The sequence below is a fragment of the Rattus norvegicus genome, chromosome 19 (assembly GCF_036323735.1).
Source record: "Rattus norvegicus strain BN/NHsdMcwi chromosome 19, GRCr8, whole genome shotgun sequence".
Lineage (NCBI taxonomy): Eukaryota > Metazoa > Chordata > Mammalia > Rodentia > Muridae > Rattus > Rattus norvegicus.
The window spans coordinates 70,573,216-70,855,971 of NC_086037.1; the positions used below are offsets into that span (position 1 = coordinate 70,573,216).

A 282,756-nucleotide genomic window follows, 5' to 3' on the forward strand; every position below is an offset into this window, starting at 1 on the left:
ACCCACATGGTGGCTCACGACTGTCTGTAACTTCAGAAACTTCGTCACCCTCTTCTGGCCTCCTTGGGCACCTGAGTCACATGGTCCACATACATACGAGGAGGCAGAACCCTTAGAGGCATAAAATAAAAGTAACCCTGCCTTAAAAAGAAAGAGTTGGGAAACACTGTGCACAGGGATATAGAGTAGCAGTTGGTGTCCTGTGGGATCATCAGTGACCACTGCTGCCAGAGATCAGAGAGAGAGAGAGAGAGAGAGAGAGAGAGAGAGAGAGAGAGAGAGAGAGAGAGGCCCAGCAGGCTGCAGACTGAAGCCCAGGATCGCTCAGAACACCTCAAGTCACAGTGAACCGTAGCTCACTCAGGATTCGTGGTCTTCTAGTTCTGAAGAATTGCAGTCATCTTCAAAGACCCATGCTTCTTCGTAGAGGTGGCTACAGGCAGGCCAGCCTATTCTTCGCGGGAGGGGTGGGGGGGTAGTTAGAAGGTGTGTGTGGGTGGAGGTAGTTAGAAGGTGTGTGTGGGCGGGGGTAGTTAGAAGGTGTGTGTGGGCGGGAGTAGTTAGAAGATGTGGAGCCGCCACCCAGTGAGATGCTTCAAACAACAAATGTGATTGGCTGGCTTCCAAAATGGACGCTGAGCGCATCGCAGGGTCTCTAAGCACACACAGAGAAGGCAAGAGAGCTGCTGACAGAAGTAGGGGGGACCTTTGATGGGAGAAGGTTGTTTCTGGATTCCTACAGTGTTTCGGTAGCCCGCCACGAACTCAGCCATACATTCTCCCCTACGCATTCAAATTTATGAGCCTATAAGGGTCATTCTCATTCAAACCACAGCATTTACAAACTGAGCTATCTCTCCAGCCCCTCCTGGACTTTATAACTGAAGTACCAAAAAGTGTAAATTCTGGCAGCTCAGAAACCTCCCGGTCTACGCTGGGTTCATGGCTTATCATAGGCCTATCGCTGTTTATGCTGGGTTCATGGCTTAGTGTGTGTGGCAGTTTGAATGTGGTTGGCCCAGGAAGTCACACTATGAGGAGGTGTGGCCTTGTTGGAGTGGGTGTGTCATTGTGGGTGTGGGCTGTAAGACCCTCCTCCTAGCTGCCTGGAAGCCAGTATTCTCCTAGCAGCCTTCAGATGAAGATGTAGAACTCTCAGCTCCTCTTGGTGCCATGCCTGCCTAGACACTGCCATGCTCCCTCCATAATAATGGACTGAACTTCTGAACCTGTAAGCCAGCCCCAATTAAATGCTGTCCTCATAAGAGTTGCCTTGGTCATGGTGTCTGTTCACAGCAGTAAAACCCTAACTAAGACAACTAAGACAGTGTGTGTCCATTACTGTATACACTGCGTTCACAGCTTGGTGTGTGTCCATGACTGGGTTTACAGCTTGGTGTGTGTCCATGACTGGGTTCACAGCTTAGCATGTGTCCGTGACTGGGTTCACAGCTTACCATGTGTCCATGACTGGGTTCACAGCTTGGTGTGTCTCCATGACTGTCTACACTGGGTTCAAGGGCCATTCTACTGCCGAACTGTCTGCTGTCCAGGTTCATTCACTTTTCTCTCTGCTGAGAGGTTAGTCAAGAGATGTCCGATGCCCTGGCCATCCACAATGCCTTAAAACTGTGGGATGGAGTTCAGAAGACCAAGCTGTTTTACAAGTTAAATGGACAAATATTGACCCCACAGGAATACATTCTGTGTCACATAAGTGGACACTTAACTATCTGGTCTCTGAGGTCCACGGCTGCAGTTAGAGGAAGGCCATGAATCCAGCTGTCTCAGTTACCAGCAGATGACATTGGGCCTGGTGTACAGGTTGTCTGCATGTTGTCAGGACATTTCACTTGCCTGACCATCTTGTAAACAGCTGTTCCCAGTGTCAGGCATCTGGGTACTTTTGGAAGACATGGCTTCTGGAGTGACACTGTGCTGGCTAGTTTTGTGTGTCAGTGTGACACAAGTTAGAGTCATTGGTCGAGGAAATTCTACCATGAGATCCAGCTGTGAGGAATTCTCTTAATTAGTGGTCGATGGGGGAGGGCCCAGCTCATGGTGGGCAGTGCTATCCCGGGTCCTGAATTCTATAAGAAAGCAGGCTGAGCAAGCCAGTTAGTAGCACCACTCCATGGCTTCTGCATCAAGCTCTGCCTCCAGGTTCCAGTTCTACTCGAGTTCCTGTCCTGACTTCCTTCAACAATGAAGGGCAATGTGAAAGTGTAAGGCTAATGAACCCTTGGCTCCCAGCTTGCTTCTTGGTCAGAACCCCTGACTAAGACAGCCACACAGCGCCCCCTATCATTCTCCTTCAGGCTCACACTCTGAGGCAGTGCCCTGGAGCAGAGCAGAGTGGTTGCACACACCTGTGATCCTGGCACTCAGGATGCAGAAGCAGAAGGATCTGGAGCTTGCTTACCAGCCTGGATTCTGCAATGAGACCTTCGCTAAGCAACAACGACAGCTGTATTAGTTACTGTTCCTGCTGCTGTAGCAAAACACCTGACAAACGTCACTGCAGAACAGGCTCACACTTCAGTCTACCGTCCATCATAACAGGAAGCAGCTAGTCACATGACATCCACAGTTGGGAAGTGACTGGTCACATGACATCCACAGTCAGGAAGTGGCTGGTCACATGACATCTGTCAGACCCTCCTGGGTCCTCTGCAGTGTTTGACCCCTGCTGAGCCCTGCTGATGCATATAGAAGCCTTTTGTTCCTAACAAAGGAATGCCCTGGGTGATACACCTGGGTGCTGGTTCTTTCCTGTCTTTTGTTCTTTGTTCTTTGTTCCTGGGGACTTAGGCCCATCTTCCTGGATTTTTCCCCAGTAAATTTGGGTCACATATTTGGTCTTTTGTCCCTGAGGCCTTAAGCCAGTTTTTCCCATTGTGCTTCCTGGAATTTTCCACCCAGTGAACTTGAGGTATATATTCGGTGAATAAAGCTACAGATTTGGCATTCTCTCTTAACACGAATGACCCGAGCATGTTTGTTTTTAACCCCCGCAGGCTTACACGGCACCCACAGTCAGGAAGCTGAGAGAGATCGACGCTGGTGTTCAGTTCACCGTCTCCTATTTATTACATCCAGGCCCAAGCCTGTGGGATGGTGCCGTCCACATTTAGAGTCTTCCCATTTTAGTTAACCTAATCTAGAAACTCCCTCACAGACATCCACAGATGTTCGTTTCCCGGTGTGACTCTAGATCCTGTCAAGATGACAACTAATATTAACCGTCATAGAACACAGCGCTCTAGAACACTGCACTCTGTAGTTTCCTCATAGGTAGCCTGGGAGGATCTGCTGCTGTCTTGTGTGTGTTCATGCACAAGAGCAAAGGTGAGTGCACATGCATACACACACACACACATGCACACACAAATGCTCACACACAAACTTGCACACGCACACACATGCTCACACACATGTTCACACATGCACACACAATATACACAGAAGCATCCATACAAACATGCACATGCACATACATGCTCACATACATGCTAACACAAGCACACACAATTCACACAGAAGCACCCACACAAACATGCACATGCACACAGAAGCACCCACACAAACATGTACATGCACACACATGCTCACACATGCACACACAAGGAGCTCTGTAGCCAAAAGCTGTGCTATTATCGCAGGCTGGCCTGAGGTAGGAAGCCACCTAATATGTTGGGGGCAGGGTTAAAGTCTTCTCACTAATCTTCCCTCATGTTTTCTTCTTCAGGGTCACCCAGAAGGTTCTGTGGAGAGAGAAGATGAACAGAGATAGCATGTGGTCCTGGAGGAACAAAGGGATTTTTTTTTTTAAGGTAAAAGAATAAATCCATTTTCCCTCTTTCCTTCCCCTGCTCTCACAATGATGACTCCAAGACTAATTATTTATTAATAAATGCCTAGGCCATGAGCTTTGGCTCATTCCCTTACTCTATCCAAACCTGTTTAACACATTTGAACTATTCTGTCTTCCACGTGGTTAGATACCTGTCCTCAGGTTCATGTGTCCAAGTCCAGGGCTAATCATCTTTATTCTACCTGAGTTTGGCTCCCTGCTGCCTCAGCTCATTGGCCATAGGCATTTTATTGATAGATTCTCTCTATATTTTTTAGTGCTTTTTTTTTTTTTTTTTTTTTTTTTTTGGTTCTTGGAAGGGTCTCTTGTAGCCCAGGCTGCTCTTGAATCTGATATGTAGCCAAGGATGACCTTGAATATCTGATCCTCCTGCTCCCACCTGCCCAATTGCTGGGATTGTATGTAGGTACCACCGTTTAACACCGCTCAGAGTCAAACCCAGGCTTCAGGTATGCTAGGCTCTACCAATCACCCCGAGCCTCCCACAGACGTCAAAGTCTCCTATAGAAACCACACCTATCCAGGAACAGTGTGAACAGTAGATACCTGCTTGTATTTTTATTTTTAAGATTAGTTTGGCTTTTAATTATGTTGGCGCATGTGTAGGTGTCTCTGCATGTGTTTGTACACGTGAGCATTCCTGCTCACAGAGGTCAGAAGAGGGTGTTAGAGTCCCTAGAGCTGGAGTTTCATTTGCTTATGAACACCCAGTGTGGGTGCTAGGAACTGAACCTGGGTCCTCTGATGAAACAATGGTGCTCCTAACTGAAGAGCCATCCCCATCCCACTTGCCCCTCTACCCATGTTTTTTAATGAAATGTACTTACTATTGTAACTATTTAGATATTATGTATATATATCTATATACATATGTATATATCAAATGTTATTATGTTACTGTTTTTATATTCATATCTGTTTTTCCTAGTACCAGTGTCATTACGGATTATTTGTATTCTTTGTAGATACCTCCACATATTTTTCACAGAACATCTGCCTAAATATTAAGACATGTTCTTTTAGTGGCTGTAATTATATGCAGATTTTATTGGCCTAACTTCTTTTGGGTAGTTTAAAACTTTTCCATCAAAAACAGGCTTTACTCGGGTCCGGCAAGATGGCTAAGTGGATAAAGCGCCGGCCATATACAGGTGTGAGGACTGGAGGTCAGACCCCAGCAAGCCTGTCAGTGCTGGGCAGGTGTGGTTCTCCACCTTAATCCCATCAATGGGAAGGCAGAGGAAGGTGCCCTTGAAACATGTCGGCTAGTTAGACTAGCTGAACTACTAAGTCCTGGGCTCGAGTAAGAGACTCTCACTCGATATACAATGTAGAGAGAAATGAAGGAAGTCACTTGATACTGACTTCTGGCCTCCACATGTATGAGCACAGGTGTACCCCCATGCATATGAATCCATACACATACATACCACACATACGTACACATGCAAAAGCGGGGGAGGGATTGTATCTAGAACAATGAAAAACCCCAAAGGAGCCTTTCTGTAAAAGTCGTAGTGATGTAAAGAAAGGCTGGGGTTGTTCTGTCTCCCACAGACAAACAGCACTGAGATCTTGTGCACAGCATCTCTGTCCCCCAGAAGAAGCCCAAGTCACACAGAATGAAGAATATACTGGGGTCACATCAGCAGTTTCCACCTTCGCCATGATCCTGGAGCCACAGTGGTAGGCATGAATGCAATGTAAGAGACAGCTAGGGCTGGGCTAGCCCCGTTGACAAAGCACTGGCCTTGCAACCCCAGGAACCCACATAAGGCTGCTTTCTACTCTATTCCTGGGGGCACCCCAGGTCATCTCCCTGCAAACTGTTGCAGCCCTGCCCAGGTAGGGCTATCTGAGAGTACTTGAAGGAGTGGATTGAGGGGGGGGATGCCTCCCACATCCTCCCACGACAGCAAGGGCATCCCTGTGTCCCTTCCGTGGCTATAGCAGGGATTTAAGATCTGAAGGAGCCGCTATGCCCCAGGACTGCAGGTGTGTGCACACTTCTCCCTGGAGCGAGTCAGACCATAGTGAGAACCTGAGGCAATGTGAGGGTGGTTTCTTAGCCTGCTCAAGGCTGCCTCGAGGACTCTGTCTGAAAGCCAGCAGCTGTCTGCAGAGGACCTAACGTGTTAAGATGCCAACATCACAGTTTGGAGATGGGAAATTGCAACTGTTATGTGACTTATTCCCACGGTGCACATAGGTGCACAGAGGTAACCCACAGGCTAATCGTGACCCTGAGATAGTATTGGTTTTCTCCTGGGAAGCTAGACCTCAGTGTGTATGTGTGTGCTCAGGCTTGTGTGTGTGTGTGTGTGTGCGTGTGTGCATGTGTGTGTGTGTGTGTGTGTGTGTGTGTGTGTGTATTCAATTGTACATAGCACCTTAAAGCACATTTTATACATTTCTAAATCCCAGCTTATCTCAATGTCTCAGAAAACCTGGTCAGCTGAGGCCGCCTCCTGCATCCAGCAAAGGCAGGCACAAGCTATGAGCATCCTTCCCAACAGGCCTGGAGGTCTCCAGGGCTGAAAGCTGTTTGTTATCACCTCCCTACACTGAGCCCAGTGCCCATCTGTCACCGCACATGCATGTGTGCCACACTGATGATAAGGGACGAGTGCCCTTGCAGAAGGAATGACTCATCGAAAGGGGTTTAACATGTAAGCACAGGATGAAGAAAGGAGGCCTGGCTCAGTGACCTTGGCAGCCCTTCCCCGTGCCCACCTCTCCCCCATTCTTGATGGCATTTGAGTGTCCACATTTTTAACTCTGGGGACATCTTGAAAAAATAGCTTAGATTACACGAAAGCCCAGAGCAAAGGCTCTGTTGGGCAGGACCTGGAATCTTCTTGCTGAGCAAATTTCTGGCCTAAAAGAAAGGAAGTCTCTGAAAAGGGGAAGTAGGAAGGTTAGCTAGCTTTCTTCAGTTCCCTGGATCTGAGGGGCTTTGGGTATTGTGGTTTAAAATGGTGTATCTGTGGCTGGCAGGTGGCTCAGTGGGTAAAGGTGCTTGCTGCCAAGTCATGAGGACTTGACTTCCATCCCTAGAACCCACAAGATGGAGGGAGAGAAGTGACACTTGCAAGTTGTCCTCTGATTCCCCACCCCCCACCCCACCTACGCATGGCTTCACGCTCACACCTGCACATCACATAAATAAAATGTTTAAAAAACGATGTAGGGGTTGGGGATTTAGCTCAGTGGTAGAGCGCTTGCCTAGGAAGCGCAAGGCCCTGGGTTCGGTCCCCAGCTCCGAAAAAAAAGAACCAAAAAAAAAAAAAAAAAAAAAAAAAACGATGTGTTTGTCCCCAGCAGCTCCGAAAAAAAAGAACCAAAAAAAAAACAAACAAACAAAAAAAAAAAAACGATGTGTTTGGCTGTCAAGCTGACAAGCTGACAACGTTTGGATTTGGGGTTGATCGGATTAAGAAATTCCCTGAAGCAAGGGTACTAAGGAGGTTTGTTCAGCTTTGTATGTGTTGGGTGGTTGTTTCCAGGGACATTAAACTGAGCAGGGACGGCTGTCTTAAATGTGGGTGACACTCTTCCATGAACTGGAGTCCGGGACTATATAAAGAGAAGAGAGGAGAACTGCGTTCCTGCGATCATCTCTGTTCCTACAGCTGATACAATGTTACCAGCTAGCTCAAGCTCCGCCCACCATCCCTTCCCACCAACATGGACCCGATCCCCTCAGACAGTAAACCTGATGAAACCCCTTCCTTAGTTGCATGTAGATTTTTATCACAACAATGAGAAAAGTAACGAATACACACAGCCAAGATCAGATCCTTTTAGTGCTACCCAGAAGTCCCTGGTCACTGGGGTCCATCAGTTACAGTAGCAGAAGGCTACCACACAGGTGGTAAAGGGTTCACCACCACAAGTCTCTTTCCAGCTTTGTCCACAGAGAGCCTCAGGGACTGCATCAAAGGGCTCAAGGAAGGGTTCCGGCACTCGCCTTGTGGGGGGTGGGGGTGGGAAGCAGCCTGCTACTGTCTCTGTCTTCCCTGGAACACACTTGCCATGGCTTAGGCTTGGGGCTCCCTTGAGAATCCAGTAAACTGCTGGTTGATTACATTTTCTCCTGCCTGGTAAACTCACTCGGAATTTCCCAAGTTGAAGAAAGAAGGGCTGGGGGCCATGGGCAAGGCAGGTGCCTTGGGTTCCAGAAAGGACCACTGAAATAAAGTTGCTTAGCCAAAAATGTGGTTGTTTGAATTACCAGTCACTACTTGAACATCACCCAAGGTCCTATGGTGAGGAAGTGAAACTTGCCAGAGGGGGGTTTTTCCACACAGTTTTCAGGGTCACTTCCTCTACGTGGGACACAGGTCTCCAAGCCCCCTGCCCTCCTTGTCCTTCTCACTTGGGCACAGCTCAGAGGTCACCCTATGCTGATCCCTTTCCAACCTGACTGTGCATCTCTTGTCACTATCATCCATGGGTCCTCAGGGTCTCTGCATCCTGATTGGCTGAGCACCACAGCACATGTGACCTGGAGAGTCTGTCTGGGCTGAGCTGAGTGGTGATTGTAACTTGCACGAGGGAGATTGTCACAAAATTGCAGGGATGCTTGGTTCAGAGACAGGGCGTTCAATCTAAGACCTTACACATGCTTCATCCACTCTTTCCTCATCAAGAAGCCTTCTCTCTTTCCAGCCAGCCCCTGCATTAGCAGGGTTCTGCAGAGGGTCAGGGCCATTATGTATTATATATTAGGAATACCTCGGGAGGATCTGGGTCGTCCAGCAATGGCCATCTGCGTTCTGGGCAAGCAGAGAACTTGGAGATGTCCGGAACACAATCTTCCCAGCCCCTGATGCTTCCTAGCACCAGATTGGGTGGGAGGCAGAGAGTGGGCGTTTCTGTACCTGGTGAGAGGCCCGCACTTTGCCATATGTGGCTGGCACCCTACCTCTGCTGCTCTATGGTTGTAGAGATGTTCGGCCAGTGAGTTCCTAAGTTCACATCCAGCTGCTGCTCATCAGACACTGGTGTCCCTGTTGCCGAGTTGTACCTGGTGCCTTGTGCACTGTGGCAAAGGCAACATCACCAGGAATCGTGGCAACCAGAGGAATAGTTCTGTGTGGCCATCAGGGGGTTGACATCAGTATTCAAGGGGAGGAAAACCACAACTTGATTTTGGACAGACCTGGGTGGGAAAGGTGTGACCCAAGGAGGCCAAGGGGAAGAAAAACTCTTCAGAAACTCTTTGGATTTCCCTTTTGTCCTGGTGCTTAGCTTGCCCCTCCAGGCAATGGTGGCACCTGTGAGTTAGATCCCTCTTCCCCTTGCTGTGTCAGTCACGGTGACAGCCACCACACAGCTCTCTCGTTAGCAAATTTAATGGCTTTTAATAACTGAAGAGTGCTTTCCAGCACTGTTTACCGTCTCCGTGTTTTTTCCTTTGTGGCACTTCTAAACAGTTATATATTTTACTTGCTTCAAGAGGACAAATTAGCACCCCTCAAGCCCTTGTTTGCTTTTTCTATCACTCAAAAGAAGCTCTTTTCAATGTCTCCGCCTTTGGGTCTAAACAAGGAATATGGTTAGACAACTCTATTGTTAAAAATAGCCCCTTCTGCTGGGTGATGATGATGAAAACCTTTAATCTCAGCCCTTGAGAGGCAGAGGAAAGTGGGTCTCCGGGTTCAAGGCCAGCCTGGCCTACAGAGTAAGTTCCAGCAAAGCCAGGAACCCCTGTAAAGGTAAAAGAAAGGGGGTGGGGCTGGGAGTGGGAGAAGGGAAGAAAACGGTAGCCCTTTCTAATGTATTCTATTCCTATGAGAGTTTTGACTGCATACGTGTATGTGCACCACATGCATGCCTAGTGCTCACGGAGGCCAGAGGATAGCATGAGGTCCACTGAAATCTGAGCTACATGTGGTCACGGACAACCACGTGGGTGCAGGGAGTGGAACCCGGGACCTCTGGAAAAGCAGCCAGTGCTCTTAATTGCTGAGCCATCTCTTCAGCACTGACAGCCACTTTTAAAACTGTGATTTCTGAAATGGCTTCAGGTTCGCTAGAGCTAGCTAATAGTGTCAGTGCTAAGCTCCCTGCTTTAGAATGAAACATTTTGGGGGTACTAAGGACTGAACCTAGGAAGCTGATAATTTCCTAGCAATATTTTATCCTTAGCGATATTCCTCGGAAAGAAATCTCAGGAGCAATGGTCTGAGAAACCCCTGCAGAGGCATGTGTGCGTGCGTGCATGCGTGCGTGCGTGCATGGGTGCGTGCATGTGTTCATGTGCATATTTGTGTATATTTGGGTATATAAACCATACGTGTACATGTGTGTGGGTTCAAGGTCAATGTACCATGGGAACCTTCGTTTAGCCATCTGTTTTGAGGGGTCTTTCACTGGTGCCTGAAGCTCACTGGGTTGGAGAGAATGGCTGGCCACAGAACCCCCAGAAGTCCTCGAGTCTCTACCTCCTCAATACTGGGATGATAGACAGGCAGCATCACACGAGGCTTTGTTATGTAAGTCTGGGGACCAAGCACGTTACTGGCTTAGCCATCTCCTCAACCTCTTGGATGAGTTTTACAAATGCAACATCCGACCTTGGCAGAGCAGAACTGCCCCCGGAGCCACACACAGTTACAGCCACCAAGGACTAGGCTGAAAGCTCTGATGCCTGGCTCTGCTCCACATGGAGAAAGTAAATGCCGGCCAGAGGGCCCAGTGCACGCACTGTTGGCCAGTGCGACAGGGGCTCTGCTAACCCACTGACAGAGACCAAGACAAAGCCCACCTTCAGGAAGCCAAAGGGAGCCAGGAAACAATCTGGCCCTATGGGGAACTAGGGGCACTTGGGAGACGGGAATGGATATTTTGTTCCTTCGGTTTCTGAGCTCGTTTTTTAATAAGAGCTAAAGAAAAAGTCCAGACCCGAAGCATCTTACAAACAGAATTCCTCCTTTATAAACACATCTGCATGCTCATGGTGGGGCCGGGGATCATTAGCCAGTGTGTCTGTCCCAAGGCACCATGGGTATTTGCTGCCACTCAAAGACCACTGTGATGTGGTTCCTGTTCAGTTCTCCTGTAAAGAGGCTTTTGCTCTGGTGAAATAGGACGGCTTAACTTTGAACCGGGGCACATAGCCCACGGTGCATTTGTTATGGGGTACATCAAAGCATCAGGAAGCTGTCAGGAGGTCTCCAGAAGTCTGCACAGGCCCCGGAAGCATTGGGCCATGACAAGGGCGAAGGGCGTAAGCAAACTCATTTCCACACTCACTGATGTTGGGCCGCACTGTGGGGCCACCCTATCAGGCTTAAGGTAGCTGCTGTTCAAAAGGCCGGTCCTTGCCTTGAAACGAGAAGGGCTCCTGGTTAGAATCTGGGAAGGCATCAGAAAAAGCCAGACTCTTTATGCCTACCCGGTCTGCCTTCACTGTACACAAACAAATGGATTAGTCGTAAGATGTAATGGTGGGACCTAGTGAACGGCTCTTAGTGTGTTCCCTCCCACGCAGAAAATGTAAATAGAACCTTAAGAAATAGTGGTGAGTGGACTGACCCTGGACTCTGACCCCATAGGTAGCAATAAATATCCTAGTAAGAGCACCAGTGGAAGGGGAAGCCCTGGGTCCTGCTAAGACTGAACCCCCAGTGAACTAGTCTATGGGGGGAGGGCGGCAATGGGGGGAGGGTTGGGAGGGGAACACCCATAAGGAAGGGGAGGGGGGAGGGGGATGTTTGCCCGGAAACCGGGAAAGGGAATAACACTCGAAATGTATATAAGAAATACTCAAGTTAATAAAAAAAAAAAAAAAAAAGAGTTAGGTCAGTTAGACGACTATTGTTAATTTTAAAAGACCCTAGTAAAAAAAAACCTCTGTACATTCCAATTCAAACAATAAAGCTGGCTTTACAATCAAAAAAAAAAAAAAAAAAAGAAATAGTGGTGAGAAGCCATGTGTGAGCACACATGTAGAGGTCAGAGGACAATTCAGGCGCCATTCCTCAGAGGTTGTCCACCCTGTGTTTTGTGGCAGGCCTCTCGCTGGCCTGGAATTTGCTGACCAGGCTAGGACGGCTGTCCAGCGAGGCCCAAGATCTCCCTATTTCTGCCTCCCCAGCACCAGAACGACAAATGTGCATCACCATGATTAGCCTTTCTCATGGGTTCTGTGGATCAAACTCAGGTCTCTTGCTTCTAGGCATGGACAGTAGCCCCAGGCCCTTGTGACATGGGTTATTCTGTGGCTGTTTTGGCAATGGGGGTGGAACCCAGGGCTTTGTGTATGCTAGGTGGGTGATCTATGACTGAGTCATATCCCGGCCTGTAACAAGCTTCCTATGGGAGGAGAGGAGAGTCTTGGGAGACGGGATGGAAAGTCCAAGTCCAAGTCGGAGAAATGCATTGTTTTCTTTCTTCTCGTCTAGTGAGACCTCCCAGGAGGCTTTGCTCTCCCACGAGTTGGGCATCATTTCCTGCTGGGGAGAGAGCAAGGTTAGAGAAAGTGAAGGAGCTCCAGGGTTATCATCAAATGAACGCCTGCCTAGCATAAGGGGCTCCTGTCCCCAGTGAGGTCAAGGGAGGGATTCCTAGGAAGTGAGGTCCCAGGAGAACTGAACAAGCAGCAAATGGTTGGCAGGGCGCACAGGCTGTGTGCAAACCGCCATGTGGCCCCAAACTGTCCAGCGGCAGAAGTTCACATGCTGCTTCCCAGCCTGGAGGAAATCCGAGGACGGAAAAATGCATCTCCAGGGTTTGTGTCCATTAAAAGGGACAGGGAGCTGACAGGGGCCCCCACCTAGAGACAAGCTGAGCCCTGGTCATTCAACACTCTTGGGCACATACATCTTGCTCAGCAGTTTGAAGAGGTGACTACATCCCAGGAATCCCAGCGTGGCAAAGTGCACCCTCGCTTAGAGGTGGGGAAATGTGAGACCCTTGGAGGGCTCAGGCTTGCCAAGGTCACAGGGAGCCTCAGCAGAAGTTCAGTGATCAGCAAAGTCGCAACAAGACACGGAAACGTGAGAAGGACACGGGGAGGGGAAAGAGCACCCAGACAGAACCGAGCTAATCACCAGCATAAATTCTTTAAGTGATTTCTTAAGCTTGAAATTTGATCAGGAATTTATTGTGCAAGTTGGATGCTAAGGCTTGGTCAAGGCTTGGGCATTTCACCCTGAATAGCCTCTGTATCATCTCATTAAATGCGTGCAAACTGGAGTCACGTCAGCAAGCATTGTGTCACAAAAGAGAAAGCCCCTAAAACACATAGAGATAGACAAAGAGATTAGGGGTCAAGCCTTCTAGACCTAGACAGCCAGACAGTAGCTTGTCCCTTCTCCGGGGGGTATAATGAGGTCACATCATTCCCAGGACCAGGGTAGGTAGACAGTGTGGGTCAGTTTGTGTCACAGCAATGGGGTATCTTAGAGCCTTTCCTGGGGAGATATAACAAAACGTCAACTCACCCAGCAAGAGAGGATACTGGTACTAACGGATTCCATCTGTGCCTGACTTGGTGAACCAATGGGCTTATTGGGGTGACTCATAGACAGCCACACCCCGGGCAAGTCCCCTGGGCAACAAGACAGTCACACCAACAAAGAGTCCTACCTATAAGATGGATGATTGACAGTTTGTATGTGATGAGTCATCTGGGCACCTTTCAGGCAGCTACACTGTGACGAGTCTCCCTCATCCCCCTCAGTTGTCTGCCTCTTGTCTAGTGTCAGGTAGGGGCTGAATCTTGAGGATCCCATGAGGGCTCTGGGATCCTGATGGTCTAGCCTCCTGCACATCGTCACAGCAACTCTGACTCAGAAGTGCCCCCTGCCCTTGCAGTCTGGTCTTTGGGTCCTTACAAGGAAGTGTGTTGTTTGGGAAGCATGGAGGCATTCTAAAAGCTCGGCTTCCCTGTCATCCAGCAGCACTGACAAGTCCATTCCTTTCAAACTGGGGAACCAAGCTACAGTAGAGACCTAGGGTCCCTGGACACCTGCAGAATACAGACAGCGCCCCCTAGAGAACAGGGGGTGAAATGACATCTGAGAAACTTCCTGGTTAAGGCTTATGGGAGGCAGGGAAGTCGAGGTTGTCGTCCACGTGCACACACCTGCATGCACATACATTATACACATACACATACACACATGCATGAACACACACATGCATGCACAGGCACATGGACACATACACATGCACAGGCACATGGACACGTACACACACACACATACACACACGCACACACAGACACTTATACTTTTAATATTATTTACCAGCTTTTGGCATTATTTTACTCTATAAATGTTGGCTCATTAGATTCCCACTGGTCAAGTTATGTGCAGGTTACATGAATCATAACTCCTCTTTTCTCTTCTCTCTCTCTCTCCCTCTCCATCTCCCTCTGTCTTTCTCTCTCCCCTTCCCTCCCTCTCCCCCTCTCCCTCTCTCTACCTCTCTCTCTCCTCTCTCTCTTTCTCTCTCCCTCTCCTTCTCCCTCTCTCTCCCTCTGCCTCTGTCTCTCTGTCTGTCTGTCTCTGTCTCTGTCTCTGTCTCTCCCTCTGTCTCTCCCTCCCCCCTCCCTCCCTCTCTCCCTCCCCCTCTCCTCCACCCTCTCATCCACCCCTTCTTCCCTCCAATGGACACCAAGCTCCCTACATGTCCACTTGCTCGGCTCTTGCACCAGAGTTGACAGGATGCATTTGCATGGTCCACCCTGACAACCCAGATCATTCAGGTGGTGGAGGCAGGAGCCATAGATTTCTCTGCAGCCACCATGGTCTGTGAACATGACTTCCTGTCTAGTGAGGTATCAGCTACTTTTCTCACTGAAGTGACAAAATACCTGGCCTGTAGCCATTTAAGAGAGAAATGGTTTGTTATGGCCTATAGTTAAGTTCATACCATCTGTCACGGCAGGGAGGGAGGGCATGACGGCAGTAACAGGAGGCCGGCTGACCACACTGCAGCCACAGTTAGGATGCAGAGAGGTGAACAGCAAGGAGGGCCGGACTATAAAACCTCAAGGCCCACCCCCTAGTAACCAACGTCCTCTGGTGAGGAGCCACCTCCAAAAGGTTCTAAAACCTTCACCAAACCTACCAACAGCTGGTAGCTAAGTGTCCAAGGACTTAGGTCTGCGGGGGACGAGTCACATTCAAATGCGAACATCTCACGCTGTGTAGTCTCAGGTCTGTGAGTGTCCGATTTATAAAGGTTTCAACATCTGTCCACTCTGCTTTAGGTCTCACCTTGGCTAACTCACACCAGGGCCAACATTTGTTCCCAATCTGACTGAGGCTTTGGATCCAGAATGTGTGAGGAACTTTCATACCTCAGCAACCGAAAACAATCAATAAAGGAGGGAAGACGTGCTGAATAGATGCTTCCCAAAAGACAGTCTACAAATGGCCAGTTAGCACTCGGAGATGTTCAGCCTCATTAGTCACTAGGAAATGTGCATTCCAAACACAGTAAGATAATCACTTAACTAGGGTTAACATTAAAAACAGAAAGAAAAATCGCCCAACAATAATAGACTATTACTGAAGACACAGAAGAACTGAAACTTTCAGCCTCTACCAACCGGAGCGGAAAATTTTGTTAACACGGTGTTCTGAGTATCTTAGAGAGTCTATGAGTGGGGCAGCCATTCTGTAAGCGTTTACCCAAGAGCGACAAAAATAATTATGTGTATGTGTCCATGTGCCTGTGCATGCATGTGTATGTTCATGCGTGTGTGTATGTGTATGTGTATAATGTATGTGCATGTTTAAGGTTCTCTCTCTCTCTCTCTCTCTTTCTCAACTGAAGAAAATGCCAATCACTCATCAGTACATAAGACAACTCTGGTGCATCTTATGCACAGAATAGAATATTCGAACTCAGCACCTAAGAGAAATAGACTGAGTCAAAAGTCCTTGATGTAAACTTGGAGCCCCGCACTTCTGAGCCCTGTTCCAGGTCAGCCTCATTTCTTCTTCTTGCTTTCTGGGTTTTGTATCTGGGTTCATGTGGATCTCCTCTGAGGATGTACTCATGTAACTTCATAGATGGGCCAGAAGTTAAGCCAAATGTATACAGTAGTGCATACTTCATGCTGTCCTAGAGTAGCTGAAGCTAGCCTGTTTTAGTAGAAACCGGGCCATGGATTGTTTGGACGGTGAATAGAAGGGAATTCTGGGAAGGGCACAGGTGGGGTATCTGTCAGATTTGGTTGAATATAGTCGCCACTTATTTAAAAACTTGTGTATCTATGGGGCTGGGGAGGAGGCTAGTCAGTCTTGTGCTTGGTGGACAACCTGGAGTTCTGTCCCTAGAGCCCATTTGACAGAAAGACAGACATGGTGCTAAGAACTTGCAATCCCAGCTGGGAAAGTGGAGTCCTGAGACTCCCCGCTAGACATCTTAGCCTAATTGGTGACCTCCAGGCCACGGAGAGGGAGAGAGTATAACTCAAGTAGAAGTGGACAGTGCTCCTGAGAACGAAGCCCATGGCCATCCTGTGGCCTCCACACACACATAGGCTATCGTGTCTCACACACACACACATTTTAAAAACCCCATCTTTGTATTGTGGCTTTATGTGTGGAAGTAAGCATAGAATACAACCAGGAATGGTCACATTTTCCTTCATAGAATAGAAGCACCTGGTCCAAACTAGAAACCACAAAGAGCAACTGAGGTAGGTTTCATTGGAGTAACCTATAGGTCTAAAAGTTCTCCCTAGGGGTTGGGGATTTAGCTCAGTGGTAGAGCGCTTGCCTAGGAAGCGCAAGGCCCTGGGTTCGGTCCCCAGCTCCAAAAAAAAAGAACCAAAAAAAAAAAAAAAGTTCTCCCTAGCTCAGGGCACCGTAAAAGCCACTATGAGAGCTCCAAAAGAAATGGAAGTTGAGGAGGAGGGAAGAATGTAGCTTCTTGTAAAGGAGATAAGAGAGGAGGAGGCTTTTTCTCCCCAGCTTAAAACAGTCTCTTCGTATAATTAAACCTCTGCTGATTTACAAGACCTGGTAGGCAGGCAGAAGGCTGGAATTCAAAGCCCGCCTTTCAGCACGATGCGCTCTAAACAAAGCAGAAGAAGCAGTAATTATAAATTGTTGTTACTGTTAATTAACCGCTGGAGGCCACAGGGAAGATTAGTAGTCCGTCTGGGAGAGAGAACTCCAGGTCTTAAGTTCACAAGGGGCTTGAAGGTAACTGACAGCCCCATAAACCTCGACAGATGACCAGACACTGTATTCCAGGGGCCACTGGGATAACTCAAACCAAGTCAGCCTTACAGTGTCGAGAGGGAAATCTAGACATGGTTGTCTCAAATGAGCTTCAGGATGGAGAACAAGAGCAGATCCCCGAGCTCCTAGGTAAAAGTGTGGTTCTGAAATACAGCCTGAGGCAGAGTCACTGGCCAAAGACAACCAGTGTTCCTTCCCTCACTTCAGTTTTACTTTCAATGTTGTTTTATTTGGTACGGATTTCTTACAAACGCACACCCCCACCCCTCCACACCCCTCCGGAGCGCACCCAAGATGATCCAGGCTTCGAAACAGCCAGGCTACGGTATTACTTTGTTGTCTTGTTAACTGGCCCTGGTTTGGAAAGCACTGCTGGACTCCTGGACACTATCCCAGGCACATGGTGTTCCCTAGCCAGCCAGGCAGAAGGACATTAGCAGACCAGGAGATCCAGCCAGATGTAACGAGCCGACCTCGTAAATACTGTTGGGCTCTTGGCAGCGAGTTTCAGCATACTGTACTTCTGGACTCCAGGCATATGCTTTACAAGTGGGAACAGAGGTGGCTTTCTTTCGTTTGTATGAACGTGCGTGTGCGTGTGTGTCCCCGAGCGCACGCACAACTAGGTAATGCTCATCCTTTGATGCAGAGACCCTTGTTTTTATTTGGAACTTACTTTGTCTAGGTTAATCATTAACCTGGGTAAGCCTCTGGGATCTACACGACCGGCCTCCCTGCTCTGGGATTGTGTGTACCTACACGCTCAGCTTTTTCATAAGTTCCAGGAACCTAACTCAGTTCCTCTTGCTTGATGAGCATCTTGTGCAGCAAGCTATCTTCCCCACCTCTGAGCTGCCTTCATTAACATGGGTACAGTCTGCCCTTTTTGGCCTCTCAGGGTCGGGCTAGCTACCCGGTGCTTTTTAACGTGGTGGTTGGGCAGAGGCTGTAGTCAGTTTACCTGAAGGCTGGAAGGGATAGTGAGGGCTGTTGACACAGAACCATACTCCCGGATTCCCTGGGACTGTGGGATCCTGGGATGTCAGAATCAAGCAGAAACCCTGAATCTCAGTGGGGACATGTGACAAACGGGTGGAAAGGTGACTGGAAGACTTAAACCAACAGTACTGATCTTGAAGGCATGAGGGACAGGACTGAAGCTTCTTTTGGTCAATCAGGAGAAGGACCTGCCTGGGGATTTATCTGACCAATCACAGCCATCTTTGTTACATCTCCACCAATCTGACCAATCACAGCCCTCTTTGCTACATCTCCACCAATCCTGAGACTCAGGTCATCCCAGCCAGGGTAGGGGACTGCTGGGCTGAAGGGAGCATCCTCTCAGGCATGTCAGTTTGGGTTGGTGCATGCCCCGTGCGAACAGTAATCATCTCGTGTTTTGTCATGAATCACTCTTGTGCCTCAGCTTAGCTTGGTCCCAGCAGAGCTGCTCGAAAAGTGTGGAAGTGATAGATGCTTTGTGAGCCACAGAGAAGAGGAGCGACAGGGCAGGAACGTTCGACGCAATAGACTAAACACTACATACACCTCACTACTTCACGGGACATACTTATGCTAAAACCCTTCACTGTTTATCTGCATCGTTTTTGCAGCAACTCAGACACACTGAGCCCTGTCCCTCTGTATATAGAGTGTGGGACTCTCAAGCCTCTTTTCTCTTTGGACTTTTGCCACTGACAGGGAAAGTTCCTGGAATTCTCACGGGGGCTAGTGTTTCCGACTTCTTATGGTGTAGGAGGAGCGAGTAGTCTGGTTCCTCACCCCCCAGCAGTACTGCTCCTGGACAGCAATGGTTTCTATCCAATTCAGTGTTGTCTTCATGTCACCAAGACTTCGGGGGTGAGGTGAGGGTGGGGTTCTGACAGGAAAGGCAGCCAGGCCACACAGTCATTATGAAAAGCTGCGGGTCTTCTAAACAGGGGAGCCACTCCTGCACCCTATCCTAAGTCCCACAGTGAAGAAACATTCCCAAGGGTACCAGGTCTGCATATGCATGAGTGGTCATCACAGAGTACTCGGGTGGCAGTCCCTGGGCATCACAGCCGCCTGAGCAGCGTTCATTGGCTTCCCCAGCCCAGTGCTCTTTTACAGGATGCAAGCAGGTGGGCCACAGGACTCTACCATGGCCTCTTGGAGGGAGATTGCTAAGTCAGGCTGCCACGGACCCCACAGTACATTCAATCCCAGCAACTCACTCTCCTCACATGTCACAATGAAATCCAATCGAGTTAATGTGTCCAACAGGCCTACTGTGACACACTTTAAGAGTGTCTCTAGTTTTTGCTGTGACTGAATCCCATAGCTTAGCATGTTTGGTGTGTGGGGCAGTGGGCTGGTATGTTTTCAAAAGTACTATTTGTAATTTGGGAAACACTAGGTATAAAACTTATAGTTCTGAGAGAGATTTAAACGGCGTCCATCATCATCATCCCACCACCGTTAACATTTCAAATTACCTCTCCCCAGTTATTCTCATGCAGGTGTTTTCCATTTAAGTTTATTTTAATGCAATAGTAATTACTCGGTGTGTGTAGCGTCCTGGGCTATTCCTCTAAGTCTGTTTCTCCCCCCCACCTCTGATTGTAAATGGATCCCCAGTGATGCTGAGACATTACAATATCCTGTGCGGTGGCCAGGCTGACTGAGATTCAGTGGCTCAGCAATAAGGAGAGAGAGAGAGAGAGAGAGAGAGAGAGAGAGAGAGAGAGAGAGAGAGAGAGAGAGAGAGAGAGAGAGAGAGGAGGCTGATCATGAGCACATGGAAAGGGGAGAAGGGAATGGGGAGGGAGCGGGAGCAGGAAGGTAAAAGTAAGAGAGAGAGGAGGGGGAAATAGCCCCTGTTGTAGTGAGTCAGGCAGCACACCTGGCGGTTGCCAGGTAACTGTGGGGCGGAGCTTAGGCAAAATGGAAACAATAAGGAACTTGGTTCTTTCTGTCTCTGTTCTGGTCAGAATTAAAACATCTGGCATAGGAGGAAGGGAAGCCCTTCCTCAAGACTCGAGGTAGACACATTTCTAAACACAGGAAGAGGGCGAAGATGCTGGTTAGCGGGAATAAAAAGCCAACGTTAATGACGCTGTTTTACAGCGTTGTAAAAAGCTGAAGGATGTGCGCTAGTGCAGAGAGTGGGGGCTCAGGAAGGGGAAGTGAGTGGATGCTTTGTGCTCTGTGGGGAGAAGGAGGGGGAGGGGGAGGAAGAGGAGGAACGGCAGGAGGAGCAGGAGCAGGAGGAGGAACAGCAGGAGGGGGAGAGGGAGGGAGGGGAGGAGGAGGAGGAGGAGAGGAGGAGGGGGGAGGAGGAGAAGGAGGAGCAGGTGAAGAAGAGGGAGGGAAAGGAGGGACAGGGGAGGAGGGGGAGGAAGAGGAGGAAGGTGCCACGGCAGGTAGACTAAACTCTTCCTCTTTTTCCTCAGCACACCAAGGACGGGCTGGCCCTGGGCAGGTCATGGGAGAGTCCCTCAGTGTCAGCCAGTGGCTTAGAGGAGCTACAGGGCACAGGGCAGCAAGCTATACATTGCTCTGGAGGCTCCACAGTACCACCGCCAGGGACCTAGGAGGGGACAAACCATAGCGACTCAGTTGTGGTTTCCATTGTTGTGAAGAGAGAGCAGCTCCTATAAAGGGCAATGTTTAACAAGGGCTGGCTTACATTTCAGAGATGAGTCTATTATCATCATGGCAGGCAGAAACAGTGCTGGAGAGGTAGCTGAGAGATCTACATTTGATAGGCAGGCAGCAGAAAGAGATAGTGACACTGGGTCTGGCTTGGGCATTTGAAACCCCAAAGTGCTCCCCCTGCCCCAGCCACTCCCCCCCTCGACAAACTTCATCCAACAAGGCCACACCTCCTAATGCCATTCCCTAAGCATTCAGGGAGCCATTCTCATTTGAACCAGCGCACCACAGGTTTCTCTTCTTTGTTCCCCCACTCCCCTTCTGCCCTAGCTAGATTAGCCGTTGGCGCAGTCTACAGTCACCTGAGAGGAAAGTCTAGATTGAGGAATTTCTGAACTCAGTCCAGCCTGTGGGTATGAGTGCTGGAGATTAACCCCGCCTACCACGGGCGGCGCCATCCCTTTCTAGGCGCCACTTCAAGTCAGGTCCTGGGATGTATAAGAAACCTGGGTAAGCCAGACCATATGTGACCCAGCAAGACATGTTTTTGTATTACCTTGGTTCTGAGTACCCTGTCTGGAGGTAACGCTGTACCGAATGGCAGGCTGGTCTGGTCTGCCTTGGATTTCCTGCCCTGAGTCTTTGTCCTTATTTATAGTAGTGAAATGTGATCTAGAAGTAAAAGCGGAAATACCCTTTATCTCCCAGGATGCTTTTGGTCAGACTGTTTTTTATCACAGCAATGGAAAGGAAAGTAGAACTTCCTTTTCCTTTGTTCTGGCAGAGAGGGTCAGCAAATACATTTTTTTTTGATTTATCCAGCTGCAGCTATGACTTATGAAGTGAGCGATGGGGTAGGGGAGGGAAACTGCCAGCATATTTATTTAGCTATTTTATTCGGTTCTTATGTCTACCTCCCTTCCACCACTCCCACCACACACACACACACACACACACACACACACACACACACACACACACACACACACTAGGTAGGAGAGAAAAAGGTAGGAGGAAAAAGGGGACATAGACCTCTTTAGACTTCTTCCTGCTTATTAGGGTTGTTGCTTCCTAGGGGGCAAGTCCAGTTTTCATCGGCACACGATCCAGCAATCTAGCAAACACAGCAGCAGCGGGATCAGCAGCTACCACAGCCCACTCGGGCTCTCCCATTTATGAGTCCCCAGAATTAAACTATCTGCAGCTGGCAAAAATCACAGCCCTGCTAGTGCACAAGGCAAATCATAGTCACCTGCTGTGAAGTGGCCTCTTATCCCACACCTAGGAGTAAAACAAAAACATACTCATATCGCATAACCTTTTTTTTTTTTTTAAAGAAACCAAAATCCTCTCTACAGGGGAACAGTGAAGAAATGCTAGATTCAGGGCTTCTCCACCTGTGGGTCGTGACCTCCTTGGCAAACTATCTCCAAAAAGCCTTACAATTCATAAAAGAAGCAACATTGTAGCTATGAAGTAGCAACGAAAGTAATAATTTTGTGACTGAGAGCCACCATGGCACAAGGAACTGCATTAGGCTTGCACCACTAGGAAAGCTGAGAGTCACTGAAGCATTACAGTTGAGAACAAGATGATGATTCAATGGGTTGGGGATTTAGCTCAGTGGTAGAGTGCTTGCCTAGCAAGTGCGCAAGGCCCTGGGTTCGGTCCCCAGCTCCGAAAAAAAAAAAAAAAAAAAAGATGATGATTCAAGATTGGTCTTTTCAGAACAGAGAAGCCACTGTAGAGGCCAGGGAACAGAATGCTAGCCTAGCTCTCCTGCTCGAGGGTGCCCTGGGGGGTATGTTCAGCGCATTGCTGGGCTACACAGAGCAGGGCAGTCTGCTGCATGGCGTTGTGGGCAGTGGGTGTGAGCCTCTTCTCTTCCCAACAAGTCTTAACTCTGCTCTTCCTTGGGAAAACAAATCAAGGAGCTGGAGGTAGGGGCTTTAGGAAGGGATCCTTCTACCCATGTCAGATCAATATCACACTGGGGTGGCAGAAATCAGGAGTCCAGAATCTCAGGTTTCATCGGATTGTGTAAAACTGTAAAGCCAAGACACAGAGCAGGCTCTGAAGTGCCCCGAGTCGGCTGAAGAGAGGCTCAGCTGCTGAAGTGGTTATATCGTAAAGTTAGGAACCAGGATCCAAACTCCAGAACTCAGGGCTTTAGAAAGGGGGCGTGGCTATAATCCTAGCTTGAGGAGGTGGCATAGGCAGATGCCTAGAGCTCCCTGGACAGGCAGCCTAGCCTACCTGGCAAATTCTGAGCCAGTGAAACACTTTGTCCCAAAAAACCCAATATGGTTAGCACCTGAGAATGAGAGCCGAGGCTGTCTTCTGGCCTCCACATGCTTGTCCACATCCACACACACACAAGTCCACCCCCATCCCACTGGGTCTCAGACAGATGCGGCTTTAAAGTACAGTGACATTGGACCCAGGGAGGGAATCACATCGTGTTGGCTATCTGTGACTTTCAAAGGTCTCGTGTCACACGGTCTGCCTGCAGACTCTTTAACATGTTGTTAAGTAGAGGACTACCTCACCTGGGAGTGGTGGGAGAGGGAGACTCCAGTCCTCTCGTGGGGACAAGCTCAACTCCCCTTTCCTGTGTTATATACCATGCAGATGATTCTGGGAACAGCAGGGCCTGACCACATTCCCAGCATCCCTTTCTCTCTGCTTCTGACTGCAGATGCATTCTGACCAGCTGCCTCATGTTCCTGTCGCTGAGACATCCTGTCACCATGGACTGGACTGACTGTACCTGCACATGGTGAGTGCCCCCCCAAAAGCTTCCTCCTTTGTGCTTTTGTGCTGCTTCGGTCAGGTATTTGAGCCAGCAATGAGAATAGTAATTAGCACAGATGGGCTTAGAGACATTTTCATGAGAAAAGGCTGCATAGACACAAGGATAGTGTTCCTGGATGGATGATGTAGCCCTGGGCAAGCCTCCCCTGTGTGCAAGAGTTTCTCTGTGAGTTTGGTATAATTTACAAAGCTCTTTGAACTGAGCCTTGCCACAGCTCTGTATGAACACTGGCCAATACCACTGGTGAGATATGGGAGACGGTTCAGAGGCGGCACCGAGGACACCGAGGGAGGAGAAGCTTGAGCTAGCCTGGGCTACAGAAAGATCCTGTCTTTAAAGAGAGAATGAGAGGGGAGAGGGAGAGCGCCCAGGGCCCTGCACATCTATGTAGACATTTTCTTTGTTTCCTCTGATATTGATTCTCTACATCTGGCACCGAGGTACGGGAAACAACCCAACCCCCAGCAAGCCTTACAATTCCAGACCTCTTGCCAGTGGTGGAAAGTGCTAGAGGGTTAATATCTAAAATGGATGTTTTGGATTTGAGAAGCACTTAGGAGTCTATACATGTATTCTCTGTGTGATAGGCTCTCCTAGGGGTGACTGCATGCAGGTGCAAGAGGTGGGAGGCAGGTTACCCATCGGGATAGTAAGTGATACACCATTAGAGTAATACAGGGCTGTCCACAGTGCTGGGGTGACAGTGGCAGGTGTGGTTCTTGCCAATCTTCTTAGGCAATTTCTTTTTAAACAGCGGGAAACTGAGCTGTTAGATTGGCATTTGTTGCTGAAGGGAGTCCAAAAGAGTGTGTGTGCGTGCGCGCGCGCTTGCCTGTGCGTGTGTGTGTGTGTGTGTGTGTGTGTGTGTGTGTGCGCTCGCGCTTGCGTGTGTGTGCGTGTGTGCGTGTTACATACACAAACCAGTGAGGGTAAGGATTCCTGGAAATGGCTTTCTCATCCAGGATGGAGGGTGACGGAGCACAAGCCCAGCTGGACACATGCTCGACTGAAAGGGTTTTCAGGTACATTGGGCCCAAGGCCACTGCCACTTCATTTGCTGGTGGAATGAATCTCTCGACTAAGATGAGGATCGGCTTACTGTCTCTCGGGGAGAGCCATAGGAGGTTGTTGGTTAGCAGTCAGGAGTGGAGGTATGAAGCAGAGGTGGGGGCTTCGGGGCATGGTTGGGGATAGGAAGTCTGTGGGCAGCAACCTGGGCGGGCTTGAAAACCTCCTGCAAACAGGTTGCGGTTCTCAGGACCAACGCCAGTTATTCCAGTCTACAGGAGGCCATTGTTTTGGGCCAAGCTGCTAATCAAGACCCTAGCAGTCCAGACCAGGCCGGAATGGAATCAGTCACTAACACTAAGGGTGACCATCAAATCGAGCTTTGAAAAAACTGCTTTGGGCTAGTTTCCCCCAAGCAGGGGCATCCCAGTCAACTGAATGAACTCAGTGTGGAAGTTCTATTTCAACCATGTAAGGAGAGAACTTCGCAGAGGGACCTCCCCCCCTTTTGTTCTTGTTTCTACTTTCCCCAGCCCTTTCTGCCGCTCAGCTCAGCTAGCTGGAGGCTCCTTCTACATCCAGGTTGCAATAAAAAACTAAATCAGACCTTTAAACTAGACCCTTGCTACCTTATCTCAGATACTCATCTCAGGAGGTGGATGCCAGGATAAACTGAGGTTGACTGCTGACTGCTCCACAGCCAAGTGAACACTGTACATGGAGTTCAAATCCCACCAAGGGCTGTTCCTTTAAGGAGGGTTTCTATTGCTACACAGGAGCTAACTTGCAGCCTGGGGTGGAGGGTCTCAATTACAGAACTCAGATACTTAAGTAGCAATAGCAAAGAATCTGGCATTCCCACGCATGCGTCCGTGCAGATATCTCAGGTGAGTCTGGCACACAGGATCGTTCCCAGAGCCTGCAGGCAGCCGCTGCCATATAGCACCAGGAGCAGGGACGAACGCGCATGCGTCGTGTGTGTTAGGAGGGGGCGGGGAGGTGGAAACGCATGCGCGACCACGGGGCGGTGCTTTCGCGGCCGGCAGGGGCGTGACCTTCAGCGTAAGGGGTTGGGCCTGGCCTGCAGGTATAACCGGACCAGCCCGCACCAGGACCCCCATGCACATGGCGCAGCATGTGTTCCTCACCGGGTCCCCAGGTGACCTGGGGCCTGCGGGACTTGGCGGGGAGGTAGTGTGCCTGGATCTCTCTCTTAGGTCTCCGGCCTGGCTTGGTGTATTGCAGCCCGGCGGGAAAGAAGGCCAGGAGGACAGCGGAGCACTGGTTTCAGGTCCCCCAGTATCGGTTGTCACCGGTCTCTGAGGCCCAGCTGTACTCTTTGGAGTTAGTTGAGCAGGCAGAGGCTTCGGGAGGGAGCAGAGGACCGTTGTAGGAGGCGCGCCAGCCTTGCACAGCCTGCCCTACATTTGAAATCTGTGTACAGTTGTGTCCCCAGCTTCCTGCTGTGGAGTTCATCTGGAGCCATCGTCCATACCTATGTTCAGGAGAGGTTTAGTGAACACCGGACTCACATGCTTACCCCCACCCCCACCCAGAGCCAGGGAGAGCTGTCAGTCCTTGATTCGCACCACACCCCTGCCTCCTGTCTTCGAGTTAGTTTGCCCCTTGCGCCGCAGGCCTCACTTCACTCCGGTGTGTCTTTGGAGTCCCCAGGCTTTTGTGCACTCTGCCTGCTGGTTTGCTTATCACTAATTATCCCCAAACGGTTTGGCTTTCCAAGCCTCTCTAGCAAGTATCGAGACTTATGAAAGAAAGCATCCTTTGTCAGCATCCTTGCCTCTTCCCAAATATTGACCAGCAGCTGTAAGTCATCTTAGAGGGGACTCTCTGGTTACTCACTCAGCCCAAGCAGCCTTCTGCTAGAGCTGAAGAGGCACAAGGGAGGTTGGGGAGGGGCTCTGACCCACGTGCTTCTTTTTTATGCTTTGATCAGCTGTTCTTAACATACTGGTCCCTGTGAGGAGATAGCCTCTGGGATCAGGAGCTGCTGGGCTGCTGTGTGTTTTTTTGGAAATACGAGTATACGGAGTTTGAAAATTAGATTTATTTCTGTGTGTGAGTGTATGCGCAGGTGTGGAGGTCAGAGGACAACTTTGGGGAGTTGGTTCTCTCCTTCCACTAGGTGGGCCTCAGGCTTGGAGGCAAAAACACCTTTACCCCATTGAAGCATCTTGCTGGTCCATAAATATACTCTCCTCCTCTTACAATAAAAGTGCTGCCTGCTTAGTATAAGAGCAGAAATGAAGTGTTAAGAAAGTGACAGACCTTTGGTTGGTGTCTGGGGGAGGGGGACAGGGACAGCGACAGCGTTTGGGATTTAAATAAAAGAATGACAGACCAACAGGCAGGCAGACTGAAGGGGCTAGTCCCAGGGAACTCCACCCTCTGGAACTAAGCCTGGGACCTTTTGTTCTGTATTGTTCTAGACTTCATCTGCAGTGGACGCAAACTTACTTTTGCTTAAAATCTGTAAAAATTATACTGCAGCCCTCTGGCCCACCACCGCTGATCCACCCTTGCAGCCAGGCTTCCTGCTCTAAAGGCTTAACAACCTCCCCACTCAGGACCATCTGCCTGATCAGACACTTGTGTGGCTGGAGGGATGCTTCAGATTTAAACCAGAACAGAGCTTAAGTTTAGGAGGAAAGGAAGCCCCCGATACATCCCGGGACTGTGTTAGAAATAAACTTACCACTGTGCTTGCCTCTGCTTGGGGTTGGAAATTCCTCACCCCTGGTAATCAGGCAGGTAGTGCCATTCCCAGCTTGTTCTGTTCCCAGCCATTGCTTTTGCAGGCCGGATGGACTTGGCAAGGTAAAAAACCTCTCGACCTGTCTTCTTTCCTTGTTTCTTTCAGGGGTTGGCAAGACAACCTTGATCCAGAAAGCCATCACGGTCCTACAGTCTTCTGGGCTGCCTGTAGATGGATTTTACACACAAGAAGTCAGGCAGGGAGGGAAGAGGATAGGATTCGATGTCGTCACCCTGTCTGGTGCCCAGGGGCCTCTGTCCAGAGTTGGGTACTGGTATTTTGTTTCTGCGGGGTTTTGTCTCTAGCCTGGCCTCAGTACTTCTTGGGAGCATTTCTTCTCTGTGTGAGTGTACATGCATGTGGCCCATATGTCCATACAGAGGCCAAACAGGGGCACATGGTGTCCTGCTCTGTTGTTCTCTGCCCTAGTCCCCGAGACAGGGAGTCTCACAGAACGTGGAGTTGGCATGGGGGCCAGTCCCAGAAGTGTCGTGGGCAAGCCTCTATCGCTAAGTTATATCCCCCAGCCCTCTGTTTAATTTTAACCTTAGTTTTTTATACAAGGTCTTGCTATGTAGCCCCTGCTAACCTGGAACTCCTAGAGATCCTCCTGCCTTTGCCTCCTAGTGCTGGGATTAAAGGCGCGCACTATCATGCCCAACACCCCCTTGCTTACTTTTTAATTTTGAGGAAGTCTAAGTTGCCCAAGCTGGTTTGAACTCAGCTATGGCCCAAACAGCCCTTAAACTTTTTGTTCTCTTGTCTTCTCTCGCCTCGGCCTCCCGATTAGTTAGGGTGAGGATAGGAGACTCACCACATTGGGTTCAGCTCTTGTGCTGTGGTGCATGGGCTTACTGGAGGTGCAGGGACCTCACTGTTGGTTACTCCACAAGACTGAATTTGGCCGGAATGGAGCTGACATTCAGGAGAGAAACCCCAGAGGGTCCAACCTTATACACTCCCACCTTTGGTACGGAGATTGTTAAGGGTGTGTGCAGAGAGCCGTCGGTGGGGACCCCTCCAACAAAGTCTCTTCTTTCAGGTCACAGCCTCTACCTGGAAAGGCCGACTGCCGAGTGGGGCAGTATGAGGTGGACCTGGCTTCTTTTGAGCAGTTGGTACTACCTGTCCTAAGGAATGTGAGTACACGTTTTCTGTCCTGAGAGCCGGGGGAGCCTCTGTATTGTGGGACTCGCTGGCCACTTGAACACAATGGCTTTCCCCCTGTAGTCAGGTGCTGTTTTATGGTTTATAAAGCCTTCCAGCCGCGGAGCCTTGGGCAGTCCAATTTGCTGTCCCCCTGAGCTGTCATGTGCCCAGAGCATGTGTAAAATATTTCCCGTTCAGAAGGCTCTAAGGCAGGTCTGTGTCCCTGTGTTCTGGTGCACAGAGCTTGCTTGAGTGTGTGCTGATAGTGTGGATAGTCTACACTGCTCTGTGTACACAGAGCCTACTGTCATGTGGTAGGTACCGCTTAGGTGGAGCCTGGAGCCCTATCTGAGGAGCTGGTCACTGCCTGCTAAGGACAGCCTCCACTTTCAGAGGCCTGGGAATCCTGTGGTCTGTGTTGATGTAGAGCTGGGATCCCACCGAGCTCTCCTCTGCCTCTCCCCCTCCCCAGTTCCTCTGAACATTCCCCCCCATTTCTGGGCTGAGCCGTGGAAGCTGCTCTGTTGATACACGCTGGGAAAAGGCAGAGAATGCTTACTTCCCCTGGCACCCATGCCTCCCTCTCCTTAGCAGTAAGATGTGTCTGATGACATTCTGAGTGGAGAGTCCGGCTTTGAGCATCGGATCCATATAAAGAATTAATTTTTGCTCAGGCAAACAGGATCCTGGGAAGAGGCAAGTGCCCATGCCTGGTGTCTGGCTGCAGGCTTACGTAAGAGCTCTTATGTGCTTGCTGGCCAGGTCAACAACTCGGCTCTTGTTTTTCATGGAAAAAGGAAAGAGGCGGCTCACAGTTTTACAGCCACTCATGTTTCTGCAGTGATCGTAACCACACACTCGGGCCATCAAAATGGACTTGGGTGAGGCAGTTGCTTTGATCTGTGGTTGATATTCTGGGTTATATAGACGTTAGTTTATATCTTCCTGGGAAGAGTCCTGCTCTGTCCTGCTACCTCCAAGCAGTGATAGCTCCCTGAGAGGGGTCTAAAATGAGGCTGGGTGACAAGGGTTGGCGGCTGCCCAGGGCTCCTGGGGCCACGTATCATGGCATCCACTGCCCGTGTGGGAAATAGTTTGTCAGGCTGCATTTCTGCTGGCACTGAGCACCGCAATCATGTTCGGTAGAAATGTCTTCTGGTTTGCATTAAGGGATGGTAGGGATACATTCTTTAAATAATTTAGTACGTGGGTATCTTGGACTCTAACTCACGGGTTCAGTCCTCTCTCCGTGTCTTGCGTCTTGATGTAACTAGATCTCGCTTTGCTTCTTCTGTTTTATGTGCCTGGCTGTTTCGCCTGCCTGTGTGTCTGTTTACCAAGTGTGTGCACCACTCTCAGAGGCTAGAAGAGGGCGCCTGAACCCCTGCAGCTAGGGCTACCTATAGCTGGGAACCGCCTTGTCCTGGGAAACACAGACCCTCTGCAAGAGCAGCCAGTGTCCTTAGCTGTTGAGCTTCCTCTTGGGTCCTAGCCAGATATTTCTTTAAAGCAAATGACCTTTTAATCTGTTGATTCTACTTTTCTGTCCCTCATATTGGTACTTTGGGTTTTTTTTCTTTCTTTCTTTCTTTTTTTTTCTTTTTCTTTCTTTCCTTTTTTTTTCTTTTTCTTTTTCTTTCTTTCTTTTTTTTTTGTTAGCACAGAAAAGCTCTGTCCTGATCCAAATTAGTGCAGCATTTTACCTATATGTTTCTTCTGATGTGAGCTTGTTAAAAATGCATTTTTAATCCATCTGGATTTGTTTTGAATACATAGCATGCAGTGGCACTCTTAATTAGTTTCTTCGAGATACTTGGCCAGTTTACTAAAAGCCTTTGCTAAAAGCCCATGTTTAATTAGTTTATTCTTTGTAAATTGTGCTTCAAAGCTCGTGTGTGTGTGTGTGTGTGTGTGTGTGTGTGTGTGTGCGCGCGCACATTTGTGACGACTCGGAGTCCTCTTTCACTGACATTTCTGATTCTTACCTGAATGCCACTCTAGTCTGGGTTCCTAATCAATTGTGTTATTTAAAAATTTTTTTTATTTTTTAATGCTATGAGTGTGTGTGTGTGTGTGTGTGTGTGTGTGTGTGTGTGTATAAGCATTCATGTGCGCCCACATGTCCACACATACACATAATGTCCAAAGGCATTGGAAGAGTGTATCTCATGGAGTTGGAGTCTCAGGTAGTTGTGAGCTCCCTAAAGTAAATTCTGGGATCCAACCTGGGTTCTCTACAAGAGCCATCAGTTCTCTTCACCCTGAACCATCTCTCCAGCCACTGCATTTGCATTCTTTAAAACTTCTCAACCATCTGCCTTTGTTCCTTTCTTTACACCATGCTCTGACTGTGATGGCCTGGCTGGCTTCCTTGCTAAGTGGAGCCAGCAAGGAGCCCATTATTAGCCCAGTTACTCCACCTTGCTTCTCAGATGGGGAAACTGAGGCACTGAATAGGAAGGACCTTAGGGAGGGGGCACAGCTTTTAAGTAGTAGAGCTGAAGCCAACTGTGGAATCAAGACCTACTGTCTGCCCATTAACAAACATCGCAAGACACAGTTAGAATTTCACCAGACTTTTTCTGTTTTCTCACTCTTGCCCGATGAGGTAATTTGTAGGAGTGTTCTGTTTAATTAGGGTTCTTCATGGTCTTCTAGTGTTCAGGGCTGACAGGGTAGGACTGTCTTCTTTGCAATGGTCTTTTTGACAGCTGTGATACTAGTGTACCCTAGTACAATTATGGAATGTATTGATTATTGTTTAGTGTGAGTGGAGGTGAAGTCGAATCAGGACCTGAGGAGCAGCTCAGCTGTCATCCTGTGGCTCCTACTTTAGATCCTGCTTCCGATCTCCCAACTTCTACTCAGATGGGAAAAGACTTCTGTCAGAGGATAGTGTGTGTGTGTGTGTGTGTGTGTGTGTGTGTGTGTGTGTGTGTGTGTACATATGCCTGTGTGAGGATCTCTGTGTGTAACATACACAAGAAGTTCAGGTCACACAGCTATGGAAGCTTTGGAAGGATCCAAACTACCAGATTCCAGTTGGATGCCTTCCTAGATGTTGGTGAGCTCCCCAGCATTGCTTGGGGACCACGGTTGTTGCTTTCTTGCTTCCACATTTTGGCTCTCTATCTCACCACCCCTGAGCCACAGGGTTGGCCATGAAAACCAAAGGCTATCTGGTGTGAATACAAACATGTTTAAGAGTCTTTAAAAGGCTGTCAGTGAAGACATCCCTGCAGGAGACTCCATAGCAAAAGGAACTAGAAGCTTGGCCTCAGGTTGACTTTTCGGTCTCCCTGAAGCACCTGCTACTGATGTCTTCATGGTATCCCTTAGGCATGGCTACACTCTGAGCAGGGAGGCACTCCTGTGGCTGTGGCCTTCTTGCCAGACTTTCCCTAACATTCTGTTTTCTCTAACTTCACTTCATCTTCTGAGGATTAAAATAATCCCCTCTGAAGCCCTAGATTGTAAGCAGCCCTACCTGCCAATCCTTTCTCCACCACAGTGACAGCAATTAGCAGGAAGTAACCATGCAGTGCAGGGTTGAGCTCTTAAGGCCTCAATGCTTTCTTTCTCCCAGATCCGATCTTGATGGCCTTGTTTAGAAAACACCTTGTTCCAGTCACCTTGTTTAGAAAACTGGTCAACAGTACTTTACTGCAGTGAAAAATCAATTACCTGCCCCCCCCCCCCAGGCAATGAAGAAAATGGTGCCAGGCATCAACAATTTCAAACTTTTATCAAAAGCCGAAAGGTTGATTCAGTTTTCTTCCCCAGGGTTGTGCAGCTTTTAGAGAACATTTGGCAGTTGTGAGCAGTCAGCATGGCAGGAGTCTGAGCCTGCTGGTTTCGGGTCACAATTCTGTGTGCAGAGCAGCTCCTGAGCTGTGGTCAGCAGACTATACACTTGCACGCTCCCTTTAGTGATGGGAGATGGTGATGTCTTTCACATTCACAGTGTATGTTTCTCGTGACAGTGTGAGGCATCTTTATGTGTGGCTCTGTCCTCGGTGGCTTTCTGGGAACCATAGTGCTGTCCTGCACTATAGGCAGGAGAGTGACCTGTTCATGGTGAGAGGCATTTCTTAGACACAGCCCATGCCTCCTGCCAGAAGGAAGTGTGCAGATGTGGAAGAAGAGCTTCAGAGTTAAGTGAATTTGACCTCAGCACTTACAGTACTGTCAGTAAAGGGTATCTGTACAAATGCTCACACCTACTGTTACAACAGCTTGGGCAGCACACAGCAGCTCTGCTCAAGTCCCAGTGTTGCTTACCAGGGAGCTGAGTGGAAGTGGTTCTGAGGAGGAGGATGAGAGAGTGGTAGGTAACCATGCTGGGAAGAGATCACCCTTCACAGTTTGATATTTTTACCAGGAAGCTGGGGAGGCCAACATGGGGACATGAATCTGCCATGGAGTCACAGGGACACAGTCCAGGCTGGTTCCAAGGGCTGGGATTATGAATACAAAGTTCTTCACCCACTAAGCTGTCAGCTGGCGTGAGCTGCCTTGGTCCTAGGATAGCTCTCCCATTCTGGAAGACACCTTGGAAACCATCCACTTTCCCGCAGGACCAAGCAGAGCTGCAGCCCTTTCCTGCCTAGGCACTAGTGTTGGCTGCACTGTGTGTACTGGAACAGCTCCTGGGTGAGGAAGTGCCCTGTAGCAGCCTAGTCATACCTTTTCCTGGCCACCCCATGTTCTGTGGAACGCACAGGCTGATGCCTGTTGTGAGCTCTGTAGTTCAGAGAGCTGAGGCACTGGCTGGATCCCCGGCTGCTGTAACTGCTGTAGTCACTGTCTGTGTGCTTCCTGTCCTAGCACGCATGGCTCTCGGGGGCATAGGCTTCGGTTCTGCTACCTGATGTCTGGATTTGCCACCTCATTCCTTCTTGACATCCAGACCTGGGTGTTGGAGAGATATGCTCAGAAGCCAGACTTCGAGATGTCAAAAATCAATGAGCATTGCTACCAGGAGGGATATTTGTTGGTCAAACAATTCAGATAAGAGGAGGGCCACTTTAATTAGTCCATTCTTGGTTCAATATTTTTGTTTAAATAAAAAGCCAGGCACACCCTTAATCCCAGCACTCAGGAGGCAAAGGCAGGCAGATCTCTGAGTTGGAGCCCAGCCTGGGCTACATAGTGAGTTCCAGGACAAGCAGACAAACAAATGATTCTTTGTGTTTTAAAAGTACTTAAGAAAATAAGACAAAGGAACACGGTGACAGTCACCCCGTTTGGATTATGGACATGGGTTCTGTTGTCTTGAGTCCATTCCAGTTCCTGGGACCCTGGGCCAGCCAGCTCTGGGCTCAGGAAGCACATAGTTTTCTCAGGTTTTCCTCTTGTGGCTGAGAGTTTACAATCAGCCTCGGTGCTGGCTAAAGCCAGGTGCAGGTGATACACAGGCAAGGGTGTGGTGCAGAACTCAGAAGTGCCACCGCTGCCTATTTGCCCTCTGGGGTGACGGTGCCACCCAGATGCCAGGCACACAGTGACCGCCGTGTGGCCGAGAGGCATCCACAGCTCTCAGTTGCACAGGGAGGTTCTAGGAAGAACAGCCTGAAGGCTGCCATCTCCAAACTCAGCCTGCTACTGCAGGCTAACACGGGAGCTCAGAATCTGGGTTAGGTCCGTAGGGCGAGCCTCCATGGGCCTCTTTGTTGTCTCCTTCTGGATTAGCTTGAGTATGTGTGTGAGAAGAGCAGATGGGGCATAATGGTGTTTCTTTTTTAAGCTCTTTTGAACACCCTGTTGAGCTGTTTAGAGAAGCAAGCTGCGTGCTGCCCGTTCTCAGTGCCCTGACCTTCAGCCCCTCTCTCTCTGGCCTATGAATAACTTCCATTTTTATTAAAACCTTATTTTTTCTTCAATTTTGCAGTCCAGGACAGAATGAGGGCATTAGAAAGGCCCAGGGTTTACGGTGAACAGCAAACACTGTGCATGCAGGTCCAGACATCTCCTTACCTCTGTTTTGGGGAGCTGCAGGGGACTGTGCACCCACATGTGTGTACGTCCATGCAGGACACATGCATTTATGACCCACCACATGTATTTCTTCAATCAGGTAAATACACACATTGTGCAGTACGTCCCGTTGTCTGATTTGATGGCTTTCAAAGCTGTCAGTCAGTGTTCCAGACAATGCTGGCTTCTGGAAGGTATATGCCATAATCTCCTGCCTCTGGGGTGACTTCCCCTTGAGCTCCATGGCCCAGCACGCTCCAGGGATTGACCTATCTCTGTCCCCTCTTTGAAATGGGGCACAGGCATGTACCCAGCTTGTTACATGGGAACGAGGAATTGAATTTGGGCCCACATGCTTGCTGTAGCACTTCTTCCCCTGCCCCAGTGTATACACACTCACACACATACTCGCATATACATATACTCATACACACTCACATGTACACACGTATGCACACACATGCTCATACACTTGCATACACACATACTCTCACATATACTCACAAATCATACATACACACATGCACTCATACACATATACACATGCTCACACATACACTCATACATACACATACACACTTATACACATACACACTCTCACACATCACATACTCTTAAATGCATACATACACACACGTATACATATGTACACATACACATATACACATGCTCACTCATTCATACATAAATCACACATGCACATATACACATACACTTGCATACACACACTCACACTCAAACAAATCATACATACACTTATTACACATACATATTCACACATACACAACTCATACACACACACGCTCACACACACACTTTAATTTCGACATATCCATTATGTGTACATTTGTGTTTATGCCACCCATCAGATCTCCGTGCGAAGACACAGATATAAGTATATCCATCTAAAACACGAGGACTGCACCAGGGCAGCAGCACTTCTCTTAACGACTCATGACCCTTAGCTGGCACTTTGATCATGTTTACCCTCCGTTACATGCCTGCGCCCCTCCCCCCAGTTCTTCCTCTAAGGTCCATTTGAGACAGTCCATCTCCTGGCCAGCGAGTGAGTTATTATCCGGACTGCCCCGCTTTTATCCGTACTGCATTCCATCTGGTTTCATGAGTTTTCGTCAACCTTTAGACTGGATTGGAACACACGGGCACCTGCCTGCAGCCGTCACCTCCTTCTCAGGAGAGGTAGGGCTACAGCCCAGAGGAGACATGAGAGGGGTCCCCAACATGGCCGTCCTGTTTCCTTTGGACCTACAGCACTCCCTGTCTTACGCTTGTTCACGACCTTGACTTCCTCACTATGTAGGTGGGAAGCATGGTTACCACTGGACCATTCTAGAAGAGAACATTTTAAGAGGAACTCAGGGGCAGGACATGCAGTCCCAGGAGACTCTGCTATGAGCCTTGCAGACCTGTGTCTTAAGTGCGTGGTTTTCTCTGCTCTGTAAGGCACAGCCCAGCTGCCTGCCACAGATGCCAGCCAGGAATCAGCAGGGTGGGACCCCAGGGTTCAAGATCACATGGTTTTGCTGCCTCAGCGACTGTTCTCCCTGTCCACAGGCTGTCCCCAGCTGTGGCCTCAGACACAGAGTGTGCGTCATTGATGAGGTTGGGAAGATGGAGCTGTTCAGCCAACCTTTCATCCAAGCGGTCCGCCAGACGCTGTCCACGCCCGGCATCATCGTCCTTGGCACTATCCCAATCTCCAGAGGGAAACCGCTGGCCCTGGTGGAGGAGATCAGGAAGAGACGTGATGTGAAGGTGTTCAGTGTGAGTAAGCCCCCAGGGAACCGGCTTCCCTGGGGTCACATCCCAGCCCCTGCTACCTTCCTCTCCTGCCTTCTGTGGGCAGTAGTATAGTCAGAGGAGGCCTTGGGGTGTTGACTGGGAAGGCCTGTCCAGGGAGGAGCCGTCGGGGTTAGAATCTTAGGTCATGCACTCAGAGGCAGGGTTCCAGCCCCAACCTCTCTTGAAAGACATGAGCATATGGTAGAATTAGTTGCTTGAGTCTGGGCCTTGAGTTCAAAGCTGTGTCAAAAAAAAAGATGGCCAAAAGGTTTGAACAGACATTTCTCGAAGAGTACGTAGAAGCCACCAGTAAGCACAGAGAAGGCACGTAGCCCACTAGCATGGTCGCCTTGAGGCACCGCACCATGCTGACAAGGAGTCCTCCTGGGCTAGAGTCAGAGGACAGAGGTGGGAAGGGCTGGCATAGCCATGGGCTTGGGCAAACCTCAGCCTCCCCACCCGGTTGATAGGAGGAACCTGAACTGTTCCTGGAAACCACTCTGTGGTTTCTCCAGGGGCTGCCCGTTAGTCACTGACTCAGTGAGTCCACTGTCCTGGGCACTCACACAGAAGCGAAGACACTGACCAAGAGCTCAAAAGACTCACTGCAGCCTTGTTCACGATCCCTTCCAGATGGGATGAGCCCAGCAGATAGACAGGCATGTAATGTGCGGTCTAGCCATCTAGTGTGCTTTGTGCTTAGTGCTTAGTGACACAAAGGCATCACACACACACACATACATACATACACACACACACACACACAGACATAGATATACACATATACCACATACAGACACACAGAGAGACATAGATATACACACATACATGCACACAGACACACACGCACACACACACACACACAGAGGTACACACATATGCACACACATACACATAGACATAGATATACACACATACACTCATACAGACACACACACAGACATAGATATACACACATACACGCACACACACATACATACATGCACACATACACACACAGACATAGATATACACACATACATGCACACAGACACACATTCACAAACACACACACAGACATAGATATACACACACACACACACACACACACACACACACACACACACACACACAGAGGTTCTGAAGCCGAGATGAATGCTGTCTCTTGCTGAGTGAAAGTAGCTGGTCACGGATGGCCCAAGCTCCATGACTCATTCCTAGACTGTCCAGAAGGCACAAGTGCATGGAGGCAGGACAGAGTGGTAATCGCTAATGATGGGCAGGAAGGAGGAGGTGGCTGTGGATGGGGTCCTGTCTGTGATGAAACATTGGTTTCTAACCCTGATGTGGCATTTGAGCTGCACACCGGTGAGGCACTCCACATACATGCTCACACACAAATCAAAGCCGTGGCACCCTTCTCCTTTAGGACTCGCTGACGCTGACGTACCCTGTAAACGGTCATTTCCAGTTCCCTTCCCATCCGGGGGGGGGCCTCGCTGCACGATAGGTGGCAGAAGGCATCGAGTGCTAAGACACTCGAGTGTGCCCAGTCAGGCTGGCCATGCGAAGCTAGAGTTCTGGCCCAGCATGCATGACACCTCGGGTTCTACCCCTGGCACACTTACAAACAGATGCTGTGGCACACGCCTCTAACCCAGCATTCAAGAGGTGGAGGCAGGACAATCAGAAGTTCGAGTTCGTCTTGGACCCAGCCTGGGATGCTCAAGGCCCTGTTTCAAAAACAATAAAAAAGCCACCACTGCCATTATATGAGCCTTGCCCTCAGCACACTGTTTCAAAGTTTCTTCTTCAACATGCAGCCTTGCAGGAGATTAGGCTCCTGATCTGTGAACATTTGGTGGTGTGGTGATAACCCATGGTGGACAGAAACTCCCTCCTCACATCCGCACACTCATGGAAGCCTCCAGGTGCACTGACTCCTGCCCTCTTGCTCTGTGGCTCTGCTCCCTCTCTGAACACCGTCCACCGCTGACCAGATTCTCTGAACACAACCACCTGAGCAGATTCTGTCCAGGTTCTCGTCCCTCCAAACTCCTGTCTCCAGCCCCACCCGACCCCCACTCCCTTTTCAGGACCCTTCCCCAGCGTCCTTTACTCGCTGGCCTTTCTGTCCCTCTCCATCGTGGTCTGTGACCTCATAACATCAGAGCCCTTAACTGCAGCACCACAAGGTCAGGAGGCTAAGACTGTTGCACTCCCTGTCTTCTCTGGCTCCCTTCATCTCTCCGAGGGGCAGAGATCTGAGGTCAGTCTGCAGCACACAGACTCTCCAGGGTGACGGAAAGAAGGGGGTAGCTGTTGCTGTCCTGGGGGTAACATGGAGTTGTGGGCAGCTCTCCTCTGTGCTCACATCTCCTGGGCCCAGATCAAGGTCCTCTCTGCTCTTTTCCAGTCAGGCTACAGCTGAGTCCCACGCGCTCCCATCTGCATCCTGTGCCCCCAGTGCCTTGAGACGTGCATTCCCCATGGGACTTGGTGACCCTGAAGAGCTGGCTTCTGCCTCTGCCTCCCTTCCCTGCTCTCTAGGAAACGCTGGCTCGAAGGACTGGAGGAGAGGAAGTGCTCTCTAAGCTTGTCATCTTGCCTTTCCCCACAGGTCACCAGGGAGAACAGAAATAGCCTCTTGCCAGATATCGTGGCTGTCGTGCAGAGCAGCAGGTCCTAAAGCAGCAGCTGTCGGGGTCCAGCTCTGCCTCTTCTCATGCTGGGCCCTGAGTACCACCCCGTCCACCGTGTCCTATGTCCTCCCCGGACCCCTTACAGTTGTGCGTGCAGTTTGAGTAAATTCTAAAACGAGTCTGCCAAACATTAGGTGGGATTTGCTCCCATTGGGGTTTATAACATGTTCGGGGCTGCGAAAAGATGGAGTTCACTTCTTCCTTGACTTTGACTGCTGTAGATATTAAACACCTCTCCAGGTGCAGCTCCAGACTGGTGGCAGCTGAAAGCAGTAACAACTGGTTCTCTTCAGTTATTTCCAAAAGGGGGAAAAAATCAGTCCTCCTCTCCCTCTCTTGTTTATTCCTCTGTTCATTGACTAATAAAAACAGAAATAAATCTGGTGGTCCAGACACCAGGTCACAATGCCGGTGTTAGCCACAGGCCAGACATGAACACAAGCTCCTGTTTGTGCTGACCTAGCCCGGGCATGGTTTTCAACCACTCTGAACCCAAGTGCCCCTCCAAGAAAGAAAGAGGGCATGGCCATCATCAGAGAAGGCTTTGGAGGCTGGTCTGAATTGTGGTCCCCACCCGCTGCTGCAGGGGTTCCTCTGTGAGGAGTGAGCTCACAGGCAGGTGGCTGAGCCCACACTGGGCTCTGCAGTGCTAGGAAAGAGTCAACTACAGGAACCATAGAGTCCATGAAGCCCAGAAGCTACCCTCCCTGTGGTGAAACTCTTAGATTATTTGAACATTGTTTAGCAAAAGCGTTAATGACAAGGGACCTATGGACAAGCATGCTCTGAGCATGGACCTATGCTGTGAGCTGGGCACTAGAACCCAGCGGATAATGCAAGAAGCACTTCACATGAAGGCCAGAGCCTGTATCTGGGACAGGGTCTCACGCTGGCTTTCATTCCAGGGTAGTTTTCAAGGCTCATCCTGTTCTTGTCAAGCCCCCATGGGTTGCAGCTTCTGGAGGTCAAACGGCCCTTTCACCTAAAGCCATCAGAAAACGCTGATAAATACTTTACTATTCCCAACAGTAGCAAAATTAAAGCTGAAATAGCAATGAAAAATACATATTTTTGGTTTGGGTGTCAACACAGCATGAGGAGCTGTATTAAAGGGTCAAAGTGTTAGGAAGGTCAAGAACCACTGCCCTAGAGGGACCACTCTAGGAATGCCTTCTAGAGGAGGAACTGGGTCTCAGAAAGTCCTGTCTGTCTGCCAGGAACAGTAGCTGCCTCCCTCCACCCCTATGCCCCAGGTAGGCTGTCCAAGGAGGCCAAGAATGGAGCTCATACCTGTAGGCAGGTGGCTGCCATGCCGTCCATGGGTACCAAGGCAGGCGGGACACAGTGTAGATTGGAGCTGCTAGCCTCAAGGCAGCTGGTCACCCAGGACCTGAGTGTGCCCAGCCAATTGTCGCTACACAGCCTGGCCCTGTCAGGGAGCCCGACCCAGCCTGTTGAACCTAGAATGAAGGGGGCAGACAGGAGAAATGGTGCTGGCAGCAGAGTGCTCCCGCTGGGCTCAGGGGGGATCCCATGATGGCATCTTATTGGTCCCCCAGTTGTGTGCACCTGTAATCAAAGCACTTGGGTGTGTTCTAGGTCAACCCAGGTTTCACAGGGAAACACTCTCAACAACTAGCTTCTAGATATCACAGCTATGGCAGGTGGGAGACCCGCACCTAAGTCTGAATGGCTTAAGAATCTCTGCTTAGTGTACGCTCCGTGCGTCTTTATCTAGGCTCCCTGCCATCTTGCCAGTCGCATGCCTTATGTCTCATCCTCACGCTGACATGTAATTGTACCGCTGGCACGCCCTTCGGTGACTACCACTCTCGCTTAAGAGCGCTGGGTTAGGGAGCAGGTACGCAGACTACAGAGGCGAATCCTAGGACTTCAAGGAGCAGGGGTGAACAGCGCTGGGGTATCTCATGGAGTTGGGTGTGGGTCCTGACCTGAGAAGTTCACATCAAAATCTCTCACATGCATTTCCGCTGGAATAAGATGGCGGAGAACCACCGGGAGACAGACCGATGGAGCCCTTGCCGCTGCCTCTCTCTTAGCAGGTTAGACCACCATCTGCTTCGTACACAGTGGCTTGAAAATCCTTTCCTTCTTGTCTCTGAATGAAGGTAAGCTCATGTGTGCAGGCCACAGGGCTTGTAAGTGGATAATAAAGCGTCTTGGGCACTCCTGGCCCATGGGGAGGCTTCTAGGAAAACTACAGATTCATCTGCTCATTTGGTCCTCGTTCCTCGGAGCACGGAAGCCCTGGGAACAGTGAGGTGGACCTGTCCTCTTCCCATTGAGATTGGGGTTCATTGAGGATGGGGTTGACCCATGTGTGCCATCTGCCCACACTGTAACACAGGGGCTTGGGACAGAATGACACCGAGTGGGAACTGGCTGCATAAACAGAGTGTGTCCCACGTCAGGTATAGACAGGGGGACGGCCACCAATTTTAGACAAGTGTTTTGTCAGAGTCAGACACTGCACAGCCTGGTGCTGCCGCTGTATATCATTCTTTAAAAGAGAAATGCTTTTGTTTGGTGTCAGCTACATTCAGACAGCACTTGAGCCACCAGGGTGTGAAGTGTCATCCGGACCTGTACTTCCACCAGGGCGGGTAAGGCTCTTCGACGCGGGACTCCCTCCTGGGAGGACCTGAGCAACATGTCATACATTCACATCTTATAATTAAAACCAGAGATGTGCAAATTCCGTCCCTCAGGGTTCAAGGAACCCTGCAGAAGAGGAGGCAGAAAGGCTGTGAGAGTCGGGGGTCATGGAGGGCACCAAGAGAACGAGGGCCCCTAAACCAACACGATCAAAGCCCCTATGAAGTCACAGCCAGCACAGCCCGCATAGCACCAGGTCCTCTGTGTGTATATATTATGGCTTCCAGTGCTTTTGTGGGATTCCTGAGTGTGCAAACAAGTGTGTCTCTGATTCTTGTGTCTTCTCTTGGGCTCTTTTTCTTCTCTTTGTTTTGTCCAGTTCTGATGTGTTAGTCTTTATATTATATATTAATTAAAATCTCTTAGAAACCTGTTTGTTTTCTAACGAGAGACAGAATGGATCTGGATGGGATGGGAGGTAGGGAGAAACTGAGAGGACAAGAGAGGGAAATCGTAATCAATATATAATACGTGAGAAAAAAAATCTATTTTCAATAAAGGGGGGAGTTTGAACCTGAGGTTAACTCAGTGGGCAGAGGCTAGACTTCCGCGCAGGAAGCCTTGGGTTCCATCCCCAGCACCACGTAAGCTGGCGGTGGTGCGTACCTGCATGCACTCAGGGGGTGGAGGCTGATTAAGGTCATCCTTGGCTACCTGGCAAGTTTGAGATTCACCTGGGCTACACCGGACCCTTCCTTCACCCCCACCTCCCCCCAAAGTTATACAAGAAACAGAAAGCTAGGGTCATATCCTTAGTATTACTGAACAGCGTCAAGGGGCCCGAGAGTGACTCCAGTGTCTTTCCTTGGTGGAGTTAGTGTGCACGCCCACTTCACAGCAGCTGTATCCCTCCATGGGCAGGATGCAGCTGTGAGCCTGTCTAGGTGGGCGGGCCTGGTACCTATTGCAATTAACTCTTTCCCTACCAACTGGGCTCTTCTTTTGTGGGTGCCAGGCAGCAGCCAGCTGTGCTCCCAGACACGTGGTTTTTCTCTCTGATTTCAGGTAGGGGGTGCGCCCCCAGCTCAGAGCTAGCCATTTAGCCCCGAGTACTGGCAGGCTGCCCAAGGGAGTTTCAGGAAGAGGCCAGGCCGAATTTGATTTAGTGAACCTGAGAACTGCAGTGGGTCATGCCAGCGTCTCAGATGTGCAGCTGCACGGAACCCAGACATTTTATTTCTAGAGAATATAGAAAGGTGACCTGTCTCTGCTCCAGGATGGCAAGAGGCTCTACCCCAAAGACCAAGGCAGGTAGCACCTAAGGTGTACCTAAGGTATGGTGTCTGAGGTTGTCCTCGGGCTTCTATGTGCTCATGAAAACACACACACACACACACACACACACACACACACACACACACACACACGAGTCTTTCTCAGAGTACGGGAGATGCGTTTGGGGAGGACAGTAGACAGCCGTAACTGTAAACATTTTAATCCCTAAGACAAAGGTGTGTGCAAATGTGTTCATGTACAGTAGAGCTGGGTCAGCTTGGAAGACGGAGCATGCATTCCTGGGAAGCACGCAGGGGTCCTGGGCGCCCCAGAGCTGGAGAGAGGATCGTATTGCCTCTAAACTCTCATCTTGGACCAGTGCACCACCAGGCTGTTGTTGGTGACTTGCATTTACATCTGTGCAGAGGTGATAAAAGAATGAGGCAGGCTCGAGGGCCTCTGACCTCCCGCTGCTGTCCTAGGAGCTGTGACTCCTGTGCTCTCAAACGGTGACAGCAGTGTGTAGAATGCCAAAGAACGTAGCATGCAGCTGGTCTACTTTAACCAGCGCGGGAAGGAGCTAGTCACGGGCCCCACACACTCTAGAGGTTTCAAGATATAACATGGCTTTTGTGAGACGTGTCCGACTTCCAAGCGGTGCTTGAGGGAGGAGGTACAATGTCTTCTCTTCAACCCCCACGGTGTGCGAGTGTTTTCAGAACCTGAGATAACGTTATCGTTTTCTAGAACTGTTCTCCCTGGCCCTCAGGAAGAACCACGTGGCTTTGGCGCAGGGGGAAGAGTCGCCATTTCTCCACCAGACGCGTGTTCCACTACTGCTCGTCGGAGGTACTCTGCTGGGAAGCCGTGTCATCCAGGCCCATGTCTTCCTGGCTTGCTCTCCGGCACAGCACCCCCCGTGGGTTCTCCCCTGCAGCCTCTGCCAGGCGTCCATCTTGAAGCTGCCCCTGTTCTGGGCTGTCGATGGGTTCACACGGCTCTGAGAAGTGCTTCAGAGACAGAGAGAACAGACAGTTCAGCCTATGCTCACTTCCTGGGTCTCCTGAGTCACCCACCACCAGACATAGGAACTGAGGCCAGCGTGGCTGCATGCTTTGAGGGTGGGCTCTTAACACTGGTCGGAGGACAGTACTGAAATGACGGTGTGCCACCAAGCTGCGTGTCTACACGGGCTCTGAACGTGGGGCTTTGCTCAGGAGACTTGCCCCAAATCCAAAGGTGGCTCGAGGGCATGGCCTGTGTACGCCTGACTGAGACGCTTCGAGCCCCTCTGCACCCACCCCGTCCTGGTACCGATGCTGCCACTGCAGATTCAGCTCAGCAGTGACACAAGAGCCCTGGGACTCAGGATGCCCAGAGCCCTAAGGACCTGTCGTTCTTGCTAGAGATGGAAGAGGAGAAGTGCCAGAACTCTGGGAGTAGGCCCATAGTTTTAGCAGATGGGACAAGAAAGGAAAGAGAGAGATTCAGGGACGTTTTATTTAGGTAATTAAACTCACAGAAGCCCCTAGGGTCACGAGTGCCTTCTCTTTGGCCAGGAAACATAGACTTGCCTGGGCTTCGCCTTAAGTAATCTTTTGCCTTGCTCTGTTCTTTCTTTCCTCACATAGTGTGTGAGAGAACTTCCTAGTGTTTGTCACCTGTGAATCCCAGCCGGTCAGCTAATGCCGGTTAGCATGGCTTCTGGGCGAGTAGCGTCTTATCTTATTGAATCTTTTAAAACTCTGTTTCTGGGATGACACACTTGGAAGTGGTTGGCCATCTTTAAAGTTGGGAGCCCATGACAATTTAACTCCTCCAGTGCCTACTCCTGTCTTTTCTTCTCCCTCAGGCCATGCTGGCCTTGGGAAGGAGGGAATCGTGCTTCCATAGAATGGGTGAGGGGAGGCATGCCCCCGTTCTTGGGCTTCTGGCTTATGGAAAGAATTATGTTGGGGTACACTGAGCCACCCTGATGATGCCGATGGGGCTTGTGACCCGAAGGTTGGGTCTTTTATTTGCTATAGAGCAGCCTGCCCTGGAAGGAGGCAAGGGGATTTGGCTGGTGGGTGGGAGCCCTGGGCCCTGGGATGCCCTCCTTGCCTGCCTCCCATTCTGGCACAGTCCTTACCCGAGCAGCAGCCCTAGCGGAGGGACCCATCACAATGTTGACGCTACTGGATGACTGGGTGTCACTGGTGTTGCCTCCCTCTGCAGCGGAGAGTCCAGATATGACAAGTGCACTGGAGAAGCTCCTTTTGCCAAAGAGGAAGCTGAGAGTAGAACTGGTCGAAGAGCCCAGGCTAGACTGGATGAGTGCCTCGGCCTGATGTTGGATACCCAGGTAGGGGCCTGTGGTGAGGACGGGAGGTGGCTGGGAGTGCAGAGATCCAGCGGAGGTGTTCAGGGAGGGCCGGCTGCCTGAGGGTCTCTGGGCTAGCTCATGCACAGATGTGGATGTCTGAAGGAAGGCCTGGTGGCTCTCCAGGATGGGACCTGAGGAGCTCAGAGTAGGTCGCCTCTGGCTTATCGCTGAGTGTGCCTGGACGGACTGGCTTCTGCCCTTCCTTCTGCCTGTGAGAGAGAGCAGAGCATGTGGTCAAGCCTGTAAGTACTTAATAAATATGGGGGCAGGATTGGCTCCTTTCCATTATTAACAGGTTAATCTGACAAGGTAGCACCCTCTTGAACCAATCCCCACAAGAACCACATCTTGGCTCAGTGGGCTCACCCTGTGTGCCGTTTCCCATGACTGAGCTCAACTCACGCAACTGCCCCACCCTGGCTTTGCGGCCAGGGCCACGGCTTCAAGACATGAACTTTGTGAAAATGTTTCCTATGCGAATCATCAGAATGCTTTTAGATGTAGAATTTAATTTCAGGGGACAGCAGACGCTGGGTAGGTACGTTACCAGGCTTTATTCTGTTATTTAAAATGTATTGTTTGTCGACTGTGTTCATTGAAATATTTTTCCTAAGTGTGTGTGTGTGTGTGTGTGTGTGTGTGTGTGTGTGTGTGTGTGTATGTGTACTTGTGTGCAGTGCCCTCGGAGACCAGAGTTGGTGCCCTGGGGCAGCTGTGAGATGTCTGATATGGGAATTGAACTCTGGTCCTTTGTAGAAGCAGTAAGTCCTAACCACCGAGCCATCTTGATAGACTCCAGTGAAACCTTTCTTTCTTTTTTTTTTTTTTTGTTCTTGTTTTCGGAGCTGGGGACCGAACCCAGGGCCTTGCGCTTCCTAGGCAAGCGCTCTACCACTGAGCTAAATCCCCAACCCCCAGTGAAACCTTTCTGATGTTGTGTATGACCACTTCCTGTCCAGGAAACTGATACCAAACCAAGAGAGGGGTAAGAGCTCTGGGGTTCTGTAATACAGTGTGGTAACGTCTCACAGCAACTGGATAGAAGAGTCTAAAGGCGCCTCATGTTGAAATGACTGCGGTAGGAGGGGCCACACATGCTAATTACCCTGGTTCGACCATTTCTTCAGGGGGACACACATCAGAATGTCATCGTGCATCCCATAAACATGGCTGATCAAGAAATAAAACCTTTTTAAATCTTAACAACAATGCGTTATTGCCTCAGGTGGGCAGGTATACCAGTACCTGTGTGGTATTGTGGACATCTGCACAGCCTGTGCTCAAGAAAGCTGTGTCCACCCAGAGGGACCCAGCAAGTGTGGGGACTGACCATTCAGCCTTTGGTCACAGTGATGGTGTGCTCCTTCCCAAAGGGCTTTTATTCCTCTGGGCTGTGAGAATGGGAGTCTCAACTTGAGGTAATGTATGGGGTCCCCAGAACTGGTGCTGGCTTCTCTGGGCTGAATGGACTGGGGCCTGTCTGTCTTGAGCACAGGGGAATGTGGCCTTGGGCCTGAAGGTCCCTGCCAAGAAGCCAATTGGCTATGGCTTCTTCTAAAATGTGACTATTATGAGCAAGGAAAGGCCAAGCATCTGTGATTTCTAAAGCTGATCTCTGTCTAAAACCCTCCACAAGTCAGTGTTCTTCACCCGCGCTGGGCAGGGCCCTCTGCTGATCCAGAGAGCAAAGGGAGAGATACCTACAGAGTTTCCAAAGAGAGCTATACAGAGTCCATGCAAGACAAAGGACCCTCAGCAGTCCTGAAGTTCAGCTCCTCTGTGTGTGAGGTATACATGCATGCACTTTCACATGTGTACCCGTGTGTGGAGGCCAGAGCTGATGCCAGTGTCCTCCTCTATTGCTCTCCATTCCAGGGTGACTGGCCATCGAGCATCAGGGATCCTTCTCTCCACCCGCCTCACAGGGCTAGGACCAAGGACTGCTATTGCTCCCGGCTTTTACATGGATGCTGAGGCTGTGAACTTGGACCCAGGCTCAGGCAGCATCACACGGACTGAGCCATCTCCCCATTTACGCCTCGCGTGCTCCTTCAGCTTTCCGGTGATCTTTTTTTTTCCTTCCAATTTTAATTTTACAAACAAACAACACTGAGCACCAAGGAAGCTGTTAAAATCATCTGTGCTTCCCAGACTCATTATTTTACAATTAACTTATTTTTCCAACGGCCGCATCACCACATCATGAGCCTTTCTAGGGAAAACCTCCAGACCTGAATGGAAACACGGTGTACGTTATGATCCGTGGTTCATGACGATTGCTTTGTCTTCGGTCATTAGCTGGGAGGTTGTGGCGAGAGTCCTTAGTGGTATAAAGTGGCAACCCTTCTCTCTGGTGAGGGACTCCGACTACTGTTGGGTTTGTATCCGCTTGTGGTAAGTAGCTCACCAGGCTCACAGCAAGGCCATCTCTCCCGTGACATTTACTGTTTAGTGAGACAGGATGGTTCTGGCTTGTGAGAACCTGTGTGAGGTTGACACATGGAACTCCTTGCAGCGGGCACGAGTGCCAAGTGCCCAGTATGCCAGCAGTAGCTGCTTCAGTGTGGTGGCCTGGGCTGGCCTGGGCTGGCCTGGGCTGGCCTGCTTATTAGGATTCTGGCCAGGCATCAGTGCTCTGGGCTTCTGACAAAGGATCAGAACTGGAACAAAAGAACCAAGAACTGGAACCAAGGCAAGGAGCAAAGTCAGAGTGGAGCAGTCATGGGAGCTGAGCCCATCGTGGTGGGGAGGTCGCGTGTTAGAGGTGAGCCCATCGTGGGGAGTGGTACATAGGAGGGAAGTCTGTCAGTCAGTGGAGTGGTACAAGGTCCTGCTAGAACTGTCCACTCACTCCCGCTGAGCGACTGACTCCCTTCTACCTCGCCCTGCCCAGAGGCATGTTCCTCACCCTTGCCCGGCTGCATGTCTCTCTGTTACATGATAGCTGACAATTTTGATTTGAAGAACTGGCTCCCCAGGCTGGTGAGTGACATCTGGTTGGTGATGCTGTTTTGGGAGGCTGAAACCTTTGGGTGGTGGTACCTCCCTCCCTAGAAGAAGTGAGTCGTGGGGAGCTGGGCAGACCTTGAAGTTTACTGCCCAGCAGCCTCCCCCCGGAGCACAGTCTGCTACTCTGATGACCAAATGCAGAACCCAACCTGCAGACTGAGCCTGCGTGTTCCCCACCACGATGGACTCTCTCCCCCCAGTTAGTCGACTGTGTTTCTTTGGGAAGAGCAGGACCTTGTGTGCTTCTGGAGGCGATGGAAGAGAATCACAGCCAGTAGCTCTTTCTTTGAGTGGGGAAGGTGCACATCTCCTCTCCTCCGTTCTTGCTGGGCTCAGCTGCAGTGCCCAGTTCCCCCATCTTGCTAGGACAGGAAGGGATCTTGGCTATCTACCATGCTCCTGTCCCCATTCCTACCCACAGCGGGGGAGGGGCTCCTTCAAGAGGAGTGAATTGTCAGCTCTACCCACCAGAGGGAAGGTCACTGTCAAGTGGGTCCCTTGACAGCCAGGGGGCAGGACAGGGCTGTGGCAGGCAGGGATGTAGCCAGAGGTACAGTGTGTGGGCATCCTGGGGCTCAACACTGTCAGGGCTGGGACACCGTAGCAGGTGAAGGGAGGAGACGCTGGAGAGGAGCAGAGGCTCCCGGACTATCCTTTCTCCTCTGAATCCCAGCTCTGCTGTTTACTAGCTGGGTACCTTGGGAGCAATGACTTGCCTTCTCTGTGCCCCATATCACCCTCTGGGAAGGGAAGTCAGAGCACCCCTAAAGGCCTAGGGTCATGGAGAGTGTAAAGGACCCTGGGTAAATACGGCCCTCATATGATGTGCCAAGATGAGCACTGTGCCAAAAGCCTCTGCAGCAAGGTGCAGAGGCCACAGGGGATGCAGAACAAAGGAGCCACCACAAGTGAGGTCAGGGCTGGGAGAGCCTCAGCCCAGGACTGATGAGATTCAAGGGCTGGGAGCCCAGGCTCTGGGGTCCTTCACCAGTGTGCTTCTTTACCTACAAGTTCAGAGGTGGGCTGGGCTCAGCAGAATAGTCTTAAGAAGCAATAATCAAAAACCACTGCCTGCTCTAGCCTTCCTGATATCTTGCGCCAACACAGGCCCTCCACGTCCTGCACTGTCCACCTGCAGAGCTGGTGGTAAGAGGGAGAGACACGACTGCCATAGCCTGGGTCTTGAACCAAGTAGGACATCCGGACTCTGCAGCTTCAGCAGCTGAGGGCACTGCTCGGCCCTGAAAAGGCAAAGGCATTCATCCCTTCACCAAGAAGGGCCTGCCAGGGCCTCTGATACACTCTGACCCTCTCCAGCCTTGCTCTGGCCAGATGTGTCAGCAGCAGGGACAAGAAAGTGCAGGCGCTAACAGGTTTTCCTGGAAATCACCCGTGTGTCCTTGAAACATGTTTGCCCCATCAAATCAAAGACTACAGAAGCAGTGTGGACCCCTGGGCATCTGGGGACCATGGCACTGTGCTGGGCTCAGGGAGGCAGCACTAATGGGTGGTGGGGCTGTGTTGGCTTCGTAGCAGCTGGCTGTGGCAGCTTTGATTTTTCCTCTCCTCCCACTGTTCACTTGCTGTGCCATCAATCACCCACCTACCAACTTTCCTGTTATCTACTGTCCATCTCCTCTATATAGTCCCCAGTTCTCACCTTTCCTCAGGTGTGTACCTGTTAGCTACCACCTCTCTCATATATATCATCTCTCTATGTATCATTTTCTAATCTATAATTCCTTAATTATATAATCGATATTGATCATCTATTGATAAATGCCATTTAGAGTACCTATTATCTGTAATACTTTTCTTCCTACCTATCATGTCAACTATCTTCAGGTAACTATCAACTGTATATCTTCTATCTATCTATCTATCTATCTATCTATCTATCTATCTATCTATCTATCATCTATCAATCATCTATCATCTATCAATCATCTATCTATCTCTATCTATCTATCTATCTAGCAATCAATCATCTATCATCTATCATCTATCAATCATCTATCACTATCTATCTATCATCTATCTATCTGTATACCTTCTATCTTTATCTCTATCTGCAGTCTATCTCTCTATATCTATATCTATGTATCTATCCATCCGTCCTCTACCCATTACCTTTGACACCTCTGTATCTATGATCATCTTCCAACCATCTGCCTGTTACCTATTTTCTCTCAAACATGTATCTGGTCACCTTTTCAGGCCCCACCCCACCCCTAGCCAGCCAACCACCCACATTCACATAATCTCACATTTTTGTCTCCCCATCCCCACCTTGCTGTGGGCACTCTCAGGAGGTGGGCAGTGCCCTGCTGACCCCTCTGGTGCAGAGCTATAGTGGTATATAGGTGCTTCTTACACACCTTTAGAAGTTAGAGAGAGGGGGAGGGGAAGGAGAGGGCGAGGGAGAGGGAGGCTGAGGGCAAAGAGTGAAAATGCTGAGGGGCTGCCCAGCAGAGAACCATAGAGCACCAGGAAGTGCAGCGCAGAGACACAGATAGAGCACCAGGCAGCAGCAAGGTTGCCTCCCTAGGTTGTGTCCTGTGTAACTCCTTGTCCCCTCCTCACCCAGTCAGCACCAGAGCCTTGTCTATATGCTATAGTGTGTCCCACGGCTAATAGAAATAAGTGTAATAGGTTTAGACTTGGCTCCTAGGCCTTTCCTTTGCTCACTCAGATTGCACCCTTCTACCCTGGTTCTTTCTACTTCGGCATTTTCGTGGTCACAAAGCATCTGAGGAGCAGAAGACCGCCTACAGACAGAAAAGGACGCCACGCAGGTCTAGGACTCCAACCTGTCACACCCAGGATACATATGGTGGGACAGTACTGAGAGAGACAAAGAGTGAGCAGCAAGTCTGGTGGGCAGGGAGACAGACAGAAAAACGGCTGCCCGAGGTAACGGACACATGGGTAGATGAAAGTTGGATCCATCCAGCCAGAGGGCATCAGTTGTGTAAATCCAACAGACACAGCTACTGACCCTGCGTGCCCTGTGCAGCAAAGAGGCCCTGGAGATTACTCACCTGCCCTCGGAGCCTCTCCACGGGGTGAGGCCCACTGCTGGGTGCCTCCTTTCCTGGGTTGTTCTGTGCTGCTGTCCCGGCTCTCACCACTGGGGGCGTTACCGCCTGGTGGTACAGCTCCTTCTCCATCTTCAATGTTGCCACCGCTCCTCTGGCCCACACTGCAGTCCTTCCTCATCCTGTGGGAGGGATGGGAGCTTCAGGGTCTCACCAACACATCTCTCATACAGCCACACACCACACAGCGACATCCGCTGAGACGGTGGCTTCGGGAGATTGTGCCACCAAGTGATGAGAGGTCGACCTGTGCTGTGCAGCTCTGATGTTCTGCAGGCCGGATCCCCATTGGAAGTGACACCCAACTATATCACTGGTCCCCAACCCTAGCCATGAGTGAACCGAGTGGACGGGCACTGTTTCCAGGTAGACAGCACCTCTGGAGTGCAAGGGAGGAAGGGGTTCAGTGTGTAATAAACGAATAGGCAGGCCAGGGTGAAGAAGCGTCAGTCTGGACCCATCAGGAGTGCAGGCACACTGGAGCAAAGCTCAGGATGGCGCCAGCAGTCAGAGGCTCATCATTGCCTTGGGAAGAAGACAGCACTGAAGGACATGCCGGAAGGTTCAGGTTTGGCTCTCTCTGGCAGCCAGACACTTTAAAACACCCATGAGAGCTGGGAAATGGCTCAGTCAGACAAGTGTTTGATGTGCAGCATAAGCCTGAGGACCAGAGATGACCTGCGAAGCTCCCCTGTAAGAAAGTTGTGTGTGGTGGTGTGCGCTTGTAATCTCAGTGGTGGGTATGTGGTGGTGTGCGCTTGTAATCTCAATGCTGGGTAGGTGGGGACTGGCAGATCCCTGGATCTCACTGGCAAGCCAGTCGAGCCTAATTGGTGGGTTGTGGGCCAATGAGAGACATTGTCTTAAAAAAACCAGAAAGAAGGGACTCTACAGTTTTGTCTTTTCAGTGCTACATGTATGGGTGTACCTCAACATGCATACACACACATACACACACACACACACACACACACAGAGGAACACACATGCACTCATGCATGCATGTAAGCCTACACTCATGCATGCATGCACACACAAGCACACATCAAACATGCAAACATGGACACACATGCAAACACTCATGCATGCATGCACACACATACATGCATGTATACACATGCATGCATGCATACACATGCACACACATGTGCACTCACATGCACACACAATGATGAATGATACCCAAAGAATGATAACCGAGGTTGTCTATTGGCCTCCATATTCAATTGTACAAAGACATACACACACACACACACACACACACACACACACACACACACACAGAGGCATACACATGAACATACACACAAACAAGATAAAAATAAGACATAAAAGTACCCACACTCCCTCAGACCAGGCTGAGGGCAGACATGACTTGGGCCTGAGGGTAGGAAAGTGACTCTGTGTGTATGACATTCCCCGTTGATCCACCTGGAGTGGGTGACCTGTTAGGGGTCACTTGGGCACAGCAGGTTCACTCACATAAGACAACAGTGACTACCACCATCATGTCGCTGAGTCTGGAGCTCAGCTCCACACTCTCCTCCCCGGTGCCCGGGCAGAGGCCTCTGGGAAGTCCTACCTCAGCCACCTCGTCTGGAACCATGTCCTCACGCGGTTCAGTGTGATAGGTCCGCCCCAGACACTCTGCAGCTGCTTGTGGGTGCCCAGGTAGGACGTGGTCAATGGGGAGACATACATGGGGTAGCCCAGTGGCTGGTCACAGGACGAGTTGATGAGGTTTCGCAGGACCTGCTTGTTGTTCTGGATGCTCCCGCGCTCGGGGTTGCGGTTGCGCAGGAAGATGAGCTCCTGCTGCTGCCCTGCCCAGAGTCCCCGGACGCACTCCTTGTTCACCTGTAAGCAGGGGTGGGGGTTGGGAGAAGCACAGGGCCCCTGGCTCTCGGTCTGGGGTTTAATCCGTGGAGAGTGGGTGTGGTTTTAGGAAAGGGAGTCTGGGGCTGGGGATTTAGCTCAGTGGTAGAGCGCTTACCTAGGAAGCGCAAGGCCCTGGGTTCGGTCCCCAGCTCCGAAAAAAAAAAAAAAAAAAAAAAGAACCAAAAAAAAAAAAAGGAAAGGGAGTCTGGGGGTGTAGCACGTGGTCTAAGGCCTTTGTCTCAGTTCTGAAAATGACATCATGCTCATGGGGGACACTTAGGGAAAGTAACAAGGACATCAGATCTTTCTCTTAGTCCCATGCATAGAAGGGCCGTGAGGAAAAGGGACACCAAGGAACAGGAATCAGAAAGTTCTGGGACTTTCAAGTGGGCATGTCCAATGGGCACACATATCCTACATCATAACTTAAGACATAAGAGGTTTTAAAAGAAAAACACAAAAACAAAACAAAACTGTGAATATGGTTCTCTAAGGAGGGGACAACTCCAGCTGGGAACCGAGGCCTTCAGACTGCTTCCCTAGCCCGCCTCTCTCTGCTGGCCATGGCTCCTCTGACCTAGGGACCAGTAGCGTCAACTGCATCCTCTGTCTCCTTGCTCCCTGGCAGTGGACGGGGCCCGTGGCTCACCTTGATGACCTTGAAGCTCAGGAAGCCCCTATGGAGCATGATGACCTTGTACTCGTTGGCACCCTCATCCACCACGTGCCTCAGAGTCAGCAGCTCCTCCTTGTTGGACAGCACCGCTCCTCTCCAGGCTGGATCTCCCTCGTGGCAGATCACCACCTTCTTCTCGAAGGACTGGATGGCCTCATAGAGAATTTCTGGGTCTTCATATTCGTCGGGGCAGGTGAACTGGTCCTGGTAGGGAGAGCCCAGGTGGGCTCAGTGAGGCCAGAGCTGCTGGTTCTGGGTGAGGGCAGAGGGGGACTTGCAGTGGCCTCCAGGGCCACACATCCTCCTCATTCCCCCCACAACCCCACCGTGTTACTGAATCCTAAGCAGTGTGTGCAGGGCATCTCCACTCATTGTCCTCAGTCAGCGTGGGGTTAGAGCTGCACTGCTCAGGCCTCTGACAGTTAGGTCAAGCCCCTCTTCCTAGTGAATGGCCGCCTTCTCCTGTCATCTCCCATAAGAAAATGGCCGTAAGTTTAATGTCAAGTTTATTTAGACCATCTCAGTATTTCCAAAGCTAAGTCTTGAATAATTCCCAGGCTCTCTGGAAAGGAGGTACCATGCTTTACAAAGATTATATTTCTTATTAATTTGGTTTTTGTAGGTTTTTCTTTTTTGAGACAGTATCACATTCTGTAGCTGAGGCTGACCTAGAATAATTCATCATTTTAATTATTATTTGTATGTAATACACACCAGAAAGAGATGAAGGCTGGGTTGACTCTCTCTCTCTCTCTCTTACTCTCTCTCTCTCTCTCTCTCTCTCTCTCTCTCTCTCTCTCTGTGTGTGTGTGTGTGTGTGTGTGTGTGTGTGTGTGTGTGTGTGTGTGTGTGTGTTTGTGTGTGTGTGTGTGTAATTGCATGTAGAGGCCAGAGGGCAACCTTAGGTGTCTTCCTTTGCTGGCTGCCCACAATTTGTTGTTGTTCTGAAATAGGCTCTTTCTTATTGGCCACCAGTTTGGCTAAGCTGGCTTCTCAGTGACCCCTAAAGAACCTCTTGTCTTGGCGTCCACACCTAGGTTTACTACCTGGGTTCTATGCACAGCAAGCACATTACTGACTGAGGCATCATCTGACTGAGGCATCTCCCCAGCCTCAGTGTTCACTTTTCTCCTCACTGCTACCCAACAGTGGGCACAAACAACTTAAAGGTAGCAGTTCTCTGTTTCAGCTTATGGTTTAAGAGGATTCATGCCACACACTTCTTGGCTGAGTCGAGTCTAGGCCAGTGAGGAGGCACAGCATCCCTGGGTGGAGGATGGGGGAGGAAATTGCTCACCTCATGGAGGGCAGGGAGCAGTGTGATGGGGGTAGAATCTTTTTTCCAGTTTCAGATTAATCCTTTTTTTCAGAAGGGACTCTTTACCTGGTGCAGTTTCAGGGACATCCGGATAGCCGGAACGACGACTTTGTGTAGTAGGTCCATGTCAGCAAACACCCACTCATCTCGAGCTGTGACCCTGAAGTCGCCTTTGAAGAGGGCGTGTAGGCCATAGAGGAATGAGTCCAGGCTGTAAGACACAGTCACACTGTTGTGGGCTCACAGGCTGTAAGACACAGTCACAGTGCTGTGGGCTCACAGGCTGTAAGACACAGTCACAGTGCTGTAAGACAGTCACACTGTTGTGGGCTCACAGGCTGTAAGACATAGTCACACTGTTGTGGGCTCACAGGCTATAAGACAGTCACACTGTTGTGGGCTCACAGGCTGTAAGACACAGTCACACTGTTGTGGGCTCACAGGCTGTAAGACACAGTCACACTGCTGTTAAGAGAGTCACACTGTTGTGGGCTCACAGGCTGTAAGACACAGTCATACTGTTGTAGGCTTACAGGCTGTAAGACACAGTCACACTGCTGTAAGACAGTCACACTGTTGTGGGCTCACAGGCTGTAAGACACAGTCATACTGTTGTAGGCTTACAGGCTGTAAGACACAGTCACACTGCTGTAAGACAGTCACACTGTTGTGGGCTCACAGGCTGTAAGATACAGTCACACTGTTGTGGGCTCACAGGCTGTAAGACACAGTCACACTGCTGTAAGACAGTCACACTGTTGTGGGCTCACAGGCTGTAAGACACAGTCATACTATTGTAGGCTTACAGGCTGTAAGACACAGTCACACTGCTGTTAAGAGAGTCACACTGTTGTGGGCTCACAGGCTGTAAGACACAGTCACACTGCTGTAAGACAGTCACACTGTTGTGGGCTCACAGGCTGTAAGTCACAGTCACACTGTTGTGGGCTCACAGGCTGTAAGACACAGTCACACTGCTGTAAGACAGTCACACTGTTGTGGGCTCACAGGCTGTAAGTCACAGTCACACTGTTGTGGGCTCACAGGCTGTAAGACACAGTCACACTGCTGTAAGAGAGTCACACTGTTGTGGGCTCACAGGCTGTAAGACACAGTCACACTGTTGTGGGCTCACAGGCTGTAAGACACAGTCATACTGCTGTAAGAGAGTCACACTGTTGTGGGCTCACAGGCTGTAAGACACAGTCACACTGTTGTGGGCTCATAGGCTGTAAGACACAGTCACTCAGCACAGCTCATGACCTCTTCACTCCCACCAACATCTATGTCTCCAGGTTTAGGAATCACCTTCGGGGCTGAGGAGATGGTTCACTTGATAACCACAACCACAGGGTCCTTTCGCACAAACATGAGGTCCCGAGTTCCCAGAACCCACATTAAAAGGCCATGTGTGGTGTCGTGTGCTTGTGATCCCAGAGCTGAGGAGGCAGAGGTAGAATGGCCCTGGTTCTAGCCACACAGTGTAGCTAAATCAGTGAATTCCAGACCAAAGGAAGATTCAACCTCAAATAATATGGATGTAACAAGACTAGTAAGAGATGTATGGGCACACACGCACACACACACACACAGGCACATGCACACACACACACACACACACACACACACACACACACACACACACACACAGAGTCTTCCTATATTTTAGACTGACACAGTATGGAAAGAAGAAAGGGAATTCTGAACTTTCCCCTGAATCCCTGGTGCCCGGTCCCACAGCTAGGTCTGAAGTATGTTAGTGCCTTAATGTAAGGCTGTCTCCCATCACCATAGGAACCACTGACATGATCTCTGTGTGTGGAAGCGAGACCCAGCTTGGAACAGGTCAAACACCTACACCAGAAAGGCAGGGCAGCAGGCTCACCCTCCCAAGCCACACTGACTCTGCCACACACACCAGGGAGACTTCTCTTCTTTGAGATTTCAGGGCTGTGTTAATCGTAGTAGAAATCAGATTCTAACAGAATATAAAAAGAATGAAAAATAATCAAATGTCACCAAAGCATGGACTCAGGTTCTCAGAACATACATTGTCCTGTCCCCCTTTATTCACGACTAGGAGAGAGACAGGGTGATGAGGTTCTCACTTTCACATGTCTAGGTTTTCCAAATGACCTCCTCCCGTTCACAGAGCAGAATGAAGACCAGGAGATCACACAGGGGAAGTCACTCAGGGCCTGGGGCCTTTTCTGAGTGAACATGATGAGGGGGCTCAGGAAAGCCATATGTCCTGTATCTGGGGATCGGAAGGATGGTCTTCCTCTCCTCCACCTTAATGTCTGTACTACTCCTTCTCCTGAAATGCAAGGGTATGTGGCAAACAGGCTGCTGCAGCACAGCCAAGCTGCAGGAAGGCTGGTGCCATGGGCTGAGGCTGCCACAATGGAGTGACACCTGCCATCTGCTCCCTGGGTAACCTCTGGGGACAGCCCTGTTGTCGGAAAGGCAGTAATCATAAAGGTGGAGATGAGGTGCTAAGTCATGGGCAGGGTGAATGCAGGCAGGGAGTGGAGCTTCCACATTGTACACTCAATGTAGGAGGAAAAACTCCCTTTAGATGTCGGAACGAGGGGACAGTACCAAGGGAGACTTGACGAGGCACCCAGATCTAGATACAACTGCAGGCCATTGCTCCCTCCCATGCCTTACTAAGACACCCATGCTCCCACCTGACGGTCTCTATAGACTTCTGTTATTAATTCTCTTTGCCGAGATAAGGTCACACCGCGGTGCTTACGGCTGTTCCATTAAAGTGGCTCTCCACATGAACCAGAGCCCAAGCGCAAACCCCTCCAGCCTGGGAACTCACCCCCTGACCCCACACATTGCAGAGTTCTGATGGGAGGTGTTTCATAATTCTCTTTTCCCCTGGAGGGAACAGAGAAGACGAAGGTATCCGGCGAGTGGGCTGGAGCAAAGTAGGGGAGGGCGGGGAGCAAGGAGCGTGGAAAGCTCAAGAACCCCCAAAGTGAATTTGCATTTGGAGCTGTGTCCTTTTAAGCTTCTACTGAGATCGTGTGTAGGTAGGATCTCTGAGCTGGGTGGTAGAGACAGTTGTCCCTCGGCTCACTGGGCAGCCAGGCTAACCCACAGAGGGAGGCCCAGGCCACTGAAAGAAGTTTCTAAAGCAATGGCGGATGGTGCCTCGAGGATGGCAGCAAAGGTTGTGCCCTGGCTTCCGCATACGTCGGCACACACGTGTGCACCTGAATACATGCACACCTTGACTGGACTGAGAACACTCACCCAGCTGGATCCGGGCTGTCACTGCTGTGAGACGGAGGCACACAGCAGAGACAAGCTTTCTTTCCGGGAGACTGAGGTCTTCCCCCCCTCCCCCCCCCCCCCCCGCGTGGGAGGAAAGAACTAGATCTGGCTCTGACTCCTCCCCTTCCTGTTACTACTTTGCTCCTCCCCTTCCTGTCTGACCGGTCCTATCATGCTGTTCATGTCGTGATGGATTTGAAACCATGAGCCAAAATAAATCCTTCCTTCATTGAACATGATCTTATAGGTGTTCTGATCACAGAATTAACCCCGACCCACCTAGCCTGGTTATCACCTATGTTCTCTCCATGGCGGCTGTCAGTCACAGGGATTGAGCCCACAGGGGAGACTATATCTGGGGACAACTTTGACATTACAACTGATGCAGGGACCCTTGGTAGAGTCTGTGGTATAAAAGCAACTCAGAACAGCCACGCAAGGAACTGCTCTAGGTCCAGTGTTGAAAACCCCCAGGCCTACTGAGAAAAGAGAACAGTGCTTAAGTTGGGGTCATCTAGTGCCAAAGAATGGCCGCTTGGGGTCATCAGCTGGGTTTAGGCCTTAGGCTTTGGGGAAGCAACTTTACCACAGGGATAGTTTCTGCAGGTCTCATCAATGTATGCCTAGCCCAGACTGACTTGTTCTGCATTCCAAGTAAGCTGCCACCCTCCACACTGCTATAGCCAGGCTTCTGGAAGAGCGTCACAGCAAGCGAGGAGCAGGCACAAACAATGAGTTGATTCACCGCTGCCTACGGGTCAGCCATAGGGGATACCCAGCACTCAAGATCTCAGCCTGTGTCACCAAACCAGGATTGGACAGGAGACCTGCTGCAGGACTGCAGTGAGCTCTCTTCCTGTGTGTCTTCCTTCCTCTGTGACATCCACGGACAAGGCATTGACTTCACCCTCACACCAGTTCCCTGAGCACAATGGTACAGATGCCCAGTGCCCAGTGCCACCTCTGTGCAGGGGCTGCACTGGCTGGTCATGTCTTATCCTTACACCCTCAAGATAGCCACTGGAGATACAGTTAGCATGAAAGGGGATTGGAAGGTTAGGGCAGTGGGTGTGAAGGGGGAGAATCAGAACCCAGAGTATGACAATGCTCTAAGCAGCCCAGGGACAAGCTCCAGACATAGTTGGTTTTAAGGTACCCAGCTGGAACATCCTTCCCAGACCCCCAGCTCAGGCGTGTGGGAGAGCCCTGCTCCTTTAGGCTTCAGGGGAGCCATGACAGTAAAAGCGTGAGACGTGGCCTCCTGCGAGTCATCCTGCGGTTTCTTCCCTTTGGAGCAGCCTGCAGTATTCCCGCCCCACACCAACACTATAGGTGTTCCTGTTAAAGAGGCCAGTTCAGCTATTCCCTTCTCACCGTGGTGGATTTGAAACCATGGTCCAAAAGATCCTTGATTCTTTCAACTGGTGCCCAGGGATGTTTTGATCACAGTAACAACAAACAAAACAACCCACAAACCAAAAACCAAAACTTAACACAATTCCTGACTAGCCTGACCCTGTCGTCATCCGTGCCCATCCATGGTGGCGCTCAGCCGATGGGATCTGGTGTGTGATAGAGCCCATTGGGTTCTAAAATGAAAATATTTCCAGAGAGACTGGCTTGCTCCTGGACAGTGAGTAATACCCAGAATGCCCTGTTTGTCTTGGTCTTCAGGGCTGGTGCCTCCCCAGGAATGATCAAATGTGATCCAGAACCGCCCATACCCCCCTTCCCTCTCCCAAGTCCTCCTGTCTCTGCCTCTCAGCACTGGATCTCAAGCGATGCCATACCCAGGTTTGTGAGGGGGTAAAGGGCTCTGAACTTGGGTCCTCATGTTGGTCGGTGAGCACTTTACCCCAAGCTTTACTTTTACATTGTGAGGTAGAGAGCTCCAAGACAGGTTGGGGACAATTCCCAATGTGTTAGCATTCATATTTTCCTGTAGGGGTCTATGGCTGAAGTTGAGAGATGCATGTCTGTCCTAGTGACGGGGACACTGAGGGTGAATGGTGGAAACCACTCCAAATGACCCATTTGGGCAGGAGAGGACATGGTGTCACTCCAAAGGGCACAACATTCCTGAGTTTAGACCATATGGTACCAGAGCCATGATATAGCCAATGCCCCAGCAGCTTCTAGCACCACAGCCTGAGCCAGGACATGGTAACGCAGATGCTGGGCAGGGGGAGTACATGATAGATACTCAGGACTAGCTGAGGAGCTCCAGGACTCGCTCCTTTGCTCCTTCCTCACTCCTTAATTTCCCCCAGTGCTAGGACTCCAACCTAGGTTCTCCTACATGCTAGACAAGTACCTACCCATGAGCTCTACCTGCAGCCCTGACTTCCTTCTGTCTGTCAAACTTAAGTGCTCCCTCCTGTACCATGATTCTGATTTCAGCTGACGACCTGCTGTCATTCCCTAAGTCAGGAGCTTGCATGACCCCTCAGGTCCCTCCTGCCCCCAGCTCTGAGTACTAAAGATGAGGACACACAATAACCACTGACGCCCACTGTCTGAGGGGATGGATGTCACTAGTTTAGGCTGTCTTAGCTGGAAAAGTGGGGACAGCAGGGCCAAGCACAGCTTGTCCGTGACAGACCTGCTCAGGGGCCAGAGGGTGAAAGGGGCTGTCACTGTGATGGGATAATGAATGTTTCACAAGCATTAACTATGCCAGGCACTGGGCAAAAATCTATAGGCGGACTCACAACCAGTTTATTTGCTGACAGGGCCTCGTGTAGCTCAGGCTGGCCTTGAATTCACTGTTGTAGCAGTGGACAACCTTGAACTTCTGCTCTTCCTGCCTCTACTTCACAAAGTGCAGGAATTACAGGTGTGTGTCACCATGCATGGTCTAGGTGGTGCTGGGGATAGAACCCAGGGCTTCGGGCATACTAGGCGAGCTTTTACCTACCTTCTCAGCCCAATTCTTTCAACCTGGAAGGTCTGAGACCTGGAGCCCCTGAGTTCCAACTGCTCACAGTAATATTTCCAATGGAACGGTCTAAAGTTTACGATGACAAGAAACATTCTGCAGTTGCCCCAACCTGATTCACAGAGTAACAGCACATCTGGAAGGCTTACAAGGAGGCCGGGTTTGGGATACTGAAAACGATGGACAGGATCTGTCAAACATAAATGCCAGGCACCTGCATAAGCCCAAGACATCCCAACCTGTCCCAGGAATACCTCATGGCCATGTTGTGTGCTGCTGTTCCCAGAGCTCGCCTTCCCAGGATGCACAGGGCAAAGGAGAGTGTCACCAGAGCTGAGTCTTCATCACTGTCCACATGGTCCAGGGTCTTGGAGAGCTGGAAGAACAGGGATGAGAAGGCAGCTATCACCCTGGCTCTCACATATGAGACGGAAGCAGGCTTCCCTGGGGACACTGCAGCTAACCCATGCTTCTGAAGTGACTCCAGAGTTGGGGGAGCCTCCTGTGCTGCCCATGGCAGTTTCTCTCATGGTTGGACACATGCAGAAAACACTGCATTAGGAAGTTTTCTCATTGGTTTCATGATATTCCCAGCAAGAAGCAGTTAAGGATGAAGGGGTTTTCTGGCTGACAGAAGAGACACAGCTCTTCATGGTAAGGAAGACGCGGCAGCAGGAGAGGGTGGGTGACTGGTCACAGGAGAGGGCAGGTGACTGGTCACAGGAGAGGGCAGGTGACTGGTCACATGTGTGCACAGTCAGGGGACAGAACTTGAACAGGATGCAGGTCTGGGTTATGAGGCCTCAAAGCCTGTGCGGTGGCTTGAATAAGAGTGGCCCACACAGGCTCACATATTGGAATGGTTAGCCAAACAGGGGTGGCACTTTTGAGGAAGGACTGGGAGGTGTGGCCTTGCTGCAGTAGATAAGACTTCATTGGAGGAAGTGTCCCTGAGGGTGACTTTGAGGTTGGAAAAGCCCATGCCAGACCCAGTTTCTCTCTCTGTCTGCCCGTGGATCAGCGTGTAGAAATCTCAGGGGCCTCTCCAGCACCACGTCTGCCTGCGTACTGCCACACTCCCCACAAAACTGTGAGCGAGTCCCCAGTTAAATGGTATCTTTTGTAAGAGTTGCTTTGGTCATGGTGTCTCTTCATAGCAATAGAAGAGTGACAAGGACATCCTGCTTCCACTGATCCAATCGGTCTAATGAGGCTGCTCTATAGCCTTCCCAACTGTATCAAGTGTTCAAACATAGGAGCCTGTAGGGGAGACATCCCACACTCAGACCACAGCAGGTGCTTTCCGGGAACATGGCGGTAAAGGTTAGGTCTGATGAGATGACGCTCTGGATTTCATATTATGACATATATCATATTATGCATACATATTTTTTTTTCTGCTTACAAAGGGGATGGTATAGGGCGAAGGAGACACATCAAAGCTTCCTTTTCTTTTTCCTCAGCTACCATATCCCTAGGCTGATGCTGGCTCCCTGACTCTGAGAAGTCAGTGCTGTGGCTTGGTGTCTTCTCCATGGTCTGTGTACGTTATCAGCTACTGAGGTTGCTGCTTTAAGCCTCCCTCCTACACTATTACTCATGCACTTAGCCTTTAGCAGGTGATGGGGATGGACGTCCCATCCCGTGACTCTCGCTGTCACTTCTGGCTGTGAGCAATCGGTACTCTTGGCTTCCTCTGAGGAGGCAAGCTCGCCTTCGGGTGCTCACTCAGCCCGTGGGCACTGCACTGGGAAACGACCATGACGGGAGCAGCCTGGGCCATCTGATGGCTGAGCAGACGGCGTGGCCATGAATCAATGTGTCCAACCTTCCTGACACCAGTCAAGAACTATGTCACACAGCAAGATCAAATTAAGAGAAAAAAAGTCAGTTTTGAGATGACAGCTCACTATGTAGCCAAGGCTTGACTGGAACTCAGTATGTAGCCTAGGATGACCCACTAGAAGGTCTTTTGCCTCAGCCTCCCTACTACTAAGATTATAGACATGAGCCACCATGTCTGACTCAGAGTATAATTTTTTTAAAAAATATATATTTTCAGGTACTGGAGTGCTTGTTTCTCAACCATAAAGACCCGAGTTCAGATCCCAAGACTTTCTGGAATAACTTGGTGGTGTACTTCTGTAATCCCAGATCTCAGAATCTGGGAAAGTAGAGACGGCTTGCTGGCCAATCGGGCTTTACAAACTGGTGAGTTCCAGGCTCAGAGAAATCCTGCCTCAAAGATAAGGTGGAGAATGATTGAGAAAGACACCCCTCACCCCTCCCCAGCATGGACCTCTGACCTCCAAGTGCATGCACACACTCACAGACACAGAATAAAATTAAATTATAACGAATGATTAATAATTATGTTTTGTTGGTGGTACTGGGCATTAAGTCCAGGATCTTGTACATGTCAGGCAAGCCCTCTGTCACTGAGCCCTCCAAATGCAAATTTACTCAATTTAACTAATGTGTGTGCATGTGTGTGTGTGTGTGAGAAAGAGAGAGAGAGAGACAGACAGAGAGACAGAGACAGACAGAAAGAGACAGAGAGAAAGAGACAAAGAGACAGAGACAGAGAGACAGAGACAGAGAGAGAACACACCCATAGGCATGTTCTCCACATGATCCTCTTGAGATGAGCTATCTCCTCACTAAACCCAAAGCTCACTGGTTTGGTACTGGGTTCCTGCCCCACCTCACTAGCAGCACCAGGGTTACTGACATGGGTTACCGACCCCCAACCCCAAAATGCAATTTTAAATGAGGACGTTTCTATGCTACACTACAGACTTAAACTATAGTGACCCTGAGCATAGTTTAAACCAGTCAGATACCTTCAAAAGCTCTGTCACTGGAGACAAAGCATACTGTTGCCTAATCAAGTACTAAACCTTTATTTGCTTCAGTGCTAAACATTTATTCCAAACACGTTTTCTCCCTCACTTCTGTTTTCTTACTGTCTACCCTGGAGTGCGGGAGGAGAGAGGAGGTTTAAGCACCCTCGCTTCCTTGGCTCGCACTCAGCCCCTCAGCCCCAGTTCCCCTCCCTACCTCCTGTCTCTTCCCTGCGCAGTACTGAATCCACTCCAGGAACACACTGCAGTAACTCGCCCGGGTGATCCCCTGGAGACACGGGACGTAGTCGTCATCGATGTTGATGTTAAACATCGCAAGGTCGCGCTCGATGTGGTGCCACTTGGCAAAGGGCTCTAGTGACTTCAGCAGGGATTCATTCTTGACCCACGAGGCGAGTTTGGGGGAAGTGACCATGTAGTATATTATACTCTGCAGAGAGCAAGTCAGATTGTGAGGTTCTGTGTCCAGTCCACAATCAGGAAGACTTCAGTTTTTGATTTACTGCATCTCAGTATGGAGGAGCTGGAAAGGTGCCTCAGAGGCTAAGAAAAGACATTGTTGTTTCCACCAAAGACATCTTTGGCTATGAGGAACCTGGGGCCTCTAATGGGTCCCTTTTGGCTCTTGGGACAAAGTAGAGGGCATGAGGTCCTTGTGCTCACAGATCATCACTAGGGAAACCAGGAATGTTAAACACTAGGGCTGTCTCTTCAAAAGAAGAGATGTGCAACCTGTTTTCTGCCGGACGGTGGGGAACGGACGCAGTTGATAGCCTGGTGACCTCTGTAATATCTGCAGGGCTGGGCCACACAGGACTCCCCAGGCTCTTATCTCAGATTCTTTCTCTTGAGACCTTATCTTGAGTGTTGTTTTTCAGTCAACAGAACCCATCTTTACAGAAGAGGTCATATGTACTTAGAAAGGAGATTCAATATGAGGTCATACTAGACTTTGTTGTATACATGGGGTTGAGATCGACATCCTCCAAAATTTTGCTGTGCTTAAACAAAGACTCAATAAACTGCCCTGGGCCAGGCTCTGGAAGTTTGAACCAACACTGGCTACTGAGCCTTCTTGCCTCATGCAGAACAACACTGCTGGCCCTGGGGATGGCAGAGACCCCCACAGGACAGCATCCATCGAATGGTGGAGCTCTCAGTAGGCCTGTCACCATCTATAAACGCCCTATGCCCAGCACAGGTCCATCACAAGGACTTTCCCTGTCCTCTCCTGTCCTGCCAGTCCCTGCTTCCTAGAACGCACCTCAGACCAGGCCCGCACGTGGTACCCTGGGTCAGAATTACATTTTTCCCTACAGGGCTTCTGAGCTGCATATATATTCTTCTCTTCCTTCTTTCCCATCCCCCTTCCCTTTCTCCCCTCTCCTCCCCCCTTTCTCATTCTTTAAACCACTGTACTTCCTAACCTTTGGATTGAGTATTTGTTAACAGGTTCTCTTCTAGCCTAGTCCGGAACTCTCAGTGACGCCAAAGATGACTTTGATCTTCTGATCTGCCTTCCTTCACCACCCTCACCGCCCCCCCCCCGCCCCCGAGTGTTGTGCCTACAGATGTGCACCACAACATCTGGTTTTATGTGGTGCTGGGGATCGAACCCGGGTTTCTGTGCGTGCGAGGCAAGCACTCTGACGACTGAGCTAAATCTCCAACCCACAATCCCGGTTCTAAGTTGGACCATTTGCCCAGCATCTAATGAGGTCGTGTCACTCCAACATGGGGCCTGCTGGTGCTTCCTGGATATTTAATTCGCCCATCATGACAAGCGCCCCCTGCTGTGGTTGAAATGGATAGACAGTCGGGGTTGCAGCCGGCCTGTGGTACCCAGGCTCAGGTTAACACAAAGCCCTGCTGGGCTTTTCAATAAAGACAAGGTCCCCGAGCCCGGCTGCATCTCTCTTGGCAAGCTGGGGAGAAACCTCTGCCGGCCATTTTGGGTGGAGCCAGGTCTCTCATCCCCGCCTCCCAGGCTCCACCCACAGCCCTGGGAACCGCATCACGCACCTTGATGTAGTAACGGATGAGCACCCTGCGGAGGTCGAACACGTGCAGCATGGTGGCCGCGTTGTTGTCGATGATGCTATAGCCCTCCAGGATGTACTGTGTGCGCGTGATCTCCCAGGTGAGCCAGCGGAGGTGGAAGGCGGCATTGCAGGACAGCAGGTGTGGCAGGTGGCCGGGTTTGCAGCAGCAGCAGCCTCTGTCATCCTCGTCACCCTCCATGATGGCCTCCACCTCCCTCTGCTGGCAGTAGGTTCCTGGCCAAGGACACAATAGACGCTAGGTTACACGGAGGTCAGAAGGGGGCAGCAGATGCTTTGGAACTGGAGTTACAGACGGTTATGAGCTGCCATGTGTTGAGAGGTGAACCCAGGTCCTCTGGAAGAGCACCTAGTGCTCTTAGTCACTGAGCCAGCCATCCGTCTAGCCCCACGAGGTGTCTCTGTAAGGTGCTAGAATCAGGTATTTGTTCTTAGTCCAAAGCAGGCCTACCACACAGCCATGATTCTCAGAACCATCAACTTTTCAGGTGTGTGCCTATGTGCAGGTGTGTACACACATTCCTCTCTCTCTCTCTCTCTCTCTCTCTCTCTCTCTGTGTATGTGTGTGTGTGTAGGGAGGTGTGTGTGTGTATCTGTATGTACCTATGTGTGTGTATCTGTGTGTAGGTGGGGGTGTGAGTGTGTGTATCTGTGTGTAGGTAGGGGTGTGAGTGTGTGTGTATCTGTGTGTAGGTAGGGGTGTGAGTATGTGTGTATCTGTGTGTAGGTAGGGTATGAGTATGTGTGTGTGTGTGTACCTGTGTGTAGGTGGGGGTGTGAGTGTGTGTGTGTATCTGTGTGTAGATAGGGGTGTGAGTGTGTATCTGTGTGTAGGTAGGGGTGTGAGTGTGTGTGTATCTGTGTGTAGGTAGGGGTGTGAGTATGTGTGTATCTATGTGTAGGTAGGGGTATGAGTATGTGTGTGTGTGTATCTGTATGTAGGTAAGGGTGTGTGTGTGTGTATCTGTGTGTAGGTAGGGGTGTGAGTATGTGTGTGTGTGTATCTGTGTGTAGGTGGGGGTGTGAGTGTGTGTGTGTGTGTGTGTATCTGTGTGTAGGTAGGTAGGGAGGCAAGACATTAACCTTGAGGCCTCAGGAGCTCTCTACCTTGTTTTGTGACAAGGCCTGGAGCTCACCAAATGTGCTACATTGGCTCTGCCTCAGGTGTGTGCACTGCCCGTTCACAATCATTCTGACTTTCCTCTACTCTCCGTGTTTTTGTTTTGGGATATATAGACTCTCATGGTGGGCACGGACTTGCCGATGGAAATTTGGAGAACCCTCTCTGTCTTTGGCGAGACAACCTGAGGTTAGACACACCTGCCTGGAGCACCTTCCCAGGCGAATAACAGAATGGAGACCAGAGGAAAGGAGGAGGAAGCTTTTAAACACATCACAGCAAGACAATGATATAAACCATGGAAGAAAAACAAGGCAGGCCAGCTGGGTCAAGAACAAAGTATGTCAGGGTGTGAATGAAAACGGCATTCTGCTTAGGTCAACCTGAGCCACATGCACAAGGATGGCACCCCACCTTCTCAGCCAACCTGGGAAGAAGAAAAAGAAGGAATTCATAGCCTTCCATTCCTGTTGGCTTTAACTCTGCCTCAATTAAAGGCTGCGCTATGTGGTCTCAAGCCCAGGATGATGGTTAGAGAGAAGGGAGAGCCCACTGCACTTACCACAGTGGGCTAACCTGTAGCTGCCGCTAGGCTCCCCTCCCCCACTTCCCTCCCCCGCCATGGGTCCATCTTAATCTAATGATTACAATCCAAGGCTGTGCCCCTGACTCACTTCATTTATTGGGGCTTTTTACATTTCTCTTTTTGAGGGGTGCTCCAGTGTCATGGTGTACATATGGAATTCAGAAAACACCCACCCAGTGTCCAAGGTTTGAACACTGGATGGCCTTGAACTGTAGATGATAGCCAAGTAGGCAGAAGACTCAAGACAGGTGGCAAGGGGGCAGTCCCCAGAGCAGCCAGGTGCCCACTGGGCAGGGTTACCATGGTTACCAAGAGATGCTGCTACCAGGCTGTGAGAGCTTCACTTTTCTTAGTCTGAGGTGATTCACAGAGCGTGCCCCTAACCCTAGACCACCCCCACCCCACACTGAGATCAGGGCATGCTGTAGATTGTGGACCAGGTATGCTTCCAAAGGACTTCCTGTAAGAATTGGGAAGGAAATGGCTCCTGTAAATGGAGGTCATGTGTTTTCTAACATTTTTATAAATACTTGGAGGGAAATAGAGATTGTAGGCTGATGCCATGGCGTGCCTTAGTTATCCCCTTGCAGAAGGATTTATGGTTGAAAAATGATCTTAGTCTGGTGGGGGACAGTGTACAGAATCCAATACACTAGAAGTCAACAAGACCAGAGCACCCTGCACATAGGATCAAAAGACTGGGCAGACAGTCTAGAAACCTACAGGAACCCAGTTAGCAAAACCTTGGCTGGTGTCATGGAGTACAGGAACCCACAGTGGGGTGTCTGGAATCCAGGCAGCATTGGAGAGAGGGGCAGCTTCAGCCCAGACCCCAACATAAACAGCCACTAGCTAAAGGACACTAAGCTAAATGACCTGACTCCTGCTTCCTAAACCTTTCTTCGCTCAAAAGGCAATGACCGCCCACGTGGCTCAGTGGGCGTAGTGCTCGCCCGACACACACAGGGTCCTGGGCTTCAGCCCTGGTACCCACAGGGCATAAAACCAGATGTGCTGGAACATGCTTGTGACCGGGCAGTTGGGAGGTGAAGGCAGTTTCACCGAGGGTTCAAGGCCTTCCTCAGCTGGTGAATTTGGAGTCAGCCTGAGGTGCGTCAGACCCTGATTCAAAGAAAAGAAAAGAAAAGAAAAGAAAAGAAAAGAAAAGAAAACAACAACAGCAAAAATAACAATCCAATAACCAAACGGTAGATAAAAAGACATGGGCTAGTATTGTTTTGAATGGGTTTATAAAGAGTGTTAATTATACCTGATGAAATCTAGATGGCTTCTTGGTGCCAGTGAGATGACCCAGTGGGTAAAGGCTTTGGCTACTAAGCCCTAATAACCTTAGTTGATTCCGGGACCCACACGGCTGTGCTCTTGGTGATGTCAGCGTCTCCATGCGATCTCTGGTCTCTCTCCCAGCATAGCCAAAGCCTGCTGGCTCCCTAGCTCCCACCCCCAGGCTCCATACCGTCTTGCTTTCACGGTCAGTTTCTGCTGCACTTCCTAGCCCCACCCTGGAGCAACGTTGGATCAGTCGCCTCTAAGCAGTGACCTTGAGAGCCTAGAGGAACGCTGGCCCAATGTGTGTGTGGGGGGGGAGAAGACACGAAAGGACGTTAAATGTGTCAGGATGATTTATAACTCGTTTGCTTTCTGAGCATAACAGAAAGATTTTTTTAATAACTTTTTTTTTTTTTTTTTTTTTTTTTTACTCTGTAGAGTCTGCGGAAATTTGCTTAGCATTTAGACACGGCCCCTTAAGAACAAGCTTTTCCTGGTGTGGTGCTGGATAAACTAGATTTTTAAGCGTGCTGTGATGCTTTTAAAATAACACCACTGTTTTTCAAGGTGAAATTTTGTTTCTGGACAACATCCATTTAAGTGGCTATTATCAACTTAGAAAGGTGACATTTGCGTGTCTCATGGGATGCACGGGCCACGCTGGTCATGCAGGTGAGAGCTTCTTGTTCCAAATATACACCGTGGCAGCTCCCCAAAGCCACGTGTTCCTTAGGATAGAAAGCTCTGTGTCCCCACAGTGAACCATACCACCAAACGGAAAACTTGGTACAATTGAGCAGATTCAGAAACACCAGCAATTCTCATAATTGAGAATGGGTAGGCATTTAAATCTACGTGAGTTATTTCACCAAAGATCATCTGAGGTGCCTGTCTTACTGAATTCTAACTCTCTGGGGAAGAGTTTTCTCTCCCAAAGCTTTTGCTGCTGGACCTCGATGGGGTCCAACAAGCTGGGTGCACAAGCCTGACCACAGCCCCTTCCTGCTTGGTGTCCCTGACCTTAGCCCTTAGCTATCTGTTGCATCTTGTTATCTGTCACTGACTCTGGGGCAGTGGCGGGCACAGAAGAGGCCCGGCAGCCTGCCTTGCCCCAGCTTCCCCTCAGAGAGCTGTAACACTTTGGTTGATCTGAACATACCTGAGTTCTGAGAGACTTTTTCCTCCCAGCCACGCAAAGGATTCCCCACCAGCTGCACCCTGTATGTGGACCTATGCAGACAGGGAGGTCTGGTCTCTTAGAATGAAAAACTAGTGTCTTCGATGTTAGGGGAGATGGCTTAGTGGGAGCTGTAGGAGCATGAGAACCTGAGGCCTGACCCCCAACGCCCACATAAGAGGCAGGATGTTGAGGTGTGTGACTCATGCCTATAATCCCAATGTTTGGATGCAGAGACAGGACAATCCCTAAAGCTTGTTGGCTAGCCAATCACCACGCTCCAGGTTCAGTGAGAGACTGAACAACAATGAAAGTAGTAATAATGTGCTGAACCACTGAAGAAAACACCCAATGTCAACCTCTACCCTCTACACACATGTGCACACATACACACACAGGTCATACACACCTGTGTAATGCATGTACACAAATGTCACACAGTGCAAACATACACAGGAATGTCACACACACATGTGCAGACACGAGAATGCACACATGTACAAACATACACACAAATGTCATACACATATGCAAACATACATACAAATGTCACACACATGTTCAAACATACACATGCATGTCATATACACATGTGGAAAGCACACAATGAAGTCACACACACATGAAAACATACACACAAATGTCACACACACGTGTGCAAACATACACAGGGATGTCACACACACATGTGGAGATACACTTGTCATATGCACATGTGCAAAGCACACACATGAATGTCACACATGTGTAAACATGCATATGAATGTTACACACATGTGTGCATACACAGGGATGCCACACACATGTGAACACATACACACACAGGTCACACACACCTGTGCAATGCATGTACACGAATGTCACACATGGGTAAACATACATAGGGCTGTTACACACATGTGCAGACACACACACAAATGACACACACTTGCGCAAACACACATGGATATCATACACACAAATGTACACACACCTACACACAAATACATTTAAAAAGTGGAATTAATCAAAGCTTCCGTGCATGCCAGGCAGCCTGATGCATGATGAAATGCATAAATCTGTAATCATTGCTGGGAGTAAGGCCTCCCTACACACACTCCACTTACAGGCCGGAAGAGCAGCAGAACCAGCTGGACTGTGAGGAGGAGGCCTTCCTAGTTCACGGGTCATTCAAAGCTGTCTCCTCACAAGGCTTTCCTGAGTGCAGGATGCTAAGGTGGCAGAGACTCTGCTAGTGCCATGGGACACGCCCTGTCTACCTAGACGTGCCACACACACCAGCAAACCTTAGGCTCCTCTACTTAGGAAGGCAATTGTACGAGCATCCACTGGAGACAGCATTCTGTTTTATGGACGAAGTCTGGAACCCAGGGAGTTAGAAGCTCCCTGAAGCTACCCAGACATAAAGCATAAAGCCATGATGAAGAGTCAACCATTGCCAAGATGAGGCGAGTTCTAGAGAGTTTTAGTATCAGTGGGAGGGCTGTATGTGGATCTCCAGTGAAGATAAAGCTTTGGGTTGGATCTGCTTTGGATGAGCTTAGGCTACGTGGCTATTTTCACTCGTCCCCACGGGCCAGTGATTATGGGGTCAGCCAAATTGTGAGAAGGCTGATAATATCTCCCATAGACAGGGGTGTAAATCTTGCTTTTAGCTGTTTTCTGGCTGCACCCCTACTGTATCTTAGGTGTCCCTTCTGAGAGGCCCACCAAGATGCTGATCTGATAAAATGGCCTGCAGGGTGGACCACATTAAAATTTGAAAGGGTTCTGAGAAAATGAGATTTAAAACTTTAACAGCAAATAGACTTTGAAATGTTTAGATATTCCTTACTTCAGTCTTTCCTTATTTGACCTCCTTCCTGCCCTCCCTCCTCTTCACTCCATTCTTTTCCCTCCTCCACTTCCTCCTTTTCTTCTGACCTCCCCCTCTCTCCTCCTTTTCCTCTCTCTAGTCCTCTCCATCTTCCCCTCCCTCTTCCTCCCCTCTCCCCTCCCCTCCCTCCTCTCCTCCCTCCTTCCCTCCTCACTTCTCTCCTCCCTCCTCCTCTCCTCTCCTTCCTCCTCCTCTCCTCCCTCCTTTCTTCCTCCCCTCTCCCTTCTCCTTCCTTTTTTCTTCCCTTTCCTCCCCTTCCACCATCCCTTTCCTGCCTCTCTTTCCCCCTCCCCTTTTCATTTCTATTTCCTTCCCTCCCTCGCTTCCTTGCTTCTTCTGCTCCCCTCTTCCCTTTCTATTCACAGTAACAACCCTTGATGTGTTCATCAAAACTTGCCTCCCAGGGGTTGGGGATTTAGCTCAGCGGTAGAGCGCTTGCCTAGCAAGCGCAAGGCCCTGGGTTCGGTCCCCAGCTCCGAAAAAAAAAAAAATTAAAAAACTTGCCTCCCTCTCAATAGCAGCCCAGGGCACCCCATCTCCAGTGGCCACTTTGTCTCCTCTTCCATCAACCCCAGTGGCCATTGCCCACTTTCTGGGCTCTCAGCGCCTTGGTGTTGTCCTGGGATCCTGCTTCCTCTTTCCCCATTTTTTGCTTCACTCCTTTTGTAGCCTGGTCAAGCACTGTGACCTCTGTCACACTCTTGAACATGTAAGGACTTGGAGCTTCCTGTCCTTGTTTTCCTTTTCGACACTCCCTTGGTTAGTCCCAATCCTGCCTTCCATGCTCACACTCACAATGCTGGCTGCCTTAGGGAAAAACCACACTGCAGTGTTTACACATCCCTTTAAAGTTGTCACCAATGGACTCAGTGAGCTTTCGCGCATTCCAACATACACACCCGATTCCCCACTCAGCCCATTCATCTGATGTCAAGTCCCATGACAGTGGAGGACTAGTGCAAGCCTGACATCAGTGACAGGTTAGTGCCATCCCACACCAGCCATGACAGGCACCGTGGTGGGGATTTAACCACTGCTTTGCTGCTCCCTTGAGGCCAGCCGGAGTTGAGTCCTGAGTTAGACAGTTAAGGGAGCAGCAAAGGTCCCTGTTGTGCAAATCAGGTGTAGAACTCGGCCAAAACCACAAGACACCTGCCCCATGCTGCTAAGAAAACCTTCATTCCCGGATGCTTTTTTCCATAAACCCTTCTTCTCTTGTGTTAACCTGGGTCGATTTCTGTAGCTTGACACTAGGACCTCCTGTTAATGTGATGCTCCTCTTCAGGGTGCTGCGGTTTGAGAGGGGGAAGACAAGACTCTCTCTTCCCCACGATCCCAGGTTGCTGGCTTCCTTCTCTGGTAGATTTCTTTCTTCCTAACAAACTGTAGCCCTGTGGTAGAGCACTTGCCTGGCATGCATGCAGTTCTGAGTTTGATCTCTGGTATGAGAGAGGGAGGCAGGCAGGGAAGGTAGTGGAGAGAGAGAGAGAGAGAGAGAGAGAGAGAGAGAGAGACAGAGACAGAGACAGAGACAGAGACAGAGAGACAGAGAGAGACAGACACAGAGAGACAGACAGAGAGAGAAGACAGAGAGAGACAGAGAGAAAGAGAGACAGAGAGAGACAGAGAGACAGAGAGAGAGAGAAAGAGAGAGACAGACAGAGAGAGAGAGTATGTGTTGGGGGAGGAGGAAGGGAGGGCTAATCAGTTGTGAATGTGCAAACAGCTCCCATTCCTTCTACTGGCTTCCTCAGTAGATTTCCAGAGAGAGAGAGAAAGATAGACAGACAGATAGACAGACAGACAGACAGACAGACAGACAGGTGATAGATGACAGATAGAAATGTTTAGACATTCCTTACTTCAGTCTTTCCTTATTTGACCTCCTTCCTCTCCTATCTAATAGATAGAAAGATAATAGATAGACAGATAGACAGATGATAGGTAGACAGACAGATGATAGATAGATAGATGATAGATAGATGATAGAGAAACAGACGGATGCTAGATAGATAGATAGATAGATAGATAGATAGATAGATAGATAGATAGATAATCTACGAGTGCTCTCTTTGACTGCCCCAGGCAATGCCCAAGTAGATTAAATTTGACCAAAATAAAACCCAATCTTTCAGAAAACTGGGAATTCAGAAGAGAAGTAGAACGAGGAAGAAAAAATGCAGAACAACCCCAAGGAGAAAGCTGGCCCTCCGTGGGAATACTGGAATATGTGTGGCAAAGAGAAACAAATCCAACAACAGTCCTTTGGGGTCAACTGGGTTCTTCCTCAGAACTTCAATTTTGTTTAGCTATGGGGTTTTGAGGTCTCTGTGTTTAAAACTATGATCTAAGTCTGTGTTTAAAACTATGATCTAACTAGGTCAAAGAAAATCTACTGTAGGGAAAGGTGTGGGATCCGGGCAAGTTAGCCGCCATTTTCCCCTCAAGATGTTGCTACTGCACTGATCTTACAGGCTGTGGTTGACTGGAAAAAGAGAAAGCAATAAACCAAAGCAAACTCCCAGGAGCTTACTCATGAAGCCCCAACCTCGGTCACGTAGGAACCCTCTCCTCTCCCCCCTCCTGTTTTTGACAGGTTTTTTCTGTGTAGCTCTGTCCTGGAACTCACTCTGTAGACCAGACAGACCTTGAACCTAGAGACTTGACTGCCTCTGCTTCTTGATTAAATACTACTGGGCTTAAAGGCATATGCCACCACCGCCCAGCAGAAACCCCCTTCTAAATTTTACCCTGTGAGGTTCCAGAAATCCAGTATGTTGTGGTGACATTGGTCCCTAGCAAGCCATGCCTCTCTGTCACCATAACCCAGGGAAACGTGGTATATACCACTTCACGCTGAGCTGTCATTGCATTAATTACTTTCCATGATGCTGTGGTAAAATAACTCACTTAAGAGAGGAGAGGCTTACTTGGGCTCTTGGTTTGAGGGGATACAGTCCACCAGGGTGGAGAAGGAACATCAGTAGGGATGGCTTTTGACCACAGCGGTGAGGACGCTCCCCTCTGGGTGGATCAGAGAGTAGAGGGTAGATCAGAAGGGATCATTGTTTCTCTAGCTGACTGTGGTGGGCTTTTGTCAGAATGCCTGGCCAAGAGCAGAGATAGCCTTAATTCCCACACAGAGGAACAGTCCCCAAGTCTTTTGCTCTGGGCTTTTTTTCTTTAAAGAGTCACTTCATTTTGTTTTGTGTGTGTGTGTGTGTGTGTGTGTGTGTGCGTATGCACACGAGAGTTCAGGGGGCCACAAAGGCCGAGTAGCATCAGACCTTCTGGATCTCGAGTCAAGTGGTTGTGAGCCTCACAATCTGGGTACTGGAAATTGAATTTAGGTCCTCTACAAGAGTAGTACATGCTTTTAGCGACCGAGCCATCTCCCCAGCCCTGAAGGAGGCTTCTAAGCAGTGCTCTCCTCGTGATGACTGACCCAACCCCCCGAGTCTCAGCCGGGCTGCAAACAAAGGGAACCCCTACCTCGGAACTCCAGTCCTCGAAGCTGAAAGGTGACCAGACCGTTTCCGATTTCAATCAGGTGGACGAAGGCGTTGAGGTCGTCTGAGGCCAAAATGAAGCAGTCACCTGAACTGTAGTTGCCCCAGCGGCCAAGAGCCAGGTCTCCACAGAGCGAGTCCTGCAGGGTCCGCGTCAGGTGCTCGTAGAAGATGGAGTTAAGGCTGCCGTCATCACTCCCTGAGGCAGGATAAGAAGGTGTGCGTGCTCATCTTGTGCTCAGACCCTGAACCGGTGCGCTGCCCTCGGGGTGAGGTCGGAGTCTTTACGGACACTGAGACCTCCTATGCCTTCCCTCTAGACCAGGCTGTGACCTTTGGACAGATACATTACTGTCCAAATGCAAATTCCGTACACAATCCTGTGTGGGGCTCAACGCTCTGACCTTGGGGGCTGGCAGGGCCTGCAAGACTGAGGACCCAAGTTTGTCCTCCAGGACACATGTTTTAAAAGACAATGCTAGCACCAGGAAAACAGAGGGAGGTGATCTCAGGGGCTCTCTGGCCAGATACCCCAGCTCATTGAGCTAGTTCCAGTCCTGTGAAAGACCCTGACTCAAAGAACAAAGTCAGACTACTTCTGAGGAATAGTACTTGCCTACACACACACATACACACACATACACACATACACACACGCGCGTGCACGTGCATATACATACACACATGTGCACACATGTACACATATGTACACATATGTACTCATAAACACACACACACACACACACTTTTGAACTCTAGGCCTATATCTTACTCCTCTACTTATCATGTCCTGTCTCAAATGCTCCCTGGCTTCCTTGTACACAGAAGAATGTTGGGGCTATCTCACTGTGCAGTTATGAGTAAAACCATCGCAAGGCAAAGCCAACTTTACATTCCTCTTCAGTAAACCCTAGATCTGGGCCTGCCATTCCCACAGCAGCTGTCCATTTGTGTCTCCCCAGCAGGAACTGAGAGAGTTCCTTCTACAACCCAGCCAGGGTTAGACTGTGAATGGCTGTCCATTGGTTAACACTCAATGTGCAGTCAAGAGCCAGGGAAAAGGAAGGGTGCTGGAAGGAGAGAGAATCAGGATGCCCCACTTCCTGGTGGAAGGCCAGGGCTGTGTGTGGAGGGGTGGACTGAGGTGTGTGCTGCATTTCCATGGTTTCCTCCTCCCAGGCTCTGACTGCAGCTCTCCCCCTCTGGTTGCCTCACAATGAGGCCTACGAGCTTTTCAAGGGAAGACTGGAAAGGCCAAAGAGAAACCCCAGGACCTTGACTGCAGGGGCAGGAAACCCCTGGAAAGCCAGGCAGGTATGGAATCTCCCTGAAGGAAGACCTAGCAGTAAAATTCAAGGCATCTTGTGTTTACCAAAGAGGAGACATGTTCTATGAGGTCATCCACATTCTGCACCCATGGAAAACAGAGCATGAGGCTGGCCTCAGCATGGAGAAGCTGTCCCTGAGCATTCTATGGGGAGGAGGACTAGGGTGTTGCTAAGAGACGCGTGGGGGCGGGCGGCTATCAGACACGGAACCCCTGACCCGGTGCTGGCGCTGGCTGGTTGGAGGCTGAAGGGATAAGCTGAGACACGGATAAGCTGTTTATGATTGACGGAGGGAATTGCTGATAAGGCGTCTCCACGTACCAGCCTGCCGGCCTGCTCCGAGGTCTCTGCCTGTGATGCATGGGCAGGCATCGAAGCCCTGATTAGAGGCTAAAGTTCCTGCACTTTTAAAGAGAGCCCTGGAAGAGAATCAGCCCTTCTGACTGTGTACATTGTGTATACTCAAACACAATAAGCAAAGGCAGGAATTTGGCTCAGGACGCATTTCTTAGCACACGCTGCCCATGCATCTGTATAATCGGGGAAAACGAGACACTTATGGTTAGCTGGACGCAGGATGCGTTTCTGAGGCTATGTGCCTGATGATCTTGCTGTGTCACTGAATCCCATGGCTGCATGCCAGTGACCGTCCCGCTTCCTCCCCTTCCCCTTCCCCCTGACAGAAGGTCTCACAAATACTAAGGCCAGCTCTCTCCGCTGCTTCCACACTTTAAACTCTGATTCTACACTAAGTGTGTTCATGCTGTCCTGGTATAGATATCCCCATAAAGACAGTTTCACTTCCACATGTTGGATTTACACAGGGGAAAATGGGATGCACTTGGCGGTTGCTTTCTAGATTTTGTGCATCTGATCTTTACAGGGACTGGTGTCCTGCGGTCTGATGCTTGGGTGGTACTGGGTGGTAGTGGTTGCGAGCTGCAGCTTTGTGTCAACCCTGTGAGCACAGATCCCAGGAAGGAGCAAGTGACATTCTGGGGTGGACTGTGCTACAGAACAGGGCTGGGAGGCAAGTCAGAGTGGCTAAAAAGGAGATTGACTATAGAAAGAAAAACCTCAAAGGATTTTCTACCAAGTGACTCCAAGCTTCATGTTGTGCAGTTTCTGATGTGTTCTTGATGCTCCGTCCTACGATGGTTTGTTACTATAAAGACCTACACAGGGACATGCTTTTGTTTGTTTTCAAAGACAGGGCCCCACTATGTCACCAAGGCTAGTCTGGAGTCTCTGGCCCTCGTGCACCTGTTTCCTGAATGCTGGAGTGTACGTGCATGTGTAACCATTCCCAGCTCAAAGGACATTTTCTTCAGACACCAGCTCTAAGGTTCAAAGTCTGCTTGGTGTCTACCAGACACAAACAATTTAAAGTGTGCTCGTGGAGTAACTGGAAACAGTACTGACCAACTCAGCTTATTTCTAAAGCAACCCTTGGGGGAAGTGATGGGCCTACTTGCCCAGGTAGGTCCTGTAGTCTGTATTTACCGAACGTGCATTGACTCCGTCATGGCCGCACAGACCGTACCTAACACCTTCTTTGGTGTCTATCTGCCCAATCAAAGAAACACCAAGTTTGAAGAGAGTGTAAAAAGCTCTTACCTGGGTCTCTTTCCATTTGCACGGCCAGCCTTGTGTTGGAATTATCCACACGCTGTGTACTAGAAGGGGCCAGAGAGAGGTGAAAGGTAATGGTTAGATCCCTGCCCTTAGGGAGCTGGTGCACAGAACAAATGTGAGATGGGTGGGCAGGTTGTTTACAGGGCAGAAGCACCACCCCTGCCTGCCAACGCTGCAGAGGGAGAGAGGAGTTGGTCACATCCACCCAGCACTGGGAAGTGGGGTCACTCTGACCAATTGGAAAATCTCTCCAAGGCACAGGAGAGTGGTCCTCAGCCTTCCAAACGCTGCAGCCCTTTAATACAGTTCCTTATGTTGTAGCAACCCCCAAGCATAGAATTACTTTGTTGCTACTTCCTAACTATAATTTGGTTACTGTTATAAGTTCTAAGTATCTGCAACTCTGCAGATACTTAGAACCACTGGCTTAGATGCTCAACCCACGGGTATCCCTGAGACAACACCCATCTTTCCTGCCACGATGCTTCATGACCCTTGAATGTGAGAGTGAGCTCTGCTTGATCAGCGGTCTTTGTATTTCACACAGAGTACTAGTCTCGCCAGCCTTTAAGTGATAGAGGTTGTCAGTAAGATGCCACCGAAAACTCTAATGCTTAGCTGTGATAAACGTGGCTAGTTCACATTGTTAAGTCCACTCTAAGAAAGGGTTGTTTTGTTTGTTTGTTTGTTTGTTTGTTTGTTTGTTGTCAAGACATAGCAGCATGAATATAAGGTTTATGTACAGGGTCCTGCTTCTGAAGGATTTCCTACTAGGATATCTCCCAGGAAGAGAGATAGCTGCATGTGCATGTACATGTGTGCATGCATGTGTGTGTTTGCATGTGTGCAAACACATGTATGCATACATGCATGTGTGTGGCATGTGTGGTGCGTATGCATGTGCCTGTGCATATACGGGTGCAGAAGATAATTTAGTTTGTTGGTCCCTGGGCACCACTCACCTTTTGTTTGAGACAGGGCCTCTCCTTGGCCTGCAACTTTACCATACTGGCCAGGCTACCTTGCCCAGTAGAATCTTGCTAAGAAATCTTCCTATCTCTGCTTCCCATCTAGCTGTTGGGACCCAATGCTCACACTGTTGGCATCTTTATTTGGGTTCTGGAGATTGAACTCAGATCCTTATGCCCCCAGGGCAAGTGCTTTACTGGCTGATCCGTCTTCCATGCCTGTCCAGTTGCCCCTGACGCTGCACACTTGACTTGGATTTAAATGTAATCCTTGACACACTCGGTACAATTTAGCCAACAATGAGCATTTGTCAGGAATGTCACCAGAACGATGAGCTCTTGGCTGAACCTGCTTCCTGGGGATTGGAACTAATAACAAGAATACCAGGGTGGGGTTGTGTTTTTAATCAATGAAATGGCTTGTCTTCGGCAAGACAATCAACAGCATTGTTTGCTTCCTTGTCTGCCTCAGACATTTGCCAACCATCTAGGTAGGGTCCGGTGTGGAAGCGGTGGAAGATTCCACAGGACTAAGAGGGGAGCTCTCTGGCTGCTGCTCAGAAGGCCATGAATCCCAGCACTCTGCTCCACCTTGCTTCAGGTTCCCTCGCAAACAGCCTCACAGCATCTCTCAAGACGGCAGAGCCCAGGGCAACAGAAGAATCAAGCCAACAACAGGATCCTTCATAATGAGGGCTGAAATCCCACGTCTGCATACTCAGTCCCTGAACGGAATTTTAATTTCACCTTAAGACCTAGGACAAATGGAATTTCCAGCTGCAAAATAAACAACTTTTAAAGTGGGACCCAGCCAAGAGAAAGTCAATTATGCAGCTCCTTGGGGAGTTTAGACACTTCCTGAAGCTCTGTCCATTTGCAATGTAATCTTTCCGAAAGGTGGCAGCCACTCTGGAACACTAGGTCCTGTGAGCAATTGCTCAGTCAGGTCACCTGGTACCTACCCCCAGGCCGAGGGCGCTCTCCATCCCTCAGAAGGCAGGCGTCCGGTGCTCTGGGCAATCTGAGCTCTCCTCCAGTGAGACTGGCTTGGAAACTTAGTGCTTGCAACTCTGAGGTGCTAATTATCTCTGTGATTGGATTTCTGCCCTGTCTGCCCCGTTGCCTGACATCCCTAGGGACCTCCTGCTTCCGTCTTGTGCTTGCCCATCTCGGGGATGCGACTGATCAGGTACGTATGCACCCGAGGGTGAGATTGTTTTTCCCCAAAAGCTGCCTGACAAAGTCACTGTGTCCTGTGCATCTAGGTCAAGGGCTTTCGCAGGCCTCTAAGAGGTCTCTCCGGAGAGGCTGACCTCCGTATGTCATCATGGAGTGTGGAGTGCGGATAGCGGAGCTGGCTTCCTCCCCTGGACTGTCTTGTATCACCTCAAAGCACTCCCTAAGTGGATTGGTCACCTACCCTGTCACACGGGTTCAGAAGAGCAACTTAAGTAGGTTCACAGCAATGTTCTTCCCCGTGTTCACTGGCTTCTCTATACTCCAACTTCCAAATGCCCCTGGCTGGTGAAAGATGGCCAGCGTTATCCCCACAGGCGGGAATGGATGGTCCTTCTATTCCCCAAAGGACCACAGCGTTGTTAATCTCAAAGTCCACGTCTGGCTTTCAGTTATTCTCCTGTCTTTCTGCCCCCTTCCTTTGTCTCACAATTTTTTTTCTAACTTCCTCCTGCATGCTGGGTTTGGTATTTTTGTTTACTAAACTTCTATGGGGCGCAGACAGAAGAGCTGCCTCTTCTGTCTTATCCCCAGTTTTCCGGTTTTGTGAGAGAGCAAATAAACACACTGGGGAGCCTCTGATGCACAGAGAGGCACAGCTGTGGTCTGAGACAGCAAGCGGGGCAGGGATTCTAGCGGGGGACAGGCCAGTTTCCACCGAGCTGAGCTGACGTGAGCTGGGGATGGAAGGGGGCCCTGACGTTCCTGCACAGAGGCTTCTGGGAAAGTTTCGAAGTTTTCTGTTTTGTTTTGTTTTTTATACTTTTATTGGTATTTAATTTTCAGTAAGATTTCTGCGACCCGTAAATGTTCCGTGAGCCCACATGCAGGCAGAGAATAGTTGTGATACGCGCTATCTGAAGAGGCAATATTCTGTAACTCAGTTACACAGAAAAAAGAGTCAGACGTTTTTGTTTTTTTAAAGTTTCGACAACATTAGAAGGAAATCTGCTTCAAGCGTGATGTTTCAGATACTAAAACGGGGCTGTGCTGACTCCCAGCTCCAGGAACAGAAGGTCAAAGGCCAACACAAAGCTGTCACAATCCTTCCTCCCAGCTGTCCCTCATCCTCTTGGCTTTCCCTCTAGAAGGCTCCTTGACCATGGCGGGGTGGGTATTGGAAGCAGAATCTGTGGGTGATCTTGAAAACTGCAGCACAGAAGCCTGCCTTACAGTGTGCAGGGCTGCTCCTCAAAAAGGGGGTTTCTAGGGGTTGGGGATTTAGCTCAGTGGTAGAGAGCTTGCCTAGCAAGCACAAGGCCCTGGGTTCGGTCCCCAGCTCCGGAAAAAAGAAAAAAAAAAGGGGGGGTTTCCTCACAGCTTTAATTTTTCTACCCAAATAATTTTACTTAAAAATTTTTATTACACTTATTAGGTTCTGTTTAGGTGGAGAGGAGCTCACAGGACTCAGCTCTCTCACCCCGCCATGCTTGTCCTCAGGATCAAACTCAGGTGGTCAGGCTTGGTGGCAAGCATCTTCACCCATCGAACCATCTCCCCAGGCCCCCAAAGAATCCTCCTTAAAACCTGTAAACCATTTTCTTTTCCCCAAACCTCAGAGCCACGTTTTCTCACCAAGGCCTCCCTGGCTGCAGCAGACTGTGCCCTGATGTTACAGAAATCCAAAACAAGCAGCAGTGACTTTCAAACAGTCTGCGGCAACACTCACCACACAAGGGGACCTGCTGTGCTCAGCCGTCTCTGTGCCGTCAAACAATATCCCCCGAATCTCACACTCTGATGATTCTATTACTGGTCATTTCTCATTTCAAAATCACGAAGGGAGGGTAGAGAGACGCTGGGAGGGTAAGAGCTCCTGTAGAGGTGCCAGGTTCAACTCCTAGCACCCATGTCAGGTGGTTCACAACTGCCTGTCACTCCACATTCCAGGGGATCCTTCTCCTGGCCTCAGCGTGAGGTGAGGTCCCACGCTACTGCTCACATGCACGTACCCACACACAGATGCACACACACATACATGTCGTTAAGAATTTATGAACCAAATCACCAAAAACCACGAAGGAGGATCTGTGAGACGTCTCGAAAGAGGGGCCGAGGGTGTTAACAGAATGTTTCCAGAGTGACAAGACAGAACAGGGTGTGTTTTCTTCTACACAAATGAAACTAAATCCACAAGTAAGAGGAACCATTGTATACAAAGGAGCAGCCACGACACTCTGTGGAATGGCTTAGAATACAAAGCCTCTAGCCCAAGTTACCCTGGCACCCACTTGTCCTTCCCACAGTCCACTCTGCTTCTATCAGAGGGAATGACAGTGCAGTGGCCTACAGCGGCATTTGAGTCTTGGTGACGCTTGCCTCCCCTGGTGGGGACTCTTTGGTTAGTATTGCTAAGAGTTCTAGGCCTTCGGGAGTCCTAAATGACCAGGTACTTGGGACATGTCCAAAAAGCCTCTTATCCTGTGTGTATTTACAACACGCAATGAGAGGGTTTAAGACAGTGTAGCTTTAAAAGCTGTGTATCTCAGACTGGGGCATAGCTCAGCTGGTAAAATGACAGTCTTGAAGACCTAGGGGCCTGAGTTCACTCCCCAGAAGGTACATTTCAGAAACTCAGGCCTGGTGATGCACACCTGTAATCCCAGTACCAGAGAATCAAAGACAAGTGCATCTCTGGGGTTCACTGGCCAGCCAGGGTAGCCTTACTTAGCGAGTTCCAATCCAGTGAGAATCCCCATTTCAAATAATCAAGAGGGATGTCTCCTGAAGAACAAACCCTGAGGCTGTCCTTGAACCTACCACACACCTATAATCTCCCTCCCTTTCTTCCCACTTCTGCCTATTTTATTCTAGGGCTTTCTTTGCTTGGCACAGAGCACTGTGGTCTCACTGAGGCTACCTTGCCTCAGAACAAACCTCGTCTGCAGCTGTCCCAGCCTTGTACCTCTCTCAGCCATCTATCACCTGGCGTCCCTCCTGAGGCCCAGTAACCTGGTGCCCTTGAAGAGTCAGCAGCTTCAGACAGCTGGAGAGCAGGTGGGCACGGCTGGCTTTGTGTGCAATCCCACGCACGGCCTGCTTCATGACTCTGCACTTTTCGGGCACTTTTGCCACTCAGCAAAATGGAACCGATTCCAAGAAAACCACACACCATAGCATGAAGGATAGTAAGCGGCCACACAAGAAACCCTGAGGTGCTGCCTCTCCACAAAGGCCCTCTTCTCCTGAAATACGCCTACACAGTTGTTCATTGCCTAGCCTCGAGTGTCAGGTCTGCTCCTGAGAGCTATGTGAGAGCTTTCTCATGGGTCAGCAGAATGGTAGGGACAGGCCAAGCTCACCACTTTGCTCAATCAGACTTAGATCTGGGATTCCAGGCAAAAAGAATCCAGGGCCTGGAGAAAGACGTGGGAACATTTCACCACATCTCTCTATTCTAGTTTGGTGAGCCACTGGGTCAAATCAGATTATTTAAAAGACCATGAGTGGGTAATTACACAGGCATGGGTGACCCAAAGGCAGCTACATCATCAAAAATCCCACCCTGGTGAGTGATGACTCAGGATTGCTGGGCCCCTGGATGCAGTGGGCAGGCAAAGCAGTTCCACGGAAGAGCTTCTCCCAGGGTTTACCTGTCCTGTACAGCATCTTTGGAGAGGCCTCCTGAGTCTTGTATGTTTCATGACTGCTCATATACGTGAGCCTGTTGTGGACTTTTCAGTCAATCTGTAATAGCCGGTTCTTGTCTTGTGATAGCAGAGGGCTGTCTCCAGTGTTGAGCTTGCACCCCACACTACCAGGGGGGGGGGAAGCGGGGATTCCCTGTGCTCGTTAACTTTGTTCAGTGCTGGGGCCAGACACCTGACACAAGCAAGTTACAGAAGGAAGGGTCTATTTCCACTCACATTTAGAGGGGACAGTCTGTCAAGGCAGTGAGGCGTGGCGGCAGGATCGTGAGGCGGCTGGTCATGCGGACTCCACAGTGAGGAGGAAGAGAGAGATGAACATGGTACTCAGCTCACTTCCTCCTATCCGTGCAGTCTGCAGCCCATCAGATGCCACTGCCCACATTTACAGTGGATATCCCTATTCCTATTAACTCCACAAGCTCCATCACAGACACGCCCAGAGGGAGGTTTCCATGGTGACTCTGAATCTCATCATGTTGACTATAAAGTATAACCGTCATGACCCGTCCTACCAAGTGCTCCATAACCCCAGTCTCTGACTGGGACCTCTGACTCCAGGCTTCATACCCTTCTTCATACTGCACTGGATCTGCTGTCCACAGTCCCACTATCTGTCTCTTCCATACTGTGACCTGATGTCAGCCTGATTGGTGTGACCAGTGTGACTAGAGTGACCAGTGTGATCAATGTGACCAGTTTGACTAATGTGACCAGTGGTGATCAATGCGACCAGTGTGAGCAGCATGACCAGTATGATCAACGTGACCAGCATGATCAGTGTGACCAGTGTGACAAGAGTGATCAATTAGACCAGTTTGATCAGTGTGACCAGTGTGAACAATGTGACCAGTGTGATCAGTGTGAACAATGTGACCAGTGTGATCAGTGTGATCAATGTGACCAGTGTGATCAGTGTGACCGGTGTGATCAGTATGACCAGTGTGATCAGTATGACCAGTGTGACCAGTGTGATCAATGTTCCAGTGTGATCAGTGTGACCAGTGTGATCAGTATGACCAGTGTGACCAGTGTGACCAGTGTGATCAGTGTAACCGGTGTGATCAATGTGACCAGTGTGATCGGTATGACCAGAATATGCAGACCCTGTAGATTTCTCCCAAATGTCATCACATTAAACTGAGGTTTATTAAGTTTAAAGTTCTCTTTAGCCCTCATTCTTTGTTCAGACTTTGTCCTGTTCTATCTGGTATCTCTCATGGCTCACTTATGTCCCCCCTTATGCTCCTGTGGAAGGTAAGCCACCTTAGTGTTTAAATGCGTCTCTTTTGCTGGGCGGCACTTTTTATCCTGCCTCAGGCAGTTCATTCAGTGTTGTCACAAAGCCTCCTTGGCCCAGCTACTCACAAAGACTGGGGATTTATTGTTCACAGCACTGGAGCCTGCACGTCTGAGGCAAAGGTACCAGTAAAACCAGGTTCTGAAAGAGGCCTCTTCTGGATCACAGATGGCCAAGTTCCCACTGCGACCTTATGGTAGGAAGGCACCGGGAGAGCTCTCCCAGGTCTCTTGAAAGAGGGCCCAAATCTATTCACCAGGGTTCACCTAACAGTCTCCCAAATGTCCCGCCTCCTCCCATGGTAATCTGAGGTGAGAGGGTAGAATATGAACATAGAGATGGCAAGGGTGGAGACACAAACGGACCCCTCAAAGCCACTCGAGCCCCACAAATCTGAACATACCACAGACCTCTGGGTCCCTTCCCTTCACAGACGGGTGTGGTGATTTGGCATACTCTGGAGCAGGAAGGACAGGGTGGGAATAAGAATCACCCCAAACTCCCGTTTAAGGAAAACTGTGCCAGGATTCCCTTGCCTGACCCCTTTCGAAGCCCTCAGACAGCTAGTGTATCTGAGAGTCTTCAGAACCACATCCCTGCTGTCCTGCCGTCTTCCTACAAGTGGAGCTCCTCAGCACCTGAGTCGGGGAGGAGCTGGGCAATCCTCTTGGGATCAGGGACAAATGAACTTACAAGGTGACAACTCACCTTGCACTCTGGCCCTCACCGTGCTCCCCGGCTACCTGAAGGCAGGCACTATTCCTTCACGCTATTATGGTAATCACAGGCTTCACAGCTCAGCATCAGGACTGTTGAGATGAGCTGGGGTGAGGTCACCCAGCAACAGCCTATCTGAGCGTCTCAGTGAAGCGTACAGGCTACATCTGCCCAGAGCTCTCCTGCTGCTATAGAGTGTACAGATCTTCCCAGAAGTGAGGCAACCAGACAGAGCAGGCCATACCCTCTCCTTCCAGATATGCTCCTCTTGTGACTAAGGCTGTCTGGGACAAACACTTTAACTGAATACTGCTGAGTGGTATGTATGTGCATGTATGTGCGTGCGTGCATGAGTGTACATGTGCTCTCTGTGTTCTCTCTGTGTATTCTGTATGTATGTGCATGTCCTGTGTTACAAGTGTTCTCTCTGTGTTTATGTGTATGTTCAGAGTCTATGTTCTGTATGTGTGTTCTCTGTGTCTGTACTGTATTCACAAATGCATTGTTCATGTGTGTTTTCATATGTTTTAGGTAAGTTCATGTGTATGAGAGGGAGGAAGGAAGGAGGGAGGGAGGGAAGGAGGGAAGGAAGGAGGGAGAGAGAGAGAGAAAGAGAGAGAGAGAGAGAGAGAGAGAGAGAGAGAGAGAGAGATTGATTGGGGATATGTATGTGTGCTATGTGAGAGGCTTCAGAACATAACAGACAGTGCTCAGGGACCAGAAGGGCAGCTTGGGTTTATATTCTGGCTGGACTGTTCACTGGTTCCACGACCCTATATAAACCATGACATTTTCCAGGGTTTTCTTGGAAATGGGACTGCACAGAGTAGCTGTCGAGGCTGAAATAACTGTTAGACGTGAGAAGGGAATCAGTAAACTTGGGAAGCTGAGGAGTTTGGCCCCTGGCTTTGCTGCCATTCTGGTCTCGCTGCCACCGCAGTGGTTATTACCAGTGCCGGACCTAGGGCTGGCCCAGCAGAGGCCAGCAGAACTGTCACAGCAATGGGACACCTCATCATGCAGTTTCATGACCTGCCCCTCAGCAACAATGACAACCAGGCAGGAAAAGTACCATTATTTGCCCAAGAGCCTCGTGAGCAGGCTCACAGAAACTGTGGGGTAGTAGACTATAGGCTGGAGTGTGTGGGTCCCTCCCTGCATCCCTGTATAGGCACAGAAGCACTGTAGATATCAGCTCCAAACCTCCTCCCTCGTACGTAAGAAAAGGAGCCAGGCACGGTGGCATGAGCATGGGATTCTAATAGCTGGGAGTCTGAGGCAGGAGGATCATGTTAGAACTCAGGCTGGGCTAAGACACTGTGATGGTCTATGTATGATTAGCTCAGAGAGTGGCACTATTAGAAGGTGTGGCCCTTTTGAAGTAGGTATGTCACTGTGGGCGTGGGCTTTAAGATCTTAACCCTCAGCTTCTCCTGCACAATGCCTGCCTGGATGCTGCCATGTTCCTCCCTTAATGATAATGGACTGAACTTCTGAACCTGTAAACCAGCCCCAATTAGATGTTGTCCTCATAAGAGTTGCCTTGGTCATGGTGTATGTTCACAGCAGTAAAACCCTAAGACAGACACTATCTCAAAAACTGAACATCGAAGAAAGGAAAACAGGAAAGACGTGAAGGAGGGAGGGAGAGGCAAAAGATAAAGTTTTCCCCAGCTAGGGTCCCCTGAACCTAATATTGTGAGTTCAGTCAGGTAAACACCTCACATCCCAGCCTTGGTGGCAATGGGACCCCCTGTAGAGCAGACATGCTAGCCTGCCCGAGGATCATGCTAGTTTGTATGCACATGGGGCTTAATGTGTGCTGAGATGCTGACTCATTTCCTCCTTGCTCGTGTCGATGAAACAGGACCCACTGTCACTGACAAGGGAGGAGAGGCTGCCAAAGTTGAAGGGTTTTAATCCATGTACCCCACTGTCTGCCCCAGGACACATGCTTATACTCAAACAAATTGCCTCACAGCGGAAACCGGAAGCCATGGCCGCCTACCTTCAGGCCAACCTCTGAGCCACAGAAGGCACAAAACACAATACCAGAGTTCTGCCAAGTGTAGGCACGGCCAAGCAAGGCCTCTGCCCGAGATGGTGTCTCGATAAAAGCTCTCCTCTCCTGCAGGCAGAACTCAAGCCCCCCTTGACAATTCACTAGGAGGTCTTTGGAATTACACAGCAAGGGCTGGTGATGTAGACAGTAGAGGGCTTGCCTGGTATGCATGGGACCCTGGCTCTGATTTTAAGCACTGTGTAAAGAGGGTGCTTGCACAGCATGAGAGGGAGAACAGGAGGATGATCAGAAATCCAGTGTCTTCTGTAGCTATGTAAGGATCGTGGGGCCAGCCCAGGCACACATTAGACCCAGTTTCAGAAAGAAAAACAATTACTCCTCACTAAGCCACTGTGCCCGTCATTGTTTCTGCCCTTAATGAAGAGTGGTAGACTGATCTTAGCCATGTTCTGAGCTTTGGGTTCCATCCCTATTATCAAAAATTAATTAGGACAAAATCCCCCATTGATTACTACATCCACAGAGAATCTGGAGCCTGGTTCAAACGGTCAAGGGAGGGGGAACCTGGGAGCCACAGTCTCCTACCTGATGTGTTCTACAGGTGCCATGGTACTCCTGTCTGTACAGAGCCCTGATGAGTGGGCTTGGCAGAGGCATCGTGTAGCTGAGATTCTGATGCTCACAGAAGGGACAGAAAAAGAAGGAAGGGAGCCTCCCTACAGGCAATTCCAGCACATCAAAGCACCTGGGCCATGACCTGCCCATCACATCTCTTAGGCCAGCAGCTAAGAACCAGCTGCGTATCTCTTTCTCTTCATAGCTCTCCAGCTATGATGAGCAGCAGAACCCTAGTCCACACTGTACCCGGAGACACCGACTCACACTCCAGGAGGCCCGAGGCGCGCCGACTCACACACTGCACTGGCAGCAGATCACAGATTCACACTGCGAACTGGGGAAGCCACGGGAGCCTGGGTCAGACCCCATGTACGGAGCAGGATGTAAACAGTCCAAAACGATCCAGAGGGTCAGGGAGTTAAGTGCCAGGACACATGGGAATATAGCAGCTTAGCAGTGACATTAAGCTCTTACTTATAGCTTCTCTCCCAGAACTTCACTGGCCTGACGTAGGACGTGATGAATATGACGCTTCCGAGGAACGGACTCAGGGGTGTGGAGAAGATCGAGGTGGCGAATGTCTGGAAGAAAAGCATGGCGGAGTCTGAGAGGATAGGGTTAAGGCGGAATACATGCTGTCAACGCCAGAGGTTTAAAACACCAAGCCATGGGTACCGGGTCCCGAATCTGCAATCCCAGCACCAGGAGGGTGGATTGGAAGTTAACATTCATCCTTAGCTACAGTGAGAATTCAAGGCCAACCTGGGCTACAGGGAGGCTATCCATATGGACATCAACGCTGACCTCTGAGTGTCACATATATGTGCATGTGCCATGTACATGTGAGCGCGCACACGCATGTAGGCATTTGTGCATGCACATGTGTGCGCATGCACACACATGCATGTAAGCACACAGGCATGCACACACACAGGGATGCACACACTCATGTACTTACTAAACAAAAGTAAAAAGCTGGGAACTCTAGGGAGGCGTGGTGGAAGGTGGATAAGGGTGTGAATGAAGAGCTTCTGTGAGACAATGGATGAAGGTATTCAGTTAAACCATCACTAATAGTACCGACCAACACAGATCCTAGACAGGATCGTGGTGCAAAGGTCACCCACAGCCTTCTTCGGTTCCTCCCAACAGAAAGTGCAAGAGGTTAGTCTACAAGGCAGATGACCCGTGAAAAGCACAATTAGACGAAATCCTCAACACCGATAATTAAACACTTTACAAAAGCCACCAGGAGCTTAAAGCTGCCTCCTCACCATGCACGTTTAGGCTGTAATCTAATTATGAGGAGATGATAGCTGGGCACAGTGTCTACACACATCGAAAAGGGTGAGTTTCTCTTCCCTAGAGGCTGGAAGTTCACAAGTCAATGGAGGTGACAAGAGAGGAAACATGCTGGAACCAGAGAGAGCAATTTACCCAAGAGTACCCTGCTGGCTGGAGAGCTAATTTGATTCCAAAATAGAGCAGATTAGTCTGTTCTCGAGGTGGGATGGAGCCCACGTTTCTTAACAATGTGATGAGATAATTAACAGTTGACAATTGGGTGGAATCGAACCCGACATTTATGGACCGTTATGTAGACCCAGCTTCTCCACCCTTCATCTCACTCGGACTCCAGGTGCCTCGAGCCCTGACCTTCCTCACTAAACGAGGATGAAGAGGTCTGTGGAGGAGGAGAGGCTTTGCAGGCAATGGCCAGCACCAGGGTGGGGGTGGGGCAGTTGGAAGGCCTTGCCTCAGCAGAGTAAATGATGTCACTAAAGGGCCAGTTTGACGGAAAATATGGATTTCGGGATATTCCAAAACTGGTTGTCAAATGTCCTATACGATATGGGTCTTAAAGGTCTTCATTTCTTGTGTGTGTGTGTGTGTGTGTGTGTGTGTGTGTGTGTGTGTGTATCTGTGTGTGTACCTAGAGCCTATGTTTGTACTTGGGTGCACATGCATGTGAATGCCAGAGCTCAGTCTTGAGTGTCTTTCCTCAGATGCTGACAGTCTGGTTTTGGAGACATGATCTCCCATTGACCTGGAGCTACCATTGACTGGGAGCTCACTGAGACGGCCGCTAGGCCGACTGGCTAGTGAGTTCCAGGAATCTCCCTGTCTCTACCTCTCCATCACTGGGACCACAAATGCCTGCCAAATACAACCAGTCTGTTTACATGAGGCCAACTCAGGTCCTTGTGCTTCTAAGGACACCATGACTCCTTGAGGCCAACTCAGGTCCTTGTGCTTTTAAGGCCACCATGACTCCTCGAGGCCAACTCAGGTCCTTGTGCTTTTAAGGCCACCATGACTCCTCGAGGCCAACTCAGGTCCTTGTGCTTTTAAGGCCATCATGCTTCTGACTTTTCTTAAGCCCTAATGTCTCTATGCCCTAAGAGAAGGTATCTGCAAACTGAAGTGTTTGGCTCTAACCCCTGCTGCATGATTGCTTCTTCTAGTGACTGGGATTCACTGAGTAGACAACACGGGTCCTGGTATGGGCACTGCTGATGTGCAGGGCAGGCAACCGTGTCAGTTTAGCCAGGAGCTGTGAGGAATACCTGGGGTCCACATGCTCACCATGGAGCAGAGATACTGACAGGAAGTTTAGCCAGGAGCTATGAGGAATACCTGGGGTTCACATGCTTACCACGGAGCAGAGACACTGACAGGAAGTGTCATCAGCTGTGAAGTGCTGAGGATCAGTGGTCCCCACATTAAACTGTGACCATGGCTCCTTGACTATGCATTTGTGTTTCTTTGGTAATTTTCAGGTAAGAAACATGCTTGGAAGTCCAGACGAGGAACCTTAGACACACATCAGAATGAGAACTTGCCTCAGTTTTCTACCCACTCTAACTTTATATAAAGGACTTGTTAGGAAACAGGATGCCTTGCAGTTGAAGAATGGGGTAAGCATTGTCTCCTCTTCGTTTACTCCACCAAATAAACTTGAAACTGATTTGTAAATAGCAACACGGATCTAGGAACAGGAATAGAACATGCTGTCAGATTTCACCCATCCTGCTGCGAAGCCTGCAAGCTACAGTGATAACCTGTCTGCAAGATATGCCCATTGTCACACTAGTGGCACAGCATTAGGGGACTAACCAACGACTTAACAAAACAAAACTGGATTTAAGGCTCAATCCATGAGATCGAGTTCATACCTCAAAACTATTAATGAAGGCAAGAATCTGAGACTGAAGAGACCACTGGTCCTATGGGACACCTACTATTATTCTGCTAAATGAACGTAACCATAAAACTATTCCTAGTGACATATTGCTATACTCATAGATCAAGCAGTTCTCAAACCCCATTAGGGAAACAATGGACCATGTGGAGAGAGAGAGACTTTGGAGTGCACAGCCTCCTCTCAAGCCTCAGGGATGTATGGAGAAGGGGAGGAGGGGGAGATTGTTAAGAACCAGAAGTGATGGGTGGCTTAAAAAATGTTTTAATAACTTTAAAAAATTTACAGAATCTAGAATACATTATTACTTAGTGATTATCACAAGTATGTTTCTGTCCTGACCACCAAGATGAGTAAGAAATTTCCTGTGAGGAACGTCAGTTAACTCTCTGAAATCTTCAAGTGAGAAAAGCTTCCAGCCTAGTTCGTATGAGATCATCGACATAACCACAAGTCCCTGCACCTGTCTGTGCTGCTGGTTTTAACTCTCATCCTGACAGAACCTAGAACCACCCAGGAGGAGATCCTTGGGGGAATTGTTCAGATCGTGTTCTGCCGTGTGCCGGTCTGTGAGGGATCACCTTGATTGTTCGCTGAGGTGGGAAGACCACCCATGTTTGTGTGACGCTACTTCATGGGCCGGACTGTGTGAAGAAAGCTGATGGCACGAGGGAGCAGGCCAGGATGCAGACCCTTCTCACTGGCCTTACGAGAGCGTGACGGATTGACGGACAGAGGGCATGATGGATTGACGGCTTGAGTTTCTGCCTCCAGTGCCCCTCAGTGACCATTCCTCCATAACCCGGAACGTGAGCCGAGTAAACCCTTCCCTCTCCTAAGCTGCTTGCCTCAGAGTGGTTGTCATGGCAACACAAACAAAACTAGAACACTATCTGTCTCAGGACATGCTCCTGAGTTTGACCTCCAAGTTGTGCGGTGCCCAGGAATCTACTCAGCTTACAGGCTCCTCCCAGGAATCTACTCAGCTTACAGGTTCCTCCCAGGAATCTACTCAGCTTACAGGCTCCTCCCAGGAATCTACTCAGCTTACAGGTTCCTCCCAGGAATCTACTCAGCTTACAGGTTCCTCCCAGGAATCTACTCAGCTTACAGGCTCCTCCCAGGAATCTACTCAGCTTACAGGTTCCTCCCAGGAATCTACTCAGCTTACAGGTTCCTCCCAGGAATCTACTCAGCTTACAGGCTCCTCCCAGGAATCTATTCAGCTTACAGGTTCCTCCCAGGAATCTACTCAGCTTACAGGTTCCTCCCAGGAATCTACTCAGCTTACAGGTTCCTCCCAGGAATCTACTCAGCTTACAGGTTCCTCCCAGGAATCTACTCAGTTTACAGGTTCCTCCTGGGGCTCTGACACCAGATGCTCTGAGCCCCACAATCAGAAACACGGGTATTGAAAGTCTAAAATCCATGGGAAAAGAAACTCCGAGGGACAGATATTAAGTGTGCATCAAGAGAAGTGTATTAACCTATCTCTTCAAGTATATTCTGGTGCCTTTTTTATTCATCTTGTTATTGTGAGACAGTCTGGTTTTATGGCCTTATTGGCCTGGACCTATGTAGGTCCTACCTATCTGGAACCTGTAGGCAATTCTCCCGCTCATTGCTTCTGCAAGCAAGGATTGCACGTTTGCATCACCACGAATGGCTTCCTTTAATCAACGTCTCTCTGTCTCTCTACAGCTGGGCATAAAATTCAGTTATCTGTGTCGGCTCGATCATTAGAAACGGCATCTCCAATTTGCTTTGAGCTGAACTAAATCGAATTAAAGCTAATCATTCTGGGGAAACACATTAAAAATGTACAGAAACCAGGTCTGCCTAGCAACCACGAAATAAAACCATGATTTATTTTTTTTTAGGCTCCAAAATTTTTTCAGGGTAATTCTCCTTGTATCTAATTCTAGATTTCTCAATATTAATGAGGGTAGATGTAAAAACTATATTATATTACAAGGTAATAAATAATATATCGAATCCGTTAACCCTATCCATAACGTGTAAGGGTAAATAGATGTGAACAAGTTTGCCTAAGTCAACCCAATTATTTAACCAGTTATTCTCCATTTAAAAGTCCAACCTTCTAGGGGTTGGGGATTTAGCTCAGTGGTAGAGCGCTTGCCTAGCAAGCACAAGGCCCTGGGTTCGGTCCCCAGCTCTTAAAAAAAAAAAAAAAAAAGAAAAGAAAAAAGAAAAAAGAAAAAAAAGTCCAACCTTCTGACTGTATACCTGGAGTTAGGAGAAGGAAGGGTGTAGAACTGTGAAATTTGGGTCAGCCAGCTGCACAATCTGAATTCTGTATCTGGGACCCATACATTGGGAGGGAAGGAAACCTTTTTCCATAAATTGTCCTTTGACCTTCACATGTGCACCATAGCACATGCTTCTCAGTAAATCTCTCTCTCTCTCTCTCTCTCTCTCTCTCTCTCACACACACACACACACACACACACACACACACACACGTGTAAAAATAACCACTGTGCATGCACTGAGGAGGAGGCAGCTTCTGGAACGACACGATGTCTCTTAAGGTTAAGTGGCCTGAAGGGGACCCTGAGCGCCTCTCCTACATGCATTTAAATGCAATCGGACAGAGTACAGGGCTGTTACTGCCAGGTCGGTGGAGGGCTCCTGTCTGTAAGATGCCAACCTCAGCTTGGCAGGACAGAGCGAGCAGAAAGGATATGAGGGATGGCGAAGAGCTGGGCAAACACATGGAAGGAAGAGCCCCAGGCCATCTGCCAAGGGGCCACGTAGGCCAGGACGAACTGCAGCTTCTGAAGCAGGTCTCCAAGCTGAAAGCAGAGAGAGACAGGTTAGAGCAGACAGAGCTGGCCCTGGTCACCACATCGAGGTCACTCAAAGGATGACGTCTGTGGGGTAGAGGCCACAAGGTCACTGCTTGCTTCCGTGTCACAGTGTCATCTGTCCTGCAGGCCATGCAAGACGGTGTCTGATGATGCTTTCCGGAGGCCACAGGTCAACTAGAGCCGTGGCTGGTTCATTTCAGCAGGTCCACACATGGGCAGTGTGTCTGCCCTTCTTATAGCAATAATCACAGCTGTTCTTCACAGGGGACATTTTCAGCATATCTGTACAAATCCCAGTGTCCTCGATGTTTCTCAGGCTTGTGTGTGTGTGTATGGTGTGGAGTGGGCATTTATTTGTTTTGCATGTGTTTGTATTCACATGCGTGTGTATGGTGTGGGTTTGCATATGTGTGTGTTCGAGTGTGTGTGTGTGTGTGTGTGTGTGCAGGTGCACATGTGTGTGCATGAATGGAAAGAACAGAGGTCAACTTCTTGTTTCCACTGGCATGGTTAACTTTGTTTATTTTACTTGTGTGTATGAGTATGTGTGTGTGTTGTGGGTGTTTATATGTTTTGCATGTGTTTGTGTTCACATGTGTGTGCATGGTGTGGGTTTGCATATGTATGTGTTTGTGTGTGACCACATGCGTGTGTAGTGTGTGTTTGTATGTGTTCACGTGCCATGTGTGGTGTGAGTGCTTGTGTTTACATGTGGGAGTGTAGGTATGTGTTCCTATATGTGTGCATGGGGAACCAGAGGTCAGCCTCAGGTGTCATTCCTCCGGTGATTATTTGTTTATTTTGCACGTATACATGATGGTGTGCATGTGTGTATACCTGTTTGAGTGTAAAGCTGCACATGTGTCCAGGTGGGCATGCATATGGGGTTCAGGTGAGATTCAAAATCTGGGCCTCGTGCTGTGTGTCAAATGCCTTACTCACTGAGCCAGCTTGTTCTCTGAGACAAGGTTGCTCACTGGCTTGGAACCTGCTGATTCCTCTGGCCTGAAGCCCCAGGAATCCTCCAGTCTCTCTCCCCAGCACTGGGGTTCTGGGCATGCGCTATGAGTCAGCTCCCTGTGCAGGTTCTGTGCAGAAGCGCAGGCTGCCATGATTGAGAGAAGCGCTTTACCGGCTGAGCGTCTCATTTCCCTAGCTTGTTGCTCGTGGTGCTATTTCATCTGTGAGGCTCCAGTACGTGGAAAAATGGCTCCACCTATGGAGCTGCCCTTAGAAAGGCCAGGTGGGCAGGGAGAGCTACACCAGCTAGACAACCAGCACAAGCCAGCACAAGCCCTGATAGCCAAGAGGACCTTGCTCTTGCAAGCCCTGTCAGTTCAAGGTCTCATCTTATTGTACCTATTTAAAATTGTGTGTGCATGAGTGCATGAGTGTGTGTGTGTGTGTGTGAATGCGTGTGTGCACGTGTGTGTGTGCACATGCATGCATGCTCTATGGAGGGGTGCATGCACACCATGCTGCACGTGTGGAGGTCAGAAGCTAACAATTTTGTATAGCCAGTTCTGTCCTTTGCTCTCACATGGGTTCCAGAGGTTGAACTGGGGTGGTCAGGCCCATACAGCAACTGCCTTCACCAACCGAGACACCTCACCAGCCCGATACGCCATCTCCTAAGTTCACAGGAAGCCCAGTCTCCCTGCCCTACATTGTCCCAGACACTACGTTGATAACTCTTAGTGTAGTAGCTATTAAGAATTCCTCTCATGGCTCCTGTCTACGTAAAACTGTGAGCACGAGCGAGACTTGCTTAAGTGATACATACCCCCTCCCCCCCTCAAAGGCCTGAGTGACGGAAAGTTTCTCTGTTCCATTTTTCCCAGGGTGGTTGTGTCCTGGGAGGCTCTTCAGACACCTTCCCAAGAAGCTAGTAAGTAGGTCAGGCCCAGCCATGCAGTCAGACGGGCTGCTCCAGGGAGGGCACATCTGCGAGCACGGAGCTTGTGCAGGTCCAGCACAGTGGCATTGTGATTAAATGAATCTATTACAATTATTTTTTGCTTAGCATGGCAGTTTGTATTTACGCATAAGCAAAACTAGTAATCAGACATCGAAGGCTTCCAAACCCAGCATTTTCTTGCTCTAATTGTGCCCGGGGCCCCATCTCTCCCGGTGTCTCCTTTCCCTCATGAATATCATGAAGGGTGTGATGCCAGCTTAATACATAATGCTAAACAGAAGTCTTGGGGGAAGGGTGACCTGGGCCATTTTCTGTCCATGGAGAAGCCAGGGTTCCTTGATGCCAGCTCTTTCTATCCCCTTCCCCACCTTTCCATGGATTCTGAGAAAAACTACGTGTGGAGGACTTGATGCTTGGACTATATGGGTTTAAGACTATGGGCTGGAATGCCCTAGACAAATATTCCAAGTCCCCATGTTCTCAAACAGGAGTTGACAGGGACAGTGGATAGTGAGAGAAACAGAGATCGTTTATGAAGAAAAAAGGCAGAGGCCCAGCAGCATGAGTCAGCAGACTGGGACCCCTATGGGCAATCTGTAGGTGTGAACTTTTCTCCACACGGGCTGTTCTATGTGGAGGTTCCCAGTCTGGTTTATTTTATATGTTGTGGTGTGTGCATGAGCACGTGTGTGTGTGTGTGTGTGTGTGTGTGTGTGTGTGTGTGTGTGTGAGAGAGAGAGAGAGAGAGAGAGAGAGAGAGAGAGAGAGAGAGAGTATGTGTGACCTTTATGGGTAATCTGTAGGTGTGAACTTTTCTCCACATGTGCTATTTCATGTGGAGGTTCCCAACCTGGTTTATTTTATATGTTGTGATGCATGAGTGTGTGCATACACATGTATGTAGCCATGTGTATGCATGTGTGTCGCCACGCGTATGCATGTGTGTATACATTTATGTGTGTGCATCTTTAAGGGTCTCTCACTGGCCTGGAACTCACCTAGTAAGCTAGGCTGCCAGGTCATTGAGCCTCAGAGAGGTCTTGGCTTCCCTCTCTCTGGAATTCCAAGTATGCACACCATGCCCAACTTCTCTGTCTTGTTTTTGGGTTTCAGCTCAGGCCCTAATGCTTGCACAGCAAGCACTCTAGCTACTGAACCACCTCCCCCACACCCCTTAGACACTAACGTAACTACATTCTCCACCCCAGTCTCTTGGCACAGGAGTTCATCTACCACACTCCAGCTCTGACCCTTCTCTTCTGCTTCTGTAAGACACCGTCTCAGTGTCACTTGAAACAACAGGCCCTCCCTCCCCAGGTTACCCATGTGGCTTCCCCAGACAGGCCACCAGCAGTTTCCAAGTCTCTTTCTGTCCTTTTTCTGTCCTCCTCCTCCACTGCTCTTCCGCTGCGCTGGTTCAAGTCCCTGTCATTAGCCATATGACTTCCAAAGGAGACATTGAGGTATTTGTTCTGTAATCCTTGCACTCCAGAGGATGAAGTTCAAAGACACAGAGCTCACTGCATAGGAGGGCTTTGTTTCCAAACATCTCTCTTCCCTTCCCTTCCCTTCCCTTCCCTTCCCTTCCCTTCCCTTCCCTTCCCTTCCCTTCCCTTCCCTTCCCTTCCTTCCTCTCCTCTTCCTCCTCCTCTCTCTCTCTCTCTCTCTCTCTCTCTCTCTCTCACACACACACACACACACACACTCACACTCACACTCACTCTCAGACACTCACACCATCTAGAGTCACAGACATGTGACTCCTGCCCAGCTACACCTGTTTCCCAGTGTTTAGCCATCACGGGAATCAGGCCCTAACTTGGTAGCACTCCTGCTCTGACCTCAGGGTCCCCATTATGATGCTTCTCCTGTTTTCACCTCTAGATGCTTAGAACACACCTCCTCTCCCCAAGTCTTTGCACCACCCCCAGCCACCACGAAGCCTGAAACATGTGTCCCAACTTAAACTTCCGCACCTTTCAAAAGCTTCTGTGATTTTCACGTGCCTGACACCCCCCCCCCTTAAAGCTCCAGGTCAGCACCTTCGATTTCCAGTCATGAAGACTGACTGGGCACCTCTTCTAGAACCTTCAGTAGGATGGCCTCCTTACTGGAGAAGTTCCTGTCCTAGACTTGGCTGACAGCACCACAAAATACAGACTTAGCCTGAGAGCCTGCACTTGAACCTAGTTCTCTCACACGCCATTGTGAGACCATGCAACAATTCACTTTACTCTTGTGCCTCAGTTTCCCTCTTATAAACTGAAAAGCACGGTCAGGAAAGCTGCAAAGATGGATGGGGTGTTCAGAGCGGTTCCTGGCCCATGCACAGTGCCAGGGCTGTGCTAACCATCACACTGTTGGTCATTGAGAACTCTGGGACAGAGCTTGGCACCCGTAGAAACTTCATTGTGCACGATGTATGTGTGTACATGTTCACGTGTGTGCACGTCTGTACACACGTGGGTCAGTGTCATGTGACCTCCTCAAATGCTCGCTTTCTTATTTTTGGAACTAGGGGCTCTCGCTGAACCTCGTGCTTGCTGCTGGTCAGCAAGCCTTCCCACCACCCACACAGAGCTGTGATAACAGGTATGTGTCCTCGAGATGGGGTTTCATGTAAGGAATCTGAACTCAGGTCCTCATGCTTATGCGGGTTACATACATTTCCAGTTGAGCCCTCTTCCCAGCCCAGGAGCTGCTTTTTGAACACAGTGTTCTGAATTAAATTCTTTTGTAAAAGGCTGAATTCTATTTTTAAAAAGGCGTTTTATTTTAAATGTAAGACCCACAAAGTACAAGGAAATGCCATTTAGAGATTGCTACAGAGACCCTGAACGTGAAGTGGTCCCCTCTGTGGTCCCCTCTAGCAAGGCTGCACACTGTGCTTCGGTAGCAATTATCCAATCGACATCAACAGCCCCGCCATTAATTTTAATTTCCTGAGTGGCAAAAGCATGCTGGCTGAACTAATGGACTGTGGAATTTCATGTTTAATGTGTTAGGGGATGGCCGGGTTCTCTCAGGTCATGCATACACACCCTCTTGCAAACGGTACTAAGACAAAATGATTCTTACGAATGTCCCACGGCCAGCGGGATGTTGTGCAAGGACTGTGTCATCTTTGGTCTGCTTACGATCAAATATTCCTCCTAGCTACCAAGTGTCCTCACACAACTTACTGTGACCCAGACAGATCTGGATGGACCAGGCAGATCCCAGCACATCGAAAGGGTTTTCTTGGTCTTCCAACTCTCATGAAGAGTTCGATGTAGTCAGGAATGACCTTAAACTTTTCATCCTCCTGCCTCCAACTCCTTAGTGCTAGGATTACAGCCACATGCCACCATACTTGATTTAGCTGGTCCTGGGCTTTGTGCAAGTAAGGTAAGCATGTTACTGACCGAGACACATTCTCATTCCTGTATTACATAGGTGTAACAGGTGTGTGTGTGTATGTGTGTGTGTGTGTGTGTGTGTGTGTGTGTGTTGACAAGCATACATCCGTGTGGTCAAAGGCCAGAGATGGAAGTTAGGAGTCTTTCCTCAAGTACTCTCACCATTATATTTTGAAGCAAGGTCTTTCACAAAGCCAAGGGCTCACCAGTTTAGTTAAGCTGATCGGCCAGTGAGATTCATCCATCTCTGCTCTCCCATGACTAAGATCTTATAATTATAGCCAATACATTCATTCAATGAGTGATTCCTGAAAGCATTGCTGCCTGCAAACCCAGCACTGGAAGTTTCTAGAAAGCCTCTAGGACACAAATTAAGAGAATGCAGTATTACTACCGTTAGGAACCATCATGTAGATGAGCATTAGACACCCCCCCACACACATACACACACACATACACACACATACACACATACATACACATACATACACACACATACACACACATACACACACATAGACACATACATACACACATACATACACATACATGCATACACACATACACACACATGCACACACATACATACACACACACATACACACACATACACACATACATACACACACATACACACATACACACATACAAACACATGCACACACATACACACACATACATACACATACATACACACACATACATACACACACATACACACACATATACACATGCACACACATGGGTCTTGCAGGCAGAACCTTTCTGGGGGACGTGACTTCTCACTGTCAGGACAGCTGCCTGCTTCGTTAAAGCTATGTTTGGGGTGAGATTCTTGCTCCTCACTGCAGCAGCTTTCTGACATTTCTCTCTGCAGACAAGGGGTGAGCTTGGAGAGGAGTAGGATAGGACGGGACTCTCTCATCCTTCACAGGATGCCTGTTTCTCTGCCCTTTTTCTCTGCTACCCCCACCCCCCTCAGCTGTTCTCCTAGCCTAAAGTTGATTACTCAAATGATAGCCCTAAGCTCTCCTTCAGTTGGAGAAAACAGGAAAGTTCCTACTTTGGGTCTTTCTGAAATCATTGGTATTTTAACCCATAGTTCACAAGGATCATAGGAGGCAGTTCACATGACACAGCAGTTCTCTTGCAGTCATGAGGCTCTGGGTTCCAGCCCCAACATTATACAGAGTGAACGTGGCGGTGCACACCTATAATACCAACACTCAGGAGGGGGATGCAGAGAGATCATAAACTGAGGTTATGCTCCTCAGTTTTTTTTTTTTTTCTTTTTTCTTTTTTTCGGAGCTGGGGACTGAACCCAGGGCCTTGCGCTTGCTAGGCAAGCGCTCTACCACTGAGCTAAATCCCCAACCCTGCTCCTCAGTTTTTTGTCAACTTGACACAAACTTACACATACCTGGGGAAGGGGTGTCTCAATTGATGGACTGTCTTTATCAGACTGGCCTATGGCCAAGTCTGTAGGGATTTTTTTTAATTAACGACTGGTATAGGAGGGTCCAGCCCACTGTGGACTGCGTCATTCCTCAGCAGGGAGACCTAGATTGGAGAGACTCAGTAGGCAGCACTCATCTATAATGGTTGCCTCATTTCCTGCCTTTGGCTTCCTTTGATGATAGATTATAAGAGGTATATGAAATAAACCCTTTCTCCCCAGGTTGCTTTTGATCAGAATTTTTATCACAATAATAGAGAAGCTAGAATACAAATTGGTATCAGGAGTGGGAATTTGTTGTGATGGACCCCACCACATGGCTTTTATGTCTTGGACTATTATATAGGAGGAAGGTAGATGACTTTAGAGCTTTGGTCTGGAAAGACATTGAATGCCTAGATGCCCTGTTGTGGGAACTTGGGAGGCACTGCTTAGGGAAATGCAGACGACAGAGGTCTGGCTTGTGACACGTGAGAAGGATTTGAGAGTCTCTCAACAACTCTATCAGCACCATTAAGAGGATATTTTGAAGAAAAACCAGTGGCTTCTGGCCATCTGGGGCTAAAGAATCAGCTGCAGTTAAAAAGAGGCCAGCAGGAATGAGGAAACCTTTGCTTTCTTAGGACAATCGATGCTGTTTAGCTGGTATAAAACCTTTACTTTCTTAGGACAATCAATGCTATTTAGCTGGGTATAAAACCTTTGCTTTCTTAGGACAATAGATGCTGTTTAGCTGCGTGTGCAGAGCCAGCTTTGGTGAATAAGAGTCCAGTTATTATTGAGGTTAAAATCTGAGAAGTGTTTGCTCAGGGTCAGCCTACAGAAGCTGTGGTCTATAAAAGGCCAAGGAAGACCCTAAGGTTAGTAGCCAAACTTGGCAAGTAGAGTCATCTCCCATTTGATATTGGGTTTGAAGACATAGGGGAGACAAGGGCAGTAGCTAAGGCTTGGCACTATGAGATGCCATTACTGAAAGTACAGCCTCAGTTACAGTGGAGGCTCCAGATTAGGGGGGCTCATGAAAAGAGGCTTGGGAACTCTATGAGGATGAGGGTCACTAGATCCTCCCCTGAGGGTCTAACTACCACTTCTTGCTGTCTCAGTGCACATGGAGTTGCCAGGTGTTGGATTACAAAGTAGGGAAAGCTCTGGTGAGAGTTGTGGACCTTGCAGGTCTGTAGTTGTCTGAGTGAGACATGCTACATTTCCTGTGGGGCAACTGTCAGTGTGTCTCTCAAGATCCTGTCAATAACCCCAATAAGTTATTTGGTCCGTGAAGCTGGCCTTCAGTGGGATCCTGACTTTGGTTTATCTATATTGTCTTTCATTCCTGGTGAATTGTTTTTCTCTAAATTTCCCCAGAAAAAGTCAGGCAGCATAGCACACACCCTCTCCATCACTGAAAATGAAGGAAACAAGCCAGAGACTTGCCTTGGTGAACACAATGGACACCATGAAGAAATCCAGGAGGAAACTCTCAGAAACGTCCTTGTAGTCGAAGTGGAAGAAGACGACTGTGAAACCAAGGTTGGCGAACTGGTGAACTGGGTTACAGAATGACGTTCTCAGTAGCTTCATGCCTGCGGTGATCATCAGAAAAATGTCCCAGCTGTGAAAAACAAGAGGCCCGGTCAATGTCACGTGATGCCCTATAATCACTATGGTTCCCTGAGGTCAGACTATGCAAATGCTATGCGCAGGCCCAGAAGGCCAATATGGAGGTCCCGGCACTGTCCACATCTGCACACAGGGAACAGGGCCTCAGAGAATAGGGTGACCATCTGAGGTTTCAGGGAAAAAGCTTCAACGGAGGAGACTTGGTCTGAACTGACTCCCTGGCCCATCTCTTTTGCCACTGAAGATGTTTTATGTCTGTCCTGGTTAGGTTTAACTGTCAACCTGACCCAGCCTAGAGTCATCAATCGGAGAAGAGAGTCTCAATTGAGGTATTGTGTGGATCAGCCTGGCCTGCAGTATGTCTGTTGGGGATTGTCTTCATTGCTAACTGACATAGGAGTGCCAAGCCCACTACAGGCAGGACCAGGCAGGCATGGTTGTGTAAGGAAGCTAGCTAAACGTGGACCTGGGAGAGAGAGAGCCAGCAAGCACCATTCCTCCATTGGTTTCCGCTTCAAGCTCTGTGGGAAACAGTCTAAGAACAGTCATGTGAGGGGAATTCTGAATGCTTGTGAGAAAACTCCAAGAGTCTTGTGACCTCAGTTTCTTCAAGAGCATGGACTTTGTTCTTGGGGTGTATCTTTGTGTCGCTCTCGGGTGTATTGGATAGGAGTGAGTTTACTTCAGCTGTTGTTCCTCATACGGCTGCTGTATGGGATAGCATGTTTTTGCCATGCGCAGCTTGTCTTTGCGACTGCTATGCTTTTATTCAGGTGACTCTTCTTAACCTTAGGAGTATGATCCATTTGATGCGCCGGATAAAACTGACTCTTGCCTGAGACTTTAGCGGGCCTCAGCTTTAGGTTCTGCTCTGGGCTCACTCTGCCAACTAGAGTGGTTAAGTAAAGCTCTCTCCTACTTCAGTTCCTGCCCTGACTTCCCTCAGCAAGAGACCTGGAAGTGTAAGCCTACTAAGTCCTTTCCTCTTCTAAGCTGCTTTTGGTCTGAATGTTTTTATCACTGTGACAGAAAGGAGATTGGGGCACTATCCATCAAAGACGGTGGCCCAGAGTCCTGTTCTCCTCTGCAGTCACAGAATGCACTCAGGGCATATCTGAGGTCATTTGCCACGTAAGAGTGTTCCACAGAAAAACCTAGACAGTTACAAGACACACAGTGTGCTGCTGAGCTAGGGTCTGCTCCACGTGCACTGCCTCATGACAAGCGACCTTCTGAACAAGAACGTGGAAAGAGCCAACATTATGCTCCAAGCACTGAGACAAATGGAGTTTCTTTTATAAAGTCGTTTCAACTCTACACCTTACCTCCAAGGTTTCTTGTTTGCTGCTCTAGTAATCTTCTGACCTTTCAAGTCAGTCCCCTAACTTTTCTCTCTCACGATATCGGTTAAATAGCTGACCAAGGCAGACGTGTGAGAAACCTTCCTTTCTACAGTATTGTTGTTCTGCATCTCCTCCCACCGTAACAGTGTATTCGGCCAGTGACTTCTCACCTTCCATCAGAAGGCCAGATCTGCAAATTACCAAGCGGATTCCCACCTGTAAATTCAGAACTAATTCTCATCTATGAAACCAGTGATTTAGCCTCACACGGTTCATGCATTGCAAGAACCCCACCTGGTGCCCCACCTTTTGTATGATGAGGCACCTCTCGATAAATGCAGGAAGTGAGAGTAGGGTCGTTTCCCCTCTCCCCCGAAGCATGCATGATATTTGCTAAATGAAAGTGATCTGGAGCAATTTGTGAAGCGTGGAGCCAGCGGTGAAGACCCTGGGATTTCCACTTCACGCTGAGCTCCTGTCACCTGAGGAGCATCATCAACCGCTCTTCTGCAGGGAGATGTTCAGACCCCCGATGTTTATCCGTGGCACCACTGTGGGCAGATCAAACCTCGTTTGCATCCCTGTCACTGAACACTTAGTGTCTGTGCGGAATGGATTTGAACAGGAAACCACTCAGTATTCACAGGCTGTGACGTTGGCTTCTGCAGCCTGCTCGGAGGAATCCCAATCAGTTCCGAAAACATTGTGATCCACATTAGTGTGAGAACAAGCGGCAGTCCACTTACTGGGTGCCGAGCCTCCTGTAGTTGCTTATGGAGAAGGCGTCAAGCGTGACAGCGTTCAGGACTATGGCGGGATATAAGAGATACTTTTCGAAACACTGAAGCCACACGTAGAGTCTCTCGAACCACATTAGATGAGCGATATCTGAAAGAAATACAAACCCACTCTGAGTAGAGGCTCTTTCAGGCGAGTAGCACGTGCTCTTCCCTTGCGGCAGGCTGTGGTGCGCCAGGTCTCCATGATGACTGCCTCCCTCCCTCAGAGTCTGCCCAGTCCACAGAGGATAGCACACAGGTCAGCACCCGTGTTTTCGAGACAACTGACTTCCTCAGGTATGATTTATGGGTGGTGAAACACAGTCATAGCTCATCCCATCACCCCTCCAGCTTCACAATATTTTACTTTCTTGGTCACGAAATCCTTTCTATAGTAAATTCTCTTCAAATAAGACAAATAAATGCCAAGCCTCCATATATAAATATTTATATATGGAGACTTGGCATTAATTATATATATTTGGATAAAGACAATAATCTTTATCTGGGGTTGGTAACAAAGGAAAACAAAAGATATGCCAGTCTCTACTAAAACAGGGAAAACCAAGTTCATAAAGGGTTATGGATACAGAGGAAGGAACATGCCCTCCCCTCTGCTCCCCTCCTCTTCCCCCCTCCCGTCTGCCCTCCCCTCCTCTGCTTTCCGCTCCCTCTTCTCCCCTCCCTTCCCTTTCCCTTCCTCGTCTCTCCCCTCCTCCCCTTCCATTCCCTTTCATTTCCTTTCCCATTTTAATCTCCCGAAAGATCAGCTGTTTAAATTTCTCTCTTTATAATTTTTTCCCCTGATTTCTCCATTTATAAGAAATCAACAGTGTCAGATTGAGGCCATCATATCAGAAATGTTCAACCTGCTTCCAAAAACACATCGCAGAATTCTATCAACATTTGTCACCAGTTCGGAGAAACACGACAACCTTGAAGGGAGAGAGAGCCAAGCTGTGTCACCACAGTGCATCACAGGAAACTGAGAAATGCCATGGCTGGAGGGAGTAGGGAGCCATCTGGCCGGGGAAGGGTGTGCATGGCAGATCCTCAAAAACTTGTCGTATTTACTTTTAGGAAATGGTATTTTCCACTGTGTGGCAACAAGAGTGGCTTGAGATGGGGCGAGGGGGAGGTGGGAGTCTTCCCACCGAGGCGACAGGGCCTTGTTGCAGACCATGATAAGAGAAGCAGGTGGTCATGGCCCTCAGTTACTCACTGAAGAAACAGAAAGCAAGAAATGTCAATGGGAACCTGGCCAGAGATGGCTCTGAATGCGACACAGAGCTTGTCAAATATGTAAAAGTAGAATGACTTATTCAATGAGCCCCAACCATCCAAGCTATGCGTGTGTGTGTGTGTGTGTGTGTGTGTGTGTGTGCGTGCGTCCGCATGTGTGGCTGTGTTTCTGTGTTATCTGTGTCTGTCTATGTATCTATGCATGTGTCTGAGTGTAGGTGAGAAACCATGGTCCCCACTGCTGCTCTAAGCCATGTGTCTACGATGTTAGCATTTCAAGGAGATTCAGGGTAGTTTGGATGTGAATTGTCCCCACAGGTTCGTGCGTTTGCACACTTGGTCCCCATCTGGTGGTGCTTTTCTAGGATACTGTGGAACCTTTAGGAGTGTGGGAGTTAACCGGAAGTTGCCACTGTAGCTTGGGCCTTGAAGGAGATGACCACTTCTGGGCTCGGCCAGAGCTTGCTTCTCTTCTTTCCTTTCCTTTCCTTTCCTTTCCTTTCCTTTCCTTTCCTTTCCTTTCCTTTCCTTTCCTTTCCTTTCCTTTCCTTCCCTTCCCTTCCCTTCCCTTTCCTTTCCTTTTCCTTTTCCCTTCCCTCCCTCCCCCTCTCTCCCTTTCTTTCTTTCTTTCTTTCCTCCTCCCTCCCTCCCTCCTTCCCTCCCTCCCTATTTTTAAAGATGTATTTATCTTATGTAGGTGAGTACAGCATTGCTTCCTTTCAGACACACCAATGGAGGGCATCAGATCCCATGACAGATGGTTGTGAGCCACCATGTGGTTTCAGGGAACTGAACTTCTGGAAGAACAGTCAGTGCCCTTAACCTCCGAGACATCTCGCCAGCCCAGAGCTCCTTTCTTAAACTGGAGTGACAGAGAGACCCTGTTATTAACTCTGCATCCACAGTGTCTGAGCTGCTCCAGCCTCCCCATCACAGTGGACCATGATCCTCTGCTTCTCCTTTCCATTGTGTTTGGTCACAGAGAGGAGAAAAGCAACTGCCAGGAACCCACTGCCTGACTTTGCAAGAAGGGGCTTTATGAAGCCCATCCCCCAAAAGGCCAGGCCACACAGACAGAGGTAAGGATGGTTGATGCCTGCACCTTACAGAATGCTGTCACCAGGCAGATGATGCGTGGTGATGGCTGTGGAAGAGCTCCATGCCTCGCTTATGTGGGGAAAAAATTAACCTGAAGAACCAAATCCAAAATCAATAGACAGCAACTGAGACCTAGAGCTGAGGCTGTCCACCTGCCTCACTAGAACCCACCAGCCACCTGATACTTCTATCAGTAGAGTGCCTTGATTTACAACTGTGTTCTTACTGTAAAATCCCCAGGAATATTTACCACATTTGCATATGCACTTAGGGGTAACCCAAGACTTTTGGGCCATGGTCCCACGTTTGGCTCTAGATTAAGATCTCTTCTTTTTTAAGTTGAGAGTTGGGGGTTTACTTTGCTGCTGCTGCTGCTGTTGTTGTTGTTGTTGTTGAGTCAGGGTCTTCTCATGTAGCCCTAGCTGGCTCAGATCTCACTGAAGATCAGGATGACCTTGAGCTCAGAGAGATCGGCCTCCCCAAGTCTCCTGAGCACTGGGATTAAAGGCCTGAGCTGCCAAGGTTCTCTGACAACTGTGTTTGTGCAAAGTGTTTGCTTACTGTTTTATAGAGCCCTAGACATACACACAAACATACAGTAAGGTGGGATGGAGGGAGAGAAAGGAAGGAAGGAGGGGGAAGGGGATAGAGGGAAGGGAGCGAGAGAAGGGAGAAGAAGGAGGAAAGGGAGGGACAGATCATTACGGAACAGCAGAGTTGAAGTGGGTCTGAGATCTCCCAGCTACCAAGCTGTGAGGTCAGGGTCTGTTTACTTACCAACTGATGGAAAATTAATTTCATTTTAATTCCTGCCTGTCTCAGGATCCCGCCAACCTCAGTAATGTATTCTAATGAGATGCTTCGAGCTCTGGGCCTGCGGATCACACTGTGAATGTTTACGTTGGGGGCAGACAGGGGCGCATCGAAATTGACCAGCGATAGAGAAGGACGATTACACAAAAGCCCAAGTCCTGAGTTCTGAGATTTTAACTCGATCCTTTCTTGTGAGACAAGCGAGAGAAAGCTAATAATAAGATAAGCTAGCAAATGAGATAACATGACAAACATGTGTCCTCCGTCCCCATATCGTCTCTGCAGTCATACTCGGCACAGTTAAAAATAAAAGCTGCGTGATCGTATTTTATAACTGCCTCTTTGGAACATCCTGGATATGCAAAGAGGCCATAAAAACACATTACCGGAGAATTGTTCTTCCTCTTTTCCTTGGAATATGAGGCCCCATGAGCGACAGAATGCAAAATAATGACGCTATTTACAAGTTTATGGCTGCTCACTGCAGTTCGATGCTTTAAATTTTCTTAAAGGGTTTTCAGGTTGTATTTTGCTTAGGTGCCCGTGGGACTACAATGGTCTTCCCAATTATTAAAAATTAATCAGGAACCCTCAGGATGCTGTCGAGGTTTGTAAACCCATCTCCTATTCTGATCAGGATCCAGCACAAGCTGGAAGGTTTGAGGCTCTCTGCTCGGGGCATTGAGGGGGTCACCCCTGAGGTATCTGTGCTGGAGAAACCCTAGTGAGTGGAATGAACATCGGGGGTTAGCAAATGGCCATGGACCATCTGTGATCTACAGGTACCCTTGCTCTCTTTGTCGTTCTGGGCTGGAACTATGGCTGTAAAGTCCTTCCAAGTGACACATGTGCCACCCTTCCATTCTCCATAAATAGGCTGCACTTACATCCCAGGACTGCTCAGCCCTTGGACCCTGCCCAGCATAATCTCAAAGTTCATGACCTTTCTTTTCTCCCGTAACCTCATTCTGCTTCAGGGCTTCCTGTGACTCATCCCATGCCTGGAGGTCTCTTCCTCTCCTGTGAGGCTGACTGACCTCCTCTTCAGGTCTGTTTAGTGTCCCCTCACATCTGAATTAGGACTCTTTGCTCCTTTCATGATGAAGGAGAGCCACAGCGGTACCACACAGCACTCTGTCCTTTCTCTGTGATGGCCGCCCAGTGACAGGGAAGACGCACGGTCTAGTTAGGCACCTGACAAAGGAGGCAACCTGGCAGATCAAAGTGGGGGATGTGGGGGTGTCCTTCCAGGAGGACCGCCTGCCTGGTGGGTCAGGATAAAATCCTCAGCCCTGTGATGCTCTGTCTTCTGCTTTGGAAGTGCACTCCGGACTGTCTGTGGCATGCACTGGGTACTTTATATTTTTGATGGGGCAGGCTTGACACCATGGCAAACTTGCAAACACATAAAAGGCTGTAGAGCAATAGGAGGGACTGACATGTTTACATACATGGTATACACACACACACATATACAGACATACATACATACTGTGTATATATATGTATACACACATATATACATATACACATACATATATACATACATGTATATACATATATACATACACACACATATACAGACAGACATATATACCGTGTATATATACATATACACACATATATACATATACGCATACATGTATATACATATATACATACACATGCACAGACATACATGGATGCATATGAATGCAGAGGCCAGAAAAGATATCAGATCCCCTGGAGCAGAACTTGCAAGCTGTTATGAACCAGCAACAAAGGTTCTTTGCAGAGCACTGTGCATTCGTGAACTTGAAACAAGCTAGGGGACCTCAACTAACAGAACACACCCAGGAGACCTGGCTGTAGCCACACCTGTAGGGCATGTTTTCACATAGTGATGGATGGGGGAAGGGCCCAGCCCATTGTGGGTGGTATCACCCCTGGGCTCTGTGTGGTATAAGAAAGCAGGCTGAGCAAGCCATGAGGAGCAAGCCAGTAAGCAGCATCCCTCCATGGCCTCTGCGTCAGCTCCTGCCTCCAGGTTCCTTCTCTGCTTGAGTTCCTGCCCTCACGGCTTTGGTAATGAACTGTTAAGTGAAACTCAGAGTGGAATTAGCCCTTCCCTCCCCGAGCTGCTTTCAGGCATGGCGTTTCACCACAGCAACAGAGACCCTAAGACAACAGCCACATTTATCTTTTTCCTTCTTTCCTCCCTCCCTTCCTTCATTTTGACGACACTTAAAATCCTTACAGCACCTAGAATTCATTTGATACAAAGTCCTCCTTTTAAGATTTCTGCCCACACCCTAGTGCTAACGGAAACATACCCTTATAATTTGCATCTGCGTGGGGACAGTATGGCTCCTTCAGGAGGTGGGGGTTCTGCTTGAAGAAGAGGACCGCCAGTCTCGGAATGGGCTTTTGGGGGTGCCACCAGACCCCTGGTTCCAGCTTTGCCATTTTTTTGTCCTGGTCCTCCCTGATGTGAACAGCCTCTGCTTCATTCCCCTACCAGCATGAACTGAACTGTTCTGATAGGCCATCCCTGCTGTGGAAGACTGAAAGCCCTGGAACTGTGAGCCCCTAAAACCTTTCCTCCCTAAGTTTGCATTCTATAGACCCTTTCTCCTTAGGGTGCAGATGACAGCTTCATCCTTACTGCAGTGACAGCTTACAACTGTCACCTCTGCCGCTCAGCCCTTCTGGCACCTGACATGGGAAGATGAAGGTCTCAGACAACCAGAGAGGCCAAAGGAGGGACGTGAGAAGCCTCGTTCATAAGACGACAGATAAGCAAGTCAGGTACATCCAAGGCACAGAACAAACACAGTAGCATTATTTAGAAGAATTACGTAAATCAACAGGCTATCCAAGAGGAAGTGATTTTTCTTGGAAAGGAGGCATCAGAGAGGGGAAGGGTCGGGCTGACAGGAAGCTGCTGCTTTTCACGACGGTTTGCTCTATTTGATTTCCACACGCTCTGTCACTCTGACAGACATGAAAGATGCGTGAGAGAACGTGGCATCCCTCCGAGTCATGTCTGTGCTATGCAGAGACCAGTCAGCCTGCAACGGGGACCAGCTTCGCTACAGTGCAAGGTAGATCTCACGCAGAACTACAAGTCTGGGACTTATTATTGAATCACTAGTGGCACATTAATATATATATTTACACACATATATATATATACATATATGTGTGTATATATATTGATATTAAATGAGATTCTCAATTGATGTGTTTTATAATTTACATACTATAATTTACATAATATAATCCTCACTCATTTTATTCTAATGCATGGAAAAATGAACATCTAAAGGTTTCCCCACTGGCATGCTTCTCAGGGTGTTCTTTTACCTGCTCTCTACCTCCAAAGGTTTCCTTGTACACACCAGCCTGCAGGGACCCTCCCTTCCTTCTGTGACTTTACAAAGCAAAGGGCAATTTGTTCATTCAGCCAACATTTACTGAATCGCACCATGTACCAGATTCAGCACTCCCGTTACGGAGTCCCGTGTGTTTTCTAGTTCATCTGAATATCCATCCACAATGACTAACATTCATTGTCAACTTGAGTGGCAGGGGACATGAGCCTCTGGGCACAGCTGTGAGGGACGATCTAGATCGGGTTAATTGAGGTGAGAAACCCTCTTTAATTATGGATGACGCCCTTCCATGGCCTGGGATCCAGGCTGAAGAAACAGGAGAAAGCTGAATGCTGGCATTGGTTTGTCTCTGTTCTCTGACCATGGATGCCATGTGATCAGCTGTCTCTAGCCTCTGCAGGTCAGACCTTCCCTGATGAGATGAACTGCTCCTTCAAATGGAGAACCCAAACAAATCTTCTCTCCTTAAGTTTCTTTGGTTAGGTATTTTTGCTGCAGGAAGAAGGGAGAGAACATCCATCCTCTGCCTGCAGGTGTCACTGTTGCTTCAGTTGCCAACTGGACACCCCCAAGGGACCCTCTTGTCAACTGGACATTCCTGAGGGACCTTCTTGTCAACTGGACACCCCCGAGGGACCCTCTTGTCAACTGGACACCCCCGAGGGACCCTCTTGTCAACTGGACACCCCCAAGGGACCCTCTTGTCAACTGGACATTCCTGAGGGACCCTCTTGTCAACTGGACATTCCTGAGAGACCCTCAATGAGGAACTGTCTCCGGTATAGTGGCCTGTGTTAAGTCCGAGGGGACATTCTCTTGATGGATGACTGATGTGGGTGGCTGGGCAGCCCATCATGGGCTGGTGTCCTGGTACTCTAAGAAAGCAGGCTGAGCAAGGAAAGGCCTCCATGGCCTCTGCTTTCAGTTCTTGACCCAATTCCCCTCTGTGAAGGGGCAGGACCCGAAAGTCATAAGGTAAACCCTTTCCATCCCAACTCACTTTTTGTCCTGGTGTTTACCACGGCAGCAGAAGCAAAGCAGGACAGGACTTCTCCACAAGCCGTCTATGGCACGGGCCATGGACCCTTACCGAGGCGCCACTCCTGCCTACCCCTTTAGGTCTTGGTAAAATGGCAACAATTTGAGTTCAAGTAGCACATGGAATCGCTGAGGTTAAGTAGCACACCAGCCTGGGGCTGTGGCCGGACTCTTCTTCGGGGAGGAGCTGTGGGAACTGGAGGCTGGGTTGTGAGCGTTCGTTTCTCCTCCGAAGGGAAAGGTTTCAGACACAGTTCCTTGCTCATCACTCCTTCTCCGTCTTAAACGGTTCGCAGTCCAGGCAGCTTCTGGTCCCAGCCAGAGCCATCCCCTGCCTACCACAGGCTCTCCGTGCTGGACGGTGCTGCCACTAATCCTACCACATCTTCCTTCCCTCTTCTGACCTTTTCCTGACCTCCCCTTTGTCATCATAAGATGCCAAAGTCTCTAAATCCAGAGCCTCCTGGAGTCCTTTGGTGCCTCCGCCCACCCGGTGCACAACCGAACTCTAGTTGTAACCAAAGGTCACAGTGAGCTGACCGTGTGCACCCAGCAGCTCTAGGCAGTTTCAATGCCTTAGTATTTACTGGGAATTCATTTTAAATATCTGAAAGTAGGACCAGGTCATCTGTTCTTCTCTCTGTTCATGTGTGGGGGGCAGGAAACTGCAGGGCAGGAAACTGCAGAGCAGAGGGGCTTACGGAGTTGTACCCAATTTACATTTTAATTTTTTTTTTTTTTTTTATGTAGAGGCAAAGGCCATGCTGCCCGGGCCATCCTCAACCTTATTATGTAGATAAGGATGACCTGGAACTTCTGATCTTCCCATTTCCACTTCCCAAATGCTGGGATTTCAGGCATTCAGGCATGTGGGAACCACCCCCAATTTATGCAGTGCTAGGCATCAAACCTAGAGGGGGTTTTTGTTGTTGTTGTTGTTTTGTTTTGTTTTTTGTTTTTTTTTTTTCATGCTTGGTAAGGATTCCACCAACCAAGCCACATCCCCACCCTCCAGAAGAAATGTATCTTTTATCTGAAGGTCTGCACCAGGCTATTCTCCCATGGAAACTGCTATATCTACCCATGTAGATACAGCTACTGTCTACACAAAGCGAGTTCGTGGAAGCTCAAGAATCCAGGGCCTGGTAGCTAATGTTCGAGTATGGAGTGGTTCTCTCCTCAGTGACCAGTCACTGTGACCAGAATTGTAACCGTCAAGCGTGAGCAACAGATGCTAATCTCCCTATGAAACCAATGAGCAGTGACTACGCTAACAGGACTTTATAGTTAATTTGACAGACGTCCTCTCCAGTTCCACCTGAGCGGCCTGTTTTGTGCGACGCCTAGACTCCATTCTTGTAACTATGGGCAAACGCGCAGTCAACGGCGCTGCCTCTGAAGCGTGCAGCACCGATCGCACTCACGGGCAGAGCTGCGCACTTGGATCACGAGAAGGACACCCACCGCATTGCTGTCCCTCCCGAGACTGGGACACTGACCTCTTGCCTCCCGCTGCTGGTACTCCTTACTCTTGAGCACAGGGTGGGAAATCCACATCCAGGGATGGTGCTTCCGGAGCTGAGGGAGCAGGTGGTGTGTGATAAGCCCCACGGTGCCCGCCAGGGCAAAGAGCACGATGCTGAGAAAAGGCTGTGGGGAGGGGGAGGTCAACGGTCAACACAAACACACTCTTGAGTAATGCAGGCATCTGCCATCACGCCTTCCCTCCTGTGTTTGGTTTGTTTTTTTTTTTTGGCCTGTGCATGTCATGTGCGTGCAGGTACACATGCATACACATGCATGAAAAGGTCAGGGGATAATCTTGGATGTCATTCCTCAGGTCCCATTTGGCATCTCAGTTTTCTGAGACAGTCTCTCACTGGCCTGGAATTCACTCAGTAGTCCAGGCTAGCTGGAAGGCTTGTAAGTCTACCAGGGTACTGACTGAGCCTGCCCCCTACCCTCTTCCCTCTCATAGGAAGACCTGTGTGTTGAGAGCTGCTATGAACAAGGTGGGGGAGTGACCCCTGGAAGAGACTGGGAGAATTCTGCCCCCGGCATCACACCCTACATCGTCATCTCTTTTCAAAACTAGAGACCAGCACACTCAGCTGATAGAGCAGTCCTGGGAGGATGTGGCCGTGGTGGACGTCCCATGTTTGTTTACAAGGCAACAATATTCTGTAAGAACTGTAAGGCAAGGTACCATGTAGCCTCTGCTTAGCTTGTTCTCAGTATGTATGTATATATGTATATATATATGCATGCATGCATATATGTATATATATTTGTGTGTGTGTGTGTGTGTGTGTGTGTGTGTGTGTGTGTGTGTGTCTCCAAATGTCCATCACTGTGGCTTAGTCCAGATACAGTGACTTCTCCCTCTACTGATGGAGGTCTGGTGTCTGTTCCCAGCTTGTCACACTGACAACTGTCCGTGATTACAAACTGTTCATCACTCTTTTTTTTTTTGGTTCTTTTTTTCGGAGCTGGGGACCGAACCCAGGGCCTTGCGCTTCCTAGGCAAGTGCTCTACCACTGAGCTAAATCCCCAACCCCGTGTTCATCACTCTTAGAGACAAAACGACTCCCCCAGGGAGAGGAAGTGACACACAGAAAGGTGGCCCAGGATGTGGCTCTCAGTGTGTGTGTTCCTTGAGGCTCTCCCCTGACTCCTCTACCCTTCTGTGCTCTCATTCCATGCCTAGCTTCCATCAAGAGAACGGCAAGGGGTGCAGAGCCTTGGGGCCCAGAGCCTTGGGGTGTAGAGCCTTGGGGACACCTACCCGTAAGGACAGGAAGACAGTGCTGGCACTGACTGCAAAGGAGAGGACAGCAGCTGCGGAGCAGATGATGAGGTCCGATCTCAGGACGTCCTTCTAGGAAGAGAAGATTGGCTGTGAGGTCAGCTCTGTGTGGCTTCCTCCTGGCGCTTGCCAGGTGAGTCAGTGGTGAGTCAGTGGCAGGGTGCTGACCCTCTGCACTGCTCACTCACTAAGACACCCCAGGGCTAAGCTAAGTCCACTAGCTTAGTCGCCGGCTCCCACTGTGGACGTCTCCGGGAAAGGGAGGTAGGTATGGTGCTTGTGGATAAACACACATGCACTACGGTGGAGGGAACACACATGTCTACACATGAGAGGCCTAAGGTTCCGTCCCACAAACTTGGACGGGATACTGAGTCCCCACAGACCTCCCGAAGCCCCGCAACTCAGACTCTCATTACAGATGGTTCTGAGCCACCATGTGGTTGCTGGGATTTGAACTCAGGACCTCTGGAAGAGCAACCAGTGCTCTTAACCACTGAGCCATCTCTCCAGCCCGCAACTCAGACTCTCACAAAGCAGGGCTGATGCTAACAGTCTCAACAAGGTCCCGGGTGGCCTCGGGTGTCAACATGCATCCTGGAGACACCAGACAGAAGCCTTGCATACATTTACAGGTTGGACCATGCTATACACTTCCATTCAGCCATCAGATCCATAAACAGACAGACAGACAGACAAATAACTACCACTTTCCAGCTACTTCAGTACACATAGCATGGGAATGTAAGGTTAGTGTCACCTGCCTGGCTTCCTTTTGTTGATCTTAAAATGTAAACAATGTGTGCTAGCGTGATGCCTGTGTTAACATGTAAAGCTGGACAGGCAGTAGGAACGATAAAGAGAATACAGACACCGACCGATGGGTGTGAAGTGGTCAGATTGAACCCGTGTAGAGAAGGTGGTTTAGGAAGACCACAGTCCCCACACCGTCTCTTGTCATACACCCGATGTATCTGTTCTGAACTACCTCTTGGAAGTCAGTGAGTACTGAGAATGTGGGAGGAATTAAAGTGATAATGCACTACCCAATTCTCCAACTGCTGCTGCAGCCTGTGGTAGGGTGATTTGCCCTCACACTATTGAGGGAAGTTAAGATGGAACTGAAGCGACCATGTTAAGCAGAAATCATGGAGAAACATTGTTGCTGGCTCACTTACAAGCTTATGCTTAGTTAGCTTTCTTGTACAGTCCCAGCCCACCTGCCTAGGGAATGTTGCTGCCCATAGTGGGCTAAGCCCTCTTATGTTGATTAACAAGACAGGCTCATAGGCCAATCTGATCTAGGCAAGTCCTCAATCTACGCTCCCTTCTCAGGTGACCTTGAGCTGTGTCAGGTGGATGATTAAAGCTAGCTAGAACCATGATTTGAGATTTGACTTAGCTTTATTTCAGAAGCCCAGAGGAATCTGTCTAGACCCTGTTGTCATTGCTCACACTTGCAAAGCACCAGGCCTCCCAGAGAGCAAGTCTGCCATTTATAGCATTTTTTGGCTGTAAAGATTGCTAGCTTTTTCCTGTTTTTCTCTGGGATGAGTTTATGTCATTCAAAATCACTACATAGTTCTTCACAGGGAAGAATGCTTTATCAAGTAATATGATTCAAAACTGTGTCATATTTAATTGACTGATTTTTCTGTTTGAAGAGAAAACAGGCATCGGTTTGAGTGTGGGGCAGGTAAGTCTGGAGGGTAACCATTCTCTTACTCTTAGAGGGAGGGCAAACGTGAATGAAAATTATTTCAATTCTCTTCCCAAGCTGGATGGCATGTTAGAACAGTACTGCAACTAACCAATCATGTAATTAGAGGCAGGCTCTCATATTCCAGGCTGGATTTGAACTTGCTTTATAGCTGAGGATGATCTTGAACCCCTCTCTACCTTACACATTCACACAGCATTGTTGAGGTATCGTTGATGTATTTAAAATGTGAAGTCTGAAGGGGTTTTAAAATTTATTCATTTTTATTCCATGTGTACAAAGGTTTTTACCTGCATGTTGGCATACTAGTGCCCCTGCAGGCCACAAGACAACTTGGGTCCTCTGGAACAGTTATGAGCAGCCATGTGGGAGCTGGGACTTGAACCTGGATCCTCTGCTAGACCAGCCAGTGCTCTTAACCATTAAGCTATCTCTCCAGTCTCAGCGTGATGAATTTTGACACAGGCCTACCTCCGGAAGGGCATCACCATTGATTGATAATTTAATGATTTAAATGTAAATTAGCAGCATATTTTTTTGGCTCTGGGGTTTCCTTTCTGGTGTTTGCCCACTCTATCCCTCACTTGACACTGATCTCTGCTTCATGTTTATGATCTGATCTCATTTTCAGAACACTATACACACACTATACACAGAAAATCACATTGTAGGTCTGGCTTCTATTTTTCAGTCTGGCTTCTCTCTCTCTCTCTCTCTCTCTCTCTCTCTCTCTCTCTCTCTCTCTCTCTCTCTCTTTCCGGAGCTGGGGACCGAACCCAGGGCCTTGCTGTTTCTAGGCAAGCGCTCTACCACTGAGCTAAATCCCCAATCCCCAGTCTGGCTTCTTTTGGTTCAGTCTTAGTCACTGTTCTGTTGCTGTGAAGAGACACCATGACCCAGGCAATGCTCATGAAGAGCATGCTGGCTTACAGTTTTAAAGAGCCAGTCCATGATCATCATGTCGGGAAGCAGACAGGCATGGTGCTGGGGCAGCAGCCAAGGGGTTTTGTATCCTTATCCACAGTAGCAGGCAAAGAGAGGCATAGCCTTTTGAAACCTCAGTGCCTACCTCAGGTGACACACATCCTTTAGCAATCACACCTCCAAACAGTTCGTCACTGGGGAGCGAGCCTTCCAATACATAAGGCTAGGGGACCGGCTTTTATTAAACCATCGCACACAGTACAATTCTCCCGGTATCTGTTCCAGGTTACTGTCTACCAGTCGATTCCTCTTTGTTGCCGGGGAGGATTCTTCGGAACAGTATGCTTCAGTGTGTTTATTCGCATGTGGACATGCATTTGAATGTGCTTCTGGTTTTGACTGTCCTATATAAAACGGCAGTGAATATTCATGATGTGTGTCTCCAGACACGGGTGCTCTCTTTCCTTGTGTAAATATCTGGGTTATAAGGGACGCTGGGGTTTAGCTTTTTTTTTTTTTTAAAAAAAATTCTAAACTGTTTTTTGAAAATTATGATAATCCTGCTGCATTCTGGGTGTGCGTCCTGGACATTCCACAGTCTCTGAAGGACGGTTTAGTTTTAACCATAGGGTCAGCTGGGCAGTCAAGGGCTCTTCAGTGCAAATAATCACACCCCCCCCCAATATTCTGTGCCCTGTTTTTGTTATGCCCCTCCTTTATAATTTAAATCACAAGCCACGATTTGCTAATTTATGACGCAGTAATGAATTCCTGTGTGTGTGTGTGTGTGTGTATGTCTGTGTGTGTCTGTGTGTCTGTGTGTGTGTGAGTGTGTGTGTCATTGTGTGTGTCTGGGTTTATGTGTGTGTCTGTATGTGAGTATGTATGTCTGTGTGTGTGAGTATGTATGTCTGTGTGTATGTGTCTGTGTGAGTGTGTGTCTGTGTGTATGTGTCTGTGTGTGTCTGTGTGTGAGTGTGTGTCTGTGTGTGTGTATGTGTCTATGTGTGTTTGTATGTCTGTGTCTCTGTGTGTGTTGTTGTTGAAACTCTCCCTTTCCTAAGCAGTTGACATCATAATGGCTGGTAGGAAGGAAGGTAAGAGACAGGGGTCTACAGGCCTTCAGGTTCCTTTCTCCCAGCTCTGGGTTTACAATTCACTGGGGTGGGCTTTTAAGGACAGTGGGACACAGTGGTCCAATTTTAGTTATTGTAAATGCTTGAGTTTTAAGATTTATTTATTTTTATTTATTTTATGTATATGAGTACACTGTATTTTATGTATATGAGTTGTCTTCAGACACACCAGAAGAGGGTATCAGATCCCATTACAGATGGTTGTGAAGCCACCAGGTTGTTGCTGGGAATAGAACTCAGGACCTCTGGAAGAGCAGCTAGTGCTCTTAACCACTGAGCCATCCCTCCAGCGCCAAGGTTTATTTTTAAATGTTCATTTATGTGCATCGCTGTGAATGTGCTGCTTATGTGCAGGTTCCCACAGAGGCCAGAAGTCAGTGCTGGGTCCTCTGGAGCTGAGGTCACAAGCAGGCGTGAGCCACCAGATGTGGCCCAGGGAACCAGACTACTGCCCTTCACGGCTGAGGCACCTCTCCTCTGTGGAGGTCACCTCTAACAAGCCTCATCAAGCATTTACACGGTTTACTTGTTCACAAACGTTTTGCAGATCCCCGCAAATCAGGATTTCTATTGCAGCTAAGAGCAGCAGGGTGAGTGTTCCCACCATTCTGGGCAGCCAGGACAGCTACACTGACCTCCTCACCTTCATTCTCACCCTGAGAAGGTGGGCCTCAGTGTTCCAGACCCTCTGCCTCACAGCCCCAGAAATGTTTCTCTCTGCTGTGTCAGAGATGAAGACAGAGGCTAACTGAACTTGAACAGAGAGCTGCCTGCTCTGTTTACTCCACTCCTTTAGCTGCCCAAATTTATCCTCACTCTGTTGTTTTTAGCAAGAGCAGAAGCAATTTGATTCAGATTGTTTTGCTTTTAATCAGCAGGTCTGCTTGGATAGTTTATCTGCCCCAGTACGGGGTGGACTTCCTCCTCTCTGCCAACCCACTTTCCTGTCTTCCCGAAACTCTCTAATCCCTTTGTGACACAGCCTGGTGTCTAGTGAAGGATTAGTGCTAAAACTCTTTCTCCCTCCCACTGCTGGACGCCGCACACTGGATAATCGACTCTTGATTGTGACGCTCAGTTTTCACACAGTACATGCTCATGACTGATGAGTCCTTCCTGGCTTCCTCAGATCTGCTAATCCCACCCTGATCTTGGACGGGTCTTTCTCTCTCTCTTTTTTCTCATGATTCAGCCTTTTAAAAAATAGACTCTTAAGTCTCAAAGCAATAATCTCACTTTTTTTGTCTCTCTCTTTCGAGTTTTCCTTAAGCTACGAGCTGCTGTTTTTCTAAATAGACTTTATGATCATTTTGCCAAAGCTGTGAATTTGATTCCATTGGGAATGTTTTTGAACTGCATTAAGCATAAAAAATATTGTGAAAGGCTTGGCAGTTTATAAACCTCACTCTTCCCACCCACAGCTGGGGGAGGGCGTCTGTCCACCTCTGTAAAGAGGGCTTCGTTTACATCCATCTTGACAGGCTGCCTCCTTTTACCTCCCTGTCACATATGGGTGAGTTCAGCCCATGGTCCCATTCTTCTTTCCCATGTCGGGAGCTGGGCTGGGCTCTGGCTTTGCTGTCCTAGGTTATTTGGCGATGTTGATGTGCCCCTGCATTCTAAGTTGTCTTTTCTCTGCTGGCATCTGTGGATGCCCCTGGCAACCATAATTGACTCTAATAAGATTTGCTGTGTGTTCTCCTCACACAGGGCACCTGAGCTACATTTGCTCTTCTTTCGAGAGTTCTAGAGGGATAATCCACGGTGATAATTTCCCCTTCCTTAATGGTAAATGTATGCATGTTTAATAAAAAGATACATTTCTTCTCAGTATATTAAGCATTTAAAATTTATTGTGGGGGGAGTATGCATGTATGTGTTTGTATGTATGTGTTTGCATATGTGTTCCTATGTGTGTGTATGTGCGTGTGTGTGCGTGTGTGTGCGTGTGTGCGTGCGTGTGTGTGCGTGTGTGTGTGTGCGTGCGTGTGTGTGTGTGTGTGTAAGCTAAATGTCAACTGTCTACTTCAGGAGTCATTTCTCCTCAGCCATCTAATCTGTTTTGTTGTTGTTGTTTTGTTTTGTTTTTGTTTTTGTCTTTGTTTTTTTTTGACACAGAGTCAGTCACTGGTCTGGATTTTACCAAGTAAGTCAAGCTGGCTGTCTAGCAAGTCCCAGGGACCAGTCTGTCTCCATCTCCCCAGAGTGTGCATGGGGCCAGGATTACAAGTGCAGAGCTCACACCCAGGTTCTATATGTGGGTTCTGGGGATCAAACTCAGGTTCTCATGCTTGTGCCTCACAAACTGGGCCACCCACCTCCCTAGCCGTACCGAGGCACTGTTGGCAGGACTTCACGCCTCTCCCCTGAAAGAAGCGTAAGGAAGTATTGCAACACTGCAGAGCCTGAAGATTTAGCCAGAGAGGGAATCAGAAAACTCTAGATGCTGTAACAAATAGTCTAGAAGTTGTCTGAATTTTAGACACAGTAATAAGAGGCTTTTGAGAAATAATATGTTGGTCTGTACTAACTGAATGCAATGTAAACTTGACCATTGAGAGTGAACATGGAAAGAACTATGCACACAAGGTGCATGGGGAGGGCCATGTGCACAAGGCTTAGAGAAAGAGAACATTGAAAACCATGAGGACCAAATTCTAATCTTCTTTACTTACAGGGTAAATTTTGAGGGTGGGGTCTGTGTGCACAACCCGTCCCACTTTGCTCCTGCAGAAACCCACAAGCCTTCTGGCATCTCCTTTCTCCAGCAGCGCAGCTCAGAGGACAGTTTTGGAAAGGGTTGGTGTTCTGGTTAAAACTTGCAGCAAAAGATGGGTAAGTTAGCTGTTATCTGTCATAGTTTGAATATGCTTGGCCTAGGGAGTGGCACTACTTGGAGGTGTGGCCACTATTGGAGTGGGTGTGGCCTTGTTGGAGTAGGTGTGGCCCTGTTAGAGTAGGTGTGGCCCTGTTGGGGTAGGTGTGGCCCTGTTGGAGTAGGTGTGGCCCTGTTAGAGTAGGTGTGGCCTTGTTGGAGTAGGTGTGGCCCTGTTAGAGTAGGTGTGGCCCTGTTGGGGTAGGTGTGGTCCTGTTGGAGTGGGTGTGTCCCTTTGGGTGTGAGCTTTAAGACCCTCATCCTAGCTGCCTGAAAGTCAGTATTCTGATAGCAGCCTTCAGATGAAGATGTAGAATTCAGCTCCTCCTGCACCATGCCTGCCTGGATGCTGTCATGGTCCTGCCTTGATGATAATGGACTGAACCTCTGAACCTGTAAGCCAGCCCCAATTAAATGTCTTTTATAAGAGTTGCCATGGTCACGGTGTCTGTTCACAGCAGTAAAACCCTAACTAAGACGCTAGCCTATGAATGCAGATCTCAAAATCGCATGGAAATATTATGATTAGACAGGCACTCCTCACAGAGAGGAGCACGGACAACCCATTCTATCACTTAATGCTTCACCATTTCCAACAGACAAAGCTTATACGAGAGCATCAAATGGGGGTGAGGTTGGGGCAGTGAGAACTCAGTGGGAAAAAGGTATCTTCCAGGCAGACCTGATGATCCAGGCTCAATCCCTAGAATCCATGTAACCAACTCCACAAAGTTGACCTCTGACCTCCATGGGCACACCATGGCATATGCACCCAGTTTCCTCTGCCCAATAATAAATGTATAAACGATTTTCTTAAAAGACCATGGGGAGCATAGGAAACGACAGGTAACTCCTATCCTCTGACCACACTAAGGGCATGCTATCAGGGACTGTCGGGCAAGTTTATCATCTTGTATATATCACCCTGTGCTTACGAGGTCAATTTTATTGCAATAAAGAGATATTAGAGACACATCTCCATTAGTGATGGCATCAAGGAGGACTCAGGGGACATAGATTCTCTTTGGATAAGTCCTGTCCCAAGACTCCTTGTCCAACACTCGCAAGTAGGCTACACACGCTGCATGAGAGGCTGCTGTCCTCCTCCATTCTGAGTGCTTAGCTTCATGCTCCAGCAGCGTCTTCTCCTCTGTCTTTCACCGCCTGGGCTACCCTGCCTCACACTGGCATGTCCTTACCCTGCCCACCGCACACTCAAGCATCCTTGGACACTGCCTGGTTTCCTTTTAGTCACTATGCTCAACAATTGAACCAAAGTCACTTGGGGATGGGGTATCTTCTTACACTTCCAGGTCATTGTCTATCATTGAGGAAAATCACAGCAGAGATTCAAAGCAGAAGCCATTAAGGAACACTATGTATTGGCTCTCGCAGGGAGGGGAGGAAACCCCCCAGCAAATAACCTATTGAAAGAATGTGTATTTTGACATGGGCATGGCCATGTCAATGGCTCCAAGGCCAATGGCTCCATAGGACATTATAAAAGCCATTACCTGTATGGGCCAGCATCAAGAGGAACATCAACACTTCCCCCAGAAGCCTTGAGTATCAGTGTTTGAGATGACTGATCGGTGTGTATGGATACTAGCAACTGTGGCTTCCTATATCCTGAGGCTTACAGACTGACACTTCTCATCTGCAGAGCTCTCCTGCTAAGTCTAGTTCCCCAGCCTGCCATGCTGTACAAAACTAAACACACTGAGCTTCCAGGTTGCAGTGATGACGACAGAGCCACCTGATCCCAGCTTCACTGCATGTACTTCTGTGTGTCCTTTCTTCAGTCCCTTACTGTCTCTACCTATGGGACCTAAGCTGAGCAGGTCTCGGTAGGCTAATGCTTAGCTAGCAAGCTTTTACAGGCCAGGCCCACCTGCCCAGTGAAAGGTACTGCCCACAGTAGGCTGGACCCTTCTGCATCAGTTACTAAACCAATGAGCCCTTACAGATGTGCCAAAGGGCCAACCTGAGAGCTACAAGTAGTAGACTAGAATGTCTCTTTCAGGTAGTTCTAAGATATGTCAAGTCGACAGTCGGTGCTGAGGCAGATGCCATTACAGAGAACGAAAAACTCAGAAAGCTGAAAGTCAAACTGTGTTAGCTTTAGCACCCAGGCCTGAGCCTGCAATCGTGGGTGCTGCAACCCCCTCACGCTCTCCTGAAGTGGCACGCAACAATTACATCACTTGAATTCGATAGGGTGCACTGAACACTTGCTGTTCACTTGCTGAACACCGGCCTCTCTCTGCGGATGTAAGGATAAATAAGTCAGGGTCCTGGCTACAGGTAATCAGCATCAAGGGACCACTGACGACATCTGCTTTTTGCTTTTGTCTGTCCTTCATAAGACAGACAGAAAAGCAAGAACTGTGGCTTTGGCCAGCTCCACTTTCAGAACTGTAGAATCAACAGGTTGACACAGTTGGTGGCTGACATTTTACAAAATGTTAATGGCAGTCCATACCAAAGAGGCCACATCTGCTTTAAGGACACTTGAAAGTCCTCGAAGCCATTCCTGATGCACAGGAAGCAGAATGGCTACCCTCTTCCTTCCTTTGTATCCTCCGTCTGTTCCAGCCAATATAGTTGTTCCTCTCTTCAACTACAGATGCTAAAATGTTCAAAGCCTTACTGATAGAGATCAAGATGCTTGCAGTTAACCATCAGACTGAGCACGGGGACCCCAATGGAGGAGCTAGGAAAAGGACTGAAGGAGCTGAACGGGTTTGCAACCCCATAGGAAGAACAACAATATCAACCAACCAGATACCCCAGAGCTCCCAGGGACTAAACCACCAACCAAAGAGTACACAGAGGGGTTGGAGGGAATCCTTGGCTCCAGCCGCATATGTAGCAGAGGATGGCATTGTCTGGCATCAATAGGAGGAGAAGCCCTTGGTCCTGTGAAGGCACTTTTTCCCGTGCAGGGGAGTAGAGTAGTTGGGTAGGAGGAGGGACATCCTCATAGAAACAGGGGAAGGGGGGATGAGAGAGGGGGAACTGGGCAAGTGGATAACATTTAAAATGTAAATACATAAACTGTCAAATAAAAGAAGTTCAAAGCCCAGGGGCATTTAGCAAGGGCTGTGCTGATGCCAAATCTGAACCCAAGGACCCAGGAAATCGTGCTCTGATCTCAGTGTGACTGAGAGGGCAGAAGAACTGTGCAGCAGATGTCAGGAATGCAGGCCTACTGTGGGCTTCTGTGAGGAGATTTTATTTAGACAGACCTTAACTGCTGTTTGACAGTGTCTAGTTTGTCTTTCAGCTCCTGGGCTACCTTGCCTCACACTGACGTGTCCTTATCCCGCCCAGGGGGACACTGCCCTGGTGTCCTTGTAGTCACTATGCTCAACACTCAAACCAAAGCCACTTGGGGATGGGGATGGGGATGGGGTATCTGTCCAGTGATGGACGGAATTTATGAATATGACTCATGATGATATCCAGGCAGGTCAGTTGAGCTCCGTTGGGTACCCTGGTCTTTGGGACAGATCTATGTTGGAGATAATCCAAAGATGGGCAGCTCAGGTATCTTGGGAGGTAAGACTGGATTGAACCCAGGGCCTCCTCCTGCTTTTCCAGACCCAGCTAGCTAGCTGCATCATGGCAGCTTCCCCCCTGCGACAAGCAAGGTGCCCTATAACAGGCAGTCTTTCCATGCTGAGGTCTTACCACTGAATCCTTCATCCTCTGAGGGAGGGGGTCTGCAGCTGACTCGTCCAGGTTCTGATGTAAGCATTTAGGAAGCAATTTGCACTGAATGAAGGACCTAGAGTGGGAAAGCACACAGGTTGTTTATAAACTACGCGTCTCAGGCAACGTGATCCTTAGGCTGCACGCCCACAGGGAGCAAAGCCAAGCCCACTGCAAAATCAGGACGCACTCGGGAGATAGTGAGGTTGTCTTAATACTGAATTCATTGGGTAGCTATTACTATTATGCATGTGTGCGGGGGTGGGGGTGGGGTGGGGTGGGCACATATATGAGACTCTGAGGGAAACACCGTGGAGTCAGTCTCCCCTTCACCTTTATGTGAGTTATGGGAATCACACTCAGGCTGCCCAAGCTGATTCCCGGCTGAGGAATCTCCCTGGCTCTTGTTTCAGTCTCTAAATTTCATCCTGACAAAAGTGGTTAAGGACCCTAAGGGGCTCAGTTCTCTGTCAGCAGCAGGGGATCCAGTTTCCTCTAACCCACTAAGCTACAGCCTCACCAACATTGCCAGCAGAAGGTAGCAGCCAGGCACACAGGTGACACTAAAAATTTTGTGTTCAGCCTTTTTTCTGTTTCCCTATTTGTCTACGCTTTTCGCCCTAAGGTGTCTAATTGCCCAATTATTTCGGTATCTGTGGCCCCCAGCAGAGTTATCTTAAGTCAAAAGGTTATATAAGTTCGGTCAGATTATAGGACACACTGTTATCAATATCTGATACTCACCTTGACACTGTTCAGAGGATTTCCAGTCCCCGTATACAGATCTGTACTTCAGAGATTACAATGGCTATCGTTTAAGGTCTCGACACAGACCCCACTGTGTGATGTTTAGGACACACTCAGGAGACCATGAGGATGCTTTAATTTTAAATTTGTTTGGTGGCTATTACTATTATGTATGTGAGCATGCAAGTGGGCACACATATAAGACTCTGGCTGTACAAGAAGAAATAAAGTAAAGGTCCCCTTTCGAGTATGTGGGTCTGCTCTCCATAGGGTGACCTCCAGAGGAAGACAACAGTGGAACTCTGTGTATCCAGCAAGGCCATCTGTGACCATGGCTTTTCCTACAGCACAGCAAGAGAAGCTCACCCAGGGCTGGGGCACCCAGCTACCTGGGAGCTTGACTGCAAGTGAGGTGCTCAAAGGCAGATTCTGTCTGGAAGTTTGCCTTCGAGTTTCAACCATGTCAGTTCAGCCCTGCCTTTCTCTACCCCGGTGCACCCCATAGTGTGGGAGAGAAAGAACCACTGGAACTGGAGACCTTCAGAGCTCAGGTAAAAATCCTGAGTGTGGTGTCACACATTTATAATTCCAGTGCCAGAGAGGTGGCGCTCTGGGTCTCACTGGCTAGGCTAGCCTAACCGGCAAGCTCCAGGCCACTGTGAGACTTGTGTCTCAAAAGAAAAACGGTGAACCATGCCAGAGGGGCGACCTCTGACCATGATACTCACAGACGTGTGGACAGGCATTTATACACACAGGGAATACAGGACAGCTACTCACAGGAGCACGGAAGGATCACTGCTCTGCCGGCTCAGATGGTAGGACAGCGCGACCAGGAGGCCACAGAAGGCTGAGAACAGTGCGGGGATGTGCTGTGTGCTCCATGGCTCCTGCAGAAAGACGGCAGGTGGCTTGAGGAATGTGGCGACTCGCCCTCGTCACGGAGTGACCTTCACACCCAGTAAAGAGCATCTCTGTACTTAGAGCCTTTGGTTGCAAACCACAAAATGCAAGCATTGAGCAAGGGCTGCAGTTCTCCGCCGGGCTGATTGCACGGTGTGTGCTGCCACCTGTATGAGCGGCACTGGGGAATTACGACAGTCACGATGCCGTTAGTCATTGGAGAGTGCTAACCTCCAAGTATAACGGCCACTGCTGCCCTTTTGTTTTGGTTTTTGAAACAGGGTCTCCTGAAGCACAGGCTGGCCTGGAACTCACCGTGAGCTGGACTTCTGGTCCTCCCACCTCTATTCTCTGATTGCTGAATTTCCAAGCAAGCACCACCACACTTGGTAGTGTGAAGTATGAGGTTGGAACCTTGGGCTTTGTGCGCACAAGGCAAGCACTCTACCAACCCAGCTACATTCTCGCAAGTCCCTGACCCTCGGCTCAGAGAAGCTGTGATTGCCTGAAAGAATTCAGGAGACCCTCAACAAGGGGGAACCCAGTAGGGCCCCCCTTATAGGAGAGAGTGAGGAGGATCATTAGACCCTCACCTGAGATCAGCCACACCTTCCCATACCATCCTCCCAGCTATACAGGATCCCATCCCGGTTGCACGTGGTCTCAGAAGACGCTATGTGAGAATAAAGGACACGGGAGGGTGAATTCAGCCTCCATCGAGAAACCATCCTCTGTGCCAGAGTGGGAACGGTCTATGGCATGGCTGTACGGCGCTCCCCCGTGCTCCTGTAAGTAACCCAAGTAATCTCTTTGGTTCACACAAACTAGACTGGGGCAGACTCGCTCCTTCCACCTGTGGTTGATCCCATCGGCAGCGAGCAGACATTTGTCCGCGTCTCCCCGGGGAAAGTTAGTACAATACTAGGCAACAGGATTTCTTCGAGCCTCGTAATCTGCAACGCTGCCTGCCTCGTGTGTCTTGTTTACACTATGTTTCTAGATCTCACCAAGAGGCCATGTCTGACGGCGACCTCAGACACTGCGTACCTCAGAAGAGCGCATCATTAAATGATGCGTGGCCGTTTATCCCTGTATATAGCTATTTTGACTAGCGTCTGCTTTACCCTCGGCCAGGCTCAGCAACAACAGATATCCCGTCTCGCTCCAGCTACTCCCAACACCTTTTTCAAGGCCCTGCCACAAAACCATTTAATAACCATGTACAGGACCGGTGCAGTGAGTCTGAGCAGCTGACTCCCCCTCCCCCACACACCTTAGGACTCAGACAGGAGAAAAGGGTGGAAGGAGTGGTGCTGCTGGTTAGCGTCAGTCGTCAACCTGACAGAACCTAGAACCTTGGAAGAGTCTCGTACTAGTACTAATGAACTATCTACTCTAGACTTGCCTGGGAACACGTCTTTAGGAAATTATCTTAATTGGTGTAAGGAGACCCATCCCACCTTGGGTAGCACCATTCCCTAGGCTGGCGGCCCTGGATGACGTGAGAGTGAGGAAGGCAGCTGAGTGACGCCGCAGAGACCTGGATGTTTATTCTGTCTGCTCCCGACTGTGGCTGTGACACTTTAAGTTCCTGCCTTGACTTCTGCACAATAATGGACCTTGCTCTGGCTGGTCGACCAGATAAACCCTTTATTCTCTAAGCAGCTTTTGGTCAGTGTATTTTGTCACAGCAACAGAAGTGACAGTAGGACAGATAGTCTGACCTAGGTATATGTAAGTACAGAGACGGCTGTCCTTTAGTGGTGCAGAGGGTGGTTGGAGGCCTGGACTCAGATTTTGTCTGTTAAACAACAATGACAACCAACCAAACCAAATCCTCCTCTACTGGTTACTCCCAGGAAGGCCCAAGTGAGAAACCTGGGTGACCTTATCTAAGAAGTCTCACTGTGGGGTCTTAGATCATATCTGAAGAACTGTGGATAAAACACTAGTCAGGAGCTTATGTGGAACATACAGTAGACGCTGACCGTTACTAGATTCATCCAAACTATAGGAAAGGAATATCAAGCCCTTGAGAAAGTCAGCTTGGGCAGCGGGGATCATGCCAGCCTTCTCATGGGGAAAAAAAGGAAGAATTACAGTTTGTACAAATGTCTTGCTCCTCTATCTACAGCACTGGACAAACAGGGAAGAGGGCAGGATGGGAGGGAAAGCCATCAGATGTGACCTTGCTAGGAGGGGCTGCTGTTTTTCTAACACAGTCTGCACCAACAGGCCTGACAGGGGATTCTCTTGGCCCCTGCACTATGAGAAGTCTGCTCATGAAGCAGAGACCATAGCTGGCAGGGCGATGTGACACAGAATGAATGATGGGTGGCTACAGGAGCAAAGACCCTCCGTGTGAGGATCCCCACTGTTTTACTCCTGTGCATATAACCACGGAAACTGCATGCCGTCCCACGGAGATGCTGTCTTCCACATCCCTGGCTGCCTTGCTCACCAGGGCAAGGAATTGGAAGTGGAGTCAGTTTGGTTTTCTATTAATGGAGGAATGGATAAGGGAATTTGGAGAAATATGTAAAAATATGTGTGTATGTATATATGTATGTATGTATCTATGTATGTATCTATGTATGCATGTATAAAGAGACTGCTAGCAAAGTGATCTAGAATGGTGTACCAATACGACCGAGTTCTGCAGGAATGAGAGGAAGAGGACCACGGAGGTTGGGAAGTTGAAGCCACGAGGAAGTGTGGACAGGTGAGACGTCCTTTCTCCACTCAAGGCTGAGGCTACCATTCAGACTGTGTGGACATGGGAACACAGACATACAGACAGGCTGGTGAAGACACTCGCCTCTGACCTCAAGGTTATGTTTACGTAAGGCCACACGAATGTGGCATTTTGCCAGAAATGCTTATCTGTCGGATTATGTCGCAGCCTGCTCTGAGTTCCCGATATTCGGTGGCAGCCACCTTTAGTTGATTCACACTGGATATGTATGATCGACTCCACACGGCCTTTAAGCAGCCCTTTGGGCAGTATCTAGGCGACCTCACTCCAGATGTGGGCTTGAGTGTCTCAAGGCCTACTCTGAGACATTGCTCAATTCCCTAGGAAAAGCTCAGGTTCCCAGTTCCTGCACATAGGGCAGGGCAGGTCTCTTGGGGCTTGCTCCTAGAGCACTCTTCTCTCCACACATGTTTAACCTGCTGAGTGGCATGCACGCACACATAGACACACATGTGCACACTAATTCCCAAGAGAGCAAGGACAGGGGGCTGCTTGGCCACCAACACGAATCGTCCCTTCATGTGCAGAGAGCCAGCACTCCCCCAGCTCTGCCAGCTTCAAGCAAGATCATTCTAGAGTCATAAGGGGTCTCCGAGCTAAGCCAGCCTTAGCCCTTCCGGGTGCTTATCATATAAGGATGCGGGAAGAGCTTAAGGTACTCGAGCATGGTAAGAAGGCTATCATGAGTGTGCACAGCATCCAGCGTGCTGCTCTGGGTCCGCAGCACCTTCGAGGTATGCAAAGCGCATTGCATGGCAAACATGAACACAGCCCCACTCTTCACTGAAGGAGGATGGTGCCGAGGCTTGGGGTGGGGGAGGGGTCTGCAACCACAGAGCATCGAGGGAGTCATAGGCTCTAAGGAGCCACATGTGTCCTATCAGAGATGTGATTTTAGAAGAAGACCAGAGGGAGACAAAGAGGGTGATGTTGACATTTTTCCAAAGAGGAAATCAAGTGGCCCGAGAAGGATTTTGAAGTCACCCACCCCTGGGCTCCGTGCAAGGCATTTGCTGGTGAGCCCTGATGCCACATGCCCCGTTCCTACAAGGAGAAACGGAGACTGGCTGGGGGTGGGGTGGGGTGGAGTAGGGTGGGATGGGCTTGCTGACATCTCCAGGAGATAGGGAGGTGCTAAAATACACTTTTATACTCGACCATTGTGAAACAGTCTTGTACTTATTTATATAAGCTGGGGTGGTGTCTCACACTAAAATCCTAGCTCAGTGGAGGCAGGAGCATTGTCATGAATTGGGGGCCAGCCTAGAATATGGTATGAGATGCTGTCTTTAAAAAAAATTAAGAAAGGAATTGGGGATTTAGCTCAGTGGTAGAGCACTTGCCTAGCAAGCGCAAAGCCCTGGGTTCGGTCCCCAGCTCCAAAAAAGAAAAAAAAAAGAAAAAAAAATTAAGAAAGGAAGGAAGAAATACAGGCTCAAAAATCCATGCCAGTTTCAGAGAGAGGTCAGGATTCTTTAAAGCTCTGTTCTTGTGTGTGTGTGTGTGTGTGTGTGTGTGTGTGTGTGTGTACTAGGTGTGTCCAGTGCTGCAAAGGTCAGAAGAAGACGCGGAGACTACATGTAGGGAGACATCCTATGTGGGTACTGGAAGTGGAATTAGGGTCCCCTGGATGAGCAGCAGGTGTTCTTGACTGCTAAGCCTTCTCTCCACCCCCAAGACATTAGGTTTTAGCCCATCTATCACTCACGGATAATGAAGCATCCGCCACAGAATTGTTTGCTTCAAAACGAACACCCGTAATTGCCTTGTGATGTGTCTCGTGGGCCCCTAAATTGGAGAGGGTATGGATTGATGAGAGCTGGTTTCATAAAGCTCCCCCAGGTTTTGAAATATTTTTATGAGGCAGGAATAAAACCGTCTAATAGCCTGACAGTCCTGCCGCTTCACGTGTGCCGGTGAGGGGGGGTGGCTTAGATGAGAGCGTGTGGGCATTTCAGCTTGCACAAAAGCACTCTAAAGAGGGGTGGTTTCAGCATTGTCTCCTGAGAACCTCAGGGCAGCTCTTAAGACGGAATTTATAGGCAGGCTAGCTAAGAGCCTGCGAATGAACGGAATACAAACTGGTCCAAGTCTCACCGCTGGGCTTTTCAGAGCAGATTTAAATGTGCTCTGTTTGAAGAAATAAGTTTCTCATATCCCATCAAACGGGTGTTTCTGAGATCCACACTTCATGGTTCCTGACCTAAGTCCTTTTCTTGACTTTTTTTTTCTTTTCCTTTCTGAAGCTCCTCTAAAGTCAATGCAGTGAGACTTCGGAGACATGGTTGGGTCCCAGGTCTCACCACGTTTCCCAGGGCAGCTCCTGATTCCTGGTGGGGCTGCCAATGCCTCCCACTGTGTTCAAAGCATGTCAGACACTCAAGTAGACGGTAGACAAAGCAATGGGTGTGTTAACAAATGTGGCAAGACATCCATCCATCACTGAGCCCGAGGAGGAGGTACTTACTTCACAGTGCGTTCGTTTGGTGGAAAATACCATCTGTTTATGACTCCAAGTGATATTTCACTTTTAGGCGTAGATATTTAAGAAAAACAAGATGGTTGCATAGTAAGGTGGGTGATGTATCTCAAGTATTTAAGCCTTCCTAGATGTATAAATATATCATTGCCTATGCACAGACTCACACAACTCACTCACACACCCATACATTCATGCACACACTCTCACACACACTCACACACTCATACACTCATGCACACACTCACACACACACTCACACACCCATACACTCATGCACACACACTCTCTCTCACACACACACACTCACACACCCATACACTCATGCACACACTCTCTCACACACACACACTCACACACACACTCTCACATACACTCACACACATACACACCCACAGACACTCTAATACATACACACACTCACACATACTTATACACTCTCACACTCACACACTTGCCCCCTCCACATTCACACAAACTCTTTTACATACTAACACACATAATCACACACATTCATACACACACACTTTCACACTCATGCAAATGCCCACCCACACAATCTCATGCATACTTGTGTACTCACTCACAAACCCCCCACATACTCTCACACATAGTTCCACACTCATCCGCACACTCAACACACTTACATAGGCTCTCTTACACATACTCATACACACGATCACACACACTCTCACACATCCTCACATTCACCTTCACACATACTTACACACTCACCCACACACCCACACATTCACACTTTCACTTATGCATACACTCACTCTCACGTACACTTTCTTGCACACTCACACATTCAGGCAGAAGGTCCCTAAGGTTTGAAGGTTGTCTGGTCTGCAGAATCAGTGCAGCTTCCTCTCTCTGAGTGTGGGCAGCAGGGACAGAGAAGGAAGATTTCGAAGGAGGGTCTCCAACTGAGTAACTACACATTCGTTTAAATCAGTTTGTAAGGTTTGTCCTGGGTGGGTCTGGCCTCTTTAGAGGAGCCTTTTAAAAAAGCTGTGGGAGTCTAAAGAGGAAAGAGACACAGTGGAAGCCTGGGAGTGTGCTTTGAGGAACCCAGTGCCCACTCAATAGCTCAGGAAAGCCATGTGGCCAGTACCTAACGGTGTCCTCAAAGCTACAATGTGTCCCACAGCCCAGGCAGCCAAAAAAGAGGGACTATCATCCTGTAGCTACATGAAACTGATTTCTACTGGCACACAGGGAAGACCTCAAGCCTCTGCTGAGACCAGAGGTTCAGTCACAATGATTTCAGCTGAGACATCAAGAAGAGAACCCAAGCTGTGAGTCTGTGGAGCAGTGCACAACTGCACGGATTCTGGGGTGTAGCTTGTTACTCAGCAATAGCGAACGGACACGGGCGGGAGTTGCTGAGCGTAGCCGACGTGAGCATGCGTAGTTGATGTTGTGGTGACGTCAGCAAAGAGAGTAGGGTAATTACGACCAGCGCATGTTAGGAAATACTCTGGGAAGGGAGCTCAGCTCCGTCAGTAAGCGCCTGTCTGAGTTTAATTCCCTAGAGCGAGTGTAAAAGCCCAGTGTTTCCTTGAATGCCTATAATCCCAGCACTGAGGAGGCAGAGACAGGTAGATTCCTGGAGTTTACTGGCTGGATAGCCTAGCCAATCAGAAAGCGCCAAGCCCAATAATGGCTGCTTGGAAGCAGTGAATACAGCCTAGAGAAGCATACGTGGTCCCTCTTTGGCTGTCAGGCTATGGGAAGGGTGGACTGCAAGAGATTAGAATTTCCCCAGGGATCTCCTGCCTGGAGAAGATGTAATGATCAGAGGAAAAACTTGCCTCCTGAAAACAATTTATAACGTGTCAGACAGCCTTACCGGAGAGGCTTGGAGTGGAGACAGGGTGCGCAGGACCACACCCAGGCTGGACTGCTTAGTTATGCATAACTCATGCCAGGAGACCCCCAAAGGTAGACTTGGGGATCACTGGGCTCCTTTGTTCCTCTTTTAACAAATTCACATTGACGATTTAATTGGATTTTTTGAGGATGGGTAGCTGGCCCTGAACTGTTAAGGCTCAGGCTGTGAGTCCCTAGGTCCAATAGCACGGATATCCTCATGAGGTGGGTTTCACTAATTCATTGTAAACGGGAGAAAAAAAACTGTGAATTATGTATGAACCCCTGGGCAATTCGCCACAGCATCCTGGGCTTTGACTTCACTTTTGGTATAGAGCGATGGATGCTGGAATCATCCCCGCCTGTTAGGGATGAAGGGCAATGAGCAGACACCAGGGAAATCCTGCTAGAAACTCAAGTTCCATGGATGGGCAGGTGTCTTAATCTGACTGCGAATTGTCCTTCTGACAAGCGAGTGAGATAATTTTCACTTTGCAGGGGTAGGGAGGACAGCTGAAGTCAGCAGAGACCTTGGAATCTACTGAGGGGTTGCCGGGAGAACAGGTAAGGTTCACACCAGCGCTCCCCCCCTCCGGCCCCCAAAGCATATTCTAGAACTATGGGTCTATTATAGATCTACAATTAGACTTTAAATCCCGAAAATGGGAAATGCTGAAGTGCAGGCTACACCTGGGGGGTGCTAGGGAGTGGGAGCAGGAGGGAGAGAAAGCCTTCTGCAAGCCATTGTTAATGACTCTTGGGAAGCATTAAATTATAACAATGTGTTTCAGCCTCTGGGTCCTCTCACCAGCAATAAAGCGGAATTTCTTCAGTAACAAATAAAAAAAAAACCAGCAATCTAGGTTTACCTAGACAAATAGAAATCCTAGCTAATTAACTGCTGAGCCATTTCTCCAGGGAGCAAATATTCTGGTGGCTTCCGTGTGTCACTGTCAAATATGTAAGTCATAGAGGGGGTCTGTTTTATGTTATTTGTAACCGTCTCAGAACAGCCAAAGAGAATACGAGATTGAAAGAGGAGTCAGATTTTCTTTCCCTAATTAATATTCCAGAGGGCAAAATCAACTCACCCCGCCCCCATAACGAGACCCGATAAAAAGGCAAGGAAACTGAGGGGAAACCTAAGAGAGAGACACCCCACCCTGGGCTTTGCTTTTTAGTTCCTGATGGCCAGGAGTCACAAAGCTTCACACAACAGGTAAAACAGATATTGCCCACAGAGGCAATGCTCTTCTTACAAAAGACATCTAAAACACGAAGGCTAAAAATATCCCATGAGCCCAGCTGACACAGGCCCAGAGCGTTCAAGAGCCTGACTTTAACCCGGGTCAGCTCTCATAAACTCAAATAAGACCATTCACAATTCATAATACCATTCACAAAAGGAAGAGCTTTGAGAAACAAAGAAACCAGCCCATAACAACAAAAGACAAATTGAAACTTCATTTCCTTTGTAAACTTTGCTCACTCTTTGCACCTGGTTATAAATTGCGTCCTTTGGGAGAGGTAACTTCACAAGATTGCAATCACATTAGCCTTGGCTGAGGCCCCTGGGGTATCTCTCTTAAGAAGCCCACATTTATGTCTTAGGAGTACTATAGTTTTTCTATGTCATTCTCCTTTTAAACGCCCCACACCCACACCTACCCCACACCCACACCCCCATCCCCGTGCGTACTGTCTCGTCTCTCTGCTTAATAAACTGGATAACTTCACATCACTCTGACATGCCCTGAAATTCTTTTCTTTTCCCATTGTCGAGGACCAGGCATCAGATGCACGGTGGTCCCTAAGGTGGGAATTTCCCAGGCTTCTTGCAGCTGGGCTGGGCAGTCTCCAAGGGCAATGACAACAACAATAAATCAAGGTAACAAAGCTCACAGTGAGACCCTGTAGAGAGACACGACCAGTCAGGCAGCTGACAGGCAGCCCCAGCTCGTGAGGACCCATTCATCCTTCACTCTGAGGAAGGGAGGTGGACTATCTGTGGCTCTGTGTCAGCAGCACAGAGCAGGCACCCTGGTGTAGAGAAAGTGCCAGAAGGAAACCACACCACCTGAGCTCTAGGGTGGGAAGTGCGAGGCCTATTCTTGGTTATCAACTTTGACAGTAGCTGGGATGAACTAAAACCCAAGTGGCTGGGTACACACAAGGTTTGGTTTTGTTTTTTGTTTTTTGCTTTTTTGTTTTCTTAATTAAATCATTTGAAGCAGGAAGAGCAACTTTTAGTCTGGATCTTTTGAGATGGTAAGACGCACCTTTAACCTGGGCCCCACCTTCTGCAGGCAGCCGATATGAAGGACGCAGAGGGGGAAGCTTGCTCTCACTGCCTGCTTGCCCTCGCTCTCACTGGCCAGTCCATCCCTTCACTGGCATGAGAGCTTACTTCTCTAGGATACCAGAGTATACTGAAGACCAGCGGAGACATCATCCTCATGGACTAAAAATCAGCCAGATTTTGGACCTTCCATTAGTAGACAGCCATTGTTGGACTAGTGGGACCACAACCTCAGCCTGTAAAGCATTCTAATAAATCCCAAGTGTGTGTGTGTGTGTGCATGTATGTATATATGTATATGTAAATATGTGTGTGTGTGTGTGTGTGTGTATGCATGTGCACATGAATGAGACAACACAGAGAGAGATTCAGCCTAACAGTCAGTTCCTCTAGAAAACCCGGATCAATACAGTCAGTGTTTGTGGAAGGTGGGTGTGTTTTCCTCTCCTCCCAGGACCCCCCCATCACCCTGTGAATCCGATAACCACGTTCAGTCAGTTCACAGCATTTAATAGGCGCCACATCTTAAAGCAGAGAGTCGACATGGGACCATTTGAAGTCAGTGCTCACAGATGAGAAGAGAGCACTGTATGAGTTTTTTTTTTTAAGTATTTAAAATGGTAACCAGGACCATTGATATTCTATTACTATTTGTCACTCATTCTATACTATGCAACAGGAGCCAGTTCTTCCTCAGGTGAAACAGACCTCCCTGAGTACCTCTGTCTGTCCATCAGAAGCCTGCGTGAGCACTGGAAACCTCAGAGGTGGGAAGCATTTGGTTCTAACCCAGAGAAGGCAGTGAATTTACAGAGGGACTTCCTACATGGTCCCCAGCTCCTGTTTCTGCTCCTGCGGGCAACAACTCAAGGCAGTTTCTCCTTCCCCCATTTCCTCCTGTTCCCAAACAAGCCAGTGTTTCTGTTCTTGATTTTGTTCCATTTGGACGATGTTTACTGACCCCCCTCTCATTGAGAAGGCTCTAGACTGCTTCTTCCTGTGCCCTACTCTCCCACCAGAGATACAAAATTACTCAGAGCCTTATAGAAACACGAACTGACCTACAGCTACACTGTGTGTGCATGCATGACTTAGACCATATGTGTGCCATAGTTACATAGCCATACTATGTGCACGTGCATGATAAGGACTTAAGTGTGCAACAGTTACACAGCCACACAGTGTGTGCATGCATGACTAGGCCATATGTGTGCAACACTTACACAGCCACACTGTGTGCATGCGTTATTAGGACATAAGTGTGCAACACTTACACAGCTATACTATATGTGCATGCATGATTAGGGCATAAGTGTGCAACAGTTACACAGCCATACTAGGTGCATGTATTATTAGGACAATTGTGCAACACTTACACAGCACACTGTGTGTATTCATGATTAGGGCATAAGTGTGCAACAGTTATACAGCCACACTGTGTGCACGTGCACGACTGGGCCATGTGTGTACAACCATTACACTTCTGACATTGCCTTCTGGGCTTCCAGCATCTGAACTAGTTTCCTCATCTTCTCTGGTTCCTTGAGCACACCCCAGGCTTTGCTTTTTTTTTTCAGCCGGAGGCACTCTGAGGTCCACGTATAGCCTAGATTCTGGACTGGTGTGGCTGCACCATTCCATCCCACTCCCTGGTTCACACAGCTTCATGCAAGTGCACCCTATTTGGGGTGCTACTTAAGACAGAAGATGAACCCTAGAGTGGCATTGACTCACAGGGCCAGCAGAAGTCCTTCTGGTGTCCCTGGCCATTTCAGGGACATCATATAGGGCTAGGCAGGTGAGGCTTACACCACAGGACAAGCCAGGCACTGACTTCGAGGACGAATCTCCAGATTCTGCCAGGCCCCGTCACTCCACCCAAGCCGCTCATATCCCACTTCGTTTACAGTTGAGAAAGAAGTGATTAGAATGGCGTGTTGGTCGACACCAGCCATGGTCCCTTCCACGGTGTGTGCACACTTACTTTCACAGCACTGAAGCAGAAGACGTGGAGCAGGGCTGCTGCCAGGACACTCCGGCCCACGCTGTACACAGCCGATGTGATCCCGGAAACGGCTGGAAAGCAAACACCATACAGCTTACTGGACGAGCCCTTCTCTAAACTGGCAGATGTAAGCAGGGAGAGGGCCATAGCTTTCGGTATGAGTTGTCTGTCTATGGGACCCATCCAAAGACACAGGCCACTGCCAGTGTAGGAAAGATTATAACCGACTATTCTGTGGGCTGCACCCAGGGGACACTGGGGTCTTGTGTGTTTTAGGGGGAAGATTTTCAAAGCTCATAATTACTCCTACAACACATATCCATAACATCAAACACACACACACACACACACACACACACACACACACACACTTCTAAAGAATCATTTGAAGGGCCTCGCTCACTCCAAATCAAGGGAAACTCTCCCCTTCCTTGTGTCTTTGCTTACTCCTTTACTGAGAGGGCCACTTCCAACTCTGTAAAACAGACTCCACAGGAAATCCAAGTTAAAGCGGGTTTGGACCTCAAGGCAAAGCAAACCTTCCAGGTGGACCCTACCCTCCATCCCCAGGACCATCAGACTTTGTCCAAACTTGAAGCCCTTCCCAGGAGAAGCCGGTGCAGAGACTCACCAGAACCCCCGAAGAGCAACATGTCGATCTGTTCAAGGAGGTACGTGCAGAAGGTGTTGATCTGTGGGAAGAGCCCGAGGAGGGAGATCGCAGGGAAGCAACACAAAAATACTGGAAAGAAACAGAGGGAAGCAGCAATGAGCGAAGGGTGGGACAATCATGGCCACATTGTTTCTACAACACTGCCTTCTTCTATTTCATATTTTCTATTCCATCCGGGGAAACTGAGTCAACTGGGCTCCTCTCCTGGAGCTGAGAAAAAAAGAGCGAGTGCATTATTCAAGGTTGATTGCACAGAAGGCTCAGGACTTAAGGAAGAGCTGATGGGTGGGGAGGGAGGGAGGAGCGGAGGGAGGGAGGGAGGGAGGGAGGGAGGGAGGGAGGGAGGGAGGGAGGGAGGGAGAGAGGTGCACGGCCTGCAGCTCAGAACAGAATGAGACCTGGGGAGATGAGGAGAGGATTAGAAAACAGGGGAGATTCCAGAAAAGTGTGCAAAAAAAAAAAAAAAAAAAGGAAAGTCACACGTGTGTTAAAGATCCACAAAACCAAAACTAGGGTTCTCTGACCATGGAGAGATGGGATGTTATAGAGCCAGGACCACACTGCCCTGATCTAGCTTTAACTCCCCACCAAGACTGATTCATTGTGCACCCAATGTCTTTTTATCAAACCAAATCTTTAAAATACATTCTTAGCAGATTCCTAGCTTCCACCAACCCCAACTCCATGAATGCCGTTAGGCAACATCTGAAACCCGTAACAGTTTCCCTCGCTTTACTGCAGCTTGACTGCCTGGAGTCCTCACCAACGTACACGGTTAAAACAAAGTCAAACCAAAGGAACAATGCGGGTAGCTCCTGAGGACCTGATTCTTGCTCCATCTTTTGGGCTGAAAGGGGACTCAAAGCTGTTGATTTAAACCACAATTTCCCTCCGAAGGAATGAGCCAGATAGGGGTCACTATGGCCCGTGAACACAGATAGGTAGAGGTTGTCCCAGAGGTCTTGTTGTGAAAGCAGTTAGTTCTAGAACCTAGGCTGACCACACCGTGTGTGCATGTGTGCGTGTCTGTGTTGGGGTGGGGTGCGCATATGTATAGGGTGTATGTGTATACATGGGGAGGCCAGAGGTTGGCCTTAGGTAAAATCCTTGCCTTGTTCGTTGACACTGGGCCTCTCATTAACCTAGGACCAGCCTGATTGGTGGGATTCGAGCCAGCTGTGCTTTCTGGAGTCTCATGCGGCAGGCCCCAGCTCAGGTGTGCCCTGCCTCTTCTGAGACTGGATTTCCCCATCCGCAGAGTAATCACAGAGCCGGGCTCAGGCACAGGCTCTTGCTGAAGTTAACCAGAGAGGCAGTAATAGAAACCCAGCCCCAGGGCCAGCAGCCTCCCAAGCTGAGGAAGAGAGTGCCAACTGTAGCGGCCATTTTCCTGTCTCCTGAAAATGTGGGCCAAGAAGATTCTCACCAAGGAGAGAAGACAGGGAGATACACTGAATGCTCACAGCTCAGCCCAAGTAAAAACTCACGCAGAATGTTATTCCTGGCTGGGATTAGAGGTGTGGCCTGTAATCACACCTCTTTAGCCAGCTGAGACAGGAGGACTACAAGGCCCAAGGCCATTTGAACTGTGGGATGAGTTTGAGGCCAGGTAGTAAGAATCACTGAAAGCCTATGATCTCAAAATAAAAACTGAAAGCCTATAATCTCAAAATAAAAACTGAAAGCCTATGATCTCAAAATAAAAACTTGGCAGAGGGTTGGGGACTTGGGTGAGCTGTGGAGCCCTTGACTAGATATTGAGGGTCCATCCTCACTGGGCATTTGTCCTTCCATCCATCCATCCATCCATCCATCCATCCATTCATCCATTATCTGTCATCCATCTATCCATCTATTATACATCTATCATCCATCCATTCATTATCCATCCATCCATTCATCCATTATCTGTCATCCATCTATCCATCTATTATCCATCTATCATCCATCTATTCATTATTCATCCATCCATCCATTATCCATCCATCTATTATCCATCCATCCATTATCCATCCATCCATTATCTGTCCATCCATCCATCCATCCATTATCCATCCATCTATCCATCTATCTATCCATCCATCCATTATCCATCCATCTATTATTCATCTATCCATCCATTATCCATCCATCCATCCATCCATCATCCATCCATCCATCATCCATCCATCCATCCATCCATCCATCCATCCATCCCTATTAAATTGTGCATCAATGTATGTATTTGTAGGGCTTGAGGGACTATGCTACCAAATAGACATAGGAATTGGCAAGAATGAGTGGGCACAGACCCAGGCAACCTTAGAGACCTGAGAGGGTGGGGGTGGAGCCACTCCCTACCTCTCTGTGTGTGTACCTGCTGCTCTGGAACACTTAACACTTAACATGGCCACCGAGAGGACCATGGGCAGTCAGTCATGTAAAGTAACACCTGGAGTTCTTCTCATGCTAACGAGATATCTAGACAGCTTCTCGCCTTCAGCCAATGAGCTTCCCTTCCTGGGTATTCCGTCCCACAAAAGATATATAATCCCTGGTTCATCCTGAATAAAGTGTATGCATTTACATCCAACATCAAATAAACCAGTATAAACAAACTATGTATCTATATATCTATGCATCTATCATCTCTCAATCTATTCATCATCTATTTATATACCTAATTAAGTATGTCATCTATCTAATATCATCTATCAATCTATCAGCTATGTATCTATGAATCTACCATATACTTATATACCTATGTATATCATCGATCTATCATCGATCTATTGTCCTGCTGCTCCTATCTCTTGATGCATAAAACTGATCACCCGAGTTTGAATTCGTGGTAGGGGAAAACTAACTTCCAATCGTTAATCTCTGAAAAACATGTGCTATGGCATGGACAGGTGCACACACAAACACACACATACACACCAAACATACTATACATACACACACACCATACACATACACACAAACACCACACACCATATACAAACACATGCACATACACACACAACATACAGCACACACACACACATACACACACTATACACATACAAAAATAACACACACAAACACACACACACACATTAAATTTTCAAAGACCTAACAATAACAATGAAAATGAAAAGTCTGGACCAGACAGGGACGGCAGAGGGAGAGACTCTCTGCTGTCCCAGAGGGAAGAAACCCAGCTGGCACCATGATCTTGGACTCCAGCTCCCAGGCTGTGAAGCCATACACTGCTTCTGTTTTCCTTCTACACTGGGTTCTGACAGGATGTCACCGCAGTCCAGTAAGGTTTCTGACAGGAAACAGTGTATACTGCTTCTTTCCTGCTAACTTTACAGTCCTTGCTCCTTTTCTAGCTGATCCCTGGGCGTGAAGACAGTGACATCTCTAAGTCTCCTGGTGAAGAGGCTCCACAGGGCAGTGACCTTGAGTCGCCCTTGTCTCTCTTACAAAGTCAGAAACCCCTCTACCCATGGCCTCCTCTGCTCCCTCCTCTACTGGTTTATCCTTACAGCTTCAGCCCCATGATGCTCTGTGCAGATCGGCACGTTGAACACCCTCCCTCCTTACTTGCTATTTTTCTGGTTTTACTTTTATGTGAGCCACAGATCTGTCTGTCTGTCTGTCTGTCTATCTATCTATCTGCCCCCTTCCTTTATGAGCCCTAATAAAGTCTCTGGCTTTTCTGCTGTGAAAAGTGGGGTACACCAGGAACTTGGGGCACTGGCTTTCTCATAGTAGTAAAGTAAGAAGTGCAGAACCCAAGCATGAACACAATTTGTAATGAAATGTGTCAGCCTTTGCCTCTCTCAAGTCTTTCTTCCTTCCCCGGCCCCTCCCTTCTTCCCTTTCCCTCCTCCTCTGTCTCCCTTTTACTGTTTTTCTCTGGGGGCTGAAGGATTGTCTTGTTGTCTTTTAAAGATAGGATCTCAAGTAACTCGGACTGACCTCCAACTTTCTATTTTGCCAACAGCACCTTTGGACTCCTGGTCCTCTTGTGTCTACCTGCCAAGCACTGGGACCAAGTGCCTGTGCTGTCACACCCAGCACCTGCGAGTCTCATTCTACGATTATCCATAAAATGTCCTTCTTAATGAAGCCAGCTCAGAGGGTCAAGGGAGCTGTCTCTGATTTATGAGTGGAAAGCACTCCAAAGCCTCATTTACTCATTAACTTCTGGAGTGGCTCCTGACAGCCGGAGTACTCCTCGGTCCCTCCACCCTGCCAAGGCTAATCTGGTGCCTGGGGTCTCCAGGCACGAGCAGAGCATAGTGGTGAGGGGTCCGCACAGTGAGAAGACAGCCCGGCCAAGGAGACGTGAATCAAGCATGATGGTGGTACATTATTGTCACACAGGCCAGGTGCCGTGAGGTAAGGGTAGCCAGATGACCAGGAGATGGAGGAAATGAGCCACCAGGAAGAATGTGGCTGAGCACTCTAGACAAAGCATCAGAGTCCACGAGGGAGAAAGGAACAGAAGTCAAGCTAATGGAGGCTCTAGTTAGCCAACACATCCTTGTCCCTTTAGGAGATGGAACTAAAGACACTGGTCCACACGGTGATCTGGGGGGAAATGTAGCCAAGATGCACACATGGGGAATGTGGAGGTACAGCAAGGGAAAGGCAGCATTTGGGCAGAGACATCGCCTTACATCCTGTTGCATGAGCTGCCTCTGATAACCAGCTCCTCCTGTGACTTTGAGCTATGGCCTCCAACCTGCTACTTGACAAAGGAAACCAATTAACCTATTAAATTAAAATATCAGGGCAGCTGGCAGGACCTTGGGCAGGAGACATAAACTGAGGAGAAAGCCCTAATGCCTTTCTTCAGTCACGCAATGAACTTCAGTGATGAAGAAAGACACGTCAGCAGGAGTGGCCACTCGCTCTCACAGGAGGGTGCTCACCAATCTCTAATCAGAGGTCGCTTCCTGTTATGCTTCTGTTCCACCTTGAACTCGAAGGTTTGCCAATACTTGTTCTCCAGGCCTTTGGCTTCAAACTGCTTAGTTCTTTCATGGATGTGATAGAGATGAAATCCTGGATTTGCACACAGGGCAAGCTTCCAGGAGGAGGTATATGTATGTGTGCATCTGGTGTATACATGTACTGTGAGTGTGTGTGCATGGCTTATTTATATTTGTTTATAGGTCTATCTAAGTATATAAGATTTATGTGGTATATCTACATATATATATATATATATATATATATATATATATATATATATATATATATCTGTGTATATATGTATGTGTGTGCATATCCGGGAGTCTACGGATGTGTGTGACTATGTGTATACTTATAGTGTGTATCTATATAAGTAAAATCTGCTACAAATAAAGCAGGAAGAGAAAGGGAAGGGGCCGTGAGGAGGGAGAATGGAGTCTCATCTCTACCTAGGTTTTTACCTGCACTAGACACAGAGAAAGTTCCTCACACACCTGGGTACCTGCCCAGGACCGCTGCAGAGACTCAGGGACCTGTCAGAGAGAGCCAGGGAAAGGGTGACACTGTCTAAAGACTAGGAGCGCTCTTTAGGAGTGGATGTATTGATGGCAGCGAGTCTCAGGGCAGTGACTTTGCCACTGTCCTCACAAGTTCAAAGGTGGGTCGCCCCCACCATGTCCTCACAAAAATCCCCAGAGCATATGCCAATAAATCCTTGGAGCTACGGATCATAGATGTTTTGGCGAGTGACAGCACTAAGTCCTGTTTGTTCCGGGCCCTTTTCTATGTTCACATATTAACTACAAACTACTGAGGTATAAGGTGGGCTGCTTTTTGTCCCCTCACTTCCAGCACGATCTTGCTCACTTAGTAAGGTGTGATGGACATTGTGGTCACCTTGGTAGGCTCCAGACTTAGCTGGAGAAGCCTCCAGGTGTGGCTGAGGGAGTTTGTTAACCTCTGGGCATGTCTGTGAGGGGCTATGTTGATTAGGTGAATGGAGGTGGGAAGACCCACTCCATGGGGTGGGGTCCCAGACTGTGTAAAAGGAGGAGAGAGATGTGAGCCCTATTGTGAACAAGTGCTCCATGCCTTGACCTCTCACCTTGACTTGCGACCTCACACCATGATGCACTGTACCTTTGGATGTAAGCCAATCCTTTCTCCCTTAAAATTGCTTCTGTCAAGGTACTTTATCACAACAATAATAACAGAGAGAGAGAGGGGGAGAGAGAGAAAGAGGGGAGGGGAGCGGGAAGGATGGGGAGAGAGCAGGGACACAAGCATCTGACCAGCTGGCCCTAGGGTTAAATACCTTACCTATGCCACTAGCATGGGGCTCATCTGAATGGAACACTGAACGGCAGGTACTGCTCAGGTTTTAAGCCAAGCCAAGTGTAGCAGAACAAACTGGAAGTGACCAGAGCTGAGACTGGTGCCCATTCATGCATGATCACAGTGCCTGGAGATGTGGAGAGGCCTAAGGCCGTTGCCTTGTGGCCAGCTCACCCCGACAGGTACCCCTGCCAGCTTCAGGTGCTACAGGGGTGCACCTGTCTGGTCATAAATATCAAAGTCCCTTCACCAAACCCCGTTGTCAGGGGCTGGAGAGACGGCCTGGTAGGTGAGGTGCTAGCCTCGAAACCACGAGGATGTGAGCTCAATCCCCACGAGTACATAAAAGCCAAGAAGACATGGCGGTAAGCACTTGTGGTTCTAGGGTTCACTAACAGCTGTGTTAGTGAGAGACTCTGTCTCAAAACACTGAGGTGGACAAGAATGACAGCTGAGTTGTCAGCCTATGATCTTTCCTCCCTCTTCCCCCCTCCCTCCCTCCCTCCCTCCCTCCCCATTCCTCCCCCCTCACCACCACCTTGGTTATATTGGGCTCAGAGTCTTCTACAGACTCGAGACAAGAGGAACTTACTTGACCCTTCACAGCAGCAGTCACGTATGCTGGCTTCTCCCAGTAGGGATGCAAAAGACAAAGAGGAGACATATCTTCCCTTCCCAAGAATGCTCCCCGTAACCCCCAAGATCACTCACCTATTAAGTGGTCCCTGACTGATTGCAGGGTCTCTGGTGTAAAGAGCTTCAGGCCATACACGACATAGCTGGGGGGGTGTCTGGCTTTGGCCCCCGCGTCAAGAAGCAAAATAAGGCCGCATAGCATACAGAAATATATGGGTCTGCTGTAGGCGATGATTTGGTTGTGACCCTAGAAAACAAGTGCAATTTCCAAGTTGTACCTTTTGTTTTGACTCCATGACATCCCAGGAACTTACACCACATGATACGACTGATTAACGCCACCTCAACATCGATCCCCACCCTCAAAACACACAAAGAAGGGGGAGACAAAAAGTCAGATGCATAAACAAAGCTTGGTGTTTTTGAGAAGACAGAATGAGAATGTCGAAGAGAAGGTTGCACTTCCAGTCCAACAAAATTTACCTAAAAATGTCATTGCCACTCAAGAGGAAATCTGTCTAAGTCAATGCTTTCCTCAGGGGTGGGACAGACTTCCGTTCCCCTTGCTCCTTTCAGGTGCAAGACTTCTTGAAATCTTTGTTATGTGCATCTAAGTGGGGTTCCCCATCAACAGGAAATAGAATTATAAATGGGGCTTCATCGCTTCTCGGCCTTTTGGCTAAGATCAAGTGTAGTATAAATGGGGCTTCAATTCCCTCCCGAGGGGAAGCAGGGGACAGAGGAGAGAGCTGTCAGTTCTCCAGGTGTAGGTCTTAATGTGGCAGAGAGCACAGGTGGCCATTCTGACTAATCATGGGTGGCACCTTTTATCTGATACCTGTGCAGGCCTCATCCTTCCCACCATGGTAGAAGGAGAGACCTGATGCCATGAAGTCTATCCTCTGACCTCTAGGCATGTACCATGGTGTGAGCAAATTCACACAACACACACACACACACACACACACACACACACACAGGCACACACACATGCACACAGACACACACACACAACACACACACACACACACACACACACATGCACACACAGGCACACACACATGCACACAGACATACACACACAACACACGCACACACACACAAACACGTGATGCACATGTGTGCAATGATAATAAACCTTTAAATTATTTTTAAATAAGGAGGTGGGGTATTGTGCCACAGGCTTTCTAGAGCAAAAGACAGCAGAGGCTACCACATCTTTGAAATTAATCCACAATTCATAAGATTTGAGAGGCCAACGGCGATGGACCCGGCGGGTGCTCTGTAGTTCATGAGTCACCTTGCATGCACCAAGCAGAGGCAGAGTGGCTCGGTCTCGGGTGGGTGTTCTCAGTCACTGCCTTGAATGTGCTATATTTAGAAATGGAGTTTAAATTGCCACTGCTTCCAAAATAGAAACGGCCCTGAGACCAACTGACAACAGGACAATACCAGCGTCTGTCACAGACACTGGCTGCCTTTGGTCCTGAGGCCAGGCTCGGTCTTGGAAAAGAATGGTTGCACTAGTCGGGGATTCTCTTCGGCATCCAAGTAGGTCATGGATTAATAAGCATTTCTTTGCGTTAAAAAAAAGAATAAGACCAAACCAGAAGGAAGCCTAGGCATCCTTACTGAGTAAACGGCAAAATCAATTAACTGGTATAAATGACTGTGTGGCGTATCAATACACTTTACACATGCAGGGGAGATGTTTTCTCAAACTGACGAGGTTAAGGAAGCGTAATTAAGCAGGTACCACTCGTTCTGTCTCTCTGTCTTATCAAAAGGGCAGTGGGCTGGGGAGTTGGCTCAGTTAGTCAAATGTTAGCCTTGCGAGCATAACTCAGAGCAAGCCCGGAACTAACGTTAGGGCATGCCTATAGCCCTAAGTGCTGTACTCGTGGAGACAGGCAGGTCCCTGGGGCTTCAGGTCAGTGAGAAACTGCACTTCAACCCCCCACCTCCCACCACCAAAGTCCGGTCCTCAGGCCTGTGGGCACACTCACACACACAGACCTGCAGACACATTCATTAAAATCCATCCTCTAGCAATAGGCCATCTCTGGCCTTGACCATTGTGAAGAGCCCTCAGCCATCTTCCAGAAGCTTTAGCGGTGACATCAACGTGTCCTCCATGTTGCTAATTTATGAAACCAACCCTGGGGTCCCTGAGGTGGGCTAGCCCTGGCTTCTGTGGCTATACCTCCTGTGTTTGGGGTCCCAGAGCCATAATCAGGATATTGCTCATTTCCAGCACATAAGCCACTATATCTTCCCGAATCCCCAGAATGCTCACTAAGGAAAGTCTGTGCTCCCCCACTGCTGAGTGTCCGTCTCCATCAGTAGCCGCCCCTCCCCTACATGGCTTGATTTTTAACTTTTCGATAAAAAAATATTTTTTTCTGCCTGCTCCACCGGTGAGGGCTAATCATGGTCTCTTAACAATCCATTAGGCTTCCCCGGTGAGGTTTACTAGCACGACTTCTACAGTGTGTCACATGGCCGGGAGCATCCTCCAGGCTACTGTCTGAATGCTGACCTTGTGTGCAGGTGGGTTTCCCAACAGCCCCTGCCCATCAACGCTGCGGCAGACAGTTCACGGAGCAGTTTGGAAAATCGGGAAAGAAATGAGAAGCCCGCAGGGAAGCCCGCCACCGGGGGCTGAGTGACCGGCCACCTGCGCACACTTTACATTTGAGGTGGCTCATGAATTGCAAAGCAGACTCCTCTCCTGACTCATTTTTGTTTGTCTTTTGGATGAATCGCACATTGATTAACAAGATAAGGATTCTTGTCAGGCTCTTGTTCTGGGAAGCTGCATTGCATGGGAAATGCCTCCTCCTCCTCTTCCTTATCAGAGTTTCTAGAGACACCCGCTCAAGCCAGAGCTGGATAGACTTAGAAATGCCGGTAAGGAAATTGGTGACTGAAATGGACACGGGGCAGGTGTCTGACTATAGTTCACTGGTAGCTTGGTCTGCTCTTAAAAGAATCTTAAAAGACAGTGTTACTCCAGCTCAGCACAACAGTGTGGTGGTCGCAGTAATGATACCTCAATTCTACCTGAAGCGTGAGGCTTGCCTGTCACCCTCTTCTCCCTGTGGCCTTAGCATGCTTTGTATCACATCCCAAAGTGCATGCAGGGAAGGAATCATTCATGTGTGAGAGTGTGTGTGTGCATGTGTGCAAGCATGTGTGTCTGTGCACTCACGCCTGTATGTGCATGTATGTGCACACATGCCTGTATGTGCATATATGTGCACACATACCTGTGTGTGCATTGTATGTACACACATACCTGTGTGTGCATATATGTGCACACATGCCTGTATGTGCCTATATGTGCATGTATGTGCACACATGTCTGTGTGTGCATATATGTGCACACATACCTGTGCATGTGTGCACATGAGTGTGCATACAAGTTTGTCTGGGTGTGTGTATATGTATAGAAGCCAAACTCTGTGTGTCTTCTTCAACCTTGCCCCCACCTTATTTTATCCAACAAAGGGCCTCTCAGTGAATATGGAGTTCTTCAACTGTCTGTCCACACTGGCTGGCCAGTCAGTCACAGGGTCCTTCAGTCTTTGCACCCACAGTACTTGGATTGAACATTTGTGTGACCCTGTCACGTGGCCCTGCGTGGCTTTTACATGGGTTCTGGAGATCTGACTCTAGTCCGTCCTCAGGTTTCTGTGGCATCCACTCTACTGACCGAGCTGTCTCTGCAGCCCCAAGGAGAGGAATGTCTGGATTCCAGATAGCACCATCAGCGAGGCAGCCGCAGTGAGGGAGGAGGCACCTGGGATGGGCTATAGCAAAGCTTTAGAGCACACACCTGCCCGGGTTTCCGAGGAGAATCCTAACGCTACATCTTAATGCCATAGTCACAATGCTGCTTGATGCTAGGATAAAAGATGTATCATATGCAAACTGATTACAGGGAACAGAGGGACTTAACAGAACAGCATCTGCCAGCACAGAGCCACCAGTTGGATCATTTTCTTAATCGTGATGAGCGAGTATAGATTAAAAACTGGTCCTAAATCCTGAATATATATTTTTTAAATGCATAATAATGGGAAGACAGTTTTGTCTCCTTGGAGAGCTTCTCCAGAGTCCACAGCCAGGGGCGGGGGGATGGGTGGGTGTCGGAAGGGGGTTGTTGTGACAGAGGCAGAGAGAAAGACTAGGCACAGAAGTGTCAAAGCCCACTGCTATGGCTGGAACCTACACAATGGACCCTGACCCACAGCACCCAAGACCACTGGGCCACCAGAGCCAGGAGAATATGCATGTAAGTAGGGGCTGGTTAAAAGATACTGGGCCACCGATGGGTAGGTCTGGGTGAGCCCAGAGTCTCATATAAATCAGAATCCAGGTTATCGGGATAAAGGGTAACAGGGCACCTGAACCCAAGGAGCAATAGTAGACAGGCTTCATGCACAGAGTTTCCACGCAAGGTCACGAAAAAGAAAAACACAGTGGGAAATGAACTCATACCTGTTAAGAGTGGCATTTACAGCAAAAGGGGGGGGGGCCTTAAGTCTTGGTGAGGACATGGGGAGAGCGACCCCTGGTGGATGATGGGTGGTACTGACATTGAGGATGGTGGAAAGTTCTCAAAACAGTCCAAGATGCAGAAAGCACTTGACTTAGAAGCCGAGAACCTGGGTCGGAATCACCAGAACCCACACAAAAGACGTAGCAGGCGTGTTTGCAAGCAGAGTCCTCCTTGGGGGAGGTAAGCGGCAGACAGGAGAAGCTGCAGAAGTTCACGGGTCAGCTACCCTGGCATATACAGCAGAGGAAGCAGCTCAGAGAGCTCCTGCCTCACACAAAGCAGAAGATGAAGAACTAACACACGCATGGTCCTTTGACCTCTACGTACATGTGTGGCAAATGCACCTGTGTGAGCATATGTATGCATGAAGGCATGGGCAATCACGCGTGCATACACACACACGCATATACACACATGTGCACGTGCACACTCACACACACGAGAACGTTCAGCAGCTAAGAACGGTTGCTGCTCTGCCAGAGGACCTGAGTCAGATTTCCACATCAGGACGAATGCTGCAATAGCCTCATTTTGTACGGAACACAGCAAAGTCTGACCCACAGGCAACATGACCAGAGTGATGGGGGGCTAGGGTGCAGAGAAGAGGGACAGGGAGTGCTGGGACAAGGGTGCACAGAGTCAGTGCGCTTTGTAGATCTATTACACAGCACAGTGATGGTGGCTATCCTCAACCATTACACCGAATGTTCTTGAAAATGGCTGGAATTTATCATACCATAAATATCCTCATCGGAAAAGAAGTATGTGATATGAGACACAAAAATAACTTGACTTAATCATTATAACATGTGTACATGGCCACATTATATCTTACCCCAAATATATATACATATATATATACATATATATAAAATACATATATTATATAATAGGATTTTTAAATATGAAGTATATGGCTACATACTAAGTGCTTGTGGAGCATTGCCAGGTGCCAGCCACTGCTCGAAGCAATTTACATGCACTATTTAATGCTTTACATCCAAGCCCCACTGACACTAATCAGCTGCATTTGCACATGAGGAAACTGAGACACACAGAGGACCACCGCTATGCTCAGCATCGGGTAGTCAAGTGGGTACGTGGGAAACAAAGGCAAGGAAGGCAGCCGGGTCTGTGGACCATGCGGTCAAGCTGCTGTGCCTTTTCTCATAAGAGCCCAGGGAACAGAAGTGACCTGTCACACAGGGTCCACCCATGCCTTGAGCCCCCCTCCGCCGATGCCAACGCACCATGCGCTTAGATCCAGCCAGAGCTTAGCGCCATGCACTCGGGTATCCATCCACCGCTTCTACTCCTGTATTCAAGATACAGACACAGATGCAAGCTTGACCCTTTGGATAGACGCTGGCAGCACCCCGTGTTCAATGCAAGCAGACGAGACAGGATACTGGCCCATACTTAGGCACTTACGTGTATTGGTGAGGCAGGGTCAGGCTGGACGCTCTAAAACACAAACCAGAGGACCTGGGTCACCTCATGATTGCAAGGCTATGATAGTGACAGTACACACACATGCATTTGTGCATGCGCATGTGCACATACACACACACACGAGGATGGATTCACATACACACAAGAATGGGTTCATACACACACATGAGGATGGGTTCACAAACATACATGATGGGTACACACACACATACACACACGAGGATGGGTTCACACACACACATGAGGATGGGTTCACACACACACGAGGAGGGGTTCATACACACACATGAGGATAGGTTTCACAAACACACATGATGGGTACACACACACACATATGGATCCGTTCATTCACACACACACACACACACACACACACACACACACACAAGGATGGGTTCACACACACACACAAGGACAGGTACACACACACATACACATACATACACACACACAAGAGGACGGATACACACACACACACACACACACACACACACACACATGAGGATGGGTTCTTGCCTTGAGCAGGGAGTACTGGCAGCTGGCCATGACCAGACAGAAAAGCAGGACCCACAGGTCTCTGCAGAAGCCACGGTTCAGTGTCAGAAAGCCCAGGAGGGAAACCAGGACGCTGAGCAGAACTGCCACCATGTTCTCCTTCACATCTTCAGTTCTGTGCAGACACAGGAGGAAGCATGGAGTGAGACCCCAACGCCCACGCTGCTATCAGTGCAAGCCTTCCTGTGCTCACTCACAGACTGGCACTGCACTGAGCAGCGGCTGTGCTGTCCCAGCCCTGCACCAACACTGAGCAGAGGGCCTGTGCTGGGCATCGGTCTATTCCTGTGCTGTTTAAACAAGGTCCTTAGGTACCTGTTCTTGGAATAACTGAAACCTGATCGTGCCGACTTTCTCGGCTACTTGCGCTACGCTTGCGAGGTAAGCGGTAACTCCCAACGAAAGCCTGGAATGTTTCAGAAACTACACAGGCTCCTGTCGGCATTGACACCTGGGTAATAGTTTCCAGACGGATCATTTCTGGAGTCGGGCTTTGATGTCCAGTTCCGGGAGCAGGAAGCTACAGACAGAGATGTGACTCCCAGACAGGACAGGGAACCTAGCTGGGTGAGCTGCAGCTGTACAGCACTGCGGGCTGATTTCGTTTCGGAGTCCTCCCCGATGGAAGATGCAGAGGGGACTCCTCCAGATGTGTCGTCTTATTAGCACGGTGTGGGAGTGAAAGAGGTATTTAGAGCATCGCCAAAGATGGGCTGAAGAATTGAGTCAACCAGCCAAGGTGGGAATGGGAATGGGGGATGGGGAGGCTCTACAACAGGAAGGGCTGCTTCGTCCCTTACAAGTTTTCTGTTGTCCCCAATAGAATGTGAGCCCTGTGAGGGCAGACACAAGGCCTGGGGGGGGGGGGAGTGTTCCTGTGCTGTGCTGGGGCAGGCAGGTGTGTGTGCGCGCACACACACACACACACACACACACACACACACCTACAAAGAGATTTGTTCTTTCATAAGTGAGGTTAACACAACCTATTCCCTGTTACAGGAAAAAAAAAAAAAGAAGAAGAAGAAGCATTTCCTTTAGAGCCTCATCTAGCTGAGTGTATCATCTTGCATTACAAGTCACAGAATCCATCCACGTTCCACTCCTATGAATGCCCCAGGGTAACATGGCATTGTTAGCGAAGCAGTTGACGCTGGTTCCCTGACTTGGGGGGCGGGAGGGGGGTGTCCTGAAATTTACTGCTGTAATTTTGCAAGACTATCGTTTTTCTGCCTGTGATCACACCATTTAAGACACGAGTGTACCATTACCGTAACAAGTAGTCACTGTGGGACAGGCGGCAGCTTGGCGGCCCTGCCATAGCCTCACAGGCTGGCACCGAGCTCTGAACAGACCCTGCTGTGCTAGCATTAGAGAGCCTGTCTTCCATTTTAGAACCAGCCCCCACCAGAGTCACAGCCTCTCTGAAAACCCTAATATTCTCCCCTATGCATCCCGACAGGGGAGCCCACAAAGAGGAAACCCCCAGGCTTAGCCCGTCTTCATCACCAGAGCAAACTTGAACCTCCCTGCCTTGCCCACCGAGGCTCAGTATCTACAGCCACAAAGTGTTTTATTTAGGGGAAATAATAAGAGGGGGCAAAATGGAGGAAAGGCTGAGAGAGCATTAATGAACAATGGATGGAGGAGAGAAGCTGGAGTCCAGGCAGGGGACAGCATTATCCCCCTCCCTCCCAGGGCCACAGTTGGTGGAGGAAGGCCTTTTGCTGACGGAACTGAAAGTATTCCTACTAAAACAGGCCAGGCATGAGCAGACCAAAGCAGACTGTCCCCAGGCCCACCTGTGCCCTAGCCCATGGTAGTCACCCATCACCTCCCCTGGCAACTGTGAAATTCAATGTCGAAATCACTGGGGTTCACAGCCAAGTGGGGTCTGGAAATATCCTGGGGAACCTTGGCAAGCAGCAAGGTGCATTTTAGGAGCATTTGAGCATGATCACTGGTGTCCTCCCTTGTGTTCTGGCCACGCCGCCGTGTGCCCGACAGCTTACCGATCCAGCAGCGCCAACAGAGTGAGTCGGTCGTACCAGACTTTAATCCACTTCCCAGGGAAGATGATGAATTTGTAAAACTGCTCTCGGTTAAACTTCCCCTGTGCTGAAGAGCGGGATGAGTCTTCCAGATCCTGACTGACGTGCTTTAAACACCGGAAATAAAACAGACCAAAGACAGAAATGAGTGTTACTATGATATGTCCTAGTCACAAAAACATCTCATAGTTTAAAAACACAAGGGATGGGGATGGGTGTGGGGGGCTGGAGAGATGGCTCAGCGGTTAAAGTGCCATTTCCTCTTGCAGAGGATGCAGGTTCAGTTCTCAGCAACCCCATACAAGCTCAAAGCCATCCATCCATACCTCCACTTTTGGGGCCCTGATGTCCTCTGCAGGCTCCTGCATGCATAAATTTACGCAGGCATTAACACTCACACACACAACACACACGCACACACATGCACATCCAGGCACAAATGCATGCACACACAGACACATGTGACCATGCACACATACACAACACACACACATGAACACAGACACACACGCCAGGCACACAACACACATGCACACATGAATGTGCATGTGCACACATACACAACACATACACATGCACACATACAACACACATGCACTCACACACACACCACACACATACCATACATAAAGCACACACAGGCATATGACACATACATACACAACACATGCACATGCACAACACCCACATAACACACACACATACACACATTCAACACTTGTATAACACACACGTATACATGCACACACATGTACACATGCACATACATGTACACAGGCACACGACACACACACACACATGCACACACACTCTAAATCTTTTAAAATACAAGGTCTGGAAGTAGAGCTCAGTGGTGGAGAAACTGCCTGGCATGCTTGAAGCCCTCAGTTCAACACTACTACAGAAACAATATATGAAGCAGAAACAGATGATCAGATTCTGAAACCAACATATTCTGTTTAAAGGAGCCAGTCTAAGAGAAGAACGGAAATCCCACCAGTTCTGTGAAGATGCTGTCGCTGAAACCCTGGCACTCACCACTGCAAACACTTCTGCTCACTAGACAAGGAACTCCCGGGAAGTAGTCATTGTTTAAGACAAGAGTCCAAAGAAACATTTGAAATGGCTTAATTTTTAACTTCTACTAAGTACAATACTGGAGTCAGTATCCAAGTTTCACTTCAGATGCAGAGGCTTTCATTGACAGTCGCTAGGTCACTGACAAACTCTGCCCTAAGAACGGAGCAAGTAAATCACGAAGTGCTCGCTACACAGGCCTGAGACCCAAGTCTGCTCCCCAGAGCATCTGTGAAAAGCCCGCCGTGATGGTGTGTGACTGCACCCCAGCACTGGGGAGGTGCAGATGGATGGCTGAGGCCAACACGCCAGCCAGTTTAGATTTCTTGGTGAGCACCAGGTCACAGAGACCCTGCTTCACAAAATAAAGTGGTGAAGGGTTAACAAACCACAGTTGATGTTGACCTCTGGCCTCTGTACACAGAGCGTGCATGTGCACCAACACTTGCATGTGTATGTATGTGTATGTGCACTTGAATGTGTGTCTCTTTGTGTGCTCATGTGTTTGCATATGTGTGTGCATGGGAACTCAAGTGTTTTGTGTGTGTGTGTGTGTGTGTGTGTGTGTGTGTGTGTGTACATGGTAGTTGTTCAGAGTTGGGTTCATCTAAACAAACTTAAAGATGATGCAGGAAATGGAGGAGGTGACCAACAATGAGGTCGCCAAGAATTGACCTGGTGAGGAACCAGAGTTTAGAACAGGAGACCAAGCAGAGGTGGGGTGTCCACCAGCAGTCATCTCTGCAGTCTGGGACCCCAGCATTCAGCTGAACTAAGTCTACCCTACAGTCAGCTTGCTCACCTACAGGGCTGCATGAAAGACTGTCTGTCTCAGGTTGGGTGTGGGGTGACAGGGACCCCAGGCTCTGAGGCTTCAGGACCACGAGTCCCTAACTACCGCCCCTGCAGTTTTGCATCCCTCAGTCACACTGTGTGGATACTCCAAATCCCTCAGAGAATTTACCTTAAAGCATCCTGCACACCCAGCAGAAACAAAAATACGCTTTAATCTGGAAGAGTGGGGCTTTGATGTGTATCTCAAAGAACTCACCCAGATCAAAGTCCAAAGCAAGAGAGGCATTAAAAAAACAAAAACTATCACCACAAACAAGAAGAAAACTAGAAATGTGTCAGCTGGTGCTAGAACCCACATGCTGACAGCACACGCACGCGTGCGCGCACACACACACACACACACACATACACACACATACACATACACACACAATGCACACACACAATGCACACACACATACACACACAATGCACACACACACAATGCACACACAATGCACACATAATGCACACACAATGCACACATAATGCACACACAATGCACACACACACACATGTACACACATGCACGCATACCCCGGGTGGGTTTGGGAATTGTAATCCTCAACTTTAAGGACAGTGACTGATGTCCAAGAACCTGGTATGTGTTCAGTCTGGTCCAGATGCTCCTTCACAGGATTGCAGACCCCTGCGAGCCCTGGGCGAGAGCAGGCTCTGCCTTCTTGGCTGCACCAAGATTAATTTGTTAACTTAGCTCAAGGACCAGGAAGTTATCCTGAACATAAAGGACTGATGTATACACAAGGCATAGGAAAGGAAAACCACCCTGTCCTTAGAACAACACGCAGGAGCTGCTGGGCAGGGGAGACGGTAGGTCCGAGACCCTGAGAGCAACACGTGTCCTAGGCTCTTGCTTTAGTTATGGCTACTACTACTGAGATGAGAGCTCACAGACTTACCTAGGACCTGTGTTTGACCCTCAGAGCTCCAGGAAGGATGGTGGCCTCACAGACACAGGTGGAGAAGGTGAAGCTGTGTGACACACGGTCCTCAGAGAAGAAGGCAAATGGTGCAGTCCCTGATGGTGGGTGGGCAGAGCCAGCCCTACCCAGAGCCAGGCACGAGCTGCACCCACAGCCACCACACTGGATCTGTTCAGTTTTACTGTGTGTGAACATACTTGGCCTGCACGTGCATCTCTGCATTGTGTGCATCCCTGGTGCCTGTGGACTCGAGGCAGATGATTGTAAGCTACCATACGGGTACTGGGAATCAGACCCAGGCCATCTACAAGAGCAGCCAGTGCTGTTAACCACTGACTCATCTTTCCATCTCTCATTCACTTGTTTTTGAAGTTAGCATACAAGGTATTGAGTATCTTTCTGGCATTTTCCAACAAGGGATTCTTTCATGATTCTTCTCTGGGCTTTTCTTCCTGCCTTCCCTACTCTCTCTTCCTCTTTTATATCCCATGGGTCCTTTAGCTAAACCCCAGTCCTTCCTCATCTCCTGCTTGCCCCCTCGCATGGTGTCCTTCCTTTACATGACTTAACCCCCCCAACACAACACACACACACACACACACACACACACACACACACACGGTTATTTTTCATTTTGTGTGTGCACGTGAGTGCATATGTCAAGGATGCCAGAAGGGGGCAGCAAAGGCTTGGGCACTGGGGCTCTAGGAGGTTGTGAACCGCCCTACATGGATGCTGGGTATGGAACGAGGCCCTTTGCAAAAAGAGCATTTGTTCTTAACTGCTCAGGCGTGTCTCTAGCCCCTCCTTTTAATTTTAAAGAAACCTCCACAGTGAGTCCCATGATGACTGCACTCGTGTGCACTGACTGCACCAGCACTGAATGCTCAGAGTAGCTGTAATCTGCACTTCCCTAAGGACCAGGGATGGTGAACGCTTCTTAAAATATTTATTGGTCGTTTGTGTTCCTTCTTTTGGGAACCGTCTTCTCTTTCCTTTAGCCACAGGGTATAAATTTTCAAAACACAATTATTATTAAGACTTTGTTGAGAAAGTTCTCAGAGCCATCTTAAAACCAGACATGAAGTTATGTTAATATAAGTATTTAGAAGAGTTAGAAACTTTGACAGGAAGAAGACAAACCCGGGAGCGAAGAGACTTCATGCGAACTTGAACTTATCCATCTGCAATGCTCTCTGCTCAGTCCCACCTTCTTGGAAGTTGACCCCAAGAATCCCCTCCCCTGAGAAGCCTGTCTCCCTATGCCCTAAGGCCCATGCTGCAGTTGCCGCTCACAGGCAGGCCTGGCTCAGGGTCCAGCCTTCCATGATGCCGCTGCCAGGGAAGCCTTGCTCTGGCTCCCCTGAGTCTCAGTAAAGCTTGAGTCGATGTCTGAATGAACATCAAGGAAGAATTTCTTAGTAAAAGGACAGAAGGCTTCATGCTTTCCACTTGATGTCACCCAAATCACCACCACCACCACCACCACCATCATCATCAACAACAATAACTTTCCCAAATCAAATACTGAAGAATCTAGCATGCTTAGTAAATAAACACAAGGTTATCATATTTTTTTTTAAAGAGCAGACATTTTTTAAACCATGAAGGGTGAGGCAGAAGAGCTGACTATGCTCCTTGAGGGGTTTGTGCATCCAAACAACCAAAGATCAATGCGAATGCATTTCTAATGCATCTGGGAAAGCGACTGATGGGCGGGACGCGGTGATGTCATCAGAGGGTTACCTGCCATCAGCATGGCATTGTCCTTCATTCAGTAGTCAGACCTGTAGTGATGTTTTGTGGGAAACCCAGAGTGAGATCTGACTCAGGAGACAGACCTTAAGATCTGCCACTGGGGCTGGGAAGTGACTCAGTCAGCAAAATCTTCACCACACAAGCAGGAGGGCATGAGTTTGATCCACAGAACCCGCTTGGAAAAGAACACCCATGAGTGGCAGACATTTGAAATCCCAGCACTGGGGTTTACAGAGATGGGAGGATCCTTGGAGCTTGCTGGTCAGCCAGGCTTACCTATGTGGAGAGCCCTAGACTGACAGGAGACATTGTCTCAAGAGAGGCAGACAGTGAACCATGTTGGGTGAGGCTGACAGTGGATCAATTAGGTCCAAGATTGACACCTGAGACTGTCCTCCAGACTCCAAACATGCATGCATACTTGCATACATACAAGTACATATGCATACCTGCATCCACACATACATCCCCTGATATGAACACATGTGCATGCCTATGTGTGTGCATGCACACACTTACACACATGCACACACTCACATACACATATGCATGCACATACATGTACACACACTTATACACATATACATACTCATACACATGTGCATGCACCCACATACACACTTACATGTACAAACACATTCACACACACTCACACACACATATGTGTGCACGCACACACATACACATACTTATACACATATACATACTCATACACACTTTTACACACGTGTGCATGAACAGATATGCTTACATGTATACACTTACACACACATATGTGCATGCACACACATATTATTAAGACCCAGGGCTTCTCCAGCAGCCACGAACAACACTAGTACACACATACCCGAGGGGTTTCCGACTGTGTCCTCCGAGCCACCATGAGTAAGAGCTGTTGTTGAAGGGCGCTGACGGCGGGGTCTCCTGAGGACGGATCAGGACTTCCTGTAGTGGTGGTGCTGGAGGAGCTGAGAAGAATCTCTCTGAGAACAGGGAAAAACAACCCTGTGGTGACCAGCTCGCATTAGGACACATCTATGTACTACAGAGAAACCCGAGGAGACGGGGATGTGCGGCACAGGAAGGGACTGTCCGGGTCCCCATCCTTACGTTCTCGATAACGAGATCAACATTCTGCATGTGAGGCTGCTGCAGGCACAGAGCCCACAGCCCTCGGCCCCGACACAGGTTCTGTTGGTGACGGGGTACTTGGTGCTCAGCTCTGATTTTCCATACATTAATGTGACTAAGGCGGCCACTACACATAGACTCGGGAATTCACCGACCCCAACTTGGAAGAAGCAGTAATGAGAACCTGTGTGATGGTGACATTAATTGTGAATTTGATGGGTTATAGAATCGCCTAAGAGACAAGCCTCTGGGCAGGTCTGAGAAGGAGCTTCTAGATTGAAGTAATGGAGGCAGGCAGGCCTATCCTGAACAGTGTGTGATCCTAAACATCCTGGACTAAATAAACGAAGAGGCGGGATGACGACAACACTCTCCTTTTCCTGCTTCCTGACTGCGAATGCTCCCCCAGTCACGCTCTCCTCGCCATGATCGGTGCACCATCAAACCGTGAGCCAGGGTAAACCCTTCCTTCCTTGAGCTGCTTTTGCTGGGTGTTTGATCACAGTGATGGGAAAAGGAACGATGACATTCTGCTGGCTCCCCAGCCCAGCGCTCTGTCGGCATCACTCCAGACACCCCCAGAGCAAGAGATCACACTTACATAAAAGAAAGAGTGGCCTTTGTTAAACAGCTTAAGTCCCTATCTTAAATCATCTGTGGATTGGCGAGACTTAGTGCAGCTCTTGGAATAATTGCAATAATGGCCCTTTTAGCTTTAAAATTAATGTGCATGTGTGTGTGTGCGTGTGTGTATGTGCGTGTGCATTTATGTGCGTGTGTGCATTTATGTGTGCGTGCATGCATGTGCATGCATGTGTGTGTGAGCATGTGTATGTGCGTGTATGTGTGTGTGTTAGTGCACACGTGTGCACGTGTGTACCTGTTTATGTGTACAAGCCTTGTGTGTGCATTACTTTCTGATCCCCTGGAGCCACAGGCAGTTGTGGACGACCTCACGTGGATGCCAGGAACTACACTCAGATCCTTGGCGAGAGCAGTAAGCGCTGTTACTGGATGAGCCATCTCTTCAGGCCTCAGTCCTTGCTTCAGCCCAGAGAGCAAAAACTAAGACATAGTCCATGTGGCTTCTCAGCAAGGTGCCTCCATGCTGTAGGAGATACCCATTAGTCTGCTTACCTCGTGGTTGTTCTAAGGGAGTTCCTACTGACATAGCCCCACTTTATCCAAATAGCTGGGATCGTATGCTAACCAAGGCACGTCAGTGATGAGACTCTGTCCTTCCTTGACCACAGTAACAAGACCGGTCCCGTCGTCCATTCGCCTACCTAGTGCTTGGCTTGGGATTGAATATGAAACAGTTCTAAGGACTCACCTACGGACAGCAGTGGACTGTTTTCCTCTGGCTTTTAGACGATACCTGACTGAGAAGCACCTTCAGTTACTAGCAGCCACTTTGCCACCACTGAGATACAGATCAGAGGGATATAGAGCGGAGGGACCAGGTAGGTCCTTGGACATAGAGAGCAGCGAGCCTCAGGATTAACCCGCCTTGGTCCCAGCACACTGAGGAGCAACATGTTTGTTTTCTTTGTGTGTGTGTGTGTGTGTGTGTGTGTGTGTATATGCATGTGTACCTGTGCATGCACGAGTGTGCATGTGTGCACATGTGTGTGTGTGCTCTCACACGTATTTACATGTGTGTGCATTCATGTGGAAGTGGAGGTCAACCCTGGGTGGTGTTCTCCAGGTGACATCCACCTTCATTATTTTATTAGTGGAGGAATCCCACCTTCGCCCTCTGCATTTTTGAGAGTTCCAGGAAGAGAGAACTCAAGTCTCCAGCTGCATGACGAGCCCTGTAAGCCATCTTGCCAGCCCCCTCCCATCTTATTTTGAGACAAGGTTCCTTGCTTTTGATTGGAAACTTGCTGGTCCTTCTAGGCTAGCTGGCTGGCCAGCCCCATGGTCTACCTCCCCATCTCCCCAGTGTGGTCACTATGCCCAGCTTTTCTACATGAATCTGGAGGCGGGATTCATACTGAGTGACCAGTGCTTATGGGCTAGCCACCACCCGGCCTCACTTCCTCCAGCAAGACTCCGCCTCCCAAAGGTTTCACACCCCTCAAAATGGCGCCACCAGCTGGAGAGCAAGTGTTCAAACACACGGGTCTCCCCAGCCAAAATGTCTTACTTTCCAAGATAAAGCATCTCTTCTGTTTAACCCAGTCTGAGTTGAGTCTTCAGCAGCCTGCAGCTACTGTGTTAATAGAGGGAAGCTGTGTGTGCATCGGTAATGCGATCGATCTGACCTCTAACCTGATCCCTCTAACCTGATCTCTAACCTGACCTCTAACCTCTACTGCTCACTATATGCTCATGACCCTCCCCTTCTCATCTCCTGACTTCTGTGTTCACTTGGTTACACACACACACACACACACACACACACACACACACACACACACACACACACACACAAAATCTTCTATACTTGTATGATGTAATTTGTGACTAGGGATGATTTGACGAAGCCTTTCTTACAAAGAACCATGCCAGCTGCAGACCAGGTAAGAAGATAAGACAGGACCCCCAAAACTCTAAACCCACGTTCCTGGTCTGGGAATGAAACTCAGTCCATCTGCAAGAGCAGAATGTGCTCTGAACTGCTGACCCATCTCTTACAGTTTGGATATCAAATAGGCCCCTCAGAGACTCGTGTGTTTGAACACTTGCTCTCCAGCTGGTGGCGCCGTTTTGAGGGGTGTGAAACCTTTGGGAGGTGGAGGAAGTGAGGCCCTGGAGTGGTGGGATCTGAAGGTTATAGTCCAGGCCCCTGGCCTACTAGAACAGGAATACCGCTCCCGTACTGTCTTCCTTAAGATGATGAACAGTTGGTCCCTCTGATACCAAACTGTTGAGGTGGAATCAATCCCCCACCGCCATCCCCCACCCTCGTCAACTCGTTGCTGTCAGGTGCTTGGTCACGGCACTGAGAACGGCTCACCAACACACTGTACCTATGTTATTCGGAATGTCTGCTTCCTGTGAGCACTCTCCTTGCTGATTAGCTCACCACGCCTTCCACAGATGGACTGGTTCATCAGATTTATAAGGACCACTTTTCACTACGATTCTGCTGGCTGGCATGGGTACCACTTAGAGACACGGCTCTGGAATCTTGTAGTGAATTAAAATCAAAATGGAGGTCCCTCAATAGGGTAGGGCAGAGACTCAGGAGTTTTCTCTGTGAGGGCTGCATGGAAGCCAAGAAACTAACTAGACTACATTTCGGGTGAGGGAGGTCATGCTGACGTACGGGCAGGAGGGGACCACACCACATATGGGGAGCTGAAGGTATACGGACCCTCTCCAGCTGACTGCTACAGGAGGTGCCAGAAATATCTCATCTAGAGACATGACTGCTGATGCTTCCCGCCAAGATGCAGGACTGTAAGGGGGCGGGGCACTCCGGGGTTCCATTCCCGAGTATCGGGACGCACACTTGCAATTGCAAAAGAATGACATGCCATAAACAGAAACGGGTCTCAGCCCTGCTGGACTGCTGCTACCTCTGCTTTGAGTGCATGGTTTGCCCCCTTGGATATACACCCATAAGAGAGAGAGAGATGCGTTTTCTTCCTAAGGGGTGTGGGGATTAGAACAGACTGGACAGAATGTCCTGAAGGAGCCCCCACATCAGGCACAAGTAAAAGGCCCTGGTCTCTGTTGCTTCCTCTTGAAGGGGAACTTGGCCTGGGTTTCCCTGTTAGGCAGCAAGATGGCTGCCAAACTTTGCACAGATAATGGCTTGGCTTCGGCTGCCGTGGCAAAGAAGGTCCAGCATCCATTCATCATCATCTAACGTAGACTCAAACAACAGAGCAGCGTCCCCCTCAAGGAGCCTCTTCCACTGGCTTTGGCCGGGTTCTTATCACAAGCGCACACTGTCATCCTGTGCTGGCTCCTGTGCCTCCTGCAGGGACAAGTCTGTGGTTATCGAAACTGTACCTCAAATGGAGCTGCTCCTCCGGGGCTTAGTCTCCTCCTCCAGTCTGTGGTGGCTGCAGCATTAAAGGATCAGTAGACCAATGCTCTCTACTGAGCTAATGAGTGTTATACCCCAGAACAGTTCATTAGGGATGTCAAGGGACGTTCCTGCCTCCTCTGAAACATCTGAGGGATGGCCCGCTTTCTGGAACGTCCTTCTCAGTGACACTGCCAGGTCTCCATCAGCCTGAGGACCAATCCTCAGTGACACCTCCAGGTCTCCTGAGGCTGGGTTGGTCTCAGGTCGACTAGTTCTATTCAGGGTGAGGGCAGGGGGTTGTGAGGAGAAAGCAGAGAGGTGTGAGGATGGAGGTTGGTGGTGTAGGGGTGACAGCCCAGCCCTGGAAGGGAACAAAAAGACTGACGCTGAGCTGGGCCCTTGTGGCTCCAACCTGGAATCCCGGCATTTAGGTGGCTGAGGCAGGAGGATAGCTGGAAGTCTGGGGCTAACCTGGGCTACACAGTGTGAGGCTCTGTTTCAAACAACTGAACTAGCGGCTCTGCTGGGCTGGGTGGGGCAGGGCTGGGTCTGGGGTAAACAGAAGGGGGTAGGGTCTCTGTGCTCCACTGGCCATAGCTCCCCTACCCATCTGAGGAATATGCACAAGGTCAGAAAACGATCCAAGGGCAATGCTGCTTGCCAGTGACAGAGAAAAGTATCACGGGGAATTCCTCCTCCTCATCGGATCTTAAAACGAGAGTTTTCTGCCCTCCAGAGACTGTATCTCTTCTGCCTGCCCTTCCCAAGGCTCCAGGCCCGCTGTGGATGGATGGGAAGGGCACAGGGAGAGGTGCCTGGAGGACAGAAGTTGGTATAACAAGTTCATTGGATGTGGAGAGCACTAAATGACAGCAACCTGATGGGGGTGGGAGGCAGGGAGCGTTCTAACAGGGAGTGGACTTTGAGGTGAGACCAACTCCCTTTTCCTAAGACAGCACAAATGAGGGGAAGTCTCCGAGAGGCCTCAGAGGGAAAGCAAGCGGATGGAGAATGCCCTCTTGTGGCAGAAGGGGCTGTGTACAGCCAAAAGGCCTCAGCTTCTGCCTGGAATTCCATTCCTGGAACCCTGGGCCTGGAGAGAAACAGGGCCTTTTAACCAGGCGTCTGAGACTCCAGGATGAGGACCACTGCAGGAGGAGGAGAGATCAACAAAGACTGAGAAATCAGAGAGGGTGTGGGAGAAACCACAGGAAGAACGGTTCCAGGACCATCACTTGGCTCCCTCTGTGTGATCGAAGCCAGCGAGAATTTTCAAGTCTTTAACTCTGAGGCAGCAAACACGTATCTCTCCTTCCAACTAACAGTGACACAGCTCTTTGCCTGAGGATAAATTTCCCCAAGGAGAGCCGAAGTGAGCTCTCAAAAGTACAGTTGATGGGGTTCACTCATGAGACCCACACCTCACTACAGTGGTCCCCACCCCTGCCCTTCCAAACCCAAGGTCTCCACTTCCTTGGAATAAAGCAAAAATCGGGTGATTGTTTCTAGAATGCCTCTGTCTGCTTCCCTTCTTTGGAAGCCAGATTTGTGGCTCCCTTAAATGCCTCGGCTGTGGTCTGAGGCGATGGCTCAGTCGGTACAGCGCTTGCCGCACAAGCACCTGGGTGTGGGCCCCAGAACCCACATAGAAAAGTCAGGTGTGGTGCTGAAGAAGGCAGAGGGAGGGGGATCCGTGGCACACAGTGGCCGGCAAGCCCAGCCTACTGTATGGTAAGGCTCAGGTCTCAGTGAGAAGCTCTGTCTAAAAGAGAGAGAGAGAGAGAGAGAGAGAGAGAGAGAGAGAGAGAGAGAGAGAGAGAGCGCGCACAAAGGAAGGAAGGAAGGGAGGGAGGGAGGGGGGAAGGAAGGAAGAAAGAAAAGAAAAGAATAGAAAAGAAAAAGGGCTGGAGAGATGGCTCAGTGGTTAAGAGCACTGACTGCTCTTCCAGAGGTCCTGAGTTCAATTCCCAGCAACCACATGGTGACTCTCAGCCATCTGTGATGGGATCTGATGCCCTCTTCTGGTGTGTCTGAGGACAGCGACAGTGTACTCACATAAAATAAATAAAAGCTTTAAAAAGTAATAAATAACATCTTTAGGGTTGGGGATTTAGCTCAGTGGTAGAGCACTTGCCTAGCAAGCGCAAGGCCCTGGGTTCCGTCCCCAGCTCCAAAAAAAAAAAAGAAATATGGACATCTCCTGAGGGGTGATGTGAGAGGTGTTAACTTCAAGGTTTGGGCCTTTCAAAGGAGAACACCAACGTATTACTCGGAAAATCTGTAGACAGAATAGAGATCTCCATTGAACAAACAATAGAAGCTCTTATTCTGGCTTAGTGGTGCGTGAGTGACAGCCCAGTAACTGGAAACTGAGGCAGAAGGGTTCAAGACCGTGCTGGGCTGTGTGTCTCAAAAGTCAAACCAAGCCTGGAATCAAACAAAATCAAACAAAAAGTCTCAGCCAATGAAGTGCCTGCCCTCCAAGTGTGAGGACCCTGGATTTTGATCCCCAGAACCCACAGGGTGAGGTCTGATGATGTGAGCTTGAAACCACAGCACTGAGGAGGCAGAGAGGGGTGTGTTCCTGGGGTCACTGGCCAGCCCGGCTTGTTAGGAGAATTCCAGGCCCACGAGAAATTTTTCTCAAATAATATTTGAAATTCTCTTCTGGCCTATATACCACATGCCTATGTGTGCACGTGTACACACACACACACACACACACACACACACACACACACACACAGAGAGAGAGAGAGAGAGAGAGAGAGAGAGAGAGAGAGAGAGAGAGAGAGAGAGATATCAGGGATTTGTTTCAAAGCCTACAAAATAATAGCAGAAGTCTGATGTGCGGTGAGACTCATTTCAGTCCTGAACATTTGTTAACCTCCCAGGCAACTTCTTCCACTTCCTAGGCTCGTGACTTACTTCCAGATCAGTTTTCAGGCGGATCAGCTCACTTTGGGCTCTGAACTAGTAAATCAGTCCTGCATTCTGGTCAGTTAAACATGAAGCAGATTTACCATCAGGCAACATTTCCCAGCAGCCCCTGGAAATGCTGTGATTCAGGTTTCTGGGGAGAGCAGAGCTCAATCAGATGTCCTTCCCAAAGGCGCCTGCTTGAAGAACAGCTAGCATGTGACTCAGGGTGCTCTGCCAGCCTCTGTGGTGGTGGGAAAGCTGCTGGTCTCACAGTTTCAGAGGCCAGGAAGGGAAACAAACTTCCTCTCTCAGCTTCCTCCAGGAATCCCCAAAGAGACATGGAAGTTACATGGCTCACGAGTCCCCATTCAGAGCAGAGCATCTGGGATATAAAACAGTTCCGTGACGACCAGGCCTCATAATGGCTGAGAGTCACTTTCCGGCCAGTAATGGGATCCAGCAGTTTTACAAGCTACTTGGAGGTGCTCCCAGCCACTGAGGTCACCTTAGAGGGGAAGAGCTGTTTCTCTCCCAGTACCTTCTATGGCGAACAGCTTATGGAGCCCTAACCAGGCTCCCTTCCAATCGCAAAGTCAACATTTGTATTTGCTGTGGGTAGAGAATTCAGAACTTAACGGCCTTAAGAGCTAGGGACAGAATATTAAGTCAAATACCAAAGTTGCCCTAGGTGCCAAGGCCTTGGATCAAAGGCTGCTAGGGGAACAACATGCTCTTAGATGCCCACTTCACAAACAGGGAAAGTGGCACCTGCAAGGAACGGGCTTCCTCCTGGCCAGATCCCAGGAAACAGCCAGGAAAAGCTGAACCGTGAACTTTGTCCTCCTTTTCTAGGCAGAAGAAACCTGATACTGTGGAGTGCCCTCCACAGTGGGCACTGTCCTGAATGCTGTACAAGAGTGTGTGTGCATGTGTGCATGCATATGTGTACATGCATATATGTGCAAGTGTTTGCATGCACATGTGTGCAAGTGTGTGTGTGCATGTATGTATGTGCATATGTGTATGTTCTCGTGTGAGTGCATGTGTGTACATTCACGTGTGTATACATGTGTGTATGTGTGCATGCTCATGTGTGTGTGCATGTGTATGTACATGTGTATATGCATGTGTACATTTGGATGTGTATACATGTGTGTGTGCATGTGGGTATGGGTGTGCGTGCATCTGTGCATGTGTATATACACATGTGCACATGTGTGTGCATTCACGTGTGCATACATGTCTGTGTGTGTGTGTGCGAGCATGTGTGGGAAGAAAGTAGAGTACACTTATTCAGAAGAAACAAAAGAAAAGCAAAGCTCATGACTTTACTCTGGGATAAAATAAGAGGCTTTCGTTTGTTCTCAGTTTAGCATAGGAACATGTCACCCTGCCTCTGGGAAGAGGATGTGGCAGTTCCCAGCTGCTGTGTTTTCCTGCAATTGAAGGCATCATCTGAGAAAGACGCTGTCCTAGAGGACGCTCACAAACCGCAGTCACGGCATGTGCTAACTGGAGAGTTGAGAGTTCTGTTTTCTTTTGAGTGCCTGTTTGCTGGGGAAGCCCACTTTGATTGGTGCACACGCTAGTACCTGAGGCTGGAGGAGGTGAACACAGACTCTGTCCCTGCAGGACTGACTGGGTTTGAGTAGAGTAAGATGTAGTGGTGGGGAGGAAAGACCTCCAGGCACTGGCATTTTTGATCAGGTGAGAGTTGGTGATGGGGACATAGCATCTATCAGAGAACATACCAGAGGCTTCTATGTAACAAGGAAAATGATGTCCTTCCATTTAGGCTCCCTGAAAATTCCCAACACACCCGTGAGAAAAACTCAGGACTCTAGAAGCATGAGACCACAGGAGTTACATTTTGTTTGTTTTGTTTGAGACCAGGTCTCATGTAGCTCAGGCTGGCCGCATGTAGCTCAGGCTGTACTCAGCATTGCCCTGCCACTGAGGGTAGCCTTGGATTTCAGATCCTCTTGCCTCTCCTAGCTCCTGAGGGCCAGGATTATAGGATTACAGGATCATACCATGCTCTGTTCATGTAGTACTGAAGATAAATGGGGGGTTTCAACTCAGTCTTACTGGTGGAGCCACACCCCCAGGTTCTTAAAACACCATGTATAGTCTCTACGTGGGAAGCCCATGACATGCCAGTTACACCACAAGAGTCTCTGTAATTCTCCAGACGCACGTGCAGGTCTAATACATGCCACATAACAAATTCACCTCCACATTACAGCAAGCAACGGAGGCTCAGCCATTCGGATGGCCAGAAAGGGTCTCTAAGTCCGGGGAACCTCAGACCTACTTCACAGCTGGTGAGCAGAACAGCTGGCCTTGTACCCTTCGGGGCACGCTGTCCGGCTGTGCAAACCGGTTCACTACCAACGGAACTCACACAACTAGGAACTAGCTGCTGTTCAACACATTTTCAATGAAACGGAAAAGACACCCAGGACATCTACCTGCAGCGCAGCCTCTGAACAAGAAGCTCCCACATTTCCACTGTGTCCTGGGGCAGACGCTGCACTGTCCTCGGGAAAGCTGAGCTCTCAAGTGCCCGGCTCAGATTCCCTCATACAGGTCCTCTTCCTGTCTCCACCTACACATCCTCCCGGGCCATAACCACAAAAATGGTTCTGCTGGGTTTTCTATAATGTCATCTTTCCATTTCACACAGAACTCTGCCCAGATGGCTACAAATAAAAGCCATTGCTCTACCCCGAGCTCTGCACTCTCTTCAAGGGGGAAGCTATGGATCCTGGCCCTGTCCGGGATCCCAGACCTGGAGGCAAAGCCCACTTACCTGGCATGAGATACACAGTCGGGGTTCAAGGGTGGATGCTGGGAAGAGCCTTCTTTCTGATTTCCAGACTTTAAGTAACAGGATCTGACTTCCCCTGCAAAATCATGAGGTTTGAGCAGAGAGCATCACCCCATTTGCAAAGCACGGGTTCACTCCCTCTGTCTTCAAGTTAAAGGCAGCCCCCTCAGGATGTGTGTAGAGTGACTGGTTTCATTTTGTTCTGTCTGACACTGGAAGCAGAACTTCATTCAGCAAAAGAGAATGACATTTAAAGAGAATCACGAAGAAAAATGGTCTGTTTGTTTACTTGGGGATTCCCCACGGTGGTCACTAGTCAGCATGGCTGACCTATTACCTACCTACCTTACCTACTGAACTGTTAGATCCTCAATTCGCAATTGTTTCCCGCTTTTCTTTAGGCTCTTTCTATCTCTTTTTCTCTCCCCGTGGTGTCCAAGCTGGCCCCCAAATATTAATCCTCCTGCCTCAGCGTTCTGCTGGGAATTTCAAGCATGGGCTACTATAAATAGTATTTTCTCAGGTAGCCCAGGCTGGCCTTGAACTCCTAATCCTCCTGCCATGGCCCTTAAACATTGGGATTAATAGGTGAGGTCAAGTGGTTGTGGGAACCTAGCCTAGTAAAAAGAGGCTCATTCTGCTTGGAGTTTAGCTGGAGGCCAGAGTTTCGGCTGCTTCAGTGAAGGTGAGCAAATGTGGTCTTGACTGGGTGCCGGGCTATAAATCAGCTCTGCTGGAGGATCTGGGGTACTGAAGTGTGGAAATCAGCTCCTATGCTAATGGACACTCCCACCCCCCACCCTCCCATCCCCCACCCCCCAACCCCACACCCCACCCCGGGCCCAGGAGATGCAATTAACTCCCTGAGGGAGACACTCACCAAGCATCCCTCAGCAAACCAAGGCCAGGGCCTGGTCTCAACCTCCAGGATTCATTTCGTTTTCTGGAGTGTGTGTATGTGTGTGTGTGTGTGTGTGTGTGTGTGTGTGTGTGTGTTGCACATGGCAGGCGTAAACACTGAACTATATCCCTAGCCTCTGACCTTCTGCTAACAGAAAGGCTGTTCTTAGCTCTGCAGACACGCAAGATAACAAGCTAGAAAAGGTTGCAGAAGTCAGAATCCTCCTGCATACTCAGTAACTGACGATGGATGGGGGCTACCCAGACAGACAGACAGAAAGACAGCACAGACTTTCTCACAGGTGGGTCCTAGCTTCTCATTCCAAATCTGTATATATTTATGTTTATATTGACCTGAGTGTCAATAAAGGCCCAGAAACTAGAAAGGGACCGGGAGAGGAAGAAAAGAAGGCATCGAGGGAGTGGGGGAGGGTAAGAGAGCACAGGGGATTTCAGAGTGGAAGGGGATACTCGTGGATGGAAGGGTTCACACAGGATGTGGACATGGAAATGGGGGAGAGGTGGCTGAAACTAAACCACAGTCAAAACCCCACAAGGAAACCTGCCACTTTGAATACTCACTGAAAAATAACTTAAAAAGACGTAAGAGGAGGTTAGCCAAGACCTATCCCAGAACAACCGGAGCCCATTCCCTTGCCTTTGGGACTCTGACTATCATTTGGTTGGTGATTCCTCGTGTAACTACTATAAACCATTTTTATATGAAGGTACCAGGACAAGGTACCAGGATCAGATGTCTAACAAATATCAAGTACATATTTACTGGGTACCTGGCCCGTGCCCTACTGAAGTCTCCCCTTGGGAGGGAAAATATGATTAGTAGAGTATTACGAGACAAGAAATAACTACAGTAACATTGAAGCTGGAAGTAAAGGAATGGGTGTTTAGAAAGCAAAAAAATGGAGACCAGAGAAGTGGCTCAGCTCACTGGGTACAGAGCTTGTCTAGCACACACAGAGCCCTGGTTTCCGTTCCCCAGGGTCGCACAAGCCAAGCCTGTTCACACACGCATACACCAGGAGGGCTGGGGCATCAAAAGTTCAGGGTCATTCTGAGCCATATGATTGGTTGGAAGCTTGCCTTAAGTCAGGAAAATAAATGAAGAATTAACTTTTGAAAAAGTCACATGCACCTGGTCAAATCTGAAGTTTGCCGGAACAACTCTCCTTGAAGATAAAGGGTGAGAAACACGCTGTTGGTGCCGTGAGTGTTGCACACACCCAGGCAGGAAGGAGAGACACCTCTCAGGCACATGACAAGGCAATCCCAGGACTGTCTGCCTGGTTCAATATCTAACACTTGACTATGGACCAAGCAGAGCCCCAGACTGTCGTCCCTCTTCTTGCTCTCTAGGAGCCCTTTGACTCACCGTGCTCGTCGATGAAAATGTGCATAGCATCCAGGGACATCTCCTCCTGCACAGACGTTTCTGGCCCGCTGATGACCTGCAACACTGAGCTGTCTTGTTGGGAAGTCACTCTGTAAATGATGTGTCGTTGCCGGCTGCCCTGGAAACTTGACACACAGGAACTCTTTAAGGATGTGGACTGGGTAGTTTTATGTCAACTTGACACAAGCTAGAGTCGTTGGAGAGGAGGAAACCTCAACTGGGGAAATGCCGCTGAGAGATCTGGCTGCAGGGCATTTTCTTAATTACTGATTGATGGGGAAAGGCTGGAGGTCCTGGGTTCTCTCAGAAAGCAGGTTGAGTGAGCAGGCCCATGAGGAGCAGGTCAGTAAGCAGGACCCTCCTGTGGCTTCCGCATGGGCTCCAGCTTCTGGGATCCTGCCCTGACTCCCTGTGATGACGAACTATTATGTGGAACAGGGAATGGAATGAACCCTTTCCTCCCCAAGTTGATTTTTGGTTGGTCATGGTGCTTATCACAACAGTAGTGACCCAAACTAAGGCAGATGGTTGAGGGGCTGAGGAGATGGCCTGGTGGTAAAGTGTTCATATGGAAGTGTGAAAACCTGAGTCCAGATCCCTAGAACCCATGTGAACCAAAGCCAAGCGCTGAGGGACACTCCTACAATCCCAGGGCTGGGGTGGAGACAGGGTGATCCCTGAGCTGTGGTCAGCCTGTGTAGCTAAACCAGGAAACTCCAAGTTCAGTGAGTGATGGAGAGCTGCTGAGAAAACGTTCAACATCTGGTACATACACACACACACACACACACACACACACACACACACACACACACACACACACATATCAACCAGCAGGACTTCTTCTCTACCCTCCCCCAAAGCATCACAAGAAACACCAGAGGAACAGCTGCTTCACTCTGCACGGCGCTAAGTGACCAAGTCCTCCTTACAGTGCTGTGGTCTTGGGAGGCTGTGTGAGCACTGGGCTGGCACTAGCAGGGTCTTGGCTTGGCAAGTCTGGTTTTCCTGGCTTGGGATCACGTCCATTGGATTTTTCATTCTCCACAGCTTCCTCCTTGATCCCTGGGGAGGCATGACCTGGAAGATACAGCTTTCCATGTTAATAATGAGGATAATCCATCGTTTTTGGTTTTTTTTTTAAGTGCCACTATCTTATGTGGAAAGTGCCATCCCTTAGGGTTTCAGCCTTATATTTGAAAACAGAGACAAAAGGTCTGAACCTACAAACCCTTTTGAGACACACTGGAGGGGAAAGAAAGATGAGGTGGATAAGGTGCTGCTGTGCAAGCATCAGGAGCTCAGTCTGACCCCAGAACCCACCAAGAAAAAAAAAAAGCCAAGCATGGTGGCACACATCCACAACATTGGTGCTGGCAGGCAGAGACAGGCGGGTCCCTGAGGTTTGCTGGTCTGGCTGAATTGGTGAACTCCAGGTTCGATGAGTGATTCTGTCTCAAAGGATAAGGTGGAAAGTAAAAGAGAAAGACACCTCCTGCCTTCACATATGGACACACACACACACACACAGTCATACACATACATATGCATAAATGCACATGCACACATGCACATACGCAGGCACCCATACACAGGCATATGCATTCATGCACATGTACACATGAATGCACAGAAACACACACACACACAGGCACACACACATGCACATACACAGACATTCACAATACATACACACATGCATGTACACAGGCACACACACAGGAGCACACACACGTGCATATGAATACACACACATACACACAAACATACACATGGGCACACACAGGTATGCAAACACACACACACACACACACACACACACACACACACACCATTGAACTGGACTGCAATGACTGCAGTGTCCGAGAATGTCACCCTCATTGCCACCACAGTCACTCCTTGGATTTTTCCCAGTCACTGGAGGAGACTGCCAACCTCTGAGTGGGCCCTGACACCAAGTGTTCCCAGCATGTCAGTGGCAAGTGTCTCTGGCACAAGAAAACGTTTAGATTTCATCTGACAGTCTGCCAGGCTGGCAATACTCATACTTGTGAAGAAAAGTGTGACACCAGAACCAAGAGCCATGCCAGACTCATCTCGGAAGACACAGAGCGGTATGGTAGGCAGCTCCCACCGCACCCTGCCAGTTCTGCACACATCTGCTCATCTCCAACATCTCAAGACATTCCTCAGGTCAGTATATGGGATACCTCCCCAGGCACTCTCAATCCTGATGTTTGTTCTTATATACTGGAGTTTTTATTTTCCTGCACATGAAATATTTTTCATAAAATGAGCCAATACTGAAGATACCCTGTGTTAATTAGGGTTATATTGCTGTGAAGAGATGCCATGACCAGAGTTTCTTATAAAGTTTCTTTGCGGCTGGCTTACAGTTCAGAAGTTTAGTCCTTGTCATCATGGTGACAAGCATGGTGAATGCAGGCAGATGAGTGCTGGGGAGGCAGCTGACAGCTTTGCATCCGGATCAGCAGACAGCAGGAACAGAATGCCACTAGGCCTGTCTTAGTGTTCTGAAACCCGAGAGCCCATCCCTCAGTGACAGGATTCCTCAAACAAGGCCACACCCACTCCAACAAGGCCACACCCACTCCAACAAGGCCACACCCACTCCAACAAGGCCACACCCACTCCAACAAGGCCACACCCACTCCAACAAGGCCACACCCACTCCAACAAGGCCACACCCACTCCAACAAGGACACTCCCACTCCAACAAGGACACTCCCACTCCAACAAGGACACACCTCTTTTTTTTTTTTTTTTTTTTTTTTGGTTCTTTTTTTCGGAGCTGGGGACCGAACCCAGGGCCTTGCGCTTCCTAGGTAAGTGCTCTACCACTGAGCTAAATCCCCAGCCCCAAGGACACACCTCTTAACAGTGCTACTTTCTATGGACCTATGGGGCCATTTTCATTCAAACCACCATCATTTCCCTTTTAACTATATATTTAAAGAGGAATGCTGTCAAATGCCACTAAATCTCCCAAATCATCCAAAAAATAGTCACATCTGTAGATACACCGTAACATATTAACAAGATCCTTGCAAACTTAAAGTGTTTCCCTTTCCCATGGTGTGGCTATTTCTTCAGAATGGAAACACTTTCAGCTGGAGGATACTTAGAAGCTTTATAAGGTTCCTCCCTTAGGTTTCCAGCAAACTTAGGGTTTGGAGTTATTTTTCAATTGGCAGTCTGCTGGAGGATACTCTGACTTGACATAATGCCTGAACGTTGTGCAAGAAACCTAGAGATGAAGTGTTGGTGAGATGTCATTCCAGGTGGGAGGGCTTTATGATGATGACATTGCCTTTCAATCACCCATACTTCCATAAGTAACAGCAGTAAGTTCACTCGCTCACTAAAATAGTCTGGGGTGAAAGGTTGCTTTGGTCTGTCCTTGATGCCCTCTCTGAAGCACACAGACAACTAGCAGTTAATGTCTTCCCAAGGAAAACCACACACATATGTCATAAATAACTGTTCAACTAGTTAGTATCTTTGTGTAGCACATTTAGGGTATGGTTTTATAGAATTTTCTAGAAGCCAAGAGGCTGCTCAAGAGAAAGAATGATGAGCTGTTGATATACAAAGAGATCTCTAGTCCATAGCCAAAGCAGCTGGCAACCTTCAGCCTCAGTCCAGGACCAGACTTAGCATGGAGAATTAGCCTGTTAGAAGTCAGGTCACCACGACAGTTCAGGAAGTCCTGTTTCCTCTCACAGACTGCATGCCAGCATTGTTAACGTTTGCCATCAAAGTTGATGACAGACAGACACTATCTCTTTTCTGTAGAGATGTCTGAATGAGGATGTTAAATGGCAATGACCCCTTGATTAAGGTCTATATATGGCCTCACTCCCTGCCCAGATGTGACCCTGAGTTTTCTGGAACTCTCACAAACAAGAGGATAAACTTTTGTATACAGTGAAGACATCTGTTTTGATTTGCTTCTCTGTTGATGTCACAGGACACTCTGATCAAAAAGTGATTTGGAAAGGAAACGGTTTATCTTAGCATACAGATAGATTACAGCCCATCATCGAGGGAAGCCAAGGCAGGGACCACAGAGGGATGCTGGTTGCTGGCTTGCTTCTCCTGTCCTGCTGATAGCTTTCTTACACACCCCAGACATACCTGCCTAGGAATAGCACACCCACAGTGGGCGGGCCTCCTCCACCAATCAGTAATCAAGCAAAGGCCCCAGAGACAGGTCCACAGGCTAATCCCATGGAAGCAATTCTGCCAGGGAGGCTCTCTCCCCCTAGGTGTGCCAAGCTGACAACAGTCATCACAACACTTATCTTCCCCCGTGGCCTAGGGTTTAACCTCATCAACTGTGGTTCTATGCTGTGAGCTCTGGGGATTATCTTAGTATCTCATCTACTGCGTTCCTCAGTAGCCTCTGGCAACGTGACCAGAGAAATGCCAAAGCCACTACACACAATTCTTCAGGGACTCTCAAGGGTGACTCTCTTGAGATCCCCACACACTCTCTCGGTGCACTCTCTTTTTCCCAAACGCCTCTCTATCAACCACAACATTCGTATCTATTTTGTACTTTTTCTCTGACAAATTCCAACCCTGCTTTATGCTGGCTCACCCTGAAGTCCCTGTCTATGGTGCAGGCAAGGATCCCAACTTCACTTGAGTAATGGTCTCTGTAAAGTTCACCTCATGCTGAGCAGGTGACAGCATGGAGCTGAGTCTCTGGCTCCATGCCCTTTAGCCACTGTCACTTCCTCCTTTGGGTTCACACAATCTCAACTGTCAAGCCTGCTCCACTCACAGAACACCCTTGCTGTGGCTTGAAACTGAAATGCCCCTTGTAAGCTCATATGTCTGAACATTTAGTCTCCAGTTAGTGTTTGGATGAAAATATCCCCCATACACTTATATATTTGAATGCTCGGTTGCCAGTTAGTGGAACTGTTTGAGAAGGATCAGAAGATGTGGCTATGTAGGAGGAAGTCTATCACTTGGGGTTTGTCTGTCTCTTTGTCTCTGTCTATCTCTGTGTCTCTTTGTCTCTGTCTGTCTCTCTGTCTGTGTCTCTGTCTCTCTGTCTCTGTCTCAGTCTCTCCTCTTCCCAACTCCCACCTCAGGCTTGTGGGTGAAAATGTGAGTTCTCAGCTATATACATCTGTATGCACCTGTGCACATAGAGCCGGGGGTGAATATCAGCTATTTTCCTGGGGTAGCCTCACCCCTGTTTTGAGACAGAGTCTTTTACTGAATCTAGAGCAAACTTGACAGTTCAGCTAGACTGGTTCTCTGGTGAGTACCCCAAAGATTCTCCCATCTCCATCTTCCCAACACCAGGATTACAGATGTTCACTGCCATGCCTGGGTTTCTTTTCTCCATAGGTTCTAGAGGATCAGACTAAGCCCTCATGCTCACATGCAAACATTTTTACCAACTGAATCATCACCAATAGCCCTTGTAGGCTCCTTAAGAGAAATGTGCTTTGTGCTGAATGTCCCTGGAAGTCATGTCATCTACACTGTAAGGGAAGAGATAGCTGTTTTAGAATTGTCTGGACTCTAAGAATCAGTACTGTAGGGAAAACAGTTGCTTCTTTTCCCGGAAATAAACATTTTTGGCTTCTAGAGAAGCTAGAAACTCATCGTAAATCCTTCAGTTTCCCGTGGAGTGAGCAGAGGCAGGTGGGGTCTCCCCAATCCAAAAGCCACAATCTGGAAATGCTCCAAGGTCCAGAAATTTCTGCACAGCAACATCTGTTGCAAGAGGAAATTTATGCCTCGTGTGACAAGGCCCAGTTAGAATACAGGCGCATACGGTCACGCACGGCTGCACATGGGATACAGCCTGAACATACGTGATCGTGAGCATACACACAAGTAGCGCAGACTTAGGACTTGCCCTGAAAACATCATGGGTAGTTGAACAGATTAAAACCTAAAAACAGCCCAGATCTGTCAGTTCCCAAGGGTGGTGGTTTGAAAATGCTTGGCCCAGGGAGTGGCACTATTGGTGATGTGGTCTTGTTGAAAGAAGTCAAGGTGGGCTTTGAGACCATCCTCCTAGCTGCCTGGAAGACGATGTTCTCCTGTTTGCCTTCAGAACAAGGTGTAGAACTCTCAGCTCCTCCAGCTCCATGCCTGCCATGTTCCATCATCGTGATAATGGACTAAACCTCAGAACCAGTAAGCCAGGCCTACTTAAATGTTGCCTTTTACGAGTTTCCTTGGTCATGGCGTCTCTTCACAGCAGTGGAAACCCTAACCAAGACACCAGGCATGGATGAGGGATGCTCATCACAGCTCAGGGTCAGCCCGTGTCCTAAGTATGGTAGTGGAACTAAGCTATAAGGTTGGGGAGACAGCTCAGTGCATAGACACTTTCCTCACAAGCATGTGGCACTGAGTTCACATTCTCAGAACCTACAAAAACAGCTGGGTGCAGTGGCAGTGCCTGAAGTACCAAAGCTGCAGGATGGGAAGAGGAAACTCACGATCCCTGGAGACTCACAGGCCAGCCACTCTGACCTCTGTAGTGAGGACCAGGACAATGAGAGACCCTGTCTAAAATAGAAGATGTGAGGCATCTGAGGTCTGTTCTCTGACCTCTTTACACTTGCTAGATTCACATACACTCCATGTGCACCCACACAAATGAATATGTATGCAACCATGCATGTGAGTATATGCATGCGTACAAATATACAAATATACACACATACACATATATTCACATACATACATATACTCACATACACACATACACACATGTACACATTTACACATACATATACATACACCCACATACATATACACACATATACACAAACACACACATATACACACATATACACACATACACACATTTACACATATACACACATCCGCACACATATACACACATATACATAAACACACACATATATACACACATACACACACATACAGACATATACACACATTTATGCATTACATACACACACACATGCACAAACATGTATATATACACACATGCACAAATGCACAGATACACATATATACACACATGCACAAATGCACAGATACACATATATACACACATATGCACATATACACACATACGCACATATACACATACACACATATAAATGCGTAACACATTTATGCATACATACATACATATATACACACATATTTACACATATACACATATAACATACATAAACATACACACATTTATGCATACACACACACACACACACACACACACACACACACAGACACGCACACCAAAAGGCCCCCTGAGAGATGACACCAAGGTTGGATAAATAGGCAATGGGCAGACTGACACCCCTGCTGTGATGTCATCAGAGAGAAGTGGGTGGAGCCTCACCTTCAGGACCCTGATTTACTCCTTTCTGCTCTGCTGCAGAGTCTGGCGCCACTGCCTTAGATGTACTGATGGATTCCAATAGGGAGACAAACTCCAGGAAGTTGGATTCATTTGGAATCTGTCCTTCCTTGGCCTCCAGGTCTGACTTGGAGGTTGGGATGGGTTTCTCGCTGTCACTGACCACCTCCTTGGTGCTCCTACTCAGGAAGACATCGGTACCGCTGTCCACACTGAGCACGCGGGCATGCCTTTTCTCATGGCTGCTCTTACAAGAGGCCGGGTCCAGGTTTGCTGGGCCCTCCCTGCTCCCCTCAGACTCCGGGTCCGCTCTGGGTGTGAGTGGCACAAACGTGGGGCCTGGGGTGGGACTCTCGTCCTTGGTGCTACACTCCCCAACCCCGGAACTGGAACGACGATCAGGCGACATCACCTCCATCTTCTCTGGGGTCCTTTCTCCTCCATTCCCTTCAGGACAGGAGGGGCCTCCTCCTCCTCTCCCATCTTCAGTTAACTCGAGGGTGATGAGAGGGATTCTGGCCTGCTCAGGGTCTGCGGGATCGGCTCCTCCCGGGCCAGCATTCTCTGCATTGGGCCTGACACCGGTTCTGTCAGAGCTGGTCACCCTCAGGTGCAGGGAGCTCTCTGGGTCACTAATGGAGTTTGGGGTGCTGCTCATGGTGATTACTATCCTAATGGGTTCATGCAGACTCAGTGGCTCTCCAGGCTGGGAGGTGTCGATGAGGGTCACCTCGACCTCGCCGTCCGAGTCAACCACTTCCGGGTTCGAGGGCAGTTCCACCTGACCGGAAGTCCGGGTCAGCTCCTCCTCTGTGGGTTTGGCTATGACCGTGTTGCACTGACAGAAGCTGCTGCTCTGGCTGTCCTGAGGTGATCTGCTCTGTGGCTGTGCCCTGGTGGGGGCATGGGGACAGTTGGGCTGTGGAATCAGAACTGAGTGCTCACTGCCCCATGGCTGGAAGGAGATGTCAGTTTCTAGTAAGTCATACTGGGACAACGACAGATGTGGCAATTTCTTCAAGGCTTCAGTGTTCACCAGGCCACTCTCGGACCTGTGGCGGGCTGGACGCTGGGCAGTGCCCCCTGACTCTTTCACTCTTCTTGCTGGGAAGATCTCTGTGGTAACTGGCTTCACTGGGCATGGCGGTCTGGGAGTGGGTTCTGGAGTACGCCCCTGAGAAGCAGGTAGACTTTCTGACTTCATGCCAGGTGAGGTAGATGACACCAGTGCCTCAGGTTGATCCTCTGACAGAACGACACCTGAGATGGATGATAAGGTGATGTGAGACACATCTGTGGTAATGTTTAATACCTTAGAGTGAAACATTCAAAACCCAAAGGTGCCAAGATGTTTCTGTGTGTGTGTGTGTGTGTGTGCGTGCATATGTGCATGAGTGTATAGTGTGTACATGCGTATGTGTGCACATGTGTGTGCATGTATGGGCACTCATGAGTATATGAATGTGCATTTGTGAGTGTGTGTGCATGTGCATGTGTGTGCATGTGTATGTGTGTGAGTGTGTATATGTGTGGATGCATGAGTGTGTGTGTGTGTATATGTGTGTATGTGCACCCATGAGTGTGTTTGTGTGAGGGTGTACAAGTGTGTGTGTATGCGTGTGCATGCGTGAGTGTATGTACATGTGCACATGGCTGCATACACTTGCATGCATAATTGCACTCACACTCATGTGAGCATGTGTGCACCTGTATGTGGAGGACCAAGGTCGACTTCAGATTCTTTCAGATGCCATTCACCTTGTTCTCTGAGACAGGGTCTCTCACATTGGCCTGACACTCACACACTGGGCTAGGTGTTGGCCAGTGAGCCGAAGGGATCCCCTGTCTCTGTCTTCTCAGTGCAAGAACTGTAAGTACATACATAACACCCAGCTTTTTGTGCAGCTTCTGGGGATTTGACTTGGGTCCTCATGCTTATGTGGCAAGGACTTTGTCTTCTGAGTGGTCCAAGCCCCTAAGTGCTTATTTGACAGGATGCCCTTCTACTGTGGCTTTGGAGACATCTATATTTACAACTGTGACTCACGCCTTTTTTCTTTGCTTTTGCTGAGGCCTCAAGAGGCAGAGCAGCGTGGTCTAAATCACAGGTTCAGGCGCTGTGGTCGGGAAGGGCGGGGCTCTGCTCTCCACTACCTTCTCATCTTGGGCAAGTTACTCGATCCCTCTAAACCAAGGGAAATGACTGTGGTCCAGTGGGCAGGTTAGACAAGCTCCTTCTTTGCTCTGGGGGACCATGGTGTGCACCACAGAATGCTTAAGTATCATCCTGACTTCTTCCTGCTGTGTGTAGCTGCACTCTGTCCTCATTGTGACAATCAAAAAGCCTTCTGCATGGTCACATGTCCCTGGTGAGCAGAACCCTTCAAGAAAGACTCACAGCTCTGACCCTAACACCTTCACCTTAGAGCTGAAGGGACAGTTCAGAGTTAAAAGTGTTCACTGCTCTTGTAGGGGAGCCTACCTAGTTCAGTTCCCAGCACCCACATCAAGCAATTCAAAACTGCCTGTAACCCGAGCTCAGGGGGATCTGGCACTCTCTTCTGGCCTCTGTGGACACCTGCACTTACTTGTGGAAGCTTGTGTACACACACAGAAATGCACACACATACACATGACTAAAATAAATCTTTTTAAAGGGTTTTTATTTCCCTGAGGGTGCAGCTGTGATTACATATCAAACAATGAAAACACTCTACCTTTGAGGTCTTCTACTGTCTCCTGCGCCGGCAACTCCTGTGGAAACAGAAAGCAAACATCAAGATAGAGTCTGCCCACTGCAAATTCCACACAGCCCACACAGCTTGACCACCCTTCGCCCTTCAGTGGCAGCTCAGTCTGTCTAACTGGTTCATAGGGAAGGGACACCTCAGCCTCTGTGCTTCTGAAGAATTATAAAACGGGCAAGGAACATGGATTCTGAAGCACGTCTAAGGGCAGACGTCCTCCCAAGATGGCTGCACCATGACAGAAAGGAGGGGAATGCTAATGAAGACATGAAAACCAGAAGGGATAAGGCATACCAATCGTGGAGACCTATAAAGCCCCCGTACGTGAGAGGTAATATATTGGGATTCCGTGAAGCAAGATTTAATGCAGAAGGTATTAAAGCAGAGAGATGGCAGTCCTTATAAGTAGGAAGTGTGAATGTAAATGTTGCTTTGCCTTCCTCAGATGAAGTGATGAGAGAGCCATCCCTAAGCTTTTGAATATATGGCTTGGGCTGAGCCCAGAGTATTTTTGTCTAACTATCCCTAGGCCTAGAAGCTTCTAGACTTCATACAACCTAATCTTCTGCAAGCCTGGGCCTTGAAGGCTTCACCTTCCAGCCTCTGTCTGCAAACCTAGGCCTAGAATGTTTCAACCTCTGAGATTTACTGCTGAATAAACTCACTCCTTTTAGCTCTTTCTGAGCTCTAGCCCACTGGTTCTGCTCAACTGCACTGGCTCAAACCCCTCTCCAAGCTGACTGATTCAAATTGGCTTCTCTCGGCTTCTAGCTCGGTTGCTCTGCCTGGAAAAATCAGCCTCTGAACGCTACGAACTGAGTTGCTCCCAACTGAACAGAACTGCTCTGAACAGCCTTCTCTCCCTCACTGCTTTCAAATCACCTCCCTTTCCTGTCCTTGTGAGAGTTGGACTCGTCCTATCTCTGACTCATTCTGTCCAGTTTTTCGCTGATTTGTCACTTTGTCTGCCCCTCAACTAGACATCGTCATTTGGGATTAAAGGTATACTAGTGGTGTGTCTGTATTCCAGCCAGATCCTATCTTTGGATGTGATCCCTTGCCCAAGCAGGCATGTTGCTGGATTAAAATTCCTCTACAGGGAAGCATTGACAATCTGAGGGCTTCATGGCTGACTGGAGAAGAGGAAAGGAGGGAAGAGCTTTGCATCACAGTTCTCTGACAGGGAAGATAGCATGAGAGGCTGCTGGTGTTCTGGAAACACACAGTAGGTGAAATCTGATGCCCCAAGTGTACCTAGGTGCCATTTCCACAGCCCACAGCATGAGAAATACCAGGGGCCAGTACAACCCCCCCTCCCCACCCCATCCCTGGATGGAGGCTTCACAGTAGGGAGTGAACACCAAAACAACAGAAAGAGGTCACCAACCAATGGCCCCGAGGAATGCTGGGAGTGGACACTCTGCCCTCGGGAACTACAGCAGAGGGGTGGTGTGGTCAGGCTCCGAGATTCCTCCTTCTTGGTGCTGTGAATCTGCCTGTTATTGCTGTCCCAGGGTGAGAGGAGCAGATGTTACTGAGAAGCAGTTTCTTCCACGTTCCGCCCCTCGGGTCTGTTCCTTACATACAATCTTATTTTGAACAGCACATAAACTTTCCTCTAAACTTAGAAGACACACTCTTATCCATCCTCCCTCCTTTGCTTCCTCCCTGCTCTCCCCGTGTGCATGTGCCTGTGTGTGTGTGTGTGTGTGTGTGTGTACATGTGGGAATGTATCTGTGGGAGTCAGAGCGAACTCAACCACAGGTATAGCTCAGCCGCCATCTACTTGGTTTGTTGAAACAATGTTTCTCATTGGTCTGGAACTTGCTGGTTTGTCTGGGCCAGCGGACAACAAGCTGTAAGGAGCTATCTGCCTCCAGAATCCCCAACAACGGGATCACAAGCCTTCTATCATCTAACACCGTGCCTGGCTTTTTAAAATGAATTCTGGGGATCAAGCCCAGCTCCTCACGCACCCTCCCCTGCCTGGGAGACACAGCTTCAGAGACAAACTATAAAAAGTGAAACAAGCTTTGTGTCCCTAAGTTTCCCTCAAGCTCTGATCCCTGGCCTCCATGTGACCTCTGCCTCAACACGCACTATTCCTTAAGATTCTTTGATGTCCTCTGTAAATCTAAAAGCAAGATAAAATACTTAGACTATTTCCAGTTGTTTAGCCTAAGTCAAATGAACTTCTGATCCTAGGGTAAAGCTAGGTTGCTGACCAGATAAAACATCCAGAGTGTAATAAAAAAAAAATCAATTCTATTAAGTTTCTATTCTATTAAATATAAGCGAGGTATACAGACCCATGTGTGCCTGGAATCTTCACCCTTATATATAACTCATAACTAGAAGGCAACTTCTATTTTATTTTATTTTGAACCTAAATTTCAAGTAGCACACATTGGCCTGAATTCACTGTGCACCTATAGGTGACCTTGAACTCCCAATCCTCCCACCTCCACCTTCCACCACACAAACCACTATACCAGATATCCTTGGCGCCCAGCATCCAACCCAGGCCTTTGTGTGCGCTAGCTAAGTGCTCAACCCCACCACAGCTGCAACACTGTAACTAAAAGCAGATTTTTTTCCTTTGGGAACAGGTGCTTTTCTGGACAAGGATACCTTGGGATTTTGTGCCTGGGGGGGTGCTGGCTGCTGGCTTCTCCCTCTGGCCTCCGCTTGCTTCTCTTTCTTGGGGATCGGTGCTGGATTACTTCTCCCTTGTCGAACATGAGGTGCAGGCGGTAGCTGATAAGTTTGATGACTGTAAAGAAGATAGTCACAGAGCCGCAGTAGAACAGCGCTGTGAGGAGATTTGGAGGAAAAGCCTGTGGGAAAGAAGAGGGAAGGGACGCTCTTGCCAGCAGGCTTCCACTTTGCTTTAAATCTTTAAGCATAGTCAGCTCTTAACTGAGCACACAAGTCAGGGAAGATATCAAGTGCTTCTGGCTTGGGAACACTTTCTGGTTAGAATATCAACGGAAAAGGGGTTATATTATCTAGTTACTTTTGGTTTTTCTTGCTTCCCCAGTTCTTATCAGTGACTTTGATGACCAATGTTTCTCCTAAGCTCTTCAATTTTATATATGAATGTCTTATTACTGAAATTCAGATTACTGTGGATGTTACAAGGAGTAGCAGGATTCAACCTTGACACAGTGTATGAACCATTCTATGCTGTGCTGTTAGCCCATGAGTTAAAATAGGGCAGGGAGCACAGCTCAGTGGCAGAGCATTTGCCTGTGTGGAACCCTAAGCTCAATTCCAAGCACTGAAAGAAAAAGATAAAACAAAACAAAACAAAACCTATTGAGGCTGGAGAGTTGGCTCAACTTGTAAAATGCTAAACACACCAACATGAAGACCAGAGTTCAGTCTCTGCAACTCACATGAAAAACCCAGGCACTGTAGCCTACACTGATAACGCCAGTGTTACGAAGACAGAGCCAGGAGGATTCTGGGAGCCCAGTAAGCCCTGGGATGCTAGCATCTCTAATTCCCACTGCAATCCTTGCTGCCACCACCCACCCCTCATCTTTAAAACTACACCTGGATTTACTACTACTTAATATCAGGTCTCAAACCATAGATACTGTTAACAACTCAGGTAATAAAGTCGGATACAGTTTAAAAATGTAACAAGGAACTTCAGAGCAAATGCCTTTGCTCAGTTGGTGCTGCGGCTCAGATGGACCCACACATAAGAAGAAAACTGTGGAACAAGCCACTATTGTGACCAATGCCTGACTAGAAGCAGCTTAAGGGGCGGGGGGTTCATCTTAGCTTGCACTTTAAAGGGATACAGCCCAGTGTGGAGGGGGAAGCATGGGACCAGGCAGGGAAAGATGCTGGTGGGACTCCAAACCTCTACAAATCTTGAAACAGGAAGCAGAGAGTGGACAGGAAGTAGACCTAGGTAGGCTACATAACCTCAAGGCCCACCCTCAGTGAACCACTTCCTTCAGTGAGGCTTCAACTCCCCTTTAGACTCCACAGTCTTCCGAAACAGAGCCACTAGCTAGGTAGCCTGTGTTCTAACAGGTGAGTCTGTGCGTGACACTTCACATAGCAACCATGGTGACTTTCCAGCAGGATCCCTTGGGGGATATTTCGTACGGCAGACTTTTTCCTTCTCCCCTGGTTATTAACTACCTTGGTCTTTATTTTAGAAATAACAGAAGAAAAGGATCATGGGCTGTGTTTTAGCTTTCTTCCATTTCTTCTCCCCCCACCTCCGCCAACTTTTCATATGTGGGTATGGTATATGCACGGCTGCGTGCATGTTAGGTATGCATGGTGGCATGCGTGGGGTGCTTATGGGCACGGATGAATGTGCAGGTGGAAACGGGAGGCTGAGATCAGGAATCACCATCCCTCACTCCTCCTCCACCTTACTCACTGAGGCAGGGTGTTCCAATCAAACCCAGAGCTCACCGACATGGCTAGTCTGACTTAGCCAGCGTGATCGGAGGATGCCCTGTCTCTGCGTTCTGAGGATGGAATTTCTGGTGGGTTTGGCTACCAACCTGATGGTCTTTGTGGACTCTGAGGATCCGAACTCACACTTGCTCTTCTCGTACCGTAACTGCTGAGCCTTCCCCCTGCCTCCATCTGTCTTCTCTTTTGAGATGGTAAAGATTCGGGAGATGGATATATATATATATATATATATATATATATATATATATATATATATATATATATATCAGAGAGTTAAAGGACTAAAAGATTCTCAATAGCCCTCAAAGACCAAAATGTAGACCAAGTCTACATTTTCTTTCTATATTTAAGACAAATCAATAGCCATAAACGAGCTAAAGCCATTGTTGTTAGACCTAATGCTCTATAATTTGTTTCTCGATGCTGAGGTATGAGGGATTCTAGAGGTGACAATCACGCCAGAAGATGGATGACAGAGGGGAGGGAGGGAGAAGACTCTGAAGATCTGAGGCAAGGAGCTGCAACCATGAAGGGCTGAGGGTTTCTGATGCCAGAGGCCTGAGAACTTTAATGCCAGCTGCTGGCCAAGAGCAGAGAGCCTGAGAGCCCTCTCACCCTTGTATTAGCTGAGCACCCCAATACTGGATGTCTTCATTAGGGTTTTACTGCTGTGAACAGGCACCATGACCATGGCAAGTCGTATAAAGGACAACATTTAACTGGGGCTGGCTTACAGGTTCAGAGGTTCAGTCCGTTATCATCAAAGTGGGAGCAGGGCAGCATCTATGCAGGCAGAGCTGAGAGTTCTACATCTTCATCTGAAGGCTGCCAGTGGGAGACTGACTTCCAGGCAACTGGGACTAGGGTATTTAAAGCCCATGCCCACAGTGACACAGCTGCTCCAACAAGGCCACACCTACTCCAACAAGGCCACACCTCCAAATAGTGCCACTCCCTGGGCCAAGCATATACAAACCATCACACTGGAGCTGCGTTCAGAAGCCAGTAGGCACCGCCTGCTGCTGCCCAGTGCTGCAGGAAGCTGAGGATTCCAAGAACTGCCAAGATGCTGGGGCCAGTAGAGGTTAAAAAGCCCAGAAGTTTCTAGAGTGTGGTTCTCAACTTGTGGGTCATGACCCCTCTGGGGGATCCACTGACCCTTTTACCGGGGTTGCTGAAGACATGGGAAAGCACAGATATTTACAATATGGTTCATAACAGTAGCAAAACTGTGGCTATCAAGTAGCAACAGAAATTTTCTATGGTGTGTGTGTGTGGGGAGGGGTTCATCACAACATGAGGAACTGTATTAAGGGTCACAGCATTAGGAAGGTTTAGAACCTCTGGCCTAGATTAATGGGCTTCTGCTCTCAGAGCTTGAACTGTAGCTTCTGGGTCTCCCAGCCCACAGCTTGGGCCGCAGAGAACCCAGGATTCCCGTGGTCAAATTGCATCTCCTTTAGTACTAAGAGTCCCCATCCAAGTAGAGGAGAAGAGCCAGGGGCAGATGACTGATTACAGCTGCACATCAAAGGGATTCCGAGGGCAATGGATGGAGGTGCCTGCCACCGAAGCATGAGGACCCCAGGGGCCCCTAGCTTTACACGAGGCAGTTTATTCTTGCAATCCCAGATCTGGGGAGGTAGAGAGGGAAGAATTTCTGGAACTCACTGGCCGAACAGCCTAGTAGAATTGGGGGACTCCAGGTTCTAAAGTGGAGAGCAATTGAAGAAGATACCCCACACACACCACAATGTGTCATGGTTCTCGAGGACATATCACTCAGACAGAGGAAATGGCATCATCTATAACAGAACACAGTTAGAGGGAGCAAGGTCAAAGAGCTCTCCCTTAAGAAGAAAACCAACCGAGAAAGCTTGGAAGAACAGAGATGCAAAGTCGACTTCTTAAGTGCCACAGCGGTGAGTATCTTAAACCCGAGTACAACAGCCTCTGAGTTTAAAACTGCTGGGGATGAAGCACGTAGTTTTCAATTCGCTTATTACCGACTGCAGAGAGGGAATATATACTTCACAACACAGAAACCAGGCAGACTCTGCCCTGACCAGTGACCACGGTCAACGGCAGCATCAACGGGCACAGGGGTGGGAGAATACGCCATGCCTCTCTGGTGTGCTGCACAAGGACATGGCCTTGCTTGGTATCGCTGCCCCAACCCCCTAGTCACACAGGTGAACCCAGAAAACGGAAACACAAGTTAAGAAACGCTCTATAAATGTTATCAATTCTATAAAACAATTTTAAATGCCACAAAAGCCGAAAGGACCCTCTGGAGTCAAGGTTAATTAACGACCTAGGAGCCTTGCAAGATTCTCTACTGAATCTTGGATCCAGAAAAGACAAGGTGCCCTTCCACCCAGGGCAGGAGGGGGGAATCTGTACAGAAAACAGACGTAAGACAAGAGAGTCATTTCAGCCATTGTCTTGATGTAAGGATGACATGGTGACTGTCAGCCCTCTCGAGATACACAGCACTGCCGTGTCTCGTGGCTCATCACTCATTTTGAAATACTATACCATGTATATATTAATACATAAAGAAGGCAGTGAGGTAGATGTGTGAAGCTCATGATGGAAAATCCCGTCAATTTCAGGAGCTCTAGAGTCACATACAACACAAGCCTCTGGGCATGCCTAAGAGGGACGTTCCAGACTGGGTACTTGAGGTTGGAGAAACCACCCAAAATGTGGATGGCCCCACCCCACGTGCTGGGACTCGGTGAGCTGAGCACCAACATCCTCCTCTTTCTGCCTCCTGACAAGTACATAACATGACCAGCGGCTCACACTTCTGTCTCCAGGTCTTTCTCGCCACGACGGACTGCACCCTCCAACTGTGAGCCTAAGCAAACCTTCCTTCTCTAAGCTGCCTTTGTACGGTAATTAATACACATCGTAAAATGCCAAGAATTGTTTGTTCTAGTGAACATGGTGTAACATCCTTTGTACAAGTCTCACAACTTTTCTGAATGTTAGATATTTCCCCCCACACTAACAACTGGAGGCCAGGGACGTTGGAACACTCCTGTCATCTCAGCACTTAGGAGGGAGAGGCAGGAGGTTCAGAGGCTGAAGGAGAGCCTGGGCTGCATGAGACTCTGTCTCCAAACACAAAAACAGCAGCAAAACAAAACAAAACAAAACAAAACAAAATCCTTGGGGATAGAAACTAATCCATATCCTATCTCAAGCTTCTTGTGTTTATTTAAGTGTATTTTTTTGTACTGAAAGTTGAACTCAGACTCCTAGTGGTTAATACGTGCTATAAGGTCTATTCTAGATGATTTCCCTCAATTTGTCCTACTACCTTCTCTATTACATGACAATCTCACCTCTTTTCTTTCAGCAGTGGGCAGACACTCTGACTTACTCACTTTGGAGTCCTTCCCTGGGCTGGAAGGGCCCCTGACCTCATAGTCCATCTGCTCTTTCTCTTCTTTGAGATCATCGCACCCAGAAGACCAGGTGGTCATATACATGGGCCGCCACCAGCCTCTGGAGAGGCCCCCACTTAGAAAACTAAGGTCTAGGTAGGTCCAGTGTCAGTCTAATAAGCCTGTAAGTCCAGGTCCAAGCCAGACTGTCCCAAAGAAGACTTCCTAGGTTCTGTCTGGTTGAGCTCCACTGTTCCCATAACTAGTTCTAGTGACCAGTAAGATAGCTCAGTGAGTAAAGGCGCCTGCCACCAACCCTGATGACCTCACTTTGATCCATGGATCCCACATAGTGGAATCCCTGCCTAGTTGTCATCTGACCTCTCTGAGTGCTTTCGAGTATGTAAACACGCACGCACGCACACATGCACAAATAAATCAATCTCTTGTTCTACAGCTGAAAAAGTAAAAGGTCAAAGTAAGTAAAGTTCTTCTAACATCCCAGAACTGGGACAAGCTGGATCCAGAATTCAACTGAGGTAGTCTGCCTTCAGAACCACAGCTCTGGACAAACTGCCAGAAAAAAAGAGCTAGGGTCTAGGGGTGCCAAGCCACCAGGCATCTCGAATGTCTCAGACTCAGGATCTGTCAGCCATGCAAACTCATTGAAGATTGTGTGGAGGAGAACATGATCACGCACTGTTCTAGGGATAAAGCCCTTCACAGGCACAACAGAGTCAGCTCCCTCCGCCCCCCTCACATCGGCAAGTAAACAATGGGCAGCTTTTTAAGGGAGCTTCATCGTGCCTTCAGATACCTATATGTTTAACTGACCTATGAAGGTCATAGGTAACCATTCAGCAAATATTCACTACCCCACATTGGTGGCCAGCCCAGAGGAGGAGTTGCCACACTGCTCTAACATATTCCTATGACACTTATCCACTCCTGTATTTTTATTTTTTTAATTTTTTTTCCTCAGACTTCTCCACACCGTGGCATTGAAACTGCAGAGCGATTGATGGTGGGATCTTCCTAAAGCAAAGCAGGAAGAGTAGAAAAAACGACTAACAACAGAAATCAGGTCGCCTGGGGGGATTCATACTGCCTGCCTTTTCATTGCGACCGCACCTGATGTGTTTGTTACAGCTGATATCATCCGGAGCCATGAGGCCTAGGGTTGGTACCCACAAGCCAGTCTAAACAGTTCCGACAGCAGGGCCTGACTCATCCAGGCAGCCCGCATCCATTCTTAATGAGCCCACTGTCCCCAAAGTCCTACATACTTCTCTTTTTCCTGCGACTCCCCTGTGCCCTGCAGGACTTCTGTCCCCAAACCCCCTCCCTCATTCTTCAGTCCCTACTTCTCAAAAGTCACCGTCCTCTTCCCAATCTGGGCTCCTCTGTGGCTCCCCCTCCCCTTCTTTTTCAGTAACCTTACTTCCTATTTAGTTTTCTGTCTCCTTCCTTTCCTTCCTTCTCCTCCCCCTTCCTTCTGTTAATTTTCCTTTCCGCTTCCTGTTTCTCCTCTTTTTCCTTTCCTCCTCCTCCTCCTCCACCCATCCCTAAACTGGGGACTCACCAGGTGCAGCGCCAGCGGTAGCAGGAGCAGGAACAGCCACAGGTAGAGGTGGCAGCTGTTGGTGAATTTGCTATGCTCCGGGTCGTGGTACCAGCCCCCTGTGAGCGCGGCCCACACGCCCTGCCTGAGCAGCTGCAGCACCTGGGACGCCATGCCCGCCGAGTCCGGCAGGAGCCGCGGGCGCCCTGGGGCTCAGCGCCCTGAGCTAAGCACCCCGGGGCTCAGTACGCCGGTGCGTAACCGGGTGCTCCAGTCGCGCCCCCGCCCCCGCCGCCGCCGCCGCCCAATCCGCGGCAGACGCTGAATACCACGGACCGGCACAGCGCGGTGCTGGAGCCGGCTGGGGCTGCCAGGCAGGTGCGCGCCATGTCCAAGGGAAGGAGGATTTTCCCATCATGCTCCGCGATGGCTGCTCAAGGATGCTCCCGCGGCTCCGCCCCGCGCCCACCCAAGTCTGAGAAGGAGCTCAGTTTCTCTCTCTCTCTCCTTGGTGCCTGGGGCTCCCAAGAGTGAGTTTGCAAGAATATTCCTTTGTGAGAGCCACAGACAGGAAACTCCTTGACTTTTGTTTTTGTTTTGTCGCCTACCCCAAAGGTTTGTATAACCTCGAGGCCTAGGCTTGCGGCACTCAAAGCGATGTCCTCTGAGCTCCACCTGCGAGGCTTTGGTCCCTGTGACCTTGGCTGGCTATAGACTAGCGGCTCTGAAGTTTTATGTGCGACATGATCTGCTCCCACTGACTTCGTTTTCACCCTGACTTTTCTCCTCCGACCCCGATTACCCAATTGGGGGGCACAGAAATGATAGCCGTCGTTCTGAAACAATCGTCGGAGCCCCGTTAACCACATATTTTTACTTTACATTGTTTTATCTTACTGGTGAGGAACGGTCTCACTCTGTAGACTGAATTGGCTTAGAAGGGATTGTGTGGCTCGGGCTGGCCTGAAAATTCATGGCAATCCTCCAGAATATTAGGATTATGAACGTAAGCAACTACATCCAGCGCTCTGCCTTTTGATACATTTCCCGAACATTATCCAGGATAACAATCTACCATTTCAACCAGGAAGAGATCAGGGGGAAGAAGGGAGGAGAAAGAGAAGAGCAGATTTTGATTGCGGCGCTAGGTGGCGCTAGATCGCTGCCAGAGTAGAGTGAAGTCCATTATTGGTATCCAATCAGGCAAGGATTAATAAACAGGAAGAATTCAATACAGCAGAAGGCTTGTTCACAAAATGACGACTCTAATTCTTACTTACGTTTGTTTGCTCCTTACATGTGTCAGTGTGCATTCTGTGTGTCTTGTGGGGATATTGGTTTGCTTTTGGTTCTTTCTTTCTTTCTTTCTTTCTTTCTTTCTTTCTTTCTTTCTCTCTTTTAATTTTCTATACGAGGGTTCCTGAAGGACAGGATAGAAATAATGGAAGGGAGATTTTGAGTTTCAGTTGAATCCGTTTTGAAGAAATGAGAAAATGACTTTAAATATTAAAGTAATGTGCCATGATCCCAAACTCAAAGTGAGATTTTAAAAAACCAAACAAACGTTAGCTTTAAAGTCAATCCTAGGACCTTGACTTCTGTAGACATAAAATGAAGAACTAATGTACACTGTCTCCCAGAGACGAGGAAAATACAGACAAAGCAGCTAAAACCAGCTGTTTCCAACTCCCGAAATGCCATAAAGCCACAGACAAAATGGAAAAGAATTTATTTAAAATATACATTAATCAAAGCAGCTCTTCGTTACAGGAGCTGCCTTCTCCATTCCAGGCAAGAACCCTGCCCTGAGTTAGGAAAAGGTAAAAGGGGCCACAGGCAACAACTTGAATCCACACAGAGACCCCCGCAGCCCTGTAAGGGAAGTTGTTATGAACATGTTATATACGCTGTTCCCTTTGTCCTGATGTCCGCTTAAAAGGACCGCAGAAAAATGTAAAAACCATACAACTGTGGCCAGTGAAATGGCCCAGAGGCTTCGAGAATTCTCTGTTTTTGCAGACCACCAGAGTTTGGAGTTTGTAAATCTAGCTCCAGGAGACCTGACACTCCCTTCTGGACTTCAAGGGCACTGGTTATAGGCACAGCAGACATGAGCACAGTCAAGACAGCCATGCACATAAAAATAAATGAATCATTTTGAAAATTGGTTGTCCTCTTCAGGCACTGGGCACTTATCAACAGCCACTGAATCATTCTTTGCAGAGAAAAGAAATGGTTGTGTGTGTGTGTATGTGTATGTATGTGTGTGTGTGTATGTGTGTGTGTTTCCAATATCCTCAAGGTGGTTCACAACCATCTGTAATGTCAACTCCAGGGGATCTGATGCTCTCTTCTGACTTCTCAGGGCACTGCATGCACATGTGTACACACATAAAGAAAAATAAAATAAATCTTTTTAAAAAAGCAAATGCTAAAGTATTATATATAGAAATATATAGATAGAGATAGAGAAAGACAGAGGGACAGAGACAGAGAGAGTGACAGAGAGACAGAGAGAGATGGAGAGAAACAGAGAGACAGAGAGAGAGATAAAGAGAGAGTATATGCCAAGGGTGGTATGTGGTACTTGAATCCCAGTAGTCAGAAGCCAGAGACAGGTGGATCCCTCTGTGGGTTCAAGACTAGTCTGGTCTACATAGTAAGCTCTAAGACATCCAGAACTACATAGATAGAGATACCTTGTCTCAAAGATAGTATGTGCATGTGTGTGTATGTATGTATGTATGTATTGGGTATGCATACATGCATGTATGCATGTATGCATACGTGTGTGCATGTATGTATGTATGTATATGTAAAGTGCCCTAAAAAGGATATATATGTGCACAAACTTGTCTCTCCTGTACAAGTAGGTCTGCTCTTGGAGATATAAAATTAAACCCTGAAGCAAGAAAACAGATGGCCAGAGGATGGAGGGAATGTGGGGGAGAAAATTAACTTTTAGATATAAAAACATGTATTTTTCTCATATCTTTATAATAAGTATGTATGCGAAACGAAGTGGTAGTTGCACTTAGATTTTTCTTGGTTCCTGTAAGGTAGATTCTAAACCCAGAAAACACTAAAAAGGAAATGAAGAAAGATGACTCAGAGAAAAGTAAACAAATGGGAGAACATCATTGTCTTTTCTAGAAATCACTGTAGAATCAACCCCAGTGGGGAAGCAGGTTTCCTGTGCCCAAGTTACTATGGAGGAGAATGTATTTGCTTGATAAATGAAGCTGGCTGAGGTAAAGCTGGCCATCGTGGCTTTGGGCCTAGACACCCTTACAGAGAAAGCAGTGAATACCTAGACCGGTTCAGGATCCAAACCACATCCCGGAAGGGAGACTGTGCAACACTCTTATAGGATGGGAACACATACGAGGTCAGGGGAGTGCGGTGGGCTGTTGCATTGACCAGTCACAGTTTGACACAGGGGTTAAGCAAGGAAGTTAATGTTGGTGATTGGGCCTTAACCCCACCCCCGACTCAAGAGGTCTGATATTTGGAGAAAACCATCGCTTTCACCAAATGAGGAAAATAAATGGATCTGACAATGAATGTATGTATGCAAGGCAGAAGCATCCGCCAGCAAAATAAATGGGGGAGTGCCCGGTTTTTAAAACTTAATAGAAAATAAACAAAGCAACCGATAGAAGCCCATCTCTGTAGAGGCATTCTCTCTGTATATTTTCTTCTTAAAGTATTATATATATTTCTCTATGACTTCTGGTTAACACCTGTAGAACACTGTAACGAATCAGCCCTTATGGTTGAAAAGAGTCAAGGACATTATAAGTAAAATGCAACAAAAACTGAAGGAGCAGGCGGCAGGTGGACAAGCTGGTGCCAGAGCGGAGCCCAAGGTCACGGGCACTGTGGTTCTGCGTAGGCAGGGATATCAGCAAGGATGGAGGGTGACCTCGGCTTTCGGGAAGCCCTCAGCCTTTCACGCTGTAGCAGCGCTTAATGAAGTGGTCCATTGTTCTTCTCCCCAGCCCGGTTGTAATCTGTAACTCCTAGGCTCTATCTGCAAGGCTGCAGTTTGGCCCCGGGGGATTAAAGTAACAAATCTTACAACTCAGGATGACTTTGTCTCAGGCACAGCGCCAGCTGAAACCCAGAATAAACAGTAAACGGATACACAATCAGCACTCAGAGCTCTGCCGGTAACTCTTGTTCCTGTCATTCATTTAACTCCTTGCATCAATGTATGTGAGGATGGAGAAAGAGGGAGGGGCAAGAGCATCAGGCTAAATCCCAGTCTCACAAGGCACTGGAAAAGCACCATACGCTTCTTGACTGACTTCTGACTAAGACACTGAGACCTCCAGAAAACAGCAGCTTCCAAACACTCACTTGTGGTGCTGGCTGTTTCCATTCCACATTTGTTCAAAATCCCTCTGTCTTCTAAGCCTTTGCTCAAGTCTTAATTTCTGCATGAGGCCTCTCTGTCCACCCTTTTGAAGATCTCCACTGGCTCCTGTTCATGCCTCCTCCCCTAACTCTTCTTGACCCATTGTTCCTGAAGTCCTTTTCATGTTTATAACAGTTATTAAAATCTAAGCCAGGCATGGTGGCGAATGCCTATATTCCCAGCACAGCAGAGGCAGGAGGATCAGGAGTTCAAGGTCAGGCTAGGCTGCATAGTGAGTTTATGGCTAGCCTGAGATGCACGAGAAACACAGACCTAACGGGAAGGCAAAGAGGAAGGGGAAGGGGAAAAGGAAAGGGAAGGGGAAATGGAAAGAGAAGAGGAGAAGAGAGGAGAGGAGAGAAGGGGGAAGGGAAAGGAAGTGGAAGTGAAGGAAAGAGGAAGGGAAGCCAAGAGGAAGAGAAGAGGAAGAGATGGGGGAGGGAAGGAGAGGAGGTTGGGTTTAATTTGAGGCTGTGAATATAGTGAATCAGTGAAGAGCTGGTCTAGGGCCAACAAGGCCCAATTTCCAGCACAAAAATAAATCTGTAATTATAAAACTCCTGTGCATAACTTGTGTGTGTGTGTGTGTGTGTGTGTGTGTGTGTGTGTGATTTTCACCTGTGTGCTACAATTTAATATGGTCCAACTGTATTCATTCTGCCTGTTTGTTTTTTCATCGAATTCTGTTAAAATATGAGTTCTGTAATGACTAGCACTTCATCTTGTCACTTTTTATATCTCAAGCACCCAAAGGGTACCTGCCATCCTCTGTGCTGTGTAGTCAGTCATGTCTTCCTGTCTGTCTGTCCTCTGTTACAAATGATGTGAGTGTATTTACTTGGTTTTTATTGTAGCAATGTTCATTATAAATAAAGAATATTGATGCCAAGTGGACAGAAGGTCCACTCAGTCTCGGGATACAGAATTTACTTTCCTCATAAAACCATCATGAGGAGCTGGAGCAATGGCTCAGTGGTTAAGGGCACTGGCTGCTCTGACAAAGGACCTGAATTAGATTCCTGGCACCCACATGGCCCCTCTTAACTGTTGAGGTTTGGTCTGTTGCTATGTATTGTAACAGTAAATTCTATACCTGAAGATCTAGACCCACACACACATGCATGCATACTCACACACGCACACACACACACACACACACACACACACACACACACACAGAGTTAGGTCCCAGGCTGTTCACATATCCAGAAATAAATTTATTATAGACTATTGTAGTGGTGAATTAGTTAAACCTCTTTGGGTCCTGTCCAGTGGATCACACTCAGGCACCTGCCCAAGAGCTCTCTGGATTCTCAAATCAAAGACACACGTATACCAGCTTAATTTTCATAAGCCTTGACTAACTCAATGGTTGGGCACTTCTAAAGCTCCCGCAGCCAGGAAACACTCCCCCGGCTGGTATTCCTGGGTTAATCCTTTAAAATCTATATTTTATCCTTGCTTCCTTGGCTCCTTTTGAATGGCCCCCATCTTTGCTGCCCAAGCCCTTCTGGGCAGCCCTTTCAGGGTCACTTTCTTGTCACTTTCTTTCTTGGCCGTTACTCCCTCCTGTTCCTTCCCGTGGTCTATCCTACCACTTCTCCTGGTGGCCCTTTCTTTCCTTCCCTCATTCTTCCCCCAGGAACCCAGAAGTCCCGCCTCTTTCATCTTGCCCAGCCATTGGCTGTTGGTTCTTTATTGATCAATCAAAAACCAATCGGGGACAGGGACCTTCAGTGTTTGGACACGCAGATTCCCGATTTTGGGGGCCAAATTAAGGCAAAGCATTAGAACCAATTCCTAACAGACTATTTCTGGCCAGTTAGATAAAGGCCCGCATTCCTCAAGAACCCTTGAATCAGATTTTCAGTCCCCAGAAAGGCATCGTTTCCCTGACCTCTGGCAGGAGGGGCAGATGGCTCTCTAATTGGTACACCTGCAGAGCTCCTCAGCCAATCAAAGCCCAGGCTGCCCTCTGGGATCCCTAACATCACAAGTACCCGTTATACACATCAAAGTCTACACCAGCATCCCAGTCTCCCCATGTCTTCCCACAGCTAAATCTTCTCTATGTAATCTACATAATTTGTCTGTGGGACATATTCTGTCTGTCTGTCTGTCTGTCTGTCTGTCTGTCTGTCTGTCTCACTATCCTCTCGATGGCACTCTCTACCTTTATTCTCTGTGGATACTGTCACTATTCTCTCCCACTCTCCCAGTTCCCTATACCTGGCCATGCCCAGTCTGTTTTCTTTTCTCTCTGCTCTGAACACTTCCAGATGCCTCTGGATATTTCTGTTCCCTTACACACACACAAACACACACACACACACACAACTTTCTCCTAATAACTGAGAGGTCATGTCAACAGTTTCTTTACGTCATTCCCTCTTATATAGCACACACATGCCTACACATGTATATATACATATATGCATACACATATGCACACATACACACATATATATGTGCATATATATGCACACATACACATATGTACACATATGCACACACGTATATGTACATACATATATGCATACATATATACACACATGCATATACACACGCACACATATATACACATATACACACATGTACACATGCACACACACATACACACATGTACTCAAAAATACTCATACATACATACTAACACACACATACACATGCACACTCTTGACCCTTGACCTTCAAGTAGGATCAAAATAGGGGTTTCTGAATTCCAAAGCTCTTCCTTCGACATTCCTTTTGTCTTGACGTTAGCCACACCGCTCAGCAGAGGCAAACCCATGAAACTGTCATCTTCCTGCAATTCTGTTCTCTGAATAGAATAATGAAAGGGGAGGAGGGATGGGGATAAGTAAACCTCAGAGAAAATATTTTTCTTTCCCTGGGATTTTTTTTCAGATCAAAATGTTAAATTACATTTGGTGTGTGTGTGTGTGTGTGTGTGTGGTTGTGTGTGTGTGTGTGTGTGTGCACGCAAGCGTGCACACAAGCTAAGTACACATGTGTATGTCAGAGAACACCTTGAGGGCTCTCACTTTTCTTTTACCATATGGTCCCTGTGGATTAAATTCAGGTTATTATGCCGAACCATCTCACTGGCCCATTCCCCCCCCCCCCCAGATTTTAAACACTCCCTCCTGCCCCAGGTCTTGAGACAATACCTTTCTCACTCCTTGACTCTATCTGGCTTCTGGTCTCTCCCAGAATTCAGTAGGGACTCAGTCTTACAGTCATCCATACTCTCTAGCTTCCTCAGCTCTTTCCAGGCAAGCATCTGACCCTGACTTTGAGTGGCATCAGAGCTGGCAATTCCATGTTGCTCTGTTAGTGATCTCTTTCCCTTTTCTATCCTTATGCCCCAACAAGGTTCCACTCAAGGTCCCCTGAGCTGTTAGAAACTCTTGTTTTGAGGATGGTCAGTCTCTTGGAATATCAGTGCTGACTGTCCTGTGACTAGGAGCCCAGGGCAGGCCAACGCACATTCTCCACCCCTTGTCACCGATTCCTCCTATGATCCTCAAAACCTGTCTTTATCTTTAGAGTTATTTCCTCATGCCTGTAGGTGTTGACACTCTCAGATTCCAAAGTCAAGGGCAACTCTAGGTTAACTTTCATTCTGTCCATTTCCTTTGAGACAAGTTTCCCCTTGTGGCCTATGCTAGCCTAGAACTCATGATCCCCCTGCCCCTCCCTCTCAAGTGCTGAGATTAGAGGTGCCTCCATGACCAGTTCATCTCTTGTTTGTTTCCCCCATAACATTACCCCTTCCACATTACAGAACCTTATTTTTATTTTTAATAATATTATTTCATGTGCATGCCTGTGTACCCAAGTGTTTAGCACCAGGTGCGTGCAATGCCCACAGAGGCCCTTAAAGGGTATCAGAGCCCTTAGAACTGGTGTTGCAGGCAGTTGAGAGCCACCAGGTGAGTCTGGGGGAAACCAACTCACATCCTCTGGAAAAGCAGCAACCAACTTAGCAGCTTGGACCATCTTCCAAAACCCACAGAAGTTCTCCCCTTTGCCAGCAGCGTGCCCTCCCTTCTTCTGTAGGCCCCTGGGTCCCTACCTATGCCCTCAGACTTCTATCATGGTGACTTTGTTTTGTTTTTGTATCATTGTGCCAATACAGTTTTCACAAGCCTTTTATTTCAAGCCAATTCACATTAAACTTAATCATAGGAGTCTTGACTTCATTGCTTGTAAGGGAAAAATCCATATTGCTTGTCAGAAGCACAAGACAATCACAGTGTAAATAGGAGAAAAATGGAGAAGTTAGAACTGGAGAGATGGCTTGGTGGGTAAGAGTGCTTGCTGCAAAAGCATGAAGACTTGGGTTTGGGTTAAAATAAAAAACCCAAATAAAAACCGTGGTGTAGCCACCTCTGTATCACTAGTGTACCATGGGAGGAGCGCATCCCAGGGGCTTGCTGACTGCCAACCTGGTCCCAAGTTCAGTGAGAGAGTTTACCTTTAAGGTATACAACTGAGAAAGGCAACACCAGATGTCTGATTCCAGTCTTCACACCTGAGCACACATGTGCACACACACACACACACACACACACACACACACACACACACACCACTGTTGTATTTTTGTGAACCCAGGTCTAATTTGTCAGGAGGGAGCAGGCAAAGGTGTCTCCCTGAACCATCAAGCCAGGGGACAGACCTAGTGTGAAGAAGGTTTTTGGATGGGAGGATAGGAAGGGAAGGGGACCTGGAAAAGGAGTAGAGACAGGGAAAGGGGGACAGAGAAGGACAGAAAGAGAGAGGAAGAGAGGAAGAGGCCAGTGGGGAACATCCTGAGTAGAGAGAGAATAGGAGATGGTGAGAGAGGGAGGGAAGGAGAGAGAGAGAGAGAGAGAGAGAGAGAGAGAGAGAGAGAAGGCAGCTATGTAGCTGTTGGGCGGAGCCTAGAGGAATTGTAAGAATAAAAGTTGTAAGAATAGTTATAAGAATAGAAAAGCTAGAAAATATGTTTCCAAAAGGGGTGCTGGCAGACATCTGCTTGCTCTATTAGGGAGTACCAGGCTTGGCTGACGGTGCACGCTCATAATCCCGCTTTCAGGAGGTTGAGAGAGCAGCACTGGTTTGAGTCCCAGGCAAGCCTGCCTGTGTTCTAAAGTGTACAAGGTCATCAAGGCAACCTGACAAAAACCCTATCTCAAAAAACAGCATCAACATTGGTATGGATTATTATCCAGCAAACACCCTCCCGGCTCTTCATAGCCACGGCGTGAGGTAAGCACCTCTCATTGGCATTACCATTTTACAGATGAGCAAATTTAGACACTGCAGACAAAATGGGAAAGAGCAGAGACAAAACAAAACCTCCTTATATGCTTTATTGCTAGGCGTATCCTACTGTACACGGGCCAGGACGCTCAGGTTTAGCATACATTGTGTTCTGATTTCTTGGAACGATTTTGTAACTGCATTCATTCTCTCTCTCTCTCTCTCTCTCTCTCTCTCTCTCTCTCTCTCTCTCTCTCTCTCTCTCTCTCTGCTTCAACAGTTGCATTGTGCTGGCAACCTGTAGCTCACAGGTGCGGCCAAGGTAGCCTCATCGGAGCCTGAGGGTGCACAGGACTGGGAATAGGGGTGGTGGACGACCTGGGAATCCCTGACATGAGAGCGCTGTAGGCACAGAGACGCACCAACTTTCCGGGTTATGTGACTGTGGATCTCTGCGCTCGGCATCTGTAACCTGGAGACTTCCCATGCCTGCAGCCGGGTGGGACCAAGCACACCAGTCCTCGTGCTCCAGGATACGAACGTCTATCTGTTGCTGGGATTGTCTGTCACTTTACAGATAAGGTCCTCTTCTCTTCATTTCCTCCCTCTTTTCACTGAGGAGTCCAACCATCCTCAAGCACCAAGATCTCTTTAACTTTCTGGAAAACTTTCAGAAGCCCCAGGCTTGCTCCGCCCTCAAGGCCAAGAGTGCGCAGTAGTCCTTGGCCCTGGGGCTTAATGGGGACGCCAGAGGGCGGGCTCAGAATAGGTCACACGTGGAGGTGTAAGATTTACAGTCTGGGGGCGGGGTCAGAATGGACCTAGAAAGCGGAGGTGGACCCTGAAGGGCGGTCAAGGGGACCCGGCGGTTTGGAGCATTCGTAGTAGCGGTCCTTGAGTAAAGGATTTGAAGCAAGCCGGGCAGATCCAGATCAACAAAGGATGGTCCAGGATCTCTAGGGCTCCTAATGAACTCAGAGGGGAGAGAGGGGCTAAGAAGACTGGTTTCAGAGCAAAGTAAAGGGACCTAGAGGTGTGGATCCAGGAGCACCAATGAACTTGGAGAATGAACTTGGGAAGGGCGGGCGCCAGGAGGTGGAGCCAGGGAGACTTGGAGGGAGGACCGAATCTCTCGGGAAAGCAAAATTACAGGGGTAGAAACGCCAGCATGGCGGAATGGGTTTGCTGGGGGCGTGTCGGGGCCAGGAGACTCAGGTTCAGGTTAGACTCAGACGCGAGCTCCAGGGGTTAAAGAACCTGGAGGGCGGGACCAGCACTAGGGCGGGACTAATGGAAGGTGGAACCCAGGGATAACGAACCCAGCGGGGCCAGGGCTAGTGCCAAGGGGAAGGGACCTGGAGGGCGGAGTGGCCAAGGAGGAGGGGCTGGGCGTGGGGGCGACTGCAGGGGAGCGCGCGTAAGTCCAAGCAGGTCCAGCACCACCACCGGTCGTCTGCGCTAGCGGCCGCGGGGAAGAACTAGCCAAACTGGAGGCAGAGCAGAGGCCGGAGCCCCCGGGCAGTGGTCGTAACCTCTGTAGTCCCGCTCCAGCCCTGCACCCTTCCCTGTTAGCTTGGACCGATGATACACGTCGCTGGAGACCCGGGAAGCTGAGGTTGTGGCTGTCGCACTCGGTCCACTAGCGACCTCTCAAATCGCCCCTATGGCGCTGCCTGTAGCCGAGGGCACGGCTGGCACCTCGCTGTCCCCGGTCCGGGACGACTCGGGGAGCTCCTCCTCCGGGATGTGGGCCGCGCTTTATGATTACGAAGCGCGCGGTGAGGACGAGCTGAGCCTGAAGCGCGGTCAGCTGGTGGAGGTACTGTCCCAGGACGCCGCGGTGTCAGGAGACGAAGGCTGGTGGGCCGGCCAAGTGCAGCGGCGCCTGGGCATCTTCCCGGCCAGCTACGTGGCGCCGTGTAGCTCGGTGTCGCCACCCTCGCCACCCCCACCGCGACCCTGCTCGCCTGTGCACGTAGACTTCGAGCGCCTGGAGCTCAAGGAGCTGATCGGCGCCGGCGGCTTCGGACAGGTGTATCGCGCCACCTGGCAGGGCCAGGAGGTGGCGGTGAAGGCGGCGCGCCGGGACCCGGAGCAAGACGCCGCGGCGGCGGCCGAGAGCGTACGGCGCGAGGCGCGGCTCTTCGCTATGCTGCGGCACCCCAACATCATCCAGCTGCGGGGCGTGTGCCTGCAGCAGCCGCACCTCTGCCTAGTGCTGGAGTTCGCGCGCGGCGGGGCGCTCAACCGTGCGCTGGCGGCCGCCGCACCGGATCCCCGAGTCCCCGGCCCTCGCCGCGCGCGCCGCATCCCGCCGCACGTTCTAGTCAACTGGGCCGTGCAGATCGCCCGCGGCATGCTGTACCTGCACGAGGAGGCGGTAGTGCCCATCCTGCACCGTGACCTCAAGTCCAGCAACAGTAAGTGAGACTAGCCCCAAGGGAGCACGGAGTCAAGTAGCCAAGAGAAGGGTCTGGCCCGAGCGGGAAGACAGGTTCTGGTTAACTTGCTTTAGAGAGGTTCGTGCTTATTGCGTTATTACCTGTGAGCACCCCTTTAAAAGACAGAGAGGGACAGGCGCTTGTAGATAAATTCTTGTTACTCTCTGGACCCACCGGACCCAACACATACACTCTGTGTAGGTCTCCCAACACATTTGTACAAAACTTTGCCAGCCCTGGCCTTAAACAGAGTACGTTTAGCCTAGTGGCCACCATCACCTGCTAGCACCCCCTCATTTCCTTCCACTTTACAAGTGTCTTATTAAAGTTTCTAATTCCTTTCTCCTGGTTCGCTCTGCAAACGCTGGGCTTCACGCATTCCAAGCAGGCATTCTGCTGCTGAGCTCTGACCCCAAACCATCTCACTCTGAATATGGCTCCCTAGTCCCTTGGGTCAGAAGTCTCTGTATCTGAAACATGACCTGACCGTTTGGAGGAATCTTTTCTGCAAATCGGAAGCTCCCATTTGGACCGAGAACAAGTGCCCAGATCCTGTACGGTACTGGAAATATCAGATGGGTGTCAGTCACCTGATCTGGAAGTCAGAGTGGACTTTCCAGGCCTTAGCAGGGAGCTCACGTGCACAAAGGGCCAGCATTTGCGTCTAAGAGAGCTGGAGGGGCCTGCCGTTTGCAGCTCCTTCTTCACAATTGAAGAGCCTTCCCCTCCCCAGAGTGAAGTGGAATCTCTTGCAAGACTAAAGGATTCAGCCGGAGCTGGTACTGAGCAGCCATAGTGGCATGCCCCTCAGTCCTCCAAAACCTGCTAGAACAGGAGCTAGCTGGAAGGACTGTCTTCTAAGAGCCGAAAGACAGTAGCCAGGGCACCAAGAGGTACTTTATATGCTTGTGCGGATTCTCTCTGGCTATCAGAATCCTTCAGAACAGAAATGCACCTGAAAGGCAAAACACCTCCTCTCTGTGATGCAAGTTATGAATAACTGGAAGGTTGCAGCTCTGGGTGAGCATTGGACCGCTCTCCACCCTCCGCCCAGCCCAGCTGCTCCAGCCTTGTGAGCCTAAGGAATCGAGTCTTTAAGAAGTGCTAATGGTCACCATGTGTCTCCAGCTGACTGCGTGGGGTCCCTGGAGTGGTTTGCGTTGAGGACTCTGTCATACTTCATACAGAGCATGTCTTTCTTATGTGTGTATGTATTCATGTGTGTTCAGGTGCACATGTGTGAGGGCAGGTTGGTGTTTCTGCATGCTAAGGCCTGACCTTGAGTGGGCCTTCCTCTGGTGCCCTATGCCTTTCTATTGAGACAGAGTCTCACGTCCCTGGAATTCACCAGATTTGGCTGGGTAAGGGGGGAGGTGGTTCCTTGAGTCCCGTGGGTTCTCCCACCTCTGCCTCCCCACTGCTAAGTTCCCAAGAGTGTGCTGCCTGCCAGACTGGGCTTTTTAAAGATAGAGCCCAGGTCCTGTCCTTGTGCTAGCAGAACAAGCTCTTTTCTGACTAAGTCATTCTTCAGCACAGCAGCATGTACTTTAAGGAGTTTGCTTATGCATGTTTGTATTCATGGCTGCTAGTTTCCCTAAAGTTTGTGGTCACCGAGAGCAATATGTAGGTAGCCTGCCGCCACAGAACACGGTGAGTCTCCACTTGTCCTGCAAACCTGACGGCTAGAGAGCCCCTTCAGAAGGGCAGCTCGCCGTACCAGCCCTCCTCTGCAGGAGCTTCCGGATAACACAGAACCTGGCCTACTTCAAGTTAGTTCTGCCCAAACTAATGCTTAGGACACATCACTCCTTACAGCAAAGGTTCAAGGCCATGGCTACTGCTTTTGCATTACACCCAATCTGGTGTGTGTGTCCAATTGCAAGCATACACATGCGTGGAGACCAGAGAACAACCTCAGGACTGCTTTGTTCCTTCACCTTTGACTGAGACAGAATCTCTAACCTAGAAAACTCATACTAGGTGAGCCTGGCCAGCAAGCCCCAGGGTTTCACCTGTCTCTTTCTCACCACTGAGATTGCAGGCACGCACCAGCCAGGAAGCATTCCTGGCTTTTTGCCTGCAGGTTCTAGAATTCTCTCCTGTGCACACATGCTTGCGAGCAAGAGCTTTACTGTCTGAGCTCCCCCCACCCCCATACCTGCTCAGTGCATCCTGAGGGCCACATCAGGTGTCCACAGGTAGTGCATGTTTGCTAGGTGTGTGTAAAGCACAGGAGCCCTTTGGAATCCCTGTTCATGCTCAGGAATTGAAAGGTGAACTGTTGAAGAATTTCTATTATCTTTAAACAGTCTGTAAGACAAGACAAGTAAAAGGGTTTCAGTTGATCCCATCAACATGAGACACTGCCTGTCTGTCTGGGAGAGTCTTGGTCTTTTACAGGGAGGTCCCTCCCACCTTAGCTTTTAAAAATCTTTTCACCCTTGGGACTAGTAGCCAAACTCGGGGCATTTTTAATTTCTTTAAAGACAGGCCAGGTTTCCTACTTAGTTCCTACAGTGCTTTCTTAGCATGGGGACCCCCTTCATCTCCAGCACCCCATAAACAACATGGTAGGAAATTCTTGTAACTCCTGTACTCTAAAGGTGGAGGCTGGAGGATCAAGAGTCCAATCCTAAGATACCTACTGAGTTTAAAGCCAGCCTAGGCTACATGAGCTCTTATCACAACACGCACGCACGCACGCACGCGCACACACACACACACACACACACACACACACACACACACACACACACATGCATACACATGCACACACACCTAAAAAAATCCAGCACTCTAAATGGATTTGTTGGCTAGACACTAGCTTGGCCAAGGATTTGTTGGGTCATCTCCACAAGTATAATTAGTTCATTAGAATGATGTGAGATGTTCGATTTGAATGATGTGGCCTACAATGTTCAAGTCAGGGGCCGAGCTGCACAAGGCTCTGTCCTCCGATCCGTTTGGGAACAGTGAGGGGTTTTGGAATTCCCTCTGCTGTGTGCAGTTGTACCTTCTTTCTGATGGTGCAGTGTAGTGACCCGGTTGCCGCAGGTTGTGTTTGACTGTATTATTTGCCGATGGCAGTCGTGAGTGACTGGCTGTGAACAGGGCTTTGAGTCAATATTGGACTTACACCACTCTGCAGCCGACCCGCCCGCGTGACAGTGAGCAGTGGGGGAGGGCTTGCACCCAGTCAGTGGGAACTACTGTTTAAACAAATGCTTGGATTTGTCAGAAGATTCTACACCTTTCAACAGGTTTTCTTCTCTAGAGTTTTAACTCTTACTACTTCTTGGGGACTCGTCTGTGATAAAACGGCAGTGACTTAGGCAACTCTGCCCTTTCTGACAGACAGCTACTGAAAGTCAAGCCAAAGTTGCTGTGTATGTGCACGTGTGTGTGTGTGTGTGTGTGTGTGTGCGCGCGCATGAAATATGTCTGAGTGTGTATGTTTGTGTGGTTTTGCAGAGTGTTTGTGCATGTGTGTGTATGTGTGTCCTGTGTGTTTCTTGTGTGTTTTTGTGTGCGCCATGTGTGTATATGTGTATGCCATGTGTGTGTGTTTGTGTGCACAGTGTATGTTTGTGTGGTTTTGCAGAGTGTTTGTGCGTGTGCATGTGTGTGTGTGTGCCCTGTGTTTCTTGTGTATTTTTGTGTGTATGCCGTGTGTGTATGTGTATGCCGTGTGTGAGTGTGTGTGTCTGAGTGTATGTTTGGGTGTACAGTGTGTGAGTGTGTGCTATGTATATGAATATGTGTATGAGTGTGTGTATGGCATGTATGTTTCATGTGTGTGTGACAAGTATGTTTCTGAGTGTGTGTGTGTGAGTTTGTGTGTGAATGAGTGTGTGAATGTGTGTCATGTGTGAGTATGTGTGTAAGTGTGTCTAACTGTGTGTATGAGTATACTGTGTGTAAGTATATGTGTGTGCTTTGTATGTGTGTGTGAGTGTGTGTATCATATGTGAGTGTATAGTGTATGTATGTATGTGTGCATGCATGTATGAATGTGTAGAGGCCAGAGGTCAGCCTCAGGTGTCATTCCTCAGGGTCTTGCTAGTGGCTAGGCTTGCTGGCTGTCTAGCCCCAGGGGTCCTGCTGTTACCACCTCCCCAGCACTGAATTCATGCTGCCACACATGGCTTTTTCATGTGGGTTCTGCGAGATCAAACTCTGGTCCTCATGCACAGCAAGCACTTCATCCACTGAGCCATCGCCCACTGCAACTCAAAACTGCAGGCTTTAAGCTTCCTGATGGTGAAGACATACTGGGCCCTTGAGACTCCCAGGAGGCAACCATGGCATAGCAAAGAGCAAACACTGCTGAGCTGTCTGTCTGCCCTTGTGCCCCGCTGGAGAATGAAACAATACAGCTTTGAGGAGCCCTGGAAACTGCCCCCTGTCCCCGTACTAAGGATAGAGCCCAGGGTCTCACCAGAAAATTGGCAAGCGCCCCCTGAGCTAGCTTCATCCTCAGACCTCTTTCTGTTTCTATTCCGAGACACGGTGTGGCCATAAAGTACAGGCTAACCTTGAAAGAACTCTGTGGGCCTCGCAAACCTTGAACTTTAAAACCTCAGCCTCCTGAGCAGCTGTAATGAGTCTGAGCTCGCAGATGAGCAGGTTTTACGTGCACATTCGGGCAAAACAAAACACCTTGTGCCTCAGAACACACTGAAGCCTCCTCTGGCACACAGTGGCAAGGCAAGGGACAGTGACGGTGTCTCTGCCATCAGAGTCCAGTGAAGGAGGAGTCAGTCATGCTCGGTGAATGTTAGCATGTCTTCCAGGTAATCAGCTGGTGAGAGGGGGTGGTGGTGAAGGAGAGGGAGTCATCTCAGAGCAGGAGCCACAGGAAGCTGGCGAAGCAGCTTGGTGCAGAGAGCTTGAGGCCAGGTACACATGACCAGACCTGTAGGTTCATGGCACCCTGATGTCCCTGCCTACGAGCTGGGGGGGGGGTATTTCTTACCCAGATCTGAATTGTGTTACATAGATATGTGTATGTGGATATATATATATATATATATATATATATATATATATATAATAAATGTAGTACACATACACAACACACACACACACACACACACACACACACACACACACACACACACACACACGCACTTTGTTTTCCATTGCTGGGGATGGAACACAGGCTAAGCAAGTGCATGCTAGGCTATGTGATGGCTCTACCACTAGGCTACATCCCAGCTCTCACTCACGTTTTAATGACTACCCCATGAGCAGAAGAGGCTCAAGGCAGGTGCGAAGTGAGTGAAGGCTGTCATTGCTGTCCCACGAAAATGGCTTTCGGGAGTCTAGGGTCAGGGGGTTTGAGACACTTGGTGTAGTTTTTGCTTGCTCAAGCCAGCACGAGAACATCGGATATTACCAGAACCCTAAAAGGCCAGAGCGTTAACTTAAAGTCACACAGCCCTGGTTTGGTTTGGGTTTTTTGGAGACAGTCTGATGTATAACAGGCTGGCCCCACTAATACAAGTAGACAGGGATGACCTTGGACTTCCAATCTTCTGCCTCTACTTCCTGAGCGCTGAGATTACAAACACGAGCCACCCACCGCTCCCTTTTGTGAGGTGCACGAGTGAAATGGAACCCAGAGCTCCCCAGCAGGCTAGGCAAGCACTCACCACTGAGCCACACACCCCCCCCCCCCCAGTCCTGGACTTGGCCGTGTAGCCAAGTTACCGAACACCCTGACTGGTGACGTTGTGTACAGAGTTCCTCTCACGGACACCGGACTCCGTCCTGTGGGGAAATCTGTTCCGTGGTTCTTAACACTTCAAAGGCAGTTGGGCAAACATTGCCGTGGAGGCGGGTGGATGGCATTTATGAGGAACAGTGAGCAGTTACAGGTGTGGCTGGATGGAAAGGCCGGGATGGGTTTGTGGGAGGAGAGGCTTCCGACGTAGCCAGGCACCAAGCTTTGGTGCCACGCAAGGGTGTGTGTGCACAAAGGGAGCCGAGGAACAAGATGCCATTGTCCGCTTTACGATGGTAGAGCCAGAGATTGTCTAACAGAAGCAGTAAAAGTAACGTGACCCTTGGATGTCAGCCTCACGCACATTGTTGAGAAATTACGAGCAAATATGCTTTGATTTTTTTTTTTTTATTTCCCTGGAGACTTGAAAAGATATCAATCTGGGTCACTGTCCAGCTGCAATTTTCCTTCTTGAGAAAATGTCCTTCATTTCTTTTTTATTTTGTATGTATGAATATCCTGCCTACATGCATGTCTGTCCACCAGGTACATGCCTGGTGCCCACTAAAGGCAGGAAAGGCTATCAGATCGTAATATCATTGTTTTAGATGGTTGAGAGTTGCCATGTGAAACCTGAGTCTTAACCCTGACCCATCTCCCCACACACTTAGCGGAGAGATGTTCAGACTATATACACACACACAGGTCACACTTAGTGAAGAGATTCTCATACCCACCCCACCCCCAGGGGTCATTTAACCCGGGTATCAGGTGTCAGGAATCCTTCTAGGCTCTTGGTTCTCTGTAGTGGACAAAGTAGAACCAAACTCTTCCCCCAGTGCACGAGACAGGCATTAAATCTGTCCGTTGACAAGGATGCTTAGCCTTCAAGCTCACGTTGGAAGGGAGATGACAGTCAGGTGTGGTGAGTTCATGCTTGGAAATATTAGCATTTGGGAGACCGAGGCAGGAGGATTGCTGGGAGTCAGAAACCACCCCGAGCTACACGGCGAATTCCACGTCAACTTGAGCTATACGGAGTAAGACCCTTTCTCATAACTGAACAATGGCAAGAAAGCTAGGCATGGTGGTGCAGGTAGGACAGCTAGCCTGGGCTACAAAGTGAGACCCTGTCTCGAGGAAAAGAAAAAGAAAAAGGGTTGTTGTCGTTGTTAAGATGAGCAGCAATGGGGTTGGGGATTTAACTCAGTGGTAGAGCACTTGCCTAGGAAGCACAAGGCCCTGGGTTCGGTCCCCAGCTCCGAAAAAAAAAGAAAAAGGAAAAAAAAAAAAAAAAAAAGATGAGCAGCAACATTGATTGCCCTTCAAAAGAGTGAGTTTTTAGCAAAATCCAGAGTCTCAGAAGTGGATGCTTCTGGGAAGTGAGGGGAAACTAAGTCAGGTTCCAGGCAGGAAGCTGCAGTGGAGAGAAGGGGTAGAAATGAGAGAGAGAAGAGGGCAACCCTCGGGGTCTGCACTACAGACCCACAGTCTCTTGACTGTGGCTGAGGGCTTGAAGGAAGCTATATATGTAGTCTCATGTTGTCTTGTGTATGTTTCTGGTTCTTTGAATGTCGTGGACAACGGTTTGAGGCCAGATGCAGAGTGCCCTGGTTGGAGTGAGAATTTGGGAGTCAGAAAGAGAGGGAGGGGAGTTAAAAAAAAAAAAAAAGCCAGGTGTCCTGGACTGAGATCTAGAGATCTTTGGGGGAGGAGGAGAGGAGGAGGAGGAGGAGAGTAGCAGGAAGTAGCAGGAAGTAGCAGGAAGGTGAAGCAAGGGAGGGGATGGTTTCTCTAAGGCCAGCAGTGATGGGGCTAGGGCACCGGAGAGCAGTGTGGCTGAGGCCTGGATCCACACACCTGCTCGGCTCTGATTATTTTTACAGCCTCTGTGTGAAGGGGTGTGACCCTCTCAGAGGTCGGAGGTGAATGGCTTTACACTTAGCAGGTGATTTAAGGCCAAAGAGCTTATGATAAGTTCTGCTTCTCCGGCCCATTCCTCCCATACAGTCTTGGTTACTCATTCACCCAACAAAGACCCAATCAGGAGCATAAAAATGCCAGGTCAAGTTGCCTGTATTCCCAACATCCGCGAGGCAGTGGCTCCAGTTCCAGGGCATCTGACTCCCTGTTCTGGTGTCTGAGGGCACTGTAGGCTCCTGGTGCACATATACACACACAGGTCAAGCACTTACACACAAAATAAAAATAAATCTTTAGAAGGAAAGAGAGGACGCTCTAGTCAAGTTAGAGGGAAATCAGCAGGAAGGGGCTCCTTATGGATCCTTCAGTACAGAAGCAGGATCCCGTTGGGATCCCAAAGATGATGGCCAGAGAGGGGCCCTGGTAGAGGCTATTCACAGATCGAGCAGGTGCTCAGGGCTGGGGACCCAGAGACAACGCAGTCGTTTTAAGTTTGCCATGACTTTAGATACCAGAGTTGTTAGAATATGGGGTTCCTGTGGAGAATACAAGAAAGGGCTGAAAAGATCATGTCAAAAGATGCTAAGTAGGGGTTGGGGATTTAGCTCAGTGGTAGAGCGCTTGCCTAGTAAGTGCAAGGCCCTGGGTTCCGTCCCCAGCTCCGGGGGGGGGGGGGGGGGGGGAGAAAAAGAAAAAAAGACAAGACGCTAAGTAGACTAGAAAGCCTGGTGAGATTCAGGCCTTTCTTCCACGGCTCAGGGGTGGGAGTGGGGGGAGTGGGGGTCGTGGGGGGGGGCGGTGGGGGGGAAGGTGAGGAGAGGGATGAGGAGATATGAGCTAACACCAGTCTGGTATGGTGCATGAAGCCGGTGGTTTCCCTCTGTTCTGCAATCAGTGCCCCCTATTGTGTGCAGAACACACATTCAGAAGGTGACCTTGTGACCCCGGGCAGATCGGTGATGCTTGTAAATCTGTTCCACTTTGTTCCCCCTTCCCACTGCTGACTCTCTCTCTTTTTTTTTTCTTTCCTTTTTAAGTAATACATTCCTAGTTAACGTTTAATTGAAACCCATCTGTCTCACAGAATGGAGTCTGGATCCGGTGACCTCATAAATGTTGGGAGAAACTAGAGCGGGTACGCTGTGATTGCTTAAAAAAAAAAAAAAAAAAAAAAAAAAAAAAAAAAACGCTGTGGGTCAACAAATTCGAAATGGACAGCAGGAGACTTTAGAGATGTTGGGGGGCTCGCCGCCTGATGGTCCAGTGGGTGGCCAAGTGCCGGGCTGAAGAGTGCAGCCCACGGACCAGGGCGGAGAATTCCCGCTGCAGTCTCAGAGAAGGCTCTCAAAGGAGGATCAGCAGTGCCCAGAATCCCACCTGCTCCGTGTGACTCTGAGCCAGACCTGTTGATGGCCTCTCAAACTTTGAGGGACCAGAAGTGGAAGCAGGATCAACCTATGTGCACCCGAAACCTGGCGAGACCTGGAGGGAGGCCCAGGTCTAATTTAACTGAAGTGGTGTGCGTGGTTTCGGTCACATTGCCCAAAAGATAAGGAATTTCAGGAATTCTGCCATGCCAGTTGGGAACGGAGTGCCACACAATGGGCCTTTCATGGAGCCCTGGCCTGCCGTTGGCACTGAGGTGTTAGTTTAACTTGTTTTGTGTTGATCTGGAGTGTGCAGTGCCAGTTGGTAGGGGGAACTTTGGACCTGGGAAAAGGGAAGCTGGGTTCTAAACGGTGGCAGCACAGATGCTAACTGCATGGGCTACCCTGCTGCCACTTAGGACAGAAGCTGGCTTGTCTCTGGTCAGAGCTGAGTTCTCCCTCCTCGCTGTTTCCTGGTTTGAGGAGTCCAGGCTCTGGCCTTCACATATGTGGACCTGGGGGACTCTGGACCTCTTGAGGTCCACGTTCAGTGCTGCTGCTACGTTTTCTGCATTAGTGACTTCTCTCATTGTTATGATCAAATTCCAGATAAAACTCGTAAAGGACGAAGGGTAAAGGGTAACTCCTCCATGACGGAAGCACAGCAGCCACTTTCTGTCCGTAGTCAGAAAGCAGAGCGGGAACAGGAAGTGGGGCCAACCCGTGAACAGGAGGTGGAGCCAACCCGTGAACAGGAGGTGGGGCCAACCCGTGAACAGAAAGTGGGGCCAACCTATTGCAGACCTCAAGGTCTCCCTGCTGTAACTCCTTTATCCAGCTAGGCGCCACCTCCTAAAGGTTCTATAACCTTCCAAAGGCAGTGCTGCCAGTTCGGGGGCCTCGTGTCGAAGCCACGGTTCCGTGGGGGTCAGTTCTCACTCAGACCATGCCTTCCTGTCCATCCCCTGCAAGGGTGGGGTGATGAGAAAGACGGCCCGTGAAATCCGTTTTACAGCGCTGCAGGCCATTCTCATCCCCGGGCCTTTGTAGAAGCGTCATTATTCCCTGCAAATGAAGTTAGTGATCGAGTAAGGTGGGGACTGAACAGAAGCTCGGAAAGGAGCTAATCATGTGGGTTTGTTTCTGTGGTTAAGAGTACCCACTTAAAGGATTAGGGGGCCACGTCTCTTTTAAAATAGGAATTTATTTTTTCCTTAAAATTCACAAGGACAAAATGGGCTTTTAGCTTTCAGGGAGGAACTGTCCCAGCACCCAGCCATTCAGCAGGCATTTTGGGGACAACATGGCAGGGCTGGAGAAAGTCAGAGATCCTCCACACGGGGTATCTTAGCTAGGGTTTCTATTGCTGTTACAAACAATAAAACAAAACAACAAAACGAAACCTACCACGACCAAAAGCAAGTTGTGGAGGAAAGGGTTTATTCAACTTACACTTCCACATTGCTGTTCATCACCAAAGGAAGCCAGAACAGGAACTCAAGCAGGGTCAGGAACTTGAGGCGGGAGCTGATGCAGAGGCCATGGAGGGCGATGCTTACTGGCTTGCTTCCCCTGGCTTGCTTGACCTGCTTTCTTATAGAACTCAGGACCACCAGCCCAGGGACAGCATCACTCACCATGGACTGGGCCCTCCCCGCTTGATCACTAATTGAGAAAATGCCTTACAGCTGGGTCTCACGGAGGCATTTCCACAACTGAGGCCCCTTTCTCTGTGATAACTCCAGGTTGTGTCAAGTTGACACACAAAACCAGTCAGTACGCAGGGACATCTCTGCGTATAACCCTGGGATCTCCAGTGACATTTTTGGACTGTAAATTGGAAGTCTTAGTTCTTCCCTGACTGACTGGCTGGAGAAACAGCTCTACTCAGTAGGAGATGATTGCCGCCGTGGCGGATTGACTGACTAGCATTGATGAAGGCTAGCCTAGCGTATGTTGAGGTGTACAGTGTACAGTGTTGCTGTGGGCACTGGGGGAGTGATTAAATAGTTTCTGGAGTTAAGTTTATCTGAGAGAAATATAGGTAAAAAAAAAAAAGTAACAGACAAGCAAGAGGGCCGGGCAGGCGTCAGCAGGTGCGGGCTGACCCAGGTGGTTTGCTGTCTGAATTTCTAGCTCAGTGAGGCCTTGGTATCTCACAGTCCATCTCCATGGGTTCAGATGTCTGTAGGCTTTTGCAGAGGCCAGCGTTTGATAATGAGCTACGTTAATATGTCACCCATTGGTGCAGTCTCCTGTGCATTCAGCGGGAAAGGCTCTGCTCTGATGCAGACGGAATGTCTTGGAGTGAGACGTGTATTTTTCTTGTCGCGTTGGCCTTGGTGACTGATCTTATTTGAGATGTCTTGGTGAAAGGCTCTCGCCCCTAAGAATCATTTACTTTCTGCCTAAGCTGTACCATGCTGGAACATTCTCTTAAAAACTTTACCTGGCCTTTACCTGTAAGTTAAATAAAGTGGCAGAAACGCGAATTCGTTCTCCTTGACTCTGGCGGCTGTCGTGGGATGGTAATTTATTATTATTTATCTAACATTTATTTATTTATCATCGAAAAGAGCTGGCATCTTATGTTCACATCTCACACCACAATGAAAACTCCATCTTTAAATTCTACTTCTCCATCTGAAATTATTCTTTTTTGCTAGGGACCTGGGGCAGGGTTCCTTGACAGGCTCAGCACTGTGCCCTCCTAATAAAATAGAACAAATAATACAGAACAAAGGAAAAAGCCTGCTCTGCTCTTATCTGTCTGTCTGAGTCATGCCAGGCTAAGTGGACATCATCATAGGGTGAGTGGGAGGTCTTGACATTGGCAGCCCAGACCTCATGGACAGATGGCCTCCCAAGGGTGACCTCATTCAGGAGCGGATCCCGTGAACGTCATCCCAGGACAGGAGGGCCTCCTCCATGGGGTGCTGGGATCATACTTGGTGAGGAGTAATCAGGAGACTAGGGGAGAGAAGGAATCATAGCCCATGCAGGAAGAAGAGTTTTATATACAAGTCTCTATGATCAAAATGGTTTTTTAAATGGAAAGAATTTCGCTATTGAAAATCATCTCAGTTAGGGTTTTACTGCTGTGAACAGACACCATGACCAAGGCGACTCTTAGAAAGGACAACATTTAGTTGGGGCTGGCTTACAGGTTCAGAGGTTCAGTCCATTATTATCAAGGAGAGAGCATGGCTGCATCTGGGCAGGCATAGTGCAGGAGGAAGGCTGCTAGCAGAAGACTAGCTTCCAGGCAGCTAGGATGAGGGTCTTAAAGCCCATACTCATGGTGACTACTCCAACAGGACTACACCCACTCCAACAAGGCCACACCCATTCCAACAAGACCACACCTATGCCAACAAGGCCACACCTACTCCAACAAGGCCACACCTACTCCAACAAGGCCACACCTACTCCAACAAGGCCACACCCACTCTAACAAGGCCACACCCACTCCAAAAAGACCTCTCCTTCTAATAGTGCCACTCCTTGGGGCAAGCATATACAAACGCTACAAACATATAAAGTAAAATGAAAGGTGACTTAAAGACTTGAGCTGGTGGTCATACCATGTGCCAAGACCCTTCCTGCTCTTTTCCCTGTAGTTTTGCTGCTGGAGAAGATAGAGCACGATGACATTTGCAACAAGACCCTGAAGATCACGGACTTCGGGTTGGCGAGGGAATGGCACAGGACCACCAGGATGAGCGCAGCAGGAACCTACGCCTGGATGGCTCCTGAGGTCATCAGGTCCTCCCTGTTCTCCAAGGGCAGCGACATCTGGAGGTGAGAACGTGCCCGCTCCATCTGTAACTTCCAACTGTTGTCTTTGAGTCTGCAGGGCCTCGGTGACTCTGCCATGGTGAATAGTTTGTGAGTGGTGTGGAGTCAGACGGGGACAAGAGATTGCTGCCCAGCATTCTGTCCTGAGATAACAATGTCTGGGGCGATTACATTAAGTGGGGGGGCGGGGTTTTATTTTGGCTCAGGGTTTCAGAGGTCTCTGTTCACCGATGCTTGGACTGTGAAGCATCCATGAACTTTGGTTCTTGAAGAGGCCAAATTGTGGCTGGAAGCTTGTGGCAGACAGAAGCTGCTCCACAGACTTAAGAGACAGCAGGCTTTCCCCAGCTGTCCCTGTGCAAAGTGTCTTTTTCTTAATGCTGATAATCTCTTTAACAACTAGACCTGCCTGCCACTTGAAAACACCGTTTTTCTGGCTAATGTGTTTGGAATTATTTCCACTGTCTGTCTGTCTGTCTGTCTGTCTGTCTGTCTGTCTATCCATCCATCCATCCATCCATCCATCCATCCATCTATTTTTGCTCCTGACCCTCATTGCCTGTGATAACCATGCTGTGACCCAAATGTTAGGCTGTGTTGAAATCTTCCCTCTCAGATTGCTGAGTTTCCTGCCTTTAAATTTCAGCCTCAGTCGAAGTCTGAGGGCAAAATTGTAGCTATTGCCAGAATGTAATCAAGAGGTTTGTCCGAGTTATTCCTGTCGGAGCTCTTCGAGCACAGAACACTTCTTTCAGAATCCTCGTCTTGTGTCCCACAAGAGCTGCCCATTAATTTTTGGCTTCCAGCACTCTAGGCTTTCTCTAGGCTCCTTCTACAAACTCTACCACACTTCTCAGGCTTCACCACAGCAATGCCTCACGCTTTCTGTGTTTCTAGTCAGCTTTCGGTAGCTGTGAAAAAATTCCTGAGACGATCAAGCTGTGAGAAGGGAAGGTTTGTTTGGGCTCGGAGTTTGAGCTTTCTAGCCATGAGCATTTGCCTCTGTTCTTTCTTGGGCATAGGGTGAGGCAGAGCATTATGGGAGGGAGATTTATAGAGAAACAAAGCTGCCCATATCATGTCATCCAGGAAGTAGAGAGTAAGTGAGCGAGCGAGCGAGTGAGCGAGCGAGAGAGAGAGAGAGAGAGAGAGAGAGAGAGAGAGAGAAAGACAGAGAGAGAAAGACAGAGAGAGAAAGACAGAGAGACAGAGAGACAGAGAGACGGGGTGGGGGGGAGTGGAGTGGATGTCTCTTATGTAGCAGGCCAGACATGGTGGTGCATTCCATGATGTGGACTAAACCTGCTTCCCCACATGTTCCCCACCATGGTGAGCTGAACTCTCTGAAACTCTGAGTGAGGATACATTTTTTGCCCCAGTAGTTGGTTTCTTTCAGGTTTTATCAGAGTGGCAAAGAAGCTACAGGATAAGCAAGAAAACCTTTCTTTAAACCTGGATATGTCAAACTCCCAAAGTCACAATCGACATTTCAATCTTCGTGTCCACTGAAGTCACTCCCTCCCTTCTATACATGATGTCCTTGGCAGAGACTCTTCTTAAATCCAACCAGAGCTACCCCCCCCCCATTGCCATCTTGCCACAGCTGTATGAGTGGGCCCATCTTGCGTGGTAGGTTGGTCTTGGAGGTAAATTGATGGAATCGGACAAAATTATATTGAGCAAAGTAACCCAGGTGAGAAAGACAGATACTGTACGTTCTCCCTCCTGGTTGGTTGTAGGCTCCTAATTTAAAACTGCAGGGCTCGTAGAAGCCAGGAAATGAGGGAGGAGACATTGGGAGAGGATCCCTTCAAGGCACAGGATAATAGGACTTAGCTAATGGAGAGTAGAGGGGAATGGGGGTGGGAAGGTTCAGGAAGGGAGGGAAGGGGAGGTGGGGACACAGGGGGCTGGGAGAAGGATTAACCACAAGCAAAGAGGCATGGAAAAGCCATATAGAAATGTTCCTGCTGGTACCATGCAGACAGAAGGCAGGCTTTTGTGCTTCATGGTTTCAGATGTGTTCACACACTCTTACATGTGTTCAGACGTGTTCACACGTGTTCACCTGGGTTCTAATACTCCAGAGGTCTCCAGAGGTAAACATACTTCTCAAGCTTGTTTTATGATTCATGGGTGTGTGAGCACTTGTTTGCGTGTGCGCATCCGTGGGTGTGTCTCTCTGTGTATGTGTCTCTGTGTGGGTGTGTCTGTGTGTAGGCCAGAGTTCAACCTCAGATGTCTTCCTCGATCACTTTCTACCTTGCTTTGAGGCCAGGCCTCTCACTAGAGCCTTGAACAAATTACTGTCTCATAACCGACTTTGAAAGGAGATACTGTGCTTTATGGGCCACAAACATACGGTGCCTGTGACACATGAGAAGGCCGTCAGATCCCCTAGGACCAGAGCTGGAGACAGTTGCAAGCTGTTGTGTTGGCACTGGGAATATATTCAGAGTCCTCTAGGAGGGCAGCCAGCGCTCTTTTAGCTGCTGAGCCATCTCTCCAGATCTTTTCTGGGGGAATTCTTAGGATAGAGTTGAACCGTGTCGGCCCAGTCTAGCCTGGATCTCATAATCCTCCCGCCTCAGTCTCCCAGATGGTTCTGGGACAGAGCCACCCCTTACCCTGGGAGAGCAGTGGCTTTGGGTCTGCTGGGAGCGGGGCAGGCTCAGGAGCCCCAGTCACTAATAGGGACTTTGCTTTCCAGCTATGGAGTGCTGTTGTGGGAGCTGCTCACGGGTGAGGTCCCATACCGGGGCATCGATGGACTGGCTGTGGCATACGGGGTGGCCGTCAACAAGCTCACGCTGCCCATTCCCTCCACCTGCCCTGAACCATTTGCAAAACTCATGAAAGGTAATGTTCAGCCCTGATCTAAGAGAACCTGGCCAAGGAAAGTCACGCATAGGAACACATACTTTTTTTAAAAATCTATTAAAAAAAAAAAAAAAGCAATGTGTGTGCTGGCAAGATGGCTCAGTGGTTAAGAGCACTGACTGCTCTTCTAGAGGTCCTGAGTTCAAATCCCAGCAACCACATGGTGGCTCACAGCCATCTGTAATGAGATCTGATGCCCTTTTCCGGCCTGTAGGCATACATGCAGGCAGAAAGCTGTATGATGTATACACCATCACTAATTTTTTTTTTTAAAAGAGACATTTGCCACCAAGGCTGACGGTCTGAGTTCAGCTTCCTATGTGTGTTCCTCTGACTTCTAACTATATGCAGTGGCACACCTGAACCCACACACGTAACAAACAAACAAACAAACAAATGTATAAAGTTTAAAAGGCTGAGGAAATGTTAAGCTGCAAGCAGTGATTCATGTCAGTAATCCCAGGATTCAAGGTAGGAGGATTGCTTTGAGTTCCCAGGCCAGCCTGGGCTAATATGAGACCCTGTCTCAAAAAAGAAAAAAATCCAATTGCTTTTAAGCGTGCTGTTCTAAGAACTTCTGCTAGAGAGCTAGGGCCCAGGCACTGTCAGCTGTGCAGCCTAAAATCCATGAGCTTTATCGGGGTGCCTTGCCTTCCCTCACTGTCCTAGTGTCCCCCAGCAGAGCCCTCAGCTGGCTCTAAGCTATCCAGGCAGTGACGAAAAACATTTTTCAGGCCTCAGCTTGGATGTAGTGACTCCACTCTTGTTATTAAAGCTCCCTCACTCTGTGAGCTTGAAGTTAACCTTGTCAGTTTGATTTGTGATATTTTAATTTCTTCTTAAGATAGGGTTTTGCTATGTGCACCAGGCTGGCCTTGAACCCACTCTCTATTATATATTTCACGGAGTCCTCAGACTCACTCTGTAGCCCAGGCTGTCTGCAAATTCACTATGTAATCCAGCCTGGGCTTTGGATCCTGCCTCGACCTCCCTGGCATTGGAATTGCTGGCACAAGCCACTGTGCCCAACGTCGTTATTTCTTAGAACTTCATTTTTGATCACAACGTTCTCAGACCTTGGTTTCGGGGCTTGTGATTCACAGCCATGTCATTCTGCCACGGCAGCTGGGCCTCAGCACACAAAACAGAAACAGAGACAAAACCAAGCGTGTATGCTCGACCGGCCTCTGTGTCTCTGGGACATGGGTGCTGGGACACGGGCACTCAGGGGCTTACTGGTGTGCACTTAGGATTTCTAGGAGCTTACACCGCAGATGACAGGGACTCCTGGTTTGGAGTGACAGGTGTCAATCTGGGCACTCAGCCGTCTGGGAGATGATTGTTGCTGTACCGAGAGAGGAAAGTAATGTGATTCTCGTTTGTCGCAGAGTGCTGGGAACAAGACCCTCATATCCGCCCCTCGTTTGCCTTGATTCTTAAACAGCTGACTGCGATCGAAGAGGCAGTGCTGACCGACTTGCCCCAGGAGTCCTTCCATTCCATGCAGGAAGACTGGAAACTGGAGATTCAGCAAATGTTCAGTGAGCTTCGAACCAAGGAGAAGGTGAGAGAGGTCTTACCACACAGTGCACACGTGGTCACATGATCACTGCACAGTGCACACATGCTCACATCACAGTACACAGATGATCACCACACAGTACACACATGCTCACATCACAGTACACAGATGATCACCACAGCACACATATGCTCACATCACAGCACACAGATGATCACCACACAGCACACACATGATCGCTCACATCACAGTACACATGATCACCGCACAGCACACACATGCTCACATCACAGTACACAGATGATCACCACACAGCACACACATGCTCACATCACATTAACAGATGATCACCACACAGTACATACATGCTCACATCACAGTACACAGATGATCACCACACAGTACACACATGCTCACATCACAGTACACAGATGATCACCACACAGTACACACATGATCACATCACAGTACACAGATGATCACCACACAGTACACACATGCTCACATCACAGTACACAGATGATCACCACACAGTACACACATGCTCACATCACAGTACACAGATGATCACCACACAGTACACACCTGATCACATCACAGTACACAGATGATCACCACACAGTACACACATGCTCACAGCACAGTACACATGATCACTACATAGCACACACATGCTCACATCACAGTACACAGATGATCACCACACAGTACACACATGCTCACATCACAGCACACATATGATTACCGCACAGCACACACATGCTCACATTACAGAACACACATGAAGTCTGCAGGAGTATGAGCATTAGTCATAACATGTAACTACGAGTATTATCCTTTAACTCGCTGGGTTGTAACTGTAGACTGTATTGTGAAATGGGTCGTTCACGAGGCTAGGGATGCAGCTTGGTTGGTAGAGGGTTGGCCTGGGGTTCAAGATGCCCTGGGTTCTATCCCGGAACCTCATAAATCTGAGAGTGTGAATAACAGGAGCTTGTTCCTCAGAGCGCTCACCAGGTAGAGGCAGGAGGAGGAGAAGTTCCAGGTCATCCGTGGAAACTCACTGAGCTTGAGGCCAACCTGAGCTACAGAGACCAGGACTCAAGCATAAATAAGTAAATTAGGTCACTCACAGATGTTCTTTGTTGATGACTATTGATGTATGATTGATATGTTAGTTCAGTGGTCTGCAGACTTCCTAAATGCTTTATTTCTTTTTCCATTAATCTATTTACGTATTTACTTTACATCCAGATCACAGCCCCTTTCCTCCAGGCCCCTCTCCTGTCCCCCGTTCCTCTTCATCTCTGAGGATTGGGACGTCCCCCTGGGTATCACCCCATCCTGGCACCTCAAGTCACTGTAGGACTAGGCACATCTCTTCACTGGAGGCAAGCCCAGTTAGGAGAACAGGATCCACAGGTAGACAACAGTTTCAGGGACAGCCCCCATCCATTGTTAGGGGACCCACATAAAGACCAAGTTACACATCTGCTACAAATTTGCAGGGGTCCTGGGTGGAACCTTTGTACACTCTTTGGCTGGTTGAGCCTCTGGGAGCCTCCGAGGGTCTAGGTTAGTTGTCTGTGTTGATCTTCTTGTGGAATTCCTATCCCTCTGGACTCCTCAATCTTGTGGTTCCCCCAACCACAAGACTCCCCAAGCTCTATCTAATATTTGGCTGTGGCTGTCTGCATCTGTTTTAGTCAACTGCTGGGTGGAGCCTCTCCGGAGACAGTTATCCTAGGCTCCTGTTTGCAAGCATAATAGAATATCCTTAGTTCTCTATGCTGTGGTGTCTCCCAACCATAAAATTATTTTGTTGCTTCTTTATGACTGTAATTTTGCTAATCTTATAAATTGTGATGTAAATATCGAATATTCAAGAGGTCTGAAATTTGACCCATAGGTTGAGAACTGGTGTGTTACCCGCTCATAAAGGCTAGAGATGAAGACAAAGCAGTGATCACCTCGGATGTGAACGTGAGCGACGCCTTTCCCTGTCAGGAACTAACAGAGGAGAAGGGACCTGGCATTGGCTTCCCCTAGGTTAATAATAGGCTAGGTTACCGGCAGCCATCTTGGGTGCAGTGCGCTCGCTGTGAGGGCCTCTGGGAGCAGTACAGGAAGCCTATGTTGATCTCCTTTTGGGCCTGACTTTGCAGGAGCTGCGTTCCCGAGAGGAAGAGCTAAGTCGAGCTGCCTTGCAACAGAAATCGCAGGAACTGCTGCTCAGACGCCGGGAGCAGCAGCTCGCAGAGCGTGAGATCGACGTGCTGGAGCGCGAGCTGAACGTGCTCATCTTCCAACTGAGCCAGGAGGCGCCGCACGTGAAGAAGAGGAAGGGGAGGTTCAGGAGGGGCCGGCTCAGGCTCAAAGACGGCCACCGCATCAGCCTGCCTTCAGGTTTGTGCCTTCAGGACCGGGGAGACAGAAGTTGGGTGCTGTCGTTGCGTCTGAATATTTGTCTCTCAGCATGGAGCGTCAGAGATGGGTGTCTGGACTCACCTAAGAGGCAAACCGCTGGGCATGTCTGTGAAGGAATTTCGATATTAACTGGGAAGGCACACCCTAGTTGTGAGTGACGCTATTAACGTGTGCTGGAGTCCCAGGCGGAGTAAAAAGGAGAACCGCTCCTTTGTCATAGTTAATATTTGTGCTGTGTCCTGGGTGTACTGCGGCAGTTAACATGTATGAGTTCCTAAACTCATACGGGGAAACGACTAACAGAACTCAGTCAGAACCCTCACTCTTCAATGATGGAGACGGAACAACATTCCGAATTCCTAAGGGCAGCCCCTTGCTCAGCTGATGCGTTTTTTGAGGCAGAATTCAAATAATTGACTTTTTTTTTTTTTTGTAAGATTCTCAAAAAAAAAAAAAAATCCTGGACTTTCCAGCATTTGGTATTTCCCTTTCTGAAAACAAAGAGGGCATTTCAGCTACATTTTTATTTCTTTCTGGCACCTGATACAAGATTTCAGTTAAAGAGGACCCAAGTATCTGCAGCTGTGAGGACTTCACTTACGCAGAGGATTTAGCATGCAGTAGCCCCCTTTGACCACAGGATGGCGGCACAGGTTGCAATTCTGGCCCAGGATTGTGACCACCTGCTGGCGTTTGGCGCCTTCACCCTTAGTATGTGCTTGTGAGTGCAGACACACTCTTACCTGTGCTTTACCCAGAACGGGGCAGCTTTGGTAATGAAGAAATAGCTGTTGGAATGGCCAGAGATTCAGAAAGACTTGCCGAGGGGTATAGATTGACCTTCTCGGGGTCAACATAGCAAACTTCTTGAACTTTTATAGTATTCTGCTGACAATTCCCATGCTGCACTTGGGAAGTATACTTTGTATCGTTAATACTTTCTTCAGAATTTGTGGGAGAAAGCCTGGTGAAAGGGAAGCTTTGACGTGATGATGGGTTGAAGTCCCTCTGCCCTATGGCTCTTTTGACATTGTATCCCAAGTATACATAAAATCAAAGTAAAGAGTTTCCGGTCTCCACCAGTTGGTACAGGCTCCGAAGCAGCACATTTTAATTTACACCTAAATCAGAGGGAACAAAATCCAATGAAGTCCAGTTGTTTGTGCATGTGTGTGTGTGTGTGTGTGTGTGTGTGTGTGTGTATGTATGTATGTGTGTGTGTGTGTGCACGATATATATCATATGTCAGCCAGGAAGGAAAGAGAGAGAGAGAGAGAGAGAGAGAGAGAGAGAGAGAGAGAGAGAGAGAGAAGAAGAGAGAGCACAGGAGAGCAGAAATGAGTTTTTAACCTCTCAATGCCCTCCCCCAGTGACATACCTTCCTCTGGGAAGGCCTTGCCTCCCATATCTATCCAAACAGCCTCACCAACTGAGGGCCAGGTATGCAAAGGCCGGGAGCTTTGCCACACAGTAATGTAATGTAATTTTGTATCTTTTAGACACTGATACCCTGGGTTCTAGACTGAGCCAACTTGGCTTGGATAATCATTCTACCTCTCTCTTGCCCTGTTCCCCAGGCCTGCAGCACCAACAGAAAGGAAACTTTAGTGCAGGAAGTGTCCGTGGCTGCACTGAGTCACCCTGACAAAGGTGATGGTTAGACCCACTGCAGCAGGTGGCCGGCATCATCTCAGGGGTTTAAGGCAGGAGCATGGAGCAGCCAGCCACATCCACAGTCACAGAGCAGAGGGAAATGAACACACACCCTCCTTGTGCCTAACAGAATAGTGTGCCACTGCCTGTTGAGACTTGGAGAAGGGACACAAGGCCATGCTAAGAAACACGCTCAGGAATTAGTCTACGTGGCTGAAAGAGTTGCTGTCTGGTTATGAAAAGACTTCGAGGAAAATAATGAAAATCCCTGAAAAGCTGGTTCTTTTCCTTTTCAGATTTCCAGCACAAGATCACAGTGCAGGCTTCCCCAACCCTGGACAAGCGCCGGAGCTCAGACAGCGGACTGTGCAGCCCACCCGGCAGCCCCCTGATGCTCCCCCGCCTCCGGGCGATTCAGTGTGAGCTTTCAACCCTTCACCTAGTGTGGTCACACAGAATGGGTATGGGTCTGTGTGAGGAGAGGGTGGTGAGCAAACAGTGGTGAAGACGTGGAAAGAGCAGCTGGCCCTGAGGCGGGCTGTGGTGGCACACTCCGTAATCCCAGCACTTGTAGTAGAAGGAGAAAAATCAAAGGCAGCCTCAGCTGTATAAGGTGTTCAAGACCAGCCTGAGACACAGGAGACCCGTCTGAAAGAGAGGAAAAAAGAAATAGGGGTTGGGGATTTAGCTCAGTGGTAGAGCGCTTGCCTAGCAAGCGTAAAGCCCTGGGTTCGGTTCCCAGCTCCAAAAAAAAAAAAAAAGAAAAAAGAAAAGAAAAAAAAAAAGAAAGAAATAAAAACCACAAAGAAGTTAGTCTTGGGGGGCTGGGGATTTAGCTCAGTGGTAAAGCGCTTACCTAGGAAGTGCAAGGCCCTGGGTTCGGTCCCCAGCTCCGAAAAAAAGAACCAAAAAAAAAAAAAAAAAAAAAAAAAAAAAGAAGTTAGTCTTGGGTCTTAGGCCATTTGCTCTTGACCATACATTTGACATCATGTCAATGCAGTGAGGACCTGGAGGGAGGAGTCCAGGTCATTCGAAGACACTGAGACACCAGAGAGTATCGTCTCTTCTGCTGAGGTGGTGGTGGATATGCTCAGGGGTAGAGCAGTTGCTTACCTAAGTATGGGAGGCCCCAGAAGCAACGCATTCAGGAACTTAACCTGCCTCCAGAACCAATGTAAAGAAGATGTGTTTCCCTGTCTACAAAAGTCCTATTTCTAAAAGGCAAATGTCTGGACAAAATTTCGATGTCTGTCTCTATGGAATTCCCCTCCATGTAAGCACGGAGAACCACACAAGTCTTAAAAACTTTAAAATTGTAAAAGTTTTACAATGATTGTAGACCAGGCTGGCCTTGAACTCAGAGAGTTACTGCCTCCCGAGTGCTGGGATTAAAGGCGTGTGCCACCGTGCCCAACACTAGTCACATCGATTTAAAGGAATCCGTGTGTGTGTGTGTGTGTGTGTGTGTGTGTGTACAGTGTACGTCCATGCATGTGTTCAAGTGTCACAGAGAGGGTGGAAACTGGAGGTTGGGCTCAGATGTGGGTCCCTAGCTCTCACCTTCTTTGAGACCGGTTCCCAGACCTGTTGGCTGGTAGCCTGCAGATTCTCCTGTCTTTATACTTCTGGTACATTCCTTTGTACTTAGCTACCTCCCAACCCTCAATACAAAATTCAGTTCTCCAACTGTTCTGTCAGGAGCCTTCACTCCGTCTAGAGCCTGCATGGATTCTGGGGGCTCGTTAGTAAAACCAGAAGTAACAGTGGCTTTCCTGTGTAGTAACTTCAGATGAGAACAATAAAACCCGGGGAAGGAACGTGGTCTTCCGACAAGAAGACTTTGAAGTCGTGAAAAGGAATTTCAAGAGAAAAGGTTGTACGTGGGGACCAAGCTCCATCCAAACGAAGGGAAGACCAGAAGGGCGAGAGCGGTAAGGGTGTGAAGAGGGGGCACATGACCTATGGTACTGGGTACACGGCACACATCCGGTTACATGTGACCATGCTGCTCGACCTGCCTCTTGGGAAGCAATTAGATTGATGCAGAGACAGCTGGATATTAACATTCTGCAGCAGGTTGAGCTGACATCATGAAGTAATGATTAGTACGTAATTTGGCATCTGTGTTTGTCACTTCATAATTTACGTATGGGGATGTTTATGGAGAGATTGCTCAGTCCTGCAGAGGACCAAAGTTTGATTCCCAGCACCAACATGGTAGCTCACAGCCACCGCTGTCTCCAGTTACAGGGGTTCCATCACCCTCTTCCCACCGCTGTGGGTACCAGGCACCCATGTGGTGTCCATGCATTTGTTTGGGCAAAACACTTATACCCATAAATAAATCTAAAATATTTGTAAAAGATTTTATTAGGTCTTCGAAATTCCGAGGCACAAAGGGATATTCTCTTTGTATCTTTAAAAATACTGCTGGTGGGATGAGGTGTTTGGCCGATGATGTCCTTGTCTGGCAAGCAAGAGATCCCAAGTTCAATCCCCAGCACTCATATAAAAGCTGGGCAGGCATGGCAGCCATCTGTAGCATCAGACCATCAAGACCTTAGACTCAGACTTCATGGCACTAAGGGAGAGGATCCCATGGGTCTAAGAAAGACCTTTTAAGGGGTTGGGGATTTAGCTCAGCGGTAGAGTGCTTGCCTAGCGAGCGCAAGGCCCTGGGTTCGATCCCCAGCTCCGGGGGGAAAAAAAAAAAAAGAAAGACCTTTTAAGGAAGACTTAGAAGAGACAAGGAACCTCTAGGGCAAACTGGCTTGGTACTCTAGCCAGAACTGAGAGACCCTGTCTCAATATAATAATAGACAGCAATTGAGGAAGATGTACAACATCAGCTTCTGTTCTCCTTATGTGTGTACACACTCGCATGCATGCGCAGAAACATATACATACACACATGCACACATGCACATACACACCCACTCATACACACATGCATGTGCACGCATGCACATAGGCACACACAAGCAAGCACACACATGCATTCAGAAACACACATGCGCACACATATGCATGTATGCACAGAAACACACATTCACGCACATACTCACAGACACGCATACACATGCACACACATGCATACATATGTGTGTACGAACACACATGCACACATGCACAAACACATGCACACCCCCCCACACATGCACAGAAACACACGTACACAGGCACACAAACACACAGGCGTGCACATAAACACACAGGCACACAGACACACAGACAGACACACACACACACACACACCCCTCATATATACCAAAACCTTTATCCCTAGCATGTATCTGCTGCGTCTGTATGTCCTGAAGTTCCACGATGATGTGAACACACATGTCTTTCTCTCATAGGGTCAGACCTCTCTCAGATGGCAACAGCCCTTGGTCGTCTCTTTTAATAAAAAGCCAGAAAACCACACCCTTGGCTTCACTGTTTGTGGACCAGCCAGGTAACTGTGTCTCAGGAGGCAGATGTGCTGGGATGCTCTCAACTTTCAGGGCTCTGAATTACCTTGTGTGGCCCTTAAGGTTGCTGAAAGGATGACAGCAGGTCCTTTAGAGCGTTACTTAAGCCCAGAGGTTATTTTGCATCCAGACTTCATGGCCCTAAGGAAATGGGTTCCCCAAGTTTGGGGGAGATAGAGTTCACAGCTCCACGTCTTACCAGAAAAAGCTGGTATTCTACTTAACTGTATAGACCTCGTGAATATGGCGTAGAAATTGACCAGATGAAGGACGGGCTGGGGCTGTGTTCTGTGTAGAATGAGTTCAAGACATAAATTTTTGAAAACCTTCAGAGACGGCTGTTAGCATGAAGAACTGGTCTTTTCTGCCTGAGTGTTTCCGACGGCCTTTCACACTGTGGTGAAACTGGAGGTGCGGGTGGTGGGCCTGTTCTGGGTGCTGTGCTCTCTCTCTCCTTGTCCCTTCCTCTGGAGGGACCCCTTCGGTAAGCAAGGGGTTGGAGTGGCAGTGCCACAGCATCAGGGCCATCAGTGGAGGGAAGGGAGCTCCATGAGCAGAGGTCCTCATGGGAAATGCAGGCCTGTGTTCAGAGAAACCAGTGTGCTGTCTTGTAGAGAGCGGCTTTCCTGATGAGAGTGGCCATCTAGAAGACAGTGGGTTTACGTGCCAGAGGACGCCACTCTGGAGAACCAGGGAGGTCTTCTGTGTCTTACGGTGGAGCTCAGCACAAGGTGGCTGTTGCTACTGCTGCATACATGCAGGAGGCTTCACCTTCTTCTTTAGCTACTGCACTTGCTGACCTTCACCCTCCTCCTTGACTTGGTGACCCCCAGAGGGCTCCGCCTCCTTGAAGAATCACCTCCCCACACTTCCATAGCAATAGCTCCAGTCTGGGGACAGGTCCGTCACACAGCAGCACTCTGGCTCCTTCTTTGGACTTTTGGTATTGCCCCAGGTTGGGCAAGAACTTGGGTGTTTTAATTGCCACTGGGTTGGGTGCTACACTTGAGAACCCACAGGGTGCTGTGTAGCAGTCCTGAGTGCAAAGTGAGAGTGGGATGGGGCTGTGCACTTTGGTGAAGCGATACAATGTGTACGTTTTGTGGAATGGGACGGGTGTGCACGCACATGTGTGTATTGGTGTGTGTGTGCATACATGTGTGTATTGGTGTGTGTGCAGATGTGTGTATGAGTGCAAATCTGTGTTTGTGTGTGCATGAGTGTGTGCACAAGTGTGTGCATGCATGTGTGTGGTGGTGCATATGTGTGTTTCTATCTTGGTGCTTCTGTTTCCATACTGATTTCTGTCATCACTGCTGATGAGGGACACTTTCCTAAGGCAGGAAGCACTGATAACTTTCATACAAGCCTTGGGTGCCTGCATCCCAGGGCTCTGGGCTCTTCTCACCAGAGTTCTGCCACTGAAAGACCTGTGCATGTTCTGTGCAGTGTGGCAACTCCTGGGTTCTAGGGTGTTGGTGCACAGTTTCAGTGGTGGTGTTTGCCCTGCAATCATTCTGCAGTGTTTATGTTTGTCCCTCTGTTTAGGATCCTGTGAAGAGCAGAAACTTGTCCCTGATGGATTAGAACATAAAAAACCAAAGCAAACGAAGTCCCCTGGCCAGGCCTATGTTGGTCTACCTCTTTGCAAAGACAGCCAGAGAGAAGACTCATTAGAGGCTGAGAGTCGGGAGGAGGGACCCTCTAAAGGGTCCCCGGTGAACAGTGTGGGCGCACCCTTCCTGAAAAAGAAAACGGAGTCAGCTCTGTGTGAGTGTGGGGTGCTGCTGGCATCAATGGCTTTGGGACTAGATGTCAGGAAACTACATGGAGCCCAGGTCCCCACAAAACCATCACCCAAGGATGAAAAGAAGGGAGAGGGCGCTGTCCAACTGGTCTCCAGGTGCCAAACAAGTTCCAGTCCACTTCTGAGGCAGCCATCTGCGGGCAGGGCACCCAGTGATGGCTCCACTCTCCTGCTGAGTGCCACAAGTCTCCTCTCAAAGTCCTCTCTCTCCATGAAGTGTTTGCTGCAGGCTGGCGAAGAGGAGGCACCATTGGGGAACACTCAGGTCTCCTGTGGTCCCACAACGATCACCCCAGATCCTAGTTCTGCTGCGCCAGAGAGCACCCTAACCCCTGGACTGAGACTTAAGGCTGACTGTGGCGTGTTGAGAAGCGTCCCGCCTGCCATCCTGGAGCAGACAGGGGAGAGACTGCCAGGCTGTTCCACTGCAGGGGACAAAGAATGCCACCGTGTGCAGATGGGATCTAATGAAATTCCTCTCCGGCCCCAAAGTAGGTGGTAACAGTTGGGTGATAGCGGACAGGACATTGCAGAGGGAGGAATGGTGTGGACTACACAAGCGGGTTTCCCCTTCTCTAGTGATTTCAATTAATAATTAGCTCAAGTAGCACTTGAGTATTATCCTTCTGAAGTGATTTTATTATCACCAGAGCATTGATTCTGAAACGAGGCTCATCCAGGACCTAGTAACTTCAGATTGTAGGATCGCATATGTGCAAACCATGCGACTAATGACACATGGGGCCAGAGATGGGTCACAAGCCCAAATCCCAGCAAAAAGACAGTAGAAGAGTAGACCACAGACATGAACCACAGCCACCAAACCCAACAATAAAACACTCACCCCACACTGAACCCTAACCCTAAACACTAACCCTAAGCCTAACCCTAACCCTAACCCCTAACCCTAACCCTAACCCTAACCCTAACCCTAACCCCTAACCCCTAACCCCTAACCCTAACCCTAACCCTAACCCCTAACCCCTAACCCCTAACCCTAACCCTAACCTAAACACTACCTTAACCCTAAACATTAACCTCTAACTTAAACACAAACCCCAATCCTGCCTCTAATACCTGACTACAAACCCTAATCCTAACCGTCCTACCTGAATGCTAACTGAAAGCTGTCTTCAGGCTTCCCCGAGACATTCTGGCGTCACATGCTGTGGCTGTGTCAGTCCTTGTCGTGTCCATAAGGTTGCTGTGTAAAGCTTGCAGCAAGAGTAGCTTAAGCACGAGGCCGTCTTTCCCCACTGTGCTGAGGGCAGAAGTTGCAGCAAGAATGTAGGCAGGGCTGGGTCTTCCTGAGGCCTCTCTGCGGGGCTTGCCCACTCCCTCTCCCTATATCCTGACATGGTGGTTCTTCTGGGTGTTTGTGTCTGAATCCTATAAGGCCCGCAGTCAGACTACACTAGGGCCTGCCCACGTGAACTTATTTTAACTTAACCACCTGTGAGGACCCATCTCTAGGGCTGGGGAAACATCTCAGTAAGTAAAATGCTTGCTGTGCACATAACAGGACTCAAAATTCAATCCCCAAAATCCATATCAAAAGCTGGGTGTGCTAGTGCACACCTGTAATCACACCATTGAGGTGCCTGGGGCTTGCTGGCCAACCAGTCTAGCCACATCATCAAATCCAAGGCCACTGAGAGACCAGGTCTCTGAAAATAGGTGGACATGCCTTGGGGTGACTGACTTTAAACCACCTACCTTGCACTGATGTTGCACATGCATGCACACATGTGTGCGTGTATACACACATGCATATACACATACATAGAGACATACACAGACACACACCACATACACATACATGATAAACATAGACACACACATGACACAAGACACAGACATACATAGACATACACATGACATACAGACAAATGGATACATGCACTTGAGTTCATACACACATGCATGCATACACACACACCATATACATGACACACAGAAACATAGACACACAAGACACACATACATGACACAGACACATGGATACATGTACTTGAGTGCATACACACATTCATGCACACACACAGACACACACACACACATCTCACATATGCACACATGATACACACACATGACACACAGATACATACACATACAACACACAGACACTGGGTTCGGTCCCCAGCTCCGGAAAAAAAAAAAAAGAAAAGAAAAAAAAAACAAAAAAACCCCACACACAGACACATAGACATACAACACACAGACACATGGATACATGTACTTGAGTGCATACACACATTCATATACATACACACAGACATACACACATACCACATAATCACACACATGATAACAAATACGTACATACATGTGTGTCTACACATGTATGCATGCACACATGTACACCACATATGCACACACATACACATATGTGCACACATGGAGACACATGCACAAGTCATGGTGATGACTGTTAACTGTGTAAACACTAATGCTCAGGTTTGCTGCATGTGACCTTGGGCACATCACGGTAACATGTTTGTCTACTGTTAACCTATGTCACCTCTCCTCTAGTTAGGAGTGGGGTACAAACCAGTGAACAGGTACTTCTGTGACTCACTCCTTTTGTATGTGGAGGTAGTTACATTGATGTCCTACACGTATTCTCCGAAGCTATGGCTGTGGAAAGCCATTTGAGCTGGGCATGGTGGCTCCTGTCTGATATCCTAGATGTGAAGTGGGTGGGAGAATTTCCCTGGGTCTAATGTCATAGCTTCACTAGGGATACACACGGCGGTGGCTGGGGATGGTTTACATAATTACGTGGTTGAAACTCGAGGTAGCATCCTTATCTGCTTGAATTGTCACTGTCTTTCTCATCACTCACTGCTTCAGAAGTCGGTCTTCTCGTTGCACACTGTCTGACTTGGCTTTCTTCACCCTCAGGTGCTCCTGGAGACTATGGGCCACCACACTCTCCCTCCCCTGGACCTCAAACAGACCTGGCCAGCCAGGACTCTCCTGTGCAACCTCAAGTTGTTCTGGGCAAGTGCCAGGCATGCCCTGCCCCGCCACAAAGGCCACAGACTGCTTCATTGAGGACAACACCTCCAGCTGCCTGGGCCTGTGACAAGGACCATGCGGTGCCAGCCTTTGCCTGTTTTCTTGGTGCTCAAGAGAGAAGCAGGTGCCAGGTTCTGGACACCAGCTTAGAAGGTCAAAACAAGGACCGTGCCATGCCCTTGTGTCGAGTGAAGAGCGTGATGTGTCAACCGTCCATCTACGCCCTGGAGAAAGACTTTCTGACCTGATGACCTCTGCCTTCCCGCCATTATCATTTGATGCGGTCACACGGAGGCACCGCGTGCCTTGTGCTATGTTTCGGACGCGTGGCCTATGATGCTAGAGGCGGATGCTGACACAGTGGCTTCAAATACACAGAGGTCCGAATGACTATCCGCGGAGGTGGGGTCATCCGAGCCAGTTTCTCTGCTTCAGTCTTTCCTGTGCCCTGCCCGTGAGCGGGCACGCACACGGCAAAACTGCAGTGACTGGTCTTTTCTTCCTGCCTTCATCTTTTCTCTCTTTTTCTTGTCCTTTTGGGGTTTTATTTGTTGTCTGCTTTTACACAGCAGAAAGCCAAGACATAGCTACTCACTTCTCAGCTGTAACAATGTGATGATAAAAGCAAGCGTTTATTTACGGAGGGGGGCGGGAAAGGTCCTACTGTCTGGGGGTAATGCAGAGTCCTATTTAAACTGCCCAGAGGAAATAGTAGCCTTGTAATGTGGAAGTGTATCCAGTTGACTCCTGAGGTACACAAGGATAGCCCTCTTCCAGGAGGATATAACCTATAAACGCTTTATTGAGGCTCGAAGAGATGGCTCAACACTGACGCATGCATCTAGCTCTTTTGGAGGACCCAGGTTCAATTCCTGGCACCCATGTCAGACGGCACACACACACACACACACACACACACACACACACACACACACACACACACAAACTTAAAAGTTGAAATATTTTAAAGGTTTTATTGAATGTAACTATATTGTCATTTTTTGTATCAGGCAACCAAAATGCCCTAGAACAACTTAAAGGGAGGAACTATTTACTTTGCTCGTGGTTTCAGAGGGATCAGTGCAACCGTGGGAAGGGCCTGTTGGGGTGTCTTCTCATCATGGTGGGCAGGAAGCGGGAGAAAAGAAGAAATTAGGGCAAGCTACAGCCCCGGGGCACATCCTCACTGAACTTGTTCTCCTGTTTCTATAACCTCCCAAAGCAGCACTCCTATGTGAAGACCAAACAAATAGAGCCCGGATGTCTCAGATTCAGACCTTAGCAGTAACTGCTGAGCATCACTGATACCAGGCACTAATAGTTGGCACCCTGCACAAGGCCGCTTTACTGGTTTCCCTGCAGAAATGGCTCAGTAGTAGCCAGAAGTGGGGAGTTTCTTCATGTTCTAGAAGCCTTTAAACATTTAATGATCCATGGCCAGCTATCTTTGAAGAGCCCACGCACCATGAACATACATGTTGTGTGGTCTTATCTCTCCCTGAACCAGCAGTTTTGCCAACACTAACAATACTACCTGTGCAAGAGACAGCAGGACCATCAGGGTTTCCAGTCAGCTTTTCACACTCCATCTAACCCTGAGCCAGCGGGGTCATCTGTGGGGGTGAGTGGGCATGGCGGGAAGACGCAGGTGACTTCTGGAAGTGACTTTGGATAGCAGATGGGATTGGAACCAACTTAAAGCTATTCGTGAATCACTTCCATAACTTCACAGAGAGGGCGCCGTATCGCTGGGACTGGGTGACTCTTCAGGAGCTCAGTGTCCTTGTCTGGGCTTCTTGAGTACTGTGATCCCCTTCTGTCACCAGAATGTAGTTATCTGTGAGGCAGATAGTAAATACTTAAAGTCCCAGACAGTAGGAAACTAAATTACCAGTAGCCCTTCATGTTTTAGTTAACATTGTATCTTGGTTGACCGATAATAGCGGAAGTTCAAAGGGGATTCAATCAGGTATGATGACATCTAAGTCACTTACAGGTTTGTCTGCGGGTGACCTGAGAGGAGGACCTTACTGCCTGCTCTAGGCAGGTTTCAGACGCTTGGAGCAAAACCTCAGGCTTTCACCAGACTTCCTGTGTTGTTTCCAGTCTGCGATTCTGCCTCACTTCAGTAGCCATTAAGTGGTGTGACAGGGATATAGTTTGCTCAACATTGGTCACATCGGACAGACTGCTTGGCCTCTTCTTTCCAAGAGAAGCTAAAAGTAAAGGGCATGACCCAAATACCCTGTGCACGGAAGGAACATATACTGTGTTCAGTTTTGCTTCTGTCGCACTCTGGTGGAATGTGTGCATGACAGAGATGGTGAAATCAGACGTGTCTGTCTATCCGTCATGTCCTCTCTCGCTCTGTGTCCCAGCCTCCCTTCTCTTCGTTTTGCCAAACTGTGATAAATTTAGAAAGGAAGCCATGCTACAATGATAACTACACCAGAAGGAGCCAATCTTACCCACGGCTGCTGCAGGTCTTCATGAAGGTTTTCACTGAGACCCCAGATTTTCTGTGTGTGCTAACACACCTAGCAGAACCTGAATATTCATTTTCTGTAGACCCGGTTCCTGTGTAATCCATACTCTGCTTTTTCTGCCCACCGCAGAGACTAGCAGCTGGAGCCCGGATGGATGTGCTATACTCAGAAGCCTGTGGCTGACAAAAATGTTTACGTATGTTGTCTAGCTTTTTAATAAACTTTTTAAAAACAGCTCGTCTGTCGGTTTAGTGGCTCTGATGTCCTCCTAAATGGTCACAGTGGCTTGCTTTGTATTCAGTGAGGAGAGCACGCAGGGATGAGGCTTGCTGTGCAGACGCAGAGACCTGAGTTCCGCCTCCAGACCCTTGCAAAACAGCAAATCCTGGTGATGTGCCCTTGTGGTCCCACAGAGAGGTGGGGACCTGGGGCTCACTGGACAGCCAATCTAGGAAGTCCCAAGGCCAAGAGAGACCCAGTGCCAAAAACCAAGGCAGACAGCCTCTGAGGTTAATACCTAAGGTTGATCTGTTTCTAAATGCACACACACACACACACACACACACACACACACACACACACTTCTTTGTGCACATGTGTGTGATACACACACTCAAATTTAATAAGAAATAAAATATTTAAATCTAGTTATGTGGGGTACCTCTCCACAGCCACCAGCTTGGAGTTCTTAATCACTTCCTGGCTTCTCAGTGTTATCCCAGCTTGACCCAAGCTGGAGCCGTCTGGAAGAGGAACCTCAATTTGAAGGAAAGAGAAAAACCCTCTATTACACTGGCCAGTAGGCAAGTCTGTGGGAACATCTTCCTGATTGACGTGGGAGGACCCAGGCCATCAAAGACAGACCCCTGGGCAGGTGGCACTGAGCAAGTCCTGGACAGCTAGTAAGTAGGACCCCTCCATGGTGGCTGCTTCTGTTCCTGCCTCCAGGTTCCTGCTCGAGGCCCTGCCCTGACTTCCATCCATGATAGACTGTGCTTGGGAAGTGTAATAGTCCAAGCAAACCCTTTCCCCTTCCAAGTTGCTTTTGGTCGTGATGTCTTACCACAGCACCAGACAGTAACCAGTCCACTTCTGAACAGGGGTTCACCCGCTTTTATTTTCACCTGGTCCTAAACTGCTTAAAATTCCACATTTATACCCTCCTATAACCCCTCCCCCCATCCATCTTCTCAGTTAAAAAAAGAAAAGTGTGAGTCAGAGGCCTCCGGTATGGAAAACCCAGCACCATAGAGACATCTGTATGGCTAAGGATTGCCCAGAACCATCTGTAGGGTCTGCATGGATGACTGCCGCCTCGCTGATAAAGAAACTGAGACTTAGGGCGATTAGGTAACTTGCACTCGAATCCTGCCTTGCTTTTCGGCCTCCAACCCATACATGCAAGCCACGGGGGAGGGGGAGTCTGCTGGTTATTGGCTGGTTTTCTCTAAGTTAATAAACGCCTCCAGGGGCAGCTCAAAGAAAGCAGTGTGAACTCTGTGTGGACCCTGGAGGCCTCTGTGCAGCCTGACATTGGGTTGGCGTCCGCTGAGAAGAAGTTCAGGCTTTACTTTAGAATTTGCACTCTTTTAGGGAGGGTTGGCCACAGAGAGGAAGCCCACAGGATATGCATTTGAATAGTGACATTTTCTGGAAACCAGCTTGTAACATAGCTGACACTGCAAGTCTGAGTTCTGCAGGGCCGGGGAGGAATGGAGGTTACACAGTGGCATCTGCTCCAAATGTTCCCAACCCTGAGACTAGAGAGTGTGACTATTCAGTACTGTATGTCACTGTGAGCAAACACTGGCTGAAGCACCCAAGGGAGGGCCTTGTTTGGGGGTCAAGGAAGGTATGGGGCCACTGTGGTTCAACCTTTGGCAGAGGGAGCTTGGAGAAGCTGGGTATCATGGCAGCGGGGTAAGCAGAGGGTAATGGCTGTTCCTGGTTGTCAGCTTGACTATATCTGGAATGAACTACAATCCAGAACTGGAGGGCTAACCTGTGATCCAGATCTTGAGGCTGAGAGATACAAGTTTCTGACCTGGATCTTGGCACAGGGATCTTGAGGCATAGTGGCCATGAAAAGCTTAGGTCCAGGCAAGGTTGCACACAACTTTAATCCCAGGAGACTAAAGTAAGGAGATCTCTGAGTTTAAGGTCAGCTTGGTACAAATAAAAGTTCCAGATCCAGGCATGGTGGTACACACCTTAATCTGGGCCACACCTTCTGCTGGAGACCTACGTAAGGACATTGGAAGAAGGAAGATTGGTTCTTCCTCACCTGCTTGCATTTACTTGCCAGCACTGTTGGAAGCTACTTCCACAGCTGAAACGGCTACCCTCGTGGGACTAAGTGACTACCAGATGCTTGGATCTAGTTCCCATTCACAGCTGACCGTTGTTGGGGAGCTGGACTACAGACTGTAAGTATCACGACAAATAGAAAGAGATAGAGACATTCCATAAGTTCTGTGACTCTAGAGAATCATGACTAATACAAAGAGCAAAGCTAAAAACCCTTGGAACCTACCCCCCCCTCACCCGGCAGCCTTCGTCAGCCAGCTGTGCCCATATCCAGAAGGCTCCACAGCTTTCCAAATGTTCAAACACACGAGCCTATGGAGGAACAGCTAGTCACTGACTGGAGCTGGACTTAGCCACTCTGTGACTCAGACTTACAGATTGTTAGTTCAAGTCCCCAAACCATCTGGGCTCTTGATGCTCTGAGGCCTCTGATAAAGGCATCGTCCTGATGTGGGTCCAGCTCAGCACTATTTACAGCAGGACACAGGCGTTCCAAGTGGGAGACACTCAGGCTGGTGGCGGCACCCAGGTGTGCGTCACTGAGACCGAGCTCACCATCCCGGTCTGTCTCTGGAGTTTGCAACTACTCATGGAATGCAAGCATGATTCAAGCCCACCAACTTGGTAACACTGGTTTCTCCTCACCCAGATTCAAAGTTGCAAACGTGGAAACTGCTTTCCTATTGGGCTTTATACTTTCTGTCCACGCGGTGGCGCCAAACACACGTGAATTCACAGACAAGGTAGCACAAGGGCCTGGGTAGAGAATCAGCCATAATCACCCTTAGAAGCAAAAGGCTGTAGGACAACAAACCTTGGGAAGGTGTGGGAGGGAGGGAAGAGGAGTCCTCCACAGCACGTATGTGGGGAGGGGAGCTTACACGGGTAGCTCAGCTGTGTGTCTGCTGCAAACAGAGTGTGGTTTTAAAACTATGGGATGTGTGTGGAGGTTCAAGGACAGCCTCAGGGTTTGTTCTTTAGGAGACGTCCCTCTTGGTTCTTTGAACGATTCTCATGGGCTGGAACTCACCAAGTAGGACTAGCCGGACTGGCCAGCGAACCCCAGAGATGCACTTGTCTTTGCCTCTCTGCTGCTGGGATTACAGGTGTGCATCACCAGGCCTGGGGTTTTGAAATGTACCATCTGGGGAATGAACTCAGGTTCCCTGGGTTTTCAAGGTGAGCACTTTAGCAACTGAGCTATGCCCCTGGCTGAGGTACACAGCTTTTAAAACCACACTGTCTTAAACCCTCTTGTTGCATTCTGTACCTACACACAGGGCAAGAGGCTCCTTGGACCTGTCCCAAGTACTCGGTCAATCCGGACCTCTCAAGGCCTAGAATTTTCCATCCCCTTCAGTCTGTGGAGACCTGTGGACCTGCAGTCCAGCCTTTAAACTATCTCCTTCCCAAATCACTTCTTGTGCTTAAAGACATAGGCTTCGCTTCTCTCCTCTCCTCTCCTCTCCTCTCCTCTCCTCTCCTCTCCTCTCCTCTCCTCTCCTCTCCTCTCCTCTCCTCTCCTCTCCTCTCTCCTCTCCCCCCCCTTTCCCTCCCCTCCCCTCCCCCCCCTCTCTCATTTCTTTTCCGTTTTGACAACTAATGAATATAGTACAGGATTTGGAACAAATCAGGGACAGAAGAGAACTGCCACGACCCACAGGTGAGCAGTTCCACAAAGCCTGCAGCTGAAGTCAGGTCAGGTAACCTAAGAGACTGGATCTGTGGGCCTGGTGTTACTAAGGAGAGAAGACAGGGCACCCCCACCTCCTCCCCTCACAGCTCGCTTTGTGTAGCAGAGTCGGCTACGGAGGACAATAAAAGAGATACATTCTCACTTGCTGGGAGGGCAGACAGCAGCCACAACGGATACAAAGAAGAGGAGCAGAGAGAAGCGAGCTCTGCCTTGGCCTTCAGGTTGCAGGTCACCCGAGTCACCTGTGGCTGGCTGTGGTCTCGGGTTTGACTAGGAAGTATGGCACAGAGTGACAGCCATGTTCTAGGCATGTTTCTATTTGCCCACACCCACTAGGCTTTCCTTGTAAATGGAGGGCATTTTACCCAACGTTCACCACATGCCTCTCGGTGCCCGACAGCCAGGGCCACACCACCACTAGCTGAGTAAGCTGGCTCTATCGGTCATCGTATTGCCACCAGGCAAAACCTCCAGCGCCAGGAACTGGCTACATCCTGTCGAGTCGTCGGCTAAAGGGGGTCTCATAGACACTTCTCTGAACATCACAGGGCATTATCAGGGCTCCTGCTTGCTGTCTACAACCTGATGGTAAGACTGTAGTGCTAAAGACAGCATTTACTCACGTCGCTGGGTTTGCAAAAGTCAAGCTGGTGCCTGACTAGCAGCCTCACTTAGTAGCATTCACACACCGGGACCGTGTCTGCATGACACTAGAGGAGAGAAGTAGTAATCTTTGTCACCCTGCTCGCGACATATGTGGTGCAATAGCGAAACAAATTTTGTGTGAGCAACCAGTCGCTCTTTGATTGGACTTAAGGCCCACTTCGGGTGAAGTGGAGCCCATATCTGACACTGTTAAAGGGGCCAAGAACCCAAGACTGTACAGGGTGTGTGTGCAAGGGACAGCCTGTCACTACCACTCTGTTAAATAAACAATAACATGACCCCTAACGACACACTCGTACTCACAGATTGGTGCCTCTCTCCACCCCTCCTCAGAGAAGCCTCTTCTTGCTGTAGGTGGGAATTAGCGCAAGGACCCACAACTGGGCAGTGTGTAGACTTTGGGACACTCAGTCCTGAATGGGATATCTTCATCAATCCCCTGCCCTACAGTTCAGGGATTTATGTGGAAGAAGGGGCAGAAAGATAATAAAAGCCAGACGTACTTGGTGGTTCTAAAAACAAAACAAAACAAAACAAAAAACAGTCTTCCAGACACAGCAGGGCCGATACATGAGAGAGCTCACAGAGACTGTGGCAGCATGTGTAGGACCTGTACAGTTTCGAGCCGGAGGGGGTCCCAGCACTGAGAGGTAAGTGGACACAGGGTCCCACCTCAGCCAAGATTCTATGTGCAACTGATACCTGCTGGCCCATCACCCATGCCTTCGCTTTCGCTTACAGACTGCGTCTCTTTGTTGTAATGTCTGACACCAGCAGCCAAAATCATCTTAGATTCCAGCGTATCCTGTCTCCTCCCACTCAGAGGCCAGGACTCAGTCCGTTATTATTTTTTTTTTCAACATGAAAAGCGCAAGAAGGGAACTCTATTGATGGTTTCATCGAATCACACAATTTGCCATGGACAGTCTTGGTGGTGTGTGTGTGTGTGTGTGTGTGTGTGTGTGTGTGTGTGTGAGAGAGAGAGAGAGAGAGAGAGAGAGAGAGAGAGAGACTACTATTAACATCCAAAAGCTGCTTTGCATGGGCTCGCCCTGGCAGCTGGTGTGTGCCGGGGTCTGGAGTATTTAATGACAGGCTGATGGAAAACAGATTCAGTAAGAAGCCCTTCTCTACCTTTGTGCTCAGATGCAACTGCAAGCAGATGTCCACAGGCCACAATGGCTCCTGTGCCCCAAAGAGCAGAAGAGGGAGCCTTCGTCCAAGGAGAAGGCGTTCCCAGTGTTCCAGGGAAGCAAGGCGTGGTGGTTTATATATGCTTGGGCCAGGGAATGGCACTATTAGGAGGTGTGGCCTTGTTGAGTGGGTGTGGCCTTGTTGGAGTAGGTGTGGCCTTATTGAGTGGGTGTGGCCTTGTTGAGTGGGTGTGGCCGTGTTGAGTGGGTGTGGTCTTGTTGGAGTAGGTGTGGCCTTATTGAGTGGGTGTGGCCTTGTTGGAGTGGGTGTGGCCGTGTTGAGTGGGTGTGGCCTTGTTGGAATGGGTGTGGCCTTATTAGAGTGGGTGTGGCCTTGTTGGAGTAGGTGTGTCACTGTGGGCATGGGCTTCAAGACCCTAATCCTAGCTGCATGGAAATCAGTATTTTGCTAGCAGCCTTCGGTTGAAGATGTAGAACTCTCAGCTCCTCCTGCACCATGCCTGCCTGGATGCTGCCCTGCTCCTGCCTTGATGATAATGGACTGAACCTCTGAACCTGTAAGCCAGCCCCAATTAAATGTTGTCCTTTATAAGACTTGCCACGGTCATGGTGTCTGTTCACAGCAGTAAAACCCTAATTAAAATACGAGGCTTATTAAGTTAACACAAAAACGCTGCATGTGAAAGGGGGAGGTCAGAGGGAGAAGCAGCCCACTGAAGGAGCTGGTGTCCTGGGCTTCAAGACAAGGGCTGTCAGTGTGTGTGCCCACATCCACAGCTCAAGGGCATCTGAAGTCTCCCTCTAGGAGGTGCTGGGTACCCTACTTGTATTAGTTGGAGTTCCCTAGGGGAACAGAACAAAGAGAATGAATATATAATGCAAAAGAGGTTTATTAGATCAGCTCACGTGCTATGAGCTTGTCTACACACCAGAGAACCTACATACTGGAGAACCCAGCAGCCGTTCAAACCACAAGCCTGGGTGCCTCAGCTCAGCAGTCCTAGTCAGTCCCCAAAGCCTTAGGCATCCTAGAGCCGCTGGTCCCCAGTCCACGTTGGAAGGCCAGAGAAGTTGGATTCTGATGTGGAGCAAGAGTGGCAGCAACAGCAGCAGGGTGGGTTTACTTAGCAATGTGACGCAGAGGAAGACAGCAGCATTGATTGATTCCCTCTCAGACTTCTTCGTATCTGGGCAACTGCTGGAAGGTGCCGTCCGCTCAATTAACTCTTCCCGGAAATACCTTCACAGACACATCCAAAGGTTGGTCTGTTAGTTGATTTCAGATTCCAACAAGTGGACACCCAAGGTTCGACATTATACCACCACACGCTCTTGGGAAGCCAAGACCACGATGATCAGACCACTCTTAGCTCATTGTCTGGAGCCAAAGCTGCCCCATACCTGTAGGTCCCTTTGGGCCTGGACTCTGTTGCATTCGTCCATGGAGCTACAGTATGGAGGAGGAAGGAAATGGAGTCAGATCTGTGCGTTACAATCACAGAAGACCATACTTGGTAGAAATAGCCCATGGAATATCATACTCGTGGTAAAAATAATTAAATAAATAAAAAGTAAAAGAAAAGACCAGGGGCTGTCTATATCTGACACGGGAGAACATGCCGACATCACCGTGTCCAGAACGCTCCCCGTCGTTTGAAGTGCTCACAATAGTCGTGCCTTGTGTAATTCTCCTAACTAGAATGTTCACATGGTTTGGAGCTCCCCAAGCAGATTTAAAAACCCAACCAAGATGGCAGTGAATGGAGTGAGTCACAACTGGCTAAGGTGCAAAAAATTAAGAGCGTTCAGCCCCGAGTGTAGATGTCTGTGACGCATACCTACCCCCCCGAATGCTCTGGGATCGGTGTGGGAGAGGGGAGTGGGAAGACTGGTGTGGGGAGACTTGGTGAAACAGGATCTTCTGGACCCGATAGGATCATGGCGCGCCTAAGTTCACAGCTAGGACTGCACGTGCAAGACTTACACAAGATCAAGCAGTTGAAACCCCGGCGTGGAGTGGGGAGGGGCTCACAAAACCCCTACCCCTGTGCAGAGCTCTTGGCAACTGGCGGCCTCTGGGGGAGAGTGGCTCTATTCTCTTCAGAGATTCTGCCTCTCGTAGGTCACCCAAGCCCCAGAGGATGGCTCTGCATCGTGCACATATTAGTAACACCAAGTCGACTCAGTGTTTTATGGACGAGTCTGATGGAGTTGAGAGGGAAAAGTGTTGCTGGGGATGCAGAAAGGATTGGAGAGGAAGAGGCGGGTGGATTTGGTCAAACACATTATACACACATGTACAATGCTCACGTAGCAGGCCTTCCCATTGAGATATCTCCCCAGCCACTCCCGTGTGAATTTGACAGACCCAGTAGCAGGTACCACCTTGTATAAGTTCAAACCCTGCACATGACTTGATGTCGGTACCTCATCCTGCCACTCCGCAGACCCCCAGCGGAGCCTAGCACACCAGCAATGCTCCCCCAATACTCTGGGATGAGAGCCCACAGACGCTGGTGGCTGCTCTGTGTTGGGCGATGTGGGCATTTCATTTCTTGGGCGAGGACAACTAGAAAGACTAAATGTGGTCTCTAGTGAAAACCGTCAGTGTGAATGGTAGGTTGTGTTTGTGGGGGTCACTGCCCGCTGACACTGGGCACAGTGAAAGGTAAAGGTACCAGAGCAAACCAGGGGCACGCAGTGAAGCAGGGAGACAGACTTACAGAGAGGCTTTGGTACTTCTCCGGAGACACCACACGGTGGCTCTCTAAACCTGGCTACTCCGCCAACCCCAGCCTTCGGCTTGAAGCTTAGAGGTTTAACTTTGCTATGTGTCTGTCTCTTAGAGGCGGGGTCCTAATAGCCAAGTTCAAAGCAGCAACATAGAAAAGATGAACAAAAACTCATCCATCCATTTGAGAGTCGGTCCTTGCGGACTCAGATGGTTTGAATACAAAATGACCTCCACTGGCTCATTGGCTGTGGCTCAGTCCCTGTCTGAAGGCACTGTCTGGGGGTGTTTTGTGGACCTGTGGGGTCGACTTGGCAAAGACAGATCTTGGTTTCTATTTCTATCCTGATTGAGCATAGAGTCCTGGCTGAGGTGATGACGATGGGGGCCTCTCACTGGTGAGCTTGCTTTTGTAGGGTCAACTGGGATGACAGTGGATGAATTGAGTTTTGCTCTGAGGGCTGTTTGGTGACAACAGGTCATTTCTCTCTTTCCACCAAACACTGTTCTTACAGCTTTTGCCCCAATGGGTTCTGGGGAATCATACCCAGGTCCTCACGCTTGTCAGAGAACCGCTTTACCAATCAAACCATCTCCCCATCCCTGAGGCTGAACGTCTTATCCATGCCGTTTATGGGGGATTATCAAAGACACAACACAGCTCCCGCCCTCTCGGGTTGGCTGCCATATTGAATCAATGGTTAATCTCCAAATTTCTTCCACGATGATATGCATAAGCACCTGGGGAGAACTGGAGAATGAGACCCGGCAGGAGAGCACACATCCGCTGTTTGAGGTGTGCACACGTGTGTGTAAGAACACCCTTTAAAGAGAAGACCTCATCACCCGCCCTCACCAGGCTGCACGTGTTTCTGGGAAGACCACTGTAACTCACGTTGTTCCCCTCCCAGTGACTCCCGCTTTTCAGATTTTAGAATCCAGGGTGAGATGTTGGGAAATTTGGAGTTTCCGTGAGGCAAGCAAGGTATTCTCTGTCCCTGCTTGGTGTCTTTGAACGCACTGTAAAATTCTTCACCACTGCCTGAGAAAATGACCTCAGGATGCTTCCAACGGTTAGACCAGGGATGCTGGGCTGTAGGCTCTCAGCAAGCATGAAGAGAAGGACCCTCTTTTACTCCCGATTTCCTTTGCCTTCTGCTTGTGAGTGCTGTTCACATCCCCGGCTGACATGAAAGCCCAGTCTCTTCAGCTTTCCATGGTGGACAGAAGATTGAGACTGGTAAGTCCACTTACCTCCCGGTTCTCAGCCACGATTAGGTTGCCCTCCCTGTATCCTGTAAGCCAGCCTAAGAGACTTGATATATACTCAGTCTGTTGGTTCTGTCTCTCTAGAGACCCCTGACTAGTACACAGAGTATATCTCTATCAGAGATTCAGGAATGATGCTCCGGGATGTCCATGGCATCGTGGTCGGACTCTGGACACATGGCCCAGAGTATCTTTAATTATGTCATGGGAACTCAAATAAAACCCACTTTTTTTTTTTTGGAGCTGGGGACTGAACCCAGGGCTCTACCACTGAGCTAAATCCCCAACCCCCACTTTTCTAATTCTTACTGAGGCTCTGGTTAAGTGGAAGGAGAAGTAAGAAAATGGGCATAAATTTCAGAGAGCCTCTGAAGCTGGTATCGATTCAGTGCCTGGGACTCAATTGAGTGGATCGATGTGTTCTTGTTGTCAAAGGTGCCAAGTCCTATTTTCTATCCTGCTGAGGTCCACGGGGTGGGCGGTCTGACTAAGTGAGGCGGTGCGGCTCTAATGACTCTCTGATAAGCTCTCACCCTGTGGTCTGACTTGCAAAAAATTACCAATACTTTTTAGGCCCTGAAGGGAAAGCCCAGCTGCAGTGGCTCTTTAATGATGGTGCAATAAAAATTTTCTGACAGTCACAGCAGACTTTATTAGGGGGAAATTTAAGTGGCGACTGCCCTGAGAGGCATTTCCTACTTAAAACTCCTTAGCGCCCTTCTGTGCCTTCCGTCAACCATTACTGGCATTCCACCCCGGAGAGGAAGAACTGGTTCAGCCACCTTCCGTTGGCCTGTGAAGACCAGCAGTAGAATACAGAGAGACATCAGCGGTCTATGCCAGATGAGCAGGACTTAGTTATTCAGACTGAAAGGGGAGGGGTGTGAAGTGGTTTGCTTGTACCTCATTCCTGCCCTTAAATGTTCATTTTGTGAGGTCACAAAATCATCCTTATCTGGTTATTCAAAAGCTCATTTCAGAAATTAGGATCATGCTTCCACTCTGACACCAGAGAGGCCTTCTTAGAAGCTTAGAGAGCCCAAGGTTGGGTGACGGGGAGGTTTGAGACAGACATCCTGTGAATGGCTCCCCTGAGCAGGTGCTAGACTAGCCTTCTGGAGACTCTGCATGGAACTGGCCTGTTCGCAGTGATCTCAAGACCTCCGTGAACACGGTGAACACGGTGAACGCGGTGAACGTGGCCCGGGGGTGGGCAGGGAAGGAGTCCCTCTTTTTATTCCTTTGTAAACTGAACAGAATACCCGCATTCTTTTTAGTTTTTAGATTTATTTTTATTTCCAATGATATGTAAGAGACTATGAAAACACACACACACACACACACACACACACACACACACACACACACACACGTATTTGCAGATGACCCGAGAGGCTGCTCTTAGTGGCTGAGCCGCCTCTCTAGCCTCCATGCTCTTCCCACGCCTACGGTAACAATTCTTTAGTATCAAGCACAGAGATAGCGCTCAACGCTCTCGGAAATGCTGCCTTCCATTGTTGGCTTGCTTGAGTCTAGGTCCCAACAGTTTCCCATTTCTTAGTCTGTGCCATATGTTTCTTTAAAGCTATAGTTCCCATTTCCCTTTTCATTAACCAGGGTTACTTAAGGCCATTTCATGAACGTGTAATAAACTTTGAGCATAATCACTGTACCCCACGGCCCCTCCCTCCCCACATCACCTCTGTCTGTTCTGTTGCTCTTCAGTTTCCCATGTGCTGATATGTTGCAGGCACACACACGACTTTGTGAGTCTGTGATATCTAGGGCCCACAATATTCTTCCCTTCTCTTCTCTTCCCTTCTCTTCCTCCTTTCTTCCTTCTTTTCTTTCCTTCTCCCCTTCCTTCCTTCTTTTCTTTCTTTCTTTCCTTCTTCTTCCTTCTCCTTTCTTCCTTCTTTCCTTCCTTCCTTTCCTTCTCCCCTTCCTTCCTTCCTTTCTTTCTTTCCTTCTTCCTTCTCCTCCTTCCTTTCTTTCCTCTACCTCCTCCTCCTCTTCTTCCTCCTCTTCCTCCTCCCTCTTCCTCCTCCCCTTTCTTCTTCTTGGCAAAGTCTAACCTCAAATTCAAGCCCCTCTTGCCTGTTCCTCCCCAGTACTCCAATTACAGGTATGTGTCACCACGCCTGCACCAGCTTAAAAAAGCAATAGCAGCAACCATCTGGTTTGGCAGTTCTGGGTCAGAGCTGTCAACCAGAGGACACAGCATTTACTCCTAGCATACACTTCCATGATGGTACCAGCTGGTTCTCCCACAGGGCTCTCCAGTGACTCACGAGCATCTGTAGACGTGGGATGTTTCTTTCTGCCCTTCTGCTTCCTGTGACTCCTTTACAGTGAGCCTGTCAAGGTAGCCACAGCGAGGGGGTTGGGGGGTGGGGTGGGAGGACAAGGATAAGTCATTGGATTTGCTCTCAGCAAGCGAGGTCCTTTCCTGGGAGGACCGGGTGGCCGTCTCTAGATAACCATGTGGTGCCAGGTTCTTACACAAAAGGTAGGCAACTCATTCTCTTCCCTGGAACACATGAGCGGCAGATGTCCGTGAACTCCCCAAGGATGGACCCCCTTAGCTTTCTCTCATTCAGTCCCCATGAATCTAGATGGAAAAGCATCTTGGGGTAGCTTGGCAGAGATGAAGCTTTCCTTGCTCACTCAGCAAACCTCCCTGACAGAGACCTTAGTGGACCCTGAGCTTAACTTTAACACAGCAGGGTTCCAGGAAGAGCACAGCAGCCTCCTGAAGCTCATCTGTAAAACCTGGAGTTCTCATAAATCAACGAGGGGAAAGAGGCAAGACTGGTTTCCCCAGGATGGAAGCTTCTGGTTCTTTACTACAGAAAACAAAACGAGAGAACTTTAAACCAGCTCTTTCGTGTAGTAAAATACAAGAAAATATCGTGAAAACGCACCTGGATGAGTAACAGTCTTAAACAGAGGGGATAAACATTTTTCAGGGAGAGAATATTCTGCAAGGGAAACACCCTCTCTCCCCCAAGGCGCCTGCTTTTGAGCGCACTCCATCATAGCAGGGAACCTTCAGGAGGTGGGGCTTGCTGGAGGAAGTGACTCACGGGAGGCAGGCTTTGAGGCTTGCTAGTCAAGTCCTACTTCCTGTTCATCTCTCTGACTCCTGAATGCTGAAGCAATGTGATTGGCTGCTTCAGGCCCTCCACTCTGACTTCCACCCTGATGTATTCCAGGATGCACTTCTCTCTCCTTTAAATGGTTTCTTGTCACGTGTTTGGCCTCAGCAACAAGGTAAGTGGCTCTGTTGGGGAAGGGTGTGAGGCAGTGTGCAGTGACTGCATAGTGTGGAATGTACTTTCTACTGTCTTCTAGTAGCCTAGGAAGGCCGAGCAAACGCAGGGGTCCGCCTGAGTCCTCCTCCCAGCGCTGGGGTCACATGCTACCACAGATGGATTATAAAATGCGATTATTGGGTTGGGGATTTAGCTCAGTGGTAGAGCGCTTGCCTAGGAAGCGCAAGGCCCTGGGTTCGGTCCCCCAGCTCCGAAAAAAAGAACCAAAAAATAAAATAAAATAAAATAAAATAAAATGCGATTATTTTAATATTTACTTTATGTGTACGAATGTTTGTATGTGTGTGCAGCACATGCATGTTTAATGCCTGTGGAGAAAGGTTGTCAGATTCATTGGAACCACCGTGCGGTTGACAGGAACTGAATCCCCAAAATGCTCTTAACCATTGATCCATCTCTTTAGCCCTAAAAAATTAAGATTCAGGTCCTATGTTTGCAAGGCAGACACTTCAGCTACTGAGCCATCTTGAGCCATCTCTCCAAGCTCTGGTTTTTTACTGCAAGAAACCATAATTTCCATAAATGTCCCTCAAAGCACAGCTTTGTCTGCCTCTGACAGACACTGTCTTTATCTTCATTTAACTGGGGCAAATCTGTGAGCTGCAGGTTCAGTGAGTGACCATAATCAAAAATAAGGAGGAGAGTGATAGAGGAAGATGTGTAATGTTCTTTTGGCTCTGCTCCTGTTCTTTGTAAAATACACTGACCAAAAGCAACCTAGGACAGACAGGGGCGCATACCTCAGTTACAATTCCAGGCCACAATCCATTATTGCCAAGAAGTTAGCCTTTGAATGTAAGCAGCTATTCACGTCACCTCCACAGTCAAGAGCAGAGAGACACAAATGTACCCATGCTACCTGCTTGGTCACCCAGCTAGCTTTCTGCACTCTTGTGCAGCTCAGGGCCCAGCCTAGGGAGCCTCCAGTGGTGTCACTGAGCAATCCCACAAACACGCCCACAGACCAAACTGATCTAGGTGATTCCTCACTTGGGACTCTCTTCTCAGGTGATTCCAGGTTGTGGCAAGTTGGCATTTAAATCTAAGCACTAATGATACACACACACACACACACACACACACACACACACATACATACACATACACACACACACACTCATGCATGCATGCATGCATGTGTAGGTACATAGATATGCATGCATGTTCATGCACACACATACATACACACAAATTCCATGCATGCATACAGGCATGTACAGGTACATACACACTCATGCATGCATGTTCATGCACACACAGACAGACAGACAGACAGACAGACAAACACAAACCCCATGCATGCATACATGCATATACAGGTACATACACACTCATGAGTGCATGTTCATACACACACACACAAACTCCATGCATGCATACATGCATGTACAGGAGGTACATACACACTCATGCATGCATGTTCAACACATACACACACACACACACCATGCATGCATACATGCATGTACAAGTACATACACATTCATGCATGCATGTTCATACACACACACATATACACACACAGCTGATGTTTTCCTGGTGCTATGTTTTAATAGGGAAGCCCATTTGCTGGATTTTCTCTGGCAGTGGAGATCTCTCTCCTTTATTGGACCATGATTAACTCTCTTACATTTCAGAATAATGGGGCTTCCACAGGGCCAGGCACCTGTTGGTTATTCAAAGAGCAAGTGCCACAATAAATAGTCCGCGTGGCTCCCAAATCTTCTCTATGGAACAGAAGGACACTGGCTGCCCCCACCAACATGTTCTGCCGTGTTAACATGGAGGAAGCTGCAAACGAAGATGTGTCCCCCAGTTCCGTTCTAATTAAAAGCACCATAAAGTGCTGTTGAATTCCCTGGTCCAAAATATTTGTCTCATTAAGAGTTTTCGCACACTGGCTAATGATGTAATTAGCTGAGCTCCTTAAATTAAATCTTCTATCAGCATTGCAGGTTGGCGGAGGTCCAGAGTTATCATCTTCACATTGTGCAAAAGTTTACTGCGTACCACGGGGGAGAGCGATGGCCTATACTTGATGGGGATGGGGCTAATGTCAATCTGAGGGAGGAGGCCGTCCACCATCAATCACTGCCCCGCTCTTGGTGCTTCCTGCCTACTGCCCAAGTTCCTGTCACCAGCTAGCAAACAGGATGAGCCTGCCTGCTCTAGTGTCCCTACCGGTAGCCCCTTTGTTTATTTAGATACTCATTTTCTTCAGGCTGTGTAAGGACAAAATGAGCAATTAAATGTCCCTTATCTCCAAACAAGAAAGGACCCAGGTGTGTGAGCAGAGGCCATGCGGAAGCTATCAGGATCGGCCGATCGTGTGTTTCCCAATTAAAAATGACGTTTTGTTAAATGCGTGTGGTTGTATTAGTTTCCCTTGTTTTTGTTATTATCAATAATAAGCTAATGCGTGGCGAGATAGGCAGTCACATGCCATAGCTGACCACGTGCGCGGGGCGGAGGGCAGCTTGATGGAGTTAGTTCTCCCCTTCCAGCCTTCCAGGATGCAGGGATTAAACTCAGGTTCTCAGTCGACTTGAGGGAGAAGGGGTTTATTTTGGCCCACGGCTCAGGGAGCACAGTCTACCCTGAAGGGATGGTTTTGGAGCCAACTCTTGTCTGTGGTACATGAAGCTGTTTGCTGATATCTCCTCAGACTGGGAAACTTTGTCTCTAAAACGGAGAAACAATGTGATCCACTTGCGACTGTCGAAAGGGTAATAAGACAGCAGTGCATCTTGAAGGGGAATTATTATTCTCACTGAACAGCAACAATGTCCCTGATTCTTTTTGGTCATCTCCTCAGTAAATTACCACTGAGATTCATTTCAGAATCCCAGGCAATCCATCGCATCGGATGAACTTTATTGATAAATTTTCATAGGCATATTGAGCCCTGGGTCACCAAGCATCCTCCTCCTTTCAGATGACATCTTCCTGGTTCCCCAAATGACAAATCACATTGTTCTTTATGCTCAGTGCCTCCAATATCATAACTTATGACTGATGGCATCAACACAAAATTGAATTCACAATTTCCCCCAAGACACCTTCAAGCACTTATTACAATTCTTTTATTACAGCAAAAAAAAAAAAAAATTAATGACATTAGCATGGAGCTTCCCCGAGTCAGCTGCTGGGACAACATTTACTGAATGCCTCTGCTTCCCCTGAGTGGAAATCACAAAGATGAGATGCCTCGAAGACTTGTTAATGTTTTCTGCTAGTGTTCAACCCATGTATCTTCTCAATTTATCTTATTTAGATTAGCAAGGCAAATCCTGACGGGAATGTGTAGATATGGTGGTGCTGAGGTTTCTCTGTGTTGAGCAGGAGCTCCGAGGCCAGAGAGACAAATCTGTGACCCCCGAGGCATGGATAAGAGAGGAGGCTTTGTGCTTTGCCAGAATCCATCGCTAGGACAGTCAAGGAAAGGATACCCAACCATGAGGTCTTGCAGGCATGGGCTTTTTTTCTCCAGCAGTGGCTGTCTTGATGCTGTGACCCAGGACTACTGCAGCCTCTGGGGTGGTCAGCAAGGATCTAGGTTCCCAAGGTTAACCTGCTCCTCCACTACTAAACTTTGGCATTTGATTATTTGTAGAAAGGCTGCGGTGATACCTCGAGGGGTGTGTTTACATTCCAGGAAGAGACGGCAGGGAAGGAAATGAGACCAGGGGGCATGCTGGCTGACGCCATTGGTTCCACTTTATCAGAAAATAATTGCTACAAAAGACGACGCCTCCCCGTTGGGCCTCAGTTTACACTTCATTGGCCACAACTGAGTTATAATGAAAGGCAGTCCCCTGCCATGTGTGAAGCTATCACACCAAGGGCAAGTGGGATCCTTCAGGAAAAAAAACAAAAAACAAAAAAACGGTAGAGAGAAAAATGGATGTTCAGGGTATTGAAGACATCTCACCAGCGGCGGGAGCGATTGGGTGGGGAGGAAGAAGGACGACATCCCAGAGATCTTGGAAACTGTCCCTTCCATGAAAGCTCCTGCCTAGAAAGCCCTGGTGTGAAAACACTGCTACCAGCTTCTTCTACTTCTCTTGCTTTCAAAATGGCTGTCTCCGCTCATCAGAGGATTGCCCATAACAGCCAACTTCAGGGCAGCAGCTCTAGTGGATAGAAAAGGCTCTGCTGGGGCCAGAGAGGGGGCTCAATGGTGTGCAGCATTTGCTGTTCCCAAACAGTCGCAAATTAGTGTTGGGGGTTGGGGGAGGAGACGCTGGGATGGATTGTCGTGGTTATGGAGTTAGAAGTGTGATTAATGCTCTGGACAGACAAATGGAAAACACTGTGACAGATGCACTGAGGAAAGGAAGCAGGACCCACACAGCAGAAGAGGGGGTTCTCCTTAAAGCTTTCTGAGGACAGGAGAGGCTTCACAGCAAGAGCCAGAGACAGGATCTCCGATTCCCAGGCAGAAGACAGGAAAGGGGTGAGGAGCAAGACACGGAGCCACCAAAATCACCAAGTGATGTAAACTCACTTCCCCAGGTTTGAGGCCCGGAACTTGATGTTTGTTAGAGATTCACAGGCCATGTCTCAGTCGGAATGTGCCAGTATCTGGGAGAGGTGAAGGCCTCTAGGTACAGTCACAGTCTGCACTGGATTCTATACTGCATTCTTCCAAGGAGAGCCTTCCTACTCATTCGTAAAGTCTCTACTTCGTCCACTTGCAAGTGCCCTGCACTGCTTCTGCATTCCAGGGCACAAGAACCTGGGAATCTCAACAGGTGCCCTCTGGACTCTGACCTCTTACTGTCACACGAGCACTGCACAGATGGGTGAAATTTCACCCAGAGGGGGACATCTGCCTTGGGCTTTACCAGGCTGTGTGCAAAGATGAAGTATGCCTGAGAACCTTCAGTCAACACCTATTCTGACAGTCACGTGACCCCATGCACGATGAAGGGCCTTTTAATGGGATGACAGTGTAGAAGGAGAGGCTTGGCCAGAATGTAGAGACCATGCTATCTCCTAGAGGAGAACCAGGAATCCCTGTGATGACCTGCATATCCATGAACCCAGGCCAAGTGCATGGATGAACGTGCCACGCCTTCATCTTCTATGCATTTATCAGAGTTGGACCGATAACATCGTCTACATAGAAAAACAACATTGGCCATGTTGTGTCGTCCTCTGTACTAAAAACATACACTTAAGAATAAAAAAATGGTATGACAGTGAGGAACTGGATTCACGGCGGAGCTGGGGCTCACCCCCAAGTCACAGTGTCCTGCTTGTCATGAGTAATTTTGCAAGGTGCCACCATGAGGTGAGGTTGCTCTGTGATCAGGAATCTAGTAACACAATGAGATTCCCACACAACCATGAGCTTAGCGTTGGCAACGGAACACACTTTTCTGTGCCTACCACACCCCCCCCCCCCAACAAGAGCAGCTGTCACCTTGGTGTCGATTACAGAGTTCTGTTCCTCCTACTTTATAGATGGAATAATTCAGGACATCCATCTGTTGCTTTCTAACAGAACAATTGACCACTCAAACCTCTCTCCCTTTACCGAGGGAGAAAACATGTCCTTTACCAAGCTTGTTCTGGTTTTAATCTGAAATGTTCCCTCTGGCTTGTGGCTTGAGTGCTCAGTCCCCAACTGTTTTGAAGGATGGAGAATAGCAAGCCGAAGTTCCCACTGCCATGGACAAGCTGCACCGGCCACAATGGCTCCACTGTGTCAGATGAAAACCTCTAAGCTGTCTCACCAAAGAGACAGGAAAAGAAAAAAAGAAGGAAGGAAGGAAGGAAGAAGAAAGGAAAAGAAAAGAAAAAGAAAGGAAAGGAAAAGAAAGCCTGCTAAGCAAGCCATGAGGAGCAAGCCTGTAAGCAGCACCCTCCATGGCCTCTGCCTCAGCTCGTGTCTCCAGGTTCCTGCCCTGCTTGAGTTCCTGTGCTGACTTCCTTCAATGATGGACAGCAGTGTGGGTGCATAAGCCAAACGGACCCTTTTCCTCCCCTTCCCAAGAGAAACAGAAAGCAAGAAGGACGGAGCGAATAACTGTGAGCTGACAAACACAGTAATTACAGTTTAAAAATTAGTGGGAGGAATCCGCTCAGACGCAACTTGATGGAATTGTCAGCTGTAATAGCTGCGGACTTCCCGGATATAAGCGGGCAACAAACGGTCCCTCACTTAAATCTCCTGTCTCTGCAATAACTGGCTCAAAATTCATCATGAATTTAAATCATGGACTTAAAATGCAAAACCATATAGATTTTTTTTTTCGGAAGGAAAAAAAAAAAAAAAGATCCGATCTTGCCCAAGATGTGAGCGGATATCTGAGCTGACAGAATACACAGAAGATGCCATAGTCAGTGAAGGCAGCCCTACTCGATCAGCTGAGGATGCAGGTTAAAGCCCACGATGTCACCACACACCCACTAGAATGGCTGTGTTCGCTTTAAAAGCCGGACAAACAAGAACAGCCGTGGTACAGACAGCGATGGGGAGACCCTTGATGGCTGTGTCCTCCCAATGCCCAGCCTCTCTGGAAAGCAACTTTGCAATGTCTAAATTGCAACTGTATAGCTCCCATAGGTTCTGGCAGTCCTAGACGCTCATTCCAGAGAACTCAAATCTCGTTCATATGAGATATTGTCTACAGTACCTTTACTGTTCAGAGCTTAAAACATAAGGCTGGAGGTCTTCAGTGCATGGGTATATAAACAGAATATGGCACGGCTCTATCCTGGAATACTATTCAGCAAAAAAGAAGGCAAAATTACCTGCAGAGAATTGTATGGATGGAAAGGATCCTCAGAAGGTTGCGTACCGCATGACTGATGTCTTACTGCCTTTTCAAAATTATAAAACTGGACAGTTATATATTTGAGTGATTTCAAGAGGCTAGGGAAGGGTTTTCAGTGGAAAAACTAGGTGTGGCTGCAAACTGGCCGCTTGCAGGATTCTGCCTCATGGAGATGTTCTCCAGTTTGTCTCCGTGGCAACCTCAGGGCTGTGATGTCAGTCTGTGTAGTTTTGGGAGACGTTACCTTTGAGAGAGCATGTTAAAGGGTCCATGAGATCCCTCTGTCTCATCCTTTGCAACTGTGTGGGTACCTGTATTATTGCAAGAGAAAGGGGCTAATTTGCAAAAGGAACCTGTCACACCTCTTTTGCTGCAGGCTGATCAAAAACAGCAGGGTTTTATTTGGGCCCCTCTGGCTGTCTCGACTGGTTGAACTCCCTGTCAACACAGGACCCAAGGGGAACCTAGATGAAGGTAAATGTAAGAAGTCCTCGGTTCCATACAAATGGTTGTACAAGTGGAACTTGCTGCAGGGAGGCATTGGGTTGGGCTATGTGTGGAGACTCACTCAACGGAGACGGAGAGCATCTTGCTTAGTGTTTGTCCATAAGGAGTTTAAAGTCCTTCTGCTAGCATTTGCAGTGCTTCCCGTCACGATGGTAATGGACTGAACTTCTAAAACTGTAAGCCAGCCCCAGTTGAATGCTTGCCTTTGTAAGAGTTGCCTTGGTCATGGCACCTCTGCGCAGCAGTGGAAACTCAAAGCGAGACAGTAATCTACCATATCAGTGACCGTTCTCGTGGCTGTGACAAAATAGTTGACAGGAAGAACAAAGGGAGGAAGGGTTTATCTCGGCTCACGGTTTTGGGGGTGTTGTCCACTGTGGCAGGGGTGATATAACGGGCAGGAGCAGGAAGCGGTCTGGTCACATTACATCAACAATGGTAAAGCAGAGTGTCAACAGAAAATGGGGCGGAGCTGTAGAGGCCCAAGGCCCACCTCTAACTACCCACTTTCTTGAGCAAGGCCCCACCTCCTAAAGGTTCACAGCCTTCTAAAATAGTGCCACCAGCTACTGATAAACTGTTCAAATAATATAGACCCAGGAGACACTTCACATTTCAAATGACAACATGCATCATCCAAATTTTCCTCAAAATAAGAATTGTCTTCAAGGATCTTTCTGGATACCCCTTTCTGGGTATGCAGAAATGCATTGTGGTCCTACTTACACAATGCAGACATGAACCGCGTCGTGGTCCTACTTACAGCCTCTGCGAGTCCATGGTTCTTTGAACGTGGGACCAAGTCTACATATGTTTTGGAAAGCAGTGTATTAAAGACAAGCTCAACACCCCCTCTGGGTGAGTCTTCCTTCTGAGATAAAGAACTTTTGCCAAAGCAGTAATTAGCAAAGTCAACATCTATTGCAAACAATCAAAGACGAACTATAATATGCGCCCCCCTCCCATCCCGAGGACTAGTTGAAAAGAACAGAATGTGTTGAAGAAAGCACGGTGCGCCCTGCTCCTGAGCCCTCGGCGTTTCGTTATTTCAGAGGCTCTGCATCTACAGGCAGCCACCCAAACGACTCCCACCCAGGGAGAAGACAATGACAGAATTTTCAATTCCAGCTGCCCCCTTTCCACATCCATACAGAAATATACACAGCATTGGAATGTCACCTCCCACACCCGCATTCCTCCTTCCTAGGCAACTCCATAGCCAACTAAACAAAAAATCCCTTAAAGAAACAGTGCAGCTGGTGGCTGAAGTCATTTTAAACCTCTGCCTTCTGTCAGCGGCATCCAGACATCTAAGTAGCTGTGGAGTGCTACCCCTGGATGTTTCCATCCATCCATCCACTTTCTGGCCATTCTAAATAAGGACAGCTGGTTTTCAAAGCCCACAGGGCCCTATTCCAGATTCCGTGAATAGATTTTTTTTTTTGGATTGGTAAAAATTATTTTTTATTAGTTATTTTATTTATTTACACTTCAGATGTTATCTCCCTTCCAGGTTTCTCCTCTCTGACCCCCCACCCTCACCCCCTGCTTCTATGAGGGTGCTCCCCCCACCCACCCACTCCCACCTCACCGCCCTAGCATCCTCCTACCCTGAGGCATCTGCTCCCCTGAGAGGTGAGATTACTCAAGTTGTGTCTTCCCTGAAATAAACCAAGCCCTTTGTCTATTCAGACAAAAAGAATAGGCTATGATACCCTCAACGCCCCTCAGGGAGCAATTCAACTGATGGCCAAGCACTGGGGAGGTGGGGAGGCAGACGGGAAGGAGAATCCAGCCTGCTGGAGCCTGATTAAGGCTGGAGCCTGGCTAAGACTTTTGGGGACAAGAGATGGCTCACGCTGGTGCTGCTGACCTGGTCTCACCATTTCTTGCCTTGGTTAATAGCGTCCCTTAAGTGTACCTGATAATAAAGCTGAGCCTTTACCAAGTGTCCCACCTATCTGGGGACACATCGGCTGTCACAGCAATTCCTCAAAGTGGAAACTGTTCCCCCATTAGAGCCAAGGACATAAAGTGACCAGTCAAGGCCGGTGAGGGAAGGAAGGGGCAGAATCCCATCCCAGGGGGTTCTGAATAACTGTTATCCAGAGCAAGGGGCTTGTGGGTGCAGGATGACACATCCATGTCTCCCTGTCACCGAGATCTTGGCTGGGTGTCCCTACTGTCCCCCCTCTCCCATCCCACCCACCTGACCACACGCTTCTCTTCTCATGATAATACTGCTGGAAGAGTGCAGAGCTTCCCGCCCTGTAATAGCAGGTGCCTCTACTGATGCTGGTGCTGGTGCAGGGCTGGGGTCCAGGGCCCGTGGCCAGGGCCAGGGCTAGAGTCAGGGCAGGGTATTACCCTTGCCTCTCTCCTTCTGTCCTGGCTCATGACTTCTCAGATAAACTGGTAAATAATCCCTACATTAGAACAACAGGATGCTAATTTCTCGGGATCGATGGGACCTTACAAGTCAGGTTGCCATGGCTCTGATTACTACGAAGACCTCTGACAGCGACAGCTAGTTTTAGAAGGAGAAGAGTCTGTCAGTAGTGTCACTCGAGTTTCTAGCATCAGAGCCTGGGCCCTGCCAACCCTACCAAGCCTAGGCTCCACTACCCAACCTCACAGGCCAAGTGTTGGGATGGAAATCGCGGCTCGCATCCAGACAAGCCACACAGGCCAACACAGTCTTACGTGAAAGAAGTTTATTGGGATGGTGGAGACAAGAGGGGGAGGGGAGAAGAGAGAGAGAGAAAGGGAGAAAAGAGAAGGGGGGGGGAAGAAAGGTCTGCCTTTTATTTGAAACTGTTCCCAGGTGAAGGTGGGAGCTGAGCCAAAAGTATACTGGGAATGTATGGCCGTTGCCGTGGCAACAGATGGGCAGGTGACCAGGTGATGTCACTGCTGGAGGAGAAAGCAGTTCCTGATACCAACACCAAGGACAGGCAAAAGTGTTAGAACGTCCCAGAAAGAAGCTTCTGTAAAGGAAGCCGATGGAGAGTTATGAGCTCATGGGCCAGACAGCCATGATGAGACCCCGAAGGGAGAGAGCATGGGAGGGATAGCCACCACGTGCGACATGATGGGTGTCCTGAAAGGAGAGAGACAGATTCTAGAGGTACCAGATTTGAAGAGTTAGTATTTCACACCATAGGCAACCTAGCAGAGAAGTGGGGGGGGGGGGGATAAGGCAGAGGCGGACATCACTCTTAGAGCACAAAGGGAGTTTCTGGTGCTTACAGGTCTCCAGAGTGACTCGGTGAGAGGTTCTGTGCTACGTGGTGCATGCTAGAAGTCAGTAGGACAGGGCAGCAGCTTTCCGAGGTAGTGGGGCAGGTCTGCAGTGAGCAGTGATGGGGAAGGGGACTGCAGGGACACAGTGAGCTTCATCAACAGCGTCCAGGCAGAGAGACTGGAGCTGGGCACGACTTCATTTCTGTGTGTGTGACCCTGGTGGTGGTGGTGGGGCGATCTGACAAAATGTAATACTGAAAAACAGGGAGGGGAGATGTATTCTATGTGGATGCAGCCACAAAGGAAAGAAGGATTAATAAAGGGGTGCAGTGACCCCCAAGTTCATTGTCAGGGTCCTGACAGGAGGTTTGGGTTCATAGAGGGCAAGAGGATGCATAGCTAAGCAGTGTTGGTCAAGGGGTGGTTGTGACCCGTCACCCACCCACCGTTGTCTCAGGTCTAGTCCTCCAAGGTGATCTGACAAGTTCTGGGTGACGCCAGGATTCAGCTTTCTCTTCTCCTAGCTTGAGATTCCTGGGGAAATTCCAGTTTCCTGAGGTGCACTGTTTAAATAGGGAGGGGCATAGGGAGGAGCATAGGGAGGGGCATAGGGCGGGGAATAGGGAGGGGCAAGGGGAGGGCATGGGGGGCATAGGGAGGGCATAGGGAAGGGAGTGGGGAGTGGCAAGGTGTCTGTAAAGTCATCACTCCTGCCATGATGATTATAGAGTCTCATTCCGAGGCTCATCTCTGATGTGGGTAAGTCAAATTCATGTACAGCCTGTTATCAAAATGGGGAAATCCACCCAGCAGGCAGGCTCCGTACCAGCCACGTTAAGAGTGGACAGTGTTGCTGAACATTATATGAACATTATATTATTACTCAGGCTTCCCCCTAAAAGGTCTCTAATTCTAGTCCCCTTAAAAATGTTACATGGAGCCCATACATGTGGTGGTTTATGCTTAGCCTGAAAGAAGACATGGTGAAAATAATCACTTCTCCAGGAAAGGTTTTCTCTCAGGTCAAAATGAATCCTTCTCAATTTCGAGTATGGGGCAGACTGGAGAAGTGATTCAATCAGTAGATGGCTTGGCGTGCAAGCTCGAGGACCTGAGCTCAATTCCCAGCTCCTATGTAAAGAATCTAAGCACAGCGGTAAGCACCTCTAACCCCAGCACTGAGGAGCAGAGAGGAGAGGCTCCTTGGGGCTCCCTGGACAGTCAGCCTGGCTGAATGGGTGAATTCCAGATCCTGCTGAGAGTCCCTGCCTGAAAATATTGTGTCCGCCTCTTAAAGAAAATTATCCAAGGTTGACTTCTGGTACACACACACACACACACACACACACACACACACACACACACCCTTGTCTCCCCCACACCCTTGCCCACAGTCACAGACACACACACACACACACACACACAGATACCTGAAGTGGGAATTTTGTCAATCTGCTTTTTATAGATGACCCTTCTTAGGCGTTAGGCTGCTGTGAATATGGCCCCTCTTGGGCACCTCCAGTCATCAGACAGAGTGACACAGTTGTCGAAATGCTCACTCTTCAACTGATGGTATTAGCAAGTGGAGCCATTAGAAGGAGATTGGGTGGGAGGAAAAGCCCTTGGTCCTGCCAAGGCTGGACCTCCCCCTCACCCCCAGTGTACGGGAATGTCAGGGCAGGGAGGTGGGAAAGGGAGGGGTTGGGGAGGGGGAACACCTTCATAGAAGAAGGGGGAGATGGGATAGGGGGCTTATAGATGGGAAACCAGGAAAGGGATTAACATTTGAAATGTAAGCAAAAAAAAAAAATCCAATAAAAAAAGGAAAAGAAAAAGAAAATGGATGGAACTAGAGATCATTCTTGTTTAAAGAAAGATAAACTCAGAAAAAATACCGTGTTCTCTCTATCTCGTGTGTGTGTGTGTGTGTGCGTGTGTGTGAGTGTGTGTGTGTGTGTGTGTGTAACAATAGAACAGGATGTTGGAAAAGAGGAAAGGGTGCAGTTGAAGTAGGGCGATGATAACGAGAGGGAAACATGTCTATACAATCTAACTGATTTGTCTTGGTTCACTTTCCTTTCCCCCTTAATTAGCACAGTTCCCTAAGAAGATGACTTGATATTCTTCATTGTGTAGGACGTTTGAGAGGAGGCACACATTTTCACCTATGAGTGTATTTAAATATGACGTGGAAAGCTTCTTGAGTTCATAGATAGATACAAAGTGTGATGGCATGACTCTCGCCTATCCACCTAAATGTTTTCTATTGATTTTTTTAAATGCTGTTTTCAAAAACCACAGTCAAATGACATCAGGTTATAATTTCTGCGGGAGAGATTAAAGTGCCTTGAAAATGGTAAAATATAAAATAAAATAGAAAAAGAATGTGATTTGGTCACGAAGGTGAGGCCATAGTCACCTGGGTCAGTGACCAGACAACTCTGTCACCTCTCCCACCACACAAGCACAGCAAGAAGGCTCTCACAGTCTGTGAAGAGGAAATGGGGCCCTGCTTGACACCAGTCCACCGTGTCTCTACCACAGAGCTAAGGATTTCCAGTCTCTAAAGCTGTGAGAAGTAAATATTTCTTGTTTATAAAGCATCTAGCCTATGGGAGTCTGCTACAGAGTTCTTAAGGAACCTAGGTGTCTGTTTTCAGTGGCTCATCCAAGACATATCAGAAATGCACAAAAGGTTTGCATATCTATCAGGTGTCATTTAAAATACTGAAAAAAGACACCTAGGGTGCATTCTTAATTTTTATATCACATAATACTGGGTAGCTATTAAAATGCAATTTTCATAAAATATCAAAGTTCCTAATGCAGAGTGAGACGAGAAGGGCGTGAAAGAAAAGCGATGGTTGAATATATTAACCACCGTCGTGTTCAGGTAACAGAAGCGATTTTGGTTTCATTTCCCTCTCTCGTTTTCCTCTTTAATAAACGTGCTTTTAATCATTGGGGAACGGAATCTACATTTTTAGAAAGAGTTGTTTACGTAGGCAGGGGCTGGCACACAAATGGATCAAACAAACTGGTACGCACAGTCCGCTCCAGCTGAGTCTTTGTCAAATGTGGAGTAGGAAGGTCTTGGCTGCGTTGTTTCGGCGGTGACCCTCTGCAGCGCTTCTCTGACCTCCCTCGACTGAGCCAACCTCTTTCTCTTTCATGCCCACAGAATACTGCTGTGTGGTGCTCTTTGCTTCCTCCGAACGATCTGGTGTCGATATAAAAATTATAGCTGAAGGTCACCTGGCTCTGCCCTGAAGTGCTGCTGCTGAGCTGCGCCAGCCCAGAGAAAGCCATTGAGTCAGCATTTGTGCCTGTCAGTGGCTTTTTTTAGCAGGCAAAGGAGCAACGAAGTACTTAAGTCACCCCAATTGGGAGTCCATAGGTCACCTCAAATGGAAATGCATACGTCATCCCAGGTGAGGACAGTCCATAAGTCACCTTAGATAAAAGTTCATAGGTCACCTCAGGTGAGGACAGTTCATAGGTCACCTCAGATGAAAATTCATAGGTCACCTCAGGTGAGGACAGTCCATAAGTCACCTTAGATAAAAGTTCATAGGTCACCTCAGGTGAGGACAGTTCATAGGTTGCCTCAGACAGAAGTTCATAGGTCACCTCAGGTGGTAACAGTCTGTTCTGGCTAGTTTTTTTTTGTCAATTTGAAACAAGCTAGAGTCCTCTGAGAGGAAGGAACCTCCACTGAGAAAATGCCTCCATAAAATGGCCTATAGGGGCATTTTCTAGATTAGTGATTGATGCTAAGAGGGTCCAGTCATTGTAGTGCTGCTGCCATTGGGCCAGCAGTCCCAGAGTGTATAAGAAAACTGAGTAAGGCCAAGAGGGGTAAGTCAGTCAGCATTATCTCTCCATGGCCTCTGCCTTAATTCCTGTCTTCAGGTTCCTGCCCTGCTTGAGCCCCTGCCTTGGTTTCCTTCAATGGGCTGTCACCCAGGTTATGTAAGCAGGTAAATGTTTTTGTACCCAAATTGCTTTCGGTCATGAGGTTTATCGCAGCAATGGAAGCGCTAACTAAGAAATAGTCCATAGGTCAGCTCAGGTGGGAGTTGATAGCTCATCTTAGGCAGGAGTTTAAGGTCCAGGACAGGGAGTCTTTGAGTTATCTTAGATGGAAGACCATGTTTAACCTCCCAGAGGAGTCTCTAAGTCACCTCAAGTAGGTGTCCGTGTCCATCTCAGGTAGATTGATGAGCACTCAATAGGAGTCTATTGGTCACCTCAAGTAAAAGTCCTTGGGTCACTTCAGGTCTGATTCCACAGGCCACCTCACATAGGAATGCATGGATCACCTCAGGCAGCAGTTCCCAAATCACCTCAGGTGGATCCATGGATCATTTCATGTAGGAGTCCATGGCTTACTTCAGATGGGAGTCTTTGGATCATGCCAAGTAAGGGTCCACAGGCTACCTCAGATAGGAGTGCCAAGGTTATCTCAGGTGAGAGACTGTAGGTCATATCACTTGAAGTTGTTGAAGAGAGAGAAAACCAGAGGGATTACTGGGTTTCAGACACACCAGATGCACTTGATCTCTTAGGAGGTAATTTAGTGACTGACTATCTTGAAGTCTCTTCAGTCGCAGGATATCTCCTCTCTACTCATTCAAGTTGTGTGTGTGTGTGTGTGTCCCCTATATTTTTTATCTGTTCATGTGTCAGTGGGCATTTGAATTTTGTCCACCTTTTAGATTTTAGACACCATGAGTAATAACAGTATAAACATGGTTATGCGGTTATCTCTCAGCCCTTGCTTTCACTTCTTTGGGCTATGCATCCGGAAGTAGATTGGCTGGATCATAATTCTGTTTGTTTTCAGAGAAGCTGTTCTGTTCTTTTTCCATAACAGCTCCCCCATTTCCCACCTCTACTTTCCATGCACAAAGGTTTCCGTTCTGCACACCCTTAAAACACTTGTTACTTCTTGGGTTTGTTTAGTTTTTTTTTTTTTTTTTGGTTCTTTTTTTTTCGGAGCTGGGGACCGAACCCAGGGCCTTGTGCTTCCTAGGTAAGCGCTCTACCACTGAGCTAAATCCCCAGCCCCGGGTTTGTTTAGTTTTGATAACAGCCTTTCAAAATGGATACAAGATAGTATCTTACCGTGGTGTTGACTTTTTTTCTTTTTTTTAATTATTGGCGAGGCTGCCCTAGTTTCATTTCCGAGGCTGTGTGGTAAAATACTTTGCAAAACCAAAAACCAATCAACTGAAAGGTAAAAGTTTTAAAGTTGCCCCCCTAGACACAAAGTTTAGAGCAGAAGAAAAAAAAAAAAAAAAAACAGGTTAGGCCCCAGAATTGTATGTTCCAAGAAGCCTCTCCTAGGACTATAGAATGGGTAACTACATTGGCCGGCTCAACAGCTTTCTCCCAGAAACTAGCTGACCATAAATCTTAGAAACAATCTCGAGAAGCAGGAAGCAACTTCTCCTAGGAACTAGCAGACCATGAAGTTAAACAATCTGAGAAGGGGTTGGGGATTTAGCTCAGTGGTAGAGCGCTTGCCTAGCAAGTGCAAGGCCCTGGGTTCGGTCCTCAGCTCCAAAAAAAAAAAAAAAAAAAAAAAAAAAAAAAAATCAAAAAACAATCTGAGAAGTAGGAAGCAGCTTCTCCTAGGAAACAATCTTGGGGGACAGAGAGTTTTTCCTTGTGATTTTTCACTGTTATTCTACACACTTTCCAATGACGCCATCCCTGCCCCCTCAGGTTGTGTTTCTCCCTTTAAATACCCTTTCTCCCAGCCTCTCAGGGTCGAACTCCACTGCCCCTGCGTGGGATACAAGTCTTGACCCCAGTGCACTGGCTACTATCGATAAACCTCATGTGATTACAACAAGGACGGTCTTGTGTGAGTTCTTGGGGGGTCGCGTCATCCTGAGACTTGAGTGAGGGTCTCCCCAATCCAGGGGTCTTTCACAACCATCAACAACAAAAACAGCAAAACCAACTTAAAGTAGAGAAGACATATTTTAGCAAATGATTCAAGGTTGTATTCAGTTGCTGTGGGGGAGTCAAGGGAACAGGAACTTCAAAGGGTCAGTCACATCACACCCACCCCCGAGAGCAGAGAGAAACCATCGCAACTGTATTTTCTTGCTTGTTTTTTTCTCAGCTCCGTTTCCTGACTCTGACACAGCTCAGAACAGCCTGCCTAGGGAATGGTGCCGCCCGTCAATTAACGTAATTAAAAAAAATCCCACACAGATATATTCATAGGCCAATGCAAGGCAGGCAACCCCTCACTGAGACTGTCTTCCAGGCAACTCTAGGTTGTGTCAAGCTGGACCGTTAAAGCTAGCATAGCAGTTGCCGAGCTTTTCTGTGCTTACTGGCCATTTGCATGTGGCTGTTGGAGAAGTGTAATTCAAACGCCTGCACATTTTAAAGGGGGTTATTTGCACTTTTGTTGCTGATGCTGAGCTGTGGGAATTCTTTTTATACCCACCCAGCTGCATAGCCACCACTTAGACGGTCTGTGGGAGCTTCTCAGTGATCCAGATGTGTCCTGTGACCTTGCTCATTGTCCTTTGTAAGCACAGATAGGTTGAGCCTTGACATCTGATTTTGTTTCTTCTCATTTTGGCTGCCTCTCTTTCCGGCCTTATATCCAGGGAGTCATGGCCTAACCAGATCCCCAACATTTCTCCCTAGTTTCTTTTCCACAGAATCTTATATTTAGAATGGTTTTTTTTTTTATTGGTTTTGTTTTTTGAGAAGGGGTTCGCCATCATGTTCCCCAGGATGGCCTCAAACTCCGTGTACTAAAGGATGACCTTGAACTCCCGACTCCTATTTCTACTTTCTGCTGGGATTACAGGATGTGACAGCACACCTTGGTCTCAGGCAGTAGTGCAGGGGATGGGATTAAGGGCATCATGAATGCTAGGCAAGCCTTCTACCAACAGACCATATCTTAGCTTGTTTTTAGATCGTTAGGCTAATTTGTAGTGTGTGCATGGGCATAATTTGTGTATGTGTACATGTGTGTGCCTTCATGTGCAGTGCCTGTAGAGATGATATACTGGCTGGTTTTGTGTGTCAGCTTGACACAGCTGAAGTTATCACAGAGAAAGGAGCCTCAGCTGAGGAAATGCCTCCATGAGACCCAGCTGTAAGACATTTTCTCAATTAGTGATCAAGCTGGGAGGACCCAGCCCATTGTGGGTGGTGCTGTCCCTGGGCTGGTCCTGGGTTCTGTAAGAAAGCAGCTGAGCAAGCCAGGGGAAGCAAGCCAGTAAGTAACATCCCTACATGGCCTCTGCATCAGCTCCTGCTTCCTGACCTGCGTGAGTTCCAGTCCTGACTTCCTTTGGTGATGAGCAGCAATGTGGAAGTGTAAGCTGAGTAAACCCTTTCCTCCCCAACCTGCTTCTTGGTCACGATGTTTGTGCAGGAATAGGAGCTCTGACTAAAACAGATGAGGATGCTCAATCCCCTGGCACTGGACTTACAGGAGGCTGTGCTGAGCCATCTCTCCAGCCCACCTCAATCCATTTCTGATGCTGTAGGAGGAACCTATGTAAACATCGGGGCCGTGCAGCCGCAAAAGCATCTCCAGCAGGAGGACCCAATTGAAGACTGCCTGAGAGAGACCAAGGATCGCTGATGCAGACAGTGCCAGCCAATTTGGGACAGTTGTTTAGAAGAGATGTTTTCCTGGGACCAATGGGGCACAGGTGGAGGGTATTAAGGGAGCTTGTGGCAGAGTTGAGATGAGCTTGCTTTTCTCACCTGCTCCAAGTCTGTGTTGGTTGACTCCACACCACCTCATCTCCAACCCCCTATGGCAGGTAGGGTCAGGAAGAGAGTAGTCCAGGGCTCAGGCAGCATGATGTGCCCTCGCACATTCATAAAGGAAGGGTTCCATGTCATTCCTTACGTGTGGATACTCAGTTTTCCCACATGCAGCAGTGTTTCTTGGCACCATGGTTAGCGGTCACTCATGTACAAATGTTTCACCTCCTTGTTCTCTTAACCTGCTAAAAGTTATTCATTGGACTTCCTCAGAGCAACAGAACAAGGCATTTTTTTAAATGTCCCTGTTGGCTCAATGGATGCTTTTCCTCTTCAGTAGATTTTTAGTTTCACACATGTATAAAAGATAAATCAAGATGAAAACCGCCACTGAGAAACTAATTCAGATACAGAGGTAACGTTGTTAACCAGGGTCGGTGAATGATGTGGGTTCCACCACTAGTGTGGGTGATCACTTGTCTTGTTGCATCAAGGGTCTGAATTTCCTCCTAAATTCCAGGAGAACAGGAATGAATTAAAAAGCTGAGTTTGCGGGGCTGGGGATTTAGCTCAGTGGTAGAGCGCTTACCTAGGAAGCGCAAGGCCCTGGGTTCGGTCCCCAGCTCTGAAAAAAAGAACCAAAAAAAAAAAAAAAGCTGAGTCTGCATTATGTTTCAGGTTAATCTCATCCAGGCCTCCTGTAACCCAGAGAAGTGTGAACATGGCTTTCCAAGAACAGCGGGCTAATGCTTGTGTGATTTAAAAGTCTCTATCTGGCCCAGAGAGACGGCTCAGTGAGTGCAAGCCGGCCTGAGGACCTAGTTCCCAGCTCCTTATCCTACAAGGTAGAAGGGGGGAACCAAATCTTACAAGTTGTCCTCTGATGTGTACATATCACACACACACACACACGCACACGCACACTAAATAAATATAACTGAATATTTTAAAATCTATCCTTTTTGAAAATTTTCCAATTAATAGTGTTTGTAAAAGATCTAATATTCTCATCGCCACTCCCTGTCCGTGTCAGTAATCCCACACAGGTTAGGAACAGAGTCGGCTGCCCAGGGCTGTGCAAAATATTCATATTTTCACCAGGATAGGACACATTTTCCTTTTATACAAATGAAGTCAGAAATACACATTCTAGCTGTGGTGGTGGCAGCCTGTCTTCCCAGGGCTGGGACCCCAGCTGTGTCTCCTTCCCAGCTCACCATCTGCCTCCCAGCAGGCAGGGAAGAAAGATGGAGACTGGCTCTCTACCCGTAGATGATGCTCACTACAGTTCATCAGTTGGAACTCGGGTCCCTGACTTCAGAGCAACATAGTCGTAGTTATCAGCCATTAGAAGACACTTTTAGCAACTAGACACTGCCCTAACCTATCTGTTCATTTGAATTATCAACACCTCTTCTAGCTCATGTCCCTAAAGCTTGCTAACATCTAACTACAAGGCCCACTGGGACGAGGGAATCTTTTCTTCCCTAGCTGTGATCTCAGGGCTTTCTTTCCCAGTACCCTCAGTGCCAAATCTCCTGCAACACAAGACAGCCTGGCACTTGGACCTCTGAAAAGCAATTGGATGTTTAAAGCACAATACACACACAGACACACACAGACACACACAGACACACAGACACACACACACACAGACACACACACACACATACAAACACAAACACACACAAACACACACAGACACACACAAACAGACAAACACACACAAACACACAGACACACATACAAACACAGACACACACACAAACACACACACAGACACACACAAACACACACACAAACACACACACAAACACACAAACACATAAATACAGACACACACAAACACACATAAACAGACACAGACACACATACACACACAAACACACACACATACATAAATACACGCAAACACAAACACACACAAACACACACATACAGATACACACAAACAGACAAACACATAGACACACACACAAACACACATAAACACAGACACACAAACACACACACACACACACACACACACACACACACACACACACACACACTATATGTTCATATGGGAGAGGATGGTGCTCCTCCTGACTCACAGCCCTGAGGAACTTAGGACTACCTGGATACAGCTTGAAGGTTCATGTGGTCTCTGTGCAGTTCTGAAAGGTTCCTCAGTGCTGTGAGCAGAAGACCAAAGACTTCTCCAGAGCATTACCCATCATTTTCCCTCAGGAAGAGGCAGTGTATGGCGGAGGTCATGCAGGATAATGGAGGAATCTAAGTACCTAGGGACCTGCAGGTCCAAAGTCCAGAAGACCTGAAAAGTAAAAGAATTTCCTACAATGCATTTGGCAGCAGAATCCATCCCCCTGACCTTGTCTGACAGCAAATATTTTCTGAGGTGAGCTGAGACCACTTAAAATCCTCAATAAATTTAGAGCGGCTATACACCTATTTCAGTGAAAACAAAGCAAAATAAAAAATCCCCAACCCTAAAGTGTTTGATTTCAAGGCATCACCTGAGACCATGTGTCTTGGTTAGGGTTTTACTGGTGTGAACAGATACCATGACCAAAGCAACTCTTATAAGGAGCTGGCTTACGGGTTCAGAGGTTCAGTCCATTATCTTCAAGGCAGAAGCCTGTCGGTGTCCAGACAGGCATTGTGCGGGAACAGCTGAGAGTTCTACATCTTCATCTGAAGGCTGCTAGGAGAAGGCTGACTTCCAGGCAGCTTGGATGAAGGTCTTAAAGCCACACCCACAGTGACACACCCACTCCAACAAGGCCACACCTACTTCAACAAAGGCACACTTCTTAATAGTGCCACTCCCTGGGCCAAGCATATTCAAACCACCACCCCATGTTAAGGGAATCCAAAAGAGTGAATGATTTAAGACTTTTAGCCAAGAGCTGTGAATGGGCTTCATTTCTTAATTCTAGATATTGTACCTACTCCAAGCCTATGCTTGAGGGAAGTAGTCACAGCGCTTTTAAAGGAACTCACCAAGAAGCTGTGGAATGGGACCTATGACCAGAGCAGCCTCTGCCTGTGCAATCTGCTGTCAGTGTTCCCTGCCTTAATTGCTTATCTTTGCCTCTCAGAGTGAGTTGATCGAGCACTCTAGATGACGCGTGTGTGTTTTAAAAGGAAGTCTATTTCCTGAAATCCAGGATGTCTTGTCCCCAGCAACCAGTGATCAGTTTCAATAAATTCAGCTTTTGCCAAGGTTCCAAGCTCTGCTGTATCTGGCAACTCTCTACTACTCTACTGTAGCAAGCACCTGAGGTGAACCTGTTTGGAAGGAAGGAAGGAAGGAAGGAAGGAAGGAAGGAAGGAAGGAAGGAAGGAAGGAAAGAAGGAAAAGCGAGAAAGAGAGAGAAAGAAAGGGAGAAAGAGTTGTTTCTTGAGACTCAGTTTGGGGGTGTTGAGTTCAGCATGGGCTGCCGTAGTAACCTTGAGTCTATGTTTGCCTTTACACTGGGGTGGCCCTGAGAAGTGGAAAAGGCTGCTTACCTCATGGAAACCGGAAGTAGACAGAAGGGGGAAGGCTGACGTCACAGCTCAAATAACCCAACTTCCTCCCACCTCCTAAAGGTCTAACAAACTCCCAGTAGCATTATGACCCAGCACTGTGAGGGAAGGAGCATAAACCTTCCACACAGGGACTTGCAGGGAACCTTTGTCCAAAGCATAGTTAGGCCTGCTCTCAGCTTCTGGTAGTGTGGGCCCAGAAGTTACAGGTGGACTTGAGGGCTTGCAATTCCTAAGAAGCCATGCTTGTCTCCTGGCACAGTTAACTGTCCATGCACGATAGAGGACGCAAGGGATCCTTCAAACACTCCCTGGGCTGGCGATGACTTGAAGCTTTGCCTGCCGTCAGCCCTGGAGCTCCGCAAAGTCCATAAAGCAGTGTGATAACTGCCCAAGACAACACCGTTCAGTTTTCAAAAATCAGTAGAATTTGTGTGCAGATCCTAGAAATGTGGCCACTTTTCATGGTTTTAGACATGTTTAAGGGCCTAGTGCATATTTTATTCTGAACCTGATGGAAGATAACTGACCAAAGCAAAGCCATAACCATCCATGCACTATCAAGCCACTAGAGAAGAACAGCTACGAGACTAAATCAGATGCAATCCTGTCACCTGAATTCACTGGTCCCAGGCTTCAGTAAACGTCCCCGAGAGCCATCTCAGCTAACCAATAGTGGCTGTTCAAGTCAGCACGAGATTTGCTAGTGTTTGGTAATAGTTACCTTATTGTTTAGAGCAGCGATTTCAGAATCCGGGGTGCTGATAGCTCAGTGAAGCATTCATTGCCTTGCAAACGCAAAAGAACCTGAATTTGTCTCTCAGGGCTCCTGTGTGAAAAGCTCCATGTGCTTGCAGTCTTAGTGCTGAAGAAGTCACATAGTGGTCGGCAGATCCCCAGAACTCACTGGTTAGCCTAGCCTGAGAGCCGCAGGTCTTCTGAGAGACCCCGCCTCAAAAAAAATGTAGGTAGCTCCTGAGGCATGCCATCCTATGTTGACATCGGACTTCTACTTGTACACATTTAGACATGCCCTTGCATGTGTGTGTGTGTGTGTGTGTGTGTGTGTGTGTGTGTGTGTGTGCACCCCCAAGCACAGAAAGAGTGTACGCATGCACTCCCACATACAGACACACGGGCACAAAGACACCCAGGCGCGCGCGCGTGCGCGCGCGCGCACGCACGCACTCATTCGCAAATGCCAGCAGCAAAAGGAAGTCTTTGTGGCCTGTTCAGAGACAGCCTGACTTTTTGGGAAAGGTGTCTGCTCTTCAACACACATTTACTGGGCCTGCACCAGGCACCAATCACTACATATTCAGAATTTACCCTATCTTGCCCCTTGAGATGGATGGATTTACGTACACAGGAGAAAGAAAACCAAAGGACAGAGAAATCTTTTTCCAATGAGTGTCACAGCACCATGGAGTGTATTTTAATTTTCTATCAAGAGTCTAGTTTTCGAAAATGTACTTCCTTTTTTAAAATTAATTTTTTAGCTGGGCCAAGCTTGCAGAATAAAGCTGTCATGAGTAATTGAGAGAGGCCCCTGATGAGGTTTAATGGAGCCCTCATTAAGTGAACCACTAGGCAAGCCCGGAACCCACAACACTTTTTTTTTTTTAAATCAAAGGTTTGGCCTCACCTCACAGTGGGTTTTCTGCACTTCTTCCCAGATGGGGCCAAGTGCCATCTTCATTCACATGGGTGTGGGGTTGAGGTGTGGTGTGATGGTTCAAGATTTCCCATATGCTCGGTGCTGGGTTACCATAGTTACTGTGCCGCATCCCTGCCTTCCTGGGACTTTGCTTTTCTAGCTGTAGTATAAATGACTTCTGTTTAGTTCCAAAGCTAGGAAGAGAGCCATCCACCTCCTAAGAAACAACAACACTTCAGTCTGTGATACCCTGCCTTCTGTCCTTCCATCTCCCCACAGATGCTTTCCCAACTGTAGCTTTAAGGGTATGGAAATATTCAAACCCAGGAAATAATTGTTTTTCTTAAATTTTCAAAAAGGAAAATCCAGACAAACAAACAAACAAAAAAAAAAAACCCCAAAACCACAGTGCTTTCCCATTTCTACCTCTGCTACTGGCTGCTTTAAAAATTCAGAATCTGGGAAGCTGGGAATATAGTATAGGGAAAAGAGATTTTGTCATAAAAGGTAACCAACAGAATTGGCAACTGTCTCGGTGGCGAGCCTCAGGAAGCCAACACAGGGTAACACAGGATGCCACGTTCTTTATATAAACCCTTTCTGACTCGCAGTCCCAGGAGAGCAAAGCCATCTCCAATTCAGGCAAGCATGCTGTGTCCAGGGCAGACCTATTGTCTCTCTACACTTGAAAGGGCGGTGGCTTCAGGATAGAGAAGCCCCAGTACTCCATCCCCTGGTTACAACACACAGTCAACGTGATTTGGGATTCAATGTCTTAGAGCGTCCTCAGCTTCAGCTCTGCTTTAGAAAACAACATAGCAGGGCTGGAGAGATGGCTCAGGGGTTAAGAGCACTGTCTGCTCTTCCAGAGGTCCTGAGTTCAATTCCCAGCAACCACATGGTGGCTCACAACCATCTGTAATGGGATCCAATGACCTCTTCTGGCCTGCAAAGACATACATGCAGGCAGAAAGCTGTATGATGTATACATAATAAATAATTTTAAAAAAGAAAAAACAGCATAGCACACATTTTATAATCAGAGAGGAGAAGGGGGTGAGGGGAGATTGTCAAGATGAGAGAGGGTAAAGGGATGGCTACTGTCCTTCTGCAAATAGAATTTTACATGACTCAATTGAGCATCACAGAATGCTAAAATCCGAAAAAGTCCATGAGCTGAAGACGGTGTGGGTCCACGATGCGTTGTCTGCTCTTGTGTCTGTTTTGCTGAAGAACATTGGAAGGTTTGCCCTTCAGATCTTAGAGGGTTCAGAAGCCTCTCTTTTTCCTTAGCCCCTCATGTGAAAGCGCCAAGCTCGTGGTTGGGCCGCTCTCAGGAAGATGGTTTGCTATTTAAAAACTCAGATGGTTAACGCTTACAAGTTTTGGCCAAGACCCATCAATGTCTGTTTTCTTTTAGCCTCTGCTGTTGTTCCAAGCAGACAGCAACCTCCCCAACCCCCGCCAGCTTATTGCTTCCAATGCTGCCACTGCTTTGGAGTGTTCCTCTTCTCTGTCTTCCTGAATGTCCCTCTGTGACCATATGGTTCTCAGGGGAGGTCAGATGTGTTTCTCAGGGATGCAAGGGTCCTTGAAAGATGACAAAGCCATGGCGAGAGAGTTGTTCTCACTCAGTTCTTAAGCTAATGCCAAGTGCATGGTGATTGCCGGGGAAGCACGCTTCCTGCAGGCCTGTCAGTGTGTCCTGTGTTGCTGCAATTCAGGAGGACAGGCCCAAGCTGGGAGCATCCATCCACCCAGGGTGCTCCAGACAGGGCATTGCCCAAGGTCTCCAGGTTCATTCAGCCGTGGAAATTGGATAACAATGTCTGGCCTACTTATGCAGTTATTGTCATGGCATTAGTCAGAGGAATTTGCCTAATGAATTCTTTCTTTGGAAACGATCTACAGACTTCAAAGCACCAAATAAAAGTGAACGGAGTAAAGGAAACTTGCAGAGGAAAGAAGTCTCCGAATTGAAGTTCCTGGCTTATCTAGAAGCAAAATCCCCCCACCCCCAATCAGGCAGTACTGACAGTCTTACTGACACCTGTATCTGGTGTACTGTGGTGGTGTCTGTGGTAGTGGCAGTGGCTGTGTGTGTGTGTGTGTGTGTGTGTGTGTGTGTGCGTGTGCACGCATGTGCCAGAAAAATATAGAGACTAGGCTCAAAGACAGAGAAATGTTGGGTGATCTGTGACTAGACTAAAAAAACAGGCAGCATCCTCCTCAGAGGATTCATCCTCTCCAGTGCTTTCCAAGCCCTGAAAATCTCTGCTCTTGGCACACACTGCTTCTTTCTCTACCTCAGTGGTCCCTGTCTTCTACACTGGATGTCAGTACTCATAGTCGAGCCTTCTCTCCACCAAGGCAAAGGCTGGACTCCAGGAGTCCCATCATCCAGAAACATCCCCACTAGCCTGTGTAATGAATACTTTGTCTCCAGGGGCAGGTTGGAGACCAACAAGAAAGCCAGTGACTTGGGGACAGTACAGGCCTTTATCCTGCACTGAGAGACCTCCAGAGGGGTCCCTGGTGTAAGGATCAGAGCCAGCCATATGCTTACAGGCTGCTGTGGTTATGGGGAAAGGAAGGAGAGTCAACAGGAAGGCGGTTTCCTTTTTGGACCCGAGGTTAGTTGTTGCTGGGGTAACCAGTGAGTTAAAGAATATCAGGAGATTAAAAACATCTCTGGTGGCCACCGTTATGAGGGTGGATGAGGAGGAGGAGAAGAATCTACAAAAACTTGAGTTCAGGGGCTGGAACTACTTAGAGAATTATCATTGTCTAACTACGATGGAGAAGAAAGAAGAGAGAACAAACTGGCGTGGTCACGGCTATCAAGGAGCTGCCTTTATTTGGAAAGCTCTGGACACTTTAGGAAGTAGTGCTTAAATGGAGGGAGTACTCCCTGGGGGTTCACCTGTCAAGGGTCCACCTGGTTCCCAGTCCCTTCCTCTCTCCATTTCCCATCCACTATTATGTAAGCTGTCTCTATCATATGTTCCCGTCCCCTCACCACAGCTCGGGCCCAGCATTGGTGAAGGACAAGGGTGTGGATGGAAACTACCGAGACCAAGCAATCCTTTGAGCCGATCATGTTGTGTATTTCGTCACAGAAACAGAAAAGTAACTGAAGTGTCCCTGTGAGTACAACTCCCTTCCTCTTTGTCTCTCATTCCAGTGTCCCTGGAAAAGCCGTTCTCTACTTCTGGAAGAATCACTGTTAGTCGAATCTTCTGTTTTCTTTTGATCCACCAGCTCTTCTGTGTCCAGATTTTTGTTTCTGTGGGGTGGATGTTGTGTTCTCTTGAGTTTCTGGAGTGATGTCTACATTCTTCTCTAGTCTTTCTGTTTTCAGTGCCCTGGGTCTTGGATGTGCCAGGGAACTACTCTTCCACTGAACTAAACCCCCAATCTTTCTTTGAGAACCTCATGAGACCTCTTCAGCCAAGGAGAAGAGACCAAGAGACAAATCTCATCTTATGAAGCAAGAGGCATGGTGCCACAGGAATGGCTTTCCACGGACGCTCTGTGAGTTCAAGGTCAGAAGCAGCAGTCACTAGGGAAGCTTTGCTGGAGGAGTCGGGCACAGGACTGGAGATGAGCTGAGACAGGAACTGTGTTCATTCTAGGCAGAGATTTGTCCCCAAAAGAAAGGAGACAATTAGCCTGCCTGACCCTTCTGAAGACAGAAAGGCTCTTCGAGCAAACAGAAGATTCCATAGCTAAAGGGGACAGCAGAGAAGGCTTCCATGTGGATTTTCTGACTGTTTGTAGTGTTACTTACCCCTCCCCTGCCCTATCCTCCCATTATGCCCCCCAGTTAAGCCCCTGTTCTCCTTGCCACCTTCAGACACTCCCCCTGTCCCATGCTCTACCATCCTCTCTTCCTTAAGGTCTTTCTTTCATTAACTGCCACGGTCCCTTTTTAGTTTTCTGCTCTCTATAGATAGGCACCCAAAGTTAAATGCACTCCAAGTTAAACACACACATCTATAAATTTTTAAAAAGTTTGAAACATGTCTTTATTTCCCATAAGTATACAGATTTTGCTCAGTAAACATAAAGATCGCGTTTAAAGATCGGGCGCCATTAACCAATGATCTCTTCCTCTGACAGCAGAAATCTCAGCGCAATAGACTATTGAGCATTGGAGCATCTGGGGTCTGTGTCACCCTAAGCTCTGACCTCAGGCCTTCAGGCAGAGGAGCGGACACTGTCAGGATAGCCGAGTAGCAGAGATCTGAAATGAGAACACAGTGCTCCTCTGTTGGGAGTGCTAAAGCAGAGGATTCATTTGCAACAGGAGCAGGCAGTGTCCTCCCCAGATATCAAGATCAAGGAAGCTCCAAGACAATGCAAGGGCGGCAGGAGTGCGTGGGGGGTGGGTGGGAATGAAAGGCATACATTTGACAGCGGTACCTGTATGTAAAAGAGAGCAGACAGCGTTTGTCCTCTTGGGTCTTCGCCTCATTGAGTACAATGTGTTTCCGGTTCCACCTATTTACCTTCAATTCTTTCATTTACCTGGCATTTCAGTTCAGTTCACAGCTGTATAAAACCCTGCTGTGTATAGGCACCACATTTTCATTATCCACTAGTCAGGTGACCAGCATCGACACTGCTTCCACTTCCTGGATACTGCGAGCCTAGCTGAGCAGCAATGAACACGGAAAATCGACTATCTCTGTAGTAGGGTAGAGGGACTCATTTACATTTTAAACATAGTGATTACCGCCTTATTCTGGAACAAAAATCCTTCCCTCACTTTTAAGGGATACTTTGTGTGCAGTAGCATTCATGTAAGTTACAAAGTGGCAACTTTGTAAACATTTGCACCTGTGCACCCACCACTCTGAGAAGAACCAAGAAGTTCCCCAGGCCTTATCAATTATGACATAATGACACCGTTGTTTGTTTCATGGCATCTGGAGGCATTTCCAAATTGATTTCTATGTCTTTTCAAATGTCTCCAAAGCTTTTCCTTACTTTCTTGCTAATATTTATTTTAATCACCCCAGGAGTGTGGGTGGAATCTTTACATGGTTTGTGTTAGCCATCTCCCACTGTCCCTGTTAAGTATTTATTTAAGCCACTTGACCAGTTCTCACTGGATGACTTGACTTCTGATATTGAATCACAGCAATTGTTTATCTGCTCTGGATTCTCCATTAAATCACTTTGTCCACCAGAGATGATGGTGCATGCCTAGGGTTTCAGCTCTGGAGAGGTGGAGCTGAAAGGATCCTGATTTCAGGGCCAGTCTGGGCAATATAGCAAACATTAAATTTGCTGCACCAAGCACTTATAGCTGACACCAGATGTTCTGTACCTCCCCCTCCTTCTCCCGCTTCTTATTCCTACCTAACACATCTCCTACTTTTTAATTTGCGTTTCTTGTTTCCCAGTATAATGGTGTGAGCTGCTTCCAGGCACACCACAAGCTCCTCACAGTGTGTTAGCTTCACCTTACACTTTTGGTTTTCTCTCTAAGTATGTTACTACAAGGGGAAGAAAATGCATTCTCTTGCATTGACTGTCTTACAATACGTTTGTGTGTGTGTGTGTATGTGTGTGTGTGTGTGTTCGGTTTTTCTCTGCTAATCCCAACAGCTGGTGACAATGTTCTTTGTTTGAAGCCTATCATCCAGCTTTCCTAGAATAACCAAATCTCTCAACTTCATTGACCCAAAACATCTTTTAAAACATGTCTTTTGGGACAGGTGAGAGGGTTCAGTGGGTACAGGCTCTTACTGCCAATCCTGATGACCTGAGTTGAATCTCTAGAACCAGAAGCAGTTCCCCCAAACTCCTCTTTCTCCCCAACATGTGCATGTCATAGAACGCGCTTAAATCTCTGGCCCCTCTGCCTAATGGGGCTGTGAGCACTGTTGCCTCCTGTCCTCAAGGGTCACAATCCTGTACTGCTAATGGCCACTGCCTGAGAGAGACTTGAAAGGAATAAACAAGAAACAGGCTTGAAAACGGAAACCACGAGCCAAAGAAACACCTAAGTTGTCTCTCTTGAGCATTCGTCACAGCAATGATAATTAGCAACCAATAAGGGACAGAGGGGAGAAGAGAGATCATCTATGAAAACTGCTGTGTGTACACGCATGTGCACATGTACACGTGCACGTGTGGTTGTGCATGCTCACCTGCTCATACTTCAGTGGACAAACATGACAACCTCAGGTGCCTTTTCTTAGGTGCTCGCCACTTTGACTTTTGAAGCAGGGTCTCTCCCTGGGCTAGAATTCATGCTGAGTAGGTTAAATTGGCTGACCAATGAGTGCTGTGGGTTAGCCTGTTTCTACCTCCGAGGCATTGGGTGGCAACCACGTACCACCCATCTAAAAGAAAATGTCTAAGAATGACCTTTAAAAGCCAAGGTGCTCCTAGTTCTAGGTGCTTATTAGAGTGCAACAAGTTAATACAAGACTCAGTGACTTAAGACAGGAACCTCTCATGACTCAGGCAGAGCTCAGACGAGAGATTTATGTGGTCCAGGGGACATGTGCAGATACATGTCCCGTGGATGCTGGGTCTGGGGAATTGGGGATTAACTACAGTCCTATTTTGCTGTCTCACTCAATGGTCAGGAGGTTGAACTCAAATAAACTACCACCTGACACATACCACGTGGTCTTCCCACCACGGTTCAGGGTTCCCCGACTGGGCAAGTGTTCCAGGGGTCAAGGTCAGAAGCTGCAGTTTTTAATGCTCCACCCTTAGAAGTCACCCAGTGTCTTCCAGTGAAATCTGTTGGTTTTGGACAGTCTCAGCTAACCCAGTCGTGAGCACAGGAGACCCAGCTCTGCCTTCTAGCAAGAGGAGTCTGAGAATTTGCAGGTCTGTATCTGCTGCGTTGTGCATTTGTGTGCATGAGGACGCCACTGTACCTGGATGTGCAGTTTCACTAGCATCACAGCATCCAGGACACTGGGAGGGTGGTGGGCTTGGGAGAAGGAAGAAACACCCCCACACTCCATACCCCCAAAGTACTAGCAGGAACCGTGTAACCCAGGCCCCAGAGGTAGAGGGGGCATCCTGAAGCAGCAGCAGCAGCAGCAGCAGCAGCAGCAGCAGCAGCAGCAGCAGCAGCAGCAGCAGGGAATGGAGGGGAAGGTAGCAGTGCAAAGGCCAGAGGTCTCTGATGGTGTCCTCCAGGAAGTGACCACCCCAGGGACAAAGAGGACCGGAAACAGGGCAGGTGAGCACAGCTTAGCATCTCACAGAGTGTGTGAGGAGAAAAGGACAGTGAGGGGACTCGGGTTCTTAGAGAGCTGAGCGTTGGCTCCATGTCCCAGAAAGCAAACACTCAAGGTGGTGGGTTACCGCCTCTTCCTGGAAAATAAGATGTGTGTGTCCATGGGAGAAGGGAAGAAGGCAAGAAAATGGATGACCAACGGGGAGACTTTGAAACACAAAGAGTGATGTGGAGGGATCGCTGAGGAAGGCAGGAGGCGAGATTATTCACTAAAATGAAAAAAAAAAAAAGTGAATCGGTTGCACACTTTCTATGAACATACGACTTCTAAGAACGTCTGTTCAGTAGGCAGAGGATGGAATTTTCTAAGTATTTAGATCAATTTGGTTTTACTGTAATGATTTTCCTTACTGATACCATCTACCATGATGAGGGATATTTTTAAAATGTAAGAAATCGAAGCTACCTCTCTCTCTTCTACTTTCTCAGAGACAGCTGCCGGAGGCAGTTCGACTTCTACATGTTGGTCTGTTTTGCAGACACAATTCTGTTATAGGGTACGGCATAAACGTTTCGCATATCTGGGATTCCATACAGCTGTGCTTATGCCTCCACGGTTTTCAAATTCACCGTTAAAGAGTGGATGTCATCCTGGGCCGGGAGTGGTTAGCAGTCCATGTTCCTGACAACCGGAGTTCAGTGGATGGTAATAATAATAATGATAATAATATAATAACAGTAATACTATTGAGGTATGATAGCTTACTTAGCCATCCCCTATTTGTGTGTTTTTGTATGTATATAAATGTTTTCCTATGTGCCTGTATATTTGTACCTGTGGAGGTCAGAGGTCAGTGTCAAGTGTTTTCATCAACCCTTTCCATGAACCTGAGTTATCCAAGCCAGCTGACCAGCAATCCCCAGGGACCCCACTGTTTGGGTCCCTGAGGTGCTTGCTACAACATTTGTGGGATTTTGTTGTTGTTGTTGTTGTTTTTTATGCGGGTCTTGAGGATCTGTCTGTCATTCTAGGTATCCAAGCACTTTACCACCAAACCGTTTTCCTGCTCCCATTCCCCCATTCAGGAGCCTTTAGAATGTCCATGATTCTTTACCCCATGTGCATATAATGACATAAATACACGTTCATGTGTGGGCTTGGTGATTTGAATGAAAATGGCCACCATGGGCTCATAGAGAGTGGTGCTATTAGGAGGTGTGGTCTTGTTGGATGAAGTGTGTCATTGGGGGGTTGAGCTTTGAGGTTTTAAATACTCAAGCTGGCCCAGTCTCTCTCTCTCTCTCTCTCTCTCTCTCTCTCTCTCTCTCTCTCTCTCTCTCCCTGCTGTCTGCCCTGCCAATCCTGATGTAGAACCCTTTGCTCCTTCTCCCGCACCATGTCTGCCTGTGTGCCACCATGTTCCCAAGTCATGACAATAATGGACTAAACCTTTAAAACTGTAA

General features: G+C 48.7%; 3 protein-coding genes and 2 long non-coding RNA genes across 24 annotated transcripts; 4 read left to right on the plus strand and 1 right to left on the minus strand.

The window, feature by feature from the left end:
- The first annotated feature begins 25,600 nt into the window (after positions 1–25,600).
- Positions 25,601–39,365, plus strand: Ntpcr (nucleoside-triphosphatase, cancer-related). 2 transcript variants are annotated; one of them, NM_001134573.1, is made up of 5 exons: positions 25,601–25,706; positions 27,426–27,588; positions 28,363–28,459; positions 36,021–36,230; positions 38,848–39,301. In NM_001134573.1, exons 1-5 carry the CDS (start codon positions 25,667–25,669, stop codon positions 38,914–38,916), a joined length of 579 nt encoding a protein of 192 aa, NP_001128045.1. In that variant the 5' UTR covers positions 25,601–25,666; the 3' UTR covers positions 38,917–39,301. The 2 variants fall into 2 exon arrangements, with proteins under 2 accessions (NP_001128045.1, XP_038953830.1); XM_039097902.2 differs by lacking the exon at positions 25,601–25,706 and having other exon boundaries at positions 27,423–27,583; positions 38,848–39,365.
- Positions 39,366–43,024: 3,659 nt separating this feature from the next.
- Positions 43,025–193,654, minus strand: Pcnx2 (pecanex 2). 7 transcript variants are annotated; one of them, NM_001427189.1, is made up of 34 exons: positions 193,272–193,654; positions 186,477–186,682; positions 185,232–185,349; positions 183,815–183,851; positions 181,080–182,357; positions 174,637–174,784; positions 173,684–173,829; positions 171,376–171,469; positions 161,370–161,505; positions 155,871–156,016; positions 153,820–153,973; positions 153,283–153,315; positions 147,363–147,534; positions 140,325–140,435; positions 139,673–139,764; positions 128,158–128,267; positions 126,610–126,706; positions 116,241–116,333; positions 114,954–115,104; positions 105,857–105,998; positions 103,582–103,759; positions 95,255–95,363; positions 89,820–89,949; positions 78,819–78,877; positions 75,857–76,072; positions 66,277–66,530; positions 64,451–64,684; positions 61,645–61,766; positions 55,231–55,375; positions 53,820–54,050; positions 52,875–53,149; positions 51,236–51,414; positions 44,952–45,394; positions 43,025–43,830 (listed from the first exon to the last, which is right to left on the minus strand). In NM_001427189.1, the coding sequence occupies exons 1-34, from the start codon at positions 193,422–193,424 to the stop codon at positions 43,654–43,656; spliced, it is 6,369 nt and encodes a 2,122-aa protein (NP_001414118.1). In that variant the 5' UTR covers positions 193,425–193,654; the 3' UTR covers positions 43,025–43,653. The 7 variants fall into 7 exon arrangements, with proteins under 7 accessions (NP_001414118.1, XP_063134149.1, XP_063134150.1 ...); XM_063278079.1 differs by having other exon boundaries at positions 89,820–89,948; positions 95,254–95,363; XM_063278080.1 differs by having other exon boundaries at positions 89,820–89,948; positions 95,254–95,363; positions 116,241–116,330; positions 193,272–193,652.
- LOC108353197 (involucrin-like) lies at positions 107,457–123,150 on the plus strand. 2 transcript variants are annotated; one of them, XR_010060521.1, is made up of 5 exons: positions 107,457–108,210; positions 109,052–111,829; positions 112,023–112,125; positions 112,950–115,637; positions 116,163–123,150. It is a non-coding gene; the product is annotated as an involucrin-like (long non-coding RNA). The 2 variants fall into 2 exon arrangements; XR_010060520.1 differs by having other exon boundaries at positions 107,459–108,210; positions 111,661–111,829; positions 115,433–115,637.
- Positions 130,020–142,044, plus strand: LOC120098634 (uncharacterized). Of its 11 annotated transcripts, none has more exons than XR_005497051.2 (6): positions 134,953–135,118; positions 135,539–135,614; positions 135,888–135,953; positions 139,598–139,820; positions 140,180–140,364; positions 141,513–142,044. It is a non-coding gene; the product is annotated as an uncharacterized LOC120098634 (long non-coding RNA). The 11 variants fall into 11 exon arrangements; XR_005497047.2 differs by having other exon boundaries at positions 139,681–139,820; XR_010060518.1 differs by lacking the exon at positions 135,539–135,614 and having other exon boundaries at positions 130,020–135,461; positions 139,681–139,820; positions 141,625–142,044.
- Positions 193,655–203,017: 9,363 nt separating the features above from the next.
- Positions 203,018–237,674, plus strand: Map3k21 (mitogen-activated protein kinase kinase kinase 21). 2 transcript variants are annotated; one of them, XM_008772674.4, is made up of 10 exons: positions 203,018–205,340; positions 217,997–218,177; positions 220,885–221,033; positions 222,443–222,618; positions 224,742–224,982; positions 226,953–227,075; positions 228,437–228,587; positions 230,013–230,110; positions 231,675–232,424; positions 234,838–237,674. In XM_008772674.4, the coding sequence occupies exons 1-10, from the start codon at positions 204,584–204,586 to the stop codon at positions 235,200–235,202; spliced, it is 2,991 nt and encodes a 996-aa protein (XP_008770896.3). In that variant the 5' UTR covers positions 203,018–204,583; the 3' UTR covers positions 235,203–237,674. The 2 variants fall into 2 exon arrangements, with proteins under 2 accessions (XP_008770896.3, XP_038954050.1); XM_039098122.2 differs by lacking the exons at positions 203,018–205,340; positions 217,997–218,177 and having other exon boundaries at positions 220,893–221,033; positions 222,499–222,618.
- The last annotated feature ends 45,082 nt before the right edge of the window (positions 237,675–282,756 follow it).

Bases quoted from the DNA above. Each gene is read 5' to 3' on its own strand.
- Map3k21 (XM_008772674.4), top strand. From the start codon at position 204,584: ATGGCGCTGCCTGTAGCCGAGGGCACGGCTGGCACCTCGCTGTCCCCG. The intron at 218,178-220,884 runs GTGAGAACGTGC...TTTGCTTTCCAG, and splicing joins AAGGGCAGCGACATCTGGAG to CTATGGAGTGCTGTTGTGGG. The intron at 232,425-234,837 runs GTAGGTGGTAAC...CTTCACCCTCAG, and splicing joins AATTCCTCTCCGGCCCCAAA to GTGCTCCTGGAGACTATGGG.
- Pcnx2 (NM_001427189.1), bottom strand. From the start codon at position 193,424: ATGGCGTCCCAGGTGCTGCAGCTGCTCAGGCAGGGCGTGTGGGCCGCG. The intron at 174,785-181,079 runs GTGAGGCTCCAC...TGTATCTTCCAG, and splicing joins AGTAAATCAGGGTCCTGAAG to GTCATGCCTCCCCAGGGATC. The intron at 95,364-103,581 runs GCAAGTCTCTGG...CTCTGCTTTCAG, and splicing joins TGTCCATTGTGTTCACCAAG to CTTGGAGACCTGCTTCAGAA.
- Ntpcr (NM_001134573.1), top strand. From the start codon at position 25,667: ATGCACATGGCGCAGCATGTGTTCCTCACCGGGTCCCCAG. The intron at 27,589-28,362 runs GTACTGGTATTT...CTCTTCTTTCAG, and splicing joins GGGCCTCTGTCCAGAGTTGG to GTCACAGCCTCTACCTGGAA. The intron at 36,231-38,847 runs GTGAGTAAGCCC...CTTTCCCCACAG, and splicing joins GTGATGTGAAGGTGTTCAGT to GTCACCAGGGAGAACAGAAA.